Source organism: Oncorhynchus mykiss, chromosome 32 (assembly GCF_013265735.2).
Source record: "Oncorhynchus mykiss isolate Arlee chromosome 32, USDA_OmykA_1.1, whole genome shotgun sequence".
In the NCBI taxonomy this organism is placed as follows: domain Eukaryota; kingdom Metazoa; phylum Chordata; class Actinopteri; order Salmoniformes; family Salmonidae; genus Oncorhynchus; species Oncorhynchus mykiss.
In genome coordinates, this window is record NC_050572.1 from 39,105,353 (window position 1) to 39,393,406 (window position 288,054).

At 43.6% G+C, this 288,054-nt stretch overlaps 10 protein-coding genes across 30 annotated transcripts; 4 read left to right on the top strand and 6 right to left on the bottom strand.

Annotated features, from left to right (window-relative positions):
- Nucleotides 1–13,187: 13,187 nt before the first annotated feature.
- On the bottom strand, nucleotides 13,188–30,094 carry cers2a (ceramide synthase 2a). 6 transcript variants are annotated; one of them, XM_036971238.1, is made up of 12 exons: nucleotides 29,851–30,094; nucleotides 29,647–29,721; nucleotides 22,681–22,863; nucleotides 22,296–22,413; nucleotides 21,904–22,022; nucleotides 21,323–21,380; nucleotides 21,125–21,175; nucleotides 20,630–20,722; nucleotides 18,442–18,570; nucleotides 18,038–18,144; nucleotides 17,541–17,694; nucleotides 13,188–15,084 (listed from the first exon to the last, which is right to left on the bottom strand). In XM_036971238.1, the coding sequence occupies exons 1-12, from the start codon at nucleotides 29,892–29,894 to the stop codon at nucleotides 14,935–14,937; spliced, it is 1,281 nt and encodes a 426-aa protein (XP_036827133.1). In that variant the 5' UTR covers nucleotides 29,895–30,094; the 3' UTR covers nucleotides 13,188–14,934. The 6 variants fall into 6 exon arrangements, with proteins under 6 accessions (XP_036827133.1, XP_036827139.1, XP_036827137.1 ...); XM_036971244.1 differs by having other exon boundaries at nucleotides 29,870–30,089; XM_036971242.1 differs by having other exon boundaries at nucleotides 29,584–29,721; nucleotides 29,870–30,088.
- Nucleotides 30,095–34,957: 4,863 nt separating this feature from the next.
- Nucleotides 34,958–55,393, bottom strand: celf3a (cugbp, Elav-like family member 3a). 5 transcript variants are annotated; one of them, XM_036971213.1, is made up of 14 exons: nucleotides 54,752–55,379; nucleotides 53,961–54,231; nucleotides 53,312–53,394; nucleotides 41,189–41,237; nucleotides 40,349–40,474; nucleotides 39,894–39,973; nucleotides 39,561–39,704; nucleotides 39,208–39,343; nucleotides 38,861–39,001; nucleotides 38,585–38,644; nucleotides 38,369–38,473; nucleotides 38,035–38,178; nucleotides 37,669–37,817; nucleotides 34,958–35,818 (listed from the first exon to the last, which is right to left on the bottom strand). In XM_036971213.1, exons 2-13 carry the CDS (start codon nucleotides 54,103–54,105, stop codon nucleotides 37,690–37,692), a joined length of 1,341 nt encoding a protein of 446 aa, XP_036827108.1. In that variant the 5' UTR covers nucleotides 54,106–54,231; nucleotides 54,752–55,379; the 3' UTR covers nucleotides 34,958–35,818; nucleotides 37,669–37,689. The 5 variants fall into 5 exon arrangements, with proteins under 5 accessions (XP_036827108.1, XP_036827107.1, XP_036827106.1 ...); XM_036971212.1 differs by having other exon boundaries at nucleotides 40,349–40,477; nucleotides 54,752–55,283; XM_036971211.1 differs by having other exon boundaries at nucleotides 38,369–38,644; nucleotides 54,752–55,393.
- Nucleotides 55,394–56,409: 1,016 nt separating this feature from the next.
- Nucleotides 56,410–102,548, bottom strand: rprd2a (regulation of nuclear pre-mRNA domain containing 2a). Of its 3 annotated transcripts, XR_005041326.1 has the most exons (12): nucleotides 102,073–102,548; nucleotides 83,967–84,096; nucleotides 79,280–79,428; nucleotides 79,041–79,093; nucleotides 78,618–78,744; nucleotides 78,105–78,280; nucleotides 74,695–75,040; nucleotides 73,614–73,835; nucleotides 70,211–70,387; nucleotides 65,052–67,226; nucleotides 58,356–58,459; nucleotides 56,410–56,714 (listed from the first exon to the last, which is right to left on the bottom strand). XR_005041326.1 is itself a non-coding variant. In XM_036971207.1 (10 exons), exons 1-10 carry the CDS (start codon nucleotides 102,293–102,295, stop codon nucleotides 65,380–65,382), a joined length of 3,450 nt encoding a protein of 1,149 aa, XP_036827102.1. In that variant the 5' UTR covers nucleotides 102,296–102,548; the 3' UTR covers nucleotides 64,318–65,379. The 3 variants fall into 3 exon arrangements, 1 of the variants encoding a protein (XP_036827102.1); XR_005041325.1 differs by having other exon boundaries at nucleotides 56,410–58,459; XM_036971207.1 differs by lacking the exons at nucleotides 56,410–56,714; nucleotides 58,356–58,459 and having other exon boundaries at nucleotides 64,318–67,226.
- Nucleotides 102,549–110,741: 8,193 nt separating this feature from the next.
- LOC110510413 (circadian-associated transcriptional repressor-like) lies at nucleotides 110,742–115,705 on the bottom strand. Of its 4 annotated transcripts, none has more exons than XM_036971435.1 (5): nucleotides 115,653–115,705; nucleotides 113,844–114,205; nucleotides 113,574–113,728; nucleotides 113,314–113,458; nucleotides 110,742–113,189 (listed from the first exon to the last, which is right to left on the bottom strand). In XM_036971435.1, exons 2-5 carry the CDS (start codon nucleotides 114,201–114,203, stop codon nucleotides 112,773–112,775), a joined length of 1,077 nt encoding a protein of 358 aa, XP_036827330.1. In that variant the 5' UTR covers nucleotides 114,204–114,205; nucleotides 115,653–115,705; the 3' UTR covers nucleotides 110,742–112,772. The 4 variants fall into 4 exon arrangements, with proteins under 4 accessions (XP_036827330.1, XP_036827329.1, XP_036827328.1 ...); XM_036971434.1 differs by lacking the exon at nucleotides 115,653–115,705 and adding an exon at nucleotides 115,488–115,607; XM_036971433.1 differs by lacking the exon at nucleotides 115,653–115,705 and adding an exon at nucleotides 115,314–115,422.
- Nucleotides 115,706–124,741: 9,036 nt separating this feature from the next.
- mrps21 (mitochondrial ribosomal protein S21) lies at nucleotides 124,742–129,625 on the bottom strand. The gene is made up of 2 exons (XM_021591767.2): nucleotides 129,410–129,625; nucleotides 124,742–125,309 (listed from the first exon to the last, which is right to left on the bottom strand). The coding sequence occupies exons 1-2, from the start codon at nucleotides 129,490–129,492 to the stop codon at nucleotides 125,129–125,131; spliced, it is 264 nt and encodes an 87-aa protein (XP_021447442.1). The 5' UTR covers nucleotides 129,493–129,625; the 3' UTR covers nucleotides 124,742–125,128.
- Nucleotides 129,626–138,689: 9,064 nt separating this feature from the next.
- Nucleotides 138,690–141,448, top strand: crabp2b (cellular retinoic acid binding protein 2, b). Its single transcript, XM_021560664.2, is given in 5 exon segments — nucleotides 138,690–139,037; nucleotides 140,146–140,271; nucleotides 140,274–140,323; nucleotides 140,717–140,833; nucleotides 140,974–141,448. Coding segments are annotated over 5 exon segments (426 nt in total). The 5' UTR covers nucleotides 138,690–138,955; the 3' UTR covers nucleotides 141,025–141,448.
- A 22,628-nt stretch (nucleotides 141,449–164,076) lies between these two features.
- scamp3 (secretory carrier membrane protein 3) lies at nucleotides 164,077–172,288 on the top strand. Its single transcript, XM_036971214.1, has 9 exons — nucleotides 164,077–164,703; nucleotides 165,440–165,520; nucleotides 165,788–165,913; nucleotides 166,193–166,316; nucleotides 166,487–166,615; nucleotides 167,133–167,292; nucleotides 167,408–167,509; nucleotides 167,705–167,822; nucleotides 171,425–172,288. The coding sequence occupies exons 1-9, from the start codon at nucleotides 164,650–164,652 to the stop codon at nucleotides 171,575–171,577; spliced, it is 1,047 nt and encodes a 348-aa protein (XP_036827109.1). The 5' UTR covers nucleotides 164,077–164,649; the 3' UTR covers nucleotides 171,578–172,288.
- A 1,685-nt stretch (nucleotides 172,289–173,973) lies between these two features.
- si:ch211-81a5.1 (E3 ubiquitin-protein ligase RNF115-like) lies at nucleotides 173,974–185,461 on the top strand. The gene is made up of 10 exons (XM_036971015.1): nucleotides 173,974–174,127; nucleotides 174,795–174,853; nucleotides 175,112–175,172; nucleotides 175,272–175,501; nucleotides 183,084–183,152; nucleotides 183,253–183,325; nucleotides 183,432–183,525; nucleotides 183,827–183,942; nucleotides 184,256–184,384; nucleotides 184,591–185,461. The coding sequence occupies exons 1-10, from the start codon at nucleotides 174,050–174,052 to the stop codon at nucleotides 184,621–184,623; spliced, it is 942 nt and encodes a 313-aa protein (XP_036826910.1). The 5' UTR covers nucleotides 173,974–174,049; the 3' UTR covers nucleotides 184,624–185,461.
- Nucleotides 185,462–197,865: 12,404 nt separating this feature from the next.
- Nucleotides 197,866–247,256, top strand: LOC110487650 (histone-lysine N-methyltransferase ASH1L). Of its 4 annotated transcripts, none has more exons than XM_036971017.1 (27): nucleotides 197,866–198,493; nucleotides 199,030–199,123; nucleotides 203,536–204,290; nucleotides 205,073–209,516; nucleotides 211,270–211,939; nucleotides 212,119–212,292; nucleotides 212,427–212,521; nucleotides 212,645–212,718; nucleotides 212,977–213,022; nucleotides 213,157–213,265; nucleotides 213,503–213,709; nucleotides 224,313–224,459; nucleotides 225,906–226,014; nucleotides 226,337–226,492; nucleotides 226,906–226,976; nucleotides 227,096–227,259; nucleotides 229,754–229,906; nucleotides 230,314–230,368; nucleotides 230,586–230,718; nucleotides 231,508–231,783; nucleotides 232,276–232,362; nucleotides 244,003–244,093; nucleotides 244,387–244,525; nucleotides 244,643–244,815; nucleotides 244,924–245,090; nucleotides 245,442–245,886; nucleotides 246,022–247,256. In XM_036971017.1, exons 3-27 carry the CDS (start codon nucleotides 203,730–203,732, stop codon nucleotides 246,111–246,113), a joined length of 8,838 nt encoding a protein of 2,945 aa, XP_036826912.1. In that variant the 5' UTR covers nucleotides 197,866–198,493; nucleotides 199,030–199,123; nucleotides 203,536–203,729; the 3' UTR covers nucleotides 246,114–247,256. The 4 variants fall into 4 exon arrangements, with proteins under 4 accessions (XP_036826912.1, XP_036826911.1, XP_036826914.1 ...); XM_036971016.1 differs by having other exon boundaries at nucleotides 197,866–198,056; XM_036971019.1 differs by having other exon boundaries at nucleotides 197,866–199,123; nucleotides 226,337–226,486.
- An 8,859-nt stretch (nucleotides 247,257–256,115) lies between these two features.
- lrrc71 (leucine rich repeat containing 71) lies at nucleotides 256,116–271,550 on the bottom strand. Of its 4 annotated transcripts, none has more exons than XM_036971555.1 (17): nucleotides 271,478–271,550; nucleotides 270,718–270,756; nucleotides 270,281–270,415; nucleotides 269,419–269,538; nucleotides 269,032–269,107; nucleotides 268,725–268,799; nucleotides 267,064–267,132; nucleotides 266,813–266,972; nucleotides 266,611–266,694; nucleotides 266,307–266,381; nucleotides 265,820–265,924; nucleotides 262,702–262,789; nucleotides 262,539–262,618; nucleotides 262,412–262,438; nucleotides 260,202–260,313; nucleotides 256,778–256,869; nucleotides 256,116–256,586 (listed from the first exon to the last, which is right to left on the bottom strand). In XM_036971555.1, the coding sequence occupies exons 1-17, from the start codon at nucleotides 271,533–271,535 to the stop codon at nucleotides 256,464–256,466; spliced, it is 1,518 nt and encodes a 505-aa protein (XP_036827450.1). In that variant the 5' UTR covers nucleotides 271,536–271,550; the 3' UTR covers nucleotides 256,116–256,463. The 4 variants fall into 4 exon arrangements, with proteins under 4 accessions (XP_036827450.1, XP_036827449.1, XP_036827451.1 ...); XM_036971554.1 differs by lacking the exon at nucleotides 271,478–271,550 and adding an exon at nucleotides 270,934–271,336; XM_036971556.1 differs by lacking the exon at nucleotides 271,478–271,550 and adding an exon at nucleotides 270,934–271,333 and having other exon boundaries at nucleotides 270,602–270,756.
- Nucleotides 271,551–288,054: the final 16,504 nt, after the last annotated feature.

The window sequence follows — 288,054 nt, forward strand, 5'->3', positions numbered from 1 at the left end:
TGGGGCAGTGTGTCACAGCATCAATCAAACTGAGCTTGTTGTCATTGCAGGCAATCTCCATGCTGTGAGTCACAGGGAAGACATCCTCCTCCCTCATGTGGTACCCTTCCTGCAGGCTCATCTTGACATGACCCTCCAGCATGACAATTCCACCAGCCATACTGCTCGTTCTGTGCGTGATTTCCTGCAAGACAGGAATGTCAGTGTTCTGCCATGACCAGCGAAGAGCCCGGATCTCAATCCCATTGAGCACATCTGGAACCTGTTGGATCGGAGGGTGAGGGCTAGGGCCATTCCCCCCAGAAATGTCCAGGAACTTGCAGGTGCCTTGGTGGAAGAGTGGGGTAACATCTCACAGCAAAAACAAACAATCTGGTGCAGTCCATGAGGAGGAGATGCCCCTTTCAATATGTTTCTATACTGAGTGTACAAAACATTAGGGACACCTTCCTAATATTCAGTTGCACCCCATTTCACCCGCAGAACCTCGTCAATTCGTCAGGGCATCGACTCTACGAGGTGTCAGAAAGCATTCCACAGGGATGTTGGCCAATGTTGACTCTGATGCTTCCCACAGTTGTGTCAAGTTGGCTGGATGTCCTTTGGGTGGTGGAACATTCTTGATACACACGGGGAAACTGTAGAGTGTGAAAAACCCAGCAGCGTTGCAGTTCTTGACCCACTCTAACCGGTACGCCTGGCACCTACTACCTCGTTCAAAGGCACTTCAATCTTTTGTCTTGCCCGTTTGCCCTTTGAATGGCACGTAAACCCAATCCATGTTTAAAGGCTTCAAAAATCCTTCTTGAACCTGTCTCCTCCCTTTCATTTACACTGATTTGAAGTGGATTTAACCAGTGACATGAATAAGGGATCATAGCTTGCACCTAAATTCACCTGGTCAGTGTATGTCATGGACATTTTTTGTACACTCAATGTATATAGGACAGTGTAGAGGGCATCTCTGTCTACATTGTCACAATTCCACATGTTCTGATTCCCACATTTTTGGTAAAACAAAATAAAAGTATCAACCCACTCTAAATACAGTAAATGTTGCATAATCTGATAAGGTTGTATGGCATTAAACCCTATACAGTCAATGCTGTCATGCTCGTCCTCTTCTTCTGACGAGGAGTAGCAAGGATCGGACCAAAGCACAGCGTGGTATGTGTTCATGACGATATTTATTCAACTCAGAACACTACACATGTATCCCGGCCCGAGGAGACGCACTGGAGACCAGATGCGCTGAGCCGGCTTCATGGCACCTGGCTCGATGCCCAACCTAGCCCGGCCGATACGAGGCGCTACTATGTACCGCACCAGGCTATGCCTGCGCACCAGGGACACCGTGCGCCTCACGGCATAACTCGGTGCCTGCCCGGTCCCTCTCTCTCCACGGTAAGCACGGGGAGTTGGCGCAGGTCTCCTACCTGACTTCGCCACACTCCCGTGTGCCCCCCCCCCAATACATTTTTGGGCTGCCTCTCGGGCTTCCAGCCGCACTGCTGTGCTGCCTCCTCATACCGCCGCCTCTCAGCTTTCGCTGCCACCAGCTTTGCCTTGGGGCGGCGATATTCCCCAGCCTGTGCCCAGGGTCCTTTGCCGTCCAGGATCTCCTCCCATGTCCAGGAGTCCTGAGATCGCTGCTGCTGCTGCTGCTGCCCGTTACCACGCTGCTTGGTCCTTTGGTGGTGGGTGATTCTGTCACGCTCTTCTTCTGACGAGGAGTAGCAAGGATCGGACCAAAGTGCAGCGTGGTACCTGTTCATGACGATATTTATTCAACTCAGAACACTAAAACAAAAATAACAACGAGAATGATACGAAACGAAATAGTCCTGTCTGGTGACATACACAAAGACAGAAAATAATCACCCACGAAACACAATAGAAAACTGGCTCCCTAAATATGGTTCTCAATCAGGGACAACGATTGACAGCTGCCTCTGATTGAAAACCATACCAGGTCAAACACAGAAATAGCAAATCATAGAAAAACTAACATAGACAACCCACCCAACTCACGCCCTGACCATACTAAAACAAAGACGTAACAAAGGAACTAAGGTCAGAACGTGACAAATGCATTAAACATTCATCACTTATCAAGGAATGTACAGACTAGAGAAATAGATACAGTACAAGTCATGCAAAAACTGTATTTACAAAAGGATAGAAAGGAACAGTGCAACTCAGCTGCCATTGTGGAAATGATTTGTAATCTTTCCCCGGTGATAATCTTGGATTATACACTGGCCTGCGTAGGTTTAGCCTACGGTATTAGCTATTTCTGCTGCATCTCCCAAATAAACCAAAGTTTGTTGCTAAGTCAAATGACATCCCTCATTTAGGCTATCTTTTCATAAAGCTTAGGGATTCCTGCTGTATATCTTCAGCATGGTGAGTAGCAGAATGTTAACTCTCTCCAGCACATGGTTTGTGAGTGCCTCTTTTTTTGCGTGGTACTCTCGTCTTAATTGGTTATCTGTTCCTCTTGATAGGTGGAGGTTGAGATGGCACCATAAGGGTCCACCACTGTCTGAGCGCAGCGCACCACCGTCAGCAGCAGGAAGAAGCAGAGGAGGGCAAGAAAGAAGAGAGCAAAGCCCAGGTCCACGTCCACCTCCAGCGTGGACAGAGAAGGAGCTGGCTGGTGCTGGTCCATGTGGCTGATCAAGGTAAGGCTCAGTAGTAGCTTGAGAGATGCTCGTAAGCTTGTGTTGCAGATCCTGGATGAACAGGATAAATGAAGACAACAGAGACTTAGCTGCTTTTCCTATGACTTGTCTTCCAATCTACGAGATCAGTTGCCAGGTAAGTTAAAGTCTTCTCAGGTAGATAATGTCTTGTCATGAAATTGCAATGTAAATCATATGATTGTATGATATCTCATTAAAGATCCAAGTTAAGTCTTGTAAAGTGAGTCACTTGCAGCCCAGCGTGTGTCCTCCTGTGAGAGAGGAAATATCATTATCAGCCTAAACTTAACCAAACACACTCCCTGGCTCTGAGGTGTACATGTACCCTTGTTAACATATTGCTCAGAGAATAAACAAAGAAGACATACATACACTCATACAAAAATGTTGCTCTGACGGAGAAGAAATAGACAACAACAAAAAAAGAAAACTGGCCAGTACAGCACTTTGTATTTACGAGCACCCCTAGGTATTCCCAAAATCCCAATAATGCTTAAATGTGTTTCTCTTTTCAATATTTTGCATACACGTTTAAGACAAGTATTGTTTATTTTAGCATATTTGTGGGTTATACCTCACACAATTTGAATACATTTCATATGAAAGTTCATAGCTGTTAATACGTTTAGTTTGTGTTTTCATCCGTGCTTGACATGGACTGAAATAGGTGCCGGTACTGTTTATATTTAGGTGTAGGAGCTCCACAATACTTTTGAGCTAATATTCTTTAACAGGGGTTCCCAAACTTTTTCACTCGGGACCCTTCCAGCATATGGGAACATCCTGCATTTTGCAGTTTTAAAGCATATTTTCTTGTAATTCTATACATTTTTTCATGTCTAATGTATTCATGTGATATTTGAGTGACAAAAAAATTACAACTCTCTACGGGCTAAAAAAACTAAATAAATAAACGTTAACTGACATGAGCTATATGATCTGGAGTTATAAATAACTCTATAAAGGTATGCAATGACTAACATGACAAGAGGAACTGATGATGCACTACCTAATCCGGACTAAGTTCCTTCATTTTTTAAAATACAAAATAAAAAAATGGTGGAACTACTGTTCTATAAGAGGAACAGGAGCTCAAGCAGTAGAACATTTGAGGTGACGGTACTCAGCTCCAGTGAGCTCTTACCCATGTCAAGCACTGATTTACACAAAACAGTAAAAGTACTTAGCAGTAGTCTTAGAATAAAAATGCACACATATGAAAATCTCTAACTGTGGCAAAAGAGCACTCGAATGGACTCAATTAAACAACAGACTAAGCTACGCACATACACTATATATACAAAAGTATGTGGACACCCCTTCAAATGAGTGGATGCGGCTATTTCAGCCACACCCGTTGCTGGGAGGTTTATAAAATTGAGCACAGTCATGCAATCTCTGTAAACAAACATTGGCAGTAGAATGGCCTTACTGAAGAGTTCAGTGACTTTCCATGTGGCACCGTCATAGGATGCCACCTTTCCAACAGTTTGTCTGTTCGTCTAATTTCGGCCCTGCTTGAAGTGTCCGGTCAACTTTAAGTGCTATTATTGTAAAGTAGAAACGACTAGAAGCAACAACAGCTCAGTCTCGAAGTGGTAGGCCACACAAGCTCACAGAACGGAACCGCCAAGTGTTGAAGTGCATAAAAGTAAAAATCGTCTGTCCTCGGTTGCAACACTCTCTATCAAGTTCCAAACTGCCTCTGGAAGCAAAGTTAGCACCAGAACTGCAATAACTGCCGGGAGCTTCATGAAATGGGTTTCCATGGCCGAGCAGCCGCACACAAGCCCAAGATCACCATGTGCAATGCCAAGCGTCAGCTGGAGTGGTGTAAACTTGCCGCCATTGGACTCTAGAACAGTGTAAACACATTCTCTGGAATTATGAATCATGCTTCACCATCGGACGAATCTGGGTTTGGTGGATGCCAGGAGAAGGCTACCTACCCCAATGCATAGTGCCAACTGTAAACTTTGGCGGATGAGAGTAATGGTCTGGGGTTGTTTTTCATGGTTCGGGCTAAGCCCCTTAGTTCCAGTTGATTAGCGTTAATGGAAATCTTAACGCTACAGCATGAATGACATTCTAGACGATTCTGTCCTTCTAACTTTGTGGCAATAGTTTAGGGAAGACACTTTCCTGTTTCAGCATGACAATGCCCCCATGCACAAAGCGAGTGAATTGGAATGCCGACTGCGACCCAGGCCTAATTGCCCGTATCAATGCCCGACCTCACTAGTGCTCTTGTGGCTGAATGAAAGCAAGTCCCCGCAGCAGTGTTCATCTAGTGGAAAGCCTCCTCAGAAGAGTGGAGGCTGTTATAGCAGCAAAGTGGGGACCAACTCCATATTCATGCCCATGATTTTGGAATGAGGTCTCCACATACTTTTGGTAAAACAAATACAATCTCCCAATTGAATTCAAATGAAAGAGCATAACTCCCTATGAATCTGAATAACATAAAACATTGATTATTACGTACACATTGTTCACTACTGTATGAGTATTTCAAACCGTGCTAATGATTTAAAACTCACCGTCCTTGCTTGTCTTTCACATGGAGGAAGAAATTACAGTTTTATCGATCTCCCTGTTGTTTCACAGAACCTTTCCCTGCCTGTCTGCACCCCTTTTAACATGAACCACCCCCACCGTCAAGCGCCCTCATGTATCGCTCCCTTTGAGCTCCCCTCTTAAGTTATCTTATTGCTTTTTCTTACATAACACAGTCCTGAGTCCTCTATTACAAATCTCTTCATCCTCCCACGATCAGAGGAAAAATGAGCACCCCACAAAATGCTTCTCTACACATACACATGCAGACACACACACACATCCGTGGGCACATGCGACCTCCCCTTGGCGCTAAAGTCTTCATAAATAGTTTAACAGGAGTTGAATAACAGTCGCTGCAGTTCACATGTGAATCAAACACCCCCGCCCTTTGTTTCCCTGTCAGAAAGACCTTAAGCCTGGTTTACCTGCTAGACTCGACACCTCAATAACTCCAGCCACATCAAGAGTCAACGCATGTGGCTTCATCATGGAAGATTGAAGGGTTACTAATGAGGCAGGGAAAGCTTGACTTGAATGAAGGCAAAGATTGAGGAGGAGCAAGAGACAAGAGGCCTGGCGTTGGAAATGCGCTAGAGAGAAAGACGATACACATGAGCAATTAAATTCTGTAGCCAAGGGGGCATGACCAGGATGAAATTGAGATTGCTTCAGTGGAAGCGATGGAGATTGTTTCAGTTAGGCTGCCAGTCAAGAGGAATGATATACAGTAGAGGCTGAGGGTGCAGGCGTAAAGTGATCCCGATCCTATGCAATTAACTGAGGCCTTTAGGCTGCAGCCAAACAGAGGGAGAGAGAGGAAAGAGACAGAGTATGGTATCTACATTGAACAAAGATATAAACACAACTTGTAAAGGGTTGGTCCCATGTTTTGGGGCGGCAGGTAGCCTAATAGTTAGAGCGTTGGGCCAGTAACCGAAAGATTGCTAGATCGAATCCCCCAGGTGACAAGGTAAAAATCTGTCATTCTGCCCCTGAACAAGGCAGTTAACCCACTGTTCTCCAGTAGGCTGTCATTGTAAATAAGAATTTGTTCTTAACTGACTTTCCTAGTTAAATAAAAGTTAAATAAATAAAACATGTTTCAAAAAAATCCATGAGCTGAAATAAAAGATCCCAGAATGTGCACATATGCACAAAAAGCTTACTTCTCTCAAATTTTTGGCACAAATGTGTTTCTATCCCTGTTGGTCAGCATTTCTCCTTTGCCAAGATAATCCATCCACCTGACAGGTGTGGCATATCAAGAAGCTGATTAAACAGCATTAATATTACACAGGTGCAGCTTGTGCTGGGGACAATAAAAGGCCACTCTAAAATGTGCCGTTTTGTCACACAACACAATGCCACAGATGTCTCAAGTGTTGGGAGAGCATGCAATTGGCATGCTGACTGCAGGATGTTCACCAGAGCTGTTGCCAGAGAATGTAATTTGAATTTCTCTACCATAAGCAGCCTTTCAACATCATTTTAGAGAATTTGTCAGTATGTCCAACCTATCTCACAACCGCAGATCACGTGTATGACGTCGTGTGGGCAAGCGGTTTGCTGATGTCAATGTTGTTAACAGAGTGCCCCATGGTGGTGGTGGGGTTATGGTATGTGCCAGGTATAAGCTACAACAAACGCAATTGCATTTTATCGATGGCAATTTGAAAGCACGAAAATACCGTGACGGCCCATTGTGAAGCCGATTATTTAAAAACGGTATCTTTGACCAACAGATGCATACACAGTGCCAGTTAAAAGTTTGGACATGCCTGTTCATTCCAGAGTTTCTTTATTTTTACTGTTTTCAACATTGTAGAATAATAGTGAAGTCATCAAAACTATGAAATAGTCAGGCAATCCAGGAACATTTCAAGAACTTTGAGAGTTTCTTCAAGAGCAGTCGCAAAAAACATCAGGCGCTATGATGAAACTGGCTCCCATGAGGACCGCCACAGGAAAGGAAGACCCAGAGTTACCTCTGCTGCAGAGGATACGTTCATTAGAGTTAACTGCACCTCAGATTGCAGCCCAAATAAATGCTTCACAGAATTCAAGTAACGGACACATCTCAACATCAACTGTTGAGAGGAGACTGTGTGAATCAGGCCTTCATGGTCGAATTGCTGCAACGAAACCACTACAAAAGGACACCAAATAATAAGACTTGCTTGGGCCAAGAAACAAGAGCAAGGGACATTAGACCGGTGTAAATCTGTCCTTTGGTCTGATGAATCCAAATTTGAGATTTTTGGTTCCAACCGCTGTGTCTTTGTGAGACGCAGAGTAGCGGGTCTGAGTTGCACCCCCCTGTATATTTTACTATTTTTTACTGCTGCTCTTTAATTACTTGTTGCTTTTATCTCTTATTCTTATTTTTTTGAAACTGCCCTGTTGGTTAGGGGCTCGTAAGTAAGCATTTCACTGTAAGGTTGTATTCTAAGTAAGCATGTCCCGATTTTCAGGAAAAAGTTTGACATTTCACCTGGATATCCCTAATATGATGACTGAGGTGTACAACATAGAAGCTTATCAGACCCTCTTACTATGCTTCTTCACCCGAGATTGGCCCCCGATTGCTAATCAATAAGTTCTTTATTCTCCAGGCTCCGCTTTGTCATCAACATGGACAACCTTGCAAAGAGTGACATTTATCCATCGTGATTTTCCCTTGACTTTTACTGCTGACCTCGTTATGAGCTAAATTTGATAAGGACCTTCCCATTTTAGTCCTAATGTGTCTGGTACATATTTTGTTTACCATCGTGGGTAACACCGAAAGCATACCTTGAGTCTGTGTAGATATTAGCTGTTTTTCCTTCAGCATGTTTGCATGCTTCTGTCAAAGCCACCAATTCCGCAACCTGTGCTGATGTTCCTGCAGGTTATGGTGGAAATTACTAGATTATGTTATAATACTATTAGTTCATCAAATGGTTGTTTTATGCAACAGAATAAGGGGTTGTTAGAATGCTCATCTGTGTGTGTTCTACTGAGGATGGGCCTCTGGGAGATAACACTGACAGGAGATTTATGATTTCTTTTGGGTGATAAAACCTAAAGAGACCGCATTCCAGAGCATGATTTAATGTTTAAGTTATATATGGTACCAGGAAGAGATGACCCCAGGGCCAGACCTTGGTCTCTACACAAAGAGTACTGTTTTTACAGCAGAAATCTCAACCATACAAATCTCAACCTATTTTTCATACAAATCTTAACCTTGTGACCCATTCTATACATCTGTTGTTCGTCATGTAGGTTGAAAGGGGTGTATCTTGGCTATAAAAGACCTACGTACTTTTGTCTCGGGGCTCTCAACGAATCATCTGAGGGTGATTTGTCGACCAGCCATCGTTATCGTAGAGCACTCAATCGATTGATTTTATGTGTGTGCATTGTATTGACCTGCTCCCTTATTAATAAGTGAATAAAGATTTAAGTATAACTCTGACTTGTGTGATAAGTTTGTCTCTCCTCATTTGATAGTAAAGAAAATACCAGAAATTGACCAGAAATCCCGCAATGATGATATACACCAGGTTTCTCTTCTGCTGAACGAATCATGTTGTTTGGTTTCACTCGGAACCTGCACAACTCTGATAACAGCCGGTTTATCATGTTGATTGATGTCTCTGTCCAGCTGTGACAACCTGTCGATGATGTCACTGTAGTTTTGTCTCTCCCAATCAGTAGTTGTGGAAACAAATCATAATGTATGGATTGTATCAACTGATGGGTGATTGCCCCATTTTTGGAGGAATTGAGTGCATCTTCATCTTCCATGTCAGGTAACCCACTGTGTCTGACCACCTCTGCTCTAAACCTTTCTTCAAATTCAAAAAACAGTTATTTTGGTTTTTGGACACATTTGGTTATCTCTCCCCAATTGGTGGTTGCACTGGTCAGAACCTTAAGGAAAACATGTATGGCTCTCCATCCATCGGCCACATCTTGCTCTTCACCACCCACAGCTCCATAAACCTTTTCTTCAAGTACGCCATGTTCACGGTTGTTCAAAACAAAGGCTAATAACTGTAACCCATCATAAGGATGTAGATTGTAGTTTCTTATATCGCTTCAAATGGTCCCACGTCTCGTGGATGCTTCAAAGTCTTTGACCATTCATCCAACTGTTTTGGAGATGCTGATTTATGTGTGATTACTGTCACTGGAGGTCTGGCTTTACTTCCTTTAACAGCCTGTGTTCTGGTTGGCCTAAGTCAAAGTTCGTCACCGCTGTCAGAATCGGTCGACTCAAAGCCAGGCTGTGCTGACCAGATGCTTGAAACCAAATCTGCCTTGCGCAATTCAGTGTGAGGATAGATGGAAGGAACAGAGAGCCCACAGGTGGGGGTCAAGTCTGACTTTTTCACCTGTGTCTCCTGCAATAGTTGAATTTCTCCTTTTAAGGATTCTATCTGTTCACTAAGAGCTCTCAAACTCTCTTTATCTCTCTGCAATGTCAATGAGTTAGACATTCTTTGTATTTGTCCCCAAGCTTTTTGTATATCAGACAGGTTCCATATTTGTCAACAATGACAGAATATTTCTTTATTATCTCTTGCCGACACTCCACTACTTTGTAATGGTTCTTCACATCCCTAGACAGTGAATTTAAAATATGTTTTATGTTCACATACGGAGCAGCCGTTCCGCCCTTTGTTGCTTCAATGTATCCACAAAATTTTCCTCCTCATGATGCCATCTATTTTGTGAAGTGCCCCAGTCCCTCCTGCAGCAAAGCACCCCCACAACATGATGCTGCCACCCCCGTGCTTCACAATTGGGATGGCGTTATTTGGCTTGCAAACATCCCCCTTTTTCCTCCAAACATAATGATGGTAATTAAGGCCAAACAGTTATATTTTTGTTTCATCAGACCAGAGGACATTTCTCAAAAAAATACAGTCTTTGACCCCGTGTGCAGTTGCAAACTGTAGTCTGGCTTTTTTATGTCAGTTTTGAGGCAGTGGTTTCTTCCTTGAAGAACGGCCTTTCAGGTTATGTTGATATAGGACTCGTTTTACTCTGGATATAAATACTTTTGTACTTGTTTCCTCCAGCATCTTCACAAGGTCCTTTGCTGTTGTTCTGGGATTGATTTGCACTTTTCGCACCAAAGTACGTTCATCTCTAGGAGACAGAACGCGTCTCCTTCCTGAGCAGGATGACGGCTGTGTAGTCCCATGGTGTTTATACTTGCGTACTATTGTTTGTACAGATGACCATGGTACCTTCAGGCGTTTGGAAATTGCTCCCAAGGATGAACCAGACTTGTGGAAGTCTACAATTATTTTTCTGAGGTCTTGGCTGATTTCTTTTGATTTTCCCATGATCTCAAGCAAAGAGGCACTGAGTTTGAAGGTAGGCCTTGAAATACATCCACAGGTACACTTCCAATTGACTCAAATGATGTCAATTAGCCTATCAGGAGCTTCTAAAGCCATGACATCATTTTCTGGAATTTTCCAAGCTGTTTAAAGGCACAGTCAACTTAGTGTATGTAAACGCCTGACCCACTGGAATTGTGATATAGTGTAGTCTGTAAACAATTGTTTGGAAAATTACTTGTGTCATGCACAAAGTAGATGTCTTAACCGACTTACCAAAACTATAGTTTGTTAACAAGAAATTTGTGGAGTGGTTGAAAAACGAGTTTTAATGACTCCAACCTAAGTGTATGTAAACTTCCGACTTCAACTGTACGTATCACTCAAAGCATGCACTAATTTGAACTTGATTTGGCTCTTTTAAATGACATAGGTCTAGACTCACCCAGGAATATGATATGCCATCAATCAGGAGATTAAGAGTTGACGCCCGTGGTGGTTGCGCTCAGCCCTCTCTCTTTCCCCTGGATCAACACACAGTTGATGAGTTTTTCACCAAAGGGACAGGATATAATTTATAACCCCCAACCCTAGCTTGTGATTGACCAATTAGAATTCCTTGCAGTAAAATTGGACAAATAGTATTCTGTTTCAGGCCCAATGTAGACAATTCAAATGAAAACTTGCCACATGTAGCTATGAGTCCAGGACTGTTTCCAGCTACAACTATTTCCATTGATGGTCAATTCCCTATTGACCTCTAGTCCTCTGCGTTGTGTGTTATCTTAAAATATTCTTACACTACTTTGAAGAATCTGAAATAATAAATTTTGATTTGTTTAACACTTTTTTGGTTTCTACATGATTCCATATGTGTCGTTTTGATGTCTTCACTATTATTATACAATGTAGAAAATAGTACAAATGCAGAAAAACCCTAAAATGAGTTTGTGTGTCCAAACTTTTGACTGGCACTGTATGTGTTCCCAGTCATGTCAAGTCCATAGATTAGGGCCTAATGAATTTATTTCAATTGACTGATTTCTGGATATGAACTGTGACTCAGTAAAATCAATGAAGTTATTGCATGTTGCGTTAACATTTTTTTTGTTCAGTATAGTTTCATTGACGTATGGATAAGAAAATAATTGAAAAACTATATTCTTCAATAGTTCAACCACTATCTCTTAGCTGGTTCTGCATCTACTCAATCTGCCACTCAAATGCTGACAAGCTTTTCAAACCTGACTGTACCTTTGTTAGGCAAGCCTGAGGATCCAAAACGTATCTTACAGTATCCGCCCAACAGCTTGTCTTTACACCATTTATGTGCGTACTTAAACCAGACTGCTGGAGCCACCACCACCAGAGAGAGACACGTTACTCTTCTCCTCCTTAAAGGAGAAGTAACATTTGGTCATGTAAACAAACCATGAATAACATGGACAAAGGCATATTCATTCATATGCCTGAAATATCAAAAAGTACAAATATAGTAGGTAGAAAAGGGAGAAGCCCCAAAAGTGGCAGTAATGTTGGCGAATAAGTGACCTCGTCCCCAGGCTCAATTGAGCACGCAAGTTCGACAGAAAACGAGAGCCGGCTGGAGGACAAAATGAGTGAAAAAGATCCTGTCATCCACAAAGCCGTATGGAGGATGAGTAAAAGAAGATGGGGATGCTATATGCAGCAGTAATCGTTCACTAAGAGCCAATTTATGCTTGATCCGAAAATGTGGTTGGAAGTGCCGTATGGATGGTGTGATGCAAGTGCGGCGTCTCCCGAAGCGCTCAAATGCCAAATTGAGCTCCGTACTGCATCGCTGTGCACCTCTCAAATTTTGAATGATGCGGAGGACAACGTTAGGTCCGCATTAACATGCTTGGTTGACGGTAGAAGGTCCTGTATTAACACAAACTCACTTCCTTGACAACTACCTTCACAACAGCTTTGCACTGCTCCACGAAGCGCAAGAAATATGAATGCCCTATCACTGTAAATTCTTCTTGCGCTTCGCCGAGCAGTGCATAGCTGTTGTGAAGGAAGTTGTAAAGGCAGTGAGTGTGTTTATACAGGAACTCCCGCCCCTCACCTACTGTCAACAAATCATGTCAATGCGGAGCTCTATGGCGCCCTCCACATTGTTACAACATTTGAGAGGCGCACAGCAATGCGTGCCCCTTGAGTCGCCACAATTGCGCCGCACGATCCATACGGCGCCTCAGACAACACTTTTGGACCAAGCATAAATTAGCGCTTAAAGATTGTGTCTTTTACTGCCAACAGACTCTGGGGGAATCTCAATTGCATACTCTTCACATCCCCTCTTTCCCAAAACCCATTGGATGAGAAAGCCAGAGGTCCCTGATCTTTCCTCCAATGGGTTTTGGGGAGGCGAGGAGAGAGGACCAGAGTAGTATGATATTGAGATTCTCCCATTGAGACTGCCACGGTATAATTAGCATGAGGAATGGAACACTGGATGGGAGCATTCAGCCATCTACCACTTAAAAAAATACTTTTCAATGTTTGTACTTTGAACCAGGCAGCACACACAGCGTATTTATAAAGAAATAATCAAAGGAAATCAACAATAACCTTTATCTTATATCTTTGCAACATGACAAAATAAAAACACTGCAGTAGGAGAAAAGCAGTTTTTTGGGAAGGGGGACCATATATGCAACATACAAGATCATTATAGGGAGTGGTCTTTACGTTGAGACGTGAAGAAGTGAATGGGAACAAAGGCCATGTTACAGCACTGTAGGTAGGTCAAGTTGCATGCCAAATGGTACACCATTTCCTGTGTAGTGCACTACCTTAGACCAGGGTCAAGTAGTTGGAGAGTTTGACAAAAGGAAGGTGAAGAAATTCACAAAAAGTGCAAGATGGTAGACAGAAAATGAAAAGGAAAGAGACGTGGTGATTATTATTATTTTTTCAAGTAACAGATAGCTAAGGCACTTGCGAAACTAAAACATGCAAAACATACTTTGGTGTCCCGTTTTATTAAAGCTTCAATAAATTTAATGAATTGAATCAGAAGCGTTAAAAATAAATTGAAAAGGGCTCCTTCGCACTTGTGAACATAATGAAATAAATAGGAAACTAACTGTAGTGTAATTGTAAACCCCAATCATAATCCAATTCACTCAAATAAACCCAGTATGACCTGGACGTTCATCTTTCTTTATATTGGGTCTATGCCGACCCATAAAGTGCATCTTTGGACGAATGGGCAGGAAAAATACTGATTTGAATGAATGAATTCTCCTCCAGTCCGATTGAATTAAGGGTTGGACTGGTTTCGGTAGGTTTCTGGTTGTCTGGATTAGTGTCTGGACCTTTAAAAAAAAAATAAACAAAATAAAATCCGATAACTACATTTTTAAAAAGTATTATTTAAAGCCATGTGATTTCTGCTCCCCAAAAGGCCATTGCATTTGGAGACCGGCATAAACGAAAACAAAATATTCACACAATGCAAACCGAACTCTCCAGATTTTCTTTAGACAGTTAAAACTTAATTAACCATCATATTCTCCCCCCCCGCCAACAACATTTAAACCAAAAACATTAACACTAGCACATTCCAGGTTGAATAGGAATGCCATGGCAATAATTGTAGCGACTGCTCCACTGCAATCCAATAACAAAATGGCAGGTGAAAAGAAAAAACGATACATTTTCCGTTATCACTACTGTATGCTTTAGTGGTCTGACATGGTGACTTGAACACTTTCACAGACCTGTACCAAGCTGTGGTCATTAAGAGAACCTCATCTCTCTTGGCAGTGTCAGGTGGTGGCGCGCTTACTATTTGGGACGGGAGTCAGCGTACAGAGAAGGCAGCGTTTGAACATTTGAACAGTCGAGCAGTACGCCGAGCATTAACCAAGCATGCAAGAAAGGAATGCCCCGTGAACAACAATTCGTAATTGCGCTATCCATAACGCAGGATGGGAAGCCGGGAGTAGGGCTAGGCACCTTATTGAATGATTAGCAATATAAGGACTAGAGGGGGCGGATAGAAATAAAATGGGGAATAACAGTTTGTTGCTAAGGCACAGTTTAACCATGTGTTTGGCTCTATTGCCGTCTTTCCTGTACTCCCCATCCTCTCCCTCCAACTAGTGTGATCTACAGAGCAGTGAAACCCATCCGGCCCATGTAAGGAGTGTGTCCATGTGATCTTTAGCATTATTTGTGTATATATTATTCAGCGGAGTGTGTGTTTGTGGCCTTTCCACCAGCAATTCTGCCTTGCTGTAGCCTCTTGGACTAGGCCACCGTTGCAGACACATCCTCCTTGGTGTCTCTGTAACAAATCAATCCGTTTTGCTGTGGTGGTGGTTGTTGTTAAGCACTGTGTGGCCATTGCCATTCTGTACAAAGCCATTTTTTGTTTTCTCATGGTCTTCTTCCTCCTCGTCTGAATCAGTCTCTTCCCTGTCGCTCCTCTCATCTTCAACGATATCCTGATGGGAGAGAGAGTACATTTAAATGTATAATTTAGCAGACGCTCTTATCCAGAGCGACTTACTAACCAGTGAATTTAAGTTAAGGTCGAGGATCAGACTTTTCTGGACCCCGCTTCCCGGCAACTGGGGATCCCCGGGGTTCTGCACATGTGTGGGATTCTTTACTTTGCGCACACTCTGTTCTACTCATTTGTGTCAAATCGGAGGGCCTGTTGTCCGGACCTCTGGCAGTCTATGGGGGAGCCACAGGGTTCAATTCTCGGGCTGACTCTTTTCTCTGTATATATCAATGATGTCGCTCTTGCTGCTGGTGATTCTCTTGTCCACCTCTATGCATAGTCACTTTACAAATGACCTCGACTAACCTGTACCCCCGCACATTTACTCGGTACCCTCTGTGTATAGCATCGTTATTGTTGACATTTTCTTGTGTTACTTTTTGATTGTATACTTCTATTTTTTAAAATTTAGTTTATTTGGTAAATCTATTTCTTGAACTGCATTGTTGGTTAAGGTAAAGGCTTGTAAGTAAGTATTTCACAGTAAGGTGTATTGTTGTATTTGGCGCATGTAACAAATGAAATCGGATGGCAAGGAATAAGTTAGTGCTAAATATTTCAAACACAAAAAGCACTGTATTTGGGACAAGTCATTCACTAAACCCTAAACCTCAACTAAATCTTATAATGAATGTGGAAATTGAGCAAGTTGAGGTAACTAAACTGCTTGGAGTAACCCTGGATTGTAAACTGTCATGGTCAAAACATATTGATGCAGTAGTAGCTAAGATGGGGAGAAGTCTGTCCATAATAAAAGTTCTGCCTTCTTAACAACACTATCAACAAGGCAGGTCCTACTGGCCCTTGTTTTGTCGCACATGGACTACTGTTCAGTCGTGTGTTCAGGTGAAGATAAAGGTAAAGAAAGATGGATTTAGGAAAATTCCAATTGGCTCAGAACAGGGCAGTACGGCTGGCACTTAAAATGTACACGGAGAGCAAACAATAATATGCATGTCAATCTCTCATGGCTCAAAATGATTGACTTCTTCATTGACTTGTTTTTGTAAGAAGTGTTGACAAGCTGAATGTACTGAGCTGTTTGTTTAAACTAGCACACAGCTCGGACACCCCATGCATTCCCCACGAGACATGCCACCAGAGGTCTCTTCATAACCCCCAGTTCCAGAACAGACTATAGGAAGTGCACAGTACTACATGAAATTCTATTCCACATCAGGTAACTGCAGTAGAATCAGATTTAAAAAACATAAAAATACATCTTGGAACAGCGGGGACTATGAAGAGAGACACAGGTACAGACACATTGTAATATTGTTGCATGGTGGTATTATACATTGTAGATATGTAGTGTTGTAATAAACGTTATAGGATGGACTGTTTTATCTTTTGATTTATGTGCGATGTAAGTGTCTTAATGTGTTTGGACCCCAGGAAGAGTAACTGCTGCCCTGGGGATCCCAAATAAATACACAACCGTGTGCTTATTCCACATGAATTATACTGTAATTTTTATACTGTAATACTTATGTCATGCAATAAAATGCAAATTAATTACTTAAAAATCATACAATGTGATTTTCTGGGTTTTTGTTTTAGATTCCGTCTCTCACAGTTGAAGTGTACCTATGATAAAAATGACAGACCTCTACATGCTTTGTAAGTAGGAAAACCTGCAAAATTGGCAGTGTATCAAATACTTGTTCTCCCCACTGTATCTACAGTACTATATCCATGTGTATGTATAGTGTGTGTGTGTGTGTATGCCAATGTTTGTGTTGCTTCACAGTCCCCGCTGTTCCATAAGGTGTTTTTTAAAATCTAATTTTACTGCTTGCCTCAGTTACTTGAATTGGAATAGAGTTCCATGTAGTCATGGCTCTATGGGGACTGTGAAGAGACCTATTGAGGCATGTCTTGTGGGGTATGCATGGGTGTCCAAGCTGTGTGCCAGTAATTTAGACAGACAGCTCAGTGCATTCAACATGTCAATACCTCTCATAAATACAAGTAGTGATGAAGTCAATCTCTCCTTCACTTTGAGTCAGGAGAGATTGACATGCATATTATTAATATTAGCTCTCTGTGTACATCCAAGGGCCAGTCGTGCTGCGCTGTTCTGAGCCAATTGCAATTTTCCTTTTTTGTGGCACCTGACCACATGACTGAACAGTCAAGGTGTAACAAAACAAGGCAGGTCCTACAGGCCCTAGTTGAAAGTGTTGTTAAGGCTGCAGAGCATCGCTTTATTATAGACAGACTTCTCCCCATCTTAGCTACTCCTGCATCAATATGTTTTGACCATGACAGTTTACAATCCAGGGTTACTCCAAGCAGTTTAGTCATCTCAACTTGCTCAATTTCCACATGATTTATTACAAGATTTAGTTGAGGTTTAGGGTTTAGTGAGTGTTTAGGCTTGTGAATACGTACGTTTCCAGGCAGAAACTTGATGGCCATGCGCAGGATGAGGACAGCCCAGAAGATGTGCAGACACTGCAGCACTAACAACAGCCCGTTGAAGAAGTAGAACCCAAAGAAAGGGGGATAGATGGTCAATGGGTACACCCACGTAGTATGTAGGATCCTGGGGGAAGAAAGACAGATCCAGTCAATAGAGATCTGCATGGGCAAGTCAAAAGCATTTTGACAAAGACTTAAGTAAATCACTAGAATGCATTGCATCCTGTACAATTGATCATTGAAAAAAAATGCCAGAAAATAATACTTTACACTAAAGTTATGGGTGCTTTAGACATACGGAGGCAGTTTCCCCAGACACAGATTCAGCCTACTGCTGGACTACAAGGCAAGCGCAACGGAAAAGCTCAGTTGAAAATGCTTTTTAATCCAGGTTTAGGCATAATGCATGTCCGGGAAACCCTCCCCTAGGATGCAGAGAAGTGTCATCCAAGATCTGAGCATCTTACCAGAAAGGGAGTATGACGAGGCGGGTAAGGATGAACACAGCTGCAAACAGAATGAAGATGTAGTTGCAGGTCTTTCTCCATTCTGCATAGTTGAACATCTTTGCTGACTAAAAGGAACAGCAGAAAGGGAGAGGGGGGGGGGGGGGTTGAGTTAAGTATTCAGTTGCCGTTTCCTATATTCTCCTCTGGATGGCAGGCTCAACACTATGACCAGTTCTGTGAGAGTAGAGCACCATTTATGACTGACTATAATACAAGTGTAATGGCCTTGACTGTCCATAGAGTAATAACATTCCTCTATACTTATTATGGAATGGGTATTGTTTCTTTAGGTTTGTAATGGTGACATTGTATTGTAGGAGTAATAAGATTGGGTATGTGGGGGGGGGGGGGGGGGGCTGTACCTCCAGTAGGTAGTCTGAGGCATCGTGCACCAGCATGATCAAAGTCCCGGCACGGATGTAGTTGACCAACCACGAAAAACTGATCAGCAGAATAGTGGCCACATGGTGAACAATCTGCTCCTTAAAATCCTGGAAGAGAGTAAGGGGGAGTTTGTCAGTTACGCAAATGTTGTGTTTACTTTGTGCACTGAACATCAGCTTGAGTCAGTCAATAACAGGAGGGGGGGGGGGGGTAGTTGTTCACTTTAAAATCTTGCTGAAATGTGTTCTAGTTCTGATGGATATGGCATCAGGGACATGACATTCCTCACTCGCATCTTTGATTATTAAGTTTCTTTTGGATGCGTTGTTCTGAATGACAGTTGTTTTAAATTAGAGCTTTAACACCGCTGAATATCAGCAAAACGTTCATAGCTTCAAATGTCTGTAGGGACACCTCTAAGCTACTGTTACAGACGCCTGGTTTCACCACTTATTGATTAATGACGGCGTAAGAGTGTGTGCATACCGATTCATCCGGTACTCACAAATGAGTGACAGGTGTCAGGTTCATTGACCTAGGTTTATTCGATAAAAACTGGTCGCAAAAAAAAAAACGTTGCGACATGTTTCATGGAAACGCCATCTATAGGAGAAGTGTTCTAAAGATCGACAAAATGTTACAGTTCAACGGGTGGATTACCGTTTGGTCTAACTTTCTTTGTGACTAATGATGGAAACTGTGCTTTTCAAATAAATGAGGATTGCCGAATACCTTAAGGTAGGCCTACGCAGGGCAAGTGACATCGCTAAAGCTCCACTCCACATTTAATTCTAAATGCCTACTGTTGTCAACAACAACAACAATTCCAACTACCAAACTCAAGTCAGGACAAGGATTGTCTTTGACTTTCAAGAATGCCTGTATTGCTTCGCCTTGCTTTTCTAGTTGGCCGGAAGCAAGTTCCACCAGCCAATTATTTCAGATCTAAAAAGGAGTGCAAGTTTCACCATGGCAACGGACCGCGTTGGTATGTTGGCACATGATCATTATTTGAATATGGCAAATTGCATTCTAACAATGCTGGCTTTTGCGGGCTACCTGAGACATGAAACAGTTGGGGGAAGGGCATACAGACTGTCGCCAATTTATTAAAGTGCAATTTGCCTAAATTGATCATGGAAACTCTTAAACCACTTCGTTTTTATTCAACCATTTTTTTTTTGGTGGGGTAGTGACATCATGACATCCAGCTGTTTTTATTGACACAAGAGACGGTTCAATGGAAACGCACCGTAGCAGGCAATTGTAGAATGTATTTTCTATGAAAACTTTTCAAATGTCGACAACAAAAAATCCCTGGACAACTTACTGGAAACATAGCTAATGCGTGCATGTATCCATGTGTACTTTCCCTACTTACAACTGAACTAAAGCGTCACCCTAGCCATAAGCTTGAGGCGGACACGAAAACTAACAAGTCCAATTTGGAGTTCCACAGCATTTCCAGCTAACGTAACGACACAAATGTTCTGCCAACCAAGTCTCTAAAACCATTGTTTTTGGATCAGTCCTATTCATTCCTTGTGTCTGTCAAATCAACCGACAAACAGGACTGGATTTCAGTCTTGTCTGCTGACTGTTTGAAGAGTTGCCACTTTCCATTTGGGCTCACCAGCTGGAAAATAAATATGGCTGGAGAACATGGTCAATCAGTCTCCACTGCGATACCTTTCCACAATATGCCGGTCACACATTAACCCACAAATGCCCGAGACCAGCATCTCAAAACTCAGTACTCGGGAGACCCAAATTGATTTTTTTTTTTTTTTTGCCCTAACACTACATAGACGATTCAAAGCTTAATGACTAGTTGATTATTTGAATCAGCTGTGTAGTGCTAGGGGCAAAAAAACAAAATGTGCACAGAGTTTGAGAAACCACATGAACACCCCTCCCTGCCTGAGACATGCACACAACAGGGAAGAGAAATTGCTTGCAACTGAAACTACAATCATTTTTGTGGTGAACCAAAGGTCATATAATTTAGTTGTGATACCCAAACTGACATCTGCCGAGATGTGGTTAGCTCTGTCGCTTATATCTCTCTCTCTCTCTGGCCTCCGCACAAAGATAAGGTCTATCCAGTTGCCATTCTAATGGTACGCATGTAAAATTGTAATTGTTTCTGAATTTGGCTCCACTTACTTTACGCTTGACATCCGTTGCCACACTGAAGAGCAGCGATATGTAGAATCCCAGCTCGATCATGTAGTACCAGTACTGAGAAGGCAGCAGTGGCTTTAAGAGGGAAGAACAAACATTTGATTTAAAAAAAAAATATATATATATATATATATATATATATATATATATATATATATATATATATATATATATATATATATATATATATATATATATATATATATATATATATATATATATATATATATATATATATATATATATATATATATATATATATATATATATATATATATATATATATAGATGCAAACATTTGTGACATTTATAAAAAAGGGTGTCTAGAAATGCCAAGCTGTAACCATGTACTGGAAACCTTCATGTTTGGGATTGTCCCGAAATGTGTCAGATGCGGACTTTGTAAAGATTTGTAGACCAACTAAACATTTAAAAACAACTATGATTTAGAGACCGACAGTCTTACAGTGTACATACCAGCGTGGGGAAGCCATTCCACATCTCCTCCATGTCATAGAACCATGGCTTCTGGGGAGAGATTCACATAGGTGAGGATTTCAGTCTCAAACCAAAACACAAAGCACAAAATGGCACAACGCCAGAGCAAAAGGTACAAAAACAGAGGCAAAGCATTGCTAGAGAAAATATATACCGACGCTAAATCACGGTACTCACGTCAATTAGGGCACCCAGGCCAGCAATGAAAGCAAGAAGGTAAAAGGTAAATCTCCAACTGTAAGAGAACGCACAGAAACCCCATATGAACAGAACACAATTTCACACAGCTTACAACAATGTCACATATACATACACACACACACACACACAAAATACAAACGAGGGCTCCTTCAAAGACAAAGTAAAGCATAAGCTACAGCCACCTGTAAACTATAGGTGGTTGTATTTTGAGCAGGTGAATATGAAAATAACAGGCAGATCACAAGAATATTTTACAGAAGGCACACGACACCCAACACGTTGCACAGTAGAAATATGCCCACGTCGGAAATAAAGGGTTGTTTTGACATTCATTAATTACGTGTCGGCAGGTGCAAGTTCCATTCAACCATGTTCACCTGCTCCTATCTGCTGTTGCTAACAGCTCTGCTACGATTCATTTCAGTTCGCAGTACTCTACTTTCTTTGCTTAAGACAATATATTTCAACTATATTCAATACAGAAATGAGTGTAGCCTACATCTCGGATTGTAAAAGCACAAAAGTATTGTGGGTTTCCACTTGGCTGCTGTGGGTACCTGGCTTCCCGGAACTTCTTGATCTGGCTGGGCCGTTCCTGGTTCCTCCGCCGCCGGAACCACCTCTGGACCTGCCGCACCGAGCAACCTGACTGCTTAGTTAACTCCTCCACTGAACTCTGACAGAGAGAGACAGGGGTTATAAGGCAATATAGCGCTAATGTATCTTTAATTGTATTACTGTCAAATTTTAAAAATGCGATTTTAAATAATGGTTGATTTAATGTAGCAATTGTGCAGGGATTTGACTTAGGAGTTGTGTGAACTACTGAACTGAGTGGTCACTCGGATTTGGTCAATGGAATTGTATGGTAGTTTCCTACGTGGAGGATTAGGAAGGAGTTGACGTTAAAACAACTTTATGTAGCATTATAGCGATGCTGTCCAATTACCTGTGAGGGGAACTTCGATGCATTGCAGAAATAAAATTCCAGTGTGGTGTTGGGAGCAGCTCTGACACGAGGTTTCTCCCTCACTCTAAGTAAAGATGCAAGTTTAACAGCCACGGTCCTGGATAGTCATAGAGGAGGCAAAGGAGGAGAGGAAATTGTGGTTAGGGACTGTAAATCAGGTCTGGTTGTTGTTGTTGCAGTGAACACAAGTCAACAAGGCTAGATGAACAAGCAAATGAGATTTGAGCAATACAGGTTAAAAAAACAACAACAACAGCAAGCTAATGAAACATAGCGAGGCCACTGCAATGTGAAGAGAGGGAGGTATTGGTTTTGTCCTCAACATTTCGGGACGCACATATCGTCTTGGGCCTGGAGTACTGACCTCTCAAATATCTGTCGTATAATCAGGAAGCATACTGCAATAGGGAAGATGACCCAGAGATCACTTCCTTTAGCGAAGACTAGGCCATCCCGGTCCTTGAGGTCGGCCCAACCCAGGCCCGCAGGGAACCACAGCCGGTCCTGCCAGACCCAGTCACTGAGCTCCCTGAGCCAGGTCAACATTCTGAGAAAAAAGAAAAGGAAAAGAGAGATAAACATGTAAGAAACATTCAGACAAATGGGGTGAAGGCCAAAGCCTTGTACAGTCTGACAGGACATTTCTTTGGTAGATCCCATACCAAAATGAAAATGTAAAAAATTATTCAATTAAAGAAACGCTGCCGCAAATATTTGTACTGTTGCGTTTGAAGTTGCACTATGTAGAAATCGCTCTGCCATTTACTGGTTGCTAAAATTCTTATACTTCGCCTCATTTCAGTTTATGTGACACAATAAGGTAGTATAGAGAATGATTGTACCACTGTGAAATATATTTTCCATAACCAAAAATATTGTTGTTTCAGCTGTTTGAAGCTGGTGTACAAAACTGAAAGTAAAAAAACACAAAAACAAAACTTAAGAACTGGAACTATAGAAGTAGCTCACATAGAACAGATCTACAGCTTCTTAGACTTGCTTTCAAGTAGAATGATTTCACATCTCAATATGAACTTGGCCGGGTTGGCGAAAAAAATGACATATTGCTACTTTAAATTGCAGAGGTTAAATACATTAGACAATAGGTCAAAGAGGACTACTATTTGCATGTGACTATTTGTGATGCGATTATTATGCCATGTTGATCTTGGTGTGCAGGTGTGTCCATCCAGATTTACATAGCCATGAAAACATGAGCATCAAAAAAACATCCAACAACGCAATGACCTGGTGTGTAAGAACTTCGAACACAAAGAAGAATATATAGATGCTTCAAACACCTACTGCAGGACTTCCTGACATTCCCCAGATGAATCCATTAGCTAGCTGAATTACAAGCTTTGACAGTGCAGAGCAGCTCTTGTGGCAGAGATGCAGGCATTGATACTGGTTGAGTGGGCAACATGCAGTGTAGGCTTAATTACAACACAGGCAATGAGATCTGCTGTGAAAGGCTCTCAGAGCCACTACGACATCACTGCTACTCATTACTGGCAGGTTTTGAATGCGTTTTCTTTAGTCACCTGTGGACGCTAGTTTTGTTAGAGACGGCATGTGAACAAGAAGGCCTGATTCTCAATTTACTGAGGCACCTTTGTATTTTTCACTTACGATGACAGTTCTTGGTACAAAAGGGTTAAAGAGTATTCGCACAGGGAAGCCTCAGTGCCAGCTATACTAGAGATACTCCAAACAAACCAGTCACTGTGTGACAGCACCCCTCTTTGCGGCCCGCAAATAATTAAACAATGTTCAATTTGGTTTAAATAATGAAAAAACAGTGTTGGAGAACAAAGTAAAAGTGCAATATGTGCCATGTAAAAAAGCTAACGTTTAAGTTCCTTGCTCAGAACATGAGAACATACGAAAGCTGGTGGTCCCTTTTAACATGAGTCTTCAATATTCCCAGTTAAGAAGTTTTAGGTTGTAGATATTATAGGAGTATTTATCTCTATACTATTTGTATTTCATATACCTTTGACTATTGGATATTCTTATAGGCACTATAGTATTGCCAGCCTAATCTCGGAAGTGACAATTTCCGAGTTAATATTGCCTGCTAACATGCATTTATTTTAACTAAATATGCAGGTTTAAAAAAAAAAAAAAAAAGACTTGTGTATTGATTTTAAGAAAGACATTGATGTTTATGGTTAGGTACATTGGTGCAACGATTGTGCAATTTTTCACGAATGCGCTTTTGTTAAATCGTCACCCGTTTGGCGAAGTAGGCTGTGATTAACAGGCACCACATTGATTATATGCAACGCAGGACAAGCTTGTTAAACTAGTAATATCAAACATGTGTAGTTAACTAGTGATTATGTGAAGACTGATTTTTTTTTTTTTTACAAGTTTAATGCTAGCTAGCAACTTACCTTGCCTCCTTGCTGCACTCGCGTAACAGGTGATGCCTGCCACGTAATCTCTAGATAACAAAAAGGCCGTATGCAACATTTGTGCTGCTATTATTTCCAGAGGGGAGACAGTGATATCTTTCAATACCACAAACCTAATTACTAATTTGAAAGTGCATTACAGACAGACGTTCAGCTACTACTTAGAACAATAGCAGAAAAAAAAACTAAGCGCACACTTCCAACAACTAAAGAAGTTCAAGTCGAGCAGTAAGAAAATTTAAGTGAGACAACTCAAAAGGCGAAATCCATTAACGCCAAGATAATGGAATTCATTGCCCTTGACAGGGTAGCCTAGTGGTTAGTGTTGGACTAGTAACTGGAAGGTTGCAAGTTCAAACCCCCGAGCTGACATGGTACAATCTGTCGTGCTGCCCCTGAACAGCCAGTTAACCCACTGTTCCTAGGCCGTCATTGAAAATAAGAATGTGTTCTTAACTGACTTGCCTAGTTAAATAAAGGTATATATATAAAAAAATATATATATATTTTTTAAATCGGCAAATTGGTGCCCAAAAAAATACCGATTTCCGATTGTTATGAAAATTTGAAAATCGGCCCTAATTAATCGGTTGACCTCTACTCTCAACCTCCCTTTCTCTGCTGAGCTCGCTCCACCGCACCTGCTGTCTAACTCTGAAAAAAAAAAAAAAAAACGTTCTCTGTTGTGGATGATGTTGGCTTTCACTGACTGGTCGAGCCCCGGTACACACTACCAAGTAGGTGCTATTTTTCAGATGTTGCCCTACCAGAGTTAGACAGTATTAATGTTTCGCATATCAACGAGCTATTTGATATTTACGCGTCGCTGCTATTAGCTTCACGACTGACATTTGGATCAGCGACATCAGCCCCATGTGCATGCGAAGTCTGACAGCACATTCGGTCGACGAGGATTTCGTACTGAGGAAAGCCATATTGCTTTCTCAAGAATGTGCTGGTTCTCATACCGCTGCTGCCATTTCAATGGTATTTCAGAAAATGTTTGAAACTTGGAAAATCCCCAAGAACAAAGTACATGCTGTGCTATGTGGTAACATGACAAAGGCTTTGGGAGAATGTGGAGTCGCCAGTTTGCCATGCATGGCACACACGCTGCAACTGGCTGTGAACGAAGGTGTTTTGGCCCAACGCAGCATATCTGACACAGTGGCAACAGGTAGGAAGATGGTAAGTCATTTTAAACACTCACAGCTAGCAGACAGCTAGCAGACAGCTAGCAGACAGCTAGCAGACAGCTAGCAGACAGCTAGCAGACAGCTAGCAGACAGCCGCCTGCAAGCAATACAGGAGCAGCTTGGAGTGAAGACGAAAAGGCTTAAGCAAAACGTTTCCACCAGATGGAACAGCACTTTAAAAAAATAAATAATTGACCACCCCTTTTCTCCACAATTCCGTGGTATCCAGTTGTTAGTAGTTACTATCTTGTCTCATCGCTACAACTCCCGTACAGGCTCGGGAGAGACGAAGGTCGCACTGCGCCCGGCCCGCCACAGGAGTCGCTAGTGCGCGATGAGACAAGAATATCCCTACCGGCCAAACCCTCCCTAACCCGGACGACGCTAGGCCAATTGTGCATCGCCCCATGGACCTCCCGGTCACGGCCGACTGCGACAGAGCCTGGACTCGAACCCAGAGTCTCTGGTGGCACAGCTAGCACTGAGATGCAGTGCCTTAGACCACTGCGCCACCCGGGAGGCCGGAACAGCACTTTTTACATGATGGAGAGCCTGCTGGAACAAAAATTAGTGCTTGAAAACATGAACACAACTGACTCGAGAAATAAACTTATCAACTGCATCTGCAGCAGACGTGATACCCTCTGTCATGGCATTGAAACGCCGGCTCAACAGAACTGCAGACAGGGGTTAAAACTTGTAAAAGTACTCTACTGTAGGTTGTGAACAAGCAGTTTGGTGGCATTCTCTCTGAGCCTCTTTACTGTGTTGCCACCATGCTCGATGCTAGGTACAATGACCACTACTTTGATGCAGACAAGAAACAGGGTTTACGTGAAATGTTACACACAGCTGGATAAGATAAAACAGACACCGTGACTGTGCGCACCGAAGAAGAGGACCCACGACAAAAGAGGTCACGGAAGGACAGGGCTGAAACTTCACTGATGAAATCCTGGTTGAGAATGAAATGACTGAACAAATGAACAACGAAACAGCAAGTAAGTGAAAGAAATAGGTTTTGTAATGGGGACATGCACTACTGTTCAAAAGTGTGGCGGTTAACTTAGAAAAGTCCTCGTTTTTTGAAACAAAAGCACATTTTTTGTCCATCAAATTGATCAGAAATACACTGTAGACTTGCTGTTAATGTTGTAAATTACTATTGTAGCTGGAAACAGCAGATTTTTTATGAAAAATCAGAGGTTCATTATCAGCAACCATTACTTCTGTGTTCGAATGACACATTACATTAGCCAATTCAAGTTTATTATTTTAAAAGGCTATTTGATCATTAGAAACTCCTTTTGCAATTATGTTAGCACAGTTGAAAACTGTTGTTCTGATTAAAGAAGCAATAAAACTGGCCTTCTTCAAACTAGTTGAGGCTCTGACTTAGAATACGTGGACAACTACAAATGCCTACGTGTCTGGTTAGATTGTAAACTCTCCTTCCAGACTCACATTAAGCATCTCCAATACAAAATTAAATCTAGAATCGGCTTCCTACATCGCAACAAAGCATCATTCACTCATGCTGCCAAACATACCCTCGTAAAACTGACCATCCTACCGATCCTCGACTTCGGTGATGTCATCTATAAAATAGCCTCCAACAATCTACTCAACAAACTGGATGCAGTCTATCACAGTGCCATCCGTTTTGTCACCAAAGCCCCATACACTACCCACCATTGTGACCTGTACGCTCTCGTTGGTTGGCCCTCGCTTCATACTCATCACCAAACCCACTGGCTCCAGGTCATCTACAAGTCTCTGCTAGGTAAAGCCCCGGCTTATCTCAGCTCACTGGTCGCCATAGCAGCACCCACTCGTAGCACGCACTCCAGCAGGTATATCTCACTGGTCACCCCCAAAGCCAATTCCTCCTTTGGTCGTCTTTCCTTCCAGTTCTCTGCTGCCAATGACTGGAATGAACTGCAAAAATCTCTGAAGCTGGAGACTCATATCTCCCTCACTAGCTTTAAGTACCAGCTGTCAGAGCAGCTCACAGATCACTGCACCTGTACATAGCTCATCTGTAAACAGCCCATCTATCTACCTACCTCATTCCCATTCTGTATTTATTTATCTTGCTCCTTTGCACCCCAGTATCTCTACTTGCACATTCATCTTCTGCACATCTACCATTCCTGTGTTTAATTGCTATATTGTAATTACTTCGCCACCATGGCATATTTATTGCCTTAACTCCCTTATCTTACCTCATTTGCACTCACTGTATATAGACTTTTTGTTTTCTTTGTTCTACTGTATTATTGACTGTATGTTTGTTTATTCCATGTGTAACTCTGTTTTGTTGTATTGTGTGCTTTATGCTTTATCTTGGCCAGGTCGCAGTTGCAAATGAGAACTTGTTCTCAACTAGCCTACCTGGTTAAATAAAGGTGAAATCAAATGTTTTTAAAAAATAATCTGGAGCATCAGCATTTGTGGGTTCGATTACAGGCTCAAAATGGCCAGAAACAAAGCACTTTCTTCTGAAACTCGTCAGTCTATTCTTGTTCTGAGATATTAAGGCTATTCCATGCAAGAAATTGCCAAGAAACTGAAGATCTCGTACAGCACTGTGTACTACTCCCTTTGCAGAACAGCGCAAACTGGCCCTAACCAGAATAGAAAGAGGAGTGGGAGGCCCCAGTGCAGAACTGAGCAAGAGGACAAGTACATTAGAGGGTCTAGTTTGAGAAAGACACCTCACAAGTTCTCAACAGGCAGCTTCATTAAATAATACGCAAAACACCAGTCTCAACTTCAACAGTGAAGAGGCAACTCCGTGATGCTGGCCTTCTTCCTGTTGTATTCAGCGCATGTGACAAATACAATTTGAGTTGGATTTGAAGTTAGTTAGGTAGCCTAGCAAAACAAAAAATAAAAGCATGTACTGTATGACAGTGATTTTACCCACGCACTGCTACTGCTTGTTATAAAGACAGAATTACATTTGTTCACAAAAAAATATTATTTTCACATATTATTGTTATTTAACACGGTAAATCATAAGAATGAGTGGTTTGGGTGGAACGCCCCACAATCACATCCATCTCAACAAGATTTCCGTAAACTTTCTCTGGGGGTGTGGAACTTTTTACGTTTCATCATCAGTAATGTTAGGCTATTTACTCCGAAACCATGAAAGCTCAAACGAAGGACATCCAAAACATTTCTTTAGACGCCTTCTTGTTTCCAATCGGTGTTATTGTGCGATTGTTCATGGTTTTGTTTCAAACCATGACCTTCATATATTCCCGTATTCCTAAACAAACGGCATCACCGTGAGATCAGACAAGATCAACCTACACCTATTCGGGGAAACTTGAATTGATTGGAGTTTCGGTCGTCATTCTGAATAGTTTGTGAAAACGTTCAAATATGTGTGTTGCACAAGCCGATCCAGTTGGACCAGATCTCTGATTTCACTTATTAATTTAGCCTACATCCGCTTTGCTCCGCTTGAGGATGGGTGAATATAGGCACATCTTCCGTGACCACTAGCTATCCAAGGTTGAGTGAATCTGTAAATACTAAACAAGGCGAAGTGATAACATTGCCTGTTTTGAAATGTCAATTGTAAAACTGAAACAAAAACCGGTATCACATCTAATTAAATATAACGGTGGGCAAATTTACCTTCTGATATTACACACAGGTAGGCCTGTTCACCGCGCGTTGTGAAAAAGTGGAAACTCCTACCGTCCCTGGAATATTGAAGAGTTCTGTATGTCCCCTTGTAGAATAATCACTTCTGCTCTATACCGAAGACGCCACCTGAGAGAATCCAGTATGTTGATGAAAATGGACTGCAGTCTGATTTGAATATTATTATCCGGCCTCTCGATCTCCACCAATTCTCTGCATTTTCGAGGGAAATGTAATATTTCCCCTTATAGCACTTACCCCCGTCTGAAAGACTTACTTTTCGTTGGGATGAGGGCCCGCATATAACACAACCAGTAATTTTACTTTTCCGTTTGCTCAGAGCAATATGACAAATGTTTGCCGGGAATAGGCGTCTGTTATCCCGGTTTCTTAGTTGGCCAAACCGAATGGAAGTAGAAGATGGTAGAGTGGGAGGGGATCAAACTGTTAAGTGACGTTTTACGCCGTGTGAAAAGGCTCGGGCGTGTTGGAACCAATGTGTATAAACCCTGTATAATCCCTGGATGACTGTTTTGAAGCTACCCGCAGCCATCTTGGTACTCCTCCTTTGTAAACATTTTTATTTTGGAAGCTATTATAGAAATGCATTTATTAATGTCTACATTCGTTTTTCACACGTTCATTTTATTACAGACATCTTATGCATACTTTTACATTATATGTGAGCTATACATAAAAATAAAAATGAAGATAAAATAAATTTAAAATCGTTTAAGGGCCAATCAGCAGTTGGAACAAGAACAAATTGCTTCACTGCCACTGTTTAAGTAAAAAGCTGAGGGATGCGGCTGGAGAAATCTAATCATTCTGAAATTCATAGACAGAGCTATGGATGCAAGGTCTGACCACACATGATGTTACTGTCCCCACTGAAACATTAAATTGAAATACTGTAGAATTCCATTAATTCCTATAGAGAACAGGAATGAATGGAATTCTACAGTACTTCAATTAAATGTTTCAAGGTCATAATTACATGTATTTAAGTATTTGCGTTGTAGTGGGGGCAGTACATTTTTTATTGAACCTTTATTTTACTAAGCAAGTCAATTAATAACAAATTCTTATTTACAATGACAGCCTGCCTACCAAGAGGCAAAAGGCCTCCTGCGGGGACGGGGGATGGGATTCAAAATAAAAATGTAGGACAAAACATTTTTTTTTTTTTTTGCTAAGCTCACATAATATAATTTCAAAGTATGCATTAAGGTGTCTGTGATATAATAAATGTGGCAAAACGAATGTAGACGTTAATACGTTCATTTCTGTAGCTTCCAAAATATGTTTTAGAACATTGGGGGAGTGCCAAGATGGAGGCACGCCAAGATGGACGCACAACGGCTTCAACACAGTGCCCCCCATCAGTCATCTGGGGTTGATATAAGTTATTGGTTGGGATACGTCTGCCAAGCCTTAGCTCAGTGAGTGATGGTGGCTGAAATAGTCCCAGTTCACTGAACTGTGTTAATGTTATCTGCAGATCTGCTGAGAGTCTATGGGGCTGACCTGAAAGAAATCACTATAGAACAAATTGTTGGGGTTAGAGCTAAAATTATTCAAATGTTTAAACAAAATTGTAGCCTATTATCTAGGCTGCATTAGGAGTGATAAAGTTAGTTAGATCCCCGTAGGCCTACTATGTACAGGGTTTTAGCTTAGGATGGGTTATGGATAGGGGGAAAATGTTCAACTTTACTTGACGATACTTCCTTATTTCTCAACTTGGAAGGCATCGGTATCTTATAAACTTCTTTTTTCCCAGTAGCAGGTGGAACCCCAATAACAAGGAAGTATACTAAATTCACTTTTTGTACTGGCTGAGAAATGCTTCCTGCATGTGTGTAGATCTTGTTTGTGTTGTTTGGGTCACACTGTGTGACTAGCTGTTATCTTCTCCTACACGTGACATTGTTGCTTAGAAACGACTAGTTCCAGCAAAGATGTTGGGAAAGGCAAGATGTCTAGCAGCTAAGATGGTGAGGAACCTCCTCACACAGTGCAAAAAGTTGATTTCATATTTGATTTAATATTGTTTTTTTGGAGTTCCACCTGGAACTATAAACAAATGTTTATACGACACCGGTGCATTCCAAATCAAGAATGAAGTATTGCCAGGTAATGGTTGGTTGAAAATAAGTTTACCATGCTTTCATTGGACCAGAACATCGACCTCTAGTACAAACTTTACTGAACAAAAATATAAACGCAACATGTAAAGTGTTGGTACCATGTTCCATGAGTTGAAATAAAAGATCTCCGAAATGTTTCCATATGCACAAAAAACTTAATTCTCTAAAATGTTGTGCACAAATTTGTTTCCACCCGTTAGTGAGCATTTCTCCTTTTCCAATATAATCCATCCACCTGGCAGCATGATCTTTACACAGGTGCACCTTGTACTGGGGACAATAAAAGGCCACTCTAAAATGTGCAGTTTTGTCACACAACACAATGTCACAGATATCTCAAGTTTTGAGGGAGTGTGCAATTGGCATGCTGACTGCAGGAATGACCACCAGAGCTGTTACGAGTTAATTGAATGTTCATTTCTCTACCATAAGCCACCTCCAACATCATTTTAGAGAATTTGGCAGTACGTCCAACCGGCCTCACAACCGCAGACCGTGTGTATGGCGTTGTGTTGGGGAGCGGTTTGCTGGTGTCAGCATTGCGAGCAGAGTGCCCCCTGGTGGCGGTGGGGTTATGGTATGGGCAGGCATAAGCTACAGACAATGAACACAATTGCATTTTATTGATGGCAATTTGAATGAACAAAAATACTGTGACAAGGTCCCATTGTGAGGCCCATTTTTTAAAAGTTATCTGTGACCAACAGATGCATATCTGTATTCCCAGTCATGTGAAATCCATAGATTAGGGCCTAATGAATGTATATAAAATTACTGATTTCCTCATATGAACTGTAACTCAGTATGATAATTGAAATTGTTGCATGTTGCGTTTATAGTTTTGTTCAGTATAGTTTAGCTATAACCCTGGAGGTTCAATATGGATAGGCTAGGTCTAGGGGCAATGGGACTCTCAGTGTTGTGTATACAGGAATCCCCACTCCCCTCGATGTTGAAGGGATAGTTCACACAAATTACAAAATTAAATTGGTTTCTTTAGTAAGCAGTCTATTGACAAGGTATGATGGCGACCTATGCATTGGTTTTGTTGGCCACGGCTTCAAATGCTAACTTCTTATAATTGGTGGCACAAATCTAATGCAAGTCAATGGTGTCTACAGTGCCTTCTGAAAGTATTCATACTTAACTTATTCCACATGTTGTTGTTACAAAGTGGTAGTAAAATTGATTTAATTGTGATGTTTTGTCAACAATCTACACAAAATACTGTCAAAGTCGAATAAAAATTCAAAAGTTTGTAAATAATTCATGAAAAATAAAACACTACGTATATATCATGATTAGATGAGTATTCAACCCCCTGAGTCAATACATGTTAGAATCACCTTCGTCTGCGATTACAGCTGTAAGTCTTCCTGGGGTAAGTCGAAGAGCTTTCCACACCTGGATTGTGCAACATTTGCCCATTATTCTTTTCAAAATTCTTCAAGCTCTGACAAATTGGTTAAGTCAAAACTGTAACTCAGCCACTTAAGAAACATTCACTGTCTTCTTGGACAACTCCGTTGTCGATTTGGCCTTGTGTTTTATGTTATTGTCCTACTGAAAGGTAAATTCATCTCCCAGTGTCTGGTGGAAAGCAGACGTAACCAGCTTTTCCATTCGGTTTCTTTTTTATCCTGAAAACCTCCACAGTCCTGATAGATTATAAGCATTTCCATAACATGATGCAGCCACCACTATGCTTGAAAATATGGAGAGTGGTACTCAGTAATGTGTTGTATTGGATTTGCCTCAAATATAACACTTAGTACTCAGGACAAAAAGTTAATTTCTTTGCCACATTTTTTGCAGTATTACTTTAGTACCTTGTTGTAAACAGGATGCACGTTTTGGAATATTTTTTATTCTGTACAGGCTTCCTTTTCACTCTGTCAATTAGGTTAGTACTGTGGAGTAACTACAATGTTGTTGATCCATCCCCAGTTTTCTCCTATTACAGCCATTAAAAACTCTGTTTCAAAGTCACCATTGGCCTCGTGGTGAAATTCCTGAGCGATTTCCTTCCTCTCCGGCAACGAAGTTAGGAAGGACGCCTGTATCTTTGTAGTGACTGGGTGTGTTGATACACTATCCTAAGTAGAATTAATAACTTCACCATTCTCAAAGGGATTTTCAATGCTGTTTTTTTTTACCATCTACCAATACAGTGGGTACCCTTCTTTGTGAGGCATTGGAAAATCTCCTTGGTTTTTGAGGTTGAATCTGCACTTGAAATTGACTGCTCAATGGAGGGCCCTTACAGTTAATTGTATGTGTGGGATACAGAGATGAGGTAGTAATTTAAAAAATCACGTTAAACACTATTATTACACAGAGTGAGTCCATGCAGCTTATTATGTGACTTGTTAAGCACATTTTTACTCCTGAACTTATTTAGGCTTGCCAATACTTGACTCAAAACAGCTTAATTTTTAATTTGTAAACATTTCTAAAAACATCATTCCACTTTGACATTATGGGGGTACTATGTGTAGGCCAGTGAACAAAACAATAATAAATAATAATTTGCACTTTAATACATTTTTAAATTCAGGCTGAAACAAAATGTGGAATATAGCTGGGCGAGTTGCTGCACCATCCAACCTGGCAGAGTGTGAGAGGATCTGCAGAGAAGAATGGGAGAAACTCCCCAAATACAGATGTGCCAAGCTTGTAGCATCATACCCAAGAAGACTTGATGCTGTAATCGCTGCCAAAGGTGCTTCAACAAAGTACTGAGTAAAGGGTCCGAATACTTATGTAAATGGTATATCTTAAAAAAAAACATTTCTAAAAATCTGTTTTTGCTTTGTCATTGTGATATCGTGTGTAGGTTGCCACCCCCCCCACCCCCCCAATTCAATTTAATACATTTTAGAATAAGGCTGTAACATAACAACATTTGGAAAAAGTCAAGGGGTCTGAATACTTTCCGAAGGCACTGTAAAAATGGATTGTGATACTCAATGTTACTACTCAATGTTAGCATCTGAAACCAAAGCATTGGTGTCTGTATACAGGGTAAGGAAAAAAAAGAAGAAATGTGGGGTTGATTGGTTATGCTTTCATATGACAAGCAGGCTTCAGATATTTACTAACAGTGTAGTTTCCTACAGTAGAGTGAAAGCCAGGAAAAAAAAATATTTTGGGGAATGTATTTAAAAGCCCACTGCTCTCTGTTGCACATCAATGCATATCCACATACGTACACATCCTTTTTCTAAATTTTACTTTATTTTTTCTTAAAGACATGTTTTAAAACAGCAATTGTAGGGAATAAATAATTAAACAATGATTTTTTGATAATTACATTTATGTAATTAAACATTCTACAATAAGTTTATCCATAGTCTTGTAGACCACAGGAATCTATTTTCTAAAATAAAATGAAAAAAAAAAAAAACGAAAAAAAAAAAAAAAAATCGCCATTAACAAATAAATTAAATGTAAAAAATGTAGATACAAAAATTCCACCCAATTACCCTCCCTCCCACCATTATGCCAATACCAGTAGTAGTGGTTATAATAACACATTTTCATTATTTGACTCCATTTAAAACAAAGATATGTACAGTGAGAAGAAGTTGATTTTCTTCCTGTTTAATTACCCCTTCTATCATTTACTTTTAAATAATAAACTAAATCTACATACCAAATCGACCAATGGTAATCATACAGAATATTATTTTTTTCCCCCGATAAAGGTTACCATCCCACTTCTTCAACCCCAGACATTGCCCTTCCCCCTTACGTTATGGACCACAAACCACACTATACAGTAAAACCCTGTTCAGTAGAATAAGTGATATGCTTTTTCATGTAGACCTTGTAGCTGACAATACAGTTTGTACATAATATGACTGAATCCAGCTGTGGAATGGTATGTGTACTCAACCACCCACCACACGTTTGTTATTTTGTTGTTACAGATTTTTGTTGTTATTGTTGCAGATACATATATTTATCATATTTTTCTGAGAAGTTTTGTTGCTCCCTGTGCTATACGGTTGGCGAAACAACCAAAAAGGCTGGAACGTCCCAAGCAGTTTCTTGATAGAACTCTTATATCTTCCCTGGGGAAGAGAGAGACAGAAAGAGAGGATGAATACAAAGAAACACAAATATTAAAATCGTTTAGATGAGCATATATATGGAGTATGTTGACACTCTTTGGAAGTATGGGAAAAACATCTGCAAACACGTTGGTTACACATATCACATGGATGTCCTCATTGATAACTACACAAGCACGCCTAGTGTCCATGCAACTCATACAGTGACAACCATACTGCTGCATTGGTGTGCATTTCTTAAATATTTTGTTGTATTGTTTTGGCAGGCAAATAAATGTCAAAACATGCACAAGAGGAATTCTGGGAGGTGTGGTTTTTTGTATCTCTTCGTAATACTCTAGTCTAATGTTACATCGCATTGACCAAACAATTGAGTCAAAGGAGATTCAAAATTCTTCTGAAATCATTTTCAGAGATAAGAGAACGTTTTTTTTTTTTTTTTAAAGCTGTTATGTCAAAGGTTCCACATGAGACCGTCGCTTATGGCTTTACGTTTGATTGGAAAATCGAAGTAACCCAGAATTCCTACAGATTAATGCTGTTCCTCAGTCAGCAGCACATGTGACATGTCACAACGACAACCATACAGTTTAGCCCAAAACCCTCACATGAACGGTATCTCACGTGGTACACACACACACAACTACACACACACAGACACACTACTTTATTTATGAATTAATACACACAAGTACTTCGTGTGGATCCGCACACGCACATAGCATCATTATGTCACTAACTTGCACTGTAGGTCACAATCAGTCATACCAAAAACAAACAAAGTTCAGGCACTAAGTCACTTGGATTCAATTACGACTGCACAAAAACCCTGCACTCACCAAAACTAAAACAGCGACCAACTAAACATGGGGGATATGTAAGAATGATAATCATGACAAACAACAAAACGGAAACGAATCAAAAAACAAAATCCAAAGAAAATATTTAGATACATGTTTGATTTACTGTTAATGCTTAATATTGCTCTGTGCAATGAAATAGATATATTGCAAAAAATATATAATAGCCTGTCATGATAATCAATTGCTTACAAAATCTGAGGTACAGTGACAGTAATTTATCAGTGTTTGTAAGGATAAAAACAGGACAAAATAATAGAGGAAACTCACAACGCACCAAACACAATTCATGGTCGCCACAGCAACTCGCCATGCAGTTGAGCATGGTGAATAAAGGCAACGGCCAAAAATAAAATAGCTAAATGGCAACCATCACAGGCAATATCGCCACAGCAACCAACACAGGCCAATTAACTTACAACGCTGTGAGAGGAAGGTTTTTTTTAGCGGTTGCTAGGCAACCATAGCGACGTAGTCTCCACGATATATGTATGGACAGGACAGTCTTGAGTGTGGTATGATGTTTTTTTTCTCAGGAAAATGACATATGACACAGCACAAAAACAATAAATAAAAAGTAAAAAAATAAATTAATGACGTATAATAGTTATTGTCTTCAACCTAATCATACAACACTTGTTAATGAAACATTTGTCTGGACTATATTAAATCTGCTTTTGAATAATGAAACATGTTGTCAATCCATTTGTCACGGCATTGGTATGGCCTTATCTCAACAAACCAAGTAGTCCTATGATTGTGTCTAAATGTAATGTTTTAAACAATTACTGCTTTTAGTAGACTGTCACCTTACTCATGTGTGGATCTGGTTCACTTATTTTATCCTAGTTGATAAGTCATTATTTTAATACTGAGCTTCCACAAAATTTTAACAAATGATCCCATAACCTACCTTTCACAGTTTCTCATTGCCTGTCAGTCCCCCTGACCCTCCATCTCACGCCTCATTCTCATCCCCCCCTTGCTCACCTTCTCATCTCCCTTGCTCATTTAGTAGGGTCGGTTGGCATCCTTGGGCCTCTTGAGCTGCACCTTGAGCCTCTTCATGCCAATCTGGAAACCATTCATGGCCTGAATTGCCGTCTGAGCACTGGACGGGTTGTCAAAACTCACAAAACCTGAAGAGAAGCAAACAGAAGCAAAACCTTATGGCCAATTCTGTGAAAGTATTAAACTACGAGAAGGGAGTATAATCCTTCCCAGCACTGCCTCCTCCTCATAATTTACTATGTTCTCAATGTGGCACACTATTCCCTATGGGCCCCGGTCAAAAGTAGTGCACCGCCTACGGTATGGGGTGCCATTTGGGACACATCCGTTGTCGTCGTCACTCACCAAAGCACTTGCTCTGATTGGTGGCACGGTCAACAAAGACCTTTGCTGAGATGACGTTGCCGAAGGGGATGAACATTTGCAGCATCTCAGAGTCAGTGAACTCCTGAGGCAGGTGATAGATGAAGATGTTACACCCCTCAGGCCCTGAGAAGAAGAAGAAGAAGACGACAGTGGAAGGTTAGACCATCAAGGCTCCCTGAGGGGTTCTAACGTGACTTGAGATGATCAGGATGAGGTAGTGATTTTAGACTGTCTCACTCTGTGGGGGAACCAACATTGAACATAGTCAAAATGAGAGAATGCATAGAAGGGAGGACAAGTAGGTAGAAATCACCTTCTCGTTGCTGCAGTTGCTGAGGCTGCTGATGTTGCTGTGCAACCATTGTGTGTTGGTGTGGGAATGGCTGCCCCACCATTCCATAGGCAGAAGGGTAGGTTGCTGTGGGTGTGTTTGCATAAGTAAACATTAAGGACTGTTGAGAGGGCATTTCAAACCTAAAATTCCCTCCAGGAAATTTTAAGGACTCAAATGGACTCACTACTGTCCCACCTGTGTAGTGCTGCATCCCAGCGTACGCTTGCTGAAGAGGATCCAAAACTGGAGTTTGAGCTGAGAGAGAGAAAATCAAAGAAAAACAACAGCCCGATTTATCAACTGCTATACAAACATGCTTTTTTTGGGGGTGCTTACATGCTCTAAATGGCATTTGGTGCCATGCAACAGCTTACACCCTTAGTAAACAAACAAACATGCTAGATAAGGTTAATTTGCTTACATTTTCATAATGATAGTCTGATGGAAGCAAAGTCAGAGTAAGTGAGATACCTTGGTAAGAATGAACTCCATTGGTGTACAGGGTTTCAGACACTGACTGTCCATTGGGTGGAGCTGGGACTGGAGGGTAGCTGAGTGGTGGAGGCAGAGCAGGCACCGGTGTGGCTGCCATGGTGGGCGGAGTGCTGGTACCTGCACAGGACGACCGTTCAGGGGACAGGCAGACACGGTTAAACGAAACGCAGGAACAAATGCAATAAAATGGATCCAAAAACAGACAAAATGGGGCCAAGACTTTAGAGAAACGAAACGTATATAAAGAGAGAAACTGAGCCAAGCAGAGAATCCCGTGGGAGGGGATGAAAAGTGGCAGAGGACGGCAGCTTGTTATTAAGTACCTGAGGAGGTAGTGAGTGATGCGATGGGCGTGGCAATGAGGCTGCTCGGGTTGAGGGCAGCCAACTGCTGCATGGTGATGGTGGACACAGGAGACAAGTACGCCGACTGGGCCACCAGAGCCTGCTGCTGCACCAGCTACAAAGAAGAAAATAAGTGAAGGCGTCTCATTCACCGCCAGGATCACATCCCAAATGGCACCCTATCCCCTATAGTAGTGCACTACTTATGACCCGTATAAGAAATATTGGGTGCCATTTTGGGGTGTAGCCATTCACCACCAGTGTGTTGGCTTGAGTATTATGCTTGGGGTTCAGTGCTATAATGCTTGGGGTTCAGTACTACTAGTACTCACTGCCTGTGTGTAGGCATTGTAAGCCCCGAGGTGTAAGGTCATGGGACTGATGACCCCCAGCTGGGACGCCACCTGCTGCATGCGCCTTATCCCTCGCTCCTTCTCAGAGTCGGCGAACTTCACCACCAGGCTGGAAGAGGCTCCCTGCGGGGAGAAAGGGGGACATTACACGGTGAAAATTACACACGTCACTGTACCAAATTACCTACATCACTGTTAACACAAGGACTGAGGAGCATACATTGTCTCCACTCCTATAAACTACAGTCTCTATGTCTAAATGACTGCTTTGGAGAGTATTTGAGTGTGTGTGTGTGAGAGTGACTGACTGACCGGTAGAGTGCGGCTCCCATGCAGAGTGCTGATGGCTGCCGCAGCCTCTGCATTGTTCTGGTACTTCACAAAGGCACAGCCTACAAAACATGACACATCGTCAAACCCTGGCCTCCCCCCGCGTGACACGACATATCGCAGGCTACGGCCTACAAAGTGCATCTCACCATCGACACTTCATCAGTTATAGCCACGTCATGAACCGTGGTCCACAAAACATTCACTACGTCATCAATCACAACCCATAAACTGCGTTTCCGCATCATTACCTATGATCTACAAAACATATTGCATCATCAGTCATGCCTCATACAACACAGAAAATCAAGCATTTATGCAGTGCCACGGGTTTAGATGTGACCGATTCCTGACCTTCATGGTAATATTAGTGCTGTTGACGTGGTGGCGTCGATGTAAGGCTAAATGCTGCAGCGGTCAGTAATGGTGTGAGCTACCTTTGCTAGTGCCGTCAGGGCCGCGGAGCACGGTGCACTCTTCAATGTTCCCAAACTCCTCAAACATCTTCCTCACGTCCGCGTCAGACTGCTGCTTCCCCAGCATGCCCACAAACAGCTTCCTGTCTTCTAAGGGGAAGATGAGGTGAGGGGCCAAGATAGAAACGCAGAGAAAGGAATTTGGACATAGAGTGATGGGGGGGGGGGGGGGGGGGGGGGGGGCAGAGAGAGTGGTTGGTTGAGGGCAAGAACAGGCAGAGGCAAAATCGAATGATTATAATTGAATGATTTAATTGTTTACATTGCTTCATAAGCCCAATGTGTGTTAATCGATCAGCTAAATTGTTAGGCATTCATGTAGGGTGTTACAACATACAGTATGTTGATGCCTGTGACTATTGTGCTATAACCCTGCTATATACAGAAAAGGCCACCAGAGTGCAGTATCAAGGAAACGTGCTGCATAAAAGAGCACGATCTGGCTGTGACTGGAATGCTCCTTCGTCATCCACTGTTCTGTATGCTCGGTGACATAATGAAATACGCAGTTGGTTGAAATCCTTATTATAATTACTTTCTCTAGTCAGGCACTCAAATATTAAAGTAGTAGCATTCTTGAGTTACTAATTGTTTTAGAGGTATGGTTTAGAAGCAGGAGTTGCTCAGAAGCAGTGACAAGTGGCTATTTTTGTTGAAGCTGGGAAGAACCTGTTTCAGGCTTTTGTCTTGAGATATTGCAGTTTGTTTGAGACAGAGTGTTGTTTCAAAAAGGTAATATGTTAGACAGGTGTTTGAGAGGTGTTGTTTGAACAGGTGTTGCTATGGACGGATGTCTCTTACCCCCTCTGCCCTCGCTGTCTGCTGGCTTCACTTGAATGGGCCGGTTCATCTGAAATAGAAGGCCCACATTACATGGCCAGTAAGCAAGTTGCTCTTATCCCAAGGCACATCCATAATTAAGCAGATGCTTGTTTAGTTGCATATGTACCGTACATACATGCATATTGTGCATGTGTAAGTAGAACACAAGAAAAAGAGCTGGAATGTGAGCTGGCCACTCCCTGGGCTTCTGATGAAGCCCTGCCTCGACCCATCACCCTCCTGGTTTACTGCTCTCCTTCTCCTCTCTTTCCCTATCAATTATATTCCCTCCCAGAGTCTGTCAGTGATACTGTTCAAGATCTTCATTCACTTTTCTTGTCCCCCTCCCTCTCGTCTCTCAAACGCCCTTATCTAATCCTGTCCTCTATCGTTTTTTCTCTCCCTATCAGGCATAAAAAAAACAGGAAAAGCACACACCCACGCGGGATTGGGCAAGTGATAAGATTAAGAATGCTCGCCGGCTAATCTGGATTACCAAAGCATGCTGGATTAGAATAGTGAAAGATTCTGAGCAGAGCGAGAGGGGGAAGGAGCTGTAGAGGAATGGATAGAATCAGAATCAGACCAGAATGAGGAGAGAGCAACCAAAACAAAGTAAGAAACAGACCACCTTTCACACGTCATCAAAACCCAATCCACAAAAATGACTTCACAACAGTTGTGGACCACAAACACAATCCTTGTAATGATGTAGGCGTAGCTAGGCACTTCAATGCTCTCTCTCAAATGTTTGGTGATGCAGTGAGAAGGAGAGCGGGTGGAGGGTGCAGAGAGGAAAGGGATTGGCGAGCAGAAAGGAGCGGGGCAGAGTGACAGTGTGTTACCGCTGGCTTAATGAAGGTCTTAATTATGGAGCTGGTGACATTTGAGCTAGTCACTGATCCCAGTCTCTGATTGATCAGTTGTGATCAGTCACTGGGAGACAGTATTGATCAGTGCTGGTCGGGCCCTTGCCACCTGCATGCACAAACACCATCACCAGCAGGCCTGGTGTTTTCTGATGGAGAATGAGCCATTGGTAACGACAATGAATTCGATGACCGTGTGGATTGAGAAGCATCTGTTTACCGGGAAGGAATGAAAGCAGTAATTCAAAACGCATGTGAACGTGGTGAATGTTTCCGGAAGTCAGTAAATAGAATATAATTTTCTTCTCAGAGGTGATGTTTTTCTACACGCCTCAAAATGTTCGACAAAGTCACCTTGGATAAAGTCACCTGCTAAATTAGTTAATTTAATTTGCATCGGGTTAAAGATGACTGTAATAAAAACACACAAAACCAAAATATCACGTCTTAGCCAACACTTAGACTTTAATGACAACCTCATGACGCAACAATTGTTTGATAGATTGTTCGTATAAACCCGTCTCAAATCAAATTTCAGGATATTATAACAGCCTGAATAAAACAGAGTATACTTCATATAAACGCTAGGTTAGTCAATCTATGACTTGAGTGCTACCACGGTTACGATAAGGAGAGTAGAAGCAGAGCAGATGGCACAAGAGACAGGAATTAAGAGTATACAAGAGCAAGGCTTGGATCAGGGGGGAGGCCATCGAGGCAGTGGCACTCGACATCGGCACGGCAACCAGCCCTGCTCCTCTGACAAAGTGTCCACCTCGCATTGCGGTCACCATGACACCCTTGTGATGAGATCCACAGCAGGTAAACAAGGTTGCCCCGAACAACGCGCGTAGGAGAGGGGAAAAAACGAATGACTAAAGGGTGGTACTAGGTTGAGAGACATTGGGATTATTAGGATGTGTATGTCGCGGGGAAGAAAGGATGCTTGGGGGAGAACTGGAATTTTAGGGACAAGGGGACATGGGATGGTGCCTGTTGCATTTAACTGCTGCCACAAGGGCAGATACTGTGGGGACCAAGAAAATGTCTCCACCTATTCCACTGTGCGAGCCAAGCCACTTCATACTTTTCCTCTTCTAGATTTTCTCTGCAAATCAACAGGCTCATTTAAAAACAAAAAAACAGCACAGATAAAATACAGCCAAAAGGACAAACCGGCCATATCTGTGACCCATTTTATCTCTCAATGTTCATGTTGCCGTTTTTTTTAAATCGAAAGCTACAGTGACCTTATGATTATTTCTCAAACTCTACAAACACAGTGGCACAAACACAAATGTCCACACAGGCAGTCTGTAGACACATACACCGTCTGTTCATGGCAGCCTCGTATGTATAAACACTCTTGCCAACATTGATGTGAGCACACACACAGTTAATTTTTCCCCCTGTGATGCCAAAAGGGATTTCGCTAGGATTACAGTATGAGATATTAAATCCATAGATCATCCAACCAAATCACAGCAAGACCCCTCCCCCACACCTGACCACATCCCCTCAATGCGCACACACACACACACGCTCATATTTATAGAGGAGCGTGAATGTGGGATGGGAGATGATAGCAGAGACAGGGTGTGTATATCCCTGTTAATCACATTCTTCATCACATTTCTCTCCTCTCTTGCCCTCTTCCAAACCAGAGGACAGCTCATAATCTCTGTCCCCTCCACTCACTCACTGTATCAATAAGCCCCAAACAGGCTGCAGTGAAGAGGGTGACACATTTCTCTCTAATTCAAGTCCATTCTGCCCGTCTGCCAGAAAAGCAGTGACTGAAAGGTAAATATATCAGCGGAGACCATCTCTGTCTCTCTCAAGAGTGTGTACAGGGAGGGTGGGAGTGAGGGAAGGGGGGGCACAAAGACAATTTTCCCTTTCGCCTCCCTCCGCTCCATCACACAGCGCTGGTCATTGCATCGCGCCGGTTACCTAGCAACCTGGCATCCCTCGTCCCCACCGTCTCCTGGCAACGAGACCTGCGACTATAATCAACCCCCCCCCCACATACACCAGAACACACATCTGAACATGTACAGAGATAATTACAGAGCACAGAAAACACACAGGTGGAGACATAGGCTATATCTCTATTCGCAGATGCAAACAAAGAGAAAAAAAATCTGACATAGAAAAACACTCAGGCACACAACGAGATAAACAAAGCAACAAAGGCAGGCACAGAAAAAAAGGTACAATCGCAAACACAGATGGGAAATCTCCCTACGCGCACACGCGCACGTCAACAATCTGTAATCAATGAGCAAGCCTGTCTTCAGTATGTCACTGCTGGTCATGCTCGGCCTGTTAACACATTCAACGCTCTCTAGGGTGGGGTCATACATTGAAATACAACCTCGCTGCTTTTCTTCGTCTGAAGATGCGGAGTATATCTCTAAAAGTAGAGATATACGGAAGTAGGTACAGTACAGTCAGAGGCGAGTTGATTCTGAATCGTCAACCATTTTCTCTGTGCATAATGTTGGAAGTATATGTTAACCATATGTTATGTTTGTCCATATTGCACAGGGGAAAAAAACTACAATTGTGGGAGCTGGACTTGTTTTCATAGAGCTGCGTCCTAGTTTTTTTTTTTTTGGTTTAGTCAGTTTAATTCCACCTAAGTGCGATATATATATAGATGCATGTCCATCAGATTAAACGCTGGCCCTGCTCTGTGCGCCTGAGTTCACAGAGCCTGAGGAGTTTTGTCATAAGAGCCTCTTTCCACTCCACATACACGCACACACACTCGTACCCCCCACCCCCGACAAAACACCATCGTTCTCTGTAACAGATGTCTGTATTTAAGCTGATAAACGTACTGCCTCAATGCACCCTCGTCCCACAACCCCCACTGACCCACCCCCCACCCGCTGCTCATGTCAAACTTTCATTAATTTCTTACCCCATCCCCCACCCTCCTCCCCACCATTCATCCAATTTCTCTTCAATTCACACCCATTTACCCTCCTCGCAAATTGAATCTATTCTACATTCTTCCCTACAGTCTCCCCAAGTGACAGCTGTTGAGTCTTTCTACAGTGTGCATGACATCTGTACTATCCCTTGGCTTGCACACATTGATATCAGCCTGTAATTATATGCATACATATGCAAATGTACACACACACTTTAATAGATCAATCAGATAAGTGTGCTCAGATATGCACTCGTTATAATAATCATCCCTGGTCAGACTACTCACTGCTTTTAATGCTTACACACAGCACATAGAACAAATAGGAGACCCCACAGGCATACTGTGCGCACACACACACACACACACACACACACACACGTTGAAGTCAGAAGTTTACATACACTTAGGTTGGAGTCATTAAAACTCGTTTTTCCAACCACTCCACAAATTTCTTGTTAAAGTACGGTTTGGCGAGTCGGTTTTAGGACATCTACTTTGTGCATGGCAATTAATTTTTCCAACAATTGTTTACAAACAGATTATTTCACCGTATCACAATTCCAGTGGGTCAGAAGTTTACATCCACTAAGTTGACTGTGCCTTTAAACAGCTTGGAAAATTCCAGAAAATGATGGCATGGCTTTAGAAGCTTCTGATAGGCTAATTGACATCATTTGAGTCAATTGGCGGTGTCACTGTGGATGTATTTCAAGGCCTACCTTCAAGCTCAGTGCCTCTTTGCTTGACATCATGGGAAAATCAAAAGAAATCAGCCAAGACCTCAGAAAAAAAACTTGTAGACCTCCAAGGTTCATCCTTGGGAGCAATTTCCAAACGCCTGAAGGTACCACGTTCATCTGTACAAACAATAATACGCAAGTATAAACACCATGGGACCACGCAGCCATCATACCGCTCAGGAAGGAGACGCATTCTGTCTCCTAAAGATGAACGTACTTTGGTGCGAAAAGTGCAAATCAATCCCGGAACAAAAGCAAAGGACCTTGTGAAGATGCTGATACAAAAGTATCTATATTCACAGTAAAACGAGTCCTATGTTGACATAATCTGAAAGGCCGCTCAGCAAGAAAGAAGCCACTGCTCCAAAACCGCCAATAAAAAGCCAGACTATGGTTTGCAACTGCACATGGGGACAAAGATCATACTTTTTGGAGAAATGACCTCAAGCATACTTCCAAAGTTGTGGCAAAATGACTTAAGGACAACAAACTCACGGTATTTGAGTGGCCATCACAAAGCCCTGACCTCAATCCTATAGAACATTTGTGGGCAGAACTGAAAAAGAGTGTGCGAGCAAGGAGGCCTACAAACCTGACTCAGTTACAGCAGCTCTGTCAGGAAGAATGGGCCAAAATTCACCCAACTTATTGTGGGAAGCTTGTGGAAGGCTACCCGAAACATTTGACCCAAGTTAAACAATTTAAAGGCAATGCTACCAAATACTAATTGAGTGTATGTACTGGGAAAGTGATGAAATAAATAAATCATTCTCTCTACCATTATTCTGACATATCACATTTTTTAAATAATGTGGTTATCCTAACTGATGGGGATTTTTTACAAGCATTAAATCTCAGCAATTTAGAAAAATTGAGTTTAAATGTATTTGGCTAAGCTGTATGTAAACTTTTGACTTCAACTGTATGTATGTATGTATGTATGTACACTGCTCAAAAAAATAAAGGGAACACTAAAATAACACATCCTAGATCTGAATGAATGAAATATTCTTATGAAATACTTTTTTCTTTATATAGTTGAATGTGCTGACAACAAAATCACACAAAAATGATCAATGGAAATCAAATTTATCAACCCATGGAGGTCTGGATTTGGAGTCACACTCAAAATTAAAGTGGAAAACCACACTACAGGCTGATCCAACTTTGATGTAATGTCCTTAAAACAAGCCAAAATGAGGCTCAGGAGTGTGTGTGGCCTCCACGTGCCTGTATGACCTCCCTACAACGCCTGGGCATGCTCCTGCCCAGCAACAGCCCCAAAACATCACTGCTCTAGAGGAGATCTGCATGGAGGAATGGGCCAAAATACCAGCAACAGTGTGTGAGAACCTTGTGAAGACTTACAGAAAACGTTTGACCTCTGTCATTGCCAACTGAGTGTATATAACAAAGTATTGAGATAAACTTTTGTTATTGACCAAATACTTATTTTCCACCATTATTTGCAAATAAATTCATTAAAAAACCTACAATGTGATTTTCTGGATTTTTTTTTTTCATTTTGTCTGTCATAGTTGAAGTGTACCTATGATGAAAATTACAGGCCTCTCTCATCTTTTTAAGTGGGAGAACTTGCACAATTGGTGGCTGACTAAATACTTTTTTGCCCCAGTGTATGTATGTATGTATGTATGTATGTATGTATGTATGCATATAATACACACACACAGTGTGTATGCTCAATTGTTAGTCATAAATTCATTCATTTTCAGACTATTCACAAAATAATGTGTCTGACTCATGGCTGAGTAAATGTCAAGCTTAGTCAGACGTTAAAAAAAAACATTTTTTAGGGAGAGCGTCTATTCTTTATGAAGATCTTTAAAAAAGAAAAAAAAGAAGCTCTGACGGAGCTAAATAAACTATTGATACTGACAAGAGCAGTGTGTACGTTCTTATTTCCTTTATGAAGACGTCAACATCTCCAGTCCACATCTCTGGATGTTTTCTTCCCTAGCACACACACTCCATCCCCCCTTCAGCAAACCATGTCAGTCTGAACACCTGCCCTCCCCCTCCCCCACAAGACACACACAGTCACACGTAGACTCATTCCATCTCTGGAGACATGCCCCAGCAATCTGCACACCAAAAAAAATGAAGTGTATGTACAGTTCATTATTCAAAATTAGTCCTAAAATACTGGAATATCATTCACAGGCAGACTTTACTAAATCCATCGTCACCTGGTTATTTCTTGCTAATGAAGGGCAATGTCCGGTTCTGATTTCAGTGAAACATTATCATAACAAAGCACTGAAACAAGCATTTGACCCTTACCAGTGGGGATGACTATTGTGAAAGCACATACAATCTAGATCCAAAATGTAGATAAAGGGGGATCAAGGAAAGGGGATATATAGGTCATATTCAATTTGTGAGTTGGTCCATGTCGTGTCTGTATGGTCATGTTTATCCGTCTCCAGCAGCTGTACCAGTGAAGTTAACCAGACACACTGGGATGGCAACAAAACAGAATTCAGACAGCGAGAGATCGCAGCGGGGAGATGGAGAAACAGAGGAGACAGGAGGACATGAGTACAAGACGGGAGGAGAGAGAGAGACCAGCAGATTCTCCTTTTGACACTATCCTCTGCCTCCATGTCAGTGAGACGGAGAGTCTCTCACCTGAAATTAAACACAAGGCCAGGTGCCACTCAGATCAGACCATATGTTCATCCCGCCGTCCCCCCCCCCCCCCCCCCCTTACTCCTTTTTACATCTACTTTTCGGCCGTAGTTGTGTATTGTGAGGACAGTTAAAAGCACTGACATTTCCCACCATGGCAGGCAGCGTATAGCTCACTACAGACAGAGGGATGTTGAATATAAATGCACAAGGAGAGGAGGAGAGAGATAATAACATGCTTCAGCTTTCTGTATTCAGAAGCGCATTGGTGTATTCGTGTCTTACAATTACTTTCATGTTTTTTCCTTTATAGCGTCCCTGACAAGGGGATGGTGAAGTTAATTATTCTCTGGCAGTGCAGGTGCTATTAGATAACGATTACACCACAGCTGGTAGTGGGGGTGGGGATACTACTTCTCCGGGGGTGGGGGTGGGGTAGTCAGTGTCTAGCTAATAAGGTGGTTTTCATCATTGCGGGGGTTGGGATGGGACACACGAGGGGGAGGTTGTTCTTGGACGGTTGTACATGGCTTAGGTGAGAAGGTCTGGGAAGCGAGTCACTGGGGAGATGGACGGGGGAGACGGGGTTTAACGACGGGGAACCTGCCTGCTGATCCTCTCTGAGAGGTCAGGAAGGCCAGACTACTGTCATGCTAATAATAGGATTTACAGTATATTGCTGCTAGTGCTAACTCTACCTCTCTGGCTCCCAAATGCCCCTCACTGTCTCAGCTTGCGAGTAAGCATTTCATTGTACTGAGTACACTACGCTGTGTCCTGGGCAAATGACAAATAAAACTTTGATTTGGCCCACTACCATCTTAAAATGGGAATACTGGTAATAAAACCCAACAAAAGAATACAACTCAGTAAACCTCAATAAAAAGAGGGAGATATTGAGAGGAGGCAAGGTGAGTGGAGGAGGAAACCAGGTTTGTCCAATAATAATTCCTAGCTGTGTTGCATATAGCCTATTTAGAGTCCCAAATGGTTGCCCCTATTCCCTGCATAGTGCACTACTTTTGACCAGAACCCTATGGGCCCTGGTCAAAAGTAGTGCAGTACATACAGTACCTACAGAAAGTATTCATAATCCTTGACACATTTTGTTGTGTTACAGCCTGAATTCAAAATGGATTAAATAGATTCTCACCCATCTATGACAGAGAGAAAACATGTTTTTAGAAATGTTGGCTCATTTATTTAAAATTAAATACAGAAATCACTCATTTAAATAAGTATTCATACCCCTTTGCTATGACACTCCAAATTGAACTTAGGTGCATACAATCTCCTTGAGATGTCACTACAACTTGGAGTTCACATGTGTCCAATTCAATTGTTTGGACATGATTTAGAAAAAAAACACCTGTCTAGATAAGGTTCCACAGTTGACAGTGCATGTCAGAGTAGAAACTATACCTTATAGAGTCTAAGGAACTGTCCATAGAGCGCCGAGGTACATTGTGATAAGCCATATATCTGGGGAAGGGTATAAAACAATTTATACAGGGTTTGAATGTTTCTAAGAGCACAGTGGTGTCAATCATTGGGAAATGAAAAAAATATCGAACTTATCAGACTGCCTAGAGCTGGCCGTCCAACCAAACTGAGCAACCGAGCAAGAAGGACCTTGGTCTGGGAGGTGACCAAGAACCCAATAACAACTACAGAGTTCATTGGCTGAGATGGGAGAACCTGCCAGAAGGACAGTCTCTACAGCACTTTACCAACCTGGGCTTTATGGTAGATTGGCCAAATGGACGCCACTCCTTAGAAAAAGGAACATGACAGCACACCTGGAGTTTACCAAAAGACACATAAAAGACACAAGGCAAATGATTCTGTGGTCCGATGAGACACACATTTAACTCTCTGGTCTGAATGCAAAGCGTTATGTCTGGTGAAAACCATGCAGAGCTCATCACCCATCTAAAACCCTCCCTACTGTAAAGTATGGTGGTGGCAGCATCATGCTATGGGGATGCTTTTCAGCAGCAGGGACTGGGAGACTAAGGATAGAAGGAACAATGAATGGAGCCAAATAGAGGCAAATCCTTGATAAGAACCCGCTTCAGAGAGCAAACGACCTTAGACTAGGGGGGAAGATTTACGTTCTAACAGGACAATGACCCCAAGCATACAGCCAAAGCAATGCTGGAATGGCTTCAGAACAAGAATATTCAAGTCCTTGAGTGGCCCAGCCAATCCCATTGAAAATCCGTGGAAAGGCTTGAAGATTGCTTTTCACCGCCGCTCCTCATCTAAACATAACAGAGCTTGAGAAAATCTGCAAGAAAGAATGGGAGAAAATCCCCAAATCCAGATGTGCAAAGCTGATACAGACACACCCAGGACGACTCAAAGCTGTAATCATCGCCAAAGGTACTGACTCAGGGGTGTGACTATTTACAGAACCAGTCAAAAGTTTGGACACACCTACTCATTTCAAGGGTTTTTTATTTTTTACATTGTAGAATAATAGTTAAGAGAACAAAACTATTGAATAACACATATGGAATCATGTAGAAACCCCAAAAAGTGTTATATTTGAGATTCTTCAAAGTAGCCACCCTTTGCCTTGATGACAGCTTTGCACACTCTTGGCATTCTCTCAACCAGCTTCAGAGGGAATGCTTTTCCAACAGTCTTGATGGAGTTCCCATATATGCTGAGCATTTGTTGGCTGCTTCTCCTTCACTCTGCGGTCCGACTCATCCCAAACCATCTCCATTGGGTTTAGGTTGGGTGATTGTGGAGGCCAGGTCATCTGATGCAGCACCATCACTCTCCTTCTTGGTCAAATAGCCCTTACACAGCCTGGAGGTGTGTTTTGGGTCATTGTCCTGTTGAAAAACAAATGGTAGTCCCACTAAACCCAAACCATAAGGGATGGCGTATCGTTGCAGAATGCTGTGGTTGCCATGCCGATTAAGTGTGCCTTGAATTCTAAATACCTTCATGTCTTAAAGTAATGGACTGTTGTTTCTCCTTGCTTATTTGAGCTGTTCTTGCCATAATATGGACTTGGTCTTTTACCAAATAGGGCTATCTTCTGTATACCACCCCTACCTTGTCAATCAATTGTGACTAAACGCATTAAGGAAAGAAATTCCAGAAATTAACATTTAACAAGGCCCACCTGTTAATTTACATGCATTCCAGGTGACTACCTCATGAAGCTGGTTGAGAGAATGCCAAGAGTGTGCAAAGCTGTCAAGGCAAAGGGTGGCTACTTTGAAGACTGTATATAAATGAGATCTGTATTTCATTTTCAATAAATTTGTAAAAAAATACATGTTAAACATGTTTTCACTTTGTCATTATGGGATATTGTGTCTAGATGGGTAACAACAAAATGTGGATTAGTGCCATCAGCAAAGCACCCCCACACCACATCCTCCATGCTTCACGGTGGGAACCACACATGCCGAGATCATCCGTTCACCTACTCTGCGTCTCACAAGACCCAGCGTTTGGAACAAAAAATGTCAAATCTGGACTCATCAGACCAAAAGACAGATTTCCACCGGTCTATTGCTCGTGTTTCTTGGCCCAAGCAAGTCTCTTCTTATTGGTGTCCTGCAGTAGTGGTTTCCATGAATACCTGATTCATGCAGTCTCCTCTGATCAGTTGATGTTGAGATGTGTCTGTTACTTGAACTCTGAAGAATTTATTTTCCAGATTGACTGACCTTCATGTCTTAAAGTAATGGACTGTTGTTTCTCCTTGCTTATTTGAGCTGTTCTTGCCATAATATGGACTTGGTCTTTTACCAAATAGGGCTATCTTCTGTATACCACCCCTACCTTGTCAATCAATTGTGACTAAACGCATTAAGGAAAGAAATTCCAGAAATTAACATTTAACAAGGCCCACCTGTTAATTTACATGCATTCCAGGTGACTACCTCATGAAGCTGGTTGAGAGAATGCCAAGAGTGTGCAAAGCTGTCAAGGCAAAGGGTGGCTACTTTGAAGAATCTCAAAAAATATACATATATTTTGATTTGTTTAACACTTTTTTGGTTACTACATGTGTTATTTCATAGTTTTGTCTTCACTGTTATTCTACAATGTAGAAAATAGTAAAAAGTAGTAAAAAATAGTAAAGAAAAACCCTTGAATGAGTAAGTGTGTCAACTTTTGACTGGTACTGTATATAAATGAGATCTGTATTTCATTTTCAATAAATTTGTAAAAAAATACATGTTAAACATGTTTTCACTTTGTCATTATGGGATATTGTGTCTAGATGGGTAACAACAAAATGTGGATTATGTCAAGGGGTATGAATACTTTCTGAAGGCGGAACGCAATACTCGTCTGTTTGTATAGAGACTGCCGAGAGAGAGCGCCTGTCATGTCACATTCTGCTCCATAAATGTCACTTGGCAGCACACCTGCTGCCTGGTTATGCTAAACAAGCTGCTCTAACTTTGATTTCGAATGTGCGGGACGCGAGAGAGGGCAAGGTAACTCCAGCATGCCCCTAAGCTGTCACTCCCAACCCACCAAGACGTAGGATGATGACTAAGACGCTGACTGGATGCGTCATGTATAGGGAAATATAGGAAAGCCGCCCCTGACCTTCCTCTTGGGCAAATTAACTCAAAGGGAAGTGGAGCTCACATGTCAGAGTGAGTTATTTTTTTCTGTGGCACACTGTTGTGTCTGTGTGTGTGTGTAGTGCAGTGAGGTAGACTGCCACTTGTTCCGCCTTGTGCTCATGGGAATGGTTGCGCCCCAAATGGGACCCGATTTTCCTACGTAGTACTAGTGCACTAATTGTGACCAGGGCCCATACGGCTCTAGCCAATAGTGCACTACATAGGGAACAGGATGCCATTTGGGACTCAGCCAGTGTGTGCTGTTGAACGTCAGAGAGAGCACTCACCCCTGGTAGCGTCTTCTGCTCGTGCAGTGCATTCTGGGCCTTGAGGGCAGACTCTCGTTCGCAGTATGTCAGGAAGGCACAGCCTGGTGGGAGGATTGAGGGTTCATTATACCATTAAACAAAGATCGGTGCATAACACTAGGTCTATAAGTGGAATGTATTAGTTTACCGTGATGCAACAAATGGGCAGAGAGAAAATGCAGCAGGTTGCACTGTGACTTTTAATATTCTGTTGTAGAAAATAAATGAATATAGGCTACTAAGCCTGTGGACGGGAGAAGTTACATTTTCTACAATGACACCCATTCCCTATATAGAGCACTACTTTAACCAGAGCCCTATGGGCCCTTGTCAAAAGTAGTACACTACATGCAGAATAGGGTGCCATTTGAGATGTACCAGCTGAAGCAATGGTTACAACAACAAAGACAAGCTGGAAGGTGCACTGATGAAACACATTTATTGCTGGCCAGAAAGGACTTAACTGCCAGTGGCCATGCACCTGTTACATAGGTCTCATAGCCTAAATATGCTCAGTCATATAGCCTAAACAACGTCTAATCCCTGACAGAAGGACTATGTATTGTAATTAAGTATTTCCGTGCGCTCTACAGCCTAGCCTATACAGTGTTGTCTCTTCTCCCCTTACCTTTGTGCATCCCCGTGTACTTGTCCTTTATCACTGTCAACTCATAGATTTTCCCGAACTGTTCGAAGATCGGTTTCAAGTCCTTCTCCTCAAGATTTCGGGGTATCTGCCCAATGAAGAGCTTGATTGCGTCGGCCTCCTTCATTGACACGGTGTGGGAGCGGGGATGTGCGCACGGAGGACAACACTGGAAATGTGGTCAGAAGGAGCGGGGAGGACCTATAGATCTTCGGACAATGTGGAGATGACGGGCAAAGGTTTCAACTCGGTCCTGGAGACGAGGAGAGCGAGGGAAGGTGTTTAGAACACAACGACAGATGAGAAGAAGAGGTCTAGTCTAAATTATTCATTTATTCTTTAAATGCATAGCTACTTTCATTTTTATTTCAATGTTTTGAATAGCAGGAGCTATCACGGTCATCGGTTGGTATAGCCATGCAAAACATATTGGAATGTTGCAATTATAAATGAATTGCAATGGTTTTCCCTGTAATTGTTTGTAATCAGTCCCCGCACCAAAAATAAATAAATCGGGAAATTGATGAGCTGATAACCTATTATTAGGATCTGACTAACATCGTTGTTTACACGGGTAAATTAATGTATATAAACAGACATCGAAGTACTCCTTTGTTCAAACCTCTATGGGTCTAAACTGCTTGTTTAAACCCATAGGCTATACTGTCACGTTGTGTCAACGTATGGCCTGTTTGGTCCCTTTGTCAAGATGGGGTGACGATAACAATGAATTGAACATAATTGTACATACGTTAAGAGAACAAAATCCTCACCTACTATTCCTCCTTGATCCTCTCTCCTTCGTCTCGCAGTTAGTTGAGAGCAGTATCACCCGTTCTCCTCTGTCCCTTGTCAAATAGGGTTTATTTTCGGTTTCTGTCTATTCTCCTGTTCAATTAAATTTGTCTAATGTAGGACCCCTCTGAATCCGTGCCTTGACAAGTTACCCCCAAAAGAGCGCACCGAACAAATCCAAGCGACGACGTCCTTTATCCATAAACATGAGCGTGTGATGCTTTATCTCGTAGTTTTGATTTGTGTTGTGTACAAACCTGGGTTTCCACTAAATACACACAAAATTGGATTTTCGAAAAAAATGACAACCTCTTTGGGATTTCTCAAGCGGTTTGTGGTTATAATAAAAGGCTCCCTATGATCCAACACAGGAAATGGTAGACTATTGCTGCCGCTCGCTCCCGCGTTGGCTGGCTCTGTGTATTCTGTTGCCTTTGACGTCGTAAACCGGTGTCTCCCTCCCTGTCGATCTATATGCTCCCTTAGGTTGTAACAAGCCGTGATGTCTGCCGTTAGGAAGCGTCTAAGAATTCTACCAGGACTGGTCTTAAGACGACATTTCCTCCATTCTCAATTTTTTTGACTGTGCAGAATGAGACAACATAATGATACAAAATCGATTACTTAATCATATAATACTTAACATTTACTGGACTAAATGATACTTTTATAATCTATGAGAGGGATTTTTTGTTTTGACATGTTTTCGTCCTTCATTTCAGCCATGCACTTTTTGACGGTGCCTGACATCAAGGGATGCAAATCTGTCTTTTGTTCTAGTAGTGAGAGCTGACCGCGGTGCTGAAATGGTTGTAGACGCGGTCGCTGACTGAAACTTCGATTGACAAAAAATAAATAAAAACATGAATCTCTTTAAAATTTGACATATGTCATAAGTCATTTGAATGGTTCTGCTGCACACACCCACTTTACCCTCAATGAGCGAACATGTAAACAATAGGCCCACATGACAACATTCACTTATGCGCACATACCTAATCATGGCACTTCAAATAAACACATACAGTACAAGATTTTCTCACAATGAAAAACAGATAGTTGTATGAGCTCTTGCCGAAACCCCCACTGGGTTTATCCCAGTTTTAAATAACCAGTGGTGTTTTAATCTTTTTTTTCTCCTCAATATTTATTGTACCCAAACCATTTCTTAAATTTGCCATCTATCATCTCTCCTTAAATCATGTCCCCACTTCCATCCCTATGCACATGCATGGACTAAGAACTTTAGACTAAATCTTACTCATCTTGATGATACAATACAATGGTTGACATTTAGAAAATAGTTGAAATTGGCAGGTGATTATTTCAGATGGTGCATGTCAATTGACAAGAAGAAGAAAAAGTTAGGCTTAGGGCTTAACTTGAGCAGGGGCTCACTTGAGCCGAGTACCTGCACCTCACATTTTCTACTGCTCGATGTCAGCGGTGACATTCTCAAGATAGAACACTTTCTGTAAAATGTAAAAGTGTGATCTATCCTATGAATATGATGATCCTATCAACACAGTTGGGAGTACCTAGACTGTCACTCACTGTGCCTCATAATGCATCAACAATGGACATGTCAGTTTAAGGTTTAAGCAAAAGATACAAGTAACTGAGCAATAAAAAGAGGTATGATAATAAATATTTTATTGTGTAAAGAGAAGCATACATGTTATGATTGCTTTTATTTGAATCAAATCTGTTAATTAAAAATACATGGTTTAAATGTACAGAATTTCCCAAAGTATAATACTGTGTGTGTGTGTGTGTGTGTGTGTGTGTGTGTGTGTGTGTGTGTAAAACAGAGAGCTTAACCAGTCTGGTTTCATGTTTGCGGCACCAAGCTCACTCATTCTGGCTGTACTTCCTGTCCCTGGCTAAGTGACATGTCCTTTAGCCGTCTCTCAACCACTCTGCTCCCCTCTGGTTCTCCTCCTCAAGAGACATTCAAAGAGATGGGACAAAGTTACACACAGCAAATCCGTCATAACAATACAGCCAGTTGGCCAGGTGAGCTTAGCAGGTACACATTAGGCTCAATGTGTCCCCAATGGGCCCCTATTCAATTTATAGTAACCTCATTACAGGGCTATTGCACACATCGCATATGAGCCTAGGATATCAACGATGCAAAGTGGGCTTAGTGTGAATGATCATGCAATTCTATGTGAGTGACTTATTGAGTAAAGTATTTGTCATCATTTAACTTGAGCGAATCACACGACCGCAAACTTCCAGCTTGCTAATTAGCAAAGAAAATAGCTAGCTAGCCAGCCAATGGCTTCACAGAGAAGAAAGCCTACACCATTAATATCTGTGGTCAATTTGTGTCGCATGGGGGGGGGGGGACTATCCCGATAAGAGTTACAATCTCTTTATTGCCAAGACATCAGACCGATACAACCAAAGATGGTCTATTATATTGACAAGATAGTAGATATACCACTCCAACAATGGAAATACATGGAAGGCAGGGGGGGAGGAAGCGAGATCAGGTGGGATCATTCTAGCCAATGAAAAATGAGATAAGTGTGTGAAGAGGCCATAGAGCTAGACAGAGGACTCATCTTTGTAGCTGTGCCATTATAGCGCCATTGAGGCAATCTTTATTGGCTCAGAGGATTTCCCACCCATGGTGGAATTGTGGAAGCCTTCAATGGCTGTATCCATGTTAAAACGGTGAGGGCAGTAACCATGTTAAAACGGGTTATGTCCATGATGACTCCACTAGCTCTATGACAACAGGCACTACTACGATATACAGTACATTTTTTCAAAGTTGCCGAAATGCCATTCGTAACAACCTAACCATTACTAGACTTACATTAGATCAAATAAGCCTCAAGTAGCAAATTAGCAATAAAAAAATGTTGACCAAATTCAACACTCATTTACCTCCATACAAAAATTACTCAATTTGTGGGCTTATTTTTCGTGGACAGATTTTGGGGGGATTAAAACCTTTTGCTTCGCCTCGTCCTCTCTGATACGACAGAGGTGCACAAGACACATGGGGGAAGCTGTAGGGGGAGATGATTGGTTGGTAGATTAAGCCAATGCCTATCACGCCGGGAGATTCACATCTTTCTTATTGGCTAACGAATGCTTAGTTTGACGTATTGGTCCACTAGACCTTCCATGCATTTGGGCAGAAGTGTCAGGGAACGAGATTACCTATATAGTGCACTACTTTTGACCGGGGTGCCATTTGGGAAGCAGCCTTAGTCAATCATACCACCACCCTGACAATATCATTGTGGTTCTTCTCAAATAAGACACATTGCACCACTAGAGGGTGCTTGAATAACTACGTACAGTATCTTGACTTAAATTGTTTCACAAACCTGTGAAAATGATCAATAAAATTACTTTCCTCAACTAAATTATGGCCAACACAAGGCCAGTCATACATGGGAGATATCCCAGACACAGATTATGCCTAATCCTGGACTCACAAGCATTTTCAATAGAGATTCTCACTTGAGCTAGAATTTTAGACCATGATTAGGATTCATCTGTGTCAGAGAAACTTCCCTGTATTTAGTTTTTCTTTGGCGGTGTTAAACGTTTCATTACCCGGGTTAGTGGACGTTGAGGAGATATCGGTCCTTGTTGTCTCGTCACTCATGCCAGCAGTTTCCCACTCCTTACACAGGTCACCATATCAGTTATCCAGGTTACTGTTAACAGGAGAAAGGAAATATGGAAAGAAAAGAGGTATTAGAACAGAGTAAGGCGAGGGGAAAAAAATCTATAAAGCACCTAAAATAGAACAATACACGATAAATGAAGCTAACCATTATCATAGTAAGGGCAAATGCTCAGATCCAGAGCTGGACATCACTTCACAGTTGTTTTATGAAAACAAAATCCCACAAGGTTTACACCTTTTTAACAACCTGTAGGGCTACCTACACTACTGTTTCGTTTTTTGTCGAGACCATGGTAGGTTAACGCTGCAAGTCATGTTTTTTTTATTTTTTTAAAGTAATGTTGCTCTCATGGAATGACCTTGCATGAGCACTACACAGATAAAGGACTAAATGAAGGGCTATTTGAACATGAAAATGTCAGAGGGATGCATTTCATTTAGTTAAATTAAAGTTTAAGTAAAATATACAAAATGTTTTTTTAAACATTTTTGTTCTTTGATTATAGGCACACTTAGTGTGGCTATAACATTCAAATATCAATTTCTTTACTCCATGTTTACTCTTATCGTTTTCCATTCAACATTAGTAACAACGTCACTATTTTGTCGGATATTATCCTGTACCTATATTTGTCCTATATCTTTCATCTTTGTGCGTCAATCCCTTTCCTGAATGTGCCAGCGCCTTGGCCATGTTCAGTTGCAAAACGTTCTTGAACGTTGCATATAGAAATTCGATGAATAGGGCCGACTTGATTCATTCATCTACATGTCGGTGTAGCCATGGCTGTCCAACATAGAAATTTGCTGTCTGAACGTTACGTCCTGCTGAACACGCCTCTGACCTGCACAGTTCGAAAACGCGCACACGAAAACCCCTTTTTTATGCAAGGTTCTGCGCACTGATTGTACACAACTTTAAACATTCGTCAATACCTTAAAATTACAATACGGGGCTCTAAAGATGAGCAGGGAAACGTCCCATGCTCTCGTCAGATAAGGAGTCACTTATGAATAGGCAACAAACAGTAAGCTACACGTAAACCAAGACCGTGTGATGCAAAGGAACAAACGCGGTGTGCTTTTTATTTCACTTTTACATTTAAAACACTATGCTGCGTGTCTCAAATTGCTCAGACGTTATCCGACCGTTCTTCCGATTAGCATATGTTCTTACTGCGAGACAAATGCCTATGAGAACCTTTACTGACATCTAGCGCCCGAGTACTGAACATTGCCCACGTTTGTTTGTATACAACATACACATCTACAGTATGTCTAATATTACCCTACACTTTGATTACCATTTCATATAGGCCTACGTCATCCCGATTATTACTTATAGCAAAACGGAGAAAACCGTTTTCACATAGTGGTCAGGGACGACACACGGATGCATTTCGCAATATGTAAAATGATCACATATAGTTGGGTTGTTTTTGTGTAGCTCCCCTTACTGAAAAAATCCACAAAATTATACAATGATCTTGTCTATTTCCAATGAACTTAAAAACATATATTTCAATTACATTTCAATAAATGTCTTCATAACATATTATTCAGTGGTGTAAAGTACTTAAGTAGTATTTGGGGGTATCCGTACTTTACTACTTATATTTGACAACCTGTACTTTACTACATTCCTAAAGAAAATAATGTACTTTTTATTCCCTACATTTCCCTGACACTCAAAAGTACGTGTTACATTTTGAATGTTTAGCAGGACAAGAAAATGGTCAAATTCACACATTTATCAAGAGAACATCCCTGCTGCCTCTGATCTGGCGAACTCACTAGAGATACACATGCTTCATTTGTAAATTATTTGAGTGATTGAGTGTGGCCCTGGCTATCCGTAACTGAATAAATAACAAGAATGGTGGTCTGGTTTGCTTAAGACATTTTAAATTATTTATACTTTCACTTTTGATAAAAATATATTTGAGCAATTAGCTACTTTTGGCACAAGTATATTTAAAACAAAATACTTTGACTTTTACTCATGTAGAATTTTACTGGGTGGCTCACTTTTACCTTGAGTAATTTTCTATAAAAAAAAGTCTTTACTTTTACTGAAGTATGACAATTGAGTACTTTTTACACCACAGATTATTCCCGCATTATTTATTCAATGCCTACTCAGACATATTAGCTCAATTTCAGTGTTTGGTTTATTTTGGTATTGTAAAGAATCATGTCATAGATAAAGTATTCTATTGAAGTCATGGTCAAGGCCAGAATTTAAACCAGCACTGCAGAACTGGCTGCAAGTCATTTAAATGACAAAACTGATCAAAGCTCATCTTTTTAGTAAAGCATAAGAGCACTGCAACATTACAGAGGATCTGCAAGACTCATAAAAGCGTGTCAAGAGTAGTGGTGCTAATCTAGGATTCGTTTCCCCAGGTCCAATCTTGTGATCTAAACTGATTCTAAGCTCTCCTATACAGTGCCTTGCGAAAGTATTCGGCCCCCTTGAACTTTGCGACCTTTTGCCACATTTCAGGCTTCAAACATAAAGATATAAAACTGTATTTTTTTGTGAAGAATCAACAACAAGTGGGACACAATCATGAAGTGGAACGACATTTATTGGATATTTCAAACTTTTTTAACAAATCAAAAACTGAAAAATTGGGCGTGCAAAATTATTCAGCCCCTTTACTTTCAGTGCAGCAAACTCTCTCCAGAAGTTCAGTGAGGATCTCTGAATGATCCAATGTTGACCTAAATGACTAATGATAAATACAATCCACCTGTGTGTAATCAAGTCTCCGTATAAATGCACCTGCACTGTGATAGTCTCAGAGGTCCGTCAAAAGCGCAGAGAGCATCATGAAGAACAAGGAACACACCAGGCAGGTCCGAGATACTGTTGTGAAGAAGTTTAAAGCCGGATTTGGATACAAAAGACTTCAAGCTTTAAACATCCAAAGGAGCACTGTGCAAGCGATAATATTGAAATGGAAGGAGTATCAGACCACTGCAAATCTACCAAGACCTGGCCGTCCCTCTAAACTTTCAGCTCATACAAGAAGAAGACTGATCATAGATGCAGCCAAGAGGCCCATGATCACTCTGGATGAACTGCAGAGATCTACAGCTGAGGTGGAAGACTCTGTCCATAGGACAACAATCAGTCGTATATTGCACAAATCTGGCCTTTATGGAAGAGTGGCAAGAAGAAAGCCATTTCTTAAAGATATCCATAAAAAGTGTTGTTTAAAGTTTGCCACAAGCCACCTGGGAGACACACCAAACATGTGGAAGAAGGTGCTCTGGTCAGATGAAACCAAAATTGAACTTTTTGGCAACAATGCAAAACGTTATGTTTGGCGTAAAAGCAACACAGCTGAACACACCATCCCCACTGTCAAACATGGTGGTGGCAGCATCATGGTTTGGGCCTGCTTTTCTTCAGCAGGGACAGGGAAGATGGTTAAAATTGATGGGAAGATGGATGGAGCCAAATACAGGACCATTCTGGAAGAAAACCTGATGGAGTCTGCAAAAGACCAGAGACTGGGATGGAGATTTGTCTTCCAACAAGACAATGATCCAAAACATAAAGCAAAATCTACAATGGAATGGTTCAAAAATAAACATATCCAGGTGTTAGAATGGCCAAGTCAAAGTCCAGACCTGAATCCAATCGAGAATCTGTGGAAAGAACTGAAAACTGCTGTTCAAATGCTCTCCATCCAACCTCACTGAGCTCAAGCTGTTTTGCAAGGAGGAATGGGAAAAAATGTCAGTCTCTCGATGTGCAAAACTGATAGAGACATACCCCAAGCGACTTACAGCTGTAATCGCAGCAAAAGGTGGCGCTACAAAGTATTAACTTAAGGGGGCTGAATAATTTTGCACGCCCAATTTTTCAGTTTTTGATTTGTTAAAAAAAGTTTGAAATATACAATAAATGTCGTTCCACATGATTGTGTCCCACTTGTTGTTGATTCTTCACAAAAAAATAGTTTTATATCTTCGTTTGAAGCCTGAAATGTGGCAAAAGGTCGCAAAGTTCAAGGGGGCCGAATACTTTCGCAAGGCACTGTATATGACTCCAGGCCTATAAGTACTATTTTCCAAGGAAGCATATTGAATCAGGCCATGGGTGATGGCCGTTCTCTAATAATAGTGAGCACAGGCAGCGAAAACTTAAACCGAAGGCAGGGCATTGTCTTGTCCTGTTTAGGTAACCTTAAAAGGTTCTTCACTAACCACATTCATTATTTAACTTAAGTTACTGTTCACAAACATCTAGGAACAGCAGATCCAGCTGTTTTTGGATGTACTTTTATTTTCTAAATTGATTGAAAGACCAATTCAATCTGGGTCCATTTGTATCAAGTGTCTTAGAGTAGGAGTACTGACCTAGGATCAGGTTAAATGTCCATAAAATCTTTATTGTGATCAAAAATGGCAAAACCTATCCTAAATCCACACTCCTACTCTAAGATGCTTTATGAATAAGGCCCCCGATCTAAAAGCCAATCAACAGGTCAATCTAACCAATCGTGTATTAACATTCTGTGTCACTTGTTTTACAGTGCCATCCGTAATGTGCATTTTTTCCTTCTTTCGGCTGTATACTCAAAGTATGGATTGGAAATCAAACAGTGACGATGAGGTGAAAGTGCATGTCGTCAGCTTTAGTTTGAGGTTTCATCCCTATCGGGTGAACCGTTTAGAGGCTACAGCACTTTTTTTTGTACATAGTTCCCCCCCCCATTTTAGAGTCCCAAAAGTATCTGGACAAATTTACCTATGCGTATTAAAAGTAGTCAAAAGTTCAGTATTTGGCCCCATATTCCTAGCAAGCAATGACTACGCCAAGCTGGACTCAAATTGTTGGATGATATTTGTGCGTCTAACTATCCATAATCATGGTAGCATCCACAATGTAGAAGTGTTTAGAAACATATTGTATTCTTATTTACCATTCATTTCTATTGGGCAGAAAATAATCTGAAACAACCATAACAATAATATAATGCACCCAACACGTTTGTAGGGTCACACATTTGATGTGATCATTGTGTGCTTGGAATGTGACCAAATCCTAAAATGGACTACTTTAACACACATTAATTTGTCCCAATACTTTTGGTCCCCTATAATGGGAGGGGACTAGGTACAAAAAGTGCTATATTTTCTAAATGGTTAATCTGATATGGATAAAAAATAACCTCAAATTAAAGCTGACAGTCTACACTTTAACCTCAGCCGTTGTATACTTTCAAATACAAAAGTGCTGGAGAACAAAGCCAAAAGTAGAACAAATTGTTCACTGTCCCAATAATTACAGAGGGCACTATATATCTTTGTGACAGGTCAGTGAATGTTTGCACTGTGGTCACAGAATGAGTCTCCTGGTGTGTCTCAACCATTTTGTATCAGGCACCAGTTGGCTACTCCTACATGGCCACGAGCTCAAATCTAATTTCTAAACCTCCCATTCTAAGTAAATGAATTACGCAGCACGTTGCATGGCAACAGATGTGATTCACTTAGGCTATTCGCTTTCTACAGTACACCAGATGACTACGCACTTACATTTTCATTTAGTGCATGGGCATCATGGTTGAGGTCAGTTAGAACAGAAACAGAAGTCAACAAACCCAGGAAATGATTTGAATTTAAATCCAAAACATATACCATCTCCCTTTCAATATAGAGAAGTCATTGAAAATAGCTTCTCAATAATGCATTTTTTATTGAATTGGAACATCAGTTTACAACTTGAATTGACCACAACCCGAGGGGCATCAATGTTACTGTGGAAGTGGTGATGGGAAGGAATCATGGAGGAAGAATTAAAGGCAAACATGACTCAGGCGAGAGGCATTTCCCAAGACTGAGAAAGAAAGTAACCTCCCACTGCGGTTTTCAAACTCAGGTTTTTATTAAAGCCAGTACAAGTAAAAGATAGTTGAAGACGGAAAGTGGAGTTTCTTCATCCAGCTCCAAAATGATCTTTTCTTCTTTGTCGTTTAGGGGCAACAATCACCCCCCCCCCCCCCCCCCCCCCATTTTACTCTATTAGCCCTGTGCCGGTGTCATCCTTCTCTGAGAAATGAGAGAAGTGATGACACAGCCAGTGAAGGGTTAATTCTTTCGCACTATGCACACTGAACAAAGTTTTGCTTAACAATTATAATATTCAAAGTCATAACATTTATGGAATTTATCATTGTCCCCCAGCTACACAAACGGATATTGTAGAACATAACGTTTACGTTCTCTTTGTGTCTACTTACATAAAATGTAGTGTAAACAAAAAGAGACCACTTAGGAGCAATTATCTCGGCTGTTGGGATCTCGGTTAGGTCTTTGCAAAGGGAAAGTAGACCTCAACTTTTAATTGAAAAATGACAAGAGAAACATAGCAGTAACTACCTTTCTCTGACACTTAAGCCTACTTTGCAAAAGAACAACGTCTTAAAATGCAGTTTAAATAATGAACAGTAGTCTTAGATGTAACTCACGCTAACGCATGCACACAAGCATATATGCAAGCTTTGAGCTAATTAAGAGGGGGAAATGAACTAAAGATTTAATGCAATGTTTTATACTCAAACAAATATGAGAACAATAATCAAACTGAATTATATATCCACCTCTTATCTTCTTTTATTCCGCTGCATCTCCGTTGTTCAGGCCGACTTCTCCATTCCCTCTTGCTCCAGATCCACGTCTTCACTCATCCTCTTCCCAATCCTCCCAATTTACTCCTCCTTCAACTGTACTCATCTATTCCCCTCTTCCTCAGGCCTCTTCTCCGCTCCCCTTCTTGGTTTAAAAAGTACACCTGAAGTCTTCAGCTTCTTTCCCCAACTAATTTCTTATCCGCCTCCTCTTCTACCCCTCCATGTGTCACGTCGCCTGCCTCAATGACATTCCGGTAGACTAAGCACTAATTTGATGTGAACCAAGTCAGTTGACAAGTCAGAACCGCGGAGGTAGGTGTGGTCTTTTTGGGGGAAAGAACGGACCACCTGGCCCCCCACCTCTGGGGTGTCCACCGAAAGGAGGCCCAGGCCGTTTCCCCCTGAACATTGGGCTATAGAGAGGTGGGCGTGGGGGTCCCCGCGGGAGGCCTCTCAGGTGTGGATGGCGAGCTAGGTGGAGAGGATGTTGAGGCAGGGGCATGTGGTCAGGGTGGTGCAGGTTCATGTGAGGGGGAAGGGGGTGTCTGTGACCATATGGAGGGGAAGGGCTACGTGGAGGGTAGTTATAGTAGTAAGGGTCTTCTGAGGGAGAGAGGGGGGGAGTGAGGCGCTCTCTGACTCTATAAGGATAATGAGGATCGTCTACAGGTAGATGGTGGAAATCATCTGGGTGATAATAGCGATCGTCTGGGTGACAGAGATCGTGAGGGTGCCGGCGGAGGTCATCAGGTTGGCGATGGAAGTCGTCAAGGTGATGCAGGTTGTCAGGCTGACGGAGTAGATTGGAGTGGCCGTGGAGGTCATCGGGGTGACGACGGAAATCGTCAGGGTGATATGGGTCATCCGCGTGGCGATGAAGGACATCTGGGTGACGGCGAAAGTCATCAGGGTGATAGGGGTCACTGATAATCACCGGACCACCCAATGTACTGACGCCCGCCCTGTCATCCTCAATCTCAGGGTTTGGTGAAGTTGCCTCCACAGGCACCATCACAGACGCGGGCGGGCCCTGGTAGTCCTGCAGTGGGGCTGGTATCCCAGGGAAGGGCGGTGGGGGCAGCTGGGGAATGGGGGGCAGAGGGCTGTTGAGGAAGCTTGAGGGGTTGGCCCCCTGCTGGAAAGGCAGAGCATGAGGATCCCTTGTTTGGTAGGGCTGCATCTGCCCCTCCCCCTGGTATGCATACAGTCCTGACATGGGGGTTTTGCCATCTCCTGCACCTGAGGCAGCCATGTTGTGGTTGCTGGGATGCAGGGCCTGTCCCTCTGGGTAGGGATTACCATACCATCCTCCTTCACTCACGTCAGCGTTTGGCCCTGCCGGAGGCCCTCCAGGTGTGTTACTGAGTAACCCCTCCCCAAGGGTTGGGGCTGACACCTGTGTCGTGATGGGCTGGTAATGGGCCAATCCAGACACTCTGAGAGAAGGAGCTATTCCATGCATCTCTTCCTTCCCTTCATAAGGCAACTGGTGGTACCCTTGACCATTAGGCGCTCCTGGATGTAGTCCTAAATGGCCATGAGTGTTGTTGGGATCCTGCCAAGCTTGGTTATGGCAGGCAGTTGGAGACAGAGACAGGCTGCCATCTTCTGGTTTAGGAACCCCAGAGACCTGACCTTGTTTGGCCAGGAATGGCTCTGCTCCTCCCGGAGTGTCCATGATCTCATCCAGGGTGGGGGTGCCTCCTCCGGCCTCGTCCCGTACCGGAGTGCCCCCCTGGGTCTCTGTACCCGCTAAGGGGCTGAGGGTGCTGCCTCCCGCTTGGACGGCCACACTAGCCAAACCCAGGTTAAAGGCATTAAAGCCAGGATTACCCTGCAGGAAGCTGTGGATCTTGGACTCCAGGCTGGAAGCGGAAGGCTTTTCTTCTTTCTCCTGCCCCAGGACCGGCCCTCTATGAGGGCCGATGGCTAAAGGCAGTGTGGACTGGGGAAGGGACGCTGCCTGAGGGACGGCGGTGGTGTTCCCCACTGCAGGGGCTGATGGGTTTGGTTCGAGCGTAGAAGAGGTGAGAGGAAGGCCTCGAGAGGGTGCTGTAGGGGTGGAGGCGGAGGGAGGGAGCTTGCCTGTACTGGGGGAGTTTGAGGAGAGGTTTTCCGCTGGACTGTTCAGACGAGTGGAGAGGCCTAAGAAGGAGACGTGTGTTAAAATGTGTGTTAAAATACATGACAACTATGAATAGCGAACTCCATTGTACGAATCTGAATGATTCTCACCCAATACAATAAAATTAGTGATAGTAGAATAAAGATTTACACTCCCTGTCTGTCACCACCTTTGCTACTCAAATAGCAGTCAAGAACAACAATATCCAAAATGTGCACATCACATTTCCAAATCATAAAACTTGTGATAGTGTCAACGTTTATGATCACTAGGTTTGATATACAGTTCGTTACAAGACGATATGGCGCCATAACCTGGGTTGTTCTGAGCAGAATGAGCCTGTTTGTGAAGACATTTGAAGAAGCACAAGCAACCGAACGCACTCACGACTCCTTTCTTTGTCCACCAATTACAACCGGTTTCTCTGATTTGCCTTGTGAAAGCTTAACATTAAGACAGCATTGTATCACTTAGCTAGCCATGTTGGCAATAGAACAAGCTTTCAAATGCCCACCTGACCCAGATTGCGATTTATAATGGACCGTTTTTGGATTGCGTAAATAACAACCGTAATTGTGTGATGGCGGTGATGCAAAACAACTAGAAGTGTGCTTGCTCTAGTTCCTCAACGGCAAAGCTAGAAGAACTAACAAAAAAAACATTAACGTTCATTGAAACTGCATAGGAACTCTGTGGCTACTTGGAGACACCAGTTAGTCCTCGCACTCAAATTCTTGTAATTTTGTTGCCTTATGTTGCACCAACCTAACATTTTGCAGGAATAGTCTTATGGTACTGAATGAATCCAGGGTATTTTCACATCTTGTTATCAACAAATGCGAGCAAAAGTACAGCAAAATCAACAGTGTAATGTTTGGCTTCAGTCTTGTGTCCTCACCTTTGGACTAATACTTTTCCCATGGTCTCCAAACTGTTCTCTTTCAATTGCTACCATTATGCCTTTCATATTTCTTCTGGAAGAAACATTTTCATGTAGTCCTATCCATATAGGTCAATTCCCACAAGGGTTAAAGAGCAACTCAATACAACGGCCAACTTTTCTGGTTGAAAATACCCTGTGTATTTTATTTAACTAGGCAAGTCAGTTAAGAACAAATTCTTATGTACAATGAGGGCCTACCAAGGCCAAACCCTAACGACACTGGGCCAATTGTGCACCGTCCTATGGGACTCCCAATCACGGCCGGTTGTCATACAGCCTGGAATTGAGCCAGGGTATGTAGTGACTCCTCTAGTGCCTCAGGGCTCCCGAGTGGCGCGGCGGTCTATGTGGCCTCAATATTGGTCAGACACATTTCTTCCAGTGCCAAAATTGACTAAAAAGTGTAAGAAGTCAGTATATTCCAAAACAGAGTTGTGAGATTTGTGTAACTGAGTTAGGCACAAATTACATGGGGTTATACTTGGGTTTTGATTTCGATGCCCACTAACACGGGATTGTTGTGGCTAAGGAAAATTGTCATGTATGGACAAACAGTTTTTCAGATTGTGCTGTATCCTCCCCATAAAAGACAGACTTGCCCACATTACACAGCACCTGACTAGTTTACATAAGACAACATGTGGCCAATGTTACGTTTTTATATTTTTGTTCAGTGTAACGTGTAAAGTGTTTCATGAGCTGAAATAAAAGATCCCAGAAATGATCCATGTGCACAAAAAGCTTATTTCTCTCAAATGTTGTGCACAAATTTCTTGATATCCCTGTTAGTGAGCATTTCTCCTTTGTCAAGAGAATCCAGCCACCTGACAAGTGTGGCATATCAAGTAGCTTATTAAACAATGATCATTACACAGGTGCACCTTCTGCTGGGGACAATAAAAAGCCACTCTAAAATGAGCAGTTTTATCACAACACAATGCCAGATGTCTCAACTTGAGTGAGCGTGCAATTGCTATGCTGACTGCAGGAATGTTCACCAGAGCGGTTGCCAGAGAATTGAATGTTAATTTCTCTAACATAAGACGCCTCCGATGTCATTTTAGAGACTGTGGCAGTATGTCCAACCGGCCTCACAAACGCAGACATTTAACCACAGCAGCCCAGGACCTCCACCTCTGGCTTCTTCACCTGCGGGATCTTTTGAGACCAGCCGCGGATTTGCAATACCGAAGAATTTCTGCACAAATCGTCTCAGGGAAGCTCGTCTGTGTGCTCGTCATCCTCGCCAGGGTCTTGACCTGACTGCAGTTCGGCGTCCTAACCGACGAGATCCTCAGGCCCATTATCGTGCCATTCATCCGCCGCCATCACCAGCATGATAATGCACGGCCCCATGTCGTAAGGATCTGCACACAATTCATGGAAGCTAAAAAAGTTCCAGTTCTTCCATTGCCTGCACACTCAAACATGTCACCACTGAGCTTGTTTGGGATGCTCTGGATCAAAAAGGTGTATAAAAGCGTGTTGCAGTTTCCGCCATAAAAAAAAAAAAAAAAGTATTTGTGACCAACATATGCATATCTGTATTCCCAGTCATGTGAAATCCATAGATTACCTAATTAATTGATTTAAATTGACATATTCCCACATACGAACTAACTCAGTAAATTCTCGCCGTGCCCTGTTTTGTAACATGATTCGCTATGAAACAGCACCAGATAGACACATACTCTGGTCATAGATAGTAGCAGTAGACTTGATAGTCTGAAGTGCACGCTACTAGTTTTCATGCACATTTTTGTACTTGAGAAATACCAAAATCCCCAAACAACTTACCTAGATGCAAAATTGTGCGACTAAAACATCCTCTGCAAAAAAGTCTAAATTAATAACATTTCTTTCTTCTGACTATTCGGAGGAAGTGGTAGGCTAATAGCGGTTGCTGCTACGGTGTTTCAAGAGCGACTAACACCAGTAACTGACAGGGTACGATAACACACATCGAACCACACCACCAGGACTGATATCTAGTTTTTCTTAATGAGCTAAACGATGAGCTCAGTCGCTCTTTAAAATTTGCTCTACCACACGGTTTCTCACCCTTCAGCCCGCTGGCCTGCCCCTGGGATTCGGACAGTGCACCGAAGAGCTCCTCAGGAGTCATGTCCACTTTGGACAGGATGCTGGTCAGAGGGCTGGCTACCTGGGGGGCTACTGGGGCAGGAGGGATGGTCTTGGCTGGAGAGGGGGAGACCAAAGAACCACCTGGACTCACTCCTAGGGGAAAGAGGAAAATAGATTTTAATTTGTTAAAACCATGACCAGAGACTGTCAAAGAATACAGTAAAAAAACTGCTGGTTTTATGAGTTCATGTAAGTTCTATTCAACACCACTACAAAACATAAACATGTGCTTCTCTCTACTTCCACTTGAGCTGCAGCTGCATTGAATGAGTAGCCAAGTGTATCGAACACCCTGCATTTTTATGATTAGCAATATTTCACTTTCTCTGGTCATATGAACATGAATTTGTGCAGATGCTGTGAGACTCGAGTTTTGCCATCAGGTGGAAGACTGTTCCCGCTCTCTGGTCAGTCTCATCAGAAGAAAGGAAGGAGAGAGCAGGGACCGTGAGAGGCGGTCCTCGTTGTTTCCCCGAGTTCAGTTGTCTTGAAAGCACCATGACCATCAGATACAGTACCATCAGTGCAGTAAAATAAAAAAGAAAATACTTGAACATTTCTATTTATGCTCAGATGTACCTTGCAAGTGTTACACCAACTGATCTATTTTATTATCATAGCTCGAGTTTTGAAATGTAATATGGTCTGAGAAGAACAATATTGGCAGGCCAGGCATATAACCAAAATACTGTGATGAAGGCTATTAGGCCAACTGCACAAACCTCATTCTGACAGAACGTTTTTTATTTGGTTAATGTTACATTTGAATTCATATTTATATATATAAAAAAATATATAAAAATATGAGTCTTAGATCTCAGCTTGCTTTTTGACTGCGAAAGTGATCGACTCAGAAAAAGGTTGGTGACCACTGCTCTGAATAATGGCTTCTCATTTAAACAGACTTCAAGGTGTTGTGACAAATGCAATTTAACAATATAATAGTAAATACGTCTAACCCTCAAGTATCTGAAATTACGTGATCAATTGAGGTTTACCGATTATGAAAAGCAGGCAGTTACTTGCTGTATAACTCTGATAGAGCTAAAAGGTGTGCAATTGTTTTGCATGGAATAATCAGAAATGTATAGTTCTGACTATGCCCTTCAAGAGGATACATTTATCACTTGAAAACAGCACGCAGTCAGTCGCCCATGGTTTTAGCAGAGCTGGGGGTCTCCTTGCCCCCTAGCAGGCAAATTGAAATCTCTGCACCTAGTGGCTTTATATTGATAACCTATAGCATCTCTGAGAATAACAGTGTTGATGTCAGCGGCTAATAGGGCTGGGAATTGCCAGGGACCTCACAATAGTATCCCGATACGATATGTATTGCGATTCTAACATTTTGCTCCACATACACGGAGTGTAAGCTCTTTCCATGACTGACTGACCAGGTGAAAGCCATGATGCCTTATTGATGTCAGTTATTAAATCCACTTCAAAATCAGTGTAGATTAAAAAGGAGAACACAGGTTAAAACCCCACGAGGTCGATATCCGCACCCCATTGATATTAATTAGCATTAAAATAAATCCCCATAAAAAGGGATGGAGGGAGGCTCTTGACATATTCGCTAAAGCCAACTGCTTGCAGATACAAGGCGGGTAAGGCTACCTACATTAGTGATTCTATTTTTTGTAATGTTTATTTAGTCACAAGATGAGACTTCAAATAGGCATATGCATGTTAAAGACACTGTAGCTTACTGTTTAGAATGGTTAAATGGATATTGAAATATGTACATAAAAAAAAACAGTAGGCTATTCTGGTTAGTCAAACTCCAAAGTCCTCTGATGATACTAGTCCCAGTCCCGCGGAAATCGGCAGCCCCGTGTTTTGAGAAAAAATATCTGCGTTTCACAGGTGTTGCTCACGGTTGAAGCAAGAAAACTGACTCAATAAATTGAACGAAGGGCAGCGCATAGCCTGTGTATGACGGGTCAATACGTATCACTTATTTATCATGTCACCTTTATTTAACCAGGTAGGCCAGTTCAGAACAAGCTCTCATTTACAACTATAAACTTTCACAGTGAATGCTTTCGTTTATACGCTCTGTGCTGAACGAATTGAAAGACGACAAGGGCGTCATAAAAAAACAATTTGCGCTGATTTAATGCAACCCTTGCTGTTAATAGATCTAAAAGCAGCATACACAATTTGGACTTGGGAACAGGAGGGGAGGTATTTGATCTTGAGAGAAGGCAATGCTCAGTTAGATACGATCTGTAGCGGTGCAGTCTTCGTCATAAAAGCTGATAGTATTTCAACCACAAAAATATGCATCGAAGCCGAACTGAAATCTTAACGGAAAACAAGTTGGGTTGTTTTTACAGCTTTCTTTTTTCTTTACAACCGGTCAAACTGATATCATTTGGACATTTTGCACAGAATACCTAATCCCTATATTTTTTCTTTATTGTATTAATTCTATCCATCTATTACATTATATTGAGAAATTGTTAATTTAGCATTCTAAGGCAACACATGATAAGAGAAGCTACATGTAATCTAATTAGACAACTTCACTAACAAATAGTCTTCCAAAATGTCAGAACTTCTAAGCAGAAACATCTCTAACATATCAGGCAAAACAAAATCCTGCACCCTGTCCCAAAAATTGTTCTGCAGTCTGTCTGACGCCTAAAGCACATTTCTATATTTTCCTTGTTAGGGTTGGGTGCCTCAGATTGTCATGTAGTCAGCCTGTTGTGGATGGGTTGTTAGCAATTGCGGGCAGGTGCGGGTCAATAAACAGCTGAACCACGCACCACTACTGTACATGTAACAAATAGGCCTCATTGGCATGGCTTCTGTTATGAGGTGGAACACACTTCATTCAAACTGTTGTTATAAAATACAATCTGTTAGAAAATACTGTGAAATTGACCAATTAAAACAGAGCCTATAGATAATTAGCAGGCAGCGTGTGTTAACTGTCCTTTTGAGAAACAATCACATGTTGGAACAGTGGGTGCATTCTGACATCACGTGCATAAAACAACTCACGCTGGGGGGACCATTAAGAGATATTTGGAACCTATGTGTGAAAAGGTTAATTCAATTCTACTTCAAATTAAAATTATGCTTCCAGTCTTATTCATATTGGACATTTAAATCAAGGGTTGCATTGAATTAAATTCTGAATTGACCCTAAAATCCAGACTGCTTCCTTTATGATGCAACATCAGAATAACAGTGCTGATGATGTAAAGGTGCCTTTATGATGGGCCATCAGAATAGCAGTGTTGATGATGCAACAGTGGCTGCCTGCATGTAGTACCTTAATGATGTTACAATAGCTGAAGTTTCTCACCTGGTTTCTTCATGACAGATGTGATGCTGCTGAGAATGGAGCTAATTTTACCCAGGTCCACATTGGCGAGGCTGCCTGATATGTTGGTTGTATGGGTCACGAGAGCGGGGGAGGGTGTGGCCTGTGGAACAGACTTTGCTTCTGTGGCCAGTGGCGGTTGTGTGACAACAGGCACAGGAATGGGGACTGGAGCTGGGATGAGACTTTCAACTCGCTCCTCAACTGAAAACAGAGGAAATGTTCAATCGAAACAGCTAAGTTGCAACACAATAGAGCCGTACAGGTATAAATGAGGCACATGAAAGTACTACACTGAACAAAAACATATCCCCAACAAGTAAAGTGTTGGTTTTATGAGCTGAAAAGATCGCAGAAATTTTCCATACGCACAAAAAGCTTATTTCTCTCAAACGTTGTGCATAAATGTGTTCACGTCCCTGTTAGTGAACATTTCTCCTTTGCCAAGATAATCCATCCACCTGACAGGTGTGGCATATCAAGAAGCAAATTAAACACCATGATGATTACACAGGTGCACCTTATGCTGGGGACAATAAAAAGGCCCCTAAAAAATGTGCAGTTTTGTCACAACACAACAGATGTCTCAAGTTTCGGGGGAGCATGCAATTGGCATGCTGACTGCAGGAATGTCCATCAGAGCTGTTTCCAGAGAATTTAATGTTGATTACTCTACCATTACTCTGCCCTTAACATCATTTTAGAGAATTTGGCAGTACGTCCAACCAGCATCAGAACCACGCCAGCCCAAGGAGTATTTCAGTCATTAATAAAGCCCTTTTGTGGGGGAAAAAAATGCATTCTGATTGGCTGGGCCTGGCTCCCCAGCAGGTGGGACTATGTCCTCCCAGGCCCATCCCTGCATCCCTACCCAGTGATTTGGAACCCATAGATTAGGGCCTAAAATATTTATTTAAATTGACTGATTTCCTTCTATGACCTGTAACTCAGTAAAATCTTTCAAATTGTTGCATGATGCATTTATATTTTTGTTCAGTATAGATCCTGTCCCTTAACCACCTGCACCCCATCTATGCTCTGCATCGTATGTCATTACCCTCACCTATGATATTGACGTTCTCTGCCTCCTCATCCGAGAGCTCCATGTCCTCCACGTCGCGGTTGTCTGACTCCCCTACGGTGAAGCCCTGCTCGGGGGAGCCACCAGGGGAGGACAGGGGGCTTGGTGCTTCCCCTAAAGTGATGTCCGCCTCGTCATCCATGGCCAGGCCATCCAGGTCGGAGTCTGGGTCAGCCAGGCCATGGAACGGGGACTCTGAGCCATTGGGAGAGGGGGCGTCCATCGAGGGCGAGGGGATGGGCGACTCATCCAGGTCTGGTAAGGTGGCCTTGAGGCTGTCCAGCTTACGCTTGAGGTGGGACACCCGGTTGGCAAACGTCTTGTAGGCCTTGGGAAGTAAAAAAAAAAAAAAAAAAGAAAACTCGAACACAAAAAATCTATGCAACTCAAGTCTTACTACCAAAGCCCTCCACTAAAACCAAAGAAAATCTCTTTCAACCTTTCACAACAACAGATACAAGGCATTAAGGACACCATCTCGTACACTTCATGGCAAGGCCCCAAAATGTCCTACCTGGAAGCCTGTGTTTAAGACATACGGAAGTGGATGGCGGAAAATGTTTTAGTTTTAAACTCAAACAAGAAATTCTAGTTCTAGAAAACAAAGCGATGTGCTATTTGATCTGACAATTAATCTTAAGTACAGTCACCTCACATAAAACGGTTTAGGACCTTGGCATTACTCTGGACCCTGATCTCTTTCGACAAACATTTTTCCCCCCCATCATCGTAACACTGCAAAAATCAGAAACTTGTTGTCAAAAAAGTATGCAGAAAAGCTCATCCATGCTTTTGTCACTTCTATATTAGACTACTGAAATGCTCTACTCTCCAGCTACCCAGATAGAGCACTAAATACACTTCAGGTAGTGCTAAATACAGTTGCTAGATTCTTGACTTGTTCCTCTACCCATCTCTCCGATTTGGTCCTGCGGTAAATACCTACACGTATATAAGACGCAGGCCCTAGAATTTCTAAGCAAACAGCTGGAGGCAGTGCTTTCGCCTATAGAGCTACATTTTGATGGAACTGTCTGCCTATCCATGTGAGAGACGCAGACTCGGTCTCAACCTTTTAGTAGGTCCTATGATTGAGTGTAGACTGGCCCAGGGGTACGAAGGTGAACGACAAGGCACTGGAGTGACGAAACGCCCTTGCCGTCTCTGCCTGGCCAGCTCCCCTCTCTTCACTGGGATACTCTGCCTCTGACCCTATTATGGGGGCTGAGTCACTGGCTTACTAGTGCTCTTCCATGCCATCCCAGCCCTTTTTGCTATAATCTACTTGAGTGGGTTGAGTCACTGACAATCTTCCTGTCCGGTTTTGCGCTCCCTTGGGCTCGTGAGGTGGAGGAGATCTTCGTGGGCTATACTCAGCCTTGACTAAGGGTAGTAAGTTGGTGGTCTGTTGATATCCCTCAAGTGGTGTGGGGGCTGAGCTTTGGCAAAGTGGGTGGGGTTATATCCTGCCTGGTTGGCCCTGTCCGGGGGTATAGTGCTTATCTGGTGTCCTGTGTGAGCTAAAACTCTTGCTCTATCAACTAGAGGTCGACCGATTATGACTTTAACGCCGATACCGATTATTGGAGGACCAAAAAAGCTGATACCGATTAAAATCGGCCGATTTTTATTTATTTATTTGTAATAATGACAATTACAACAATACTGAATGAACACTTATTTTAACTTAATATAATACATCAATAAAAATGTAGCCTCAAGTAAATAATGAAACATGTTCAATTTGGTTTAAATAATGCAAAAACAAAGTGTTGGAGAAGAAAGTAAAAGTGCAATATGTGCTACATAAGAAAGCTAACGTTTAAGTTCCTTGCTCAGAACATGAGAACATATGAAAGCTGGTGGTTCCTTTTATCACGAGTCTTCAATATTCCCAGGTAAGAAGTTTTAGATTGTAGTTATTATAGGAATTATAGGACTATACCATTTGTATTTCAAATGCTATTAGATGTTCTTAAAGGCACTTTAGTATTGCCAGTGTAAAAGTATAGCTTCCGTCCCTCTCCTCGCTCCTCCCTGGGCTCGAACAAGGAACACAACGACAACAGCCACACTCGAAGCAGCGTTACCCATGCAGAGCAAGGGGAACAACTACTAGAAGGCTCAGAGCGAGTGACGTTTGAAACGCTATTAGCGCACGCTTACTAGCTAGCCATTTCACTTCGGTTACACCAGCCTCATCTCGGGAGTTGATAGGCTTGAAGTCATAAACAGCGCAATGCTTGACGCACAACGAAGAGCTGCTGGCAAAACGCACAAAAGTGCTGTTTGAATGAATGTTTACTCACCTGTTTCTGCCTACCACCGCTCAGTCAGATACTTAGATACTTGTATGCTCAGTCAGATTATATGCAACGCAGGACACGCTAGATAATATCTAGTAATATCATCAACCATGTGCAGTTAACTAGTGATTATGATTGTTTTTTATAAGATAAGTTTAATGCTAGCTAGCAACTTACCTTGGCTTACTGCATTCGCGTAACAGGCAGTCTCCTTGTGGAGTGCAACGAGAGAGAGGCAGGTCGTTATTGCGATGGACTAGTTAACTATAAGGTTGTAAGACTGGATCCCCCGGGCTGACAAGGTAAAAATCTGTCTTTCTGCCCCTGAACGAGGCAGTTAACCCACCGTTCCTAGGCCATCATTGAAAATAAGAATGTGTTCTTAACTGACTTGCCTAGTTAAATAAAGGTATATATATAAAAAAAATCATATATATATATATATATATATATATATATATATATATATATATATATATATATATATATATATATATATATATATATATATATATATATATATATATATATATATATATATATATTTTTTTTTTTTTAAATCGGCAAATCAGCGCCTCAAAAAAAAACTATTTCCGATTGTTAAGAAAATTTGAAATCGGCCCTAATTAAATCGGTTGACCTCTACTCTCAACCTCCCTTTCTCTCCTGAGCTCGCTCCACCGCACCTGCTGTCTCTAACTCTGAATGCTCGGCTATGAAAAGCCAACTGAAATTGACTCTGGAGGTGCTGAACAGTTCCCACTCTACAACCACTGATTATTAGTTGACCCTGCTAGTCATCTATGAACATGGGTAAGAACTACCTGGCCTTAATGGCCATGTACTCTTAGAATCTCCACCTGGCACAGCCAGAAGAGGACTGGCGACCGGTCAGAGCCTGGTTCCTTTCTTTTACTAGGTTCCCGCCTTTCTCGGGAGTTTTTCCTAGCCACCGTGCTTCTACATCTGCATTGTTGCCGTTAGGAGTTTTAGTTTCTATAAGCACTTTGGGACTCCTAATGACGTAAAAAATAAAAATAAAAGGGCTTTATAAATACTTTTGATTGATTTGATTCAGCTACTCACATTGGCGACTATCTTGACCTCCTTATACTGCATCTCGTAGAAAATATCTGCGTTGCCAAGAGCATCCAACAGAGGGGGCCCTCCTTTGATCTGCCGGTCAAGGAAGGCAACAAACTCCTTTAACTTCGCACTGCCATCCTCAAAGTCCTTGGAGTGCCTCTTTCCTCCTGCCTTATCTGAATGGGTGGTTGATTTAGAGAGAGAAATGAAAGTAAAACACACACACACACACACACACACAACCTTGGTCAGTCTAAAAACGACTGTTATCTCCTCCTAGGCTAGAGTGGCCAGACAGGGGTCAAGGTTTCTTTCAGATCCGTAAGAGATGCCTCATGCCTTTTCCAGTTACTGGGCCAATGCTCATTGACAACATTTCAGGAGGATGTGGGCCCTGGATAAAAGTTGTGCATTAAATAGGGATTAGGTTGCAATTTGGGACAAACAGCATCAATGCTCATAGATAACTTTGCAGCAGGTTGTGTTAACCTTAAAACCTTTGGCTATTGTTACCTTTCAGTCTCTTGAGGGCCTCAGTGCTGCAAACGTCCACCCTCATGGCTGCCAGCTGTTTCTCCTTCAGTGACACCTCCTCCACAGAGCTGTGGTACTTAGAGAGGTGATCGATGAAAGCCTGGGGCTGCATGACAGGACAGTCAGAGAGTCACACCACAATACATTGCAGTTTTGTGGCTGGCAGTTGTGTAGCCTGATTCCAGTCCGGGTCTATTTCAACTCAACATAGTAGCTTTGGCGTACAAACATTTACTTTAAGTATTTACAGTTCTCATAGTACAGTAGTTAGTTCATTTGGTATGTTTTGGTATCAAGAGGATATGCAGTTGAAATCTTCTGAATACACAATTGGATAAAAAAAAAGAAAACCTCAGAGCAGAAAATATAATCTATCCTGAACAGTGGGTCGTGGACACTTACGACAAATTCAGCTACAATCTTAGATTGAAGAGCAGCCTTAGGGTTGACTGGAGCTGAAATTACATACGAAATTACTATGTTAACACAACACACAAGCATTGAACTGCACAACAATAAACATGATGCCAAATTACATTTGACATTTGTGCAATTTCAAAAGATACTTCATGATATTCAAAAGAAGCAGTATATCACAATGAACTCCGCTGGTGGTACATGTTTGGCACAGTTTTACTCACCTTTAGGCGTCTCCACAGCAGCAGGTGACTCTTCTTTGACAAGACTGGACCTCAGCTCAGCTATAAGCTGCTCTGTGTACACACTCCTCTCCTCCCAGATGGTTAATATCCTGTCCACTGACTTCATCACCTTAGAGTCTCCGACATTACTGCAGGACAGGAGAAGACATTGCACTGATGTGTAAAGTGTCAGTGTAGCCCTGACCAGCAGATCAAACCTTTTTTCCTATACACTCAGTGTTCAGTTTATTAGGTAGTAGGTACACCCATCTAGTACCGTGTCGGAACCACCTTTGCCTCCAGAACAGCCCAAATTCTTCGGAGGATTAACTCTACAAGGTGTAGGGAGGAATAGCATTACACAGTTGTGGCAGATCTGACTGTGGTACATCCATGCTGCAAACAGCCCGTTCCATTCTCATACCAAAGATGCTCTATTGGGATTGGTCAGCAACAATGTTGAGATATGCTGCGACGTACAGTGGGGAGAACAAGTATTTGATACACTGCCGATTTTGCAGGTTTTCCTACTTACAAAGCATGTAGAGGTCTGTCATTTTTATCATAGGTACACTTCAACTGTGAGAGACGGAATCTAAAACAAAAATCCAGAAAATCACATTGTATGATTTTTAAGTAATTAATTTGCATTTTATTGCACGACATAAGTATTTGATCAACTACCAACCAGTAAGAATTCCAGCTCTCACAGACCTGTTAAGTTTTTCTTTAAGAAGCCCTCCTGTTCTCCACTCATTACCTGTATTAACTGCACCTGTTGAACTCGTTACCTGTATAAAAGACACCTGTCCACACACTCAAACAGACTCCAACCTCTCCACAATGGCCAAGACCTGAGAGCTGTGTAAGGACATCAGGGTTACATTGTAGACCTGAGGAATGGGAGAAGGTCATGTGGTCTGATGAGACAAAAATATAACTTTTTGGTCTAAACTCCACTCGCCGTATTTGGAGGAAGAAGGATGAGTACAACCCCAAGAACACCATCCCAACTGTGAAGCATGGAGGTGAAAACATAATTCTTTGGGGATGCTTTTCTGCAAAGGGGACAGGACGACTGCACCGTATTGAGGGGAGGATGGATGTGGCCATGTATCGCGAGATCTTGGCCAACAACCTCCTTCCCTCAGTAAGAGCATTGAAGATGGGTCGTGGCTGGGTCTTCCAGCATGACAACGACCCGAAACACACAGCCAGGGCAACTAAGGAGTGGCTCCGTAAGAAGCATCTCAAGGTCCTGGAGTGGCCTAGCCAGTCTCCAGACCTGAACCCAGTAGAAAATCTTTGGAGGGAGCTGAAAGTCCATATTGCCCAGCGACAGCCCCAAAACCTGAAGGATCTGGAGATGGTCTGTATGGAGGAGTGGGCCAAAATCCCTGCTGCAGTGTGTGCAAACCTGGTCAAGAACTACAGGAAACTTATGATCTCTGTAATTGCAAACAAAGGTTTAAGTACCAAATATTAAGTTCTGCTTGTCTGATGTATCAAATACTTATGTCATGCAATAAAATGCAAATTAATTACTTAAAAATTATACAATGTGATTTTCTGGATTTTTGTTTTAGATTCTGGTCTCTCACAGTTGAAGTGTACTTATGATAAAAATGACAGACCTCTACATGCTTTATAAGTAGGAAAATCTGCAAAATTGGCAATGTATCAAATACTTGTTCTCCCCACTGTATGTGTTATTCAAATTAAAAGCCCAATGAATACGCGCCTTTGTGTAATGCTTTAACTCCCAACACTTGTGGGACATTTATTTTAAAAGACGTGCAGTTGTTATTTACACGCGAGGAGAGACAGTGACTGACACACACATAACAGTTACAAATAATAGCCATCTAGAAAAAGCGTGAAAATGAGTTTCTCCAAAGATTTCAAAGAAAAGGGAAGTAGACAATGAATGTAGGGTGTTCCAGCAAGAGTGGACATCAAAATATTTATTTGCGGTATCAGGGAAAGCTGTGTGCTTAGTGTATGAAGATAGCGTCGCTGTCTAGAAAGACTACAACTTGTCCAGACACCTCCAGACAAATCATGCAGAGAAATATAGGATGATGTCTTCTGAAAGGAGGGCAAGTGCATAGAAAGAGTTGCTTTCTCAGTTGCAGCAAGGACTTTTCACAAAACTGCATTCAGCAAACGACGGAATTGCGAGAGCTAGCTATGTACTGCCCCACAAAATTGCCAAACATAGCAAGCCAGTTGCTGAGCACATCGCAGAGAATATGGAACAGTTGAAAGATTTAACCTATTTCTCCTTGGCCCTTTATGAGAGCAGCGATGTAAGTGACACGGCGCAGTTGTTGAAAAGGATACAAGATCAAGTAGCTGAGCTGAAGCCAGATCACAACATTATTTTCCTGCATTGCATTATTCAACAGGAGGTGCTCTGTAAATGTGTTCTGAAAATGAACCATGTTGTGGATACAGTCACTAAAGTGGTAAACTTCATAAGAGCAAAATCTTTCAACCACAGGCAGTTTGACTCACTGTCTCATCCAACAGTCAGTCAGTCGGGTCATGCAGATCTCCCCTAACACAAAGGTGAGACGGCTGAGTTTGGCGAAGGTGCTTAAAAGGGTGTGGGACCTGAAGTCAGAGATTGCTGAGTTTTTGCAAATGAAAGGAAAAAGTGGTTCTCCCTCAACTGCAAGATAAAACATGGTTGGCTGATTTTGCTTTCACCGTGGACATCATGGCCCTCATGAATTAACTGAATTCAAAACTATAAGAGAAGGACCTTTTTGCACATCAGATGTACAGCCTTGTCAAAGCCTTCAAGAGAAGATTACTCCTCCTGACCCGCCAAGTAGAAACCAACAATCTCACCCAACTACTGACACTACTAGTCTGTTCGCTATCAGATGACCAGCGGGAAAAGTATACATCACTGCCGTGTGCTTTGAACGGTGAGTTCATCGTTTTGAGGATTCCAAAGTGTTGGAAAATGACATGCTGTTGGTTTCCTCTCCCGTCACCGTGGATAACACTCCCACTGACCTGCAACTTGAGCTTATCAATCTTCAGTCTGATGCAGTGATTGGAGAACTATTCAAAACAATGTCGCTGACGAGGTTCTATGCTTCTCTCGAACAAAACTACCAAAGATTAGAAGTCATGCTCAGAGGATGTTTGTACTGTTTGGGTCAACCGATGTAAGTGAACAGACATTTTCCGTGATGAAATATAACAAGGCACAGATCATCTCTTACTGACTCTCACCTTTCAGCAATCCTGCGCATAGCGACGTCAGAAACTATACCGGACTTCACTAGTCTAGTCAATGCCCATCAGAGACTGCACTCCTCACACTGATTGAGTAGTTTATATGGAATGTTGAGCGCTCTTTGTTTTTGTGCATACCCATGAACAAGAGATCTGTCCGTGGTGCTGAACGCAGTGTACCTTTCCCTTCGTGTAGTTCATTGCATGTATAATAATGAAAACACCTACCAAAAGGAGACCATGGATGTGGTTTATTTCTGTGCATGTTAAAAAGTAAAATAAGTAGCATATCTGGACTTAATTTACAGTAGATATATCAGTCAAGTCATACACATGTATAATCCTTTAATACGATTCGGGCCAGTGATGGCAAAAATATATTCTAATGTGGTCCTCCATGGAAAACACTTGCCCAGGCCTGCCCTAAACACTGTCAATGCTCGTCTGCCTGCTTTATATAGCAAGCCAAGGCCACGTGACTCACGGTCTGAAGGAGCGATTCATTTTCGTGAACGGGGTGGTGTACCTAATAAACTGCGTGTATAGTGCTCGACTTTTGATCAGAGCTAAATGGGCCCTGGTTTAGTAGTGCACTATAAAAAGGGAATATGAAGCCATTTGGGACACAATCATTGACTTGCATGGTGGACAAACAAAAACATTGTAGACATTAGCTCTGACCGCGTGGCTTGCGTTTCCCTTTCTTGAAGTTTCCCATAGGTACAGGATCAGAGTTTTTATTGCAGTCATTTAAAATTATTCGAGGTGTATTCAAGTTACGACTGCCATAGGGAGGGAAACAGGTATTCTGACAAGCAGTCAAGGCACAACAATTCTTGCTGTCGCAGGGGAAACAGCTTTTCATTCCTACTTTATTTCTCAACTCCTAAATATCCTCGAACTGCACTATTTTAAAACATGTTTATAGCAACAGCTTGGTTAAGCACATTATTGCTCTGCAATTCACTTCGAGTGCATAGGGGAGAGGGGGGCTAAATGTAACACGCCTGTTGTAGTGTAACTTGGGGTAAACCACCACCCTACTCCTAAATCATTTTTGGGGGAGTGACCTAAATTTTGATGAGACAGAATACATTTTTAGAAGAGCAAGACCAGTAAAGTTTTGGGGGAATTTTATTGGACATGAAGCGCTTTCTGTGAGAAGTACGGGCAGGGGGCGTGTTACCCAGGGTGGCGGTATTCCCCAAGTTACCCTTACAGGTAGGCCTACATTAGAACACTGTGTTTATGCAAGTTTTCTAGAAACAGGACTCCCAATAGATCTTTTCCCCCTCACTGCTACATGTTGCCCCCCTAGAAGAAACGTCTATGATCTGCTCCCTCTCCCTCAATACTAACCTTAATCATTAGTGCATAACCGACCCATGATCAGCATCTAGGGGCCACTTCAACTAACACAGTGTGGTTTACTCACTTGACCAGCTGGAAGGCCTCAGGGAGTACGTCGGCGAAGGCAGTACGGTAGACGATGGCATTTCTCCTCTTACAGTTCTGAATGACATCGTTGGCCAGGTAGAACAAATTGAGCCGATGAGAAGCCTCAGCTGCCAGGAGAAAATAGCAGGAAAAAGGGGGAGGGAGAGAGAAAATAGTTGAATTGTAAACCACACAGTGGTGGGGCTGTAAAAATTGCGAGCATGACAAGTGTTACACAAACAAAATACCATACAATTTAATGTCTAGCCTTCCAGTACCCGACACTGCCACTACTACAGCATTAGGCTTATACCGGTAACTGCCAAAATAAAAGGCAAAACCAACAAAGTCTCTTAATAGGGCAGTGGGCCACCACGAGCCACCAGAACAGCTTCAATGAGCCTCGTCATATTTTCTACAAGTGTCTGGAACTCAAGCAGTGCGGCTTGGCAGGGCTCTGGATCGTTGCCTCTCCCAAGTCCGTAGGGGAGTTGCAGCGATGGGACAAGACTAACTACCAATTGGATATTACGGAATTGAGGAGAAAAGGGGTAAAAGTACAAGAACAAAAAATAACACATTTTAAAAAATGGTCTGGAACTCTATTGGATGGATGCGACACCATTCTTCCATAAGAAATTCCATAATAGGAGTTTAATTGATGGTGGTGGAAAACGCCGTCTCAGGCACCACTCCTCAATCTCCCATAAATGTTCAATTGGGTTGAGATCTGCTGACAGACGGCCATGGCATATGGTTTACATTGTTTTCATGCTTATCAAACCATTCAGTGACCCCCCGTGCCCTGTGGATGTGGGCATTGTCATCCTGGAAGAGATCACTCCCATCAGTGTAGAAATGCTTCACCATAAGTTGAAGATGATCCCTCAGAATGGCTGCGTATTTACTGGCGTTTACCTTGCACTCTAAGGGTTTGAGCGGACCTAAACCTTGCCAGGACAATGCACCCCACCTGATATCAATTTACTTAATATACATCATATACTGAAGTCTTTCCTTAATTTTGTCAGTTACCTGTACATTGCCTTCTTGTAAACGAAGGGTAACTTTCCTGTGTTTCGTACCAACTAGGATACTAGCATCCTGTCCTGCATGGATTGACGCCATGTTTTGGGAGGTTTAACTCAGATGCAGGCCTGAAGCCTTACCTTGCACCGGGTCCAAGATACCCTGGCCTAGGGCGATTGAAAGTGGAACCCCAGTCTAAAAGGCAGTGACAAAGTTTTTCCCAAGGCCAAGTAGGCTCTGGGCAGACACCTCAAAGTGTCATTGGAGCCACTCCAAAACATAAATTTTGAAAAGCATAAAACAGACCTAAATATTTAAAAACGACAAAACAATGCTTATTTTCCCCGCTTTCCCCCTCGTCAAAACTAATCCCAACTTGCCAATACATTTAGCAGGTGATGACAGCATCATTGTCACCGATACTGTTATGGTTGTATAACACCAAGACAAAGCATTGCAAATACAGGACAAATCCAAACGGTCTATGATGCCAATGCCACTATTTTTTATTTTTTTAACACAAGAACCAAGATTACAATTTGTTCAAGGGTCTCATTAGCATGTAATTCTTAGTGCAAATTTAGACAAAATAAAAAGACCTAGCTAGTTTGTCGTTTTAAGTTTAACAGAGTTTTTCCCCATCCTGAAAATGTAATATATTTATGAAAGTAAATCTTTGAAGGCTAATGAGACCCTTGAACAAATTGTAATCTTGGTTCTTGTGTAAAAAAAAAAAAAAAAAAAAAAAAAAAAAAAAGTGGCATTGGCATCATAGACCGTTACTTTTCTAAAGTATATAGAAAAGGATAATGGACCTATATACCTATACCCCATAATGATAAGTATTTGTAGAAGCACCTTTCTGGCTTTCTGGGAAAGAGGTTTCCACACCTGGATTGTACAACATTTGCCCATTTTTCTTTTCATGCATACCCATAACATGATGCAGCCACTACTATGCTTGAAAATATGGAGTGGTACTCCGTAATATGTTTGGGGCAAATCTAACACCACAACACTGTCTTCAGGACATAAAGTGAATTGCTTTCCCACATTCTTTGCAGTATTACTTTAGTACCTTGTTGTAAACAGGATGCATGTTTTGGAATATTTATATTCTGTACAGGCTTCCTTTTCACGCTGTCAATTAGGTTAGAACTGTGGAGTAACTACAATGTTGTTGATCCATCCTCAGTTTTCTCCTATTACAGCCATTAAAAACTGTGTTTCAAAGTCACCATTGGCCTCGTGGTGAAATTCCTGAGCGATTTCCTTCCTCTCCGGCAACTGAGTTAGGAAGGACGTCTGTATCTTTGTAATGACTGGGTGTATTGATACACCATCCAAAGTGTAAGTAATAACTTCAACATGCTCAAAAGGATACGCAGTGTCTACTTTTCTATTTTGACCTCGCTACCAATAGGTGCCCTTCTATGTAAGCATTAGAAAACCTCACTCTTTGTGGTTGAATCGGTTTCAAATTCACTGCTCAACTGGAGGGATCTTGTGTAGGGTACAGAGATGAGGTAGTCGTTCAAAAGAATCATGTTAAAGTGGAACAGACAGGATTTTCAACACAAAATCTTAAAATCTGTTCATATAAACCCACAGAAAGAACAGCACTTTTTTTTTTAACATTTTCTGACAAGCGCACACTTGGACATGGTCATTTTCGCATTTTCATAAATTCATAGAACGTTCGGGAATTACGTAGTCAGGAATGTGAAAATTCTATAGCAATAGTGGGAAAGCAGGCGTGCGTTTGGACAATTAATACACAGCAGTAAATAAAACGTCTGTCCTGTGCAGGACTGCATTCTACCCAGACAGGTGCGCCAATCAGAGCAACAGTTAGGCCTATGCTAAAAAGCCATTTGCCACACGGGGGTGACATCTTTCACTTTGAACTGGACTAGGTTTACAGGCAGTAGCAACCGCGCGACTTTAGATCATGAGAACGCATTCTCCCTCGCCCTCCATTTGGCAAATTTCGCCATAATTATAGCCTGTCCTGCTTACAAGCAAAAACTAAAGCAGGAAGCATCAATAAAAAATTTTTTAGCAGGTGCTAAGCTACAGGACTATTTTGCTAGCACAGACAGGAATATGTTACGGGATTCTCCGATGGCATTTAGGAGTACGCCATATCAGTCACTGGCTTTATCAATAAGTGCATCAATGACGTCATCCCCAGTGACAGTACATACACTACCGTTCAAACGTTTGGGGTCACTTAGAAATGTCCTTGTTTTTGAAAGAAAATGTTATTTTATTGGACAAAAAAAATAGTTTAAATTGATCAGAAATACAGTGTAGACACGTTAATGTTGTAAATGACTATTGTAGCTGGAAACGGCAGATTTAATGGAATATTGACATTGACACTCCTGTGTTCTGATGGCACGTTGTGTTAGCTAATCCAAGTATATCACTTTAAAGGGTGAATTGATCATTAGAAAACCGTTTTTCAATTATGTTAACACAGCTGAAAACTGTTGTTCTAATTAAAGAAGCAATAAAACTGACCTTCAGACCAGTTGAGTATCTGGAGCATCAGCATTTGTGGGTTCGATTACAGGCTCAAAATGGCCAGAAACAAATAACTTTATTCGGAAACTCTTCCGTCTGTTTTTGTTCTGAGAAATGAAGGCTGTTCCATGCGAGATATTGGCGAGAAACTGAAGATCTCATACAACGCTCTGTACTACTCCCTTCACAGAACAGCGCAAACCGGGATGCTAGGCAGAGTTGCAAAGAAAAGGCCATCTCTCAGACTGGCCAACAAAAGATTAAGCTGGGAAAAAATAAAAATAAATAAAAACACTGGACCTCTGCCTAGAAGGCCAGCATCCCAGAGTCACCTCTTCACTGTTGAAGTTGAGACTGGTGTTTTGCAGGTACTATTTAATGAAGAAGCCAGTTGATAACTAGTGAGGCATCCGGTTCTCAAACTAGACACTAATGTACTTGTCCTCATGCTCAGGTATGCACCAGGGCCTCCTACTCCTCTTTCTATTCTGGTTAGAGCTAGTTTGCGCTGTTCTGTGAAGGGAGTAGATGAGAGCTGATGCGAGTAAGACCTTTAAAAAGGGTCAATATTCACAAGGCCAGGAGGATTACCAGGATGTCTACTCCAAGCATGCACTGACCAACTGACATTTTCAACCTGACCGAGTTTGTAATAACATGTTTCAAGCATTCAACCATAGTCCCTGTGCCCAAGAATGCGAAGGTAACCTGCCTAAATGACTACCGGCAGCGATGAAGTGCTTTGAAAGGCTGGTCATTGCTTACATCAACAGCTTCATCCTGGAAACCCTAGACCCACTCCAATTTGCATACCACCCTAACAGATCCACAGATGCCATCTCTATTGCACTCCACACTGCCCTTTCCCACCTGGACAAAAGGAACACCTATGTGGTAATGCTATTCATTGACTACAGCTCAACACCATAGTGCCCTCAAAGCTCATCATTAAGCTAAGGACCCTGGGACTAAACACCTCCCTCTACAAATGGACCTTGGACTTCCTGTACGGGCCGCCACCAGGTGGTAAGGTTAGGCAACAACACATCCGCCACGCTGATCCTCAACACGGGGGCCCTCAGGGGTGCGTGCTCAGTCCCTTCCTGTACTCCGTTCACTCATTACTGCATGGCCAGGCACGACTCCAACACCATCATTAAGTTTGCCATGACTACAACGGTAGGCCTGAACACCAACAACAATGAGACAGTCTATAGGGAGGTCAAAGACCTGGCAGTGTAGTGCCAGGACAACAACCTCTCCCTCAAAATGATCAAGACAAAGGAGATGGTTATGGACAATAGGTAAAAGGAAGACACAGCATGCCCCCATTCTCATCAACGGGGTTGTAGTTGAGCAGGTTCAAGTTCCTTGGTGTCCACATCACCAACAAAGTAACATGGTCCAAGCACACCAAGACAGTCATGAAGAGGGCACGACAAAGCCTAATCCCCCTCAGGAGACTGAAAAGATGTGGCATGGGTCCTCAAAAGGTTCTACAGCTGCACCATCGAGAGCATCCTGACTGGTTGCATCACTGCCTGGTACGGCAACTGCTCAGCCTCCAACCGCAAGGCACTGCAGAGGGTAGTGCGTACAGCCCAGTACATCACTGGGGCCAAGCTTCCTGGCCATAAAAATTGTCAAAGACTCCAGCCACCCTAGTCACAGACTTCTTTGCTACTGTATTGGCAAGCATCACCGGGGCACTAAGTCTAGGTCCAAGAGGCTTCTAAACAGCATCTACCCCCAAGCCATAAGACTCCTGAACAGATAATCAAATGGATACCCAGACTATTTGCATTGCCCCCCCTTACACTGCTGCTACTCGGTTTATTAATCTATGCATAGTCACTTGACCTCTACCTACACATTACCTCATTTAACCAGAGCCCCTGCACATTTACTCTGTACCAGTACCCCCTGTATATAGCCTCGCTACTGTCATTTTATTGCTGCTCTATAATTATTTGTTAGTTTTATTTTTTTCTCATCCATTTTTTACTTAACACTTATTTTTCTTAAAACTGCATTGCTGGTTAAAGGCTTGTAAGTAAGCATTTCACTATACTACACCTGTTGTATTCGGCGCATGTGACAAATACAATTTGATTTGCCAAAAGCTGCAAAATACAGCTGAATGGATTTATGCAAATATGTAAACACCACGGGAGCCTTACATTTGAGAAAGTCACAATCCTATAGATAAAAAAAGAATTTAAAAAAAAGGTAGGCTCTTTCTCCATCAGTTGCCGATGCACATGAATAAGATTAGTTGTTAATGCTAGCCAGAGTGAGATGAGCTAAAAATCTAAACGAAGGAACATAAGCTACACTCTCTCAAACGTTTTCAACTAGTTGGCTGTTAAAATTGATAAACAAATGGGGAAATAGTAGCCTGCTAGTCCTTCTGCAGCTTGCTCACTAATGCATGCTTGTCCCAACCAAAGTTGACAATGGGAACTTGCCTGCCCACCCATTTGATCGATGCCAAATACATTTGATTGACAACTAAGATATATGCTAACTGTGGATAACAGTTCAAGTTCAGCATAGCTCGCTAGTTAGCTAGCAAAACAATTTACATTTCTTGCTACCTAACCAAACGGCATTTTAAAACCCTCTTATAAATGTTGGTTTTGAAGCATTAACTGTGATTTTTTTTGACTGATATGATTGTCTGTTTCATACCTGCAAAGTTGTTAAAACTGTCAGTTCCACTTTAAAACACTATTATTGCACACAGAGTCCATGCAACTTGTGACTAGGTAAGCACATTTATACTCCTGGACTTACATTATTTAGGCTTGCCATAAAAGGGGTTGAATACTTATTGACTCAAGACAGAACAACTTTTAATTATTTTGTAAAAACATAACACTGACATTATGGGGTACTGTGTGTAGGCTAGTGACAACAAAAAAATCTCAATTGAATCCAGGCTGTAACAAAATGTGCTAAACGTCAAGGGTATGAGTAATTTCTGAAGGCACTGTATAAACAGTCAGGGGAATTGACAGTTCCTCCAGTATTCCGATCACAATTTTTGGCTAAATCAATACTTCAATACATCGAGAGACTGAAATGTTTTCCCATTCCTCCTTGCAAAACAGCTCGAGCTCAGTGAGGTTGGATGGAGAGCATGTGAACAGCAGTTTTCAGTTCTTTCCACAGATTCTCGATTGGATTCAGGTCTGGACTTTGACTTGGCCATTCTAACACCTGGATATGTTTATTTTTGAACCATTCCATTGTAGATTTTGCTTTATGTTTTAGATCATTGTCTTGTTGGAAGACAAATCTCCGTCCCAGTCTCAGGTCTTTTGCAGACTCCATCAGGTTTTCTTCCAGAATGGTCCTGTATTTGGCTCCATCCATCTTCCCATCAATTTTAACCATCTTCCCTGTCCCTGCTGAAGAAAAGCAGGCCCAAACCATGATGCTGCCACCACCATGTTTGACAGTGGGGATGGTGTGTTCAGCTGTGTTGCTTTTACGCCAAACATAACGTTTTGAATTGTTGCCAAAAAGTTCAATTTTGGTTTCATCTGACCAGAGCACCTTCTTCCACATGTTTGGTGTGTCTCCCAGGTGGCTTGTGGCAAACTTTAAACAACACTTTTTATGGATATCTTTAAGAAATGGCTTTCTTGCCACTCTTCCATAAAGGCCAGATTTGTGCAATATACGACTGATTGTCGTCCTATGGACAGAGTCTCCCACCTCAGCTGTAGATCTCTGCAGTTCATCCAGAGTGATCATGGGCCTCTTGGCTGCATCTCTGATCAGTCTTCTCCTTGTATGAGCTGAAAGTTTAGAGGGACGGCCAGGTCTTGGTAGATTTGCAGTGGTCTGATACTCCTTCCATTTCAATATTATCGCTTGCACAGTGCTCCTTGGGATGTTTAAAGCTTGGGAAATCTTTTTGTATCCAAATCCGGCTTTAAACTTCTTCACAACAGTATCTCGGACCTGTCTGGTGTGTTCCTTGTTTCTTCATGATGCTCTCTGCGCTTTTAACGGACCTGTGAGACTATCACAGTGCAGGTGCATTTATACAGAGACTTGATTACACACAGGTGGATTGTATTTATCATCATTAGTCATTTAGGTCAACATTGGATCATTCAGAGATCCTCACTGAACTTCTGGAGAGAGTTTGCTGCACTGAAAGTAAAGGGGCTGAATAATTTTTCACGCCCAATTTTTCAGTTTTTGATTTGTTAAAGTTTGAAATATCCAATAAATGTCGTTCCACTTCATGATTGTGTCCCACTTGTTGTTGATTCTTCACAAAAAAATGCAGTTTTATATCTTTATGTTTGAAGCCTGAAATGTGGCAAAAGGTCGCAAAGTTCAAGGGGGGCGAATACTTTCGCAAGGCACTGTATATATAAAAGACCCATCTCCGCAGTATATAAAACATTTTAAAAAGAGGGCTCGGAATTTTAACCAATACTGCACATTTATACTGCACAATATGGTTCAATCAAGCCACACGTCAACAAACTTATTCCCTCAGCGCCTGCATCCCTCAGCCCATGCAAAATATCAGAATTGACTATGCAATACCAAGCATTTTCGCCCACACATATCGCAAAAATATCCCTACGAAATCCTGGAGGAATTATTTAGAATTGTGTAGAGTTGGTTCCTGTTTCAGTCATGTCTTTGGCCAAGTTCGCATTGGTCAAACAAAAACACACAAATGATTGGGAGGCACTATTTGTCAACCACAATGCAGGTCAAGGCTGCATAGTGCAATTGGCGAGAAACAACTGAAGCGACTTGAAGGTGACTTCATCAAACTGTATGACCTTAGACCACATGGTTTTGTAAAGCTCAGTAAAGCTGCAGTCAACATGTTGCAAGACGGACCATTTTTATAACCATATTACAACACTTTGAAAGCTGGTGATCAACGATGGTCCGCTAGAACCCGCCCAATAACTTATATTGTGACATTATAAAGGCAGGTAGCCACTAGTGATGGGGGTCTCTCACGTCCCTCTGCAACAGACACGCACCGAGTGTACAAAACATGAATATTGAGTTGCACCTAAGTATGGTGAGGTCCCTGGCAATTACCAGCCGTATTAGCCACTATGTCATCAACACTGTGATTCAGACGTCACATACAGCCAGGCAAGGCACTTAGCCACGATAAGATCATCAACACAGGTGTTCTGTAGTCATATAGGCTAAAGAGGGAGGCAGTTAGCCTCTATTAGCCTACGTCAACACGTTTATTCTGTCATGCCATAAAAAGCAGACACTATATCAACATTTTTGGGGCGATATTCCAAATGCCTGTATCTGCATTTATTTGTTATGAGTGTTTATGTCCACTTGCTCTCCTGTTGTATTTTTGGTCTTTTCTCCTTCGCGCACCATCCCATTTACGCCAGAGATCTGTATATAATGACGAGATGCACGTCTCTGTTATGGGTGTAGGATGGCACAGTGATGCCATCTGTTGGTAAATGTTCATTACTGCAACTCTTGTGTTTTACCGGGGCGCTTGAGATACCCGGATGTGTTGTCATGTACTGAACAAGACTGGTTACTCGCATCAATGCCTCGGTCTCGTCATTTAACATTCAAACATGGTGTCAGAGTTGGATAACTAACCATGCTTTCCGCAAATTAGTCACCTGCTCTGGTTTACAAACAAATGCTTATTTGTGTAAAATTTCACCCGGAATTGGCCTTAGCTAGAGTGAGTTTGCTAGTTAGCTTCAGTGTTGTTAGCACCGGTTAGACATGGCAGCGAACATTCCCCCTCCCGCCGTTATGAAGCTCAGCGGGGATTGGAGCACGAACTGGAATACGTTTAGAGGTGAATGGGAGGACTATGCGCTAGCAACGGGACTTCTGGAAAAGGAAGATGAGGTAGTGGCTGCCACTGAGGACTATAATGGGAACTGAATGCCGACACGTATACAAACACAACCTGAACCTAACAGCAGCTCAGCAAGGTAACGCTATAGCTATTCTTGATGCTCTTGAACATTACTTTACGCCAGCAAAGAACGTCATCTACGAGCGTTGTTTTCGGTCGTTGCAAACAGGAGGACCGGGGAGTCCATTGACAGCTTTGTCACTAGGTTAAGGGAAAAGGCAGCTACATGTGACTATGGTGCTTTAAGAGATGAACTGATCAGAGATAAGATTGTACTTGGCATAACGGATGAGGGCACCCGCAGACGTTTGCTGAGAGAACGTGACCTGACGCTGGCCTTGGCAGTGGAGACATGCCGTGCAGCAGAGCTTACTGATATACGGATAAGGTCCATGGAGCTAGAAAGGCAGCATATGGACAATGTCAATGCTACATTCAGCCAGTAAAGAAATTCCCCTTTGCCACAGCTAATGCTAATACTACAGCCAACTCTGCAGTAGACAACCCCAATACATGCCGATATTGTGGCATTTCTCATGGACGAGGAAAAGAACACTGCCCAGACTATGGAAAAATATGCAAATCCTGTGGTACAGCTAATCACTTCGCAAGGGTTTGCATGAAAAGCAAGAGAAAGGAGGGTAAAGTGCACTCCATGGAAACAAACACAGATGAAGGGAACGACAGCACAGAGGATGTATATGCTAGCGAGTGCATAGGGGCAGTGAGGGCAAAAGGACAAAAGTGGTTTGTCACTCTGCTACTTAATAATAAACCACAGCAATGCCAGCTAGATTCAGGGGCCACATGCAACGTTATGAGCCTTAAATACAAAAGGAGGCTCGCGCCCAGAGACAAACTCACACAGAGTAGCACCAAGCTGAAACTGTATTCAGGCCAGTTCATGACCTCTTTAGGCCTGTTTGTGACAGAGTGTGTTTTACGTGGCCATAAATACACCCTTGAGTTTGAAATAGTTGAGGCTAGTCAACAGCCATTACTGTCAGGTTCTACATGCGACCGCCTTGGACTTATTAACTTCACCATCCCAGCTGATCTTAACATTATAGACAAAGTCCAGGCTGGGCCCCTGAGCAAGGAGACACTCCTAAGCAAGTACCATGATGTCTTCAACGCACCGGTCGAGTCAGTTCCTGGGGAAGTCCACTTTGAGTTGGACGCAGCAATCCAGCCTGTCCAGTGTGCACCCCGCAATGTACCAGTTGCCATGAAAGCAGCTACGAAGGCTCAGCTTGACAAATACGAAGCAGATGGCCACATCATATCCATCACCGAGCCTACGGACTGGATAAGTAATATGGTTATCGTCAAGAAACCAGACAAGCTACGGATATGCATTGATCCTAAACACCTCAACCAGGCTCTGCGACGTTCACATTACATTATGCCCACGTTGGAGGATGTTCTTTACAAGCTCCCAAAGGCCAGAGTCTTCACGCTCGGGGATGCCAGACATGCCTTCCTGCAGTGCAAGCTCGACGAGCCCAGCAGCTACATGACCACCTTTTGGACACCCTGGGGCAGGAAGAGGTGGTTGAAGCTTCCGTTTGGTGTCTCCGTGGCTCCAGAGGTATATCAGCGGAAACAGCATGAGCTGTTGATGGGACTCAGTGGCGTGGAACCCATAGCAGATGACATCCTCGTAGTGGGCTGTGGGGACAGTGATGAGGAGGCAGAATGTGACCATGACGCCAAACTGCTGGCCCTGATGGTCAGATGCAGACAGGTCAAGCTAAGGCTAAGCATAAAAAAGCTTCAGTTTAAAGTGCCAGAGGTCCGCTTTCATGGGCACATCTTGTCCTCCACCGGATTGAAGGCGGATCCTGAAAAAGTGAAGGCTGTCTTGGAAATGCCCCACCCATCTGACGTGAAGGGAGTGCAGCGCTTCGTCGGATTCGTCACCTATCTGGCCAAATTCCTACCGCGGCTCTCTGAAGTGTGTGAGCCATTGAGGAGGCTCATGGACAAGGACACCATCTGGCATTGGCTCCCAAAACATGACGCAGCGGTGAGGGAAATAAAACAACTGGTCACCCAGACACCTGTACTGCGATACTACAATGTGTCAAAACCTGTCACGATTCAGAGTGACTCAAGCCAGTATGGACTTGGCTGTTGCCTCATGCAGGAGGGCCAGCCTGTGGCATTCACCTCTAGGGCACTCACCCCAACAGAGCAGAACTATGCCCAGATAGAGAAGGAGTGCCTCAGCATTGTGTTTGCATGCCAACGCTTCCACCACTACCTGTACGGGCGCGACAATATTACCGCAGAGACAGATCACAAGCCCCTTATTGCTATATTCAGCAAGCCTCTCCTGAATGCCACAAAACGACTGCAAAGCATGCTACTGGCCCTACAAAACTACAACCTCAAGGTGGTGTATAAGCCAGGGCCAGAGATGTATGTGAGTGACACGCTCAGCAGGGCTACTGCATCAGGCACTCACACACGCTCCATGCATGAACAACATGCAGTGTGCAGCTTACAAACAGAGCAATTGGATGTTGAACACATCAACCAGGCTGACTACCTTAATGTTACGGACCAGCGCCTTATACAAATCAGACAGCACACAGACAGGGACGGGCAACTCCAGGCATTGAGGTCTGTAATTCTGATGGGCTGGCCCGACTGCAGGGAAGAAACTGCTTTAGCCGTCAGAGAATATTGGCCAGTCAAAGAGGAGCTCAGTGTTCAAAACGGAGTAATATTCAAGAGTCAGAGTCGTTATTCCCCGGTCTCTGCGCCCTAAGATGTTGGCACGTGTGCACTCAAGTCACAGAGGAGGTGAGGCCTGTTACAGACAAGCACGTGACACACTGTATTGGCCAGAAATGCAGAGTGAAATCAAAGACTATGTCAGTAAATACACAATCTGCAATGAATATGCCATTGAGCAACAGAGAGACGATGATGTCCCACGAGCTACCGATGCGCCCCTGGCAGATAGTAAGTCTAGATCTCTTCCAGCACAGTGGCAAAGACTTTCTGCTGGTAGTCGATCATTACTCAGACTTTTGGGAGATCGACCTCCTCCCCGACCTCTCAGCAGAGACAACGATCAAACGCTGCAAGGCTCAGTTTGCCCGCTATGGCCAGCCAGATAGGGTAATTTCAGACAATGGACCCCAATTCTCCGGAGTTGAGTTCCGAAAATTTGCTGCAGGATGGGAATTCGAGCACGCCACTTCATCACCACGACACCCAAAAGCTAATGGGAAGGCAGAGTCCGCAGTAAAAATCGCAAAGAACCTCTGCAAAAAGGCTCTGCGAGAGGGCAAAGATGCCTGGAAAGCAATCTTGCAGTGGCGCAATACCCCGACAGAAGGCATGGACAACAGCCCGGCACAGCGCCTCATGGCACGGCGCTTAAAAGCAGCTCTGCCAGTAGCCAGCACTCTCCTGGAGCCATGTGTGGTGACAGACGTGCTGGTGAAGCTACGTCACAGAAGACAGGTCTCCAAGTTCATCTACGACAAATCGGCAAAATACTTAACTGAGCTCAGGGTGGGTGAAACGGTGCGAATGAAGCCACTACCAGGGGACCGGACAGGCCTCTGGAGACTCGGATCTTGTGTACAGAAAGTGGCACCACGCTCCTACTTGGTCGAAGTGAATGGATCACTGTACCGTCGTAACAGGGTTGACCTTCGGATTGCTGAGCCAGCACCTACTCAGAACCCTGATGGTCAAAGGGGTCGCATGACAAAAGACAGAACCCCAGCAAGTCACATGGGGCCTGAGGCACTGGGCGAAGAGCCAGGGGATCACAGGTCGGCCGCTCCCTCGCCCATCAATTCTCCCCTTAGACATTCAGGTGACACGCCTGTGCGGGAACCCGCAGTCCTCGCAGACAAGCCCCCTGTCTTTTCACGCTGCGGGCGTCTGTCCCAGCCACCAAAAATACTTAATATGTAGGTTTCCCATCAGGGATTGTTGACATAGATAAAAGTGAAGAGAATATCAAAATGTGTTGTTGTTACCTGGGAAAAAAATAAAAAATACTAAACTGTTCATGTTGGAAATTGTTACTAGGTTTGTTTTGTTAGTGAATTGACACCTCCTGTCCTATTTTATTAAATGGAAGATATTATGGGTGTAGGATGGCACAGTGATGCAATGTGTTGGTAAATGTTCATTACTGCAACTCTTGTGTTTTACCGGGGTGCTTGAGATACCCGGATGTGTTGTCATGTATTGAACAAGACTGGTTACTCGCATCAATGCCTCTGTCTCGTCATTTAACATTCAAACAGTCTCCGCCCTAACAATGGGAGACAGTTGTCCAAAAGTCGGGAAGGCAGGCGACAAGCTTAGGTCCAAAATAAGCCCATAGAAACGCATGACTTATTTTGGACGACTTGTCGCCTCTTCCTCTATGGTTTACACACACAAGCCTCACGCCTGCCTCTCACTCCAACAAAGTTTAGATCACATATTTCACTCTGACAAGCGGTTTCAACTCGCTATTTGAATTTGGTCCAACAGAATCTGTCATATGGATACCAAATCACATTGAGATTTTTGTTTTACTGTGATAGAGGATAAGTTAACTTCACGATACCCTTTTTATGTCTAAACTACTCAAATTGTGCACAGAGCAGACACTACTAAAACGAGTGTATCAATGAATGTTGAAAAAAATATATGCTCAGTTTATTGCGCAACGCATTGGGGTACCGCTAGCAGCATTTTAGCCAAACACTTATACTAGCTGTCTAGTCTTTCATTAAATGTGCAATGACCGTAACACACAACTTGTTTTCATTCTGAAAAATAAGGTAGGCCACTTGAGTTCAACATCTGAACAAAGTGGACAGGCTAACATGCTTTGCAAACAGACAGAAGGGTGTGTTCATAATTCAACTGTTCAACCTTGTTAGTTAGCAAATAGATCCAAGTTAGCTGAACTGGAAATAAAGATTAGCTGGCTTATCACTAGCACGTGGGCTTGAGATTTCTATTGAACTAGGCAAGTCAGTTAAGAACAAATTCTTATTTACAATGACGGCCTACCCCGGTAGGAATTAAGTTAGCTAGCATGTTATGCTAGCGACGACGCTAATCGGTTTAGCTAGCTCACTTCAGCAAGCTAAATACATCGCTGAGTCTGGCTTGTACTGGCAGGAGTATGGGGTAATGTTAGTTACAGTATAGTGAGGGTGAATTAAATTATTCAACATCTTGCTAGCTAGCAACATTAGTGAAGCCAGCTGCAGTCACATTTTGGCTACCTAGCAACATGACATAATTTCTAATTATCTGGAAGCAGTGGAACCAACTTGAGCTAGGCCAAGTCCAGCCCAACCTGGGTTGGTTTCAAAGTGCCAATGGAAGAACCTCTAAGGGTTTCAGGCCTACATTGTTCCTTAAGTAAAATCTCCACCACCCGGGGCACCGGGCCATGCAAAACAAACTCACCCTTTAAGCCTACATCATACCATTTTTAAGCATTGCCAACATCAGCTTCTGGTGCTGAAAAGGCAGAAGCACCAGCAAACAGTCACGGTGGCTGAAAAACTCAGAGCTCCGCCTCCAAGGCAATCACAACAACATCCTGATACTTATCTAAACCTGGGTGAAAATACCTAATTCCCTGCTGTAGTAACAAGACCAGGCATACCAACCTAACACTGTACTCTTCCTCAGGCAATAGGTATAAACAGGAGTAATTAGCAGGCTATTCATTTGAGTGAGTGAACAATCACTTGCTCCTAAACTAAGTCCATGAAGGAATCACACAAAGACCCCTTCTCCAAGTTGCACGGCAATGCACCTTTAGCACATATTGACTGTGGCTTGGCCCTTCAGTGTAGCCTATGAATGATCGATCAGCGTAATAAAAACCCATCACCGTTGATTCAGGTTCTGTCAGCATTTGTCTTTGAACAATGCACACAGAATAAGCCTAATTAAGCTTTAACACCGCAATGAACGTCAGGGAGGGGCTGCTATTCACAACTGGCATTGCAAACACAGGGCCTGCCGCCTGACTGAATATTAAATCGTTGAATTTGAGTGATGCTTGAATCTAGTGCATGTGTAGTGCTGTGAATTCATAAAAAACATTACTGTACCTTGTTAAGTGGACGAATATAAAGCACAATGAACCAATCCATCCATTGGATCCTTCACAACCACCAACATATTTAAATATTATGAGGTGTGTAATAGTCCCCCCCCCAGGCTTTCACAAGCAGTATCTTGTTCACTCTCACAATCCCCTATTGCAACACAATCAAAATTACCTAAAAAGGTGCAACCTGCAGTTGCTACATCAATTTGGGGACTTATAAATCTATATGTAGACCTACCCATTGATTCTTGAATACCTATAAGAAAGCCCCAATGGGCTTAGTTCCACAGTCATACCCCATTAGAACCCAAAATATAAGCTCCCATGTTTGTAAATGTAAACCAACTATACCTCTTCAAAACTAATGGTATGATGGATGGTCAGTACTTTCATCCATAGCTTTGTCTATGAATTTGAGAGTGGTTACATTTACCCAGCCAAATCACTCATATTTTTACCGAAACATTGCCCGGGACAATTCTTGTTATTGTTTCAACTGCTTATTGCGGCTTTAAAAACTACACATGAACAGCAAACAGTCATTTAGAGTTACATGCTGACCAGACCAGTCACGTGAGCATGTTGATTTTGTCCACCCACAGTCAGGACACTCAGGTTGAAAAGTGTCAATGAAATCTGAACCAATTATATTAATTTGGGGACAGGTTGAAAAGCATTAAACATTTAAGGCAATTTAGCTTGCTGTTGCTAACTAATTTGTCATGGGATAAATACATTGGGTTGTTATTTTACCTGAAATGCACAAGGTCCTCTATTCCGACAATTAATCCACAGATAAAAGGGTGAACCGAGTTAGTTTCTAGTCATCTCTCCTCCTTCAGGCTTCTTCTGACTTTATATGGCGGTTGGCAACCAACTTTAAGGTGCATTACCACTACAAACTGGGCTGGAGTGTGGACCTCAGTTCATCTTTCAATTCACCCACATGGGTATATATGCTCCTAAAAAACAATGAGGAGATGGGAGAGACGGGACTTGCAGCGCATCGCAAATAGAACCAAGTTCTATTTTAGCGCCTGGCTACGCAGATTCTTGTTGACGCGCATGAGCAGTGGGTGCAATGATCTAATAACATGTATGGGTACATTTATTTTGCAACGCGAGCGGTGAGGTCAGTTACGTTATTAAGTCCTGCCTCTCTTATAGCCTCATTGGTTTTTAGGCACATACACCCACGTGGGTGATGGTAAAATGAACTGAGGTCCTCACGCCAGTCAGCAATGGTAATGCACCTTAAAGTTGATTACCAACCTCCATATAAAGTCCAAAGAAGAAGCCCGAAGGAGGAGCGATTACTAGCAACTAAAATCAGTTTACCCTTTTATCTATGTACTAATTGTCAGAGTAGAGGTCCTTGTGCATTTCAGATAAAATAACAACCCAATTTTTAATCCATGGATCTAGCAAAAGCAAGCTAGCTGTTACCATAAATGTTTGGTTATCAACCTGTCCCCAAATTAATATAGTTGGCTCAGACTTAGTGATATTTCAACCTGTTAGTCCCGATTGGAGTTGTCTGGTCTGAGCTGTCTGGTCTGCATGTTAGGCATACTTTACTAATAACTATACTCTTTAAAAAATTATAATAATTCTTAAACACAGCACATAACATAAATATGGACTACCAAAGCTTCACTGTCACTAACAAAAAAGCAGAGGAAAGCATATAGCAAAAGCGGCACAGCATATTTCCGGTCTCCGGGAGACCTGAACAACAATACATTCAGGCATCTTCAATTATCGTACACAAGCACTACACACTACCTATAGGCCTACAACAACTGAAGCTCCCAAAATAGTTGGTCATTTCCTGGGGTAGGCTAGTCTGCTCCTCAAAACGTACCTATTTTTATTGTGCAATAACTACTATGTAGTTAACAGGAAGTTACAGTAAACTCAATAACATTGTATATTTTATAAAGGTGTAGGCTAATTACTGAACTATTTATCTAGCTAGTTAACATGTATTTTGATTGTTACTGTTTGACACGTCTAAGTCCAATTGATTTAAGGTGTTAAACCAAGGATGGCAAAGGCGTCAAGAAATTTGACAGTCTTAACAGAATAGCTAACGTTAGCTAAAAACTAACGTTAAATTCTATGCGTAGAATTCTTGCTCAATAAAGCCATTGTTTGTCAACAACTGACCAGACACGTTATAACAAACATTTGCTAGACATCACAACTAGTAACGTTAGTGATAGCTAACTGACACCGCAAGTCAACATTAGCTAACTTTTTAACTAACTAGTTCCACATTGGCGCATTCCCGCGTTACTTAACGTTACCCAAGAAGCTAACTATAAGGTACATTACATGATTACATTTTACATGACATTCCTGTGTTGTGCACCAATGTCACTAACTAGATACTGTTAACATTCGCTAAACATAGCTAGCTACTTACGTTAACGTATGCAGCTAACAGTTACCTAGCTAAAATTAGCTAACCTAGCAATATAACGAGCGCTAAACTAGCCAGGCAAATCAGCTATCGTTAGCTAGCTAACATTAGCAACTCACATTTCCTCAACCATTTAATCCAGTAACGCACGATAAGGCTGTGGTATTTCTTGTTCTCAATGCACCAATTTGATAGTCCTTGAATTGATTCCATTGTGTTCGACACTCCTTGAAACCGTCGGTCCAAAGTTGACTCCAGAGCCACAGGCAAACCACGACTTTGGCCGCTTGACGCGCCTGATCCTGCAGCCATCTTCGGGCCTTGCACTGCCAAGCCACACATAAAACAATGAACCAGATATTTCAGCGGATGTATAAATGTGAAGCATCCGTTTGGCGTCGATTCCACTCACTACCAAATATGGTGATGACGAGAAAGCCCAATGGCCGGCAGTAGGAGAAGATGGCGCGAAATTCTACAAAATGTCTCTTCGATTAAACATTTCATCTCCATACAGTTTTCTATTTCCAAAACTATAATCTGTAAGAAACAGATTGGACTGCGTGTTGTAGACTTCACCCTTTGCCAAAGTTTTTTTAAGTGCAAGAGGGAATTTAGTAATTGCCCACGCGCACTTCATAGAGTAGGCGTTCCCTAACGGAAATATACAAATAAATGCTAGAACGCGCCAATAGGATCTCACTAGCTCGTGCTTGGCTCTGCCCACCTCCTTGCCTGTTCTGCGCACTATGATTAATTTGCTCCGGTTGGAAACGACAGGGTATTCTTCTTCGATGAGGTCCAATAAATGTTGCATTACGCCACCTACTCGACTGGAGTATAACTTCCTTATGATTTGCTTGAAAAAAAACTAAACAAATACCTTACCAAACACTACACTCAGAAAAATAAATAAATATATATATACCATACTCCACTACTTAAATATATTTAGTCCTACTTCAGGCCAACAGCCTGAAAGGAAGAGACACCACCACTTAACACACCCTGCAACTCTTATGATGTCAAGTCTTGCACACTCAAATACCTCTTTGCAGCACCCACCACAACCTCTATTTTCTGTGACTTACATTCCCTGCAGTACAGTTGATAACCATTGTTATAAATGCCAAAAATCCAATCTTACTGAAACATATATCACTGGTTGGTTTATCCCTCTGTACTGGTACAGATCAACTACTCATACCACTCCTCTCAGGATACCTCCCACTTGATCCCTATTCCTATACTTTCTTTCCTGGCTCAGCATGACAACTTCTGCACTAGTCTAACCCTGAAAACCTCAACCTGCCTCTCTTGCACGGCACCCCGCCCATGGAGTAGCAGGTAGCTTAGTGGATAGAGTGTTGGGCCAGTAACTGGAAGGTTGCGGGATTGAATCCCCGAGCTGACAAGGTCAAAATCTGCCGTTCTGCATCTGAGCAAGGCAGTTAACACACTGTTCCCCGGGCGCCGGAGACATGGATGTCGATTAAGGCAGCCCCCGCACCTCTCTGATTCAGAGGGGTTGGGTTAAATGCGGAAGACACGTTTCAGTTTAATACATTCAGTTGGACAACTGACGAGGTATCCCCCTTTCCCAATTAACACGTACCACTACTTCCCCCAACACTACACATTCCTTTGTCTCATGCCCTTCTCACACTTAGGAACCTCCCTCCTACACACTACTGTCACAAGCCCTTAAGCTCGACACCTATAACTTCGGAATTTGGGGCGACATTTTGGAAATTGGCTGCCACCCTCCGGCGCCCCTGATTGGCTATTAGACCGCCGGGGGTGAGTGGAAATCATTTTAGCTAAAAGTAAGCTACAGAGATTTGCAACCAAATTTGCTACCACGTCAAAGAGACAAAAACTATCAGGAAGCGATGTCCATCAGCCGGTGTGGAGAAGAACAAGCCTCAAAGGACGTTCATTCGCAGAGACGGACTAGCCCCCGTTCGCTGGTTCTAGCAGCGAAGAGGGCGTACCAAAGCAGTCCGAGCCATCCACTTCCACCGATGATGACAGCTCTCTGGGTGGACAAGGACAGGTGGTTGCACCAGGCCTAACCACACCTCCAAACAGTGCCAGCGGAGACCCTACTATCTGGACCTGGACTAAGATCTGTTGCTCCACGTCCCCGATGACATAAAAAACCAAAAGATCCCGGCGAGTGGCCAAAAGATATGAATGGATCTTTACGGTATATTTTAGTGCAGGCTGGGCCACATCAGGAAAAGGAGGGAAATTTCCCAAGAGATGAGGGGTGACAAATATTTTTGGTGGCCCACTGCAATAGGAGGATGGCGAACGGGGAGAGAGTGGAGAGACCATGGCTCGTTTATTCCAAGCAAAACGATACAGCCTTCTGGTTTTGCGGCAAACTTTTTTTCGCATGAGGGCAAATCTGCGCTGGTCAGGGATGGAACCAGGAGCTGGAAGAATCTGTCCAACCTCCTCAGCTCTCATGAGAAGTCGCATGACCGCCTAGAAAGTTTCCAGAGGTGGAAGGAGCTGGAGATCAGGCTGGTGTCCAAGCAAACTATCGATACCCAAGCCCAACGGGCTATTGACGGAGAGACTCTCCACTGTCAGCAGGTGCTGCAGAGGCTCATAGCCCTGATACACGTAAAAGCCACCCAGAACATTGCATTACGTGGGACCACTGACAGGCTGAACGAACCAAATAATGGGAACTTCCTGAAGTTTGTGGAAATTCTGGGTATCATTGATTTGATTTCAGGACCATGGACAGCTACCGAGAGAAAACATTGATGACTGTAATGCAGCACAACAGCAGAGGAAAGAGGTCACTCTAGACGGGCCACAAAATGAAGAAATGCTGAAATGTATATTGGACAATCAAATTTGATATTTAAATAAACAAAATTCGTTAAGGCTGGGTCATTGACAGAAAGCTTATTTTTACACAGCTCCAGCGAAACTAGGCCCTACATGCATTTATGAAAGATTTTTGTCTCACCTAGGGTGGCGGAACGTCCAGGGCCCTGATAACTTACAGTTGAAGTCGGAAGTTTACATACACTTAGGTTGGACTCATTAAAACTCGTGTTTGAAACACTCCACACCTTTCTTGTTAAAAAATCTCTTGAGACTAGGGGGCAGTATTTTGATGTTTGGATGAAAAACATACCCAAATGAAACTGCCTATTTCTCAGGCCCAGAAGCTAGAATATGCATTTAATGGGTAGATTAGGATAGAAAACAATCTAAGGTTTCCAAAACTGTCAGAATATTGTCTGTGAGTATAACATAACTGATATTGCAGGCGAAAACCTGAGGAAAATCCAACCAGGAAGTGCTGTTTTTCTGAAACCTCTCTGTTCCATTGCATGCCTTCCCTCCATTTAAAGGGATATCAACCAGATTCCTTTCCCTATGGCTTCCACATGGTAACTGAGTGAGGTTTATAGGCCTCCTTGCTCGCACACGCCTTTTCTCTCTCTTGCTCGCACAGACCTTTTCTCTCTCTCCCCTATTGAAAAAGCTACCGTCCGGTTGAAATATTATCAATAATTTATTGTAAAAACAACCTAAGGGTTGATTATAAAAAATGTTTGACATGTTGCCACGAACTTTACGGATACTATTTGGAATTTTCATCTGCCCGTCGTGACCTGCACAAGCCTGTGGATTACTCAACAAAACGTGCCAACCAAATTGAGTTTTTTGGATATAAAAATAATCTTTATCGAACAAAACAAACATTTATTGTGTAACTGGGAGTCTCGTGAATGCAAACATCCGAAGATAATCAAAGGTAAGCGATTAATTTTATTGCTTTTCTGACTTTCGTGACCAATCTACTTTGCTGCTAGCTGTTTGTAATGTTTTGTCTGCTGAGAGAGCTGTCCTAACGCTTGGTTTGCTTTCGCTTGTTAAGCTTTTTTGAAATATGACACGCCAGGTGGATTAACAACAAGCTAAACTGTGTTATGGTATATTGCACTTGTGATTTCATGAAAATTAAATATTTTTTGTAATTTAATTTGAATTTGGCGCTCTGCAATTCAGCGGATGTTGACGAAAATGATCCTGCTAAAGGGATCGGTGCGGCAAGAAGTGTTAACAAACTATAGTTTTGGCAATCTACTTTGTGCATGACAAGTAATTTTTCCAACAAAGATTATTTCACTTATAATTCACTGTATCACAATTCCAGTGGGTCAGAAGTTTACATACACTAAGTTGACTGTGCCTTTAAACAGAAAATGATGTCATAGCTTTAGAAGCTTCTGATAGGCTAATTGACATAATTTGGTCAATGGGAGGTATACCAGTGGATGTATTTCAAGGCCTACCTTCAAACACAGTGCCTCTTTGCTTGACATCGATGGGAAAATCAGAAGAAATACGCCAAGACCTCAGAAAAAAAATTGTAGACCTCCACAAGTCTGGTTCATCCTTGGGAGCAATTTCCAAATGCCTGAAGGTACCACGTTCATATGTACAAACAATAGTACGCAAGTATAAACACCATGGGACCACGCAGCCGTCATACCGCTCAGGAAGGAGACACATTCTGTCTCCTAGAAATGAACGTACTTTGGTGCAAATCAATCCCAGAACAACAGCAAAGGACTATGTGAAGATGATGGAGGAAACCTGTACAAAAGTATCTATATCCACAGTAAAACGAGTCCTATGTGGACATAACCTGAAAGGCTGCTCAGCAAGGAAGAAGCCACTGCTCCAAAACCGCCATAAAAAAGCCAGACGACGGTTTTCAACTGCACATGGGGACAAAAATCGTACTTTTTGGAGAAATGTCCTCTGGTCTGATGAAACAAAAATATAACTGTTTGGCCATAATGAATATCGTTATGTTTGGAGGAAAAAGGGGGATGCTTACAAGCCGAAGAACACCATCCCAACCGTGAAGCACGGGGGTGGCAGAATCAGGTTGTGGGGGTGCTTAGTGTCAGGAGGGACTGGTGCACTTCACAAAATAGATTGCATCATGAGGAAGGACAATTATGTGGATATATCGAAGCAACATCTCAACAGATCAGTCAGGAAGTTAAAGCTTGGTCGCAAATGGGTCTTCCAAATGGACAATGACCCCAAGCATACTTCCAAAGTTATGGCAAAATGGCTTAAGGACAACAAAGTCAAGGTATTGGAGTGGCCATCACAAAGCCCTGACCTCAATCCTATAGAAAATGTGTGGGCAGAACTGAAAAAGCGTGTGTGAGCAAGGAGGCCTACAAACCTCACTCAGTTACGCCAGCTCTGCCAGGAGGAATGGGCCAAAATTCACCCAACTTATTGTGGGAAAGCTTGTGGAAGGCTACCCAAAACTTTTGACCCAATTTAAACTATTTTAAACACAATGCTACCAAATACTAATTTAGAGTATGTAAACTTCTGACCCAATGGGAATGCGATGAAAGAAATAAAAGCTGAAATAAATCATTCTATCTACTATTATTCTGACATTTCACATTCTTAAAATAAAGTGGTGATCCTAACTGACCTAAGACAGGGCATTTTTACAAGGATTAAATGTCAGGAATTGTGAAAAACTGAGTATTTGGCTAAGGTTATGTAAACTTCTGACTTCAGCTGTATATATCCTAACATCACTTTGTTGGGATCTCCACTCACGCCACCCTGTCTGCGTCGCACCAAACAACTAGCATCACAAACACCAGGAATCTTAACCTTCAGTTGGTCAGCATTCACATTTACCGCTACCCCAGTAATCACTCCTTTCAGTGGCACCCATTTCTTGAGAGCAAAACAATTCACATCACTTGCCCCCATTCGTTTAACGCGGAGGGCCTGCTCCCTCTGACCAGCAGAAACAAACAGTTATCACAAGACCACTTCTGGTTACCCTCACTGATTCCACAGCACCCAACTCTGTTTTTGGCCACCCTGAAACCATAAACGGATGAGCCAAAAGGCACGGATTATCCAAAAACGTCACTCCTCCTGTCACAGACTCATCTATATCCTGATCCTCGGTGCAAGCTTCGGACTCCAAGAACTTCACCACACCTACTTCCTTCCTCAAAATATGTTTTATATTTCAGATTCTTCAAATAGCCATCCTTTGCCTTGATGACAGCTTTGCACACTCTTGGCATTCTCTCAACCAGCTTCACCTGGAATGCTTTTCCAACAGTCTTGATGGAGTTCCCACATATGCTGAGCACTTGTTGGCTGCTTTTCCTTCACTCATCCCAAATCATCTCAATTTGATTGAGGTCGGGGGATTGTGGAGGCCAGGTCATCTGATTTATCAATCCATCACTCTCCTTCTTGATAAAATAGCCCTTACAGAGCCTGGAGGTGTGTTGGGGTCATTGTCCTGTTGAAAAACAAATGATAGTCGCACTAAGCCCAAACCAGATGGGATGGCATATCGCTGCAGAATGCTGTGGTAGCCATGCTGGTTAAGTGTGCCTTGAATTCTAAATAAATAACAGTGTCACCAGTAAAGCACCCCCACACCATAACACCTCCTCCTTCATGCTTTACTGTGAAATACACATGTGTAGATCATCCATTCACCCACACTGCCTCACAAAGACAGCGGTTGGAACCAAAAATCTCCAATTTGGACTCTGGGGTCTAATGTCCATTGCTCAATGTAAAAAAATACTACAAATAAATTAAAATCCTTGAATTAGTAGGTGTAGTAAAAATGTGAAACTGTAGTGTACATGTTCTTGCTTTGTCAAGGGATGCCATTTAACCGGCTGTCACAATCTCCGTACAATCAGCACGAACCCCCAGGAAGCAGCTGCTTCGTCTTGATGTTATTCTTTATCAATCGCTGCCGCAACGTTCTTCCATTTCAAACAAGCGCGCTCTCTTTCTCCCGAGTTCCTCGATTCGCTTGCTCATACCCTGTGCCCCTCCAACGACAGGGTCTGGTCTATCTTCGGTTAGTTATAAAAAAGTATGGTGCCGCGCTGGCTGTATGCATAAATCAGTTGCTATTGTTTTAACAGTACATAAAGTTATTTCAGTATTTACTAACGATAGTATTTATTATGTCCTTGCTTTTATTTCAACAAATTCAGCAACAAAGGAATTTATTGAGTTTCTGTCTTATTATAGAGTTGGTTGGTCGTTTCAAGAAACCTAAAAACTGACTAATGTGAATGTAGCGCCACCCTATGGCTAAATAGCTACAGTCCTCCAGCTCATCATTGCATGTCACAAAACCGCACACAGGCCGCAGGGAATCTACCTTCAGGAGGCCCCACCACCCGGAAAAAAAGCCAACTTCCTGCAATTCTACACTTTTGCCATGGGCAGACAGAAAAATGTACAGTTTTGTAGCTAATCTTATGCTATTATACACATTTTGCTTCCTTTAATTTCCTCCTTTCCTAGCTCCCTTTCCTTATTTTCCTCCCCTCATTTCCTTTCCTCACATCCTTTCCTAGCTCCTTTTCCTTTCCAATCTTCCTTTCCTTCCTTCCTAGCTTGCTTTCCTCCCCTTCTTGGCATTCCTAGCTACCTTTCCTCCTTTCCTTACTCCCTTTCCTTTCTGCCTATCCTAGCTTAATTTCCTCCTTTCCTATCTTCCTTTCCTCCTTTTCTTAATGTCTTTTCCTTCTTTCCACAATGGATAATAATAGTTTTTGTGTCATCGTCAATGATTTTAATGGCATTATACTGTATCCACAGTGGATGTATTTTTTTTTTAATCAAATCAAAAAACTATGAAAGGAGTTAGGAAAGGAAGCTAGGAAAGGAGTTAAGGTAAGGGACCTAGAAAACAAGGAAAGGGAGCTATGAAAGGAATGAGGAAACTGAGCTAGGAAAGGAGGTTAGGAAATGAAAGTAGGAAAGAGAACTATGAAAGAAAAGATGAAAGGGGGCTAGGAGAAGAGGAAAGGAAGCTAGGAAAGGAAATAAGAAAAAGGAAAGTAGGGAAGTAAGCTATTAAAGGAGGAAAGGGAATTTTGCTAGGAGAGGAGGAAAGGGAGTGAGGAAAGGAGGAATGGAAGGTCAGAAAGGATAGGAGGAAAGGAGCTAGGAAGGGAAAGGAAGAAAGAGAACTAGGAAAGGAGGAAAGGAAAAGTAGCTAGTTAATAGTATAGGGTTTAAGTGAAAGGACACTTTTAGTGACAGGCCATGCTGCAGGACTGCAGCTGGATACTGTAGATTGCTCAGGCTTTAAATGGCCTATCCACAGATGAAACAATATACTGGAGTAATTTACTGGAGTACAAACATTGGAGTAAACAGTAGAGTAAACATTGGTTTAAAACAAGCTTATATTTTAGGTTCTGATGGGGTGTAAAGCCCATGAGGCATTTAAAAGTTACATTCTTCAAGAATCAATGGGTATATATCATTAATTTATAAATCCCCAAATATAGCATCTGCAGATTGCCCCTTTAATCCATCGTTGAGATGGGTACAGGTGACTGACGCTTCGACGCCAAACTGATGTCTTCCTCTGAAAGAAGTAGGACGAGTACTGGTGACTGACAGCTTGACATCAGTCACCTGCACTCATCCTAACAATGGAATAAAGCTTCAGCAAATAAGAAATGTATCTCTGCATTTTTCGTTGAGTACTCCCAACTCCTTCCTGCCTCAAATTACCGGTTGTCCATTTGGAAGTTTTTCTTGGTAGGCTATTTTGTTGTATTTTTGTCATTGTTGTCGAGCACCCCTTCTACTTTCTTGCTGTAGCGCGGAGGCCTACCTGAACTCTCATTTAGCAGGGCCACAGTCCATTCTACATCAGCTCAGATGTTCGGGGAAATAATTTGAATGTATGTGTCAGACGTCAAGTTCTGATGAACCAACACGTTACTTTATTTCAGCAAAAAGGGTACAATTTATCAAAAACAATATAGCTCTCAAACAATTTTATATAAAATATTATGCACAAGTACATTGTGTGTAACCAAAAAACAATTATATTATGTCCAACCCAAAAATGTGATAGAGGGTATTGGGTAAAAGGTAGGAAGAAAGGAGGCAAAGGAAATGGCTTGAATAAAGGAAGATAACATAAAACAGCGAAGTATCCTTCTCAGCCTAACCATTTGTCCTCTTTTGATAAACAGAGAAAATGTCCAAAACATAGGCCCTATTTATTTAGAAATGTACATTTTATTTCGATTTTTTTAATGTCACACTTTAGTCATTTAACAGACACGCTTCTCCAGGCATTGCAAGCGCCATGCTCTACCAACTGAGCCACACGGGACACTGTTAATTAAGCAGGAGTATTAAGGGAAATATCTAAATAGACAACTCCACAATTGGCTGATGTATGACCAGCTTTTAGGAAGGGTTGTGCATTGCCTCAACACAGTTACCTGTGTTTACAACTGAATAGATCTCTCTCCTATGCTGTCCATGACCTGGGCCTTCCTCAGCATGGTTAGGAACAATAACACATACTACCAGCTTCAGTTGTCTGTATTCGTTTTTATCCAGAAATCTTCTTTAAGTTGGTAGATCAAGTCAGTACCCAGTTATTCTTGGTTTCCTGCCTACTCCCATCGAGGTAGTTACAACTCAAGAGAGACTCTCTGAAAGTGGCCAGGGATAAAGTGGCATTCAACATGAATGATATTTGCTAGGCAAAAACATTGTGGTTCAAATGGCCTAATTAAATATTTTTGGGGGATTTTCTCCCAATCCAATAGAAACCTTCCTAGAAGATTAAAAATGAGGTGTTTTGCGTCATCACAATAGTAATATTTATCAACAAAGTGGAATGTCCTTTGTTATCGAAAGTAAAATACTCAAGTGCAAATCACTTTTGGGCAGTGTATTCTTCAAAATATTTTTCTTTTCACACCATAGAATAAACCTGACATCAAATGTATCAAAAAGTAAGGGGGCGGCAGGGTAGCCTAGTGGTTAAGAGTGTTGGACTAGTAACTGGAAGGTTGCAAGTTCAAACCCCCGAGCTGACAAGGTACAAATCTGTCGTTCTGCACCTGAACAGGCAGTTAACCCACTGTTCCTAGGCCGTCATTGAAAATAAGAATTTGTTCTTAACTGACTTGCCTAGTTAAATAAATGTATACTATAGATTTACAGTTATAAAGCAGTTTAGATACAGTTATAAAGCCAATTAGAATGTAATAGGGAATCCCTGTCTGCATCCAGGTTTTTCAGAACAGACCCATTCCAGACCCAGACCTATTTTATGAGAAATACAATAAATCTAACATAGTTGTTATTTCTCCTCTTTTGTAGTTCTTAATGGACTTCATTCCAATCGTATGCTACTGGTGTAGTTAGTATTCACACTGAGGTGGATTTAGTCAATAGTTACATTAAACTGTGTAATAAATAAATGGTTTTGTTGCCACTGGTTGGCAGTGGTTTAGTGCCAGTTGTACGGCATGGTTTACAATCAATGAGGTGGTATAGCAAGCCTTATACATTCAGCTGCCTTTTTTCACTGTGCTGCATCAGCTAAAGGATTAACAGGTTCTTGTATTGTTTTTCATTGTATTGTCCGTGTTTTAAGATGTACTACTATTGATAACTTTATCATAACTGTGTGTTGAGGTCAATCTTTTTTTAGTGTATTTCATGTGATTGGACTGTATGTCTATTTTTGTTGACAAGTCTAAAATAAAATAAAAATGTAACACTATATATATTTGTTTTATTTATTACTAAACACTGCTTTATCATATCAACCATAAAAAAATATTCCCAGATAAATTTCAGTTAAAAAAAAAAAAAAAAAAAAGAACTCTCCAACACAGACAAAAGTGGATGAAAGATGGTTAAAAGGTGCAATAAGTTCAGAGTTCAGTTTTATGTCCACTTTTACGTGTCTGTGCTTCTACTCCGGCTCTTGTTTCATAGACCTTAGTAATGTGGGAATAGATTGACTCCTCCTTTGGATTCCCACTGATGTAATATTGGTCTGTGTCTTCACTGTGCCAGGCCCGCTGTGGCACCTCCGTGGCTGATGTCCATGGAGGGAGAGCTGATGTGAGTGAAAGACCAGATGGGTGGAGGAGACACGGCTGTCTTGTGTGGCTGGGCTACCACATGCAGAGCAAGGTGAAATTTCAAGCCTCTTATTTCCCTTTCTTCTCCTGCTGACAGTCAGACATGACGGGCTATAAGTGTCTGTGCTCAAAAGGCTAAAGTCTTGTGAGGTCACTTCCTGGTAGTTGTCCTCACACTGCAGGCGCTTGCAGCTGGGTGGGGCGGCACTGGGGAAATCAGAGTCCAACCAGCTAAGCTTGCGCTTCTGATGGAGCAAGAGTGAAGAAAAACATAAATTAGATACAAGTCTTACATATTATAGATTGCTGTGGGAATCATTATGACAATTACATATTAAACAGTGATAGCTAGAGCAGTAAGAGACCCACTTTGACTGGCATACACAGCTGATTTTGGTGCCATCGTGGCGGAAGACTGGGTGTGGGGTTCTGGCTGGCAGCGACAGGGGTCACATGGGGGAACCACATCTTCAGCATCATCTCTACCTGCAGGAGTGTGCGGAGGAATTTCTCTCTGTGGAAAAAGAGGAGTACTGTCATTAATAACATGTTATGACATGAAACACTTAAAGTAAATGTGTGACTACACCATAAGTTCCTGCTAGCTATGCACATGATGGTTTGCTTACCCCATGTCAGGTTTCTGAAGAATACCCAGGATCCTCTGTAGTCTGTCGATGGCAACGCTCGACTGGAAACTGCTAAGACCTCTCTCAAATCTCCCCGTCTTGAGTCCATTCAGAAGCTCCAACAGGGGTCTGATAAACTTTTGTAGCTCTGAACACTAGGAGAGAGAAGGGAAACAGAAAACATCAATATATTCAGTCTGATAATGTCCCTGGGTGAGAAAATCAGTAACAAAGTATGTTTAAATCAGTCTTTAAAAAAAAAAAACTCACTTTCTGAGCGAAGGCCAGGTCTCCTTGTGTGGTCTCCTCTGTGCTTTCCTTTGTGCAGAATGCAGCACTGCAAGAGGACGCCACCATGGATGGGTAGATGTTGGTGTGGGGAAAGCATTCCGCTTGTCCACTCCCAGCCATGGACCAGTGTAACCTTGGGGCTGCCTCGCCACCCCCGGCCAGGGGGAATGTTACCGAGCAGGTCTTGCCACCCCCTGAGCTATCTCCCTCGCTTTCGGAGGTGAAGACATCAATGTCTGCCTCGTCCTCCGTCACGTCGCTCTCGCTGAGGAGGAAGCTGGGGGTGGAGGAGCGGGAGTCGTAGGACGGCCATTTGGTGGACATGCTCAACAAATGCATCCCTGGAGAGAGAGAGAACATACCAGGTCAGTCCCAAGGGATATTACAATTAGTAATAGCTGATGTAGAGTTAATGGTGACCTAGGCATTACAACAAGTCCGGCATGTAGTAAACCCCCCCTTTAACAAAATGACAGTCATAGACATACCTATATCCCAATTTACATTTTAAAAAACGATCAATAAAAAAACAATAACAAATAAAAAAACAATAACAACGCAAATTCATGGGTTTCACGTCACGTTCCAGAATACTAGTAGGTGTGTCCCCTAATAAATATTCAAGAAGGAATGCTGTTAGTTACTGATATTGGTTCAAACTCCACGAGCTGTTGCGTTGCTATCTATACATGTGATCGTGTGCTGTGTGGAGGGGTGACGCACCCTGTCCAGTGGGATTTGGCTGTATCGCTCTAGGATTTTATGTCAGCTATTAGTTACAATTCAAACATCTGACCATTTTAACATCAAACTAATTGACTACCCTGCAACAAAAGGCCAGAGGCTGCATCACACTACATTGTTTCACGCATTATAAAGTTGTCAATGTTCATTGAACGCTTCTCATAAATCCCCTATGCCTTTTCTTTAAATACTTACTGTATTCAGTTATTAAATAATATATAGATGACATACATAGAGATAACTAAAGCCATGAACTGATTCCAGGTTGGTTTAAGGCGTTAACCAAAGGAAGGTTCGGGCTAGAGCTGGAAAAGCTGATCCTGAACCAGCGCATACTTCAGGGACAACCAATAATGATTTTACTATTTGCTTAATTATTGTAACCAACAGAGCACATTTGACAGTTCTAATCGAGCTTAAATAGGACTGGGGTAAAAAATATCTAAAGAAAAACATAAGGCACAGTAGGCTATAGCCGATATATCTCTTACCTTTTATGATGAAGCCGATATCAAAACAATCAAATAAAACAGTCAAATTGATAACTAGTTGAATATCTGCTATTTCCTTCTCCTATTGCAATTCTGATAAGATCTTATTTTCAAATATATATGACTAACACTGATGTTGATTGCGCGCTCTAGTTGTAAGAGTCCTCTATTCTCAACGTCTCCGTACTGTTTCCTCCTTTCAAATTCCGTTTACCTTTCAGTGCTCAGTACAGCGAGGGGCAACATGTGAATTGCTACCATGCGCTACACGTGCTGAAATGTGTGCACGGCCGGGATTGGTTAGCACTTGGTAAAAAAAAACGCTCTCATTGGTTGAGAATATAACCACTCAGTGACTACATAAATACTGATTGGCCCAGTAACTTACTTGTCACGCTTTTCTCTCACTGCACGTGTCAGACGTGTGGAAGGCTGTGGCTGTATCGTCAGCAAGGAAAAACACGAGGCAGTAACCACACGGTTTAAATAGCGTGGCTGAGGTGTCCTGTCCTGCATTATCATAATGTAAGGCTAGTGATTAGGCGGTACTTACGGTTTCGGACTCCACTGTGTAGAACACGGGACAACAACTGATGTCATCAGCTATGGATCAGCCTGATGATGATGCACCAGAGCTGGGGCAATAAATAATTGGATAATGGTCGAGTTAGGGTGGCTACCAACTAAATTCAGCAAAATAAGAAATGTCCTCTCACTGTCAACTGTGTTTATTTTCAGGAAACTTAACATGTGTAAATATTTGTATGAACATAACAAGATTCAACAACTGAGACATACACTGAACAAGTTCCACATTAAATAATGTGTCCCTGAACTAAGGCGGTGTCAAAATCAAAAGTGTCAGTCCTGTTCGTCCTGTCTCCCAGTAGCGCTGTCTTAGACGTCTCATTAGTAGACATTGCAATTTATTGCCCCAGCCACATCTTCAGTCCTCATGCCTCCTTGCAGCATGCCTAAGGCACGTTCACACAGATGAGCAGAGACCCTGGTTATCTCTCGTTTGGTGTTTTTCAGTCAGTAGAAAGGCCTCTTTAGTGTCCTAAGTTTTCCTAACTGTGACCTTAATTGCCTACCGTCTGTAAGTTGTTAGTGTCTTAACGACCGTTCCACAGGTGCATGTTCATTCATTATTTGTGGTTCATTGAACAAGCATGGGAAACAATGTTTAAACCCTTTACAATGAAGATCTGTGAAGTTACTTGGATTTTTACTAATTATCTTTGGAAGACAGGGTCCTGAAAAAGGCACATTTCTTTTTTTGCTGAGTTTAGTAAAACTGTCATGCATGTTTACTCCCCATTTAGTTAAAGCTGCAATATGTAATGTTTTGGACAACCCAACCAAATTCACAGACATTTTAGTTATAAATATGTCATTCTCATTGAAAGCAAGTCTAAGAAACTGTAGATCTGTTTTGATGCGTTTCTTTTTCTATGCTCCCCGTTCTTAAGTTTTTTATATTTTTATTACTTTCGGTTTTGTACACCAGCTTCAAACAGCTGAAAATACAATATTATGTTATGGAAAATATATTTCACAGCGGTTTAGACGGTACAATGATTCTCTACACTCCGCTTGCTCGTTTTGTCACAAACTGAAATTATGCAACTATTACAACTTTAGCAAGAAGGATAGAAGAAGTGATTTAATGTAGATCATGTTTTCCCAGGTAAGAACAACGCAGTCAGGGGTACGCCAAATAAAAATGTGATTCACATTTAAATATACACTGCTCAAAAAAATAAAGGGAACACTTAAACAACACAATGTAACTCCAAGTCAATCACACTTCTGTGAAATCAAAGGAAGCAACACTGATTGACAATAAATTTCACATGCTGTTGTGCAAATGCAATAGACAACAGATGGAAATGATAGGCAATTAGCAAGACACCCCCAATAAAGGAGTGGTTCTGCAGGTAGGGACCACAGACCACTTCTCAGTTCCTATGCTTCCTGACTGATGTTTTGTTCACTTTTGAATGCTGGCGGTGCTTTCACTCTAGTGGTAGCATGAGACGGAGTCTACAACCCACACAAATGGCTCAGGTAGTGCAGCTCATCCAGGATGGCACATCAATGCGAGCTGTGGCAAGAAGGTTTGCTGTGTCTGTCAGTGTAGTGTCCAGAGCATGGAGGTGCGACCAGGAGACAGGCCAGTACATCAGGAGACGTGGAGGCCGCCGTAGGAGGGCAACAACCCAGCAGCAGGACTGCTACCTCCGCCTTTGTGCAAGGAGGAGCACTGCCAGAGCCCTGCAAAATGACCTCCAGCAGGCCACAAATGTGCATGTGTCTGCTCAAACGTCCTGCACGGTCAGAAAGACTCCATGAGGGTGGTATGGGGGCCCGACGTCCACAGGTGGGGGTTGTGCTTTTACAGCCACTTCGCCACTGGCGCCCTGTGCTCTTCACAGATGAAAGCAGGTTCACACTGAGCACGTGACAAACGTGACAGTCTGGAGACGCCGTGGAGAACGTTCTGCTGCCTGTAACATCGTCCAGCATGACCGGTTTGGCAGTGAGTCAGTCATGGTGTGGGGTGGCATTTCTTTGGGGGGGCCGCACAGCCCTCTATGTGCTCACCAGAGGTAGCCTGACTGCCATTAGGTACCGAGATGAGATCCTCAGACCCCTTGTGAGACTATATGCTGGTGTGGTTGGCCCTGGGTTCCTCCTAATGCAAGACAATGCTAGACCTCATGTGGCTGGAGTGTGTCAGCAGTTCCTGCAAGAGGAAGGCATTGATGCTATGGACTGGCCCGCCCGTTCCCCAGACCTGAATCCAATTGAGCACATCTGGGACATCATGTCTCGCTCCATCAACACCACGTTACACTACAGACTGTCCAGGAGTTGGCGGATGCTTTAGTCCAGGTCTGGGAGGAGATCCCTCAGGAGACCATCCGCCACCTCATCAGGAGCATGCCCAGGCATTGTAGGGAGGTCATACAGGCACGTGGAGACCACACACACTACTGAGCCTCATTTGGACTTGTTTTAAGGATATTACATCAAAGTTGGATCAGCCTGTAGTGTGGTTTTCCACTTTAATTTTGAGTGTGACTTCAAATCCAGACCTCCATGGGTTGATAAATTTGATTTCCATTGATCATTTTTGTGTGATTTTGTTGTCAGCACATTCAACTATGTAAAGAAAAAAGTATTTAATAAGAATATTTCATTCATTCAGATCTAGGATGTGTTATTTTAATGTTCCCTTTATTTTTTTGAGCAGTGTATGTTTTTTTCTTCACATTTTCAAACAGTACATTTATATTTCCAACGGGCTATACGTACATTTGGGTGAGTTTTTTTTCTTCGCCTGAGTATCCTTGTTTCACTGCCAAAAATGAAATTTAAACATCTTGTATTCAGCGAAATAACAACACAATGTCAAATACAGGTAGCCTAGTCAAATAATTAACATCCAATCACATTAACCGTTACTCTCTCACGGGAAACCTTCACTCTTGCGCAGACATTTAGAATCGAAACATGACAATTTGAAAAATAAGCCACTGCAGTTTTTTTGAGCAAGAATGAAGACGACTTTCGAGCAGTAAGACATGTATAAAAGCAACAGATACCATTAATAAGAAGGGGCTAGAAGCGTCTGATATTGTGAGCTACCGAGTGGCTAGGATCGGCAATCCCCATACTATTGTGGAGTACTTATTTGCATACAAGCCAATGAATTTTGTGCGTTACAGCTGGATGAGTCAGAAGTGGCGGGCCTGGCACAGCTCCTAGTGTATGTCCGTTATGTTTATGGGGGGTCAATTAAGGAAGACATCCTCTTCTGGAAACCAGGACAACGTGAGAGGATATTTTTAAAGTACGGTACAGCTTTGTAACATCAAATGGACTTGTGGTCAAGATGTGTTGGTATCTGTACTGATTGCGCAAATGCCACGACAGGGAGACATAGTGGAGTGGTAAAGCGTGTGCAAGCAGTTGCTCCTGACGCCACTTGGGTACACTGCAGCATCCACCGAGAGGCTCTTGCTGCCAAGGGAATGCCTGACAGCTTGAAAGACGTTTTGGACACTACAGTGAAAATGGTTAACTTTGTTAAAGCAGGGCCCCTGAACTCATGTATTTTCTGCATTATGCAATGGTATGGGCAGTGACCATGTAACACTTTTACAACATATGTGCTGGTTATCAAGGGGAAAAGAATTGACACGTTTTTTAAAATTGAGACACGAGCTTAAAGTTCTTTACTGACCATAATTCTCACTTGTCTGACCGCTTGCATGATGACGAGTTTCTCACACGACTGGCCTATCTGGGTGATGTTTTTTCTCGCCCGAATGATCTGAATCTAGGATTACAGGGAATCCGCAACTATATTCAATGTGCAGGACAAAAATTAGGCTATGATTAAGAAGTTGGAGCTCTTTTCTGTCTGCATTAACAAGGAGAGCACACAGGTCTTTCCATCATTGTATGATTTTTTTGTGTGCAAATTAACTCAAGCTTACAGACAATGTCAAATGTGATATAGCGAAGCACCTGGGTGAGTTGGGTACGCAATTACGCAGGTTCTTTCCCAAAAACAGACGACACAAACAACTGGATTCATTATCCCTTTCATGCCCTGCCTCCAGTCCACTTAATCAGAAGCCACTGTCAGATTTCTGGATTGGGCTGTGCCCAGAGTATCCTGCCTTGGCAAATCGTGCTGTTAAGACACCGATGCCCTTTCCAACCTCGTACATATGTGAGAGTGGATTCTCGGCCCTCACTAGCATGAAAACTAAATACAGGCACAGACTGTGTGTGGAAAATGATTTAAGACTGAGACTCTCCAAAACAACCCAACATCCTTTCAAGCACACCCTTCTCATTAACCTGTGGTGAGTTTTTCACAATTTTTGATGAACAAATAAGGTTTAATATGTAAGACGGCTAAATAAAGAGCAAAATTATGAATTATTATATTATTATTTGTACCCTGGTCCTGTAAGAGCTCTGTCACTTCCCATGAGCCGGGTTGTGACAAAAACACTCATTCGTATGTTTTACAAATGTATCTTATAGTGTGTGTGTGGCAGGCTTACAGTGATGGCAAAACAACATTTGAGAGTGCGCTGACCCTGGTGCTAGAGGGGGTACGCAGCTGGATTTTGAATTTTTGAAGGGGTAGGGACTATAGAAAGTTTGGGAACCACTGGTGTAGATAAATTATACCCTATAATAGCCTTTTACATTTGTTTGGATGACCCAACCATTCCTAAAACGTATCATCTGAGCCAGAAATGAACAGGCCTAATTAAATCAAGCAATTATATTTGGAGGTCCTTCCACAATGTTGTTATGGAGCATTTACAGACATACTCAATCTCTCTCTATCCCAGTGTGTTGTCCCCACTTGCTTCAAGATGTACACCATTGTCCCTGTACCCAAGAAAGTGAAGGTAACTGGACTAAATGACTCATCTCGCCCTGTAACGCTCAATTCCGTCATCATGGAGTACTTTGAGAGGCTAGTTAAGGATCATATCACCGCCACCTTACCTGACATCCTAGACCAGGGGTGTCAAACTCATTCCATGGAGGGCCTAGTGTCTGCAGGTTTTTTTTCTTCTTTCTTTCAATTAAGCCCTAGACAACCAGTTGTGGAGTTCCTTACTAACTATCAAACTTAATTCATCAATCAAGTACAAGTAAGTAGCGAAACACCGCAGACACTTGGCCCTCCACGGAATGAGTTTGACACCTGTGCCCTAAACCCCCTACAATTTCCATCATGCCCCAACAGATCCATGGATGAAGCAATCGCAATCACCATCGCACTGCCCTCTCCCACCTGGACAAGAAAACCTACGTAAGAATGCTGTTCATCAACTACAGCTCAGCCTTCAACACCATAATGCCCTCCAAGCTCATCACTAAGCTCGTGGCACAGGGTTTGAACCCTGCCCTGTGCAACTCGGTTATGGACTTCCTGACGGGCCGACCCCAGGTGTTAAAGGTAGGCAACACCTCCGCTACGCTGGCCCTCAACACGGGGTCCCCACAAGGGTGCGTGCGTGCCTAGCCCCCTCCTGTACTGCCTGCTCACCTATGACAGAGTGGCTACGCATGTCTCCTAATCAATCATTTTGTTCTTAGACAACACAATAGTGGTAGGCCTGATTACCAACGACGACAAGACAGCCTAGAGGGAGGACAATCTCTCCCTCAACGTCAACAAAACAAAGAAGTTGATCATGGACTTTGGGAACCAGCAGAGGGAGCATGCCCCGAAAAACATTGACTGGGCCGGAGTGGAGAGGTTGAAAAGCTTCAAGTTCCTCGGCGTCCACATCACTGACAACCTGAAATGGTCCATGCACAGACAGTGTGGTGAAGAAGGCCTAACAGTACCTCTTCAACCTCGGGACTCTGATGAAATTTGGCTTGGTCCACCGAGCCACCGCCTGTTCACCCCGCTATCTATAAGGCAGAGACAGTACAGGTGCATCAAAGCTGGGACAGAGAGACTGAAAAACAGCTTCTATCTCCAGGCCACCAGACTGTTAAATAGCCACCACTAGCTGGCCTCCGCCCAGTACCCTTCCTTGAATTTAGTCCCTGTTACTAGCTGGCTACCATCCGATACTCAACCCTGCACCTTTGAGACTGCTGCCGTATGTACAAAGTTATTGACCACTGGTTACTACAATATAATTGACCACTGGTTACTACAATATAATTTTACACACTGTTTTACCCACTTCATATGCATATACTGTATTCTAGTTAAGGCTCATCCTATATAATTACTGCTGCACACACCTTTTCTACTCATATACTGTCTATACACATATACAGTACCTTCAGAAAGTATTCAGACCCCTTGACTTTTTCCACATTTTGTTACATTACAGCCTTATTCTAAAATAGATTAAATTGTTTTTTCCCCCTCGTCAAGGCACTAGTTACAGTGCCTTGCGAAAGTATTCGCCCCCCTTGAACTTTGCGACCTTTTGCCACATTTCAGGCTTCAAACATAAAGATATAAAACTGTATTTTTTTGTGAAGAATCAACAACAAGTGGGACACAATCATGAAGTGGAACGACATTTATTGGATATTTCAAACTTTAACAAATCAAAAACTGAAAAATTGGGCGTGCAAAATTATTCAGCCCCTTTACTTTCAGTGCAGCAAACTCTCTCCAGAAGTTCAGTGAGGATCTCTGAATGATCCAATGTTGACCTAAATGACTAATGATGATAAATACAATCCACCTGTGTGTAATCAAGTCTCCGTATAAATGCACCTGCACTGTGATAGTCTCAGAGGTCCGTCAAAAGCGCAGAGAGCATCATGAAGAACAAGGAACACACCAGGCAGGTCCGAGATACTGTTGTGAAGAAGTTTAAAGCCGGATTTGGATACAAAAAGATTTCCCAAGCTTTAAACATCCCAAGGAGCACTGTGCAAGCGATAATATTGAAATGGAAGGAGTATCAGACCACTGCAAATCTACCAAGACCTGGCCGTCCCTCTAAACTTTCAGCTCATACAAGGAGAAGACTGATCAGAGATGCAGCCAAGAGGCCCATGATCACTCTGGGTGAACTGCAGAGATCTACAGCTGAGATGGGAGACTCTGTCCATAGGACAACAATCGTATATTGCACAAATCTGGCCTTTATGGAAGAGTGGCAAGAAGAAAGCCATTTCTTAAAGATATCCATAAAAAGTGTCGTTTAAAGTTTGCCACAAGCCACCTGGGAGACACACCAAGCATGTGGAAGAAGGTGCTCTGGTCAGATGAAACCAAAATTGAACTTTTTGGCAACAATGCAACACAGCTCATCACCCTGAACACACCATCCCCACTGTCAAACATGGTGGTGGCAGCATCATGGTTTGGGCCTGCTTTTCTTCAGCAGGGACAGGGAAGATGGTTAAAATTGATGGGAAGATGGATGGAGCCAAATACAGGACCATTCTGGAAGAAAACCTGATGGAGTCTGCAAAAGACCTGAGACTGGGACGGAGATTTGTCTTCCAACAAGAGAATGATCCAAAACATAAAGCAAAATCTACAATGGAATGGTTCAAAAATAAACATATCCAGGTGTTAGAATGGCCAAGTCAAAGTCCAGACCTGAATCCAATCGAGAATCTGTGGAAAGAACTGAAAACTGCTGTTCACAAACGCTCTCCATCCAACCTCACTGAGCTCGAGCTGTTTTGCAAGGAGGAATGGGAAAAAATGTCAGTCTCTCGATGTGCAAAACTGATAGAGACATACCCCAAGCGACTTACAGCTGTAATCGCAGCAAAAGGTGGCGATACAAAGTATTAACTTAAGGGGGCTGAATAATTTTGCACGCCCAATTTTTCAGTTTTTGATTTGTTAAAAAAGTTTGAAATATCCAATAAATGTCGTTCCACTTCATGATTGTGTCCCACTTGTTGTTGATTCTTCACAAAAAAATACAGTTTTATATCTTTATGTGTGAAGCCTGAAATGTGGCAAAAGGTCGCTAAGTTCAAGGGGGCCGAATACTTTCGCAAGGCACTGTATATTCCGGACTCTGAGATTACTCATTCTAATATTTGTTCATTATTTTCTTTAAATGCTTTTGATTTGCGAACATAAGCATTTCGCTACACCTATGTTAACATAAGCAAAAAATATGTATTTAACCTTTATTTAACTAGGCAAGTCATTTAAGAACAAATTCTTATTTACAATGACGGCTTACCCCAGCCAAACCTGGATGATTCAAACCAGGGACTGTAGTGACGCCTCTTGCACTGAGATGAAGTGCCCGAGTGGCGCTGCGTATGTAACCAATAATATTTTATTTGAAACAATAAGAATATCAGAATTTCAGGCAATGTCTTGAGACAAGTGTATCATGAGACATTGCTAGAAATGAGTGACCAACATGTTGTAGATTTACCTTTTAAACAGTCTCCACAATTTATATTATGGTCTATCTATAGCCCGCTTTCCAAAATCATTGATTCTGACTTCCGCCACTTCTCTATTGGAGGTAGGTCAGCCGCCATCCAAAAAAACTTGCAAATCCATCATAGATCATGTATTGCCCTACTCCACAATTCCAAGATGATTTGCTCTGGCCAGCAACCTCTGCAGAGCAGCAAGTGCTTATGCTTTTATGGGCGCAAGAACACGAGCTCAAATTTGCAGGGCCCTCATTTAGAGAAACCAGTGGATGTGACAACCCGTCCGTAGTTTATGCATCTCTGGCAAGGAATGGACTTAAATGGACCGTTAAGGGGTGCACTATATAGGAAATAGGGTACAATTTGGGATGAAACCAATGTCTTAGGAGACTGATATCCTGCTGTCATGCATAATTACACTGTTGTTCAAATTCTCCTTATAAAATGTTACATGATAAAATGAATATATTGTTATCAATTTGCAACCTAATCTATAAATTATCGATATCGTTTGTTCATTCCACAACAAATGCCATTCTTTTTTACAATACTCTAAAAAAGTTGAATAAAGGACATTTTCATTTATAGAACATGGCTTACCTCAAATAGTGCAATATGGCACAAAACTAATGAAAATAAGTGGTGGGAGCAAGCAAAATTGGTTAATTTAATCTCAGAAACAAACGTACTAGAAACAAATTTACATAATGAGAGAATTTAATTTAACTTCAGTATTACCACAACTTTTGATCCAGGTGGGAAACATCAATTTGGCTTTGTGTCTAAAATGTTAACAATAGTTTGATGTAAATAGTTACTGTCAGGTTTCATACGAGAATGAAGGTTTCATTTCTCAAACAAGACAGACATGCTCGCCTCTGGCACGCCGCGCTATAACGAACAGGGAAAATTACCATTCAAAACCGAAGATATCATTTCAAAGATAAACAATTTTTCAAAGTGTCTGCCACGAATCCTAACCCTATGGATTGAATACAAATCTTGATCTTCCAGCTGGGTAGTGCTAACTCAGTGAGCTCTTACTCCTAACGGTCCTCTTCACACAGACGGAACATAGACCTCCACCTAGGAGCCGACCCAGGGGTCTTGTCTCTGCGTCCGGGAGATGAAGGAGATCTTCCTGGCCATTTCAGAATGATAGATCCTCTTGCAGTTTTCATAGTTCTCTCGCTGCCTGCGCCGACAGGGCTTCTCATAGTAGCGCTTTCGTTTCACCGTTTCGATAATTCCATCCACAGACAGCACTCTTAAGGGTGCAAAATGAGAGAGCAGAGAGAAATGGGTTAGAAGTAGGCCTATACCTGTATACCTTCCATGTCAAATGTTTTATTTTTTGATATGAGGATGTGTTAGCCATTATACGTCTCATTAAAAGGCTTATAATATAATGTCTGAGTAGTAGGAAATATTCATCCATCTCAAATGGCTGTTTTTTAGTCAGCATCACGCAAGACACATAAGACATAAGGGGGTTATCATAGGACTTAACTAGTCTTAAAATGCAATGCATCAGAACGTTAAAGCCACAGGCTTTAGGTAAAAATAGGAATTTCTAATATGCAAGAGGGAATGGAGAGGCTTAGGGAAAGATAGACAACCAAGCAGGAAGGGAGAGAAAGCAGTAGAAAATAGCCCCTCCCCGATGGTAGCAATTTTGGGAGATTCTTCAGTTCGCTAATTTGAGAACAGGATCTGGCAGCGCTCCGTTTTGGACTGTTTCGTTCCAGAACCCATTTGCCATAATCCGGTACCTCATATGGCATGAAAAATTATTGGGACTGTTTGCTTTTATTAAAAATGTTACATTGCAATCAGAGTTAATTCAAGTTGCCGCCTCTAACTAACAAAATGTTGTGTTGGGCCGGCACGGGTTTATGTTTGCACAACATTTCCAACGCGTGGCCGTGTCGCTCACAGAACTAGAATGAGATTCACATTATTTGACGTTGCTCCCTCTCTCTGCTCTGATAGACATGAGCCTGCAACTCTTCTCTCCAGCTATGCACTTAATTTTCTTCCTTATACAAGCATAGCGTCAGGAAGGGTACTGGAGGCGCTGATGAAATGACCCCTGATGAATTGAAATACATTTGCCAAAGAACTACTGCTGTCTGTTCAGAAACAAATTAAACAGTTCAGAACACTACACCAGGAGTAGGCCTATCATTTAGCCACAGAATCAATAGCTTTTTGTTTTCTTCAATTGCCTAGCCGTGGATTGTGTGTAGCCCAATCACAAAGCATGCCTACAGTCGGGAAAATCTTTCAGTGAACGGCATCAAATCAAATGTTATTTGTCACATGCGGAGAATACAACAGTTGTAGACGTTACAGTGGCATGCTTACTTACAAGCCCTTAACCAACAATGCTTTGAGAAGTAAAGAAAAATAAGAGTGAAGTAAAAAATGTCAAATACAAGTAACAAATAATTTAACAGCAGCAGTAAAATAACAATAGCAAGGCTATATACAGGGAGTACCGGTACAGAGTCAATGTGCGGGGGCACCGGTTAGTCGAGGTATGTACATGTAGGTAGAGTTAAAGTGACTTTGCACAGATAATAAAAAGAGTAGCAGCAGTGTAAGAGGGGTCTGAGTTGGCCTTTGATAAGCTGTTCAGGAGTCTTATGGCTTGGGGGTAGAAGCTGTTAATAAGCCTCTACAACCTAGACTTGGCACTCAGGTACCGCTTGCCGTGTGGTAGCAAAGAGAACAGTCTATGACTAGGATGGCTGGAGTCTGACAATTTTTAGGGCCTTCCTCTGACACCTCCTCGTATAGAGGTCCTGGATGGCAGGAAGCTTGGCCCCAGTGATGTACTGGGCCGTACGCACTATCCTCTGTAGTGCCTTGAGGTCGGAGGCCGAGGAGTTGCCGTACCAGGCAGTGATGCAATCAGACAGGATGCTCGATGGTGCAGCTCTAGAACCTTTTGAGGATCTGAGGACCCATGCCAAATCTGTTCAGTCTCCCGCGGGGGAAATAGGCGTTGTTGTGCCATCTTCACGACTGTCGTGGTGTGTTTGGACCATGTTAGTTTGTTGGTGATGTGGACGCCAAGGAACTTGAAGCGCTCAACCTGCTCCACTACAGCCCCGTCGATGAGAATGGGGGCGTGCTTGGTACTCCTTTTCCTGTAGTTCACAATCATCTCCTTTGTCTTGATCCTGTTGAGGGAGAGGTTGTTGTCCTGGCACCACACGGCCAGGTCTCTGACCCCCTCCCTATAGGCTGTCTCATCGTTGTCGGTGATCAGGCCTACCACTGTTGTGTCATCAGCAAACTTAATGATGGTGTTGGAGTCATGCCTGGCCATGCAGTCATGAGTGAACAGGGAGTACAGGAGGGGACTGAGCCGCCCCCGTGTTGAGGATCAGCATGGCGGATATGTTGTTACCTACCCTTACCACCAGTCGCAGAAGGAGGTGTTTCATCCCAGGGTCCTTAGCTTAGTGATGAGCTTTGAGGGAACTATTGTGTTGAAAGCTGAGCTGTAGTCAATGAATAGCATTCTCACATAGGTTGGCGTGGGTTAGCGTAGAGGCAGTTCAGAGATTAAATGGGGGGGGGGGGGGGGGGGGGGGGTCACATTCAGGTTTCACACAATCGTGGGGAAACACAGATTGGAAAGCAAATGGCTCCTGCTGAAAAGTGAAGACAAATCTGTCAGTAGGCTAACAAATTCACTACATAAGCAAAAGTATGTGGACACATGCTTGTCAAAAATCTCATTCCAAATGTATTAATATGGAGTTGATCTCCCCTTTGCTGCTAGAACAACCTCCACTCTTCTGGGAAGACTTTCCACTAGATGTTGGAACATTGCTGCAGGGACTTGCTTCCATTCAGCCACAAGAGCATTAATGAGGTCAGGCACTGATGTTGGGTGATTAGGCCTGGCTTCGCAGTCAGCGTTCCAATTCATCCCAAAGGTGTTCGATGGGGTTGAGGTCAGGGCTCTGTGCAGGTCAGTTAAGTTCTTCCACACCGATCGACAAACCATTTCTGTATGGCCCTCGCTTTGTCATGCTGAAACAGGAAGGGCCTTCCCCAAGCTGTTTCCACAAAGTTGGAAGCACAGAATTGTCTAGAATGTCATTGTATGCTGCAGCGTTAAGATTTCCCTTCACTGGAACTAAGGGGCCTAGCCCAGACCATGAAAAACATCCCCATTTCATTATTCCTCCTCCACCAAACTTTACAGTTGGTACTTTGTATTCGCGCAGGTAGCGGTCTCCTGGCATCTGTCAAACCTAGAATCAGCTGTCGGACTGCCAGATGGTGAAGCGTGATTCAGAGAACAGGTTTCCACTGCTCCAGAGTCCAATGGCGGCAAGCTTCAAACCACACTCTAGCCGATACTTGGCATTAGGCTTCTTAGGATCTTAGGCTTCTGTGCGGCTGCTTGGCCATGGAAACCCATTTCATGATGCTCCCGGCAAGCAGTTCTTATGCTAAAGTTGCTTCCAGAGGCCATTTGGGACTCCATAGTGAGTGTTGAAAGCGAGGACAGATGATTTTTACGCGCTACAAGCTTCAGCATGCGGTGGTCCCTTTCTGTGAGCTTATGTGGCTTACCACTTTGCGGCTGAGTCATTGTTGCTCCTAGACGTTTCTGAAGAACTGACTTGTTGGAAAGGTGTCATCCTATGATGGTGCCAATTTGAAAGTGACTGAGCACTTCAGTACGGGCCATTCTAGTGCCAATATTTGTCTATGGCTGTGTGCTAGATTTTATACACTTGTCAGCAACGAGTGTGGCTGAAATAGTTGACTCCACTAATTTGAAGGAGGGTCCACATAACATACCGTTGACCATGTAGTGTATCATCTTCCAAATAGGCCTATTGAGTGAAGAGCATTGTTTTTACTAAGTAAAACGAGAGAGACAGGCTTTTAGAAGGAGCTAATCGGCCATCGCAGTTGAGTGAGTTGCACATCATTGGGCGAGTCAGTGAAACTGGAAAGCTTTTTTAGGACTATAATTTCATCCTCATATTGTACAATGTGTCTCCACATACCTAAATCCAATTGTATTGGTCACGTAGACATTTTTAAGATGAGCAACTATCGTCCGTCCTTTGGTAAGTAGCCTACCGAATGGATTTTGACATTTAAGCTTGAAAAACTGGCGAACGGCAAGTTGAATGTCTACTTCCTGGGTTTAAAGGACAATGGCCAAATTCAACGTTTACCTTATGGATTCTGTCTACACCGGAAGTCATGTCGGAATGACATTGCTCAAGTTAGCTACGTTTGAACGACGATGTTCAAATAATAAGCCGACTTACAATAGCTAACATTAGTTATCTCAGTAACTTAAAAATACATGTGGATATACGATACCTATTTAGAGCCTTGTAAGCTGCATCGACATTGCCCTCTTGGACCATCACCGTCCGAGCAACGAAACGAAGGTGGTTCGCCATGTTGTGACTGATGCAGTCGTCCGGGTGGATGCAAAAGACTACAAAGTCTTATGTTCCGCACTAATATGAAATTGGAATCAGAAAATCACATTCAACACTAGATGGCGCTACATCGACATCCTAGCCTGTGCTTAAGCTTGACTTTTGTCTTGAACTCAATATAAATACATTTGATTAGATTCGACAAAATAAGATTTAAGTTTCATAATCATGTAATTAAATATTGAATTACTACTAACCAGGTAGCTCTGTTTTATAAAAGCTATATCAATATGTTGGTACTAGTCTTGTTGTTTTTATTACATTACATTTATTCAATGTTTCCACCAGTTACTAACATTTCTCAACACAAAATGGCCATATGGAGTGCATAATTAATGTAGCAATATTCATTACACTCAGCTCCGTTTTAAATCATTCAGTTCAGGTCATCCAATAATTAAAATAAAATTCATGAATTCATGAAAATAATATTTGTTTAGGCTTTTTTTTCAATTCTTGAGTAGAATTTCAATCATCACATCATCTGAATTGAAATGGAATTTGCCCTATGAAGACACAAAGACACATTCATACATTGGGAATGACTGTTACCCTCAATTGCACCTCTGTGATTATGTCCTGTAAAATGAGAACGCATTCAGGGGAAACATGAACAATCAAGAGATTTGAAAGGATACTGGTCGTCATAACAACAGGGACTAGATGTCCTCACATTTTTTTCAGAGGACCTTCTCCTCTCCTTTATCTAACTCAGTCCTCAGCTGGGCCTCTTAGCCTCATGTCCAAGTGGCACCCTATTGTCTATGTTGTGAACTCCTGCAAACAACATAGATAAATGTTTTGGGTTGAATTTTTGGGGTTGGTAGAATACACAGTATTAGGTTTCCAGGAGTATTAGTTCTGATCCAGACTTGTTGAAATGTTCTTGGCAGGAGAAAGAGGAGAGGGAGGGGGGTTGTAAGAGGATGTGGAGGAGACGGAACCAGCGTGACAGAGTTGGTTGGTAATTACCTCTTGACATTTGGAGAGAGAGAGAGGTGTACAAATACTTTAACTATTTGTACATCATTACAACACTGTATAAAGACATAATATGACATTTGAAATGTCTTTATTCTTTTGGAACTTTTGTGATTGTAATGTTCTCTGTACATTTTTTATAGTTTATTTCACTTATGTTTATTATCTATTTCACTTGCTTTGGCTGTTATGGTGCGTGAATGAGGACCCAAAAGCGAATTAACAAACAGAGTACTTTAATGACGAACATACGTGGCTCAGATGGACAGGTAGATTCCGACAGGACAGGACAAGGTTGCAGCACACACGATGATAGTCTGGTTCAGGCATGAGACACACAAACAAACAAACAAGAATCCGACAAGGACAGGAGCAGAAACAGAGAGAGATATAGGGACCTAATCAGAGGGAAAAAGGGAACAGGTGGGGAACGGGGTGAATGGGTAATTAGGAGGAGACAAGGCACAGCTGGGGAAAAGAGGGGGAGAAAAGGTAACATAACAACGACCAGCAGAGGGAGACAGGGTGAAGGGAAAGGACAGAGACAAGACAACATGACAGTACATGACAGTACCCCCCCACTCACCGAGCGCCTCCTGGCGCACTCGAGGAGGAAGCCTGGCGGCAACGGAGGAAATCATCGATCAGCGCACGGTCCAGCACGTCCCGAGAGGGAACCCAACTCCTCTCCTCAGGACCGTACCCCTCCCAATCTACTAGGTACTGATGACCTAGTCCAAAATCCTACGGACCCTGTAGATGGGTGCGCCCTCGACAAGGATGGGGGGGGGGGGGGGAAGACGAGCGGGGGCGCGAAGAACGGGCTTGACACAGGAGACATGGAAGACCGGGTGGACGCGACGAAGATATCGCGGCAGAAGAAGTCGCACTGCGACAGGGTTAATGATTTGAGAAATACGGAACGGACCAATGAACCGCGGGGTCAACTTGCGAGAAGCGGTCTTAAGGGGAAGGTTCTGAGTGGAGAGCCAAACTCTCTGACCGCGACAGTATCTAGGACTCTTAGTTCTACGCTTATTAGCAGCTCTCACAGTCTGCGCCCTATAACGGCAAAGTGCAGACCTGACCCTCTTCCAGGTGCGCTCGCAACGTTGGACAAAAGCCTGAGCGGAGGGGACGCTGGACTCGGCGAACTGAGATGAGAACAGCGGAGGCTGGTACCCGAGGCTACTCTGAAAAGGAGATAGCCCTGTCGCAGACGAAGGAAGCGAGTTGTGGGCGTATTCTGCCCAGGGGAGCTGTTCTGACCAAGACGCAGGGTTGCGAAAAGAAAGACTGCGTAAGATGCGACCAATAGTCTGATTGGCCCGTTCTGCTTGACCGTTAGACTGGGGGTGAAAGCCGGAAGAGAGACTGACGGAAGCCCCAATCAAACGGCAAAACTCCCTCCAAAATTGAGACGTGAATTGCGGACCTCTGTCCGAAACGACGTCTGACGGAAGGCCATGAATTCTGAAAACATTCTCGATGATGATTTGTGCCGTCTCTTTAGCAGAAGGAAGCTTAGCAAGGGGAATAAAATGAGCCGCCTTAGAGAACCTGTCGACAACCGTAAGAATAACAGTCTTCCCCGCTGACGAAGGCAGTCCGGTGACAAAATCTAAGGCGATGTGAGACCACGGTCGAGAGGGAATGGGAAGCGGCCTGAGACGGCCGGCAGGAGGGGAGTTACCGGACTTAGTCTGCGCGCAGACCGAACAAGCAGCCACGAAACGACGCGTGTCATGCTCCCGGGTGGGCCACCAAAAACGCTGGCGAATGGAAGCAAGCGTACCCCGAACGCCAGGGTGGCCGGCTAACTTGGCAGAGTGAGCCCACTGAAGAACGGCCAGACGAGTAGGAACGGGAACGAAAAGAAGGTTCCTAGGACAAGCGCGCGGCGACGGAGTGTGAGTGAGCGCTTGCTTTACCTGCCTCTCAATTCCCCAGACAGTCAACCCGACAACACGCCCCTCAGGGAGAATCCCCTCGGGGTCAGTGGAGGCTACTGAAGAACTGAAGAGACGAGATAAAGCATCAGGCTTGGTGTTCTTAGAGCCCGGACGATAAGAAATCACGAACTCGAAACGAGCGAAAAACAGCGCCCAACGCGCCTGACGCGCATTAAGTCGTTTGGCAGAACGGATGTACTCAAGGTTCCTATGGTCAGTCCAAACGACAAAAGGAACGGTCGCCCCCTCCAACCACTGTCGCCATTCGCCTAGGGCTAACCGGATGGCGAGCAGTTCGCGGTTTCCCACATCATAGTTACGTTCCGACGGGGACAGGCGATGAGAAAAATACGCGCATGGGTGGACCTTGTCGTCAGAGAGGAAGCGCTGAGAAAGAATGGCTCCCACGCCCACCTCTGACGCGTCAACCTCGACAACGAACTGTCTAGAGACGTCAGGTGTAACAAGGATAGGAGCGGATGTAAAACGATTCTTGAGGAGATCAAAAGCTCCCTGGGCGGAAACGGACCACTTAAAGCACGTCTTGACAGAAGTAAGGGCTGTGAGAGGAGCTGCCACCTGACCGAAATTACGGATGAAACGACGATAGAAGTTCGCGAAGCCGAGAAAGCGCTGCAGCTCGACGCGTGACTTAGGAGCGGGCCAATCAATGACAGCTTGGACCTTAGCGGGATCCATCTTAATGCCTTCAGCGGAAATAACAGAACCGAGAAATGTGACGGAGGAGGCATGAAAAGTGCACTTCTCAGCCTTCACAAAAAGACAATTCTCTAAAAGGCGCTGGAGGACACGTCGAACGTGCTGAAGATGAATCTGGAGTGACGGTGAAAAAATCAGGATATCGTCAAGGTAAACGAAAACAAAGATGTTCAGCATGTCTCTCAGGACATCATTGACTAATGCCTGAAAGACAGCTGGAGCGTTAGCGAGGCCGAAAGGAAGAACCCGGTATTCAAAGTGCCCTAACGGAGTGTTAAACGCCGTCTTCCACTCGTCCCCCTCCCTGATGCGCACGAGATGGTAAGCGTTACGAAGGTCCAACTTAGTGAAAAACCTGGCTCCCTGCAGGATCTCGAAGGCTGAAGACATAAGAGGAAGCGGATAACGATTCTTAACTGTTATGTCATTCAGCCCTCGATAATCTATGCAGGGGCGCAGAGACCCGTCCTTCTTCTTGACAAAAAAAAACCCCGCTCCGGCGGGAGAGGAGGAGGGGACTATGGTACCGGCGTCAAGAGCTACAGACAAATAATCCTCGAGAGCCTTACGTTCGGGAGCCGACAGAGAGTATAGTCTACCCCGGGGGGGAGTGGTTCCCGGAAGGAGATCAATACTACAATCATACGACCGGTGTGGAGGAAGAGAGGTGGCCCTGGACCGACTGAACACCGTGCGCAGATCGTGATATTCCTCCGGCACCCCTGTCAAATCACCAGGCTCCTCCTGTGGAGAAGAGACAGAGGAAACAGGAGGGATAGCAGACATTAAACATTTCACATGACAAGAGACGTTCCAGGAGAGGATAGAATTACTAGACCAATTAATGGAAGGATTATGACAAACTAGCCAGGGATGGCCCAAAACAACAGGTGTAAAAGGTGAACGAAAAATTTAAAAAGAAATGGTTTCGCTATGATTACCAGAAACAGTGAGGGTTAAAGGTAGCGTCTCACGCTGAATCCTGGGGAGAGGACTACCATCCAGGGCGAACAAGGCCGTGGACTCCCTTAACTGTCTGAGAGGAATGTCATGTTCCCGAGCCCAGGTCTCGTCCATAAAACAGCCCTCCGCCCCAGAGTCTATTAAGGCACTGCAGGAAGCTGACGAACCGGTCCAGCGTAGATGGACCGACAAGGTAGTGCAGGATCTTGAAGGAGAGACAGGAGTAGTAGCGCTCACCAGTAGCCCTCCGCTTACTGATGAGCTCTGGCTTTTACTGGACATGAAGTGACAAAATGACCAGCAGAACCGCAATAGAGACAGAGGCGGTTGGTGATTCTCCGTTCCCTCTCCTTAGTCGAGATGCGGATACCTCCCAGCTGCATAGGCTCAGCTCCCGAGCCGGCAGAGGAAGATGGTAGTGATGCGGAGAGGGGGGCAACGGAGAACGCGAGCTCCTTTCCACGAGCTCGGTGACGAAGATCAACCCGTCGCTCAATGCGAATAGCGAGTTCAATCAAGGAATCCACGCTGGAAGGAACCTCCCGGGAGAGAATCTCATCCTTTACCTCTGCGCGGAGACCCTCCAGAAGACGAGCGAGCAAAGCCGGCTCGTTCCAGCCACTGGAGGCAGCAAGAGTGCGAAACTCAATAGAGTAGTCTGTTATGGATCGATTGCCTTGACATAGGGAAGACAGGGCCCTGGAAGCCTCCTCCCCAAAAACAGATCGATCAAAAACCCGTATCATCTCCTCCTTAAAGTCCTGATACTGGTTAGTACACTCAGCCCTTGCCTCCCAGATTGCCGTGCCCCACTCACGAGCCCGTCCAGTAAGGAGAGATATGACGTAGGCGACACGAGCAGTGCTCCTGGCGTAAGTGTTGGGCTGGAGAGAAAACACAATATCACACTGGGTGAGGAACGAGCGGCATTCAGTGGGCTCCCCAGAGTAACACGGCGGGTTATTGATTCTGGGCTCCGGAGATTCGAAAGCCCTGGAAGTGGCCGGTGGATCGAGGCGGAGATGGTGAACCTGTTCTGTGAGGTTGGAGACTTGGGTGGCCAGGGTCTCAACGGCATGTCGAGCAGCAGACAATTCCTGCTCGTGTCTGCCTAGCATCGCTCCCTGGATCTCGACGGCTGAGTGGAGAGGATCCGAAGTCGCTGGGTCCATTCTTGGTCGGATTCTTCTGTTATGGTGCGTGAATGAGGACCCAAAAGCGAATTAACAAACAGAGTACTTTAATGACGAACATACGTGGCTCAGATGGACAGGTAGATTCCGACAGGACAGGACAAGGTTGCAGCACACACGATGATAGTCTGGTTCAGGCATGAGACACACAAACAAACAAACAAGAATCCGACAAGGACAGGAGCAGAAACAGAGAGAGATATAGGGACCTAATCAGAGGGAAAAAGGGAACAGGTGGGGAACGGGGTGAATGGGTAATTAGGAGGAGACAAGGCACAGCTGGGGAAAAGAGGGGGAGAAAAGGTAACATAACAACGACCAGCAGAGGGAGACAGGGTGAAGGGAAAGGACAGAGACAAGACAACATGACAGTACATGACATTGGCAATGTAAACATATGTTTCCCATTCCAATAAAGCCCTTTGAAATTGAATTGAGAGGGTTGTTTAATTTTAAACCCTCACCCTGTCTCCTCTCTGTTGTTGGGGTCCATTTGACTTTGATCTCTATAACACTTTTAAAGGCTGACAAATAAATATGCAACACTTTTAAACACTTTTAAAGGCTGACAAATGGTATGGTTGCAAACTCATTTGCTCACTTTCCCCTAGATTTTCGAATTGCAATATGAAAAGTGAGTTGCTTGAATGTCATGATTTTGGGAGAGAGGATTTTCACTAGTGCAACCAAAGGGATGGAGAGAGGTACAGTTGAAGTCGGATGTTTACATACACTTAGGTTAGAGTCATTAAAACTTGTTTTTCAACCACTCCACACATTTCTTGTTAACAAACAACTGTAGTTTTGGAAAGTTGGTTAGGACATTTACTTTGTGCATGACACAAGTCATTTTTCCAACAATTGTTAACAGACAGATTATTTCACTTATGATTCCCTGTATCACAATTCCAGTGGGTCAGAAATTTTACATACACTAACTTGATTGTGCCTTTAAACAGCTTGGAAAATTCCAGAAAATGATGTAATGGCTTTAGAACCTTCTGATAGGCTAATTGACATCATTTGAGTCAATTGGAGGTGCACCTGTGGATGTATTTCAAGGCCTACCTTGAAACTCAGTGCCTCTTTGCTTGACATCATGGGAAAATCAAAAGAAATCAGCCAAGACCCCAGAAAAAAAATTGTAGGCCTCCACAAGTCTGGTTTATCCTTGGTAGCAATTTCCAAACGTCTGAAGGTACCACGTTCGTCTGTACAAACAATAGTATGCAAGTATAAACACCATGGGACCACGCAGCCGTCATACCGCTCAGGAGGGTGGCGCGTTCTGTTTCCTAGAGATGAACGTACTTTTGTGCGAAAAGTGCAAATCAATCGCAGAACAACAGCAAAGGACTTTGCGAAGATGCTGGAGGAAATGGGTACAAAAGTAACTTTATCCACAGTAAAACAAGTCCTTCATCGACATAACTTGAAAGGCCGCTCAGCATGGAAGAAGCCATTCCTCCAAAACCGCCATAAAAAAGCCAGACTACGGTTTGCAACTGCACATGGGGACAAAGATCATACTTTTTGGAGAAATGTCCTCTGGTCTGATGAAACAAAAATAGAACTGTTTGGCCATAATGACCATTGAGGAAAAAGGGGGAGGCTTGCAAGCCGAAGAACACCATCCCAACCGTGAAGCACGGGGGTGACAGCATCATGTTGTGGGGGTGCTTTGCGTCAGGAGGGACTGGTACACTTCACGAAATAGATGGCATCATGAGCCAGGAAAATTATGTGAATATATTCAAGCAACATCTCAAGACATCAGTAAGGAAGTTTAAAGCTTGGTCGAAAATGGGTCTTCCAAATGGACAATGACCCCAAGCATACTTCCAAAGTTGTGGCAAAATGGCTTAAGGACAACAAAGTCAAGGTATTGGAGTGGCTATCACAAAGCCCTGACCTCAACCCCATAGAAAATGTGTGGGCAGAACTGAAAAAGCGTGTGTGAGCAAGGAGACCTACAAATTTGACTCAGTTACACCAGCTCTGTCAGGGGGAATGGGCCAAAATTCACCCAATGTATTGTGGGAAGCTTGTGGAAGACTACCCAAAATGTTTGACCCAAGTTAAACAGTTTTAAAGGCAATGCTACCAAATAGTAATTGAGCGTATGTAAACTTCTGTCCCACTGGGAATGTGATGAAAGAAATTAAAGCTGAAATAAATCATTCTCTCTACTATTTTTCTGACATTTAACATTTTTAAAATAAAGTGGTGATCCTAACTGACCCAAGACAGGGATTTTTTTACTAGGATTAAATGTCAGGAATTGCGAAAAACTGAGTATAAATGTACTTGGCTAAAGTGTATGTAAACTTCAAACTTCAACTGTATAAGGAGGAGATAGTGGTCTTTCTGCAGTTACTTATAATAGAGGTCTGTTGTTTTGTAAACACATGTAAAACATGTAAAGACATGAAACTGTGTCCTGTTCCAGAGAGGTCTAGAACATATCTCGTTGAGAAGCATTTCAAGATATCTGAGGCCTATGTGTCAAACAAGAACAATTTATGTGCTTTAAGGTCGCATATTCTTGAATCAGTTGAATCAGTTGAATCAGTTGGTGAACGTAATTAGGCATGATTACAAATATATATTAACATTTATTTAATTGTATTTATATTTAAATAAGTTAAAGGGAGTGAAGGACATGTACCCCATATTATGTTTTGATTGATTCATTGATATATTGTCAATATGGAATATACAATTTTCTAATGTGCTCATTGAGAAGAGCTAGCCCATGATAGGACATAGCCTCATATAGATGATTGCCATGGGTCATTGATCAGCATCACCTCACTGCCCTCTGCACTTCCTTCTCTCCTCTTTCTACAGGAGCTAACCCAACCTATCTGATTTCACATTCCAAAATCTTAATCTTCTTTACGATGGGATCCTCTTTAACAAACGTTAAGTTTTCAATAGGACCGATGATACCCCTTTCTTATCCTATCACTTATTTGCCCAAATTCTTGTTTTGAGTTCCCCAACCTGATTTACCGCACTGGCGCCATTCAACTTCAAAGTGCAAGCATACTTTCTTAATCAGGGGTTATGTTCTTGCAGTTTGTTTGGCAATAAAATCCCACTCGATAGAACTGGCACTATATAAAAGTTTACATTGTAACCTAATGAAAATGTATCTAGCATAGCTTACAAAACGCAATATTATATACTGTAATAGTAATAGATATATCTAGGGTCTAGATATCTCAGTCGGCTATTTTACGTGAAAATACAGCCACAAGTCTAGATTCTTCCACAATGCTCGAGAAGAGGAACGTGTTCTTTGCTTCCATGATGGATTATTGCTATTCATTACCACCCAGGGCGCGCTCTGCACGCTTAAACCAAGCAAGACATAAAACAAAGAAGGGAGTTCGGCGACCAGATTGAATCAACCTCTGAAGGAGGGAGGGGGGATAGAGTAAACAGAGAGGACCAGGTAACGGTACCCAACCTCAGAGACAAAATGCAAAGGAAAATCAAAGTAGCTGCAAACAGTTTATTTTCACAGGGTCAGCAGAGAACTGAATAGTAACGTTATCTATTTTCTTCTGTAAGTATCGACTACTATAGCAAACAGTTACATCTGAAATGGACCGTAAAATTGCAGACTTCTCTGGGACGTGGAAAATGAAAACTTCTGAAAACTTTGAAGAACTCCTGAAAGCACTGGGTGAGCATTTTCATACTGTTATGAACATGGACGTAGCCTTTTGGTTATTATAACTAACATTCCAATGTCTTAATGCACTCTATATATAAATATGTTTGTAGTAGACATGTCTGTAAATGTATCGACTCTTTGATATAGTCTCAGATTATCATAAATTCTACAAATCACTGTTGCACATATTTATGCAATTGCAATTATGATTATTTTTATTATCTATGGAGCCCAAACCTTTTGGTCAAGCATCCCACTCTGGGCTATGGGTGAAATGTTAAACCAGCTTGGTCTGTGGCCGCACACACCCCTCAAGTGTTTCTTCTCCTCTGTGCATGTGTTTGGATTTATGGGTAATTATGAGCTAGCCATATTATTTCTAATAAATATCTTGCTTGATCTATTGTTTTAAAAGTCCCTGGTTATCTTTTTTGAGGCACCCGTCCACCTACACACTCAGTCACCTACACGCACATGCACACACACTGAAAGGTCACGAGGGCCAGTCAGTGGCATCCATTAAAATGTAAAGACAAATAACCCGTGGAGGAATGTTATATTTGACCTAGTTATTACCCATTCCTCATGAAATTGCTCTTTGGAGGGATATATTTCAGGGGGCCCATTTCAGGGGCCCCTGAAAGCAGTTCAAAGAGCAATTTCGCTCCAGGCAAAAAATAAACTTTCAAATGAGAAGGTTTGTCAGATTTTTATTTAGGAATAAGAATGTTAATTTGAATAGGCGAGAGGAATGAAATTCAGTCAGATTATTCATTCATTTAGTTGAGTAACATCCTGTTAATTGTATGAAAGTCTATGCTAATCATCCCTTAAAGGTTGAATGAATGAGAGCTCTGTCTGAGATCAAACCCTCCCCTCTGATGTCTTTCCCACTACCCATAAAATAATGGTTATGAATGATGGCTGTGATATGACTTTTCATCAATAGATGCATCCCAAATAGCACTGTATTCCCTATATGTATATATTCAAAAGCCCCATAGGGCCCTGTTCAAAAGTAGTGCACTATGTAATGAATAGGGTGCCATTTAGGATGCATTCAAGGTCTCCATTCTCCATCTACTCCTGTGATACCTTATTGGTCCCCTATGACCAGGTGTGAACGTGTTTATCAGGAAGATAGCCGTGGCTGCAGCCTCCCGGCCTGCAGTAGAGATCACCCAGCAGGGAGAGAGCCTCTCCATCCAGACCTCCACCAGCGTACGCACCACCCATGTCTCCTTCACGTGGGACAGTCCTTCAATGAGACCACAGTGGATGGACGCCTTTGCACGGTAATACTCCATTTCCACACTCTTCATCATCTTCATCTCTACATATGTTGCATGAAATATTTTTGTTACCATATGTGCATATTTTGCCAGGACTCAGTGTATGAAATCAGGGGTCTGTATAAGCATGTGGAAATAATCTGTGTGTAACTTGATAGTTGTTCTTGGTAATGGTTTACTATTCTTATTTTTTTATATGGTTTGTAGAGGGCAGCAAACATACCGTCTAACAGACTTGAGGAAGCAGTAACATGCTGCAACAGTACTGAGTACCAAATGAGAAGCCTCAGGGTCACACACAGATCTACTGTGTCTTTCTATCTAACCACTTCACTACAACATGCAGTGTCATTCATCTATTAAATCCTTGCTTGGCCTTCCTCCTATGATCTCCAGAGTACCCCTCGCTGGGAGACAGATAGCAAGATCAGCTGTGAGCAGATTTTTCAGAAAGGGGAGGGCCCTAAGACTGCATGGACCCGTGAAGTGACCAATGATGGTGAACTGATTTTGGTAAAGAGTCCATTTTTATTGCCTATAAACGGTAATCCTACTCCTGTATTTGCATGTTAGGCTTTAACTGTAAATGGGGGAAAATATATGTGTTTGATTTATCAGAGTTTTGTATTAATTTAGTTATAATTTTCTTTCAGATAATGAGCGCTGGGGATGTCGTGTGCACCAGAGTGTATCAACGAGAATGAAAACTTTCAAGACTGTCAAACGTTTCATTTTGTGCCTCTTTTTTCACTTTTCTTCATTTCTACCTGTTCTGTTTGCTTATTTAATCTGCCAGTCATTCAGATTGTGGTTAACAAGACGTCAGTGGTGTGCTTTTTGTCAGACAGAGTTTGACTGCTGTGAAAGCCTTGTGTCAGTTTATTTTGATGTTGTGTCCATTTTTATGTTCTCGTATTAGCTTATGGTATCATTCTTCCTACACAACCAAAGCTGTATTCATTCTCAGTATACCGCATGAAAACCCATCCATATTTTTGTTCCATTTTTTTTTTTACCAAAGCAACTGTAAACCATCCTCAAAATGTTGTTAAAACAATTACAAATTGCTCATGTATTTCCAAAACCTGATTTTATTAGCTTTCTGATTTAAACCGAGACCATATCCATCACCGCTGTTCTGACTTTCTCTCTCTCCATACCACCTCCTTTCAACTTCTCCTATCCTCTGCCTAAGATCTTTGTTTGCATCCCTCATTTGTTTTCCATCCCTCCCTGCCACTTCCATGCCACTTGGCCTCTTTGGCAAGTAGCCTAACGGTTAATTGCGCTGGGCTAGTAACCAAATGGTTGCTGGTTCAAATCCCCGAGCCAGCAATGTGGAAAAATCAGCCATTCTGCCCTTGAGCAAGGCAGTTAACCCCCAACGACAACTGCTGCCTTTCTCTCCTACACACCCTTTTCTCTATGTGCTCTCATCCCTTACCATTTTGTTCAGTAAAGTTTTTATACTCCAAGAGAGAATACATATTTTATGAACAACATTTTATACTCCCCAAATGAGAGACATTTGGCAAGAACAAGGGGAAAAAACAGGAGCGGTAGGGAAAGAATGAGCGAGTGAGGGACAATAACAAAATCATTTCATATTGAGAACGGTGCTATTCCCTCCGCTCTCCTTCCCAGCTGTACCTACTTACAGTATGAGCTCAATAAAAGGTTCCCCACCCCCTCTTCCCTGGACTCGGCCGGCACCCAGTTATCAAAGGGTAAAATGACTGCCTCTGATTTGTGTGAAGACGCTTGTAGCTGCTCTCCGACTCTCCCACGCACCTCTGAACTGGACAGCCGAAACAAAATACAGTCACACTTACATTAACACATACTTGGGAGGACGGTTCAGTTCTTAGAAAATAATGGACTGAAGAATGGATTGAACAGTGCAGGATCTCTCGTGCACTTCCTGAGGAGAGAGAATGCTTACTCTGTCCATAGGCAGTGATGGTTTTTCCAGATTTGCAGACGGTGTGCCAAGGGTCCCAAATCGCAGCCTATTGCCTATATAGGGCTCTGGTCATAAGTAGTGAAGAATGTAGGGAATAGAGTCCCATTTTGAACGCAGACATGCCCTCTGAGGTCCTCCTCAGATTTACTCACTGTGCTGAGCCAGCATCAGGTTTCCTGGGCTTCATTTCTCCAAACTGTGTGTTTTCTCAATAAACTCACTGGGTAAGTGAGTGAGTGAATGAATGAAGTGAGAGTGAGTTATATAACCTGAGGTGCATAGCTCCCATTTCAAACAGACAGTTCAGTCAAAAGTGTTGATGCATTCATCCAAACTTAATTAATCCATACTGTAACTGATATGCGTATATGTATATATTTTTTTAAACGGTCCTTCCGCTCTGGTCTGAAAATTAGTTTGCTTCGTTTGGCCGGGTGGCCAACTCTAGGAAGAGTCTTGGTGGTTCCAAACTTTTCTCATTTAAGAATGATAAGAGGCCACTGTGTTCTTGGGGACATTCAATGCTGCCAACATTTTTTTATACCCTTCCCCAGATCTGTGTTGAGACACAATTTTGTCTCGGAGCTCTACGGACAATTCCTTCGAACTCATGGCTTGGTTTTTGCTCTGTCAACTGTGGGACCTTATATAGACAGGTGTGTGCCATTCCAAATCATGTCCAATCAATTGAATTTACTACAGGTGGACTCCAATCAAGTTGTAGAAACATCTCAAGGATTAACAATGAAAACAGGATGCAACTGAGCTCAATTTCGAGTCTCACAGCAAAGGGTCTGAATACTTATAAGGTACTTCTGGTTTTTATTTTTAATACATTTGCAAAAATGTCTAAAAACCTGTTTTCACTTTGTCATTATGGGGTATTGTGTGTAGAGAAATGGGGAACAATTTCAAAGATTTTACTGAGTTAAAGTTTATTTAAGGAAATCAGTCAATTGAAAGAAATTCATTAGGCCCTAGTCTATAGATATCACATGACTGGGAATACAGAGATGCATCTGTTGGTCGTGGATAGCTTAAAAAAAGGTAGGGGCATGGATCAGAAAACCAGTCAGTAGCTGGTGTGACCACCATTAAAGAGCAGCAGTAAAATAACAATAGCGAGACTATATACAGGGGGGGGGGGGGGGGGGGGACACCGGTACAGGATCAATGTGCGGGGGCACAGGTTAGTTGAGGTAATATGCACATGTAGGTATGGTTATTAAAGTGACTATGCATAGATGATAACAAGATAACAACAGAGAGGAGCAACGGTGTAAAAGAGGGGAGGGGCAATGCAAATAGTCTGGTAAGCCATTTGATTAGATGTTCAGGAGTCTTATGGCTTGGGCGTAGAATCTGTTTAGAAGCCTCTTGGACCTAGACTTGGCACTCCGGTACCGCTTTCCATGCGGTAGCAGAGAGAACACTCTATGAGTAGGGTGGCTGGAGTCTTTGACAATTTTTAGGGCCTTCCTTTGACACCACCTGTTATAGAGGTCCTGGATGGCAGGAAGCTTGGCCCCAGTGGTGTACTGGGCCGTTCACACTACCCGCTGTAGTGCCTTGCGGTCGGAGGCCGAGCAGTTGCCATACCAGGCGATGATGCAACCAGTCAGGATGCTCTCGATGGTGCAGCTGTAGAACTTTTTGAGGATCTGAGGACCAATGCCAAATCTTCAGGGGTCTCTTGAGGGGGACACCAAGGAACTTGAATCCTTCAACCTACTAAATGGGTGTATATTACAAAGTGTATTTCAAATCTATATATCAATGTATGTTAAATGTAATCACAATATATATCAAAAGCATCAGAAAATGTATTTAATGTATTTCAAAATACATTTTGAAATACATTAAATAATATATTTTCTGATTAATTTACTGATATATTTGGTAAATATATATTTCGGATACATTTGGAAATGTTTAGTGAAATCATATTGTAACAAAATGGTCGCTGTTATCACATGCACAGTGAGGCAAAAAAGTATTTAGTCAGCCACCAATTGTGCAAGTTCTCCCACTTAAAAAGATGAGAGAGGCCTGTAATTTTCATCATAGGTACACTTCAACTATGACAGACAAAATGAGAAAAAAAATCCAGAAAATCACATTGTAGGATTTTTAATGAATTTATTTGCAAATTATGGTGGAAAATAATATTTTCAATAATACATTTTTTTCTCATTTTGTCTGTCATAGTTGAAGTGTACCTATGATGAAAATTACAGGCCTCTCTCATCTTTTTAAGTGGGAGAACTTGCACAATTGGTGCAATACTTTTTTGCCCCACTGTATGTCAATCTTATTAAGACTGCAAAACTGACAACATACAAGCTTAACCTTTAATCACAGAACACAACATAACACATTAACTGGTATGATCATTTGTGGGAAGCCAAAAAGCACTAAGCCAAAGCCATAACCCCAACAAGCCAAGTCTTCTAATAGGCTGCTGCATTTTCATTGTACTTGACTCATACCAAAAACATACCAAACGTAGTAACATACATTTAAAATATTTAAATTACAACAAAAATACTACAAAACATTATACTACAAACATTACACATTATCGGTCAAGTAGTGACTCCATTTCGTTCATGTGCTTATGCCAAATAAACAAACTAACTTGACGAGAGCGTTGCAACCAATGTCCAACGGGCAGAACTTAACGTGTATTGGGTTGTTCCATGAAATTAATGCCTTTTGTGTCACTTTGATATGTTAAGTAGAAATTATGCACCAATATTGAATTTTAAAAGCCTGTTATATTAAATAAAGTACCTTTTACTATAGACCACATGGAGAATTCAATAAATCTGATGTCCAATATGAATAAAGACTTGCTAAGATTTGACATTATCACATGTCCCTCCATGCACCCTCTGTGACTTCTAGGAAGTGTTGTGTCTTTGGCTATGCCGGATTAAGTGATATGACATGCTATTCCATAAAATAATTTATCCGTAATTAATATTACCTGATTGAGCTAATCATGTAAATGTAATTAACTAGAGAGTCGGGGCCCACAAAATAATTTTTATAGAGCTGTTATCTTCCGAATAAACTCTTAAAGACCTAGTAATATTTTACCTCAATATTAATCGTCACCTTAATTCAGTCTCATCTGAAAGTTGTAAATTCTTGGTTATCTTCACGAACCCTGGCTAACAAGTTGAATCAGCAATACAAAATTGGGTTTAATTATTGATTTACTAAATACCTAACTAATCACACAGAATTACACATACACATAATTAATCATAACTTGATTACAAATTACGTCATAAAGGAAAACGCCCCTAGCGGGTGGAACAGATATGACAGCTTGTTACAGAAAAGAAAAGGGGCTGGGTTTGAGTGAAAGAGTGGGAAGACTGAGGAACAAAGGAAGAAGCTGTGCTATCGTAAATACAGTAACTTATGCATTCTAAATTACCGCCCATTTGGAAAAGGAAAATGCAATAAATATTTAGCTGCGCTTCAGTAGGTTGGTGGTAGATGGAAGGCCGTGTTGCCAAACCGAGTCCTTTGAAGAATGTCTCTGGTGGTCAATTGGATACGTTGTAGTAACGTCGTTTTGTGATAGACGGAATACTCTGTCAGTTCCTTCCTAACCCTAGTTTGCAGCTGATGTTGCCAACTCAACGGCTAGGAGGTATCACTTTTGTAGTGAATAAGAGTTCAAAGTTCATACCATTCGCAACCAAAGCTCACGCTGATGTTGGTTTCGTTCAGTAGTTATTATCTGAACCATTCTGACATCGGACCGTCGTCCTCACATCCTCGGAACAGGAGGTTACATTTTCGTCAAGGGCTTATATAGTGGAGTGAGAAAAGGGGTGTGTTTCATAGTTTAAAACCTATGTCTCTTCACGTGGGCGGGCCACTGAGTCAGGCCTAATTCACTCATGAAAACCCAATTCTCACATTTTAGAAGCTAAAATCACATTTCATCCCATCACAAATAATTTCATATTCAAACATTTAAATTGAACAACAATTCCATGTGAATCCGATAACTTTGATGTGTAGACTTTACACTGTAGAGTTTATGTCATCTTATCATTGATGAGAATGTCTCAGATGACAACCGAACTGACATCATATTCATTAAATACCACTGCATATGTTCAATTGGTCGGATTACCAGAATATAGTTCATTTACCCCCACCTTCTGATGTTCCGAGAATCTCTATGTTAACCAAGGGAGTTTAAAATGTAACATCAGTAGGGTAGAGAGAGGAAAAAGGGGGAGAGGTATTTATGACTGTCATAAACCTACCCCTAGGCCAACATCATGACAGAAGATTTTAACCCACTAACCCCCTCAAAGGTTTCACCATTGTAAAGACTTAGTTATTTCATTGCTTTGACATAGTTATTTCTGAAGATTATTATTTATTTATTTCATTACTGGCTAACGTTAGTATTCAGCTAACCACGGTTTGTGGTCATCAGCTATCCTTTAATCTATCGGCAGTTTAGTACAACGCAACCCAGACCAGAACATGCCGGACCTATTTTTCCCTCCATATCCCCGGATTTCAACCGCGAGCTCTAGACATTTACACCTGGATCTCGCAACTAGCTAGCTGCTATCCGTGTGACTATTGGCTTACGTCGATCCCGGAGCAAACATCAATTATTCCGGAGCTAGGCACCTGAAGAGTTCCATCAGCCACTCCTGGGGTACAATCACCTATCCGTACCCGTTTTACTGCCAATGCGGAGCCCCACCGGGCCTTCACAACTGGACTACCGACGTTATCTGCCCGAGGGAGTTATCCAACTGGCCCCTCTGTCGCGATGTTACCTGAACGCCCATCTGCGGCCCATTAATCATTAGCTGTCTTATCGGCTGCTATCAGAATAGGTCTACCGGACAATTTTTGTTGGGTCACTATAACTATATCTATTTTGCCAATTGGATTGATCCCCTCTACCACACGGAACACCATTAATCTACCGACAGAAACGCACGAGGTGGCTAAAAACAGACCTCCATCCTATGCTAGCTTGCTATCGATGGCCCGGCTAGCTGTCTGAATCGCCGTGACCCCAACCAACCTCACTACTCACTGGACCCTTATGATCACTCAACTAAGCATGCTTCTCCTTAATGTCAATATGCCATGTCCATTGCTGTTCTGGTTAGTGTTTATTGGCTTATTTCACTGTAGAGCCTCTAGCTCTGCTCACTATACCTTATCCAACCTTTCAGTTCCACCACCCACACATGCGATGACATCACCTGGTTTCAATGATGTTTCTAGAGACAATATCTCTCTCATCATCACTCAATACCTAGGTTTAGCTCCACTGTATTCACATCCTACCATACCTTTGTCTGTACATTATACCTTGAAGCTATTTTATCGCACCCAGAAACCTCCTTTTAGACTCTGTTCCAGACGACCAATTCTCATTGCTTTTAGCCATACCCTTATCCTACTCCTCCTCTGTTCCTGTGGTGATGTAGAGGTGAATCCAGGCCCTGCAGTGCCTGGCTCCACTCCTATTCCCCAGGCGCTCTCTTTTGAGGACTTACGTAACCGTAATAGCCTTGGTTTCATGCATGTTAACATTAGAAGCCTCCTCCTTAAGTTTGTTTTATTCATTGCTTTAGCACACTCTGCCAACCCAGATGTTCTAGCCGTGTCTGAATCCTGGCTTAGGAAGACCACCAAAAATTCAGAAATGTTCATCCCTAACTACAACATTTTCAAACAAGATAGAACGGCCAAAGGGGGTGGTGTTGCAATCTACTGCAAAGATAGCCTGCAGAGTTCTGTCCTACTATCCAGGTCTGTACCCAAAAACTTTGAACTTCTACTTTTAAAAATCCACCTCTCTAAAAACAAGTCTCTCACCGTTGCCGCCTGCTATAGACCACGCTATGCCCCCAGCTGTGCTCTGGACACCATATGTGAACTGATTGCCACCCATGTATCTTCAGAGCTCGTGCTGCTAGGCGACCAAAACTGGAACATGCTTAACACCTCAGCCCTCCTACAATCTAAGCTTGATGCCCTCAATCTCACACAAATTATCAATGAACCTACCAGGTACCACCCCAAAGCCGTAAACACGGGCACCCTCATAGATATCATCCTAACCAACTTGCCCTCTAAATACACATCTGCTCTCTTCAACCAAGGTCTCAGCGATCACTGCCTCATTGCCTGCATCCGTAATGGGTCAGCAGTCAAACGACCTCCACTCATCACTGTCAAACGCTCCCTGAAACACTTCAGCGAGCAGGCCTTTCTAATCGACCGGGGTATCCTGGAAGGATATTGATCTCATAGTAGAGGATGCCTGTTTTTTATATTTTTATGCCTTCCTCACCATCTTAAATAAGCATGCCCCATTCAAGAAATTTAGAACCAACCCTTAACCAACACAAAAACATCCTATGGCATTCTGCATTAGCATCGAACAGCCCCCGTGATATGCAACTTTTCAGGGAAGCTAGAAACCAATATACACAGGCAGTTAGAAAAGCCAAGGCTAGCTTTTTCAAGCAGAAATTTGCTTCCTGCAACACAAACTCAAAAAAGTTCTGGGACACTGTAAAGTCCATGGAGAATAAGAACACCTCCTCCCAGCTGCCCACTGCACTGAAGATAGGAAACACTGTCACCACCGATAAATCCACTATAATTGAGAATTTCAATCAGCATTTTTCTACGGTTGGCCATGCTTTCCACCTGGCTACTCCTACCCCGGTCAACAGCACTGCACACCCCACAGCAACTCGCCCAAGCATTCCCCATTTCTCTTTCTCCCAAATCCAGTCAGCTGATGTTCTGAAAGAGCTGCAAAATCTGGAACCCTACAAATCAGCTGGGCTAGACAATATGGACCCTGTCATTCTAAAATTATTGTTGCCACCCCTATTACTAGCCTGTTCAACCTCTCTTTCGTGTCATCTGAGATTCCCAAAGATTGGAAAGCAGCTGTGGTCATCCCCCTCTTCAAAGGGGGGGACACTCTTGACCCAAACTGCTACAGACCTATATCTATCCTACCCTGCCTTTCTAAGGTCTTCGAAAGCCAAGTCAACAAACAGATTACCGACCATTTCGAATCCCACCATACCTTCTCCGCTATGCAATCTGGTTTCAGAGCTGGTCATGGGTGCACCTCAGCCACGCTCAAGGTCCTAAACGATATCTTAACCGCCATCGATAAGAAACAATACTGTGCAGTATTCATTGACCTGGCCAAGGCTTTCGACTCTGTCAATCACCACGTCGTCAACGGCAGACTTGACAGCCTTGGTTTCTCAAATGATTGCCTTGCCTGGTTCACCAACTACTTCTCTGATAGAGTTCAGTGTGTCAAATCGAAGGGTCTGTTGTCCGGGCCTCTGGCAGTCTCTATGGTTATGCCACAGGGTTCAATTCTTGGACCGACTCTCTTCTGTATACATCAATGATGTCGCTCTTGCTGCTGGTGAGTCTCTGATCCACCTCTACGCAGACGACACCATTCTGTATACTTCTGGCCCTTCTTTGGACAGTGTTAACAACCCTCCAGGCGAGCTTCAATGCCATACAACTCTCCTTCCGTGGCCTCCAATTGCTCTTAAACACAAGTAAAACTAAATGGATGCTCTTCAACCGATCGCTGCCTGCACCTGCCCGCCTGTCCAACATCACTACTCTGGACGGCTCTGAATATGTGGACAACTGCAAATACCCAGATGTCTGGTTAGACTGTAAACTCTCCTTCCAGACTCACATCAAACATCTCCAATCCAAAGTTAAATCTAGAATTGGCTTCCTATTTCGCAACAAAGCATCCTTCACTCATGCAGCCAAACATACCCTTGTAAAACTGACCATCCTACCAATCCTCGACTTCGGCGATGTCATTTACAAAATAGCCTCCAATACCATACTCAATAAATTGGATGCAGTCTATCACAGTGCCATCCGTTTTGTCACCAAAGCCTCATATACTATCCACCACTGCGACCTGTACGCTCTCGTTGGCTGGCCCTCGCTTCATGCTCGTCGCCAAACCCACTGGCTCCAGGTCATCTACAAGACCTTGTTAGGTAAAGTCCCCCCCTTATCTCAGCTCGCTGGTCACCATAGCAGCACCCACCTGTAGCACGCGCTCCAGCAGGTATATCTCTCTGGTCACCCCCAAAACCAATTATTCCTTTGGTCGCCTCTCCTTCCTGCTGCCAATGACTGGAACGAACTACAAAAATCTCTGAAACTGGAAACACTTATCTCCCTCACTAGCTTAAAGCACCAGCTGTCAGAGCAGCTCACAGATTACTGCACCTGAACATAGCCCATCTATAATTTAGCCCAAACAAGTACCTCTTTCCCTACTTTATTTATTTAGCTCCTTTGGACCCCATTATTTCTATCTCTAATTTGCACATTCTTCCACTGCAAATCAACCATTCCAGTGTTTTACTTGATATATTGTATTTACTTCGCCACCATGGCCTTTTTTTTGCCTTTACCTCACTTATCTCACTCACCTCACTTGCTCACATTGTACATACATTTATTTTTCTACTGTATTATTGACTGTATGTTTGTTTTACTCCATGTGTAACTCTGTTGTTGTATGTGTCAAACTGCTTTGCTTTATCTTGGCCAAGTCGCAATTGTAAATGAGAACTTGTTCTCAACTTGCCTACCTGGTTAAATAAAGGTGAAATAAATAAATAAAAATGTGATTAGTGATTCATTTACATCTGTCCCTCATTTTAAGATCAGCCATGTGTCGTGACGTCACTTTCATCAACGTGATGACTGTTATTTGTCTAATAATTGTAAAATAAAGGAGAGCCGCACACCCTAGGAGCTCAGATGCAAAAATGTAATGTCCAACATCTGACCATCTGAGCTCCTAGAGTGTGCGGCTCTCCTTTATTTTCAAGTTTTCTACTCCGCTAGCCAGTACCTCGCCTAAATAGGTGTGTGTTTCTTTTTCTTCTAGATTTGTCTAATAATTACCACCAGATTAAATTAATCATGTAACAATTAACTCATTAGGAGCACCATTGGGGCACCACGGAATAATTTGTTTCACGAGTTTCCATCTCCCAAATTAAACTCAAAAGATATATAGATATCTCTTACATCAATAACAGTCACTTATTAATCCTTACCTCATATCAGTCTCATTCTGATTGTTGAAGACCTCTTGAATCTGCAAGAACCCCAGCCTTTTCTGATCATTCAGTACTACACCAATTGATTTAATGATTTATTTACTATCTAAATAATAACACACAATACGCAAACACACTTACATGAGATAAAAGTCCCGAGTGGACTGGCACGATATGACGGTTTGTTACACAATGGAAAGCGAGGGAGAGACAAAGAGAGACAACACTTGGATACATTTGTAAACTACCCTCAAAGTAATAATAATACTTTGCACATGAACCACCGCCCATCTGGGTAAGAAATGTAATGTATTTACTTGTAATGTCTTTGTCTGTCTTCTCTCTGTTCAACCAATCCACCCTGGGGATGGGGTAGTTGTAGTTCACGCTTCGGTGTAAGACTCGGCTTTGGTGTAAGGCTCAGCTTGCCCACCAGAGGTCACCATGTCCTTCTTAGTTGTTGACATGGCATGGGCCAGACATAACAACAAATACACAAATTCATGAAAAACAAAACAAGAATGACAGCTTAGGACTCTTACCCCTCCCTTCCACATTACTTAGCTGTGCCCCCCCAGCCTCCCTCATATACTCTATATTACACGTACTCTGAGCCTTTCACATAATGCTATTGCACAGCCCTATAATGTCCATGATTCCATGAGTGAGTGAGTGAGCTATATTGATATAGGCCTTTGCCTTACCCAGTCTGTTGGGGAGAGCTTAGGGGACTGTAACACCTTAGGTGAAGGTTCGCTCTCTGGTGCTGGTTAGGGCACAGATGATAGACAGTGGATTCACAGTTGACTTGTATTACTTTAATGATGATGAATTTCAGCACAGTGCAGAGCACAGCTTAGACGTAAGCATGGGTTGGACACTTGATAGGTATTTATTTTCTTAACAGGTTGAATTTAACAAAGTTGTGTTGACCCAGGGTGTACGTGTGTGTGTGTGTCCACTCTACAGGGTATTCTCACTCTCTGCCTCATCATCACCTGGGAGATAACACATCTTTAGTAACCACCACCTAAGGAATTACAGACCCCTTTGCTGACCCCAACCAAGGCTTAATACTAGGCCTACATGACAACAACACCACATGCAAATGCAACGCAACTAATGCTTACAATTCTTACATGACTGTTCAGAATCTGCAGAATATAACGATCCACTAGGCTGATTTAAGAAAGGTGTCATTATATTATTTGCAACACCTCAAGATTGCTTCCTCTGTCACACAAGCACACAAAGGTACACATACCAACAGAATAAAGGAAGTGTATTCAAACAGAGTCATTGATAGAACAAGGGCAATTCCACGTTAACGGAATTGCGCTGAGACACTGGTTTTAAAATGTGAGCCAAACAAAAAACATTGATTTCAAAGTTTAACCAACCACACAACTATGCACAAGGGCTACTTTTAACCATGTACACTGAACATTTTACAAAAACACATTCACTGGAAGAATGGGGAGATGCAAAGTTTGGTAAGAGATGCAAAATATCTGCAGAAAAAAATGGGGTGTCAGCTATGACATGACACATTGGCTTTGAAAAAATATATATTTTTCTTACTGAGCTACAGTAAATTGTTCAATAATGAAATTGTGCTAATGGAATTTAATCATGGGTCCCTGATCTGTACTACACAGAAATGCATAATTATGGATATGAATGTCATTCTTTTCATGGGGATGTATCCTAAATAGTTACACACAGTATTATTCTACACGCTGGCTATTATTTTAATGAGCTCTGTGTAACGGATCTCTTCATCGTCTGACGACGACGAGTATGAAATATCGAACCAATGCACAGCGTGGTAAGTATCCATGTTAATTTATTAACTGAGCACACAAAAAACAAAGAGAATGGAAGAAACAAAACAGTTCTGCAAGGTGACATACACTAAACAGAAAACAACCACCCACAAACAAGAGTGGGAAAACAGGCTACCTAAGTATGGTTCTCAATCAGAGACAACGATTGACAGCTGCCTCTGATTGGGAACCATACCAAGCCAAACACATAGAAATACCAAACATAGAACAAAAACATTGAATGCCCACCCCAACTCACGCCCTGACCAACCTAAAACAGAAACATACAAAAGGAACTAAGGTCAGGACGTGACACTCTGGCCCCCAAACAAGACAACATTTGGTTGTTGTGGATCAGACCAAATCTGAAAAAATCATAAATGTCTACAGAAGACGTGGCACAATTCAATTGCAGATATTCCATTACCGATTTTTCAGAAATTCTGTTACCGACTTGGTAACAGAATTTCAAGTTTTAATCACCTAAGGGATAGATTGAAATGTACTGGGGGGAAAGGGTGGTCCAAAATAGGGTTGTTAAACTTTTTTGTTGTTGCTTTAGGGAGGGTTGTGTTTTTTTTATTGGGCATAGGGGAGGATAGTACATTTTTTCCCTGGTTTACATTCTCTCTTCTGCATGTATTTTCCATATAAACAATAGCTTGACTTACTTTTGATACTACCCTAATAAAATTTTGAAACTTTTGTGAAGGTTTGGTATGGTGTGGTTAGCTTTAGCTACTGCAGGCCTATGATATGAAGGCAGTGTGCCCTGGTGCTTCTCTTCCTTTATATACTGTAGGCTGTCTATACAGTATATAGTTTTAGGATGTCTATAGCTAGGTTTCAATCTAATTGGCAACCATATGCCATTTCAGAGTTTCCTTTAAGAAAATATGGTGCCGGACATCAGCTGTAACAAATTGCAAAAACACTATTCCTTGCGTTTCGATGTGTTGCATATGCAAAACTTTATAGTCTATTTTTTTGTTGTTTTTCCTAAAATAATAAGTATCCACCTCACGGTTCAGCTTTCAGAGATTTGAGCCCTAAATGTATCAGGGCATTGCATGCATAAGCCTATAGGCTTAGGTGTCTACTGTATGATATTAATATTTTAATAGACTCTGGCGAAATAGACAGTAATAGACAGTGGTGATTTTAGCATGTTAATCTTGGTGTGGTGAGGCACATGGGCTACTAACAGCTTACACAACATACTGTACACTTAGTTGTCTTGAACTCACTGTAGTCTGACTTGTTGTGTAATGTTTATGTCCAATGATCGATGAGCACTGATACGTTTTAAATATAATTAATCTTCATATGAGAAGGATTGAAAAGGATTTGCTAGTAGATTGTCCAGCTTGCTAGCTAAGATTTTGAAAGTATAATGTTGACATGATCTGTCCAATCAAAACTACGGTAGTTATACCGTGATTTGACATAATTTTATCTCTGGCCAATGACCTTGAGCCTTCTTGGATGGGAACTTCTAATGTAAATCTATGGCAGTACCCAAGGGGCTTGAATTTTTTGCTGTCCCCATAGATTATGCGGTGACGTAGTGTCCCCATGAGTGACAGAAAACTGAGCCAATCATGGCGAAACTAGAGAACATTAACAACCCCTACGCTCTGTATTTTCCGTTGGCTGCCCCACCACCACAGAAAGGACTGAGCTAGGCTGAAACACTGCATTTTGGAGCTGCCTTACTCATGAAAGCAAAAAAGAGACCATATTTGTATGCGGCTTTATCAATAATTATTTTTTTTTTTAAAACATTGTTTGCAAACTGATATGTGACACGTATTAATGCCAAAGAAACATGCAAATGACAGGTCGCCACTGGTCGAGTGTCACTTTGGTTATGCCTGCACATCATGGTTCACCAGCAGCCCCAAACATCTAAAGAATAAGCTACCAGCCAAACAACCTTGAACTTAAACTCCCCCCTCATACTCATCTCAAGGTTGAGCATTGTTTTGTCACTATCTATGTAATTGTATATGTATTTATGTAACAAATAGGGACCAGAATGAAAATAAGTCCCCGATGTTATTGTGCAATCCCGGTCACTTTTAAAATTCTTTGTATGTTCGTGTACTTTTTTAACTGACAAATAAAACCAATCAATCAATACAAACTGTGCAGCGGCCAATTACTGAAAGGAAAGAGAGATCTGTTACAAAACACCAAAAGGTTGAATGACTTTCGGAGATTGTCAAGCCAAGCCTTCGATACTGGGGTTAGTCTACAAGGTATGGAGGGATGTATTGTTGTCACACCCTGATCTGTTTCACCTGTCTTTGTGCTTGTTTCCACCTACCTCTGGGTATCACCCATCTTCCCCATTATCCCCTGTGTATTTATACCTGTGTTCTCTGTTTGTCTGTTGCCAGTTTGCTTTGTTTGTGAAACCTACCAGTGCTTGTTCCCCTGCTCCTGTCTGTTTCTTGCTCCTGTTTACTAGTCTTTCCCGGTTTTGACCTGCCCTGACCCTGAGCCTGCCTGCCGTTCTATACCTTGCCCCACCTCACTGGATTATTGACCCCTGCCTGCCCTGACACTGAGCCTGTCTACCGTTCTGGACCTTTTGCACCTTCTCTGGATTACTGACCCCTGCCTGTCTTTAACCTGTCATTTGCCTGCCCCTGCATTAGAAATAAACGTTTGTTTCTTTGACACTGTCTCCATCTGGGTCATACCTGGAACCTGATCATATTCTGTTTGTCGAGATTGACAGTTTATTTATTGTAGTGTTTAAAACGCAAAGTGCCCGACGTCAGGTTGTGTGGTGCATTGGGATATAGAAACCTGCTGGTGGAAAATTTGTTGCATATATTTTATATAATCATAAATATGGCATGAAAATATTGAAAATCTGATTTCCCTCTAGCTGATCATTGCCTGCAGCCGGCTCTAATCTTAGTGTACTGAAACAGGCAGGGATAGTGAGCTCGTCTGTGGTGGTCGGCAAACCTTCTGGCCCATAGCCCTGTGTGGCATCGACTGTGCCACAAAAGCATGCTGAAGTGGCAAAGTCTACATCCACATTTATAAACACAGGGTTGCTACAGTTATTGTTATTTTTGGTCTTAAACATTATTTCGAGTTAATTATATGAGCGGCAGGGTGTTACATTTATTTTACAGAACAAGGGGAGGGTCATGTGAAAATATTTTTAATCTTGGGGACCCAGCTAGAAATGAGGAATCGGCCCCTCCGGGTGTCGGACTCGGCCCAGAATCACAATGAACGACTGCCCAGAATCGACCCAAGTTCATCGGGACGTTTCAGTCTACCGGAATTCAGCCGACTTTGTCGGCTTCTTACCAGAATCCCTCCCAGAAGCGGCTGGATTAAATAAATGTAAACAAAATTCCCAGATTTTGTCATTTTAAATATTAGTATTATACATTTCATAAATACAAATTATACCCATCCACAACTCTTTTCAATAATGGTATTTATTGTTTACCCACTTTTCGTCATATCCAATTATCTTGTCCCATCACTGCAACTCCGGTACGGCCTCGGGAGAGGCGTGCATCCTCCAAAACACAACCACGCCAAGCCGCACTGCTTCTTGACATAATGCACACTTAATCTGGAAGCCAGCCGCACCAATGTGATTGAGGAAGCGTGCATGTGCCTGGCCCGTCAAGGGAGTCACCACAGCGTGATAGGACTAGGACATCCCGGCCAGTCAAACCCTCCCCTAACCTGGACGATGCTGGGCCAATTGTGCATCGCCTCATGGGTATCCCGGTCGCGGCCGGCACGGGTATTGAATCAACATCTGTAGCAATGCAGTTGGCACTGCGATAGTTTTTCCCCCTCAACAATCTATACACAATACCCAATAATGACCAAGAAAAACAGGTCTTGAAAAATGTTTGCAAATTTATAAAAAATTCTAAACTGAAATATTACATTTACATACAGTTGAAGTCGGAAGTTTACAAACACTTAGGTTGGAGTCATTAAAACTCGTTTTTCAACTCCACAAATTTCTTGTTAACAAACTATAGTTTTGGCAAGTCGGTTAGTATGTCTACTTTGTGCATGACACAAGTAATTTTTTCAACAATTGTTTACAGACAGATTATTTCACTTATAATTCACTGTTTCACAATTCCAGTGGGTCAAAAGTTTACATACACTAAGTTGACTGTGCCTTTAAACAGCTTGGAAAATTTCAGAAAATGATGTCATGGCTTTGGAAGCTTCTGATAGGCTAATTGACATAATTTGAGCCAATTGGAGGTGTAAAAGAAATCAGCCAAGACCGTGGGAGCAATTTCCAAACGCCTGAAGGTACCACGTTCATCTGTACAAACAATAGTACGCAAGTATAAACACCATGGGACCACGCAGCCATCATACCGCTCAGGAAGGAGACATGTTCTGTCTCCTAGAGATGTACGTACTTTGGTGCGAAAAGTGTAAATCAATCCCAAAACAACAGCAAAGGACCTTGTGAAGATGCTGGTGGAAACAGGTACAAAAGTATCTATATCCACAGTAAAACGAGTCCTATATCGACATAACCGGAAAGGCCGCTCAGCAAGGAAGAAGCCACTGCTCTAAAACCGCCATAAAAAAAGCCAGACTACGGTTTGCAACTGCACATGGGGTCAAAGATCATACTTTTTGGAGAAATGTCCTCTGGTCTGATGAAACAAAAATAGAACTGTTAGGCCATAATGACCATTGTTATGTTTGGAGGAAAAGGGGGAGGCTTGCAAGCTGAAGAACCCCATCCCAACCGTGAAGCACTGGGGTGGCAGCATCATGTTGTGGGGGTGCTTTGCTGCAGGAGAGACTGGTGCACGTCACAAAATAGATGGCATCATGAGGGAGGACAATTATGTGGATATATTCAAGCAACATCTCAAGACATCAGTCAGGAAGTTAAAGTTTGATCGCAAATGGGTCTTCCAAATGGACAATGAACCCAAGCATACTTCCAAAGTTGTGGCAAAATGGCTTAAGGACAACAAAGTCAAGGTATTGGAGTGGCCATCACAGAGCCCTGACCTCAATCCCATATAACATTTGTGGGCAGAACTGAAAAAGTGTGTGCGTGCCAGGAGGCCTACAAATCTGACTCAGTTACACCAGCTCTGTCCAGAGGAATGGGCCAAAATTCACCCAACTTATTGTGGGAAGCTTGTAGAAGGCTACCCTAAATGTTTGACCCAAGTTAAACAATTTAAAGGCAATGCTACCAAATAGTAATTGAGTGTATGTAAACTTCTGACCCACTGGGACTGTGATGAAAGAAATAAAAGCTGAAAGAAATCATTTTCTCTACTATTATTCTGACATTTCACATTCTTAAAATAAAGTGGTGATCCTAACTGACGTAAAACAGGGAATTTTTACTAGGATTAAATGTCAGGAATTGTGAAAAACTGAGTTTAAATGTATTTGGCTAAGGTGTATGTAAACTTCCGACTTCAACTGTACGTATTCAGACCCTTTACTCAGTACTTTGTTGAAGCACCTTTGGTGACCATCGGGTTCTTGGATGCCCCGATTCCTCAGTTTTGCCAGGCAGCCAGCTCTAGGAAGAGTTCTTGGGGACCTTCAATGCTACAGAAATATTTTGGTACCCTTCCCCAGATCTGTGCCTCGACGCAATCCTGTCTCTGAGCTCAAGGACAATTCCTTCGACCTCATGGCTTGGTTTTTGCTCTGACATGCACAATTGTGGGACCTTATGTCGACAGGTGTGTGCCATTCCAAATCATGTCCAATCAATTGAATTTACCACAGGTGGACTCCAATCAAGTTGTAGAAACATCTCAAGGGTGATCATTGAAAACAGGATGCACCTGAGCTCAATTTCAAGCTTCTTAGAAAAGGGTCTGAATACTTATGTAAATAAAGTATGTCTGTTTTTATTTGTAATAAATTTGCAAAAAAATTCAAAAAATCTGTTTTCGCTTAGTCATTATGGGGAATTTTATGGAGATTGAAGAGGACATTTTTTTTATTTAGTCCATTTTAGAATAACATAACAAAATGTGGAAAAAGTCAAAGGGTCTTTATACTTTCCGAATGCAGTGTACATGGAAACGACCAAAAGTAGAAACAACTACATCAATGAGATCCATATTCTGCAATTGCAACATCCACATTTTGATAAACTGGGGGGATATACTGGAGAAACGTAACCACTCAAATTCATAAGATAGTTATGGGCAGTCTAATATCAACGAATACAGCCTTAGATCTTCGGTTATAATAGGCAGGGTTTAAATTATTCTGCATTGCTTTTCAATGGAATGGAACGTGACCCTAATAGTAGTAGTAGTAGTAGTAGTAGTAGCAGAAGCAGTTTATTGATCCCAACTTGGATGATAGATTTATCACCACAAGTATCCTCAATACACAATGTTTAGAGACAGGACAAGGGTACATCAGTAATGTCTTGTTGACAACAATGAAAATAAACCCACTGAATTAGCGTACTTTGCATTGCATACAATTGACACATTGAAAGCATAGACGTCCTTTTATTCACCATTTTAATAAGGAAAGAGCAACAGTCGGTTTCTGATCCAGTATTAAATCAGGGTCTTATACAGTATGACCAAAAGGCTCAAACATCATGTGTGGCTATAGAGGGTACAAACACTGCAAAACGCTATGGTCAGATGGCTTTCATAAAGACATCAAGGTCAGTAAAGCTGGATTCCTGAGTTTCTGAGTGAGTGTGTGTTGGGGTGGCAGCAATAAGCAGGTTGGGGGGCCAGGTGTTGGGTGTTGGGCCAGGTACATCAAGGTGTCAGGCCAGGGTGTCCTCAGCACTGTCCTAAATGTTGGGGGGCTCTGGCAGGGGGGGGGGGGGGGGGAGATTTTCGGCACAACACCGGCACCTATTTCAGTCCAAGTCAAGCACTGATTACAATTCTAGGATTAGGATTAGTACTTTTATCCTACTTTCTTTCCTATTCCACTTTGACCCAAGGTGCAGGAGCCCAGCTCCACCAGCTCAATTTAACCACCGAATCTGTGTGAATCGGCAGTGGTTTCCTTTTGCCCCAGGGCCAAGGCAAGAACTGGCCTAATAATTTAAGGAGCGACAGTGACACCCTGTGGTGGTCAGCCTTTTTCTTAATTTGTCCTGAATGGAATTGCCACATTGGGCATAATTAAAAGCAGGGGAAACAAAATGTTCGTGATGAAGTGGCATGGATATCATAACATGTATTGCAGAATCTAAAAATACAGATGTGACCTGCAGCAGTCAAGAGGGGTTTTGGACAATAATTTATATATACTAGATGACTGATAGGAGACGCTGTTTTGAAACCACCGTCTCTGCAAAAAACTCCCCCACCGTTGTAAAACATATTTTGGAAGCTAGAGAAATGCATTTATTAATGTCTACATTCGCTTTTGCCACATCATTATATTACAGACACCTTAATGCATAATTATATATTATGAGAAAAACACAAAACATATATATAAAAACATTTAGGTTAAAGTTTCATTCTTAGAGGTTACTAATGTTACTGTTCTACAACAACAAAAATACTTATTGTAATTTTGTCCTACAAACATTTAATTGAAATACAGTAGAATTCCATTCATTCCTATGGAGGACTGCTGCTACTGGGGAGTGCAAATAGATTTGTGTGTATTAGGTAGTTGTTGTGGAATTGTTAGATTACTTATTAGATATTACTGCACTGTCATAACTAGAAACACAAGCATTTCGTTACATTCGCATTAACATCTGCTAACCATGTGTATGTGACCGATAAAATTGTATTTCATTTTATCGCCTACCGGTGGCTTCAAAGCCTCTCAAACGCCATTAGTTAGCGTCACAATCCGGGGTTTATCGCCACTTCATTTTCGAACGTTGCTATGGGCATAGCCAAACAAAGGAAGTGATGGATTCGACTTCCGCTTTACTTCCCTACTGCAGCGAGCTGGTGGCAAACTTGTCAGAATAAATGATTTGAAATAGTAAATGTATAGAGTATACAAGTTAAGTAATGTAATTTTATATTTATTTAATTAAAGTTCGCTAACGCTAGCTAGACTTACTAGGACGCTAGTTCTGTTGCGATAACGTTAACGTTAGTTGTGTTGTGTCAGAGTTGAGGTCTTGGCCATCCATCAAGCCAATAACGATAATGATAAACTATAGGCTACATAACTATGAAACGTTGGTGAGCATCCACACTAGAGTTGATCGTGTATTGTTCTACAGTCCTACACCTATAAATCAACTGATTAATGCATCTTACTGCATGCTGCCTATTATAATAAGGTGGTAACGCAAGACCGTTCATGAGGTCTCTCTAGCGCACAGATTCAGACCACTCAGGATGTGTTCATTGTCATAGTGACAAATGCAGGTAATACTGTACTTCAATGTACATTTGAAACTTTACCGACATGCATTTTCTATGCTGTAGGCCTGTTTTACATTAAGCAATTAGCAAGAGCAAGACTGCTTCTTTCCTCGAATAGGCTATTCCATCTTGCAATTTCCATCTTGTGTGTAATGTTTATGGCCGATGACCAGTGATACTTTTTATCTATAGTTTCTCTTCAAGGATTAAAAAGGACTTCCCAGTGGATTGTCGACTTGATTCATGATGATGACTGCTAGCTAAGATTTTTAAAGTATGATACTGACATGATCAGTCCAATCAAAGCTACTGGACATATAACGTGATTTGTCGACATTTTATCTGTGGCCAATGACCTTGAGCGTTCTTGGATGGGCACTTCAAATGTAACTCCAGTCAATTTACACGGTGAAAGAAAATAAAAGTTGATCAGATAACAAAATCATAGGTAGCCCATAGGCTGTAAACTGCAGTGAAAAGCCTACGTTGTTTGAATAACCGCTCAAAAGCCTGGTGTTTTGAATGCATGTTCATTTCGAAATAACTGCATCTAGCCTGCCTGATTGGGCAACCATTTGGATCAATTGTGTTTTTTTCTCTCGTTAGTTTAGCATACAAGGACCAGGCACGTTAGCAAGACAGTAATATTACAGATAGAACTATCTTTGGGGATACTGTGTATTTTGCCATGATACAGTGCATTCGGAAAGTATTCCGACCCCTTGACTTTTTCCACATTTTGTTACGTTACAGCCTTATTCCAAAGGCGATTATTGTTTTCCCTCATCAATCTACACACTATACCCCATAATGACAAAACAAAAACAGGTTTAGAAATGTTTGCAAATGTATAAATAAATAAATTAAATAAAAACAGTTACATAAATATTCAGACGCTTTACTCAGTAAAGGTGCTTTGTTTGGCAGCAATTATAGCCTTGATTCTTCTTGGGTGTGACACTACAAGCTTGGCAAGCCTGTATTTGGCGAATAGCTCCCATTCTTTTCTGCAGATCCTCTCAAGCTCTGTCAGGTTGAATGGGGAGAGTCGCTGCACAGCTATTTTCAGGTAATTCCAGAGATGTTCGGTCAGGTTCAAGTCCGGGCTCTGGCTGGGCCACTCAAGGACATCCAGAGACTTGTCACAAAGCCACCCCTGCATTATCTTGGCTGTATGCTTAGGGTCATTGTCCTGTTGGAAGGTGAACCTTCACTCCAGTCTGAGATCCTGAGTGCTCTGGAGCAGGTTTTCATGACGGATCTCTCTGTGCTTTGCAGCGTTCATCTTTCCCTCGATCCTGACTAGTCTCCCAGTCCCTGCCGCTGAAAAACATCCCCACAGCATGATGCTGCCACCACCATGCTTCACCGTAGGGATGGTGCCAGGTTTCCTCCAGATGTGACGCTTGGCATTAAGGCCAAAGGGTTCAATCTTGGTTTCAACAGACCAGAGAATCTTGGCAAAATCCAAGCGGGCTGTCATGTGCCGGTTACTGACGAGCGGCTTCCGTCTGGCCACTCTACAATAAAGGCCTTACTGGTGGAGTGCTGCAGAGATGGTTGTCCTTCTGGAAGGTTCACCCATCTCCATAGAGGAACTCCAGGCGGCCAGCTTTAAGAAGAGTCTTGGTGGTTCCAAACTTCTTCGATTTAAGAATGATGGAGGACACTGTGTTCTTGGGGACCTTCAGTGCTGCAGATATGTTTTGTTACCCTTCCCCAGATCTGTGCCTCAATACAATCCTGTCTCTGAGCTCTACAGACAATTCCTTTGACCTTATGGTTTGGTTTTTGCTCTGACATCCACAGGTTTGTGCCTTTCCAAATTGTGTCCAATATATTGAATTTACTACAGGTGGACTCCAATCAAGTTGTAGAAACATCTCAAGGTTGATCAATGGAAACAGGATGCACCTGAGCTCATTTTCGAGTTTCATAGCAAAGGGTCTGAATACTTATGTAAATAAGGTATTTCTGTTTTGTATTTTATATAAATTTGCCAAAATAAAATAGATTGATGTAGATTGATGACGATTTTTAAAATACATTTTAGAATAAGTCTGTAACGTAACATAATGTGGAAAAAGTTAAGGGGTCACTTACAAAAAAAATAGATTGCAGTCAGAGTGCAGTATATAGCTGGAGTATGTTGCAAAAACTGCGTGTAAAAGAACACCGTTTTTTTACTGCAGTAATTTTGCAGCATATCTGCAGTTACTTTGCAGTTATTACGTCCAAAATCCCACAGTTGACTGTAGTTACTGCACTTTCACTGCAGTTTCAAAACGGCAATCTTTTTTTGTAAGGGGTCTGAAAACTTTCCGAATGCACTGTACATCAGCTAATAGAAGCGTTCGAAAATGCGGTGGGTATCATTTTGGCCACTCACAAAAGCACACGCCCCCTCACTTCGCACGTGCTTCTTCTGTCGCCGCAGTCACATGATATTACTTCCTGGGTCACGTTCGCTTGTACAGCGGCCAATTTTTTGCAGGCAATAACAAAGGGAATCCGCCAAAAGAAATACTATTGAAGGAGAAACGGCTTTAACTGATAAACAAGGATATAGCTAGCCAAGTCAATTAAATAAATAGATACACATTTTCGGCAATATCTTGATAGATTGTGGCAACGTTTTCGGTTGATAACAGAACGAGGACAGCGATCTTGCTATGATGTGAGCTTTCTAGATAGGTTACAGTTGTGTTATATTTGGCAATACATCTTAAACTGACATCTATTAATAACCGGTTAGTTAGACGATGACACTCCTGATACAGTCATAACATCTGAACTGTTATTTTGTTGTTTTAAGCTAGGGAGGTGCTGTGGCTTGCTACTGCTAGTTAGCTAGCTAACCAAGTCAGCAGAAAATAACTAGCTAGATAGCCAACAGCCTGTTTCCAGTTATTTCAGAGGCTAACTGTTAGCCTAGTGTCAGTAGATAGGTTTTATATTTGAACAGAGTAGGCAGGGCATACACAATTTCTGTAAAAAAATGTCAAAATACACAAGTTTTTCGGAACCAGGCGACGCCCACAACCCATTCCAGGTGATATTGTTTATCCCATGTGTAACTAACTCTGTGTTGTTGTTTTTGTCGCACTGCTATGCTCTATCTTGGACAGGTCGCAGTGTAAATGAGAACTTGTTCTTTAAAAATGTTTTTTATTGTACCTTTTATTTAACTAGATAATTCAGTTAAGAACACATTCTTATTTTCAATGATGGCCTAGGAACAGTGGGTTAACTGCCTTGTTCAGGGGCAGTACTGGCCTACCTGGTTAAATAAAGGTGAAATATATATATATATATAATATATATGAAATGCAAACAGCAAATATTTAGCTACTGTTATTTTATTCATTTAGCTACAATGTTGATGAGAAAGGTGTTTGATGTTTCGCCTGTTGCACTAATGTAATAGCAGACGTGCTGTTACTTATGACATGTGATGCTACTTTCTCCCTGCTCTAACCCAGGCTATTCGAAGAATCTATTTAGTAGCTGTACATTAAAACATGTTCCAAAGGGCTCATTGAATGAAAGCTGCCCTATTGATAATTATGTGATCAAGGCTACTTCCTAAATGAGACCCTATTCCCTACATGGTGTACTATTTTTGAAAGTACTGAACCATATAGGGTGCCATTAGGATGTAACCCATAGAATTAGCAGGTCGAATAAAATTATATGTTAATAGGAATTGAAGAGGATCTCTATGACGTAGCCAGAGAGTGATTGCTTTTATGATGTTCTGTTGGTGATGTTTATCTTGTCTATGTCAGGACCCTGCAGTGACTCAACACAGCAGCAACACTGAGTATGCCACACTGGATCTTTACAACCCATTTGACAATAAAAATGGGGTAAGAGATGTGTAGTTATGTGTTTTTCAGAATACGACTGCTTTGGAGATTAAGTATATGCAGTAATAGTAATGCAGTATGGTTTGTGCTTCAACAGAGTAGCAGGAATACCACTACATTCCAAGCAATTGGACGTGGTAACATGCCAGGATGCACCACTTCTTTCAATTTTTTGGGGATATGCACTAAGCCACTCTTTGTTTGTGATCATTATAAACGTTATTGGTAATGATATAGGTCGAGTTCTTATTGTCATGCACTCTCTAGCCCCCACCACCAGCCTATGCAGCCACCTCCCCATCTGCCCCCCAACCTGTTGTTCCTGCAACAACCCCACCCAGCAGGACTACGCCTACAGAGCCCCGCAACTATGGCACCTCCTTCACCCCCCAGGTACTTGTTCCATATGTATGACACAATTCTCACGAGTCACCTGTGCAGGTTCTAGAACAGACCCTATACAGCTATTAATTATACTCATAGACAAGCAAGTCATATCTCTGTGTGATAATTCCATTTCCCCATAATTATTTACTAGCTTGACATGGAGCACCTGAACTTATCAGACTAATTTCTACTAAATCAAGTTAATCTACTGTATCTACTAAGGTATATGGAGCTATATTCAGCTCTGCATTAAAGCCTGACGTTGTCCTTTTCTCTCTCCATTAGCAGACAGCGGTCAACGCCACCACAGCAGAACTCCTGAAGAAGCAGGAAGAGCTGGAGAAGAAAGCCCGTGAGCTGGAGAGGAGGGAGAGGGAGCTGAACTCATACGCCCTTGGCCCTGGAGCCAGTAAGAGAGTGAGGTGGTGGTGATGATGGAGATTGGTTTCAGAGGAAAAAGTGGATCCAGAAGTCTGATATGAAATAATGGAGGGGGGTGGTGGTTGTGTTAATGAAGGGAAGATCTGAGGTGGGAGGATTACCCTATGCTGGTTCCTAACTGCCTCATCTCTCTGTCAGCTCGTCAGAATAACTGGCCTCCCCTGCCCACTTTCTGCCCTGTGGGACCCTGCTTCTACCAAGACATCAACATGGAGATCAGCCAGAGCTTCCAACGCACTGTCTCTATCATGTATTACTACTGGATGTGTGAGTTTCCCCGTCTGTGCCTGGCTGGCTAAGTCATCTGTAACAAGTAACACTTACATGAAATAATGATGATAGTAATGCTCAGATTAAATTATTAATGAAAATGTTTAGCAGCTAAGAATGTTACCTAATAGTTAATGACAATGTTAAAAAGTAGAGATTTCTCAAATTAATTTAGACCAATTTAAAAGTGATACATTATAATCAAAAAGTGGACCTGTGTGCAGTCAGTGTACCTTTATCCTTTTCCCTTCCAATGCAACTTTAAAGTGCTCTAGTATCCAAACTGTAGTTCTGACCTCCTTACCTTTCTCTTCTTATTTTGCCTACATACCTATCCATCTCTGGTCTGCATCTCTATAACCTCCATTATCTCCTTTCTCTTTCCCCCCTTTTCTACTTTTCACTCCCTTTCTCCCCCTCACTTTTCATGCTCTCATTCACTCACTTGCTCTCCCTCCTCACTTCACCCATCATACGTTCTTCCGTTTGTCTTCATTCTCTCCCCCTCTCCCAGTCACTGCCTGCACACTGGCATTTAACTTAATTTCCTGCCTGAGTTTGTTCTGTGTGGACACTTCTGGTGGTGTTGGGCTGGGCCTCGCCATCCTCTGGGTCCTCCTCTTCACCCCCTGCTCCTTCGTCTGTTGGTACAGGCCTGTGTACAAAGCCTTCAGGTGCATACTATTGGACAATTTTAATTTAGGGGCTTATCATTACAAAACAGATCTATTTAGATTCCTTCTGTTTATATCAGGTTAAGTGAACCTATAAATGCATTTTTCCTTTCAGGAGTGACAGTTCCTTCAACTTCTTCGCCTTCTTCTTCATTTTTTTCATCCAAGTGATTGTCTATGTCATCATGACCATTGGCATTCCTGGATGGGGTTTCAGGTATGTGCCACGAACAAGCCAACCATTGTCTAGGACTATCTTACGACTGTTACAATTACTATTGTAGTTTTACTTAACCTTTTCATAATGTTAAATCTCCTATACAGTACATTCCTCACACCTATCCTTCTTCACACTCCCACTATGTCTCTTTTTGTGACTGTCCCTCTCTCCTTCCCTCACGGTTCTGCTCAGCGGCTGGATAGTGAGTCTGGCTGCTCTGAAGACTAGCGTGCCTGTTGGTGTGATCATGATGCTCAATGCCATCCTATTCACTGCCCAGGCTGCCATTGGGGTCGTCATGCTCAAGAGGGTAAACCTGAAATGAAGGCGTAGTAGGGAGGGGAACTTAACCTGGTTTAACCAGGCTAAAGTGTATTGTATGCTAGGGCAAATCAGGACAGTGTGGAGTAATTACAGTAGGTAGACAATGGCCTGTTATCAAGTATAACATGGTGGAGGAAGAAATAGGATGAGGGTAAAAAGGCTACAACATAGACACTCAGCTTCTCAAGACTTTTTAATCTTGACCCAGTATGTCAATTAACATATTTAGAATCATCCACAGGAATGAGTCATTGTTTTGAGTTTTCAGAGTATTATTTACAGTATTGCTTTTAGATCGGTAGTGAGTATGGTGTTGAGATATGAGTAATTCCATGGTTAGAGAGATACTGAGACTCAGTTTCTTCACTTTAATTGTCAAACAAAAACCATGATTGCAAAGTTAAACAAACCATACAACTCTATGCACTTGGACTACTTTTTAACAATTTCCACTGAATAGAAAACAGTGAGGATGCTAAATTTGATAACGGAATGATGGTTTGTGCTATCATTCTGTTACCAAACATGGCATCTGCACTGTTTTTTATTCAGTGAAAATTGTTAAAAAGTAGTCCAAGTGCATAGAGTTGTATGGTTTGTTTAACTTTGCAGTCATTGTTTTTGGTTTGACATACAGTTGAAGTCGGGTAGTTTACATACACTTAGGTTGGAGTCATTAACTCGTTTTTCAACCACTCCACAAATTTCTTGTTAACAAACTATAGTTTTGACAAGTCTGTTTAGGACATCTTCTTTGTGCATGGCACAAGTAATTTTCCCAACAATTGTTTAGACAGATTATTTTGCTTATCATTCACTATATCACAATTCCAGTGGGTCAAAAGTTTACATACACTAAGTTGACTGTGCCTTTAAAAAGCTTGGAAAATTCCAGAAAATTATGTAATGGCTTTAGAAGCTTCTGATAGGCTAATTGACATAATTTGGAGGTGTACCTGTGGATGTATTTCAAGGCCTACCTTCAAACTCAGTGCCTCTTTGCTTGACGTCATGGGAAAATCAAAAGAAATCAGCCAAGACCCCAGAAAAAACATTGTAGACCTCCACAATTCTGGTTCATCCTTGGGAGCAATTTTCAAATGTCTGAAGGTACAACATTAATCTGTAAAAACAATAGTATGCAAGTATAACCACCATGGGACCACGCAGCCATCATACCGCTCTCAGGAAGTTCTGTCTCCTAGAGATGAACGTACTTTGGTGCGAGAAGTGCAAATCAATCCCATAACAACAGCAAGGACCTTGTGAAGATGCTGGAGGAAACAGGCACTAAAGCACAGTGCCTTGCGAAAGTATTCGGCCCCCTTGAACTTTGCGACCTTTTGCCACATTTCAGGCTTCAAACATAAAGATATAAAACTGTATTTTTTTGTGAAGAATCAACAACAAGTGGGACACAATCATGAAGTGGAATGACATTTATTGGATATTTCAAACTTTTTGAACAAATCAAAAACTGAAAAATTGGGTGTGCAAAAAAAAAAAAAAAAAGCCCCTTTACTTTCAGTGCAGCAAACTCTCCAGAAGTTCAGTGAGGATCTCTGAATGATCCAATGTTGACCTAAATGACTAATGATGATAAATACAATCCACCTGTGTGTAATCAAGTCTCCGTATAAATGCACCTGCACTGTGATAGTCTCAGAGGTCCGTCAAAAGCGCAGAGAGCATCATGAAGAACAAGGAACACACCAGGCAGGTCCGAGATACTGTTGTGAAGAAGTTTAAAGCCGGATTTGGATACAAAAAGATTTCCCAAGCTTTAAACATCCCAAGGAGCACTGTGCAAGCGATAATATTGAAATGGAAGGAGTATCAGACCACTGCAAATCTACCAAGACCTGGCCGTCCCTCTAAACTTTCAGCTCATACAAGGAGAAGACTGATCAGAGATGCAGCCAAGAGGCCCATGATCACTCTGGATGAACTGCAGAGATCTACAGCTGAGGTGGGAGACTCTGTCCATAGGACAACAATCAGTCGTATATTGCACAAATCTGGCCTTTATGGAAGAGTGGCAAGAAGAAAGCCATTTCTTAAAGATATCCATAAAAAGTGTCGTTTAAAGTTTGCCACAAGCCACCTGGGGGAGACACCAAACATGTGGAAGAAGGTGCTCTGGTCAGATGAAACCAAAATTGAACTTTTTGGCAACAATGCAAAACATTATGTTTGGCGTAAAAGCAACACAGCTCATCACCCTGAACACACCATCCCCACTGTCAAACATGGTGGTGGCAGCATCATGGTTTGGGCCTGCTTTTCTTCAGCAGGGACAGGGAAGATGGTTAAAATTGATGGGAAGATGGATGGAGCCACAGGACCATTCTGGAAGAAAACCTGATGTAGTCTGCAAAAGACATATCCAGGTGTTAGAATGGCCAAGTCAAAGTCCAGACCTGAATCCAATCGAGAATCTGTGGAAAGAACTGAAAACTGCTGTTCACAAATGCTCTCCATCCAACCTCACTGAGCTCGAGCTGTTTTGCAAGGAGGAATGGGAAAAAATTGCAGTCTCTCGATGTGCAAAACTGATAGAGACATACCCCAAGCGACTTACAGCTGTAATCGCAGCAAAAGGTGGCGCTACAAAGTATTAACTTAAGGGGGCTGAATAATTTTGCACGCCCAATTTTTCAGTTTTTGATTTGTTAAAAAAGTTTGAAATATCCAATAAATGTTGTTCCACTTCATGATTGTGTCCCACTTGTTGTTGATTCTTCACAAAAAAATACAGTTTTATATCTTTATGTTTGAAGCCTGAAATGTGGCAAACGGTCGCAAAGTTCAAGGGGGCCGAATACTTTTGCAAGGCACTGTATCTATATCCACAGTAAAACGAGTCCTATATCGACATAACCTGAAAGGCCGCTCAGCAAGGAAGAAGCAATTGCTCCAAAACTGCCATAAAAAAGCCAGACTACGATTTGCAACTGCACATGGGGACAAAGATTGTACTTTTTGGAGGAATGTCCTCTGGTCTGATGAAACAAAAATAGAACTGTTTAGCCATAATGACCATCGTTATGTTTGGAGGAAAAAGGGGGAGGCTTGCAAGCCGAAGAACACCATCCCAACCATGAAGCACGGGGTGGCAGCATCATGTTGTGGGGGTGCCTTGCTGCAGGAGAGACTGGTGCACTTCACAAAATTCACCGAACTTGTTGTGGGAAGCTTGCGGAAGGTTACCCGGAACGTTTGACCCAAGTTAAACAATTTAAAGGCAATGCTACCCAATACTAATACAGTGCATGTTAACTTCTGACCCATTGGGAATGTGATGAAAGAAATAAAAGCTGAAATAAATCATTCTCTCTACTATTATTCTGACATTTCACATTCTTTAAATGAAGTGGTGATCCTAACTGACCTAACAGGGATTTTTTACTAGGATTAAATGTCAGGAATTGTGAAACTGAGTTTAAATGTACTTGGCAAATGTGTATGTAAACTTCTGACATCAACTGTACATTTTTAAAGTGAAAAACTGAGTCTTGGCATCACTCTGTTACCGTGGAATTGCCCTTATGTATCATGTATCAAAGCCTGTCTTCCTCTCCCCTCCAGGTCCACTCTCTGTACAGGCAGACCGGTGCCAGCTTCGTGAAGGCTCAGGCTGAGTTTGCCACTGGAGTGATGTCCAATCAGGCTGTACGCCAGGCAGCTGCCAACGCTACTGCTTCTGCTGCCCAGGGGGCTTTTACTGGGGTGGCTCGATAGAGGGAAGGCAGGCAAGTAGAGCAAGGGAGCTGGTAGGGAGAGAGGGGTAGGTACAGTTGAAGTTGAAAGTTTACATACACCTTAGCCAAATACATTTAAACTCAGTTTTTCACGATTCCTGACATTTAATCCAAGTAAAAAATTCCCTGTTTTATGTCAGTTAGGATCACCACTTTATTTTAAGAATGTGACATGTCAGAATAATAGTCATGATTTATTTCAGATTAGATTTTTTTCATCACAGTCCCAGTGGGTCAGAATTTTACATACACTCAATTACTATTTGGTAGCATTGCCTTTAAAACTGTTTAACTTGGGTCAAACATTTTGGGTAGTCTTCCACAAGCTTCCCACAATAAGTTGAGTGAATTTTGGCCCATTCCTCCTGACAGAGCTGTTGTAACTGAGTCAGGTTTGTAGGCCTCCTTGCTCGCACATACTTTTTCAGTTCTGCCCACAAATGTTCTATAGGATTGAGGTGTTTTTTGATTTGCAAGCCTCCCCCTTTTTCCTCCAAACATAACAATGGTCATTATGGCCAAACAGTTCTATTTTTGTTTCATCAGACCAGAGGACATTTCTCCAAAAAGTATGATCTTTGTCCCCATGTGCAGTTGCAAACCGTAGTCTGGCTTTTTTATGGCAGTTTTGGAGCAGTGGCTTCTTCCTTGCTGAGCGGCCTTTCGGGTTATGCCGATAAAGGACTCATTACTGTGGTTATAGATACTTTAGTGCCTGTTTCCTCCAGCATCTTCACAATGTCCTTTGTTATCAGAAGCTTCTAAAGCCATGACATCATTTTCTGGAATTTTCCAAGCAGTTTAAAGGCACAGTCAACTTAGTGTATGTAAACTTCTGACTCACTGGAATTGTGATATAGTGAATTATAAGGGAAATAATCTGTCTGTAACAATTGTTGGAAATATTACTTGTGTCATGCACAAAGTAGATGTCCTAACCGACTTCCCAAAACTATAGTTTGTTAACAAGAAATTTGCGGAGTGGTTGAAAAACAAATTTTAATGACCCCAACCTAAGTGTATGTAAACTTCCGACTTCAACTGTATGTATGAGAGTGTACAGTACAAAATAGGTATGCAAGATTTGGGTGTTTTGTTGAATTGTTACATTAAAGTATATGAAAGTTCAGGAAAGGGGTGGGACTTGAGTTTGTGATGGATGCACTGAAGTGATGCTGCATATTTAACACTAAGTTAATTAACAGCCGAACGGTTCAATTATCTCTTGCCAATGCTATCATGTTTGCTATAGTGAGCTCTAATAAGTCATTTGTTTTTGATATCCCGAATGAGAATGCCTACCTATTTACACAAACTATCTTTGCCAAAATTATAACTTTAAATGAGAAACACGTTGTTTTGGGTTGTAATATTCTTGCTATTATTATGTTGATGCTACACGTGGTTGTCATGATCGTCATTGTTGTTCTTTCTTGGTTTTAATAAAATCTATTGATATGCACCATATTTTCAACATCCCTTTGGTCACCTCACCAATAGTGTCATTAGTCATCATGTCAGTAGCCTAACCTAAAATATTGTAGACCTATTACATCTAAAAATGAATATAGACAGAGCGTGTTATTCAGCTTTGTACACAATGTACAGTTTCTGACAATGACCTCTTCACTGGACTGATTTAAGATACTGTAGTCTTTCCTATAGACTCCTGGGAAGCTACATCCATGATGCAATTCTTGCTATCCTCTTAGTCATCACTTTTGCATGATCTATTATTACTGTTACTTTAAGGGCCAGTTTGCCCCGATGCTTAATCCTGGACTAAAAAGAATGCTCAATCTCTCCATTTAAATATTTTTTTAGTCCATCACACCTAGGCTTAAATCAGTGACAGGTAAAACCATTTTTTAGATGACCAGTATATTCTGTTGTTTTGGATAGTCACCTTGTTGTAACCTACAATTGCAGATTTTGCCTCAACTATTTATTTCTAGGTTCAGTCGTTTTGGTCATTTGCAATAACTGAAATCGGTTCAGTTTACACAGTAAGGCACTTAAACCTATTGAGCTATTTATTTGTTACATTAGTCGTATCATGGACATTTTGACGGAATCACAGCCCTATTTCTCCAATTTCAACAAAGTGTTGCAATTTTAGATTATTACAGCGGTCTACTAATCAATATATTGGCTAGAAGATCGCTGCAATAATCTTAAACAGCAGCGCTTGGTTGAAATTGGAGTAGTATGCATTTATAACCTCGGCGAATTTTGATTAGAGCGATAAGAAATAACAATTTGTTCAATAGCAGATACATTATTTTAAAATCTGGAAAATATATTGAATACATGTTTTACTTATTTAAAGTAAAAAGTAGCCTATAGCCTATGGGGGACTGTCCTGACCCTTTTGACAAGCGCCCTTACGCCTTCCGTTGGCTTGAGCTGCTACCATACCGACGTCAGTGACTGATTGTATGCTAGGGTGAAGATGGCGGAGGCAGCTGCGGCACAACAACACCGCTTTTTCTGTCACTGCTGTAAAGGTGAAATCGACCCTAAATTCCCAGTGAGTTGGTTCAAGTGCTTTTCTTACTTACTTTCCCGTCCGGTTCTGGACCGACGTTTCTGTATCACAAGTAGGCCTAGCTAGCAACGCCTCCCGAAATACATTATAAGAAAATACAACATTTGTATCTGAAACTGAATGTGACTGATTTACTGGAATATTTTCGTTATTAGAATAAGACTTTTTATAAGTGGTATTGCATGGAGAGCGGTTAGATTCATTGTTGCGAAGAAATATGGTGATCCAAATTTCGGGTTTGCGTCTTTGCCATATTTAGAAGCACTACTTTGTCGCCAACTGCATGTGAGAAACATTATTGCCGCATTCATGTGCTTGTGGCAACACGGAAACTCGGAAAAAGTACGACTTGTTAACTGGTTGAACGCGGCACGTGTAGCCTACTTTAACCAGTTAGCAAGTCGGAAATGTCCGGGTTTCCTAGTTCCGACTGTTATGGGAACGCGGCACATGCATGAAAAGGGGATGGGTGCTTTGGCAGGGTGTCTCTTGTCCGCACACCACTTGAGAGTTTGACGACCAGATGATTTAATGTTTTTTTTTTTTTTACATTGACATGAACGCGCATCCTAAAGTTAGTGGACAAGTATGTTCCTTTGTATTTTCACATCATAATGATTTGAAATATACATATTTTTTCCCCCTCAAGGAATTCACTTGCCCCAGGTGTGAGTCCGATTTCATTGAGGAGTTGTCAGAAGACTCCAGGTAAAATGTTACGTTTGTTTGCATGCTGTTCTGCTTATAGTGGGCCTATATTTGAATTGCAATGCCATAACTGGAGTATTTTAGGTATATTATTATGTGCAGTTGCTGATACATCTGATATAATATACATTAGATACATTCAATTATAACACGTTTCAATAAAAAAAATATTGTATTTGCGTTTCTCTTAATGTGTTAATTTACAATAATTCAATTGACTCTTAAGTTTATGAGATTTATTTTGTCTTTGTCCTTCAGTCTCTTGGAGAACAGCAGCACTGCAGAGGCCAATGATGATGCAGGCACACTCTTTTCAGAGGTACCTATATGTCCTCCCAAGTTATCTTGGTCTTTTTCTATCCTTTTCCTCATCTTCGACTTTAATCTGAATTTACTGGTCTGCTCTCCTTCCTCCAAGCTGTGGCAGCTGCTGTTTATGGAACGCTCTGCCCTCCTCTCGGACCCCTCCGCCTATGAGTCTGACCCGAGCCAACTACAGGCTGCCCCAGCCAGTGATGCAGTGGATGACGAACTGGAGGGCCCTTCTGTGGACCCTGTGGGCACAGAGCCTTTGGAGCCTGAACCGGAACGCCCCTCTCGCCCGCCTAGCCAGGGGAGGCGACAGTCCCGCGCGCCAGCAGTGGAGGGGTTAGTGGAGATGCCCAATTGCCCATCACTGATCTTGATCTGTCTACAGTGTAACGTCATTACCTTTATCCACTCACTCTCTATTATGGTTTTGCCCCATGCTTCAAGGTCCAGGCAGGTATAGCTGATGGCTTTTATTTCAGTTGGACCTAAAGCCACCTTAGTGGCAACGACCACTGATTTTGCACAGTTATCTGCCTCTCTATGGCAGTTTTTAGGAAGCTATTCTCACTACTCAAGAGCCTGTATTGATATTGAGTCCTTGTACTGTTGCATAATAACATCACATAACACCAATTCACGAATGGTGTTATATCGTCAAAGTTGTCCAAAATGAAATCTTTCCTTTCAGTTTATCACACACTATCATTTCACATATTAACTCCAATATACTGTATTTCAAATATTAATATACTATTAATATACTATTTTGTCCTAAAATGTATTACACTGTAATAACATAAGGGGATCCCAAACTTTTTTGGCTCACAACCCCATTTTGATATCTGAAAATTCTCACAACCCCAATCGTGAAAAAAAAAATGTAGTTAACAACCAATGTTTTTTAATGTGGGGCTATGGCAGTCAATTGAAAAACATTCTTACAGTATTTCTGATTGTCTTCTCAACTCACCACCACATACCTTTTAATGTGGGGCTATGACAGTCAATTGCAAATTAGTCTGACATAATGTATCTTATCTCACCACCACTAATTAGATGGGTGTGCTTGATGCATGTCAACAGTGCGCAACTCATCTCTGCAGTTACATCCAACCTAGATCGATATTTGGCTTTAATGCAGACAAGGGCACTGAATCCAGCTTCACACAGATATGAGCTCGCGAAGGCTACCACGAGTTTTATGGTGCTTTTAACACAACTGGAAACTCTGAAAAATACAAGATCAAATCATTACGTCAGTGATCTTCAGGTTGGAAAGTCTGAGCTCTAGAAAGAGACCAGAGTTCCTGAGTTGGAAGTCCGAGTTGGATGAGCGTTCAAAATAATTTCCCCAGTCGGAGCTCGTTTTTTGTCCCCCATTTCCCAGTTGTCTTGAACGCTCGGAAGTCGTAGATTTCCCAGTTCCGAGTTCCCAATTGTTTTGTGCATGGCATTAATGCTCAGAGGGAGATGGCAGTGTATTTATTCCCTTTAAGTCGAATCCCCGAGCTTACATGGTAAAAATTGTTCGTTCTGCCCCTGTACAAGACAGTTAACACACTATTCCTAGGCCGTCATTGTAAATAAGAATTGGTTCTTAACTGACTTGCCTAGTTAAATAAAGGTTCAATTAAAAAAGTAACTCTGGAACCAAAACTCCTCTATAGTGACCCGTGAATGCATTCGGTCACATGACAACTCAATTTCACTTACCAGCATGTCAACTGAGCCAGGATCACAGTCAAACGGATTGGGAAGTAGGTCCCAAAGTGCTCTTCCAAGCGTTGGAGGTGAGCAGTCATCACTCGTGTGGGACACTTACTGATGCTGTTTTCTGTTTAGAAACATGCACAGCTGAGGGAAGGGGGTATGGTTCGCTTTTCTTCTAAATCCACTGATTCAGGCACTCATCTGTAGATTGTTTTTGCATTTCCCCTGCATGCTTGCGTTCAGTTCGTTCAGGTTCCAAAATATGTCTGTTACTTAAGCAAGGAGACACACTTCCTTCTCATTACACAGAAAGTCAAGTCTTTCCAACACTCCCCCTCGAAAACCATCAAGCCTCATGTGAAATAGAATATTGTCATCCTCTGATCCCATATCGCCACATAGTTTTGCAAACAGTCGTGCACACAGTGGATGTAGTTTACAGGGGTGATTTTTAGCATGTAAATCTTGGTGGGGCAAACTGCCCAAAAAAGTTTACATGCATGCCAGCAAAGCCACGATACAACACAACACTAAACAATGCATTAATTGCACTATAACGGTGACAAACGGTACCCACAAACTGTTACACCATACATAAAGCTGTCCAAAACTGCAGAGTCCCAACACCTTACCACTGCTACACCTGGCTATCAGCGGAGCCTTGTCTGGCAGCGAAACAGTTCATTCTGCCTCATTTATTGCCTTTAAAAAAAGCATAGCTGATATGGGTGACTTGCTTAAATACATGTGCTTTCTACTGACAATTGAGATGTTCAAACTGGCATAAGGGGACAACGAACGGATAAAGAAGCCATCTGTAATTTCGATTAAGACACTAATGAGCAAGCTAGGACGGATGTAGTCAATATAACTATTTGTTCAGCACTTTTGAAATGTACAGCGACAGAATTCAGAACATGGGCCGTTCTTACAGTGTTCTCCCTAAAAACAAGTCAGAACAGTAGGATAAATAAAGGGGGCATATAAGCAGACAATGAAAGCTCTTAGAATATTCGATGATTACATTTCTCTAAAACAGGCTGTAGGCTAAATGCCAAGTCAGAACAGTAGGCTAAGCTATGAGGGGGAAAGGGAGCAAATCTTTTGGGTGAGGCACATGGGCTACTAACATCTTACAACACAACATATTATTACTTTCTTAGCTACAGTATACATATATCCCTGGCATATTGCAGCATTTATGCAGCAGCATACAATACATTTTTGGACTCACCTTGTTGTGCTGTGCTCATTTGAACAGGAAGGTGTGGCATCAAAGTCTGGCATTCTCTGGTTTTATAGTGCTTTCAAGACATCTGTGAACTCTGACAAAAACAAGGTCAAATCATGACGTCAGTGATCTTCAGGTCAAAGCTCTCGAAAGAGGCCCGAGTTTCCCACTTGGAATTATGAGTTGGATGGCCGTTCAAAACGTATTTTCCCAGTCAGAGGTAGTTTTTTTCAGAGTTTCCAGTTGTCTTGAACTAACTGAAGTCTGAGATTTCCCAGTTCCGAGTTTCCAGTTGTTTCGAACGCGTCAGAAGTCATGCTGGATTGACAGCATGGCCATTGTTGAATGTTGATCCTTTTAAGCTTGGAAAAGAGACCCTTAAACCCAAACTTGGGCACTTCAAATACAATTTTATTCGTCACATACACATGGTTAGCAGATGGTAATGCGAGTGTAGCGAAATGCTTGTGCTTCTAGTTCACAACAGTGCAGTAATATCTAACAAGTAATCTAACAATTCCACAACAACTACCTAATACACACATCTGAAGGGATGGAATAAGAAAATGCACATATAAATATATGGATGAGCGATGGCCGAGCGGCATAGGCAAGATGGTATAAGATACAGTATATACATATGAGATGAGTAATGTAAAATATGTAAACTTTATTAAAGTGGTATTATTTAAAGTGATTAGTGATACATTTATTGAAGTGGCTGGAGTTGAGTCAGTATGTTGGCAGCAGCCACTCAATGTTAGTGGTGGCTGTTTAACAGTCTGATGGCCTTGAGATAGAAGCTGTTTTTCAGTCTCTCTGTCCCAGCTTTGATGCACCTGTACTGACCTCGCCTTCTGGATGATAGCGGGGTGAACAGGCAGTGGCTCGGGTGGTTGTTGTCCTTGATGATCTTTATGGCCTCCCTGTGACATCGGGTGGTGTAGGTGTCCTGGAGGGCAGGTAGTTTGCCCCCGGTGATGCGTTGTGCAGACCTCACTACCCTCTGGAGAGCCTTGCGGTTGTGGGCGGAGCAGTTGCCATACCAGGCTGTGATACAGCCAGAAAGGATGCTCTCGGTTGTGCTTCTGTAAAAGTTTGTGAGTGCTTTTGGTGACAAGCCAAATTTCTTCAGCCTCCTGAGGTTGAAGAGGCGCTGCTGTCTGTGTGGGTGGACCAATTCAGTTTGTCCGTGATGTGAATGCCGAGGAACTTAACTTACTACCCTCTCCACTACTGTCCCGTCGATGTGGATAGGGGGGGTGCTCCCTCTGCTGTTTCCTGAAGTCCATGATCATCTCCTTTCTTTTGTTGACGTTTAGTGAGAGGTTATTTTCTTGACACCACACTCAGAGGGACCTCACCTCCTCTCTGTAGGCCGTCTCGTCGTTGTTGGTAATCAAGCCTACCACTGTAGTGTCGTCCGCAAACTAACTTGATGATTGAGTTGGAGGCGTGCATGGCCACGCAGTCGTGGGTGAACAGGGAGTACAGGAGAGGGCTCAGAACGCACCCTTGTGGGGCCCCAGTGAGGATCAGCGGGGTGGCGATGTTGTTACCTACCCTCACCACCTGGGGGCGGCCTGTCAGGAAGTCCAGTACCCTGTTGCACAGTGCGGGGTCAAGATCCAGGGTCTCAAGCTTAATGACAAGTTTGGAGGATACTATGGTGTTAAATGCTGAGCTGTAGTCAATGAACCGCATTCTCACATAGGTGTTCCTCTTGTCCAGATGGGTTAGGGCAGTGTGGTTGCGATTGCGTCGTCTGTGGACCTATTGGGGCGGTAAGCAAATTGGAGTGGGTCTAGGGTGTCAGGTAGGGTGGAGGTGATATGGTCCTTGACTAGTCTCTCAAAGCACTTCATGATGACGGAGGTGAGTGCTACGGGGTGATCGTTGTTTAGCTCAGTTACCTTAGCTTTCTTGGGAACAGGAACAATGGTGGCCCTCTTGAAGCATGTGGGGACAGCAGACTGGGATAAGGATTGATTGAATATGTCCGTAAACACACCAGCCAGCTGGTCTGCGCATGCTCTGAGGACGCGGCTGGGGATGCCGTCTGGGCCTGCAGCCTTGCGAGGGTTAACACGTTTAAATGTTTTACTCACGTCGGCTGCAGTGAGGAAGAGTCCGCAGGTTTTGGGCGGGCTGTGTCAGTGGCACTGTATTGTCCTCAAAGCGAGCAAAGAAGTTATTTAGTTTGTCAGAGAGCAAGACATCCTGGCCCGCGACGTGGCTGGTTTTCTTTTTGTAATCCGTGATTGACTGTAGACCCTGCCACATACCTCTTGTGTCTGAGCCGTTGAATTGCGACTCTACTTTGTCACTATACTGACGCTTAGTTTGTTAGATTGCCTTACAGAGGGAATAGCTACACTGTTTGTATTCGGTCATGTTTCAGGTCACCTTGCCCTGGTTAAAAGCAGTGGTTTGCGCTTTCAGTTTCGCGCGAATGCTGCCATCAATCCACGGTTTCTGGTTTGGGAATGTTTTAATAGTTACTGTGGGTATGACATCGGCGATGCACTTTCTAATGAACTCGCTCACCGAATCAGCGTATTCGCCAATGCTGTTGTTGGACGCAATGCGGAACATATCCCAGTCCACGTGATTCGGACATATTCCCAGTCATCTTTCCATGGTTAAATGTGGTGGTTTGCGCTTTTTTGCGCGAATACCGCCATCCATCAGCGGTTTCTGGTTAGGGTAGGTTTTAATAGTCACAGTGGGTACAACATCTGCACTGCACTTCCTTATAAACTCACTCACTGAGTCAGCGTATAAATCAATGTTATTCTGTGAGGCTGCCCTGATTATTTCCCGGTCTGCGTGATCAAAACAATCTTGAAGCCTGTATTCCGATTGGTCAGACCAGCGTTGAATGGTTCTTGTCACGGTTACACCCTGTTTGCATTTTGGAGCTGCCTTACTCAAGAAAGCAAAAAAGAGACCATGGTTGTATGTGGTTTTATTAACTCAATATTTTTTGCAAACTGATATGTGACACTTATTAATGCAAAAATAACACGCAAAACAGGAAACACCCCCCCAAAAACAGGTGGCTCTAAACAGGTGGCTCTGCCCCACCTGCCCTGAATGACAGGTTGCCACTGTTTTTTACAATCGAAGTTGGACCTACCTGCTGCAGTATATCTCAGAGATCTGTGCTCAGCCCTTTTGCCGCCAGTTGCTCTCGGTGCATCATAGAATGCATCCATATGGCAGAGGGAGACACATTCATAACTAGAGTGCAGAGGCCTGGAGCCCCATCTATGCAAAAGCCCACCATTCAATCCCATGGAATCTGTTTTTCACTGAACATCCCCTGTGCTGTTTCATGCTCGGGAATTGTTTTCATGTATAGCATCCCCCGACATGTATAGTGAACAAAAGTCAATGCATGGCAATCTTGGACCTCACACCTCACGTTTATTTGGAGAGCATAAGCTGGGGAGTTTTTGAGTCGTTCAGTCAGTTTACACTTGATTGCTAGCAATAGCATACATTCTTTGTTTAACAGTGTTATCTGACAAAATGATTGATGTGAGTTTCTGAGCCTCTGCCTCCCCACACATTGTTTTCACCATAACAGTTGCAGTCGGTAATATCAAAGTCTCTGTAATAGTGTGGTGTTTCATAATGTAGTGGGCCTAGCAATTTACTGTGGGAATGAGTCAAGTGCAACGGTCAAGTGCGGCCTTTTCCAATGATCAAAGGGCGCACTCTGGGTGAATTTTATTTTTTAGATTTCAATCATTTTCATTTATATTTTTAAGGTTAATCACATTACAATGATTTTGAGATACAAAGGTGATATTATAACAAAAAAAAAATCCAGGATTTTGGAAATTCTCTCATGACCCCATTTTCATATCAGGCGACCCCTAGTTTGGGAACCGCTCAACATACGTTGTTACATGATATTACATTGTTATTACACTCAAATAGGTATTCTCTGTCCGTCGTGCCTTCAGAAAGTATTCATACCCCTTGACTTATTACACATTTTGTTGTGTTTACAGCCTGAATTCAAAATGGATTCAGTATTTTTTTCTCTCTCACCCATCTACACACTATACCCCATAATGACAAAGTGAAAACATGTTTTTAGAAAATTGTGCAAAATTATTGAAAATTAAATACAGAAATATCAAATTTACTTAAGCATTCACATGACTGTCTATACATGTTAGAATCACCTTTGGCAGCGATTACAGCGCTGAGTCTTTCTGGGTAAGTCTCTAAGAGCTTTCTTTCTACTCCTGGATTGTACAATATTTTTTGTTGTTGATCATTGCTAGACAGCCATTTGCAATCTTGCCATAGATTTTCAAGACAGTTTAAGTCAAAACTGTAACTAGGCCACTCAGGAACATTCAATGTAGTCTTGGTAAGCAGCTCCAGTGTATATTTGGGCTTGTGTTTTAGGTTATTGTCCTGCTGAAAGGTGAATCTGTCTCACAGTGTCTGTTGGAAAGCAGGTTTATGCCTGTGCTTAGCTCTATTTCATTTATTTTTATCCTAAAGACTCCCTAGTCCTTGCCAATGACAAGCATGATGCAGCCACCACCATGCTTGAAAATATGAAAAGTGGTATTCAGTGATATGTTGTTGGATTTGTACAGAGTTGAGGTAGTTGTTTAAAAAATCATGTTAAACACTATTATTGCACACACAATGAGTCCATGCAACTTATTATGTGACTTGTTAAGCACATTTTTACTTCTGGACTTATTTAGGCATGCCATAACAAAGGGGTTGAATACTTATTGACTCAAGACATTTAAGCTTTTCATTTTTTAAAATTAATTTCTAAAAATGTCTTAAAACATCATTCCCCTTTGACATTATGGGATTTTGTGTGTAGGCTAGTGACACAAAATCTCAATTTCATAAATTTTAAATGTTCAGGCTGTAACACAAATTAAAGGCACTGTAGGTGCAAAAAAGATTGAATGTCTTTATCCTTTTCTACAGTATTGTGCAGCAGTTTTTGGCTGGCCTGTTTGCCAACAATGGAAATCCAGGTGTCGCACCAGCTACACTGTAAATAAGTATATATCTTTTTAACCTCAGAATTATTTTTGTTCATTACTTTGACTCTTAAGTAATTCTAAACATCTCTCTCTCTCTCGCTCACTCTCAGGTCTGGCATGTTCCATTCAAATCCAGGGGACTATGCCTGGGGTCAGGGAGGTCTAGACGCAGTTATCACAGAGGTCAGTGATGTCACCAGGCACAAAATCTTAAGATTGCGACTCAGCGTGCTGGCGTGATTAAAGCCATCTCTGTTTCTTCATTTCTCAATTCCCTCCACTCCTCTAGTTGTTAGGTCAGTTTGAGAGCACAGGTCCACCTCCTGCAGAGAAGGAGATGATCTCATCCCTCCCCACAGTCAACATCTCTCAAGAACAGACAGGTGGGTTCCAACCAAGCCGCAACACCAAACCCATAGGCTACCAGTTACAGCATCTATGGGAGAAGAGGGTGTGTATCTTGCTCAGTAGTAGTGTGCGTTATACCACCTGTCAAATAGATTCTCAAATTTGTGACTATTTTGTTGCATTCTGAAAAAGAAAAGGTGATGGCTTATTTGTTTTTTTCCTAAGGGGATCTTTACCCAGATCAGGCACCAATGCCAGCACTACTAGTCAATATTCTCTCTCTTTATTCTAAAATGTACACAATGAATGAAACCCCCCCCCGTACCTCTTCCTCAGACACAAGACTGGAGTGTCCAGTATGTAGGGAGGAGTACTCCGTGGGAGAGTCTGTCAAACAGCTGCCCTGCCTCCATTATTTCCACAGTGACTGCATAGTGCCATGGCTCAAACTGGTAAGCAGGGGGAGTGTTGGCTGACAGTCAATAGGGGTTACAACACCACTATTTAATTTGCCATGGAAGGTAGGTTAGTTATTTTTTAATTGGGGTCACATATCTTGACGTAAGGTAGGGTATTTGGTTATGTTGCTCTGGATGTAACTTTGCGCCACACACAGGGGCAGTTTCCTGAACACAGATTAAGCCTAATCCTGGACTAAAAAGCAAGATCAATAGAACGTTTCCATTGAAAGCACTTGTTAGTCCAGTACTAGACTTAATCTGTTAAGCATGTTTTTCCAAGTCTGTTTGTGTATATCTCCCACAGCACGATACATGTCCTGTGTGTCGTAAAAGTCTTGACGGCGTCGACCAGAGCATCCAGCCCCCACCAGAACCCCCAGAGCCCCCCCCTCCATCAGGACAGACCCTCAGGGGGAGAGACGGGCTATTTGAGGTTTAGGTCTCCCTCGCTTCTACTTCTCTGGCATCTCTTCTTCCCTTTTTTTCCTTCTGAACGAGGCTCACCTCTCCTCATGCCTCGTCATCCATCGCTCCTTCTTTGACCACACATTTATTGAAGAGAGATTTCAATTCAACTGTGCCTCATTATCACAATTATGCTTGCTTCGAAAAATCACCTCACAATGCTTTCACCCACAGATCACTGTACATTTCCTGGGGAACTGTGATTGAGGTGAGAAAGATCCAATATGCCTGCAATATAACCTCACCTGCAAATGGTTCCAACTGTTTTCTGACAAAATGTTATGGATTCAATTTGTCCCTTCGTAGAGGCATTTCACCTGTTCTGAATGTCTATTAAAAACAAATGAACTGACATCATTGAGCCATAGGGACGTGACAAATGTGATGAAATTAGGAGAGTTTGGGAAAATCCTGAAAGGTGAGCTGAACTCACTCTCTTGCATTGTTGATCTGGATAAGAGAATTTCCCTACTCTGTTCTCTCTGACCTGCTTTCTCCTGAAGGGTGTACTTGTTCACTTCATGGATTTGAAAGGAAATTACTGGTATATGGAAACTCCTAGGCCATGCCTAAACCAATCCAAAGCTTTTACATTTGTGGAGAGTCGTGAACGAATGCAAACTTCGGGAGGAAGGAGAGGTTATTGGGAATGCAACCACAGGGAGAATCTCAATTGCATACTTGCGTCCTCTCTACTTCTCAAAATCCATTGGAGGAGAGGATCAGAGGGGCGGGATCTTTGAAACTCTTCCCCCGTCTCCCACTTCCTCATATTAGTTAATAATGTCCACCTCTCTTTATGTCCCCTATTAAAGCCTAATGCTGTGTTCTTCACACTATCCACCTCCTTCCTGTTACATTATGCACTTTCCTAATGCATTAGTCTTTTACCTCTTTCTATCATTTTGATTTTGAATGATAAGTACAAGTCACAGCAACAAAAAAAAAAACATGTTTTTAATATTGAATATTTAATATTGATTTGCCTATATATGTATTGGTATGTACACTGCTCAAAAAAATAAAAGGGAACACTTAAACAACACAATGTAACTCCAAGTCAATCACACTTCTGTGAAATCAAACTGTCCACTTAGGAAGCAACACTGATTGACAATACATTTCACATGCTGTTGTGCAAATGGAATAGACAACAGGTGGAAATTATAGGCAATTAGCAAGACACCCCCAATAAAGGAGTGTTTCTGCAGGTGGTGACCACAGGACCACTTCTCAGTTCCTATGCTTCCTGGCTGATGTTTTGGTCACTTTTGAATGCTGGCGGTGCTTTCACTCTAGTGGTAGCATGAGACGGAGTCTACAACCCACACAAGTGGCTCAGGTAGTGCAGCTCATCCAGGATGGCACATCAATGCGAGCTGTGGCAAGAAGGTTTGCTGTGTCTGTCAGCGTAGTGTCCAGAGCATGGAGGCGCTACCAGGAGACAGGCCAGTACATCAGGAGATGTGGAGGAGGCTGTAGGAGGGCAACAACCCAGCAGCAGGACCGCTACCTCCGCCTTTGTGCAAGGAGGAGCAGGAGGAGCACTGCCAGAGCCCTGCAAAATGACCTCCAGCAGGCCCCAAATGTGCATGTGTCTGCTCAAACAGTCAGAAACAGACTCCATGAGGGTGGTATGAGGGCCCGACGTCTAGAGGTGGGGGTTGTGCTTACAGCCCAACACCGTGCAGGACGTTTGGCATTTGCCAGAGAACACCAAGATTGGCAAATTCGCCACTGGCGCCCTGTGCTCTTCACAGATGAAAGCAGGTTCACACTGAGCACGTGACAGACGTGACAGTCTGGAGACGCAGTGGAGAACGTTCTGCTGCCTGCAACATCCTCCAGCATGACCGGTTTGGTGTTGGGTCAGTCATGGTGTGGGGTGGCATTTCTTTGGGGGGCCGCACTCCATGTGCTCGCCAGAGGTAGCCTGACTGCCATTAGGTACCGATATGAGATCCTCAGACCCCTTGTGAGACTATATGCTGGTGTGGTTGGCCCTGGGTTCCTCCTGGGTTCCTCCTAATGCAAGACAATACTAGACCTCATGTGGCTGGAGTGTGTCAGTAGTTCCTGCAAGAGGAAGGCATTGATGCTATGGACTGGCCCGCCCGTTCCCCAGACCTGAATCCAATTGAGCACATCTGGGACATCATGTCTCGCTCCATCCACCAACGCCACGTTGCACCACAGACTGTCCAGGAGTTGGCGGATGCTTTAGTCCAGGTCTGGGAGGAGATCCCTCAGGAGACCATCCGCCACCTCATCAGGAGCATGCCCAGGCGTTGTAGGGCGGTCATACAGGCACGTGGAGGCCACACACACACTGCTGAGCCTCATTTTGACTTGTTTTAAAGGACATTACATCAAAGTTGGATCAGCCTGTCGTGTGGTTTTCCACTTTAATTTTGAGTGTGACTCCAAATCCAGAACTCCATGGGTTGATAAATTTGATTTCCATTGATAATTTGTGTGATTTTGTTGTCAGCACATTCAACTATGTAAAGAAAAAAGTATTTAATAAAAATATTTCATTCATTCAGATCTAGGATGTGTTATTTTAGTGTTCCCTTTATTTTTTTGAGCAGTGTATATACAGTGGGACAAAAAAAGTATTTAGTCAGCCACCACTTGCGCAAGTTCTCCCACTTAAAAATTACGAGAGAGGCCTGTAATTTTCGTCATAGGTACACTTCAACTATGACAGACAAAATGAGAAAAAAAAATCCTGAAAAATGTTAATGAATTTATTTGCAAATTATAGTGGAAAATAAGTATTTGGTCAATAACAAAAGTTTATCTCAATACTTTGTTATATACCCTTTGTTGGCAATGACAGAGGTCAAATGTTTTCAGTAAATCTTCACACACTGTTGCTGGTATTTTGGCCCATTCCTCCATGCAGATCTCCTCTAGAGCAGTGATGTTTTGGGGCTGTTGCTGAGCAACACGGACTTTCAACTCCCTCCAAAGATTTTCTATGGGGTTGAGATCTGGAGACTGGCTAGGCCACTCCAGGACCTTGAAATGCTTCTTACGAAGCCACTCCTTCGTTGCCCGGGCGGTGTGTTTAGGATCATTGTCATGCTGAAAGACCCAGCCACGTTTCATCTTCAATGCCCTTGCTGATGGAAGGAGGTTTTCACTCAAAATCTCACGATACATGGCCCCATTCATTCTTTCCTTTACACGGATCAGTCGTCCTGGGCCCTTTGCAGAAAAACAGCCCCAAAGCATGATGTTTCCACCCGCATGCTTCACAGTAGGTATGGTGTTCTTTGGATGCAACTCAGCATTCTTTGTCCTCCAAACACGACGAGTTTAGTTTTTACCAAAAAGTTATATTTTGGTTTCATCTGAGCCATATGACATTCTCCCGGATCATCCAAATGCTCTCTAGCAAACTTCAGACGGGCCTGGACATGTCCTGGCTTAAGCAGGGGGACACGTCTGGCACTGCAGGATTTGAGTCCCTGGTGGCGTAGTGTGTTACTGGTGGTAGGCTTTGTTACTTTGGTCCCAGCTCTCTGCAGGTCATTCACTAGGTCCCCCCGTGTGGTTCTGTTTTTTTTGCTCACCGTTCTTGTGATCATTTTGACCCCACGGGGTGAGATCTTGTGTAGAGCCCCAGATCGAGGGAGATTATCAGTGGTCTTGTATGTCTTCCATTTCCTAATAATAGCTCCCACAGTTGATTTCTTCAAACCAAGCTGCTTACCTATTGCAGATTGTTTTCCCAGCCGGGTGCAGGTCTACAATTTTGTTTCTGGTGTCCTTTGACAGCTCTTTGGTCTTGGCCATATTGGAGTTTGGAGTGTGACTGTTTGAGGTTGTGGACAGGTGTCTTTTATACTGATAACAAGTTCAAACAGGTGCCATTAATACAGGTAACGAGTGGAGGACAGAGGAGGCTCTTAAAGAAGAAGTTACAGGTCTGTGAGAGCCAGAAATCTTGCTTGTTTGTAGGTGACCAAATACTTATTTTCCACCATAATTTGCAAATAAATTCATAAAAAATCCTACAATGTGATTTTCTGGATTTTTTTCTCTCATTTTGTTTGTCATAGTTGAAGTGTACCTATGATGAAAATGACAGGCCTCTCATCTTTTTAAGTGGGAGAACTTGCACAATTGGTGGCTGACTAAATACTTTTTTTGTCCCACTGTATATACACTGCTCAAAAAAAAATCTCCCTCCCTCCCCTCCCTCTCTCTCTTCTTCTCTCTCTCTCGCATTGGTCTCCCTCTCCCCTCTCTCCCTCTCCCATCCCTCTCTCTCCCCTCCCTCTCTTTCTCTCCCCTCCCTCCCCTCCCTCTCTCTCTTCTTCTCTCTCTCTCGCCTTGGTCTCCCTCTCCCCTCCCTCCCTATTTTTCTCCCCTCCCTCCCTCCCTCTATCCCCCCTCCCTCCCTCCCTCTCTCCCCCGTCCCTCTCTCCCCTCCCTCCCTCTCTCCCTCCCTCTCTCCCCTCCCTCTCCCCTCTCTCTCCCCTCCCTCTCTCTCCCCTCCCTCTCTCTCCCCTCCCTCCCTCTCTCTCTCTCCCTCCCTCTCTCTCTCTCAATCTCCCTCCCCCTCTCTCTCTCCTTCCCTCCCTCCTTCCTCCCTCCCTGGTCTCCCTCTCCCATCCCTCTCTCTCCCCTCCCTCTTTCTCTCCCCTCCCTCCTCTCTCCCTCCCCTCCCTCCCTATTTTCTCCCCCCCCTCCCTCTCCCTTCCCCCCTCCCTCTCCCTTCCCCCCTCCCTCTCCCTTCCCCCCTCCCTCTCTCTTCCCCCCTCCCTCTCTCTTCTCCCCCTCCCTCTCTCTTCTCCCCCTCCCTCTCTCTTCTCCCTCTCCCTTCCCCCCTCCCTCTCCCTTCCCCCCTCCCTCTCTCTTCCCCCCTCCCTCTCTCTTCTCCCCCTCCCTCTCTCTTCTCCCTCTTCCCCCCCTCCCTCTCTCCCCCCCTCCCTCTCTCCCTCCCCCCTCCCTCTCTCCCTCCCCCCTCCCTCTCTCCCTCCCCCCTCCCTCTCTCTCCCTTCCCCCCCTCCCTCTCTCTCCCTTCCCCCCCCTCCCTCCCCCCTCCCTCTCTCTCCCTTCCCCCCTCCCCCTCTCTCCCTCTCTCTCCCTTCCCCCCTCCCCCCTCCCCCTCTCTCCCTTCCCCCCCTCCCTCTCTCTCCCTTCCCCCCCTCCCTCTCTCTCCCTTCCCCCCTCCCTCTCTCTCCCTTCCCCTCCCCCCTCCCTCTCTCCATCCCTCTCTCCCCCCTCCCTCCCTCTCTCCCCCCTCCCTCCCTCTCTCCCCCCTCCCTCCCTCCCTCTCTCCCCCCTCCCTCTCTCCCCCCCTCCCTCCCTCCCTCTCTCCCCCCTCCCCCCTCCCCCTCCCTCTCTCACTCCCCCCTCCCTCTCTCTCTCCCCCCTCCCTCCCTCCCTCTCTCCCCCCCTCCCTCTCTCCCCTCCCCCCCTCCCTCCCTCCCCCCCTCCCTCCCTTCCCCCCCTCCCTCCCCCCTCTCCTCTCTCTCCCCCCCCTCTCCTCTCTCTCCCCCCCCTCTCCCCCCTCCCTCCCTCCTCCCTCCCTCCTCCCTCCCTCTCCCTCCCTCCCTCCCTCCCTCCCCCCTCCCTCCCTCTCTCCCCCCTCCCTCTCTCCCTCCCTCCCCCTCCCTCCCTCCCTCCCTCTCTCCCCCCCTCCCTCCTCCCTCCCCCCCTCCCTCTCTCTCCCTCCCTCTCTCTCCCTTCCCCCCTCCCCCTCTCTCCCTCTCTCTCCCTTCCCCCCTCCCCCTCTCTCCCTTCCCCCCCTCCCTCTCTCCCTTCCCCCCCTCCCTCTCCCTTCCCCCTCCCCCCCTCCCTCTCTCTCCCTCCCTCTCCCCCTCCCCCTCCCTCCCTCTCCCCCTCCCTCCCTCTCCTCTCTCCCTCCCTCCCTCTCCTCTCTCCCTCCCTCCCTCTCCTCTCTCTCTCCCCCTCCCTCCCTCTCCTCTCTCCCCCTCCCTCCCTCTCCTCTCTCCCCCTCCCTCCCTCTCCTCTCTCCCTCCCTCCCTCTCCTCTCTCTCTCCCCCTCCCTCCCTCTCCTCTCTCTCTCTCCCCCTCCCTCCCTCTCCTCTCTCTCTCCCTCCCTCTCCTCTCTCTCTCCCTCCCTCTCCTCTCTCTCTCCCTCCCTCTCTTCTCTCTCTCCCCCTCCCTCCCTTCTCTCTCCCCCTCCCTCCCCCCTCTCTCTCCCCCTCCCTCTCCCCCCTCCCTCTCCTCCCTCCCTCTCCTCCCTCTCTCTCCCCCCTCCCTCTCCTCCCTCTCTCTCCCCCCTCCCTCTCCTCCCTCTCTCTCCCCCCTCCCTCTCCTCTCTCTCTCCCCCCTCCCTCTCCTCTCTCTCTCCCCCCTCCCTCTCCTCTCTCTCTCTCCCCCCTCCCTCTCCTCTCTCTCTCTCCCCCCTCCCTCTCCTCTCTCTCTCCCCCTCCCTCCCTCTCCTCTCTCTCCCCCTCCCTCTCCTCTCTCTCTCCCCCCTCTCTCTCCTCTCTCTCCCCCCTCTCTCTCCTCTCTCTCCCCCCTCCCTCTCCTCTCTCTCTCCCCCTCCCTCTCTCCCCCCCTCTCTCTCCTCTCTCCCCCTCCCTCCCTCCCTCCCTCTCTCCCCCCTCCCTCTCTCCCCCCTCCCTCCCTCCCTCTCTCCCCCCCCTCCCCCCCCTCCCTCACTCCCCCCTCCCTCCCTCTCTCCTCCCTCTCTCCCTCCCTCCCTCTCTCCCCTCCCTCCCCCCCTCACTCCCTCCCCCTCCCTCTCTCCCCCCCCCTCCCTCTCTCCCTCCCTCCCTCCCTCTCTCCCCCCCTCCCCCCCTCCCTCCTCCCTCCCTCCCCCCCTCCCTCTCTCTCCCTTACCCCCCTCCCTCTCTCTCCCTTCCCCCCCTCCCTCTCCCTTCCCCCTCCCCCCCTCCCTCTCTCTCCCTCCCCCTCCCTCCCTCTCCCCCTCCCTCCCTCTCCTCTCTCCCTCCCTCCCTCTCCTCTCTCCCTCCCTCCCTCTCCTCTCTCCCTCCCTCTCCTCTCTCTCTCCCCCTCCCTCTCTCTCTCCCCCTCCCTCCCTCTCCTCTCTCCCCCTCCCTCCCTCTCCTCTCTCCCCCTCCCTCCCTCTCCTCTCTCCCCCTCCCTCCCTCTCCTCTCTCCCTCCCTCCCTCTCCTCTCTCCCTCCCTCCCTCTCCTCTCTCTCTCCCCCTCCCTCCCTCTCTCTCCCTTCCCCCCCTCCCTCTCCCTTCCCCCTCCCCCCCTCCCTCTCTCTCCCTCCCCCTCCCTCCCTCTCCCCCTCCCTCCCTCTCCTCTCTCCCTCCCTCCCTATCCTCTCTCCCTCCCTCCCTCTCCTCTCTCTCTCCCCCTCCCTCCCTCTCCTCTCTCCCTCTTTCTCCCCCTCCCTCCCTCTCCTCTCTCTCTCTCCCCCTCCCTCCCTCTCCTCTCTCTCCCTCCCTCTCCTCTCTCTCCCTCCCTCTCCTCTCTCTCTCCCTCCCTCTCCTCTCTCTCTCCCCCTCCCTCCCTTCTCTCTCCCCCTCCCTCCCCCCTCTCTCTCCCCCTCTCTCTCCCCCCTCCCTCTCCTCCCTCTCTAACCCCCCTCCCTCTCCTCCCTCTCTCTCCCCCCTCCCTCTCCTCCCTCTCTCTCCCCCCTCCCTCTCCTCCCTCTCTCTCCCCCCTCCCTCTCCTCTCTCTCTCCCCCCTCCCTCTCCTCTCTCTCTCCCCCCTCCCTCTCCTCTCTCTCTCCCCCTCCCTCCCTCTCCTCCTCCCTCCCTCTCCTCTCTCTCCCCCTCCCTCCCTCCCTCTCCTCTCTCTCCCCCTCCCTCCCTCTCCTCTCTCTCCCCCTCCCTCCCTCTCTCCCCTCCCTCCCCCCCTCACTCCCTCCCCCTCCCTCTCTCCCTCCCCCTCCCTCTCTCCCTCCCTCCCTCCCTCTCTCCCCCCCTCCCTCCTCCCTCCCTCCCCCCCTCCCTCTCTCTCCCTTCCCCCCCTCCCTCTCTCTCCCTTCCCCCCCTCCCTCTCCCTTCCCCCTCCCCCCCTCCCTCTCTCTCCCTCCCTCTCCCCCTCCCTCCCTCTCCTCTCTCCCTCCCTCCCTCTCCTCTCTCCCTCCCTCCCTCTCCTCTCTCCCTCCCTCTCCTCTCTCCCTCCCTCTCCTCTCTCTCTCCCCCTCCCTCCCTCTCCTCTCTCCCCCTCCCTCCCTCTCCTCTCTCCCCCTCCCTCCCTCTCCTCTCTCCCCCTCCCTCCCTCTCTCACTCCCCCCTCCCTCTCTCTCTCCCCCCTTCCTCCCTCCCTCTCTCCCCCCCTCCCTCTCTCCCCTCCCCCCCTCCCTCCCTCCCCCTCTCCCTCCCTCCCTCCCTCCCTCCCCCTCTCCCTCCCTCCCTCCCTCTCTCCCTCCCTCCCCCCCTCCCTCCCTTCCCCCCCTCCCTCCCCCCTCTCCTCTCTCTCCCCCCCCTCTCCTCTCTCTCCCCCCCCTCTCCCCCCTCCCTCCCTCCTCCCTCCCTCCTCCCTCCCTCCCTCTCCCTCCCTCCCTCCCTCCCTCCCCCCTCCCTCCCTCTCTCCCCCCTCCCTCTCTCCCTCCCTCTCTCCCCCCCTCCCTCCTCCCTCCCCCCCTCCCTCTCTCTCCCTCCCTCTCTCTCCCTTCCCCCCTCCCCCTCTCTCCCTCTCTCTCCCTTCCCCCCTCCCCCTCTCTCCCTTCCCCCCCTCCCTCTCCCTTCCCCCTCCCCCCCTCCCTCTCTCTCCCTCCCTCTCCCCCTCCCCCTCCCTCCCTCTCCCCCTCCCTCCCTCTCCTCTCTCCCTCCCTCCCTCTCCTCTCTCCCTCCCTCCCTCTCCTCTCTCTCTCCCCCTCCCTCCCTCTCCTCTCTCCCCCTCCCTCCCTCTCCTCTCTCCCCCTCCCTCCCTCTCCTCTCTCCCTCCCTCCCTCTCCTCTCTCTCTCCCCATCCCTCCCTCTCCTCTCTCTCTCTCCCCCTCCCTCCCTCTCCTCTCTCTCTCTCCCTCCCTCTCCTCTCTCTCTCCCTCCCTCTCCTCTCTCTCTCCCTCCCTCTCTTCTCTCTCTCCCCCTCCCTCCCTTCTCTCTCCCCCTCCCTCCCCCCTCTCTCTCCCCCTCCCTCTCCCCCTCCCTCTCCTCCCTCCCTCTCCTCCCTCTCTCTCCTTCCCCCCTCCCTCTCCTCCCTCTCTCTCCCCCCCCTCCCTCTCCTCTCTCTCTCCCCCCCTCCCTCTCCTCTCTCTCTCCCCCTCCCTCTCCTCTCTCTCTCTCCCCCCCTCCCTCTCCTCTCTCTCTCTCCCCCTCTCCTCTCTCTCTCCCCCTCCTCCCTCTCCTCTCTCTCCCCCTCCCTCTCCTCTCTCTCTCCCCCCTCTCTCTCCTCTCTCTCCCCCCTCTCTCTCCTCTCTCTCCCCCCTCCCTCTCCTCTCTCTCTCCCCCTCCCTCTCTCCCCCCTCTCTCTCCTCTCTCCCCCTCCCTCCCTCCCTCCCTCTCTCCCCCCTCCCTCTCTCCCCCTCCTCCCTCCCTCCTTCTCCCCCCTCTCTCCCCCCTCCCCCCCTCCCTCACTCCCCCCCTCCCTCCCTCTCTCCCTCCCTCTCTCCCCTCCCTCTCTCCCCTCCCTCCCTCCCCCTCACTCCCTCCCCCTCCTCTCTCCCTCCCCCTCCCCTCCCTCCCCCTCCTCCTCCCTCTCCTCCCCCCTCCCCCTCCTCCTCCCCCCTCCCCCCCTCCCTCTCTCTCCCTTACCCCCCTCCCTCTCTCTCCCTTCCCCCCCCCCCTCTCCCTTCCCCTCCCCCCTCCTCTCTCTCCCTCCCCCTCCTCCCTCTCCCTCTCCCCCTCCCTCCCCTCTCCTCTCTCCCTCCCTCCCTCTCCTCTCTCCCTCCCTCCCTCTCCTCTCTCCCTCCCTCTCCTCTCTCTCTCCCCTCCCTCTCTCTCTCCCCCTCCCTCCCTCTCCTCTCTCCCCTCCCCTCCCTCTCCTCTCTCTCCCCCTCCCTCCCTCTCCTCTCTCCCCCCTCCCTCCCTCTCCTCTCTCCCTCCCTCCCTCTCCTCTCTCCTCCCTCCCTCTCCTCTCTCTCTCCCCCCTCCCTCCCTCTCTCTCCCTTCCCCCTCCCCCCCTCCCTCTCTCTCCCTCCCCCTCCCTCCCTCTCTCCCCTCCCTCCCTCTCCTCTCTCCTCCCTCCCTATCCTCTCTCCCTCCCTCCCTCTCCTCTCTCTCTCCCCCCTCCCTCCCTCTCCTCTCTCCCTCTTTCTCCCCCTCCCTCCCTCCTCTCTCTCTCTCCCCCTCCCTCCCTCTCCTCTCTCTCCCTCCCTCTCCTCTCTCTCCCTCCCTCTCCTCTCTCTCTCCCTCCCTCTCCTCTCTCTCTCCCCCCTCCTCCCTTCTCTCTCCCCTCCCTCCCCCCTCTCTCTCCCCCTCTCTCTCCCCCCTCCCTCTCCTCCCTCTCTAACCCCCCTCCCTCTCCTCCCTCTCTCTCCCCCCCTCCTCTCCTCCCTCTCTCTCCCCCCTCCCTCTCCTCCCTCTCTCTCCCCCTCCCTCTCCTCTCTCTCTCTCCCCCTCCCTCTCCTCTCTCTCTCCCCCCTCCCTCTCCTCTCTCTCTCCCCCTCCCTCCCTCTCCTCCTCCCTCCCTCTCCTCTCCTCTCCCCCCCTCCCTCCCTCTCCTCTCTCTCCCCCTCCCTCCCTCTCCTCTCTCTCCCCCTCCCTCCCTCTCTCCCCTCCCTCCCCCCCTCACTCTCCCTCCCCCTCCCCCCCTCCCTCTCTCTCCCTTACCCCCCTCCCTCTCTCTCCCTTCCCCCCTCCCTCCTCCCTCCCTCCCCCCCTCCCTCTCTCTCCCCTTCCCCCCTCCCTCTCTCTCCCTTCCCCCCTCCCTCTCCCTTCCCCCTCCCCCCTCCCTCTCTCTCCCTCCCTCTCCCCCTCCCTCCCTCTCCTCTCTCCCTCCCTCCTCTCCTCTCTCCCTCCCTCTCCTCTCTCCCTCCCTCTCTCTCTCTCTCCCCCCCTCCCTCCCTCTCCTCTCTCCCCCTCCCTCCCTCTCCTCTCTCCCCCTCCCTCCCTCTCCTCTCTCCCCCTCCCTCCCTCTCCTCTCCCCCCCCCTCCCTCTCCTCTCTCCCCCTCCCTCCCTCTCTCTCTCCCCCCTCCCTCCCTCCTCTCCTCTCTCCCCCTCCCTCCCTCTCCTCTCTCCCTCCCTCCCTCTCCTCTCTCCCTCACTCCCTCTCCTCTCTCTCTCCCCCTCCCTCCCTCTCTCTCCCTTCCCCCCCTCCCTCTCCCTTCCCCCTCCCCCCCTCCCTCTCTCTCCCTCCCCCTCCCTCCCTCTCCCCTCCCTCCCTCTCCTCTCTCCCTCCCTCCCTCTCCTCTCTCCCTCCCTCCCTATCCTCTCTCCCTCCCTCCCTCTCCTCTCTCTCTCCCCCTCCCTCCCTCTCCTCTCTCCCTCTTTCTCCCCCCCTCCCTCCCTCTCCTCTCTCTCTCTCTCCCCCCTCCTCCCTCTCCTCTCTCTCCCTCCCTCTCCTCTCCTCTCTCCCTCCCTCTCCTCTCTCTCTCCCCCTCCCTCCCTTCTCTCTCCCCCTCCCTCCCCCCTCTCTCTCCCCCTCTCTCCTCCCCCCCTCTCCTCCCTCTCTAACCCCCCTCCCTCTCCTCCCTCTCTCTCCCCCCTCCCTCTCCTCCCTCTCTCTCCCCCCTCCCTCTCCCTCCCTCTCTCTCCCCCTCCTCTCCTCCCTCTCTCTCCCCCTCCCTCTCCTCTCTCTCTCCCCCCTCCCTCTCCTCTCTCTCTCCCCCTCCCTCTCCTCTCTCTCTCTCCCCCTCCCTCCCTCTCTCTCTCTCCCCCCCTCTCCTCTCTCTCTCCCCCTCCCTCCCTCTCCTCCTCCCTCCCTCTCATCTCTCTCCCCCTCCCTCCTCCCCCTCTCCTCTCTCTCCCCCTCCCTCCCTCTCCTCTCTCTCTCCCCCTCCCTCCCTCTCCTCTCTCTCCTTTTCTCCCCCTCCCTCCCTCTCCTCTCTCTCTCTCCCCTCCCTCCCTCTCCTCTCTCTCCCTCCCTCTCCTCTCTCTCCCTCCCTCTCCTCTCTCTCCCCCCTCCCTCTCCTCTCTCTCTCCCTCCCTCCCTTCTCTCTCCCCCTCCCTCCCCCCTCTCTCCCTCCCCCTCTCTCTCCCCCCCTCCCTCTCCTCCCTCTCTAACCCCCTCCCTCTCCTCCCTCTCTCTCCCCCCTCCCTCCCTCCCTCTCTCCTCCCCCCTCCTCTCCTCCCTCTCTCTCCCCCTCCCTCTCCTCCCTCTCTCTCCCCCCTCCCTCTCCTCTCTCTCTCTCTCTCCCCCCTCCCTCTCCTCTCTCTCTCTCCCCCCTCCCTCTCCTCTCTCTCTCTCCCCCCCCTCTCCTCTCCCTCTCCCCCTCCCTCCCTCTCCTCCTCCCTCCCTCTCCTCTCTCTCCCCCTCCCTCCCTCCCTCTCCTCTCTCTCCCCCTCCCTCCCTCCCTCTCCTCTCTCTCCCCCTCCCTCACTCTCCTCTCTCTCTCCCCCTCGCTCCCCCTCCCTCCCTCTCCTCTTCCCTCCCTCTCCTCTCTCTCTCCCCCTCCCTCCCTCTCCTCTCTCTCTCCCCCTCCCTCCCTCTCCTCTCTCTCTCCCCCTCCCTCCCTCTCCTCTCTCTCTCCCCCTCCCTCCCTCTCTCTCTCCCCCTCCCTCCCTCCCTCTCTCTCTCCCCCTCCCTCCCTCTCCTCTCTCTCTCCCCCTCCCTCTCCTCTCTCTCTCCCCCTCCCTCCCTCTCCTCTCTCTCCCTCCCTCCCTCTCCTCTCTCTCCCCCTCCCTCCCTCTCCTCTCTCTCCCCCTCCCTCCCTCTCCTCTCTCTCCCCCTCCCTCCCTCTCCTCTCTCTCCCCCTCCCTCCCTCTCCTCTCTCTCTCTCCCCCTCCCTCCCTCTCCCCCTCCCTCCCTCTCCCCCTCCCTCCCTCTCCTCTCTCTCTCTCCCCCTCCCTCCCTCTCCTCTCCCCCTCCCTCCCTCTCCTCTCCCCCTCCCTCCCTCTCCTCTCTCTCTCTCTCTCCCCCTCCCTCCCTCCCTCCCTCTCCTCTCTCTCTCCCCCTCCCTCCCTCTCCTCTCTCTCTCCCCCTCCCTCCCTCTCCTCTCTCTCTCTCCCCCTCCCTCCCTCTCCTCTCCCTCCCTCTCCTCTCTCTCCCCCTCCCTCCCTCCCTCTCCTCCCTCCCTCCCTCCCTCCCTCTCCTCCCTCCCTCCCTCCCTCCCTCTCTCCCTCCCTCCCTCTCCTCCCTCCCTCCCTCTCCTCTCTCCCTCCCTCTCCTCTCTCCCTCCCTCTCCTCTCTCTCTCCCTCCCTCCCTCCTCCCTCCCTCCCTCCTCCCTCCCCCCTCCCTCCTCCCTCCCCCCTCCCTCCCTCCTCCCTCCCCCCTCCCTCCCTCCTCCCTCCCCCCTCCCTCCCTCCTCCCTCCCCCCCTCCCTCCCTCCTTCCCTCCTCCCTCCCTCCCTCCTCCCTCTCTCCCCCCTCCCTCCCTCCTCCCTCTCTCCTCTCTTTCTCTCCCCTCCCTCTCTCCTCTCTTTCTCTCCCCTCCCTCTCCTCTCTCTCGCTCTCCCCTCCCCTCGTGTGACTGAGAATGCCCGTGTTGAATTGACAGAGACGATACGGGCTTAGCAGACATGGAGGCCCGATTAATGACCGAGGCCCATTACGACACGTCTCGGCTCAGCTAACGTTGTGTTGGAGAAGAGTCCATTCGTGTTTGGAGATATCAAGGATACCAATTGCTGTGAGGAGAAAAAAAACAGGGCGAGGGACAAGAAATAGAGAGAGATCCATTTCGGAGCTCTGTTGATTCAACGCAGCCGCCATTTTGTTGACAGTTCGTCTTTTTTGAATAAGGCTGCATCTATTGTATTTAAATATCTGCTTCCTTAAATGTTGCTATTGCATTTGTCTCTACTCCTTCGACGGAAGAGTATTCTAAGGCATGGCTGTACTAGCTGACTCGCTAGCTTGCCTGCTAAATAATATTGCATCGTTAGCCGTCATAGTTTAGCTTTAGCTACAAAGCTAGCACGAGTCGCTACGCGAAAATGACAGGTTATTTGGTTTAGTTTGTATTAGTTTATTTGTGAACAGTCTGCGTTTATTTGCATAATATCAAATGATTTCAAGCTGTCAGATGGATACATTTCCCACAAGTACGGTCACGTTGCTGGAAATGTAAGTTATCCCAGCAAGGTAGCCCAGATGATGGCTTGCTAGCGAGCACCATTGATACAATGTAACATAGGTTATTGGACGACCCATATAGCTTGTTACAAAATCAACACTGTCCTCCTATGAATTAATACATTGTAAATAGTCGCTACTGCACCGGCGATATTTTGTTGCCTCGTTCCAAAAATGGTCATTCTAGAATTGGCAACAATGTAATAATTTACTTCCTTTTGGCGTCTTGTCTAACTTTCTGTTTTTCGTTATATTTCTCTCGTAAGCAATATTACCGTGTTAGGACGTCGGTTTGGGGTCACTGCTAAACAATAACGTTAACTAGAATATGAATGAGCAGTTTAGCAATAGCTGACCACTTTGCTTATTACAGCAGTACTATTATCAAGTCAAATAGTCAGTTGATGCAAATGAGTTCTAAATGGGTACATTTTTGGGACATGTCAGAATTCGTAATTGATCTCCCAAAATCGGAATGGATGTATAATTTTGAAATTTCTCTGATTTTTGCGGTTTTGGCAAATCAGCAGTGGGGCATATACTGTGGCGACCATGTTGATACGCACGAAGGGGGGATTTCGATCCACATAATGTGAACACATTTTTTGGACTCCTACGGAGGTGAGTGGATGCATAATCTGAAAGATATACGTACTATTGTAGCTGTTGATATTGTCAATCTTTTATTATGAAATATGTATTTTGATGGATATCTCTTGTGCTCACAATGCCCTGCACCCATCATTACAATGCATGGCGATTAAACGTTCTTGCATGAGGTGATTTGATATTGTAAAGAGATGTTCTTCTCCAGCGCCAAACCAGTTTCTACATACACTACATGACCAAAAGTACATGGACACCTGTTCGTCGAACATCTCATTTGAAAATCATGGGCATTAATATGGAGTTGGTCCCCCCTTTGTTGCTATAACATCCTTTACTCTTCTGGGAAGGCTTTCATCTAGATGTTGGGACATTGCTGCTGGGACTTGATTTTATTCAGCCACAAAAGCATTAGTGAGGTTGGGCACTGATGTTGGGCACCGATGTTGGGCGATTAGGCCTGGCTCGCAGTCGGTGTTCCAATTCATCCCAAAGGTGTTCGATGGGGTTGAGGTCAGGGCTCAAGTTCTTCCACACCGATCTTGACAAACCATTTCTGTATGGACATTGCTTTGTGCATGGGGGCATTGTCATGCTGAAAAAGGAAGAGGCTTTCTCCCAAACTGTTACCACAGTTGGAAGCACAAAATCATCTAGAATGTCATTGTATGCTGTAGCGTTAAGATATACCTTCACTGGAACTAAGCGGCCTAGCCCTCCACCAAACTTGACATTTGGCACTATGTATTCGGGCAGGTAGCTTTCTCCTGGCATCTGCCAAACCCAGATTGGTCCTTCGGACTGCCAGATGGTGAAGCGTGATTCATCACTCCAGAGAACACGTTTCCACTGCTCCAGAGTCTCAATAGCGGTAAGCTTTACACTACTCTAGCTGACGATTGGCATTGCGTATGATGATTTTAGGCTTGTGTGCAGCTGCTCGGCCATGAAAACCCATTTCATGATGCTCCTGAAGTTTAGTTATTGTGCTGATGTTGCTGATGTTGAAACCGAGGACAGATGGCTTTTACGCACTACGTGCTTGTGTGTTCTACCACTTCGTGGCTGAGCTGTTGTTGCTCCTTGACATTTCCACTTCACAATAACAGCACTTACAGTTGACCGTGGCAGCTCTAGCAGAGCAGATATTTGACCAACTGACTGACTTGTTGGAAAGGAAGCATCCTATGATAGTGCCACGTTGAAAGTCACTGATCTCTTCAGTAAGGCTAAGGCCATTCTACTGTGAATGTTTGACTATGGAAATTGCATGGCTGTGCTCAATTTTATACACCTGTCCGCAACGGTTGTTGCTAAAATAGCCTAATCCACTCATTTGATGGGGTGTCGACATACACTATATATATACACACAAAAGTATGTGAAAACAGTGGGAATCTAATTTCTGTGGTTAAAGACAAGGTAAAAAAAAACGCTTCTCTTACATCACAGGATTAAAAGTAGAGATTTTCAAAACCTGCGACTAGTTGGTAGCCCAACGGACGGTATTTTCTTGCTTCCCATGTCACTGCAAATCTGTTTGCACTGTTTTTAAAATGTTAAAACTTTTTGGCTATAACTTTTTTAACTTTATTTTTTGCTACAAAAAATAGAAATGTGCCATTCACATATGTTTACACTGGTATTGTGCTGTCGATAAAGAAATTAGGTTGATAAGAGTTGCCCTTTAAGTTAGGGCAATACAGCTGTTTGGGACCTGATTTATCATGGTTCTTGAGATAAATCAGAAACTGTAGCTCATTTAGTTTTGTCACGTCAATCAGTAGTTGTTGCGTTTGTTGTGAGTTTAGGAAGTAAGCAGTCTAGCAACAACACATGGGTAAAGATCGAATCACCTGCGGTTGTGGTTGAGGCTTTGGTCTCTTAACATTTAATATATATAGTTTTTTATTTGAACCTTTTATTAAACTAGACAAGTCAGTCCAGAAAAAAAATCGTATTTTCCAATGACGGCCTACACCGGCCAAACCCGGACGACGCTGGACCTATTGTGCGCCGCCCAATTGGACTCCCAATCATGGCCTGTTGTGATACAGCTTGGAATTGAACCAGAGTGTCTGTAGTGGCACCTCTATCACTGAGATGCAGTGCCTTAGACTGCTGCGCCACTCGGGAGCCCCCGAGTCAGTTATAACTGATACTAATAACAGTTTGAAAAGATTTACAATAATTGAGTCAGCGGCCTATGGTGGTTTCATAAAGAAAACGTTTTAAGATCGGTCCTCCTATCCTGAGCATGCTATTGAGGCTGCTTTAAGTACTGCTCGATTGGGAAATCAGAAGTGAGGGACAACATGTGCAAAAGTTAAACAATTATTTGATCTCCGACTTTTCCTTTTTTTGAGTTGGAATATTCCCCCACGTGACTTTACCAAACCTCTTTATGTACATATGACATTGGCTCTACATTGAAATGTAACCTAATAGAAATAAGGTGACGTTTCCTTCTGTAACCTCAGGAGTATTCTCTCTGAATGTTAATTGTATCGCTAGAGTAGTAGGCTAACACATTATTTCCCTGTCCTGAGAATAACTGTCCCACTGACTTGAGAATGACCATGAGTGTCGGGCGGACGAGGATGCTTTAGAGCTGTTCTCCATCAGCTTTTTTGATATATTGAGATGTAGCCCTGATATGCAGGAAGAAAAAAATAGTACAATCTTTGGTCAGATTGTTTGGAAATATTGAACTAGGTAATTGGCATAGTGTCGTTCTGTTCACGCAGAACACCTTTTTAGACTGGGAGAGATGTTTTGACTCAATGTCATGCTTAACTCTAGTCTTGTGTCAGTAGCCATTTACATCCCTTGCTACTACAGCCAATTACTTTTGGCATACCAGCACTCAGATCAGCGGAAGCTACACAATGAATTTGCACACACACTAACACTTTAAGCAGTGAGTTTTGAAGAACTAGGGGAATGATTGTCACAGAGTGAAGCAAGGACATGGGGAAAGGAGAGAGAGAGAGAAGCGTGGGGGGAAAGAAATGTGTTTTCGATTAGTAGGAAACCAGTGACTAGTTTGTCCTCTGTTCCTGGAGCTTTCCAAGTGAGTGAAAGGGAGAGGGAAAGTAGAAAGAAGAGTGGGGCAGAAAGGAGGGAGGTGTGATTTGAGTGTGGTATGTGTAACGGGGGGGGGGGGGGGGGGGGGGCTCATGGTGGAAGTTAGAGGCGAAGTGGAGTGAGTAATTGAAGTAAACATGGAGAAGTGGGTGTGGGGAAGCACAGGCAAGACTCCCAAGTTCTGGCCCACAGTTGTGATTCTGCAGAAAAAGCTTGCTCCCCCAAGCCCTAGAAGCTACAAGGAAAACAATCCAGAACAAGTATTCTCTCAGGCTTCCGAACAATGTTGATTTTAGAACTCTGACTGCTTTATCGGATGACTTGTAAAGACTTTCCTTAGGCTTGCTCTGGCTCCACTAAATTAATATGTTAGTGCTTTCTGCCACAGTAGGGCAGGCACAGAGAAACCGTCAGCATGCTGCTCTCTCTCATTGGCTGCTCCGGAGTGGCTGGGAACAGCGGCTGGATCCTCTATCCCCCAGAGGGCCCAATGTGCTGAGGTCACAGTTCTGAATCGCCTCCAAATGACTACACCAGGAGAAAGCACCTGCTTTGGGCGAGCCCGCATTAAATCATTCAGTGGCCGCAGGGAGCCGGAGCGGACCATTTCTTTCATACGAACACGTCCGTCTTTCGAGAACACAATTAGGAACCTTGCCGCAGCACTAAGCTCGGAGCAATCTGAGAGACATTTTCACAAAAACTAATGAGAGATCCATGGTTCATTTAGCAGCTTATCACAAATCACCTGGGTAGTGGTGGTGGGGTCTGTAGCATGATGCACTACAGTAGCCGTAATGCTCTGTAACCATATCTGAGGGTCAGAGCTCAGAGTGCTGGTCTAGGATCAGGTTCCCACTGTCGACGTATTCCTATTCGTTGTGATCTAAAAGGCAGAACTGACCCTAAACCAGTTATCTTACTCAAGACACTTGATAGTGACATTATAGACCCTGTACCTTGGACCTGGAGGGTTATTGGGAGTTGAAGTTCTCGGGTGGATGGATGTTATTGAGTCCTTGAGCATCAGAACTACACCTCTTGTCAAATACACACCCAGCTGTGTAAATAGGTCACAGATTGAGGGAAGCTGTAAGGACGAACACATCATAAAAAGTCGCCGAGGGAAGAAGGAAAGCTGCTAAGCAAATAGATGTTACAAATATTTCACCTCTCTCTTCTCCTCGCTCATTTACTATGCTAAAGGATGCCTCGCAGTGATAAGTAAAGTCAGTGTTTTTGCTCAGTTGACTGACTAATATCAAACTTTTGTATTTTCTCTTTGCTATTCCCCACCTTGTTCTACCCCCTCACATCTCTACCTGTAATTCTCTCTACAGCTTGAAGGACGGAGAAAGAGGGCTGGGCAGCCAGGAAGGGAGAAAAGACACCGAGCAAGGATTGCTTTTTAGCTTCCCCAATATCCCCCTTCACTCCTATCCCGTCTCTTCCTGGACCGCTGCCTTTTCCTAGAAAACTGTACCTGCCGTCCGAAACATCCCTCCCTAGTCACCCCTCACCCCCTAAATCTCTGATGGATCAGAGGACTCAGGGGGGGCCTGCTACTCCACCCCCCCTCTCCATCACTGCTCCCCAAGGGGAGCGAGAGAAGGCAGGAGGGGGTGGGAAGAAAGACGAGGAGGAGAAAGAGGCGTCGCAGAAAGACCCCTCTTCTGCTGCAGGTGGAGGAGGGGGCTCCGGTGACCAGCAGCAGTCACCCCAGTTCTCTGTCAAAGAGACTAGCCTCCACGAGGGCAACGTCAAACTCAAGATTGGCCTGCAGGCCAAACGCATGAAGAAGCCGCCCAAGATCCTGGAGAACTACGTGTGTCGGCCGGCTTTCAGGGCCACTGTGAGACCCAGCGGGCGCGGAGGGGGCCGCGGGAGCCGCGTAGGAGTCGGAGCAGGCGACGGGGTCAACCAGACCCAGAGCCCAACACATGGCAGGGAGAGAGAGCAGAGTCCTGGCATTAAACGACCCACCCCACCGTCTTCGTCTCCCTCTGCTGTTGCTGCCCCCACTCCTCCTCCACCTGTTTCTTCGCCTTCCACCACTTCACCCAGTCGAGTGAATGGGAGTACTCCAGCTAAACGGGTAAGCAAGGCAAGCATGTTTTAGGGTAGGACTTTGATCGAGAAACCATATCCCTGTCAAACAAGGTATCCTAACTAAAGAGGCTGTTAGGAATTCCACAAGACCTGTCTGGCTTTGGACAGTGCCAAAAAGAGGCAAAGCAATACTGTCAGCCAGTTCACTCATTTCTCTTCTAGCTTTGTTTCGCCGGTTTGAATTCAGAAGTTATACTTGTAAAGCTGATTTTTGCTTCATATTTTGAACAATCTTTTTCTTTGTCTGTATTCTCTTTGTGTCCCACTCTGGCTTGTCTCCCCTTCCAATCATTACCTGCTTCTCAACTCCTTCCTCTCTCTCCTCTGTCCCAGTCTGACCCTAATAAGTGTTATTGAGTCTAGAGGTTATTTTCCTCGAGGCAGAACTGGGAAGCAGAATTGGACAGAAAATCCCATCAATGAACTGCAATTTACATAGGACTAAACAAAACCTGATTGGATTCCATGTAGACCGTCTAGGTAGACTTATTGACAGGGTTGTGCTTTATGCCTGCTTTATGTGGTTGTCAAATGATTCTTTCAGAGCTTCATTTTCTTCTAATAGGTTTTCTACTCTAGTTAATTACCAGAAAGTATTGACTGGGTTTGGATACGTATCAGAAGATTACAAATGTCAAAATAGTTATTCTAGAAAATAGATTACTTTGTGGAACACGACCATACCTTTCTAGGAGCTACCTTTCTGGTAGGCCTTATCATTCTGCAATCAATGGTTTTTATATTTTATTATTTGTATCCTCTTCACAGGGTCCTCCGAAGCTGGCCTGCAAGTCAGACAAGTCGGAGGCGAAGTCGGACGGGAAATCCGCCATCTCGACGGAGAGACCACTGAATCTTCACCGCCCTTCTGCAGATGGCAAAACGCACCACGCCTCTGGGAAGAAGATGCCCATGCCCCAAACCAAGTCTCCGACCTCCTCCCCCTTCCCTCCTGCGCCCACATCACAGGAACCCAGCGTGGAAGGCGTTACCAATCCTCCTGGGTACATTTACAGCACTGCAGGTCTGGAAGAGAAGGACCGGGGTGTTCCTAGTTGGGGGGCTCCTACTGTCACTGAGAAACTAGCGCAACTCATCGCCACCTGCCCTCCCTCAAAGGCCACCAAGGTGAAACCCCCCAAAACGACTCCCTCTCCCACCACCCACACCACTTCTAACTTTATGGCCCCCACCCAAAAGCAGCGAGACCGCGCTATGGTCAACAGGGCAACCTATTCTAGAGCGGTCCACCTAGCTCCACCCCCTCTTGTCTCTCGCCCTCCTGGCCGCCCCTATGGCTCCAGGAACAATAAAGACTGTGTTTCGGAGAAGTCACCCACCCCACCTGGGAAAGAGGAGGCAGATGGAGCCGGCAAGTCTGGCAGCAGTAACAACAGCAACAGCAGTCGCAGCAGCAGCCCTGTGCTAACCTACGCCTGCGGCAACAGCCGCCTGGCAACAACTTCAAAGGACAACAACAGCAACAGTAAAGGCGCGAAGCCGCCACAGTCCCGTCTCACTCACTGCCCACCACCCCACTCCGCGTCCTCCTCTTCCTCCTCCTCACCCTCTTGTTTGTCATCTTGCTCCTCATCAGAGAAGAGGACAGGGAGCCTGTCATGTCGCCAGGGCTCCCAAGCCTCTCAAGGACACCACTCCAGAGACCAAGAAAGTCCCTCCCAGGCAGAGGAGAGGGACAGCAGTGAGAGGGACAGCAGTGAGTGTGACCGGCACGACCCCAGAGACTTATCCAAATGCCCCCCACCTTCAGCATCCAGCAAGCAGGAGTCCAAGACTAAGGGGGCTAATCAGTCACTCAGAGGGGAGAGAAGCAAGAGCTTGAGCCCCAGTAAACGCAGTCCCAACCCCAGTAAACGCAGTCCCAACCCCAGTAAACGCAGTCCCAACCCCAGTAAACGCAGTCCCAACAGGGAAAGGGACGGTCGCACCCGCTGCATCTTCAGTCCTCTGGAGACTGTGAGATGGACTGCCTCGCAGCCAGAGCCTGCCGGCGACCGTTCATCCCCTCCTCTCAGAGACGAGTCCCCTGGAGAAGAGTCACCAGGCTCGCCTCCAGGGCAGGACAACAAACCCCTGAAGAAGCGGCGAGGCAGAAAGCCCCGCTGGACCAGAATAGTGAACCGGTCACAGAGGGCGGGCCAGGGCAGCCCAGTTGACCAGCGCGAAACCATTGTGCCTTTATCCTCAGGCCTTGATACTCCCCCACCTATACGCAGGCCTGTAGGACGGCCTCCTAACCCTAATAAGGTCAAGCCTTCCGGCGTGTCTCAACTCTTTCCACAGCCAGCCAGGAAAAGGGGACGGCCCAAGTCTAAAATGCCCAAGCTGGACGCCCCCACTCGGGGACGTCCCCCTCACAAACTGGTCCCATCCAAGGTATTTTCTTTACACAAGTCGAAAGAGGAGCAGGACCCCCCTGTTCTCCACCCGGAGGTGGACCTAAATCCTCCCAAACCTATGCCGAGGAAGCGGGGGCGACCCAAACGCCTGCCCCCCACCTTGCCGCAGGAGGGTCAGCCCCCCACTCTGGCACCGGAAGGGGGAGATGGGAAACAGTTCCGGAACAAGGGCAACGGGCAGCTCATCATGAAAACCATCATAGGCAAGATCAATAAGATGAAGAGTGTGAAACGCAAACGGTTCCTCAGCCAGATCCTATTGGGACCAGGGTCTGGACCAGAGCAGGAGTCCCCCAGAGGAACTGCCAGTGGGGTGGTGGGCCAGGTAGCAGCTGCAACCCAGTCTCTATCCTCCTTGGCTGCTTCTTTTGGTGGCAAACTGGGACCCCAGATCAACGTAAGCAAAAAGGGGACAGTATACATGGGGAAAAGGAGAGGGCGCAAACCTAAAGCATCAACAAGCCCCTCATTGGCAGCTTCAACACCTCCCCCGGAGGGGCCTTTCCTGTCCCCAAACACCACATCGCCCCTCCACCACCATCAGTCCCAGTCGCAGCAGCACCATCTCCCCACTGCTGAGGTTTTCCCCTCCCCCTCGCTCTCCCAGTCCAGTGGAGGCCAGAGCCCCATCAGTGATGCCTGCTTTGTGGAGCCAGGGGCAGTGCACTTCCTGACACACCCACACTTTCACTCCCACCACGTCCACCACTCGTTCCCCTTCCCTCCCCCGACGTTCTCAGCCCCCTCCCCTCGCACTCTGGGCTCCTCGGCTGCCGTGGCCTCCCAGAAGAAGTCGTGCCGTGGCTACCATCACCACCACCACCATTACAGGCAGCACTACCACTACCGTAAGCTATCCCCTCCCAGGCCTCTCCACCCAACATCCCCTGCACCTCTGAGTGAACTGAAAGAAGCCACCCCCTCGCCCGTCAGTGAGTCTCATAGCGAGGAAACTGTACCTAGCGACAGCGGCATAGGAACAGACAACAACAGCACTTCTGACCGGGGAGAGAAGGCCTGCGGCGTGGGGATGCCACCTGGGATGGCCAATGGGCTGCTAATGCCAGGGGTGATGGGCTCAGCTGTGGGGGTAGGAGTTGGGCTGAACCCTCATGGTGGACTAAGACACTCGTCCTCAGTGCTGCTGGAGCACCCCTCATCCTCTCCGTCACCGCTGGGGGTGAGATCCTCACCCGACCCCCGCAGGCCCCATCCGGCAGCCCCTCCCTCCACACTAGTGGGCCACAAAGAGAAACACAAGCACAAATGCAAGCGCCGGAGCCACGGCTGCCCAGGCTACGACAAGCTAAAGAGGCAGAAGCGCAAACGCAAGAAGAAGTACCTGCAGCTGCGCTCCCGGCGCCAGGACCCCGACTTCCTGGCCGAGCTGGATGAGATTGTGTTGAGGCTGAGTGAGATCCGGATAGCGCACCGCACCCCGGCTCACAGACTGAGCAGTGGGCTGGGGATGCCCCTGGGAGCTGAAGGAGCGAGCAGAGTACCAGGGTCGGGTGGCAGGGCCGCTGGGACCATAGGAGGTGCTGGTGGCCCCCCTCCGCATCACTACCTGCACAGAGACCTGCTCCCCACAATCTTCAGGATCAACTTCAGCGGCTACTACTCCCCACACCCCTCGTACCCCTGTGACTCTCTGCACTACGTCCGCAAGCCAGACCTGAAGAAGAAACGCGGGCGCCCTCCAAAGCTGCGGGAGTCAATGTCAGACGTACCTTTTGTTCACGGGCTGGGGTTCCCACTATCTAGCGGCGGGTTCTACCACCCATCCTACAGTGTTCCCTACTCCTCTGGTCCCCTTGGTCTGGGCTACTACAGAGGATACCCCCAAGCCAGCGCCCTGTACCCCCATCACCAGAACCCCCTTTCTGCCTCATCCCACCACTCCCATCATTCCCCCTCCTTCCACCCGCCGCCTCCCCCTTCCTACGTGCACCACCACCACCCGTCACACCTCCTGCTCAACCCCTCCAAATTTCACAAAAAGAAACACAAGCTGCTGAGGCAGGAGTTCCTGGGTGGGGGCCGGTCTCCCGTGCTCTACCCTACTATGTCCTCAGAGCTGTCGTTCGGCTGGCATCACAAACACAAACACAGGCACAAACACAGAGAGCGCTGTGCCGAGGAGGACGGGGAAGAGGGAGGAGGAGGGAGCCGAGGTGCAGTGGGAATGACCGAGAGCCCGGGATCGGGAAGAGGAGAACGCGGAGCCAGCGGCGCTGGAATGGCCGAATCTCTGCAGCGCTGCCGCTTCGGAAGAGACTCCACACCTACTACCACCAGTGCCAACAACCAGGCCACGGCCAACTCCCCTTCCTCGTCCTCCTCTTCCTCAGCCGAGAGGTACAAGCGCAAGGAGACATCCCTGTCTTGCCTGGGGCCCTCTCGCCTGACCCAGGGCAGTGCTGGGCCCCGGGGCCACCACCCCGTAGAGTCCTGGTTCAGGATGGGAAGCTCTGAGGCAGACTACGCTAAGCTCTCCCGGATCCCTGCGGGGGCCGACCAGAGTCCGTTCACAGAAGGGCAGGGAGAAGACCCGGCGGGCTGCTCAGACAGTGAGGAGGAAGACGAGGAGCCCCTCACGCCCACAGATGAGATGGACCCCAACTCCCAGGACCCCCCGCACCACACCAACCTGTTCGCCACCGCCCTGACCAGCACGTCGCTGAGGGGAGTCGGAGGCAGGAAGGGAGTGGCAGCGGAGAGTGCGAACTTCTCCCGGATGGAGCTGATGCTGAAAAAGGACCACTCCACGTCAGCGGAGAGGAGAGAGTTGGGTGAGTCACTGTAACAGGGCGTTCTGTTAGAGGGATGTTAGCCTACAGTACCACTGTCTTGCTGAAATCTAGTGTGTACATCAATGTGAGGGAATCCTCAGCTGTTTTTAGGCTATTTGCTTTGATAGAAATTACTTTTTTGAGAGCGTTCAAAATCCCTGTGCTATTTATAGCTCCGACTCTGATTTCTGCACCAAAATCTATCTTTGTACTACTTCGGAATTTGACCCAAATTGAATCTGACATTGTGAAGGTTATTGAATTGTGCACCAAGTTCACTTCCAAAAATAGTTCCGCTGCTGGTGCTTCAAGAATTCAGCGGTTTCTGTTTTGATTGAATGATGTCGCTTAGCTTAATTTCTTGGCAGTAAAGTAGTGAAATTGGCCTGGTATGCATAGCCATTAGTGGCAGTATTGATTCCAGGGTTATGTGTCCGTGCAGTGACCCCTTTGCAAACCACCATATGGCATAGTGAGCACTGAACACTGTGTGTCCCAAATTTCACCCGTTTCCCTTTATAGTGCACTACTTCTGACCAGAGCCTTGGTTAAAAGTATTGTGCTATAGAATAGGGTGCAATTTGGGACATGTCCATTATCTCTGCTGAATCACAGCGTTCAATGACTCAATATACCCTTTAGAAATCCCTTGGAGGGACACAATGCCATCCCTTGTACGTGCATCTACCGTCCACCGGCCCTGACATTAGATAGCCCTAACCTGTGATTAAGGGCTTGGCAGCAAAACCCCCATAATTACATAAACGGGCCCTGCTTTGTGTGTGGTTGTCATTGTAGCCTTGTAGGATGTACAGCGAGATGTTTTGTCCGTAAGAATAGTAAGAAAAGTCTTGTCGTGATAGTTGAGCTGGATGTTTTGTTACAGGCTATATTTGGTAGGCTTCCTTCCCCATCAAAGCTGTCAAACTGAAAGGCTGCTTCTGTCTGTCTTAGATCTCTGTGTACACAGCTAATATAGCTGGACAGGTAAGTCTGAGTGCTTTGGGTAATGATTCTGCTTCATCAAGCTGCCTTTGACCGCGAGATGGGCGTGTGTGCCTGTGTTACTGTGCATGTGTGAGGAGGCCAGGCACGCTTGGGTGGAAGGCTCCTGGTGAGGTAAGCAGGCAGCATGGTGTAGTTTGAACCCAGCCAGGGTAATCCAGGATTAGAGCTCAGGACACAGGGTCGTCCAGCGGTCAGACTGCACCACCACCATGGAGATAGACTAGTCGGCAGGGAGGTGGAGTGTGGAAGAACCTCGCACAGGAGTGTGAACCAGAGGAGAGAAACGTGGGGAGAAGCAGCCGGTGGAGTGCCCAGGTGCTGATTGGGCAAACTGACAGTCCCCTTTTAGTGAACAGTGCTACTATAAGTAATGTGAGTGGACTAAATGCAATAAGCTGAGAAAGTCTGGCGTCATTGTTCGTGACGTTGCGTTTCAGTTTGGTGAGGTGGGCCTAGTCTATATGTCTATCTGTAATAAACTGCATTTTGGTGAGGGATTTGGCAGTGGATGTCAAGTTCATTAAATTAGTTCAATTAAAGATTAAGCCTTGATCATTATTAGGCAGCATTGAAAGACGGAGGCTAGTTGTCGGCCTAACAGTGGAAGTAAGCTAGGACTTGGAATAAATACAAGTTCACAAGTGTCACGCTGCAGCTTATTCCTATGTTTATCATCTACTCCCCCCCCCCCCCCCTCTATCTTCTCTCCCCTCTATCTTCTCTGTCCTTGTCTGTTTATGTGCAGGCAATACATCAGGTGTCCAGACCCGAGGTGACCACTCTGCCCCTGAGGACCACCTCATGCAGCACCACAACCACCACCCTCTGTTCCACTCCCTTTCTTCCTCCTCCGCCTGCCTCTCCCACTGCGGCCACGACTCACCCTCCCAGGGCTGCTGCCTGGACAATGATGCCTCCCCGCAGCACCACTCCCACCGGGCCCAGCCCTCCAAACACAGCCTGCACCACGTCAACAAGATCCTCCGCGCCAAGAAGCTCCAGAGACAGGCGAGGACAGGCAACAACGTGGTCAAGAAGAGGGGCCCCGGGCGCCCCAGGAAGCATCCCCTGCCCTCCCCGCCCCCATCGCCGCCCCCTCCGGCTGAAGTGACCCAGACCAGGCACCGGGACCGAGGAGGAGGGTCAGGGGGAGGAGCGTGTAAAGAGGACACGGTGACAGACGCGATCGAGTCGGTGGTCCAGGGCCAGCGCAGGAAAGGCCAGAAGAGGAAACTCTGGGAGAGAGATGGGGAGGAAGAGGGGGAGGAAGGGGAGGGTGAGGAGGTAGCAGAGGGCGAGAAGGTGGAGGAACGAGCGCTGGACAGGGAGGTGAACCTGGGAGGCCTAGGGATGAGGTCCAGAGCCGGGGGAGGAAGAGGCTGGCTTACCCAAGAGGAGCTGCAGCGCTTTCGCAGGTAAAACCACCACCACCGCAGACCAACACGTGATTGTAGCCTCAACAGTGAGCACTGTGATCATGATGCTGCTTAGTTTCATAGGCAGTGCTAATCTTAGATCTTAGCAGCTGTGTGTATATATAGGAGAGTCTATCAAGCCAGTCATTACTTTAAAGTGAGTCTTGATTCTATTTCAGTGCTCTGGAGGGGAAACCAGATGGCCCCTCCTCCCCGGAACCTCCGGGCACCGTCTCCATGGAACAAGCTCCACCCATGCCTATAACCAGCCTACGGGAGAAGAGGGCAGCCAGGCCTCCAAAGAAGAAGTACCAAAAAGCTGGGCTCTACTCTGATGTGTACAAGACTGCGGAGTGGGTCCCATAATTGTGCCAGACATAAAATCTGGATAACCCGTTTGCTTACCAAAGTTCAAACCAGTAATATTTAGGGCATATATGGACATCTCACTCGCTCTTATTTTTTGTTGTCCCTGTTTCTCTTTCAGTCCTCGCAGTCAGATCCTGCAACTGAAGAAAGAGAAACTGGAGTACACACCTGGGGAACACGAGTACGGGCTTTTTCCTGCCCCCATCCATGTTGGTGAGTGTCCTTTGCACGCAAACGCACACATTTTGTCATGACATGTTACTGTGTCTTAAAATCAACTCCCTCGTTCCCCTCACGCATTCTGTTATTTTCTGTCTCCCCCCCACCCTCTTTCAGGAAAGTACCTAAGACAGAAGCGCATTGATTTCCAGTTGCCTTACGACATCTTGTGGCTGTGGAAACATGACCAGGTGATCACTTATGTTCACTGCTAAGTGTTGTTCCTTCAGAGTCGATAAACTATAATAGGAATTTGTTCGATCTATAAGGGTTTGTCTCTTTTATGACGTAAGGCCTGCGACAGACTAGCGTCCTGTCCAGCAGGTGTACTTGAACATCAAGCTTTCCTCACTCTACAAAAACAGGAGATAGGCTCCTGCACTAAGGGCAGTTTTGGCTCGGACAAGGCTACTTATGATGTAATAACCTACATTTCTTGGTCATTTTAGCTCTACGAGAAGCCTGACGTCCCCCTTTATAAAAAGATCAGATCAAGTGAGTTCACACTCTTTTCTACGGTCCAGTCAATAAAAACGTAACCAAACACTATTTCATGCTGAGCATTAAGGCAGCCATAATCTGGTCAAGCTATTGTGTGTCTGACCTTGTGTAACCTGTTTCCGCTGTAGACGTCTATGTGGATGTGAAGCCTGTCTCGGGTTATGAAGCCACCACCTGTAACTGCAGGCCTTCCGGGGAAGCCGTAGACAGAGGCTGCCTTGACGAATGCCTCAACAGGTATAAACACTGGCATTGGAGATTAAAATAGACCCGCACACTGGCATATGCTCCCTGAAGTGCCATGCTTATCTACAAGGAAAACTCCTTCAAACCTGCGTGGGTTTTCAATTTACATCAATATTCAGACACCTGCCTTGGAAAAGCATCTCAAGATGTGAATTGAATTCAGAATTATTTAAAGAATCTTGGTGTCTCGCACTTAGCAGTAATACGTATTTTCTTCCACTCCCTCAGGATGAGCTTTGCCGAGTGCTCTCCCGGCACCTGTCCCTGCGGGGAGCAGTGTGACAACCAGCACATCCAGAGGCATGAGTGGGTGCAGTGCCTGGAGCGCTTCCGTGCCGAGGGCAAGGGTTGGGGCATTCGCACCAAGGAGCCCCTCCGCTCAGGCCAGTTCATCATCGAGTACCTGGGAGAGGTCGTCAGCGAGCACGAGTTCAGGTGAGATAGATTTGAATGCATGTATTGATACACTATATATACAAAAGTATGTGGACATCCCTTCAAATTACTGGATTCCTCAATTTCAGCCACACCCGTTGCTGACGTGTATAAAATCGAGCACACAGACATGCAATCTCCATAGACAAACATTGGCAGTAGAATGGCCTTACTGAGGAGCTCAGTGACTTTCCACGTGACCCTGTTACAGGATGCCAACTTTCCAACAAGTCAGTGCGTACAATTTCTGCCCTGCTAGAGCTGCCCTAGTCACCTTTTAAGTGCTGTTATTGTGAAGTGGAAACGTCTAGGAGCAGCGATGGCTCAGCCGCAACATGGTAGGCCACAAAAGCTCATAGAATGGGGCCGCCGAGTAGCGGAGCGCTTATAAATGGTCCTTGGTTGTAACATTCAATACCAAGTTCCAAACTGCCTCTGGAAGAAACGTCAGTCCAAGAACTGTTCATTGGGAGCTTTATGAAATGGGTTTTCATGGCCGAGCAGCCGCACACAAGCCTAAGATCACCATGCGCAATGCCAAGCATCGGCTGGAGTAGTGTAAAGTTCACCGCCATTGGACTCTGGAGCAGTGGAAAAGCATTATCTGGAGTGATGAGTTCAATAATTACGCTTCAATAAATCTGGGTTTGGCGGATGCCAAGAGAACGCTACCTGCCCCAATGCATAGTGACAACTGTAAAGTTTGGTGTAGGATGAATAATTGTCTGGGGCTGTTTTTCATGTTTTGGGCTAGACCTTTTAGTTCCAGTGAAGGGATATCTTAATGCTACAGCATACAATGACATTCTAGATGATCCTGTGCTTCCAACTTTGGCAACAGTTTGGGGAAGGCCCTTTCCTGTTTCAGCATGACAATGCCCCCGTGCACAAAGCGAGGTCCGTCTAGAAATGGTTCGTCAAGATCGGTGTGGAAGAACTTGAGCCCTGACCTCAACCCCATCGAACGCCTTTGGGATTAATTGGATGCTGACTTCGAGCCAGGCCTAATCGCCCAACATCAGTTCCCGCCCTCACTAATGCTTTTGTGGCTGATTGGAAGCAAGTCCCCACAGCGATGTTCCAACATCTTGTGGAAAGCTTTCCTAGAAGAGTGGAGACTTGTAGCAGCAAAGGGGGGGATGAACTCCATATTAATGCCCATGATTTTCAAATGAGATGTTCACATACTTTTGGCCATGTAGTGTGTGTATGCATTAAGGGGCAAATCCTAACTTCCACAAGTCACATATTCACTTTGTGCTCTATTTTTATTAACAAATGTAATGCAATGGTAAATCTTAGCGCTGGGTGTAGCGCTATGTTCACAACCGGTACTATGAGTGTAGTAGGTGGCGGGTAAGGGCTGGGTTTGGATAAATAAACAAGTTGTAGGTGTGTCGAGGCTTGACCCCCCCTCACTGACCATTCTGAACATGCACCATGGCTAAATATGTGGTTGCTTCAAGTTGTGTATTTAGGTATGCCTTAAAAATCAAACGATGTATGGGCTGCATGATGCGACTACAGGCTATTGATGATTTGAGAAAGTGTAAACAAAAATTTAAAAAAAAAGCTTACTCAGTTTCTTGCCTCAAGCTGCACATGCTGTTCTCTCATCAAGTGATCATATTTTCACCCATCATACTATTCTCAAGTTAATTTTGACTCTCCAAATCGAAATAAATGTTACATATTAGTAATGGCCCATTTATCAAATGGGCAAGACAAAAAGACTTCCGGGATAGTGAATGGAGGCCACTTTCCCGCCAGTACGTTTTTAACTCATGTCTGGTAGTCTACTCCGGTAATTTTGCTGCGTGACAGGTAATATTCCGCCCAAACTCTGTATGCCATGGGCTCTCCAACCCTGTTCCTGCAGCTACCCAGTGCTTAATTTGGGAAACCAAGTAAAATCTGTTTGGCAACATCGATAGTAACATGTTTTAACAATGAAACATTTCATTAAACTGTTGACAGCCCCCCTCTCTGAGCGCTGAAGAAAGGAATGAAGGAGAGAGGGGAGGAGATGGAAACTCACGGTGGTGAGATATTCTGTAGCTAAAGGTAATGTGTCTATTAATTATGAAATTACTAAGCTAGTCAAAATAAAATGCACTAATTTGTAGGCTAAATCTGAATTTGTTTAATTTAGGCTAGACCATTCTGTACCAAATATCTTAAATAGGTATTTATTTGTTTTTCTGCCATGTGTAATATGCGGTAGGCTATATATCATATAATGGTACAATCATTTTAATTCAGCTATTTTTTGGTGGACTTGGGCTCATATATACAGTGCGTTTGGGCAGTATTAATTTTGTTACATTAGACTTATTCAAACATGTATGAAATAGTCCCCCCCAATCAAGCTACACACAATACCTCATAATGACAAGGCAAGAACAGTTTTTTTTGTTCTAGAAAATTTGATCAAATAAACTATCACATTTACATAATTATTCAGACCGTTTACTTAGTACTTTGTTGAAGCACCTTTGCCGGAGATTACAGCCTCGAGTCTTCTTGGGTATGACGCTACAAGCTTGTCATACCTGTATTTGGGTAGTTTTTCACATTCTCTGCAGTTCCTCTCAAGCGCTGTCGGCTTGGGTGGAGAGTGTCGCTGCACAGCTATTTTCAGGTGTCATACCCAAGTGTCATACCCAAGGAGATTCAATGCAGTAATCGCTGCCGAAGGTGCTTCAACAAAGTACTGAGTAAATGGTCTGGAATACTTACGGAAATTTGATATTTCAGTTTAGAATCGTTTATAAATTGGCAAGCATTTCTAAAAACCTGTTTGCTTTGTCATTATGGGGTATTGTGTAAGATTGAGGGGGATATTTAAAAATAAAAAATCTATTGTTTTTGTGAATAAAGCTGTAACATAACAAAATGTGGAAAAAGTCAAGGGGCCTGAATACTTTGTATATGTGCCTTCTAAACAATTCACACCCCTTGACTTCTTCCATATTTTCTTGTGTTTTTGCCTGAATTTAAAATGGGTTAAGTAGATATTTTTTGTGTCACTGGCCTACATGCAATACCCATAATGTTAAGCTTGATTAACTAAAAATGAGAAGCTGAAATGTCTTGAGTGTATAATTATTTAACCCCTTTGTTATGGGAAGCCGGAATATGTTCAAGAGTAAACAGTAGTAGTAATAACTTACATAAATTGCATGGACCCCATGTGAAATAAGTGTTTAACAAGATTTAAAAAAATGACTACCTCATCTTTCTACCCCACACACAATAGTGTGTGTATGTGTGTGTATATATATGTACACTCAGCAAAAACAGAAACATCCTCTCACTGTCAACTGTGTTTATTTTCAGTAAATGTAACATGTGTAAATATTTGTATGAACGTATGATTCAACAACTGAGACATAAACTGAACAAGTTCCACAGACATGTGACTAACAGAAATTGAATATTGTGTCCCTGGGGGGGTCAAAATCAAAAGTAACAGTCAGTATCTGGTGTGGCCACCAGCTGCAGTGCATCTCCTCCTCATGGACTGCACCAGATTTGCCAGTTCTTGCTGTGAGATGTTACCCCACTCTTCCACCAAGGCACCTGCAAGGTTCCGGGATATTTTGGGGGGGAATGGCCCTAGCCCTCACCCTCTGGTCCAACAGGTCCCAGACGTGCTCAATGGGATTGAGATCCGGGCTCTTCGCTGGCCATGGCAGAACACAAGCAGTATGGCTGGTGGCATTGTCATGCTGGAGGGTCATGTCAGGATGAGCCTGCAGGAAGGGTACCACATGAGGGAGGAGGATGTCTTCCCTGTAACGCACAGCATGGAGATTGCCTGCAATGTCAACAAGCTCAGTCCAATGATGCTGTGACACACCGGGGCGGCCCATGATGGACCCTCCACCTACAAATCGATCCCGAGTACAGGCCTCGGTGTAAAGCTCATTCCTTCGGCGATAAATGCGAATCCGACCATCGCCCCTGGTGACACAACTGCGACTCGTCAGTGAAGATCACTTTTTGCCAGTCTTGTCTGATCCAGCGACGGTGGGTTTGTGCCCATAGGTGATGTTGTTGACGGTGATGTCTAGGTGAGGACCTGCCTTACAACAGGCCTACAAGCCCTCAGTCCAGCCCCTCTCAGCCTATTGCGGACAGTCTGAGCACTGATGGAGGGATTGTGTGTTCCTGATCTAACTCAGGCAGTTGTTGCCATCCTGTACCTGTCCCGCAGGTGTGATGTTCAGATGTACCAATCCTGTGCAGGTGTTACACGTGGTCTGCCACTGCGAGGATGATCAGCTGTCTGTCCTGTCTCCCTGTAGCGCTGTCTTATGCGTCTCACAGTATGGACATTACAATTTATTGCCCTGGCCATATCTGCAATCCTCATGCCTCCTTGCAGCATGCCTAAGGCACGCACAGATGAGCAGGGACCCTGGGCATCTTTCTTTTGGTGTTTTTCAGTAGAAAGGCCTCTTTAGTGTTTTCATAACTGTGACCTTAATTGCCTACCGTCTGTAAACTGTTAGTGTCTTAGTGACCGTTCCACAGGTGCATGTTCATTAATTATGGTTCATTGAACAAGCATGGGAAACAGTGTTTAAACCCTTTACAATGAAGATCTTTGAAGTTATTTGGATTTTTATGAATTATCTTTGAAAGACAGGGTCCTGAGTTTAGAAGCTAAATTAGTGCTGAATTTAGAAGCTCAAGCATTTCGCTACACCCGCATTAACATCTGCTAATCACGTGTATGTGACCAATAAAATGTGATTTTGATATACACATACATACCCAGGGTTGGGGAGTAATTGATTACATATAATCCGTTACATGTAAGGGATTACAAAAAATCTGTAACAATAATCCCTTACGTTACCAGCAAAAAATATTGTAATCTGATTGGATATTTTTGAAAAACTAGATTACTTTTTAAATCAGAAACGATGTTTGAGAACTCTTTGACACTTCTGTATTTTTTCAATGACATTCAAATCAGCGTTGAAGAAAGGCATACGTTTAAATTTGTTAAGGGAGTCTGACCATAAATCAGACCACTATGATAACACACCAAATGTGTTTGATGGATCGCAGGAATTGGCTTTTGTAGGCTATAGTCCAAGCTTTGTCTTCCAATGGTGCGACTGCTGTCGGCATCCAAAGATTATCCACTTTGAATAAACACTTGGAGGTAAGGATGACAGCAGTGGTGTAATCTACGGCGCCCGGATATCACTTATTGTTATCAACACAGCGCATTGATGTGAATCACACTGCTGCTCTCATTTACCTATTGTTGTGGATGGCTGTTCACAAATCTAAATGTGTATTTGAACCCAATGGTTGAATTCAAGAAGTTTAAGCAGCCTATCAATCATTGTTTTTGAAACCAGTGGACAGCCAGTGAAAAATGCTCTCTTGCTTCAGCTGCATAGTTCGGATCCCAGCCTATGGAATAAAAGTGAGGCTTTTATTGCTCAGTCTAATTCATGGTAAGAAAAATCCATAGGCCTAATGGACACATGTTCAAACTTACACACTTTTGATAGACGTAAAGGGGCAATCTGTAGTTTGTACATTTTTGGACTTATAAATGATATATCCATTGATTCTTAAGAATATAACTTATAAATGCCTCGAGCTTAGTTCAACTGTCACACTTCATGAGAACCCAAAATATAAGCTTGTTTCTCCAATGTTTGTAAACATTGTAAATGTGAACAAACACTGTCATGGATGGTCAGTCCTTTCATCGGTAGCTCTGTCTATTAATCTGAGAGTGGTTAAGTTTCTCCAGGCCCATCCCTCAGCTTTTTACCAAACGAGAGGCGGGGCAAACATTTTTATTGTTTCATTTGTGGATTTGCTCTTTAAAAAACTGCATGTTATCAAGATGTCAAAGTGTCACCAACAAAAAGGTTAACAATAGGCCTATAGCAAATGCAGCATATGGCATTCATTTTTCACATGTAATAGCACTTTTCAGTAGTGCTCAATGCATGCCATTCCATGAGCGAAATGTTTATTTTTCAAATCGAATCAATGAGCACAATCAGTCCTCCATGACAATAACATCATTAACAACAGAGTAGGGCTGGCTAATAAGCCCTTTGTTTGGGGGTTATGCTCAGGCAAGACAATTTGGCTAATTTATACTTACACATTTCCAAGTCCTGTTTTTGAAAGTTTTTTTAAAATGTTAAGATATAATTTAATTATATTATACAGTAGAAAGTGATGGGTTAGAAGCCTACAGTGCTTCCTCCTTTAAAAGTTGCATCATACTGCAGAACATACTGCTGCAGCATTCTATGGCACGTTATTTAATTGTCAGCCATTCTTTACGTTAATGCAAGTTAGTGCTAGTTTGACCACCAGAGGACAACTTTGAAGCATTTGAAAGTCTCCCATATTGGTATTACTTGAGAATTTAAAACCTTTTTTGTAATAACGTAGTATATGGGATTGTTCTGAAGAAATTTGGCTTAATTGGATTAATGTTATGGTGTTTCTTTTCCGAGAAAAACGAAACCCTCATGGTTTTCGTTAGGATGGAATGGAAAATATTATGCTTCACAACGTGACAATCGGGAATAGGATACAGCATAAGAGGATTCTAAATTAATATATAAGGGGCATAACATTTCCACACCCTAATTGTAGTGAAACCAATACTCATTTTTTTCAATGATGTGACTCTCTGCCAATAATAACATTTTTAGAGGATTGTAGGATTCTAAATTAGTATCTAAGTATCCATTAGGATCTGTGAGAATATCTAAGGGGATTTTTATATACTTCTTATTTAATGAATAATAATCACTTTTTTTTAAAGTAACAATATTTTGGAGATTTCCATTTTCATTTAACCTTGAGTGAGCGAGGAAAAATACAACTTGATGGTCGGCAGTACAGTACTGGGTTATTTAGCTAAAGAATCCCAATGTCGTGCGGGCAGGGCACGCGGGAGACCGGGGTTCAATTCCCCGACGGGGAGGAAGGTGTAGGCTGTCCTTGTAAATAAGAATTTGTTCCATATGTGTTATTTCATAGTTGTGGTGTCTTCACTATTATTCTACAATGTAGAAAATAGTAAAAATAATGAAATCTTGGAATGAGTAGGTGTCAACTTTTGATTGGTACTTAAATAATTTGCTTAATATTATGGTGTTTCTATTCCAAGAAAAACGAAAACCCCTCTGGGTTTCCGTTAGGATGGAATGGAAAATATGGCGCTGTACAATGTGACGGCCGGCAGTACAGTACTGGGCTATTTAGCTAAAGAATCCCAATGTAGTGCGGGCAGGGCACGCGGGAGACCGGGGTTCAATTCCCCGATGGGGAGGAAGGAGTAGGCTGCCCTTGTAAATAAGAATTAAAACAAATATATTTAACCAATACCCAAACTGAGTTTTGGTGAAAATAAAAATCTCATTGATTTATCAAGAACAGTCCCTATGCTTATCTCAGAGCAGCAAGAAAAAGTGCTAAAATAGTTTTAGGCTATTGCTTCTAATTTCAATATGCTACACCACTTTTAACAGCACATTACCCAACACTAGTGATACTCATGTCTTTTACGGTAGACCTACAGTATATCGAAAAATATGTGACTCTCCGCCAATTATTGCATAGAGGATTTTAAATTAAAACCAAAAGCCACCTCAGAGGTCTCCTGGTGGCGGCCGGCACGGGTATCGAACCTGCATATGCAGTAATGCATTTTGCGCTTCGGGAGCCCCCATCCACTCCGGAAAGTATCAAAATACAGAGAGGTGTTGAAGGTATATTGTCCTGCTAATAGCCCGTCATTGGCTTTTATAATACTATACATGGTGGCTAGGTCAGGATAACCAACACATTTCTTTATTTAAGACTATCAGAAAGAATGTTGGTACTGAATTTTTTTGATCCAAAGCCATGAATGAGTGTCACTCAGCTTTATGTAGGTGCCGGCTATATGAACGTGTCATCAACTTGATAATATATAACTTTATTTTGGAGGTTATTTAGTTTTTTAAAAAACAACGAAATATTGTAATCTGAATAAAGGCAAACATTTATTTCTGTTTTTAGAGGGAGAAAAATGCTGGGCCAATTGTGCGCCGCCCATAAAGGCCAAAATATAGCCCTGCTAATAGCCATAATGGAGCTGTACAACGTGACCGTGTGTTTGAAAGAGTATATTCCAGTAAGCAGCAACAATTGAGTTAGTAATGTAACACTTCAGAGTCCTTAAGCATTGAATACATTGCAGGTATAGGGGATGTTCATACCTACAGTAGCCGGGCTATAAAGAGTATTGTCCTGCTAATCGGGCTACAAGTGTTTGAAAAACTGTTTGTCAAAATGCCACCAGCTGTCCATCACTACTGTAAATAAAAACAAAGCGTTATTTTTTACATTCTTTATTGTAAACACAATGTCACAAATAATTTGTATATACCTTTCTAATTACTTTTAGAGTTTGGGATTTATTTGATTAATGTTATCGTGTTTCTATTCCAAAGAAAATGAAAAACATTCTGGGTTTCTGGGAACTGAAAATATGGTGCTGTACAACGTGTACAATGTAAAATTAGCAAGAAAAAGGTCATTCTTGGAAATGGGGTGAGACATGGTTACTAATTTGTAAATAAAGCCAGTTTAGTTCTATTTTTAGAGGGAGAAAAACCTTAAGTCATCTTATGGGTCTCCCAGTCAAGACCTGCATGGGTCTTGAACCAGTATCTGTAGCAACACAGCTTGCACTGCAATGCAGTGTCTTAGACCGCTGCACCACTCAGGCGCTGTACAACGTGACCGGTCGGGAGTGGCCTACAGTAAGAGCAAAATAGTCATAATAACCTAATAAAAACCTTAGTGTAACAACAGTTTTAGTAAGTAATACTGAAGTCGTGCACAATTATCAGTTTCTATTTCGGTTTATGTCGCCCATTCATTTTTAGAGACACAGTAGGAACCAAAAGCATAATCAGTGCTCTAACTCCCCTTTGCGCTGGTCTGGTGCAATGAAGTGGTGACGCAGGGAACCGTACTAAACCACATATTACCTCTAAAACCCACGGTGTAAGCTCTCAACTTTTAAAGGAGGAACCACTGTACATAACCAACCCATATTATAAAATGTAACATCCATATATGGCCAGCTATGTCAATTTTAACCTTCAATAGATGTCGTTCAATTGGTAACATACATTTTTGTCCTCTAATGCCTAAAGGGAAAGTAATCTAAAAGTAACTGAATGTAATCAGATTAGGTTGGATTACCCAACCTAAAGTTACTGATTACAATTTTGGATAGGTAAGTAGTAAGCGTAACTAACTGATTACATTTAGAAAGTAATTTACCCAACCCTGCACATAACCACATACATATATTTCCCACAAACCCTACCACCCCTCCCCTAATTGGAGTAAACTAGTAAACAACAGCACTTAGGCTTCTACTTCCAGCTGATACATATATACATTTTACAGACATAATGTATTTTACAATTGTTATATTTTGTTTGTTTTTAGGCCTGGCCTTCCTCTAACCTGCACCTCTCCCATCTATTTCTGATGTCCGTCCAGTTTGATTTCTATTTGCCAGATATTTATAACTGTGCTATTAAATTAAAGTTCTGAATCTATACATTTTACAGACACAGTATATTTTACCTTTTGTTATCTTGTTATTAGTCGTACCCTACAGCTCCATTAAACCCCTCCCTTCTATCCATATTGGATTTCTATTTGCCATATATTTTTAAACTGTGCTGTGATGTTTCACAAAAGTTCTGAACCCTTCTAGTCTAATAGTTTCTAGAGATTTTCAAATGAAAAACATTTTGTCTAAAAGTGTTATTATATTCTTGATCAATTGACTGACTTTTCAAATCACCCAGTATTTCTTTCTGCGGAGTTAGCACCAGGTAAATGTTGCAATTCTTCAGCCGTTCCTGGACCTGTGACCAAAAACGAGCTAGCTAAAAACGAGTACCAAAATAAATGATAAAATGACTGTCTCTTCGCAGCAAAATCTGCAGAGCTGTGAATGTTGTATCCCCCATAGAAATAACATTATTGGTTGCAAGAATTTTGTATAATCATTTAAATGGAAAAATTCTAAGTTGAATACGGTGTTGTTTTGCGTGTCAATTCATAAAACATGTGCCATGGAATCAGAACATCAGGGGAAAAAATACATTTTGGAGATTTCGTTTTCAAATAACCGAAAGTGAGAGGTTGTAATCGGAATAAATGTTTGCTATAGAACCAGTTCGGATTTAAGTATAACTTGTGTATGACTGACGCCTTTAATGAGGTTGAATGCTTTAATATTTAATTTCTGCCCTCCAAATTCCTTATATAAATAGGCCCTTGCGCCTCCTTAGTGCCAGCCGAATATAGAGCAATATATTATTATTATTATATAATATAATATAGAGACATTTTGACTTAAGTGTAAGTTGGGAAGGATTTGCGGCCAAATGTATTGTATTCTTCCGTTAAATCATGATTCTATTTTTGTGCACTTTTAACTGGTTCTGTAGTGTCAGTCTGTGTTCCTAAACGCTGCATAGTATTATTATCTTTTAATGTCCCTCTGTCCCTCTTCCCCGTCCTGTAGAAGTCGCATGATGGAGCAGTACTTCGCCCACAGCGGCCAATACTGTCTGAACCTGGACAGCGGCATGGTGATCGACAGCTACCGGATGGGCAACGAGGCCCGCTTCATCAACCACAGCTGTGAACCCAACTGTGAGATGCAGAAGTGGTGAGTTAGTAGGACAATAATATGCCATTTAGCGTGCATATATTTTGGTATGGGTGGCCCAAGCGGGAATAGAACCCACTATCCTTGGCGTTGAAAGCGCCATGCTCTACCAACTGAGCCACACATGACAACTCTAGTAGTGCTTGGGGTTCAGCTAGGGACGGTTTACCGGACACAGTACTTACTTTACCGAAAAGCATGTTCAATGGATATTCTCCCATTAAAAGTGCTTCTTAGTCCTAGACGAGGCTAAATCTGTTTCCAGGAAACTGCCTCTTTGGCTAATGTTGAGGAGCTAATTCTCTAGTCCAGAAGACAGTCCGTTAACACACAATAGTATGATTTACTAAGTGTCTACCAAGCTTGTTATTTTTGACAGGGAACAATACATGAAAGGTAGAACACAAGGTAAAACCAAGGTTACGAGATGGAATTGAAAGGAAGTGAAACAGACAGTTGTCGCTTAGATTTTCACTGCTGAGAGGTAACTTAATACTGGTGCAGACGCTTTGTAAATCTGCACCTAAATCCCCTCACCCCCTCCACTTAATGGTCTGCTTCTGTCACGATAACCTGATAAGATCACGTCGTCCGGACTATGCCCGAGTTTACCACACTAAACAGTTTAAAGCCCTTTCACTGAGATAAACCAATTGGCCAACCCTCAGACTATTACAGGATTGCACACCTCAGTCAGATCAAGCAAGACAGTTGTAGACCTGGTTAAGCAGGCATCTGAATCATTGGTTCCTTCTCTAAGATGCATAACTATTATCGTTTGTCTGGTTGGGTTGAATGAAAAGGCAAATGGGACCTTAACATGTTCATCCCACCGTTTAAGTGAAGAGGAATTTCAGCAACTCTTGGAGGACAGTTGAAGTTGATAAAATAGCTTTTTCATTGTTGAAAGTGTTGTTTAATCCCAAAAGGGCCTGAACATAGACGGTAAAAACAGTTAACGGCTGTTGAGAAAAGACCTGTTTTCTTCCTTGCCGTTCGTGAACATCCAGTCAGTAAACTAGGACACACCGATCTAACAACTCTGTCTCTGCTGTGGTGTGGAGCAGGCCTCGAATAAGAGATTCTACAGGGATAGAGAATTTCCAGTGTGAAGCATGGCCAGTCATCCATCTTGTCACAGAAGAGCGATTATACGGCGTGGTAGCTGGGGCCTTGGACACAGCTGTACTAGTGCCCAGAGACAATGTGCCGAAACTGCTTTTAAATTAGACGGCAAAGGGAAAGTGCAGCCTACACTGTTGTACTGTGCAGGGAGATAAAGAAAGAATGCTGCCAAATTGGCACCCTATTCCCTATATAGTGCACTACTTTTGACCATAGTTCTTTGCTCAGGCTGTGCCCTATGCTCAAGTTCAAAGCCTGCCTGGGAAAATCTGAGCTCTCCCTTCCGCTCACTCTCTTCCCTCCTGTCTGTTGCTCCTTCAGGTCGGTGAATGGGGTGTACAGGATCGGCCTCTTCGCCCTCAGGGACATGAGCAGCGGCACGGAGCTCACCTACGACTACAACTTCCACTCCTTCAACACCGAAGAGCAGGTGGGTGTGGCTGCACATCAACCATCTTCTCTCAGTTACAGACCCAACTTAACCTGATTCCAGATCTGTTTTTGCCACGGCAAGCTAGCAAAAACAGATCTGGGACCAGGCTACCCCCATCTCTCTCTTAGTTATATTACCATCCAAGAGCGCTCAACTGGGTTTCGATCTTTGATCTAAATTCTCCCCATTGTTCCCTTTTCCTGGCACACACACACACATTCCTTTGTATCACCTCATACCTTGACCTTCTCTCCTCTTACCTTCTCCTTCCTACTACTGCTTACTCTCTCTCTCGCCCCCCACCTCTCTCTCTCTCCAGCAAGTGTGTAAGTGTGGCTCTGAGGGCTGCCGGGGTATCATTGGAGGGAAGAGTCAGCGACTCAACGGGATGCCTGGGAAGACGGGCGGGGCACGGCGACTGGGTCGACTCAAGGAGAAACGCAAGTCCAAGCACCAGCTGAAAAAACGAGTGCGTGTAAGGGAGCGGGGGAGTGAGGCAGGAGGAAATGTCAGAGAAAAAAGGTTATCAGGTGTCTTGTTACTGCTGCCGTAAATGGGTCTTTTGATATTTACCGTTGTCGGCTGTTTTTACACAGCGGACGGTGCATAATGCACAAAGACATATTCTGATCCTAAATCAGTCCAATTTTTGCTTTTTCTTTAGCTCTGTAACCTAGAGTGCGGTCTCCTACCCGGTTAGGTTTATTTTAAGGGGCAGTGTCTATGTAGGACTGTGGTTCTTTGTTTCAAAGGATGTTTTTGTGGTGTGGAAGGTTCTATAATAAAAAAAAGATTACACAATGGACATGAATCGTGAGATGGGTGGACTTAACAGAGGCATATGATCAGCAGTACTCATATCTCTAACTCTCCCCTTCTTTTCCCAAGGAGGAGGAATCAAGTGACAGCAGCAAGTTTTATCCCCACCTTCTCATGAAACCCATGTCCAATAGAGAGAGGTAACCACACACACACACACACACTGCGCGCCCGTGCCAAACACTCAACCACTCTCCCCATCATGCACACGCCAACACACATACTCACCGCTCTGTCTCTCTCTCTCTCCGTGGCTCAGAAACTTTGTGCTGAAACACCGGGTGTTCCTGCTCAGGAACTGGGAGAAGATGAGGGAGAAGCAGGAGCTGCTGAAGAGGGAGGGCGAGAGGGAGGCCAGCGGCGGCCTGTCCATCTACACACGCTGGGGAGGAGTCATCCGCGACGATGGAAACATCAAGTCAGGTCAGTATGTGAGGAGTCAGAGGCGAGTGTGAGCGAGGAATCAGGGGACCATAGCCATGTGTGCAGAATCACAGAACTAGAATGAATAGAATAATCATTCTATTTCTATATGCAGGAATGTACCAGAGGTAAGTTTTCCAAAAAGTTTTGTAACACTAGTATGATCTTTCCTCCTTTGCTTACAATAGACTTGTGATGATATTAGTGCCACAAAGCTTTTAGGGAAACTCCGCAGTTTAGTCCTGATTTTATAAAACTGGTTGTTTGGATGCTGATTGGCTAAGCAGCGTTCCAAACCATGCTGTATTTGCCGTCACAGGCACACTATGCCCGCTAACAGTTCCATCTGAAAATGATCACTGCGCCTCTCCCATAAGAGTATCATGTTGCTGTCCAAATTCATCTCTTGTATTTATCTCAGCTAGCACATTATTTATCCTTGCTTCCAGCCTAGCATTTAGTTAGGTACAGTGGGGGTTAATATAAGCTTCGCTGTCTGCCTGTCTGACCCCGGAACACTTTTTACTTTGGAATTTCAATCTCTGCACCATACATAGACTGTGAACGGTGCCTAGGCGATACAACTATGCAAAAATTATTAATAACTTGGGTCACGTCTGTAGAGTGAAATAGCTAACAACCAGATTTGTCTGCACTATATCTTCTGGTGAAATAATTATAATTTACTCATCAAAATAAGGTTTTAAAGAAAATATGTACAATACCAGTCAAGTTTGAACACACCTACTCATTCAAGGGTATGTATTTATTTGTACATTGTAGAAAAATAGTGAAGACATCAAAACTATGAAATAACAAATATGGAATCATGTAGTTAGTGTTAAACAAATGTAAAAATATTTTGGATTCTTCAAGGTAGCCACCCTTTGCCTTGATGACAGCTTTGCACACTCTTAGCATTCTCTCAACCAGCTTCATGAGCAATGATTTTTCCAACAGTCTTGAAGGAGTTCCCACATATGCTGAGCACTTGTTGGCTGCTTTTCCGTCACTCTACGTTCCAACTCATCCCAAACCATCTCAATTGGGTTGAGGTTGGGTAATTGTGGAGGCCAGGTCATCTGATGCAGCACTCCATCACTCTCCTTGGTCAGATGGCCCTTACACAGCTTGGAGGTGTGTTTTGGGTATTTGTCCTGTTGAAAAACAAAATGACAGTCCCACTAAGCGCAAACCAGATGGGATGGGGTATCGTTGCAGAATCCTGTGGTAGCCATGCTGGTTAAGTGTGCCTTGAATTCTAAATAAATCACTGACAGTGTCACCAGCAAAGCACCATCACACCTCCACACATGCAGAGATCATCCGTTCACCTACACTGCGTCTCACAAAGACACAGTGGTTGGAATCAAAAATCTCAAATCAGACCAAAGGACAGATTTCCACTGGTCTAATGTCCATTGCTTGTGTTTCCTGGCCCAAGCAAGTCTCTTATTTTTAATGGTGTCCTTTAGTAGTGGTTTCTTTGTAACAATTCAACCATGAAGGCCTGCATCACACAGTCTCTTCTGAATAGTTTACGTTGAGATATCTATTACTTGAACTCTGAAGCATGTATTTGGGCTGCAATTTCAAAGGCTGGTCATTTCAACTTATCCTCTGCAGCAGAGGTAACTCTGGGTCTTCCATTCCTGTGGCAGTCCTCATGAGAGCCAGTTTCATCATTGCGCTTGATGGTTTTTGCGACTGCACTTGAAAACGTTCAAAGTTCTTGAAATGTTCTGTATTGACTGACCTTCATGTCTTAAAGTAATGATGGACTGTCTCTCATTTGAGCTGTTCTTGTCATAATATGGACTTGGTCTTTTAGCAAATAGGGCTATCTTCTGTATACCACCCCTACCTTGTCACAACACAACTGATTGGCTCAAACGCATTAAGAAGGAAAGAGAATCCACAAATTAACTTTTAACAAAGCACACCTCTTAATTGAAATGCATTCCAGGTGATTACCTCATGAAGCTGGTTGAGAGAATGCCAGGAGTGTGCAAAGCTGTCATCAAGACAAAGTGTGGCTACTTTAAAGAATCTAAAATATATTTAGATTTAAGACTTTTGTTAACTACATGATCCCATGTGTTATTTTATAGTTTTAATGTCTTCACTGTTATGCTACAATGTAGAAAATAGTAAAACATAAAGAAAAACCCTTGAATGAGCAGGTGTGTCCAAACTTTTTACTGGTACTGTAATGTATTTTTTCTAAAAGCAAAACAGCCTTTATATTTAAGTAATACGGCACACGAGGCAGTGATGTATCATGAATACAGACACAGGTAAATGGGTTGACTGGCCCTCTGCTGTTACATTGGGCTGAACAACGCCATTTACCTGTAACTATTCATGATACAGCACTGCCTCTTGTGGCTTATTGCTTACATATAATGGGTATGTTTTGTATGCGGTGTCAATGTTTTTGATGGCTTGTTGACTGTGTGTGTGTGTGTGTGTGTTTGTCACGTTGTCGTCGCAGACGTGTTCCTGACACAGTTCTCGGCGCTGCAGACGTCCCGGTCGGTGCGCACGCGGAGGCTGGCGGCGGCCGAGGAGAACACGGAGGTCACCCGCACCGCCCGCCTGGCGCACATCTTCAAAGAGATCTGTGACATGATCACCAGCTACAAGGGTCAGTGACACACACACACACATGCAATACTCGCTGACACACACACTCGTGTGTACTGTACTCCTTCACATCAACTCCCTAGTCTCTAGACAAACTTTCATTGCCATCTCTGATGTATTCAGAGAGACTTCTGGTCAACCGGGTTTTAATTCAAGCGAATGGTTAAGACGGTATAAAGTCAACACTTCTCTGTAATGCAACCCAATCTCAACAGGACTCGGTCCACGTGCTTGTACGGACCACTACATCTGGCTTACCTGTGTGGCTTTTGCCTCTACAAACGTCTACTGATGTACATCTGATTCAAATTAGCAAAGACACATTTTCCCCTGAGTACATTTATGCCCTATAACAGTGAAAGGAAATAAGGCTGCTGAATGTAATAAAACGTCGATCTCTGTCCGTAGACTCAGCTGGTCAGACCCTCGCTGCTCCGCTGGTCAACCTACCTTCAAGAAAGCGGTAAGCGTTTGCGTGTTTGTTTTCAATATGCATGCTAGTGCTTTCACCCATGTTTACTGTATGTAAGTGCATTGTGCAAAACTTTGTCTTATCCAGGTCAGAACGCCCTCAATGTTCTTATCGCTTCCTGCAACCATTGCAATCATGTTTGGATTCATGACACAAGAGGCCCAGTTTTGGCTCTCACCCATGACTCATTGTGTGTGTTTGACCCCAGGAACATGCAGTACTATGAGAAGGTGTCCGACCCGCTGGACCTGAGCACCATTGAGAAGCAGATCACCACAGGGCACTACAAGACTGTGGAGGCCTTTGACACCGACATGCTCAAAGTGTTCCGCAACGCAGAGGTGGGTCTCCCACAATCCTCCTCCCTATGGGATATACACGGCCACGGATCATTTACACACACAAGCACAGAGGTATCTTTGATTTACTGTGCAGGATGTAAGTGCCACTGGAATCTTCTGAAGGGTACTTAACGCTAGTCAGGTGGGTTGTTTAGCAGCAAAACTGATGTGTGTGCAAAACCGAGGAGCAAAACAGGCGTTTTTGGTTAAAAGTCCAAAGGATTGTTAACACTGTCAATTATATTTCCTCTCCAAATCTTACATTTGCACAATGAGATTCTTGTTGCCGCTCAAATAGGATGTTAATGTTTTTGGTTAGCTAGCAATTTTTTGGGCAGGTCAAAACACCACATGGTCAAAACACAAGACATGGTATCAATAACAAGATAAGAGCTGAATTGAGGCCCCTACAATTCCCCACATGGCAGCTTCTTGTCATTGTTGCTAGCTCTCTGACAGTCTAGAATCATAACAACACACAGACTTCTGCCCCATCGACGCGTGCATTGTTTTCATGACATTGTCAGCGAACTCGTCAATGAAGTGCACCTTAAAAGTAATTTGACCCCGCTGTCCAAAGGCCCTCAGTGTCTGCAATGAACCCCAGGGAAAATGTATCCTTGTGCAAGGGCTTAGAATTCCCAGTGGGATATTGGAAGCCTGGTCAAGCTTATTTAGGTAGCTTTGTTATTATTTTCATGGGAGCTGGTCTTTGACTCCACTTTACAACACACACTGTATTTCCCAAGTTCTCAACGTTGTTGCCCTGTGCACCTTCCATCCTGGCAGAAATACTACGGGCGGAAGTCGTCGGTTGGGAGGGATGTTTGCCGGCTGAGGAAGGCCTACTACGGAGCTCGCCACGAGGCTGCCGTCCAGATCGACGAGATCGTTGGGGAGACGGCCAGCGAAGCGGACAGCTCGGATTCGCTGGAGCGAGACCACGCACATCACCACCACGGAGGGGGCTGGCCGGGCTCCCACGACAAGGACGATGACATCATCCGCTGCATCTGCGGCATGTACAAAGACGAGGGCCTGATGATCCAGTGTGAGAAGTGCATGGTGAGAGAGAGAGCGTCTGGAGAATGGAGTCCCAAATGGTGACCCTATTCCCTACATAGTGCACTACTTTTGTCCAGAGTCCAATGGCCTAGTTTTGTCTCCTATAGCCCTATTGGTCCTTGTGAAAAGTAATGCACTTTATAGCGAATAGGGTGAATTTGGGACACAGCCCAACACTGCCGGCTCATTTTTGTGTCGTTGAATGTTGGCCTGGAATCCAAACTGAATATAGATACAACTGAATATCAGTAACTCTAGTAGTAAAACCAAGCAATACTCCGTTTGGATTCCAGGCTTGTTGAATGTAGTGGTACCTGCCTGATGACTCAGAGTGAATGGTGAGTGTTTGTTCTTGTCTGTGGAAGCAATGTTTTGAAAGCAGGAGTTGGTTGTGTGAGAGACTTCTTAGTATGGCACTCTTATTATAAATTGTTAGTTTTGGCTGTGATCCTGGTGTGAGTCAGTGTAAACGGTGATGTCTGTCTGTCTCAGGTGTGGCAGCACTTTGACTGCATGCGGCTTGAGGCGGAGGTGGAACACTACCTGTGTGATCAGTGCGACCCCCGACCTGTGGACAGGGTGAGTGTTGTCCTCTTTAACCCAACCTCGACCGCACCCCGTGGTCTAAACCAACCATGGGTGTTTCTCTATACGCATAGTACTGTGCTCCACACTTATGCTCCGAGTGCATGCTCAGAGGATGTTCTCTTGAGCATGTTCTTGTGAGGACGCGAGTGTGAATCAAATATTACATTTTAGAAGCAATCGCACTCCCTCTACTGTTATGACATGCTGCACCTACCCATTCACTGAACATGATAATCTAGCTAGCCATCTAGTTTAACAGTCATAAACAACTTCAAACGAATGTTATGCAAAGTAGATGACTAGCTGCCCATTTTCCAAGGGTAGCCAGCTACCAATTCTTTGTGGCTAACTAGCTTGCCAGTTCACCTTATTGACCTACTATGGGCTTGTGATCTACGCACACTCCAGTGGGTAGGTATTATAGGCAGGTAAACATCCAAAAATGAAAACAGTATTTATTTACATATCAAGCTAAAATATTGTAGTCGGGCAACTTATGAAATGTGAATGGGCAATATTTCATTATAAATCCAAAGTAAATTTTTTCTTGTTTGAGTTCAAATAATGGCCTCTATTGATTTTAAGACATTTTAGAATTTTTTTGTGGTTGCGTCATATTTCTCTGCATGCTTCAACATATGTACAAACGGAGAACGTAACCCACTGAATTTCTTAGTAGAACAATGACGTTTACCTGCAAGGCAGTAGTAAAAGCTAATATTTTGGGCTCTGATGGGGAATGGCAGTCAAACTAAGCTCCTAAGGCATTTCTATGTTATATTCTTGACGAATCAATGGATATATAATGAGTAATTTACAAGTCCAAAAATGTACACTATCTACCATTCGCAGATTGCTGCTTGTAAATGTATCAGGGAATAGGGTGCCATTTGGGACAAAAACATTTTTGTTCCAGGCATGAACATTGTTCAATTAAAAGCTAAAGGTGGTGATGTCTAGGGCTGCTATGGTGATTGTATTCCTGCCAAGCTCTGATCCTGCTGATGGTCATTAGTAGCCTACCAAACTTGCTGATTAGTACTCGACACTCTATTGTATTTATATCTGTATTTATTATGGATATATTCAAAATAATCAAAACAGACCTTATTTACACACATATTCAGCCCCTTTGCTATGAGACTCGATATTGAGGTCATAGCAAAGGGTGGATCCTGTTTTTATTTTTATTTAATTTTTTCCACCTTTATTTAACCAGGTAGGCTAGTTGAGAACAAGTTCTCATTTACAACTGCGACCTGGCCAAGATAAAGCATAGCAGTGTGAACAGACAGCAACACAGAGTTACACATGGAGTAAACAATAAACAAGTCAATAACACAGTAGGAAAAAAAAGAGAAAAAAATAGTCAATATACATTGTGTGCAAAAGGCATTAGGAGGTAGGCGAATAATTACCATTTAGCAGATTAACACTGGAGTGAAAAATTATCAGATGGTCATGTGCAGGTAGAGATACTGGTGTGTAAAATAGCAGAAAAGTAAATAAATAAAAACAGTATGGGGATGAGGTAGGTAAATTGGGTGGGCTATTTACTGATGGACTATGTACAGCTGCAGCGATCGGTTAGCTGCTCAGATAGCAGATGTTTAAAGTTGGTGAGGGAGATAAAAGTCTCCAACTTCAGCGATTTTTGCAATTAGTTTCAGTCACAGGCAGCAGAGAACTGGAAGGAAAGGCGGCCAAATGAGGTGTTGGCTTTAGGGATGATCAGTGAGATACACCTGCTGGAGCGCGTGCTACGGGTGGGTGTTGCCATCGTGACCAGTGAACTGAGATAAGGTGGAGCTTTACCTAGCATGGACTTGTAGATGACCTGGAGCCAGTGGGTCTGGCGACGAATATGTAGCGAGGGCCAGCCGACTAGAGCATACAGGTCGCAGTGGTGGGTGATTGATCATCATTGAGACGTTTCTACAACTTAATTTGGAGTCCACCTGTGGTAAATTCAATTGATTGGACATGATTTGGAAAGACACACCTGTCTATGTACGGTCCCACAGTTGTCAGAGCAAAAACCAAGCCATGAGGTTGAAGGAATTGTCCGTAGATGCTCCAAGACTCTTCCTAGAGCTGGCCGCCCGGCCATACTGAGTAATCGGGGGAGAAGGTCCTTGGTCAGGGATGTGACCAAGAACCCGATGGTCACTCTGACAGAGATCCAGAGTTCCTATGTGGAGATGGGAGAACCTTCCAGAAGGACAACCATCTCTGCAGCACTTCACCAAATCAGGCCTTTATGGTAGAGTGGCCAGACGGAAGCCACTCCTCAGTAAAAGGCACATGAGTTCGCCGAAAGGCACCTAAAGGACTCTGACCATGAGAAACAAGATTCTCTGGTATGAGGAAATCAAGATTGAACTCCTTGGCCTGAAATGCAAAGGGTCATGTCTGGAGGAAACCTAGCAAAGTAGCAAACGTAGCAAGTAGGAAACGTAGCAAAGTACAGCGAGATCCTTGATGAAAACCTGCTCCAGAACGCTCAGGATCTTCGACTAGGACGAAGGTTCACCTTCCAACAGGACAACGACCCTCAGCACACAGCCAAGACAACACAGGAGTGACTATCCAAATACAGGTGCCAAGCTTGTAGCGTCATACCCAAGAATACTCGCGTCTTGTAATCGCTGCCAAAGGTGATTCGACAAAGTGCAGAGTAAAGGGTCTGAATACTTACGTAAATGTGATGTTTAAGTTTATTTTTAATAGACTTGCAAAAATTCTTATGGGGTATTGTGTGTAGATTGAGGGGGGGAAAACAATTGAATCAATTCTAGAATAAGGCTGTAATGTAAATGTGTAATAAGTCAAGGGGTCTGAATGCACTGTATCAAATTAAAACATTCACAACAGGTACTTTCACAACTAAATATCTACAACACAAAATCCATGTGTACGTGTATGTATGCATGTGACTGTGCCTATGTTTGGGTTGCTGCTTTTGTCCCTCATCACTCTGACATCAATGCAAATGTGATCGAATATCAAATCAAATACAATGAAAGTTCATGAGCTCATGCTCATATTAAGCACATTTCTTTGCTTTACAACAGGAGTATAGCCTACCTGGCTGGCATGAAAATAAACCATGGGAAAAGCGCTCTCCATTCGCTATCTAAGTACATAGATGTATTTTTGACAGGTGTTTGATAATGGTCCATTCTAAATCAAAACAAATTTCACACATATATTATTTAGTAAATGTGAAGACAATATTAAATCAAGAATAGTCTGATGGGTGGCAGGATTAGCCCATCACTTGTGAATGAATGTATTATCGCTTGTGAGTGATGTCTAATGTGTGCAGAAAGGCAAGAAACAGCACACACCTTTTTTTGCGACTTTTTCAAATCATAGTCGGACACCTCATATAACCTAGCTTATAGGCCTATATGTTTTGATATGGTAGCCAAATAATGTCTTAAAACTAAGCACATTAATCTGATATACAACTCTTATAGAGCCTAACTGGCATACATAGGCGGTGCATGAGTTTCAAGATAAAAAATGCACCTTTTTAATAATAAAGCATTAAATGTATAATCACAATTGCGGTCATATTTGAGAAGTGTTTTCCCGCGAATTGATTGCATTTTGGAACATTCACGCTTATAGCCTACTGCCATGTGTGCATTGCTGCGCTTATAATGTGACGAAATAGCCTAATAGTTTATCAACATTAAGTTAAATGTTCTGATCTGTTCCATCATTCTAATGGCTTTTAAAAGTTTTTTTTTATGTGAGGGGTTATATTACGTCGGGGATATTTATTTCTCTCACAGAAGGACAAGTTGCCCAATAGAATAGGTCAACTTCTGTACTATGGGGGACAGTAGATTGACATAGGCTAGTGCTTCTGCAGTTCGTTAGGCCTACGCATCTTGTTGGCTGACGAAAGTAGGCTAAATGTGGACAGTTCTTACCTCTTCAATATGGCCTTAGAATTTGATAAGAGTGACACATGCAGTTGCATCCCCAACGTGTGTCTTCACTTGTAGCCTACTTTGGCACTGAGATGCCTGTGAGAAGGACTCGATCCAGTGAGGGGCATTGGCTAATAAGGATTGAGATTTGAGAGAGACGTGAGTGAGAGGTGCTTCGGAGCACGGCAACCGGGAGAAGGGAATTATAACTATTACAGTGCCTTGCGAAAGTATTCGGCCCCCTTGAACTTTGCGACCTTTTGCCACATTTCAGGCTTCAAACATAAAGATATAAAACTGTATTTTTTTGTGAAGAATCAACAACAAGTGGGACACAATCATGAAGTGGAACGACATTTATTGGATATTTCAAACTTTTTTAACAAATCAAAAACTGAAAAATTGGGCATGCAAAATTATTCAGCCCCTTTACTTTCAGTGCAGCAAACTCTCTCCAGAAGTTCAGTGAGGATCTCTGAATGATCCAATGTTGACCTAAATGACTAATGATGATAAATACAATCCACCTGTGTGTAATCAAGTCTCCGTATAAATGCACCTGCACTGTGATAGTCTCAGAGGTCCGTTAAAAGCGCAGAGAGCATCATGAAGAACAAGGAACACACCAGGCAGGTCCGAGATACTGTTGTGAAGAAGTTTAAAGCCGGATTTGGATACAAAAAGATTTCCCAAGCTTTAAACATCCCAAGGAGCACTGTGCAAGCGATAATATTGAAATGGAAGGAGTATCAGACCACTGCAAATCTACCAAGACCTGGCCGTCCCTCTAAACTGTCAGCTCATACAAGGAGAAGACTGATCAGAGATGCAGCCAAGAGGCCCATGATCACTCTGGATGAACTGCAGAGATCTACAGCTGAGGTGGGAGACTCTGTCCATAGGACAACAATCAGTCGTATATTGCACAAATCTGGCCTTTATGGAAGAGTGGCAAGAAGAAAGCCATTTCTTAAAGATATCCATAAAAAGTGTCGTTTAAAGTTTGCCACAAGCCACCTGGGAGACACACCAAACATGTGGAAGAAGGTGCTCTGGTCAGATGAAACCAAAATTGAACTTTTTGGCAACAATGCAAAATGTTATGTTTGGTGTAAAAGCAACACAGCTGAACACACCATCCCCACTGTCAAACATGGTGGTGGCAGCATCATGGTTTGGGCCTGCTTTTCTTCAGCAGGGACAGGGAAGATGGTTAAAATTGATGGGAAGATGGATGGAGCCAAATACAGGACCATTCTGGAAGAAAACCTGATGGAGTCTGCAAAAGACCTGAGACATAGACGGAGATTTGTCTTCCAACAAGACAATGATCCAAAACATAAAGCAAAATCTACAATGTTCAAAAATAAACATATCCAGGTGTTAGAATGGCCAAGTCAAAGTCCAGACCTGAATCCAATCGAGAATCTGTGGAAAAAACTGAAAACTGCTGTTCACAAATGCTCTCCATCCAACCTCACTGAGCTCGAGCTGTTTTGCAAGGAGGAATGGGAAAAAATTGCAGTCTCTCGATGTGCAAAACTGATAGAGACATACCCCAAGCGACTTACAGCTGTAATCGCAGCAAAAGGTGGCGCTACAAAGTATTAACTTAAGGGGGTTGAATAATTTTGCACGCCCAATTTTTCAGTTTTTGATTTGTTAAAAAAGTTTGAAATATCCAATAAATGTCGTTCCACTTCATGATTGTGTCCCACTTGTTGTTGATTCTTCACAAAAAAATACAGTTTTATATCTTTATGTTTGAAGCCTGAAATGTTGCAAAAGGTCGCAAAGTTCAAGGGGGCCGAATACTTTCGCAAGGCACTGTATATTCAGCCCAAGGGCACAACAGCCACTTTGATCGCAAAAGTAAAGGCTTTTTTTAGGGGGCATTTTGGCCACACGAGGGATGTCCCTGGGAAATTCGAGGCCTGGTGAGAATATTAAGTGCTTGTCAAATTGTGAATGAGATACAGATGAAGTGTGTGCAGCCTGCACAAGAAACAAATCAGAGCTCATGTCTTTCATGGAACTTTTTTCAAATCAGACGCATCATGCAGCTTAAGAATGTATTAAAAATCAAAACATATAGGCCAACGTTTATCATAACTTTAAATTAAGCAAGTTAGCAGCATCACTCCCCTGGAAATCTTTTGAAGAAAATATATTTTCTATTTTATTCAGCTATGTTCAATTGTATTTTCATACTATAAAATAATACAAATGAATGCTATGGAATTCTAAGCAAATCTTGCCTGAAATAATTTTGTGTAGCCCACAGCCATATCAGCGCCTAACATAAGGACAACTCAAGAGTATGCTATTCAAAACAGACCTTATTTACACACGTATTCAGCCCCTTTGCTATGAGACTCGATATTGAGGTCATAGCAAAGGGTGGATCCTGTTTTGATTGATCACCATTGAGACGTTTCTACAACTTAATTTGGAGTCCACCTGTGGTAAAAAAAATATATATATTAAAAAAAGAGTATGCTATTCTGTTCTTCTGATATAGACATTTTGTTCATATCATGTTTCTTTAGACCTGTCTAAAATACTTAGATTTATCCAATAATAATTGGATTTATTGTGATGTTGTAGGCTATATTAAATGGATTTATTAGACTTTTTAATGTAATGTTCCAAAGGTCTGCATCCGTATGTGTGGAAGCCAGGAGATGCGAAATGTGTTTGTTACAGTTTTCCAAAATTGTTTACACACATTTGCTGAATCTCTGGGCCATTTCCCCAAAACTCTAAACACAAAAATGCATTCAAAATGTTGTTGTTTTTTTTCATCAAAATGAAACGCGTCATATGAATAGATCTGTCTACCAACCAACAACACAAACTACTATGAATATCCCATCAGTAGGTTTATGCCTTTTGCATTTCCAGTGTTACACTTTAGCCGGTTGTAAAATATTGTTACAGTAATGTATACCTACTCAAATATACATAAACACACCACATGCAATATAGTAACAAAAACATTGTCATTTATTTCCAAAATGCAGTATTTTTTAACACTTGTTTTGTATGTAACACTTCCCATACCCAACGGGAGAGGACCAGGAAAAACATTCAGTAAGATAAAGGGTTTTCTGTAGGTGACCAAATACTTATTTTCCACTATAATTTGCAAATAAATTCATTAAAAATCCTACAATGTGATTTTCTGGATTTTTTTTCTCATTTTGTCTGTCATAGTTGAAGTGTACCTATGATGAAAATTACAGGCCTCTCTCATCTTTAAGTGGGAGAACTTGCACAATTGGTGGCTGACTAAATACTTTTTTTGCCCCACTGTAAGTGTTTCTTTTGTCCAGGTGGGAAAGGGCAGTGTGGAGTGCATTAGAGATTGCATCATCTGTGGATCTGTTTGGAAGGTATTCAAATTGGAGTGGGTCTAGGGTTTCTGGGATAATGGTGTTAATGTGAGCCATTACCAGCCTTTCAAAGCACTTCATGGTTACGGACGTGAGTGCTACGGGTCGGTGGTCATTTAGGCAGATTACCTTAGTGTTATTGGGCACAGGGACTATGGTGGTCTGCGTGAAACATGTTGGTATTACAGACTCGGACAGGGAGGTTAAAAATGTCAGTGAAGACACCTGCCAGTTGGTCAGCACATGCCCAGAGCTCAAGTCCTGGTAATCTGTCTGGCCCCGCGGCCTTGTGAGTGTTGACCTGTTTAAAGGTTTTACTCACATCGGATAAGGCGAGCGTGGTCACACAGTCGTCCGGAACAGCTGACGCTCTCATCCATGTATCAGTGTTGCTTGCCTCGAAGTGATTTAGCTCGTCTGGTAGGCTCATGTCACTGGGCAGCCTGCGGCTGTGCTTCCCTTTGTAGTCTGTAATAGTTTGCAGGCCCTGCCACGGAAGACGTGTGTCGGAGCTAGTGTAGTAGGATTCAATCTTAGTCCTTTATTGACACTTTGTCTGTTTGATGGTTCGTCAGGGGACATAGCTGGATATCTTATAAGCTTCCGGCTTAGAGTCCCGCACCTTGAAAGCGGCAGCTCAACCCTTTAGCTCAGTGCGAATGTTGCCTGTAATCCATGGCTTCTGGTTGGGGTATGTACAGTTGAAGTTGGTAGTTTACATACACCTTAGCCAAATACATTTAAACTCAGTTTTTCATCCTAGTAAAAATTCCCTGTTAAGGTCAGATAGGATCACCACTTTATTTTAAGAATGTGAAATGTCAGAAAAATAGTAGATTGATTTATTTCAGCTTTTATTTCTTTCATCACATTCCCAGTGGGTCAGAAGTTTACATACACTCAATTAGTATTGGGTAACATTGCCTTTAAATTGTTTAACTTGGGTCAAATGGTTCGGATAGCCTTCCACAAGCTTCCAACAATAAGTTGGGTGAATTTTGGCCCATTTCGCCTAACGGAGCTGGTGTAACTGAGTCAGGTTTGTAGGCCTCCTTGCACGCACATGCTTTTTGTTCTGCCCACAAATTTTCTATAGGATTGAGGTCAGGGCTTTGTGATGGCCACTCCAATACCTCGACTTTGTTGTCCTTAAGCCATTTTGCCACAACTTTGGAAGTATGCTTGGGGTCATTGTCCATTTGGAAGACCCATTTGCGACCAAGCTTTAACTTCATGACTGATGTCTTGAGACGTTGCTTCAATATATCCACATAATTTTCCTACCTCATGATGTCATCTATTTTGTGAAGTGCACCAGTCCCTTCTGCAGCAAAGCACCCCCACAACATGATGCTGCCACCCCCGTGCTTCACGGTTGGGATGGTGTTCTTTGGCTAGCAAGCCTCCCCATTTTCCCTCCAAACATAACGATGGTCATTATTGCCAAACAGTTCTATTTTTGTTTCATCAGACATTTCTCCAAAAAGTACAACCTTTGTCCCCATGTGCAGTTGCAAACCGTAGTCTGGCTTTTTTCTGGCGGTTTTGGAGCAGTGGCTTTTTCCTTGCTGAGCGGCCTTTCAGGTTACGTCGATATTGGACTCATTTTACTGTGGATATAGATACTTTTGTACTTGTTTCCTCCAGCATCTTCACAAGGTCCTTTGCTGTCGTTTTGGGATTGATTTGCACTTTTCGCATACCAAAGTACGTTCATCTATAGGAGACAGAACACGTCTCCTTTCTGAGTGGTATGCCGGCTGCGTGGTCCCATGGTGTTTATACTTGGGTACTATTGTTTGTACAGATTAACATGGTACATTCAGGCGTTTGGAAATTGCTCATAAGGATGAACCAGACTTGTGGAGGTCTACAATTGTTTTTCTGCGGTCTTGGCTGATTTCTTTTGATTTTCCCATGATGTCAAGCAAAGAGGCAGTGAGTTTGAAGGTAGGCCTACACTTTCAATTTACTCAGATTATGTTAATTAGCCTATCAGAAGCTTCTGAAGCCATGACATAATTTTCTGGAATTTTCCAAGCTGTTTAAAGGCACAGTCAGCTTAGTGTATGTACACTTCTGACCCACTGGAATTGTGATGCAATGAGCTGCAAATTGTGATGCAATGAGTGAAATAATTTGTCTGCAAACAATTGTTGGAAAAATTACTTGCACAAAGTAGATGTCCTTACCCAGTTGCGAAAACTATAGTTTGTTAACAAGAAATTTGTGGAGTGGTTGAAAAACACGTTTTAATGACTCCAACCTAAGTGTATGTAAACTTTACGTACTGTCACTGTGGGGTAGACATCCTCAATTCACTTTTTGATAAAGCTAGTGACTGATGTGGTGTCCTCCTCAATGCCATCGGAAGAATTCCAGAACACATTCCAGTCTGTGCTGGCAAAACAGTCCTGTAGTTTAGCATCTGATTCAGCTAACCACTTTTTAATTGATCTTGTGCTTCCTGCTTTAATTTTTGCTTGTAAGCAGGAGTCACGAGTATACGATTGTGGTCAGATTTGCCAAATGGAAGGTGAGGGAGACCTTTGTATGCATCTCTGTGTGTGGAGTACAGATGATCTAGAAAATGTTTTTCCCCCTCCGGTTGTGCATTTAACATGCTGATAGAAATTAGGTAAAGCTGTTTTAAGATTCCCTGCATTAAAGTCCCCGGCCACTAGGAGCGCCGCCTCTTTGTGAGCGGTTTCCTGTTTGATTATTTCCTTATACAGCTGACTGAGTGTGGTCTTAGTGCCAGCATCTGTCTGTGGTGGTAAAAAAACAGCCACAAAGTATAGATGGAAACTCTCTTGGCAAATAGTGTGGTCTACAGTTTATCATGAGATACTCTACTTCAGGCATGCAAAATCTAGATACTTCCTTACAAATATGCACAGACCCCCCCCCCCATCTTACCGGACGGAGTGTGCTGTTCTATATAGCCAGTGCAGCGTATATCCCACAAGCTGAATATCCATGTCATTCAGCCACAATTCGGTGTAACATAAGAATTTGACCGTTTTTGATGTCCCGTTGGTAGGATATTCGTGATCGTATCTCTAATTTATTGTCCAATGATTGTACGTTGTCAAGTACTACTGACGGTAAAGACAGATTTCCCCACTCGCCGTCCGTGGATCTTTACGAGGCACCCCGCTCTGTGTCCTTTCTCTTGCCAATAACGGGGATTTTTGCTTTGTTGGGTTTCTGAAGTGCATCCTGCTTGTTGGAGAAAAAGCCGTGTCTAATCCAAGGTGTGTGATCGCTGTCCTGATATCCAGAAGCTCTTTTTTGCTGTAAGATACGATGGCAGAAACATTATGTAACAAATAACGCGAAAAAAAACCCACAGCACAATTGGTTAGGTAAAACTGGCAGTTTCTCAGTTCTGCAGATGATCCACAAATATATGATTGGTTACAGTAAACTAAAATCTATTTTCTTTAAATATAAATTAACATTGGCCAACAATCACTGAGCAACATAGGCCTACTGATATGTCTAACTGCAGTATATGACAGTATACATACATAAAGAGCATAGTGGAGATGGTAGGTAAACTTACCAGTTGTAATTTCTGAATGTACGGATGATGGATGCAACCGTGTAGCGGCTCAGGTTGGCCTGAACTCTCTGCCCAGCCTCCCTCATACCCAATCCATGGTTGAGCACATGGTCAACCAATGTGTCCCTGATCTCATCTGAGATGACTGTCCTTCCTCGTCTTCCTCTTACTCTCACTCCTTCACCTCTAGCTTCACCATTGACTTCCATTTTCCTCCAAAACAGGAGAGGCCTTTTATAGTGCTAAAGCTCTGATTTCTAAGTGAACAATTAAGCAAATACTGTTTACACCTATGGGAAGTGGGTGTTGCTAATTGGTGTGTAGAGCTTGGCAATTGTGATTGGCGTTGCTTTCCAAAGGGACAAAAAATATAACATTTTTGAATGTTGTGCCTAATGTAGAGAACTGTGTGTAGTGTTTTGCAAAAAGTGTGATAGAATCGAAAACTGAGTGTAAAGCAGGAATTGTGCTTGCAGAATTGCAGACTTGGATTAGGGATTTGTTACATGAGTTTCAGGTTTCAGTGATTGCGTTTGAAGTTCCAATTTTAGAGTGTAAACAGTTGAGAAACTGTTATTAACGGTCAATTACAGTGAGACCGTCGAGCAAATAATCTCCGGCTGACACGACTTCATGACTGCCACAGCCCTGGTTATGTCAAATGAGTGCTTTGTCTATTTCATCTTCCTGTTTCATCTGATATCCTGTCCCATTGGTGCTCCAGGAGGTGCCAATGCTGCCCCAGCCCAGCTACGCCCAGTCTGGCTCCATCTACCACATCTGTTTACTGCGAGACGAACTGCTGCTGCACCAAGGTATGGAAGGGGACTATAACCATGGTTGTGTGTGAAATTGCACCCTATTCCCTATATAGTGCACTACTTTTGACTAGGGCCCTGCTCAGGAGTATAGGCCACTATATAGGGAATAGAATGACATTTCAGATGGAAGCCCATGTACTGTATAAGGCCAAGTCAATGTTTTAGTATGTTTGTGTGCCAGTTGCACAGGTTGCCACATTGAATAATAGCTGTATAGCACCTTGGGGTGTGTTAAATATGCTTTATAAATAAAAACCATGACAATGTTATGTAACCTGTCTGTCCAGGTGACTGTGTGTACCTGATGAGGGACAGCAGACGCACCCCAGAAGGCCAGCCAGTCAGGCAGTCCTACCGCCTCCTGTCCCATGTCAACAGGGACAAGCTGGACATCTTCCGCATCGAGAAACTCTGGAAGAGCGAAAAGTAAGGAATGGGACAAAGGGAACACCACTTTGAGCCAGCACTGAGCAACATCAGCGATTTCATTGCTGTATTTTTGTCTCTGACTCTCTCGTCTCATTTTGTGTGTGTGGCCTGTAGGGGTGAGAGGTTTGCCTTTGGCCACCATTACTTCAGGCCCCACGAGACACACCACTCGCCCTCGCGCCGCTTCTACCACAACGAGTTGTTCCGCGTGCCGCTCTACGAGATCATCCCACTGGAGGCCGTGGTCGGGACCTGCTGTGTCCTCGACCACTACACTTACTGCAAGGGTGAGAAACACTCACGTGCGCACACAGTTTGTAAGGGAGATGTATAAACACACACTGAGCTAACACACATAATTACCTAAACTGACCTGTGGTGTTATTTTCTTTCAGGACGGCCAAAGGGAGTGAAGGAGCAGGACGTGTACATCTGTGACTACCGCCTGGACAAGTCAGCGCACCTCTTCTACAAGATCCACCGCAACCGCTTCCCCGTGTGCACTAAGCCCTACGCCTTCAACCACTTCCCCAAGAGGCTGGCCCCCAAGAGAGACTTCTCGGTAAGAGGGTCCAAGAGGAGGGCTTGGGGGTTGTACTGAAGTGTTTTTCTGGAGTTTTAGTGAGGCTCGTTTGAGGTAAAATTGAATTTAGTGTAATCGGAGAAGTGTATCAAAGATGATGGATCAGGCACTAGTGATGACTGATGTGCCTACCATTCTTTAACTGTGTGCTGTTTTTGCAAACCGTTAGTTATCCTGAGAGAGATGATGGGGGTCCAGCTTGATAGTTAATTCTGCTCCAATTCGTATTGCTTGTTCATAAAACAAATGGTTAATAATCCCAAAATCTAACTTGTGCATGAACAACTTGTAAGTCAACTGAAAGTCTGTTCCTTCCCAACCTCGCCTTAGCCGCACTACGTTCCCGACAACTACAAGAGGAACGGGGGGCGTTCGGCCTGGAAGAGCGAGCGGCCCAAAGGAGTTGGAGGAGCCTGTGAGGACGATGCTTCCCCATGCGACCAGGGTGACAACTTCCGTCCGGAGAGTGAAAACAGAAGAGGGGTGGAGGGGGACATGGATGCTGCCCAAGAAGAAACCACACTCCCTGCGGCTGCCCCACCTCCACAACCAGTTGGGCCAGGGGAGGGAGAAGAAGAGGACGGGGGGCAGGAGGTAGAGGAGCATAGGGAGCTGGAGGAAGGTGCAGCAGAGAGAGGAGTTGACATGTTGGATCTCCTCCCCTCCATCTCTTCCTCACCCCTCCATCACTCTGGACTTGGCAGGAGGGAGGCACAAAGGGATCGGCTAAACAAGATTCTGCTGGATCTGCTACACAGAACACCCAATAAGAATGGTGAGCAGGCAATGAGGAAATGGGTATAGAGACACTGGGTGGTTTGATGAAGAGGGAGACTTGATGAAGGGGAAATATCGGACAGTTAACTGAGTGTCATTGGTGTTTAGTAACTTCTCTCTCTTCTTCCAACAGCCATAGATGTCACTTATCTTCTAGAGGAAGGGTCAGGGCGGCGATTACGTAGAAGGACGCTTGGATTTGGAGACTTTGTGGGTAGAAAATGATGTTGCCACTTACCTGGCAAGCACATTCCCCTTTCATTCACTTGGGAGAGGTGGGGGTGAAATGGAAAACATGGTAAGGGAAGATGACATTTGCAAAGAGAAAGTGACCACAAAGGGCAAGGGTTGGTACCCTTCCCGGGCGTGTCCCCTCTTCCCCAACCTGTCATCTCAAGTGATGAGACAACCCAATGACAACCCAACAGTTGGAAGCAGTGCACTCGGCTGTTGTGGTCAATGGTAACGGTTTTGTTGGTGACACAAGGACTTCTTCTCAGGAGGGTGGACCCAGACTTATTGAAGTACGATGCAAATGCATTTTTTTTTACGTAGGAAAAAGTACCCCATGCACTTAAAAATGCGCATTGAACAAATGTTAATCAAAGACAGCCCTGGTTACTCAGGGCAAAGAGACTATTACATAGGCTTCACATTATCTATACACATGGCTCATCAGTGAAACCTTGAGTCAATTATTTTTAGTGAGCAAAAGAAAGCAACATGTGGTACTGAACATGGCTGTGGCATAGTCATAGACTCAAATATACTTTTTTTTTAACGATATCAAATGGGAATGAGGAGGCTGGAAACCTGCGCCCTCAGTGGGACTAGGTGGTATTGAAACTAAACATAGGCCACGAGACCTAAATGTACGAGGATAAGAGGCATAGGAGGCTATGCAGTGGACTGTATGAGCAACTTGTAAACATACACTGCTGATGATGAACTAGGAGAGAAGCTGCAGGAACGAGGTTGGTCAACTGCACTTTGGTACCATGGATATGGTTGGCTCTCTAATGTATCAACGAGACACACTAACACTCACATGTTATTGGATGATGCAGTCTGAAAAGCAAGTTAATAATAAGTATTTCTTTTTCTTTCATACTGTAGTAATTCATTAGGAACAGAGAAGGAAGGACAGGATTGTGTTTGTAAAGAATAGCTGGTGGTCTTTGGAAAGATATAATGTGCGCTTTTGGTCAGTCAAGTGTCTTGTCCGCTTCGCCCCTCTTTCTGAAGTACCTGATTCACCAGCTTAATGAAGTCAGGCGGCGGGAACACTGACTCTTACTGTAACGCCTTAGAACGCCGTGGTCCCTGACTGCCTTGCGTGAGTGTATGCACATTTGTGTGTCTAATCTGCCAGAATTCTTGAAGAAAAAAAATTATGAAAAAATTAAGGGCTTGATGGCAATTAACATTTTATGGGAAATTGTGGAAACCATAGGTAACGTAAAATGTATTGTGACGGTCATATTTTCTTATATTCTATGAAAAGGGGTATCTGTTGGGAGGGAAGGGATTCTAGCTGTAAATGTTTTCTTCAAATGTGTTTCTGGTTGCCATGGAGAATATTTTAAATCATTTGTGAGATTTGATGAGATTTATTTTTTCCAAATGCTTCTGTTTAAAATGAGACTTAGATTGAGATGTCCCATCAAGATGGACTGGCATAGAGATGGAGAGAGTAAGAAAACAGACAGAAAGAGGACAGAAAGTTGTACAGTGCCAAGTTATGTATATACAGACTGGGATAATGTGAGAAGTGTCTCCAAAAGCAATATCTTGATAACGGATTTCGTGTATTGTACAGGACTCAGCCCCATATGTATTATAATTATTATTTCTGCCATTTGTATTACTATAATCAAAACACTTAAGCTTGGGAGAGGTGTTTTTGTCCAGTAAAATGTACAACTGTCCTAATTGAATGACATGAACTTAAACAGAATTTTTGTTGCCTAAAAATTAAACTGAACAAAAATATAAATGCAACATGCAACAATTTCAAAGATGTTACTGAGTTAGAGTTCATATAAGGAAATCTGTCAATTGAAATAAATTCATTAGGCCCCAATCTATGGATTTCACCGATATGCAACTCTTGGTAAAAGATAACGTGAAAATCCAGAGGCCCATTTTTTAAGGGCATCTTTGTGCATTTAAATTACCATAGACAAAATGCAATTGTGTTCGTTGACATCAGAAAACTGCTCACCCACACGACGCCATACACGTGGTCAGCAGTTGTAAAGCTTGACTGGATATACTGCTAAATCCTCTAAAACAATGTTGGAGGCGGCTTATGTTAGAGAAATGAACATTACATTTTCTGACAACAGTTCTGGTGGACATTCCTGCAGTCACTATGCCAATTGCACGCTCTCTGAACTTCACACATCTGTGGCATTGTGTTGTGACAAAACTGCACGTTTTGGTGGCCTTTCATTGTCCCCAGCACAAGGTGCACCTGTGTAATGATCATGCTGTTTAATAAGCTACTTGATATTCCACACTTGTCAGGTGGAAGAATTATCTTGGTCAAGAAGAAATGCTCACTAACAGGGATGTGAACAAATTTGTGCACAATGAGAGAAATAAGCTTTTTATGCATATGGAAAATCTCTGGGATCTTTTAGTTCTGCTCATGAAACATGGGACCAACCCTTTACATGTTGCGTTTATATTTTTGTTCAGTGTGAGAAGAATGTCAAACAAACTTCATATAAAGCATTGGGACATAACAGTGACTCTGAAATTACATCTGTCGCTGTAATAATATTACTTTTGAGGAGAAAATATGCTCCTTGTTTTTGCTGCAAAGTGTTGAACACTAAAAAAACAAACCAACTTAATGTTGATATTTTGAAAGATGTCAGCTCCAATATGTAACTCCCCCCCCTGAGAAATTGTTCAGTTTGTGATAGCGGTCATAAATTTGATGCTTGTACTTGTATTTGTGTGTTTTGTGTGATTTGTTTAGTTATTTTTTTAGACAATCACAAAATAAGATACAAGCATTGTAAATGGACAGACTGGCAGACATTTTGTGATGTGTACAGTTTGTCAACTTCTTCCACTCTCGTTAAAAGTTTGTAATTATGATTCTAAAGTTATGAAAATGCTGTTGGTTTTTACTTTTTGTTTTATATTCAATTTGTTTTTGTTTTTTAATAAAAAGCACTACATTATTGTGAATAAATGTTTATTTTGCCTTGCCTTTTTGATCGTTAAATTGTACTCTGGATTTCCTTAATATAATTGAGTTATATTCAGCCATCTAAGCAGGGATGTAGAAAAGCAGTACGTATGAGGGTCTGCTCCCAGGTTTAGACAGGTGGCTGCCGGTGCATAAGAGCTCATTTAATTATGGAGTTCAGCAGGTACACACACACAAACCATAAAAAGGAAAATCCAAGGTCAGGATGCAAAAGTATACTCAATACTCAATAGAAAAAGTCCCTGTACAGTTAGTTACTCACTTGCACATAACACCTTGACATGGATCTCCACGCTGTCCTATTCAGGGCCAGGTCCCAGTCTGATGTGGTTTTGAGTCCCAGGTTGTGTAGGTCGTCCGCCAATTGGTTCGATCATCTGGCTCTCGGTCTTCCTCTTGGGCGTAGCTCCATAGGTGGGTTTTTATCTGACCAGGTGACCGAACAGTCAGTACTAACCAAAAAAGTTAGATTTTTTAGATTTTTTTTTTGAACACTTAATTGCACTAAACTGATATGGATCCTTTATCTGTTTGATTTGGAATTTTAGAACCCCTTTTAGGTATATTTAAAAAAAAGGTTATTTGTGAAAATATTAAATTTGGCCTTTACTACTATAGCCCAGAGAAACACATTGAATAACACATTAATAAATGTGTCAAAAGAAGGGGGGGAGGCACAAAACTACTTTCAGTTTTTTAAAATAGGTACCAGTTCCCTTCAAATGAGTCCTTGTGGGGGTCGTAGAGCAAAACAGAGAACAACCTTGTGTTTGTGGGAGTCTCCCCTTTCCATAGAGTAGTCATACTGTAGTCAGGAACCAATATACTCAGTCAGTTAGGAAAGCTAAGGCTAGCTTTTTCAAACACTAATTTGTTTCCTGTAGCACATATTCCAATAAGTTTTTGGACACTAAAGTCCATGGACAATAAGAGCACCTCCTCCCAGCTGCCCACTGCACTGAGGATAGGAAACACTGTCACCACCGATAAATCTACGATAATCGAGAATTTCAATAAGCATTTCTCTACAGCAGCTGGCCACGCTTTCCACCTGGCTACCCCCCTGCAGCAACTTTAAATATTATTGATTATTTAGGCTAAAAACAACATGAGGATTGATTATAAACATCATTTGACATGTTTCTACGAACTTGACTGATACTATTTGGATTTTTCGTCTGCCTGTTGTGACTGCATTTGAGCCTGTGGATTCTTGAACAAAACTGAGGTTTTTGGATATAAACAGGGACTTTATCGAACAAAACAAACATTTGAGTAAATGGGAGTCTTGTGAGTGCAACCATATGAAGATCATCAAAGATAAGTGATTAATTTTATCACTATTTCTGACTTGTGTAACTCTACTTGGCTGGTTACTGTTTGTAATGATTTGTCTGCTGGGCGCTGTTCTGAGATAATCGCATGGTATGCTTTCGCCGTAAAGACTTTTTGAAATCTGACACCGTGGTTGGATTAACAAGAAGTTAATCTTTAAACCGATGTATAACACTTGTACGCTTCATTAATTTTATAATGAGTATTTCTGTTTTTGAATTTGGCGCTCTGCAATTTCACTGGATGTTGGCCAGGTGGGACGCTACTGTCCCACGTCCCCTAGTGAGGTTAATAAACAGATCACTGACCATTTCGAATCCCACCGTACCTTCTCCACTATGCAATCATCTGGTTCCGAGTTGGTCATAGGTGCACCTCAGCCACTGTCAAGGTCCAAAACGATATCATAACCGCCATTGATAAAAGACAGTACTGTGCAGCCGTATTCATCGACCTGGCCAAGTCTTTCGACACTGTAAATCACCGCATTCTTATCGGCAAACTCAATAGCCTTGGCTTCTCAAATGACTGCCTCACCTGGTTCACCAACTACTTCTCAGACAGAGTTAATTCTGTCAAATCGGAGGGCCTGTTGTCAGAGGTCCGGACAGTCTCTAAGGGGGTGCCACAGGGTTCAATTCTCAGGCCGACTCTTTTCTCTGTATATATCAATGTCGTCGCTCTTGCAGCTGGTGATTCTCTGATCCACCTCTACGCAGACGACACTATTTTGTATACATCTCACCCTTCTTTGGACACTGTGCTAACAAACCTCCGAACGAGCTTCAACACCATACAACACTCCTTCCGTGGCCTGCAACTGCTTTTGAATGCTAGAAAAACTAAGTGCATGCTCTTCAACCGATTGCTGCCCGCACCCTCCCGCCCGACTAGCAACACTACTATGGACGGTTCTGACCTAGAATATGTGGACAACTACAAATACCTAAGTGTCTGGTTAGACTGTAAACTCTCCTTCCAGACTCACATTAAGCATCTCCAATCCAAAATTAAATCTAGAATCAGCTTCCTATTTCGCAACAAAGCCTCCTTCACTCATGCCGCCAAACATACCCTCGTAAAACTGACTATCCTACCGATCCTCGACTTCGGCGATGTCATTGACAAAATAGCCCCCAACACTCTACTCAGCAAACTGGATGTAGTCTATCACAGTGCCGTCCGTTTTATCACCAAAGCCCCATATACTACCCACCACTGCGACCTGTATGCTCTCGTTGGCTGGCCCTCACTACATATCCGTTGCCTAACCCACTGGCTCCAGGTCATCTATAAGTCTTTGCTAGGTAAAGCCCCGCCTTATCTCAGCTCACTGATCACCATAGCAACACCCACCCGTAGCACGTGCTCCAGCAGGTACAGTGCCTTGCGAAAGTATTCGGCCCCCTTGAACTTTGCGACCTTTTGCCACATTTCAGGCTTCAAACATAAAGATATAAAACTGTATTTTTTTGTGAAGAATCAACAACAAGTGGGACACAATCATGAAGTGGAACGACATTTATTGGATATTTCAAACTTTTTTGACAAATCAAAAACTGAAAAATTGGGCGTGCAAAATTATTCAGCCCCCTTAAATTAATACTTTGTAGCGCCACCTTTTGCTGTGATTACAGCTGTAAGTCGCTTGGGGTATGTCTATCAGTTTTGCACATCGAGAGACTGAAATGTTTTCCCATTCCTCCTTGCAAAACAGCTCGAGCTCAGTGAGGTTGGATGGAGAGCATTTGTGAACAGCAGTTTTCAGTTCTTTCCACAGATTCTTGATTGGATTCAGGTCTGGACTTTGACTTGGCCATTCTGTTTATTTATGAACCATTCCATTGTAGATTTTGCTTTATGTTTTGGATCATTGTCTTGTTGGAAGACAAATCTCCGTCCCAGTCTCAGGTCTTTTGCAGACTACATCAGGTTTTCTTCCAGAATGGTCCTGTATTTGGCTCCATCCATCTTCCCATCAATTTTAACCATCTTCCATGTCCCTGCAGAAGAAAAGCAGGCCCAAACCATGATGCTGCCACCACCATGTTTGACAGTGGGGATGGTGTGTTCAGCTGTGTTGCTTTTACGCCAAACATAATGTTTTGCATTGTTGCCAAAAAGTTCAATTTTGGTTTCATCTGACCAGAGCACCTTCTTCCACATGTTTGGTGTGTCTCCCAGGTGGCTTGTGGCAAACTTTAAACGACACTTTTTATGGATATCTTTAAGAAATGGCTTTCTTCTTGCCACTCTTCCATAAAGGCCAGATTTGTGCAATATACGACTGATTGTTGTCCTATGGACAGAGTCTCCCACCTCAGCTGTAGATCTCTGCAGTTCATCCAGAGTGATCATGGGCCTCTTGGCTGCATCTCTGATCAGTCTTCTCCTTGTATGAGCTGAAAGTTTAGAGGGACGGCCAGGTCTTGGTAGATTTGCAGTGGTCTGATACTCCTTCCATTTCAATATTATCGCTTGCACAGTGCTCCTTGGGATGTTTAAAGCTTGGGAAATCTTTTTGTATCCAAATCCGGCTTTAAACTTCTTCACAACAGTATCTCGGACCTGCCTGGTGTGTTCCTTGTTCTTCATGATGCTCTCTGCGCTTTTAACGGACCTCTGAGACTATCACAGTGCAGGTGCATTTATACGGAGACTTGATTACACACAGGTGGATTGTATTTATCATCATTAGTCATTTAGGTCAACATTGGATCATTCAGAGATCCTCACTGAACTTCTGGAGAGAGTTTGCTGCACTGAAAGTAAAGGGGCTGAATAATTTTGCACGCCCAATTTTTCAGTTTTTGATTGTTAAAAAAGTTTGAAATATCCAATAAATGTCGTTCCACTTCATGATTGTGTCCCACTTGTTGTTGATTCTTCACAAAAAAATACAGTTTTATATCTTTATGTTTGAAGCCTGAAATGTGGCAAAAGGTCGCAAAGTTCAAGGGGGCCGAATACTTTCGCAAGGCACTCTATATTGCACTGTTCATCGCCAAAGCCAACACTTCCTTTGGCCGCCTTTCCTTCCAGTTCTTTGCTGCCAATGACTGGAACGAATTGCAAATATCTCTGAAGCTGGAGTCTTATCTCCCTCTCTAACTTTAAGCATCAGCTGTCAGAGGAGCTTACTGATCACTGTACCTGTACACAGCCAATCTGTAAATAGCACACCATCCCCATATTATTACTTACACTCTTGCTCTTTAGCACCCCAGTATCTCTACTTGCACATCATCATCTGCACATCTATCACTCCAGTATTAATGCTACATTGCTATTATTTTCACCTCCCTACTCTTCTGCACACACTGTACATCGATTTCTCTATGTTGGTGTTATTGATTGCATGTGTAACTCTGTGTTTTTGTCGCTTTGCTTTATCTTGGCCAGGTCGCAGTTGTAAATAAAACTTGTTCTTAACCTGCCTACCTGGTTAAATAAAGGTGAAATTTATATATTTTTTAAAGGCCCTAATCTATGGATTTCACATGACTGAGAATATAGATACCTTTAAAAAAAAAGAAGGGGTGTGGATCAGAAAACCAGTCAGTATCTGGTGTGTCACCATTTGTCTCATGTGACACACCCTTCGCATAGAATTGATCAGGCTGTTGATTGTGACCTGTGGAATGTTGTCCCACTCCTCTTCAATGGATGTGCTAAGTTGCTGGATATTGGCAGGAACTGGAACACGCTATCGTACATGTCTGTCCAGAGCAAACATGCTCAATGTGGGACATTTTCAGCTTCCAGTAACTGTACAGATCCTTGCAACTTGGGGCCATGCAATATGCTGAAGCACGAGGTAATGGTAGTGGATGAATGGCCACAACCATAGGCCTCAACTCATCACGGTACCTCTGTGTATTCAAATTGCCATCAATAAAATGCAACTGTGTTTGTTGTCCATCTAACCATACCATAACCCGCCACCATGGGGCACTCTGTTCACAACGTTGATATCAGCAAACCGCTCGCCCACAAAATGCCATACACATTGTCTGCCATCTGCCCCGTACAGTTGAAACCAGGATAATTCTGTGAAGAACACACTTCTCCAGGGTGCCAGTAGCCATCGAATGTGAGCGTTTGCCCATCCTAGTCGGTCACGACGCCAAACTGCAGTCAGGTCAAGACCCTGGTGAGGACAATGAGCACGCAGATGTGCATGAGACAGTTTGCACAGAAATGTTTTGGTTGTGCAAACCCAGTTTCATCAGCTTTCCAGGTGGCTGGTCTCAGACGATCCCACAGGAGAAGAAGCCAGATAATGGAGGTCATAGGGTGGTGAACAAGATGGTGGTCTCCGTTTTGCTTTACGGCCCCAAGTGTCAGGGGACTCGTCTAGTCTGTACTGTCGATGTGCCAACTTGGATTCTGTTGGCAAAGGAGAAATGCTCACTAACAGGGATGTAAACCAATTTGTGCACAACATTTGAGAGAAATAAGCTTTTTGTGTGTATGGATAATTTCTGGGATCTTTTATTTCAGTTTATGAAACATGGAACTAACACTTTCCATGTGGCGTTTTAAATTTTTCTTCAGTGTAGTTCGTAGGTCCAACCGTTTGGACGCTACAGACGGTTTCCTGAGAATACCTATTTTTGGGATGTCTCATGGTCTGACAAACACCACTCTAGTTCTGCCGCCTTTCACCGCAGATGTGGAAGTGCGACGTAGGCGGTGGACGCATCCAAAGCATCTCCAGCTTAAATTGACGGATTTCTAATGGGATGTTACTTAGATGGGATGGGATGTTACTTAGATTAACTAAGGTCCAGGGGTCCGCTCTCAATCTTTCCCCTCTCAATCTTTCAATCACCCACGTTCAATCACCCACGTGCTCCTAAAAAACAATGAGGAGAGGCGGGACTTGCAGCGTGTTAAATGTCACAAATAGAACGGGGAAATGGGGAAAATGGCAAAATGCCGGTCTCCACTCAACATTCTCCCCCCAAGCAGACTTGGGTAGAGGTGGATCATCTTCCTCTGGTTTCAGACAATATGCTGGCTAAATAATCAACTACCAACTTTTGTATTGAAGCTGCTGATGCTTTGATAAACTCCTGACTAGCTAATTGGAGTATTACTGTTATCAAAAGGGAGCTAATGGGTTTGAATGACCTTAACGTCGATTCAGCCCCTTTTTTATACAGTTTAAAAAACGTAACATCACGGTAACACAATACTGTCATCATAACCCCAATTTAATGATGCAACAATTCACTTTTTTTTTTTTTTTTTTACATTGTTTGCCTGGGTGTCGCGCTGGATGGAGCTGAACGTTGACACATCAGGTGCTGAGAGTGTAAAAGAGTACCAGGGATGTCCCCATCCCATCCATTGCAGCTCATTTAAAGTTTAACTAGCAGCTAACAGAGGCATGAAATAAATGTTGTCCAATGTGCCTTCACAAATTTTTCTTGAAATGCATTCACCAGTAGAGACTCGTTTTCACATCCTGGTGCGTGCTGGCACCTTTCAAGTGACAACTAAAAAGTATGTAAAACAGATCGCTATTTTTGTGCTTTGTTTGGCTTGGTATCGTAAATGTTTTAACTAAATCAGGAGCTTGCTGATATACAAAGACATTTGAATGGAATTCATAAACTACAATGCATCCAATGTGCAAACAAGGATCCCTGACTGCATCCTGATTCCTACAACTGTTTATTTTCAGAGTTAAAGATTTCACCTCTTATGAAGTGAACAGTTGTGGAGGTGTGTAGTATTTCATGTCATTGTTTTTGTTTATTGATTGGACTAGAGTAGACAAGTGACACGTGGAAATATAAATGGGGCACTAGCAGGAAAAACATCAATTTGTAATTCAAATTGAGAAACAAATTGGTAGCCTGGGTACCAGACCTGCTATCATGCCAGTTATTGTCATATGCCAAACAAGGAGTGGCAAGGTGTGGAATGATAGCACAAATTGGTTCTGGTACCCACGATAACAAAATGGGTAGGGGAGTTAAGATTTTCACTCTGCTATCTATAGTTTATGCTGCCTGCCCCTGTTCGTCATCTACTTGAGCAGAGGCCGTTTTGTTGAGAGGATCCCTGAGTGACATCAGTTCTTTTATCTTGAGGAAGGAATCACAGTCTGGAGGGAAGCGGTTTCTCTGTAGAAAAAAAAAAGAAAAGAGAAGTGGACTGGGGTCACATTCAGTGTTCAGGACACTGACAACAGGAGTAATTAAGTTGTTTAATTATACAAATCTTCAAGCTTTTGAACCAGCAACAAACACACAAAAAAAGCAGATCAATGCACCACACACACACACACGGAAGAGCTTGAATAGACAAGACTCACATTGAGACAGAGACGAAGCAGACCTCCCCCTTCAGTCTGCGCCCCCACTGAGGACAGGAAGAGGAGCAGCGACTGCTCTGAAAGCCTGTTGCCTACATCCCAATACAAAGACGATTCAAGTCAATGTAAAAAATAAAAAAAATCTTCCTCACTTCAACATCACATTATAATTGCAGCAAAAAAAATCTTCCAATGTCACAACTACAGCAGTTATTCCCATGTGATGAAAGCTACCTTCACTGAGGATGTTGTTAGTATGTCCCAAATGGCATCATATTCCCTATAAAGTGCTTTACTTTTGACCAGGATCCATAGGGCTCTGGTAAAATGTACCCATTGGGCTCTGGTCAAAAGTAGTAGGGTGTAATTATGGACGCAACCTGTGTTGTGAAAGTGGCAGAGGTGGGATCAAGTCACTATTATTAGAGTCACAAGGTTTGAGTCTCTAGTCAAGTCCAAGTCCTGCATTCTAAGAGCAAGTGAAGTCGAGTCAAGTAAAATTAAATCTAGACTTGTAGTTGAACCAGTCATTACACATCTTTATTTATTGAGGCTACAGACAACTGTTTTCACTAGTCTGCAGCACGTTTTGGGAAAAAAAGGGAATTGTTGTGTGGCCGATGTGAAATGGCTAGATAGTTAGGGGTGGTGCGCGCTAATAGTGTTTCGGTTGGTGACGTCACTCACTCTGAGACCTAGAAGTAGTTGTTCCCCTTGTTCGGCTTTTGTGGCGCGATTCTTCGTGAGTGACTGTGGTTGATGTGTGCAGAGGGTCCCTGGTTCGAGCCCAGGTTGGGGCGAGGAGAGGGACGGAAGCTATACGGTTACAGTTGCCTCTAGTTGTGTTGTTGTCCAGCTAGCTAAAATGTTCCCTTTCCTAAATATGCCATGGATGGAGATATGAATTTGGACTTAATTCTCTTACTGGCCAATGATTACAACAGTCATTCTGACCCAACCATGAATTCATACATTCTTCATCTGGCCGGAGAGGATGTAAGTTCAATATGTAGAAGGCTAATGTTAGCTAGCTGGCTAATTGTTGCCCATGATAGGAAGTTAGTCTAGCGAGCAAGCATTTTAGCCAGGTAGCCTAGGACAACAAAAACTAAAAGCGTATACTGTATGACAGAGTCACAGACCGTTTCGGCAACATGAAAGACAGGAGGATGGCATTGGCATTTCTCTACAAGTAGGGTGAGTCCACATGTTTTTTCTACTTACTGATTTTACCCACGCACTGCTACCGACACACTGAGGTTCGCACACTCCTATTACGGTACACACAACCACAATGTCTGTATCAGAGGCTATTGCCCATGTATATTTGGTAAATCTGCTTGTATATTTTGTATGATATGGCGCTTTCACCATTGGAGAGCACTTTGTTCTCTTGTTGAAATGGTTGCTGTTGACAAACACACGAAACCATATTTAATTCAATTAACAGAATTTCTACGTCATGAGTCTTGTGCACATGAAAGTTCGCAATGAACATCGTGCCCACTCGGAAGGTAAGAAATGGTACATGAAAACATGAAACAGAAATGTCCAAGTGTTTCAATAAACAGTACAGGGATGGAATGTTGAAACGCTAGCAATTATTTTAGGATTAGATGGGATATATACACTGAACAAAAATATGAAACGCAACATGTTAAGTGTTCGTTTCATGAGATTAAATAAAAGATACCGAAATGTTCCATACGCAAATGTGTTTACATCAATGTTAGTAAGCATTTCTCCTTTGCCAAGATAATCCATCCACCTGACAGGTGTGCCATATCAAGCTGATTAAACAGCATGGACAATAAAAGTCCACCCTAAAATGTACAGTTTCGTCACACAACCCAATTTCACAGATGTGTCCAGTTTTGAGGGAGCGTACAATTGGCATGCTGACTGCAGGTATGTCCAACAGAGCTGTTGTCAGAGAAATGAATGTTAATGCCGCCTCCATTGTCGTTTTAGAGAATTTGGCAGTATGTCCAACCAGCCTCACAACCTCAGACCATGTTTAACCACGCCAGCCCAGGACCTCCACAACCGGCTTCTTCACCTGCGGGATCGTCTCAGACCAGCCACCCATCCAGCTGATGAAACTGTGGTTTTGCACAACCAAAGGAATTCTGCACAAACTGTCAAATAACTCGTTGTAACTCGATGACCACTGGCACGCTGGAGAAGTGTGCTCTTCTTGGATGAATCCCGGCTTCAACTGTACTGGGCAGACGGCGTGTACAGCATCATGTGGACAAGCGGTTTGCTGATCTCAACATTGTGAACAGAGTGCCCCATAGTGGGGTTATGGTATGGGCAGGCATAAGCTACGGACAACAAACACAATTGCATTTTATCGATGACAATTTGAATGCACAAAGATACTGTGATGAGATCCTGAAGTCTATTGTCGTGCCATCTGCTGCCATCACCTCATGTTTCTGCATGATAATGCACGTCCCCATGTCTCAAAGATCTGTACACAATTCCTGGAAGCTGAAAATGTCCCAGTTCTTCCATGGCCTGCATATTCACCAGACATGTCACCCATTAAGCATTTTTTGGATGCTTCTCACAGCAATTGAAGAGTGGGACAACATTCCACATGCCAGAATCAACTCTATGCGAAGGAGATGTGTCGTGCTGTGACATCTCACACTAGATACTGACTGGTTTTCTGATCCACGCCCCTACATATTTTAAGATATCTGTGACCAACAGATCCATATCTGTATTCCCAGTCATGCGAAATCCATAGATTAGGGCCTAATGAATTTATTTCAATTGACTAATTTCCTTATATGGACTGTAACTCTAAAATGTTTGAAATTGTTACATGTTGCGTTTATTTTTGTCCAGTATAGATTTACCACATATGCATTTAAATGTGTGAAAGTAACAGCAAACATTTCAACAAGAGAACAAAGCTCTCTCCACTGGCAGGTGTTTGGAGAGAACAAGTGGATAGACCATTTTTAGAGCTGAATATTTATTTATTATGGCAATCCTGTCTCCTTACATTTTGACATTTGCGCTGCACCCGATCCTATTGCTGTACATCAAATCAGTAATCTGTTCACTAGCTCTCCCGCCCTGTGTTGATAATTTGCTGATCCAATCAGTGACAAGTGTGCATTTCTCTAGCCAATCTGTTGCATGTTTTTTTTGCAAGGGCAATGCTGCGGCTACTGTCTCTGGCTGCGTGGGAGACTCTGTGCCGCAGAGTGACAAAACATTACAAAAACCTGGCCAGATCATTTCAAGTCTCAAGTCAAAGTCAAGTCCCGCGTCTTGAGGCTCATGAAAGTCCAAATCAAGTCGCAAGTTATTTTCTATCAAGTTGAGTCTCAAGTCATCAAAGTTGTGACTGGAGTCAAACTCGAGTCCAAGTAATGTGTCTCTGGGAATTGGTGGGGAATCTGACCTGCTAGGTTGAGGGAGGTGAGGGCTGTGTTCCCAGGCAGAATTACTCGGCCTCCAGTGTGTTGCACTCCCGGCTCCAGCAGGGGGCTCACTGTCTCAACCAACTCTGCTGACTGGTGGAGGGAAACTGGATTAAAAATCTGAGTTGTGTGTCATATTGCACCTTATTCATTTTATAGTGTGCTACTTTTGATCAGGGCAAAAGTAGTGCACTATGAAGGGAATAGGGTGCTATTTGGGATGCAACGCAGTATCAAAATATTGATGGAGTTTGATTGGACATATAGTGGTAATAATGCTTTAACAGTTGTTAGTTTTATGTACATCATACAGTGCATTAGGAAAGTATTTAGACCTCTTCACCTTTTCCACATGTTGTTACGTTACAGCCTTATTCTGAAATTGATAAAATATCCCCCCCCCTCAATCTACACACAATACCCCATAATGACAAAGTGAAAACCGGTTTAGACATTTTAGCTAAGCTATTAAAATTAAATAACAGAAATACCTTATTTACATAAGTATTCAGACCCTTTGCTATGAGACTCAAATTTAGCTCAGGTGCATTCTCTTTCCATTGATCATCCTTGAGATGTTTCTACAACTTGGATTCCACCTGTGGTAAATTCAGTTGATTGGACATGATTTGGAAAGGCACACACCTGTCTATGTAAGGTCCCACAGTTCACAGTGCATGTCAGAGCAAAAACCAAGCCATGAGGTCAAAGGAATTGTCCGTAGAGCTCATAGACAGGATTGAGTTGAGGCACAGATCTGGGTAAGGGTACCAAAATATTCCTGCAGCATTGTAAGTCCTCAATAACTCTTCCTAGAGCTGGCCACACTGAACAATCGGGGGAGAATGGCCTTGGTAGGTGAGGTGACCAAGAGCCAGATGTTCACTCTGACAGAGCTCTAGTTCCTCTGTGGAGATGGGAGAACCTTCCAGCACTCCACCAATCAGGCCTTTAGGGTAGAGTGGCTAGATGGAAGCCACTCCTCAGTAAAAGGAACATGACAGCCCGCTTGGATTTTGCCAAAAGGATCCTAAAGGACTCTGACCATGAGAAACTGATCTACAAAAAGAGTCAACAGACTGTACTTTCTCAAAAAGCTGGGATCTTTTAATGTTAATTGTACTATACTGACTCTGTTTTACAAATCTTTCATTGAGTTTTCACTTTTTGTATTGTTTGCTGGTTTGGCAATTCTACTGTCAGCCAGAGAAATATGCTGAGAAGGATTATCACCACATCAAGCAAGGTACTTGGAGTCAAACAGACAGGCCTGGATGAGAACTTTAAGGTCATAGCCCTCCGCAAGGCTCACAAAATCATTTTAGACCCAAGTCACCCCCTGTACCCGGACTTTGAACTACTCCCCTCTGGGCGCAGGTATAGTGCATCCCTCGGAAGGAAAAACAGAACTAGACAATTTGTGCCAGGTGTGATATTCCTCCTAAATAGCTCGGGCTAATGTGCCTATCCACCGAGTAAGGCCAGCAGGCTAGTCTCTTTTTAATGGTATGTAACTTATGAAAGTTGTATTGTCAATTTGTTTTGTACATGACACTGCAACAAAATTTCCCCATGGGGACAAAGTCAGTAAAGAAACAAGATTCTCTGGTCTGATGAAACCAAGATTTAACTATTTGGCCTGAATGCCAAGTGTCACATCTGGAGGAAACCTGGCACTATCCCTACGGTGAAGCATGGTGGTGGCAGCATCATGCTGTGGGGATGTTTTTCAGCAGCAGGGATTGGGAGAGTAGTCAGGATCGAGGGAAAGATGAAAGAAGCAACGTACAGAGAGGTCCTTGATGAAAACCTTCTCCAGTGCGCTCAGGAATTCAGACCTGGGCGAAGGTTCACATTCCAAGGTGTCTCAACAAAGTACTGAGTAAAGGATCTGAAAACATATGTCAATTGTGATATTTCAGTTTTTTTTAAACCTGTTTTTGCTTTGTCATTATGGGGTATTGTGTGTAGATTGAGGGGGAAAAACAATTTAATAAATCTTAGAGTAAGGCTGTAATGTAACAAAGTGGAAAAAGTCAAGGGGTCTGAATACTTTCCGAATGCACTGTATATCCACCAAATCCAGACATTGTGCATTTCAGTCTAAGCGTTTTCTCTTTGAAAAGAAACACTAACATGGTGTCATCTGTGAGACAAACTGCAATGTACACATACACCCAAACAAACACACCTTATTCTGTGTAGCATTGGCCTTCTCCTGCAGAAAGAAACAGAGGGACATGAGCTGTCCACAATGTACATATTTCAAAGGGGATACAATGCATTTAACCTGAGTCTAACAGGGTCTCTATTGGTACCTCTTGATCCAACACAGATGGGCGCTTCTCTTTACCCCCTGACTTTCCCCCCTTACCCCGGGGCAACTTGGTGTCAGAGGCTGAAAGAGGGAACAAGAAAAACTAAGGTATAGAAAAGAGAGAAATATTATGGTTATCATAAGTGTTTATGACAATGCTTTACCTTTTCTGGCCAACTTTGGTTCCTCTTTCTTTCCTGCTACCCCTCCTGTCTGGTTTGCTGCTGGCTTCTCATCCTTTTTGGCTGTGTCCTAAAAACAAATAAATAAAGTGATTAATCTGAATATGAAGGAACCTTTTTTTTCCTGTGTGTTTATGAAAGAGATCATACTGTATGGGTGGTTTCCCTGAGACAGATTAAGCCTAGAACAGCGTTTCCCAAACTTGGGGTCGCGACCAACGGTGGGGGTCATCTGATTTTAAAATATATATACGTTACCTTTCTTTTAACAGTGAAGACATATTGAGACCTAGGTCTCAATTACAAATGCGCCTTGTGGATTCGTAAAGTATTCAGACCCCTGAACTTTTTCCACATTTTGTTACGTTACAGCCTTATTCTAAAATGTATTAAATCGTTTTTTTCTGCTCATCAATCTACACACGATATCCTATAATGACAAAGCAAAAACAGGTTTTTAGAAATTGTTGCAAATGTATAAAAAATAACCTTGAAATAACACATTTACGTAAGTATTTGGACCCTTTACTGAGTACTTTGTTGAAGCCCCTTTGGCAGTGATTACAGCCTCGTCTTCTTGGGTATGACGCTACAAGCTTGGCACAACTGTATTTGGGGAGTTTCTCTATTTTCTGCAGATCCTCAAGCTCTGTCAGGTTCGATGGGGAGCGTCACTGCACAGCTATTTTCAGGTCTCTCCAGAGATGTTCGATCGGGTTCAAGTCCGGGCTCTGGCTGGGCCACTCAAGGACATTCGGAGACTTGCCCGAAGCCACTCCTGCGTTGTCTTGGCTGTGTGCTTAGGGTCGTTGTCCTGTTGGAAGGTGAACCTTCGCCCCAGTCTGAGGTCCTAAGCAGGTTTTCATCAAAGAGCTCTCTATACTTTGCTCTGTTCACCATTCCCTCGATCCTTAGTCTCCCAGTCCCTGCCCCTCAAAAACATCCCCACAGCATTGATGCTGCCACCACCATGCTTCACCGTAGGGATGGTGCCAGGTTTTCTCCAGATGTGACGCTTGGCATTCAGGCCAAAGAGTTAAAACTTGGTTTCATCATACCAGAGAATGTTGTTTCTCGTGGTCAGAGTCCTTTAGATGCCTTGTGGCAAACTCCATGCGGGCTGTCATGTGCCTTTTACTGAGGAGTGACTTCTCAGTAAAAGCGCAGTTGAGATGGTTGTCCTTCTGGAAGGTTCTCCCATCTCCAGAGAGGAACTCCGGAGCTCTGTCAGTGACCATTGTGGTCATCTCCCTGACCAAGGAAACTTCTCCCTCGATTGCTCAGTTTGGCTGGGCGGCCAGCTCTTGGAAGAGTCTTGGTGGTTCCAGACTCCTCCATTTAAAAATGATGGAGGCCACTGTGTTCTTGTGGACCTTCAATGCTTCAGATATTTTTTTGGTACCCTTCCCCAGATCTGTGCCTCGACATGGCCTCATGGCTTTGTTTTTGCAATGACATGCACTGTCAACTGTGAGACCTTATATAGTCAGACAGGCATGTGCCTTTCCAAAACATGTCCAATCAATTGACTTTACCACAGGTGGACTCCAAGTTATAGAAACAGCTCAAGGATGATCAATGGAAACAGGATGCGCCTGAGCTCAATTTCAAGTCTCATAGCAAAGGGTCTGAATACTTATGTTAAATAAGGTATTTCTGTTGTTTTTTTGTACATTTGCAAACATTTCTAAAAACCTGTTTTCGCTTTGTCATTATGAGGTATTTATTGTGTGTAGATTGAGGAATATAAATCATCTAATCCATTTTAGAATAAGGCTGTAACAAAACAAAATGTGGAAAAAGTGAAGAGGTCTGAATACACTGTACACCACTTAAATTATCTCCCTCTCCCCTTCCTTCCTTCAAATGTGGCTCTAACTTTTGAAGCTATACGCTACAGATGACTGCCGAAATAAATGAAACACCAACATAAAGTGTCTCAGTATGTGTGGGGCCAACATGAACCAGAACAGCTTCAATGTGCCTTGGCATAGATTCTACAAGTGTCTGGAACTCTATTGGAGGGATGCGACACCATTCTTCCATGAAAAAGTCAATAATTTGGTGTTTTGTTGATGTGGTGGAAAACACCGTCTCAGGCACCACTCCATAATCTCCCAATCGGGTTGAGATCTAGTGACTGACACACACACTTTTACACCCTATGCTCCATTGAGACCCCTCCTTTAAAAAGTCACAGATCTCTTCTAGTCATGGTAGCCAAAATAATGGGCAACTGGGTAGTTTTATACATGACCCTAAGCATGATGGGATGTTAATTGCTTAATTAACTCAGGAACCACACATGTAGAAGCACCTACTTTCAATATACTTTGTATCCCTCATTTAGTAAAGCATTTCCTTTATTTTTGCAGTTACCTGGTTTAGGAACCCATTCCTGAAAGCTAAAGTCGTCTGCCACTGCTCTGACGTTGCTGACGCATGCCAGATCTTAAAACGCCTGGATAGCTATTTTACGTATCAGTTGACCACGTCATGTTATAGAAATCTGGTGCCCGATGGCACAGTCGATGACGTGGCACACATAGGGCTGTGGTGGTCACTAATGACCAGCAGCAACATCAGTGCCTGGAGAAGCCTAATTACCATGACTAAATGGTCATGTGGAATTTGACTGCCTTCATGACTCGTGACTGCCGGTGTGGCGGTAATACGGTCATCGCAACAGCCTTAGGCACACAACCATTGCTTGATGCATTCATCGTCGCCGCAGGGGAACCCGACCTAAGACTCTCAGGAACACATTTTTATTGTCTGTTTCCCTCTACAATGCTCACAGGCCATGCAGGGTTCATTAGAAAGAACAGGACCAGGCACCAAATTCAAAACAATGATGGTGTTCTTTTCTACATAGAAGATCATTTCCAATTTTTGCCTGATGATCTGAACTTCCCAATATCTTTCTGATGCAATTCAGTCACTTCAAACCATAATTGTTTTAGATTTAAGTACTGTCAGACAGATTTGTAATAGGGTCACAAGCCCAAAATGTTTGGGAACCCCTTTCCTAGACCATGCCTTAGTCTAGGACTAGGCTTAGTCAGTGTCTGGGAAACTAGCCCAGAGTTCTGGTAGGTACTTTTTTCTTGGAGGCAACCTTGGCTCCTTTGCTGACGTTGCGCTCCAGTGAGGAGCTGCTGGGGATGGAGAGAGGTCGTTCACACTTGGAGTCAGCATGAGAGGGCTGGGAAGACAGAGAGAGAAAACAGGATCAGATTAGTGTGCGTGCAGTTTAGTTTGAGTTAGTGTGTAGCTATTGGTGTGTTATTCTTCTATAGAAGTGTGTAGGTGTGTGTGTGTGTGTGTGTGTGTGGCTTGGGATGGTCTAGCGGTCTAAGCCGCTGCCTCCAGAATACATATCCCAGTGAGAGCGTGGGTTTAAATCCGGCACACTGCTTTTCTAGCAGACTCTCTCTCTCTTCCTACCTTTCCTGTCAGTATTTTATTGTTCTATCTAATACAAACAATATGAGAGGCAAATATATAAAAAGAAGTGGGACTGCCCCAGTCCTAAAAAAAAAATGAATTTAAGAAAAGTAGTGTGTAGGTGTGCTTTCCGCTCTCACCGACTGGTCTCTTCTGAGCAGCAGCCTCCTCCTCTCAACAACCTCATCATGGGTCAGAGAAAAGGGACCCAGCACCTAAGGAACCCACACAGAGAGAGAGAGAGATCATTGGGAGGGTAAAGATACAAAAAAAGACTTGGATCCCAAATGGCATCCTATTCCCTATGTAGTGCACTACTTCAAACCAGGCCCATAGGGAATGCACTATTTAAGGAATGGAGTGCCATTTGTTATACATCCTTTGAAAACTCTTAGTTTAGTTTATTTTTAAAGGGGAATCATTTGTAAGCGGTTAAGTACCCACCTCTGCCAGACGAGAGGCTCCTGTGTCTCCAATATGATTATTGGCCAGAGAGAGACACAGCAAAGAGCGATTCAGACGCAAACCCTGGTAGCAAAAATAGGGGAGAAAGAAGTTGATACAACAAATATCTGCCACATTTCTACAATAGTGGGGTACATTTTTTACATTTGACTAATTTAGCAGATGCTCTCATCCAGAGTACCTGTGCTATATGAGCAGCACCCGCATCACCAATGGAATTGAAGGCCAGATTGAGTGACAGAAGATTATTGTTGGCAGTCTGGGCTGTAGCGAGGGCTGAGCCAATCAGGCGAGCTCCCTCCTCGCCAATCCGGTTATTACGCAGTGATACATGAGTAAGCCTGTATTGCAGTGATACATCATCATTGAAATGTGTGTGTGTAAGCATGATTGAAAAAAATATATAATAATAAATTAAAAACAGGAACTCACATACTGTCTTCAGATATAAGGAGGTGATAACTCTGCTCTGGTAGTGGGTTTCCCTCCAAAACCACAGTCCTGACCGAGAGACAGAGAACATGAGAAGTTCAGGGGCCGAGTGTATCAAGCGTCTCAGAGTACGAGCGCTGCCTGAAGATCAGGTCCCTACTGTCCATGTAATCTTATCATTGTAATCTAAAAAGTAAAACTAATCCTAAATCAGCACTACTCCGAGACGCTTGATTAATACGGGCCCAGATATTCTTTCATTATACTCTGCATATCTCCATGACACAGGTAGTGAAGCACATTCAAAAAAAATAGGTACGGTGCATTCAGGAAGTATTCACACCCTTTGACTTTTTCCACTTTACAGCCTGAATTTAATATGGATTAAATATATATATATTTTTGGCACTGGCCTACACACAATACCCCATAATGTCAAAGTGCAATTATGTTTATATTTTTTTTTACAAATGAATTAAACATTTAAAACTGAAATGTCTTGAGTCAATAAGTATTCAAGCCCTTTGTTATGGCAAGCCTAAATAAGTTAAAAGAGTAAGTAAAAAAAATTGCTTAAAGTCCCACAATAAGTTGCATGGACTTTGTGCAATAGTGTATTTTAATGACTACCTCATTTCTGTATCCCACGCATACAATTTTGTGTAAGGTGACTTTAAAAATCAGTTAAAGTTTAATGGCTTTGATAGGAGAAAACTGAGGATGGATCAACAACATTGTAGTTACTCCACAATACTAACCTACTTGATAGAGGGAAAATAAGGAAGCCTGCACAGAGTAAAAGTATTCCAAAACATGCATCCTGTTTGCAACAAGGCACTAAAATACTGCAAAAAATGTGGTGAAGCAATTCATTTTTTGTCCTGATTTATATTTGGGGCAAATCTCATACAACACATTACTGAGTACCGCTATCCATATTTTCAATCATAGTGGTGGCTGCATCATGTTATGGGTATGCTTGTAATCGGTAAGAACTGGGGAGTTTTTCAGGATAAAAAAAATAAACTGAATGGAGCTAAGCACAGGCAAATCCTAGAGAAAAAACCTGGTTCAGATCCTGAACCAGAAACACCTGGTTCAGTCTGCTTTCCACCAGAACTGGGAGAATAATTAACCTTTCAGCAGGACAATAGCCTAAAACACAAGGCCAAATCTACACTGGAGTTGCTTACCAAGACGACATTGAATGTTCCTGAGTGGCTGAGTTAAAATTTTGACTTAAATCTAAAGGCCTGAAAATGGTTGTTGATCATTGCTAGACAACCAATTTCACAGAGCTTGAAGAATTTTGAAAAGACTAAATGGGCAAATGTTGCACAATCCAGTTGTGGAAACCTCTTAGAGACTTACCCAGAAAGACTCACAGCTGTAATCACTGCCAAAGGTGCTTCTATAAAGTATTGGCTCAGGGGTGTGAATACTTATGTTAATTAGATATTTCTGTATTTAATATTCAATAAATGTGCTAATATTTCTAAAAACATGTTTTCACTTTGTCATTATGGGGTATTGTATGTAGATGAGTGAGAAATAATACATGTAATACATTTTGAATTCAGTCAGTAACACGATGTGGAATAAGTTAAGGGGTATAATGAATACTTTCTGAAGGCACTGTATATGGTGAATCATCCAATCACCTTAGGTTTGAGCAGAGAGATATTGTATTCTTCAGGGAGGTCAGAGTTCGCCCCGTCAGACCAGCACACCACAGACTGCAACACAGAAGATAATATTGCAAGAGCAATGCCTACCCCCCAAACATTACACTAACAACCAAGTAACAATAAATGTGGGATATTTTGCTCAGTTTCTTCCAGGAAAAGGACATAAGCTGGGGGAAAAAAACATGCCGAACATGCCCAATAGAACTTAGCTTTCCCTTGAGCAAATACTGTGTATCATGAAGTACAAAAAGATGCATCTCAATCTAAATACAGTACTCACTGCAGATTCTGTAGGTTGCTTAGGGCTGGAAGTGTCTTGTTAAGCACTCGAGCCATCAGCTCATCTACCTTCCACCCTACGAAATGACAGAAACAATGGCTCTGACACTTCTTGTTTGCCATTACAAATTATGTTCATACAATAGCACTACATGTTTCTATTTATATTGTTCACTGTGTAAGAGGTGAATATGTAAGAGAAGTGGTACAGTTCAAATGTCAATGTCTCTTGAGAGAAAGCATTATTGTTTTAAAGCAACTCATATCTTTAAATTATTTTTTTCTGTATGTTGTTTACTATCACAACTACACTACATTGTTTACTTTAGGAGTATTCTAATGTTGTTCAGACAGTGAAGGATTATGTTTGGTTCAGTTATGCTCTCACCACACACCCTGACCTCCTTAATACTGCGAGGGTCCTCGCTCTCCAGCTCCACTTGGAGGCGTGGTTTAGGGCACCACGTTGTGGTCGCTATACCAGCACCCATCTGGGACTGGCTCTCCTCTGACGCCACAAGTATGTAAATGATAAACAGCAATAATAAAAAGTGAGACTGAGTCCCAAATGGCACCCTATTCCCTTTATAGTACACTTATGGGCACTGATCAAAAGTAGTACATTATAGGGAATAGGGTGCTATTTGGGACACAACCTGAATGACGATGAGAGAGCTTGGGAATAATGTGTAATGAAATGTGTGCACACAGACACACACAAAATGTATAGCGTAACTAAAATATATAAAGTATGTAGAAAATATAAATGGGCCAATAGTTTTATAATATAATCATTGAGAACAAAAATCCCCAAAATAAAAGCTAGACAGGTATAATTAAAAATTCCAAAAACAATTAATTTAGCAGTACTGATTTTGTTCTTATGTTTGAGCAAAAGTACGCAGCATTAGCCATGGCAAAATGCATAGAATTGATGGGAAATTTGCTTTAACACTGCAAAACAATTATCTCAGCTCCATGGTAGAATATGTAGAATGTGTGTAAATTTGCTTTAAAACTGTAAACATTTCTCTCAGCTTCATGGATAATGTTTTTGAAATGCAGGAAATTGGCTTAAAAAAGCAACAGGTCGACCACGCCCATTGTCACGCCCCCTGCAACGTCCAATACCTAAGCCCCTTTTTGATCTAGAAAAAACCCTGGGCCTAGCAATAGAGAAAGGAGTAAGACATGCGGCTTAGCGCCACAGTTTGGTGGTTAATGTGAATGGCTGGTGGACTGTCATTTACCCATGTTGCCTCTCTCTGTGGTAGGAGTGACAGAGGCTGGGGCTCGTGGGGTTACAGCAGGGATCTCCTTCATGCCCAGAAGAGAACACAACTCAGGGAAGTCCATCTCCAGGCTGCCAGAACACTGATAATCATCTTTTAGAGAGAGGATCAAACCACAGAATGACATCCAGTGATTCCATCTGTCATTATGACTACCCATTCAGTTTTGCAATAGTATGTCACTGTACTGAGGTTATTAAAAACAGGAAGTTCAATCTGCAGCAACAAACAAAATGTTAGGTACAGTACTATATATTTCCCAAAATAGTAAAATCTTACCTGAACCAGTATCTGGGCAACTGAGGTATATCTGGGCAGAGGAGGATGAATATGCCTACTCGTGATATTTATCTTCTCTTCCTCTGCCCAGATAATGTTACTGGTTCAAATCTTACCTATCCTCTGAACTGGACATTTCTCCTGTATATTTAGTCCTAATGGCCAGAGAAAAGGACAAAGAACAGTGAAGGGCTCAGCTATTTAATTAACAACCGAAATATATAACAAAATAAGCCAAACTTCTGCATCTGCACCACGGTCTACGTAAATAGCACTTGTCATTAGAAACTGGACTTGTCAGGCAAGGCTGGGACTGAATTCCTTCATCTTACCAGCAGTTTTCGAAAACTCATCCTCAACGTTACCAGCTGCCTTCTCTTTCACGACTTTCTCAACCCTCTTTTTCATCCTCAAGGTGGTGTAGCTTAGCTAGCTAGTAAGTAAGTACAGTAGGCAGGTGACGTTAGCAAGCTAGCTAGCAAGCTAAAATTCACAGATGTTGACTGTAACTATACTATAGCTACTGTTGTTACAGTCTAACGTTAGTCAAATGAACATTTCATTATAGCCTCCTAAACGAACAAGAGTAATATTTCGCTTGCTATCTAGCGACATATGCTTTTAGCAAGCTGTGTGTGTTTTCTTTCAGTCCAATTTACGCCACTTTCAGTTGTTTTCACTTGGTTGAAACTGCCAGAGCGAACTAGACTGGCGTCATTACTCGTTATCACCATGCCAACCGCCCCTCCTTCCCCAGGGAATTTAATTTATGTATTTCTTTATTTAACCAGGTAGGCAAGTCGAGAACAAGTTATCATTTACAACTGCGACCTGGCCAAGATAATAACTAGGACAACATATTTTACTTGAATTTACCTGCGATGGATTTGGGCACTCTCCTTGTCCTGTTTATGTTCTCTGGACCACAGTTCATATAGTTATTTGATAAACCTGCAGGTAACTGCCAAAATAAAGGAAACACTTGCGTAAACGAGGGATGCCAAGTATATTGAAAGCAGGTGCTTCCATGCAGGTGTGGTTCCCTAAATTATTTAAGCAATTAACACCACCCATCATGCTAAGGCTCATGCATAAAAGTGCCCAGTTGTCCATTATTTTGGTTACCATGGCTAGAATAAAAAAGATCTCACTGACTTTGACAGAGGGGTCTCAAAGGAGCATTAGGGGTTTAAAATGTGTTTGTGTGGTGCTGCGCCTGAGACAGCGGTTTCCACCAGCATCAACAAAACACTAAATTATGTAAATTATCTTGGAAGAATGGTGTTTTATAGAGTTCCAGTTGTAGAATCAATGCCAACGCTTTATATTGATGTTTCCTTTATTTGGGCAGTTACCTCCTAGTTCAGTGGTTCATCCAGCTACATACCAGAAATCAACCAACAGACACGATAACAAAATGATGCAATAAGCCGAAATCAAATTAATGACACGGTGCACAAGTAACAAATAGACGGTTTTGTTACTGTTTGTTACTCGGGCCTCATTGAGTCATTCATTTGATTTGGGTTTATTGCGTCATTCTGTTATCGTGACGTCACTGTTCATATTTTATTTTAGGTAATCTAAGTTTGTTTAAAAATACCTCAAGCCTGCTTATCATTCCTATCTTTTATTTTATTAATTCCAAGCCGTTGGGTGGTGGGGGGGGGGGGGGGGGGGGTCTGACATATGGAATTGTTTTAAGATGGTCATACTATGGACCATTTAGCTATTTGCTAAAATAATTTAGGGCCTTTTTCGGTATAAAAAAATATGAAATAAATAATCATTTGTTAAAATGTTGAATTTGGCCTTTACTACTATAGTCCAAAGAAATGCATTAAATAACACATGTATAAATGTTTTTTTTTTAAAGACAGTCAAATGTATCATAAGAAACCAGGTTTTGAAGCGTTTGTCCTTTATCAATGAGATATAAAAAATATTTAACCCATTTTTGGGGTAGGCACAAAATTACCCTCACACTTCCATAAAAAAAATTTAAACCAGTACCGGTTACCTTCATGACACTTGTGTGGGTCACAGAGCAAAACGTAGAACTCCAACGTATTTATGTAGCCCAAACCGTTCAGACGCTACAAACAGAAGTTGGAAAATGGAAGGTACCTGGGGTTGTAATAGTTTTGTAGGACAAACCGTTCGGACGCTACAGAGGTTTTCGTGAGATGGATGTCTCATGGTTAGACAAACACTACTCTTCCACCTTTCACCACAAATGCAGAAGTACGACATAGGCGGATGCGGTGGATTGAGACACATCCAATGCAAAAATGTATGTCTATCTTAAATTGACGGATTCTGATGGGGATTTTCTTTGCGTCAATCAACTCTAGGGAGTTAAAGTTTGTTTTAATTAAAATCATGTTGGGAAATAAGTTAGCCAATTGCGTTTTGATTCTTGACCCATGAGGCTCAACAATGGGGCAAACCTTCTTGCTATACCTCAGTGGTCTGGGTGGCCAGATAGCTAGCAACAATGACAAGAAACTGCCATCATAAGTGGCTCGTTTCAGATTGATTGATCTTGTTCTTGATCCCATGACTTGTTTTGAGGTGTTTTGACTGATGTCACATCTGTGCTAATATGGCAAAATTCTAGCTAGCTAACCAACAACTGTAACAATGCATTTGAGACAACAAGTGCTTATTGTGCAACTTTATGTTTTCAATAAACATTGGAGACAAAATTATAGTTATATATACACACATGTTATCAACAATCTAAGCCAATGATTCTGCCCCTTAGAAGCATGTGTATCGTTTTCGAGAAGTTGTCAGCTAACCCATCTATAGAGCCCCACAGTGGACTCGTTAAGTAAATATGACATTATTTATTCATCAATGCCAATACCTGGGACATCGAAGAGCACCATATGAACTATTGCTACTATCCGAGAGCACACATATTCTTCTTCTATTCCATTTGTCATGTATGCTCCCTCTCCGGCACTCGAGGTCGCCAGTCTGTTTATTATTACACACACCTGTCACCATCATTACGCGCACCAGCACCTCATCAGATTCACCTGGACTCCATCAACTTCCTGATTATCTTCCCTATATCTGTCACTCCCTTTGGTTCTTCCCCTAGGTGTTATTGACTATGTTTCTGTTCATGTCTGTATGCTACCCGTGTTTCTTGTTTTGTTCTATGTTCATTTATTTATTAAATACACTCCCTGAACTTGCTTCCTGACTCCCAGTGTACAAGTTACACCATTGTAGGAATTAGACAGCACAAATAAAACAAAATGTAAAACAGCATATTTATATTTTTGGTGGGTAAGTTACAAATGGAGAAACAATTGGATGCGTAAGGTAGGTTTAATATAAAATACTAGGCCAATTCCATTAAATGTAGACTTGTTTACGTGCTGCTGTGCGGTTTGTTGCTATTCTTACTTTGCTACCTGCCAACTTTGTGTTTTTTAATTACGTTTTATATTTATATTTTTCCCTCGCTCAACTTTTTTCATTTAACCTTTTCACCCCGGACGCTTTATCTGGACGTGGTTCGTCAGGATATCCACCAGCCGAAGCTAAGTAGTAACATTAACATTATGCCTTCTAATTGCAGTCGCTGTACTCATATTATACAGGAGAACAATTGCCTTATGGCGAGGATAGCTGTGCTGCAAGCCCAGCTACAGACGCAATCGTTAGGCAAGGGTAATTTAAGTGTAGGAAAGGATGAAACAGCGTCTGTGCCACCAATAAGTACAGATAGTAGTATAAATCCCTTTGCACAGTCCCCGCAGTCAGACAATTTTCTCATAGCTTCTGGAAGGAAATGCTTTAAGAATGCTCAACAGATGTTGGTCATTCAGCCCACAGAAACTTTCAACCAGTTCTCCCCATTAAGCAACGGGTCGGAGTCAGAGGCCGAGCCTTCTCTGGTCTCTCCTCCTCCCGTTACGAGGTCTGAGACGCTGAAACCTCTCATTAGCTCTGACAAATTGAAAACCCTAGTCATTGGCGACTCCGCAGTATTAGACTTCAAACTAATCATCCAGCGATCATACACTGTTTACCAGGAGGCAGGGCTACCGACGTTAAGGCAATTCTGAAGATGGTGCTGGCTAAGGCTAAAACGGGCGAGTGTAGAGAGTATAGGGATATTGTTATCCACGTCGGCACCAATGATTTTACGATGAAACAGTCAGAGGTCACCAAGCGCAACATAGCTTCAGCGTGTAAATCAGCTAGAAAGATGTGTCGGCATTAAGTTATTGTCTCTGGCCCCCTCCCAGTTAGGGGGAGTGATGAGCTCTACAGCAGAGTTGCACAACTCAATCGTTGGTTGAAATACATTTTCTGCCCCTCCCAAAATATATAATTTGTAGATAATTGGCCCTCTTTCTGGGACTCACTCACAAACAGGACCAAGCCTGGCCTGCTGAGGAGTGACGGACTCCATCCTAGATGAAGGGGTGCTCTCATCTTATCTACGAACATAGACTCTAACTTCCCTAGCTCCACAATGGGACAGGGTGCAGGCCAGGCAGCAGGCTGTTAGCCAACCTGCCAGCTTAGTTGAGTCTGCCACTAGCACAGTCAGTGTAGTCAGCTCAGCTATCCCCATTGAGACCGTGTCTGTGCCTCGATCTAGGCTGGGCAAAACTAAACATGGCGATGTTCGCCTTAGCAATCTCACTGGAATAAAGACCTCCTCCATTCCTGTCATTATTGAAAGAGATTGTGATATCTCAAAATAGGGCTACTTAATGTTAGATCCCTCACGTCCAAGGCAGTTATAGTCAATGAACTAATCACTGATCATAATCTTGATGTGATTGGCCTGACTGAAACATGGCTTAAGGTTTATAAATTTACTGTGTTAAATGAGGCCTCACCTCCTGGTTACAATAGTGACCATATCCCCCGCGCATTCCGCAAAGGCGGAGGTGTTGCTAACATTTACGATAGCAAATTTAGTTTGTCTTTTGAGCTTCTAGTCATGAAATCTATGCAGCCTACTCATACACTTCACAGGAATCCTGGGCCATAAACAGCGTTCCTCACTGAGTTCCCTGAATTCCTATCGGACCTTGTAGTCATGGGAGATAATATTCACATTTTTGGTGACTTTAATATTCACATGGAAAAGTCCACCGACCCACTCCAAAAGGCTTTTGGAGCCATCATCGACTCAGTGGGTTTTGTCCAACATGTCTCCCGACATACTCACTGCCACAGTCATACTCTGGACCTAGTTTTGTCCAGTGGAATAAATGTTGTGGATCTTAATGTTTTTCCTCATAATCCTGGACCACCATTTTATTAAGTTTGCAATCACAACAAATAATCTGCTCAGACACCAACCAAAGGTCATCAAAAGCCGTGCTATTCTCTGACAACCCAAAGATTCCTAGATGCCCTTCCAGACTCCCTCCACCTACCCAAGGACGTCAGAGTACAAAAATCAGTTAACCACCTAACTGAGGAACTCAAATTAACCTTGAGTAATACCCTAGATGCAGTTGCACCCCTAAAAACATTTGTCATAAGAAACTAGCCGGAAGTACCTGAATCGGGTACTTCCGGCGCCGACAGAGATGGCCGCCTCGCTTCGCGTTCCTGGGAAACTATGCAGTTTTTTGTTTTTTTACGTGTTATTTCTTACATTGGTACCCCAGGTCATCTTAGGTTTCATTACATACAGTCGAGAAGAACTACTGAATATAAGAGCAGCGTCAATTCACCATCAGTACGACCAAGAATATGACTTTCCCGGAGCGGATCCTGTGTTCTGTCTTTCACCCAGGACAACGGAATGGATCCCAGCCTGCGACCCAAAACAACGACGTCATAAAAGAAGCAAACGAAGCGGTCTTCTGGTCAGGCTCCGGAGACGGGCACATCACGCGCCACTCCCTAGCATACTACTCGCCAATGTCCAGTCTCTTGACAACAAGGTTGATGAAATCCGAGCAAGGGTAGCATTCCAGAGGGACATCAGGGACTGTAACGTTCTTTGCTTCACGGAAACATGGCTCACTCGAGAGACGCTATCGAAGTCGGTGCAGCCAGCTGGTTTCTCCACGCATCGCGCCGACAGAAACAAACAACTTTTTTGCCCGCTTTGAGGACAATACAGTGCCACTGACACGGCCCGTAACCAAAACATGCGGACTCTCCTTCACTGCAGCCGAGGTGAGTAAAACATTTAAACGTGTTAACCCTCGCAAGGCTGCAGGCCCAGACGGAATCCCCAGCCGCACCCTCAGAGCATGCGCAGACCAGCTGGCTGGTGTGTTTACGGACATATTCAATCGATCCCTATCCCAGTCTGCTGTTCTTACATGCTTCAAGAGGGCCACCATTGTTCCTGTTCCCAAGAAAGCTAAGGTAACTGAGCTAAACGACTACCGCCCCGTAGCACTCACCTCCGTCATCATGAAGTGCTTTGAGAAACTAGTCAAGGACCATATCACCTCCACCCTACCTGACACCCTAGACCCACTCCAATTTGCTTACCGCCCAAATAGGTCCACAGACGATGCAATCTCAACCACACTGCACACTGCCCTAACCCATCTGGACAAGAGGAATACCTATGTGAGAATGCTGTTCATTGACTACAGCTCAGCATTTAACACCATAGTACCCTCCAAACTCGTCATCAAGCTCGAGACCCTGGGTCTCGACCCCGCCCTGTGCAACTGGGTACTGGACTTCCTGACGGGCCGCCCCCAGGTGGTGAGGGTAGGTAACAACATCTCCACCCCGCTGATCCTCAACACTGGGGCACCACAAGGGTGCGTTCTGAGCCCTCTCCTGTACTCTGTTCACCCACGACTGCGTGGCCACGCACGCCTCCAACTCAATCAAGTTTGCGGACGACACAACAGCGGTAGGCTTGATTACCAACAACGATGATACTGCCTACAAGGAGGAGGTGGGGGCCCTTGGGAGTGTGGTGTCAGGAAAATAACCTCACACTCAACGTCAACAAAACTAAGGAGATGATTGTGGACTTCAGGAAACAGCAGAGGGAACACCCCCCTATCCACATCGATGGAACAGTAGTGGAGAGGGTAGTAAGTTTTAAGTTCCTCGGCGTACACATCACAGACAAACTGAATTGGTCCACCCACACAGACAGCATCGTGAAGAAGGCGCAGCAGCGCCTCTTCAACCTCAGGAGGCTGAAGAAATTTGGCTTGTCACCAAAAGCACTCACAAACTTCTACAGATGCACAATCGAGAGCATCCTATCGGGCTGTATCACCGCCTGGTACGGCAACTTCTCCGCCCACAACCGTAAGGCTCTCCAGAGGGTAGTGAGGTCTGCACAACGCATCACCGGGGGCAAACTACCTGCCCTCCAGGACACCTACACCACCCGATGTCACAGGAAGGCCATAAAGATCATCAAGGACAACAACCACCCGAGCCACTGCCTGTTCACCCCGCTATCATCCAGAAGGCGAGGTCAGTACAGGTGCATCAAAGCTGGGACCGAGAGACTGAAAAACAGCTTCTATCTCAAGGCCATCAGACTGTTAAACAGCCACCACTAACATTGAGTGGCTGCTGCCAACACACTGACTCAACTCCAGCCACTTTAATAATGGGAATTGATGGGAATTGATGTAAAATATATCACTAGCCACTATAAACAATGCTACTTAATATAATGTTTACATACCCTACATTATTTATCTCATATGTATACGTATATACTGTACTCTATATCATCTACTGCATCTTTATGTAATACATGCATCACTAGCCACTTTAAACTATGCCACTTTGTTTACATACTCATCTCATATGTATATACTGTACTCGATACCATCTACTGCATCTTGCCTATGCCGCTCTGTACCATCACTCATTCATATATCTTTATGTACATATTCTTTATCCCTTTACACTTGTGTGTATAAGGTAGTAGTTTTGGAATTGTTAGCTAGATTACTCGTTGGTTATTACTGCATTGTCGGAACTAGAAGCACAAGCATTTTGCTACACTCGCATTAACATCTGCTAATCATGTGTATGTGACAAATAAAATTTGATTTGATTTAGCTCCCTGGTATACAGAAACTACTCAAGCTCTGAGGCAAGCTTCCAGAAAATTGGAACGAAAATGGTGCTACACCAAACTGGAAGTCTTCCGACTAGCTTGGAAAGACAGTACCGCGCAGTATCAAAGAGCCCTCACTGCTGCTCGATCAACCTATTTTTCCAACTTAATTGATGAAAATAAGAGCAATCCCAAATTTATTTTTGATACTGTCGCAAAGCTAACTAAAAAGCAGCATTCCCCTAGAGAGAGGATGACAAAAAGATCATGATCATTAGAAAGCAAATTACAGACTCTTCTTTAAATCTGCGTATTCCTCCAAAGCTCAGTTGTCCTGAGTCTGCACAACACTGCCAGGACCAAGGATCAAGTGAGATGTACTCAAGTTTTTTAATACTATTTCTCTTGACACATTGATGAAAATAATCATTGCCTCAATCTTCAAGCTGCATACTGGACCCTATTTCAACTAAACTACGGAAAGAGCTGCTTCCTGTGCTTTGCCTCCTATGTTGAACATAATAAACTTCTCTCTATCTACCGGATGTGTACCAAACTCACTAAAAGTGGCAATAATAAAGCCTCTCTTGAAAAAGCCAAACCTTGACCCCGAAAATATAAAAAACTATCGGCCTATATCGAATCTCCCATTCCTCTCAAAACATTTTGAAAAAACTGTTGCACAGCAACTCCTGAAGACACAATGTATACAAAACACTTCAGTCTGGTTTTAGACCCCATCATAGTACTGAAACTGCACTTGTGAAGGTGGTAAATTACCTTTTAATGGCATCAGACCAAGGTTCTGCATCTGTCCTCGTGCTCCTAGACCTTAGTGCTGCTTTTGATACCATCGATCACCACATTCTTTTGGAGAGATTGGAAACCCAAATTGGTCTACATGGACAAATTCTGGCCTGGTTTAGATCTTATCTGTCGGAAAGATATCAGTTTATCTCTAGATGGTTTGTCCTCTGACAAATCAACTGTAAATGTTTCTGTTCCTCAAGGCTCCGTTTTAGGACCACTATTGTTTTCACTATATATTTTATCTCTTGGTGATGTCATTTGGAAACATAATGTTAACTTTCACTGCTATGCGGATGATACACAACTGTACATTTCGATGAAACATGGTGAAGCCCCAAAATTTCTACTTTTAAATTCGGACAAAACAGAGATGCTAGTTCTAGGTCCCAAGAAAAAAGAGATCTTCTGTTGAGTCTGACAATTAATCTTGATGGTTGCACAGTCATCTCAAATAAAACTGTGAAGGACCTTGGCGTTACTCTGGACCCTGATCTCTCTTTTGACGAACATATGAAGACCGTTTCAAGGACAGCTTCTTTCCATCTATGTAACATTGCAAAAATCTGAAGCTTTCTGTCCAAAAATGCTGCCGAAAAATGTATCCATGCTTTTGTCACTTCTACGTTAGACTACTGCAATGCTCTACTTTCCGGCTACCCGGATAAAGCACTAAATAAACTTCAGTTAGTGCTAAACACGGCAGCTAGAATCTTGACTAGAACCAAAACATTTGATCATATTACTTCAGTGCTAGCCTCTCTACACTGGCTTCCTGTTAAGGCAAAGTTAATTTCAAGGTTTTACTGCTCACCTACAAAGCATTACATGGCGTGCTCATACCTATCTTTCAATTTGGTCCTGCCGTACATACCTACACGTATGCTACGGTCACAAGATGCAGGCCTCCTTACTGTCCATACAATTAGGAGGGGTGCGTCACTTAAGTGGGTTGAGTCACTGACGTGATCTTCCTGTCCGGGTTGGCGCCCCCCTTGGGTTCGTGCCGTGGGGGAGATCTTTGTGGGTTATACTCGGCCTTGTCTCAGGATAGTAAGTTGGTGGTTGAAGATATCCCTCTAGTTGTGTGGGGGCTGTGCTTTGGCAAAGTGGGTGGGGTAATATCCTGCATGTTTGGCCCTGTCCTGGGGTATCGTTGGACGGGGCCACAGTGTCTCCCGACCCCTCCTGTATCAGCCTCCAGTATTTATGCTACAATAGTTTATGTGTCAGTGGGCTAGGGTCAATCTGTTATATCTGGAGTATTTCTCCTGTCTTATCCGGTGTCCTGTGTGAATTTTAAGTATGCTTTCTCTAATTCTAACTCTCTCTTTTTCTTTTTCTTTCTTTCTCACTTAATTTTTTTCTTTCTCTCTGAGGACCTGAGTCCTAGGACCATTACTCGGGACTACCTGGCCTGATGACTCCTTGCTGTACCCAGTCCACCTGGTCGTGCTGCTTCTCCAGTTTCAACTGTTCTGCCTGCGGCTATGGAACCCTGACCTGTTCACCGGACGTGCTTCCTTGTCCCAGACCTGCTGTTTTCAACTCTCTAGAGACAGCAGCAGCGGTAGAGATACTCTGAATGATTGGCTATGAAAAGCCAACTGACATTTACTCCTGAGGTGCTGACTTGTTGTACCATCTACAACCACTGTGATTATTATTATTTGACCCTGCTGGTCATCTATGAACATTTGAACATCTTGGCCATGTTCTGTTATAATCTCCACCCGGCACAGCCACCCCTCATAGCCTGGTTCCTCTCTAGGTTTCTTCCTAGGTTCCGGGGGGTTGGCATCTCTCAAACGCAAAACCTTGGATCATTAACTCTGGGACTAATACATCTCTATCTGTATTTCAATGCAAAGTATCTCTTTAATAATACTTCCTGTTGACCCGACCAAGTAACGTCTCACCTCTGATTATGCTGTGCCCTCTATGTATTTCAACTTTTCAGGAAAGTTAGGAATCAATATACACAGGCAGTTAGGAACGCAAAGGCTAGTTTTTTCAAACAGAAATTTGCATCCTGTAGCATAAACTCCAAAAAGTTCTGGGACACTGTAAAGTCAAAGAAGAATAAGAGCACCTCCTCCCAGCTGCCCACTGGCTAGGAAACACTGTCACCACCGATAAATCTACGATAATCAAGAATTTCAATAAGAATTTTTCGACGGCTGGCCATGCTTTCCACCTGGCTACCCCTACCCCGGTCAACAGCTCTGCACCCCCCGCAACTTGCCCAAGCCTCCCCATTTCTCCTTCACTCAAATCCAGATAAGTGATGTTCAGAAAGAGCTGCGAAATCTGGACCCCTACAAATCAGCTGGGCTAGACAATCTGGATCCTCTCTGGATCCCCGCAATTGTTGTTACTAGCCTGTTCAACCTCTCTTTCGTATCGTCTGAGATCCCTAAAGATTGGAAAGCTGCCGTGGTCATCCCCCTCTTCAAATGTGGACACATCTTAGACCCAAACTGTTACAGACGTATATCTATCCTATATCCATCCTTTCTAAAGTCTTTGAAAGCCAAGTTAACAAACAGATCACCGACCATTTTGAATCCCACCGTACCTTCTCCACTATGCAATCTGGTTTCCGAGCTGGTCATGAGTGCACCTCAGCCACGCTCAAGGTCCTAAATGATATCTTAATCGCTATCAATAAGAGACAATACTGTACAGCCGTATTCATCGACCTGGCCAAGGCTTTCGACTGTCAATCACCGCATTCTTATCTGCAGACTCAACAGCCTTGGTTTCTCAAATGACTGCCTCGTCTGGTTCACCAACTACTTCTCAGACAGAGTTCAGTGTGTCAAATCGGATGGCCTGTTGTCTGGACCTCTGGCAGTCTCTATGGTTATGCCACAGGGTTCAATTCTCAGGCCGACTATTTTCTCTGTATACATCAATGATGTCGCTCTTGCTGCTGGTGATTCGCTGATCCCCCTCCACGCAGGTGACACCATTTTGTATACTTCTGGTCCTTCTTTGGACACTGTTACAAAACTCCAGACGAGCTTCAATGCCATACAACTCTCCTTCCGTGGCCTCCAACTGCTCTTAAATGTAAGTAAAACTAAATGCATGCTCTTCAACCGATCGCTGCCCACACCTGCCCGCCCGTCTAGCATCACTACTCTAGATGGTTCTGACTTATATGTAGACTACAAATACCTAGGTGTCTGGTTAGACTGTAAACTCTCCTTCCAGACTCACATCAAGTATCTCCAATCCAAAGTTGAATCTAGAATCAGCTTCCTATTTCGCAAACAAAGCATCCTTCACTCATGCTGCCAAACATACCCTCTTAATTAAAACTGACTATTCTACCGATTCTTGACTTCGGCGATGTCATTTACAAAATAGCCTCCAACACTCTACTCAGCAAATTGGATGCAGTCTATCAGTGCCATCCGTTTTGTCACCAAAGCCCCATATACTACCCACCACTGCGACTTGTTTGCTCACGTTGGCTGGCCCTCGCTTCATATTTGTCACTAAACCCACCAGATACAGGTCATCTATAAGTCTTTGCTAGGTAAAGCCCTGCCTTATCTCCGCTCACTGGTCACCATAGCAGCACCCACCTGTAGCATGCGCTCCAGCAGGTATATTTTACTGGTCACCCCCAAAGCCAACTCCTCCTTTTGGCCACCTTTCCTTCCTGTTCTCTGCTGCCAATGACTGGAACGAATTGCAAAAATCACTGAAGCTGGAGACTCATATCTCCCTCATTAACTTTAAGCATCAGCTGTCAGAGCAGCTTACAGATCATTGCATCTGTACATAGCCCATCTGTAAATAGCCCACCCAACTACCTCATTCCCATATTTTTTTATTTTTTTTGCTCCTTTGCAAAAAGGTATCTCTACTTGCACATTCATCTTCTGCTCATCTATCACTCCAGTGGTTAATTGCTAAATTGTAATTATTTCGCCACTATGGCCTATTTATTGCCTTACCTCCCTAATCTTACTTCATTTGCACACACTGTAGATAGACTTTTTTACTGTGCTGTTGACTGTACGTTTGTTTATTCCATGTGTAATTTGCGTCACACTGCTTTGATTTATCTTGGCCAGGTCGCAGATGTAAATGAGAACTTGTTCTCAACTGGCCTACCTGGTTAAATAATGGTGAAATAAATAAATAAAATAAACTTTTTCGTGTATTTGCTATTTGCAGTGTATTTGCTTCACAGCTTTCTCCCTCTACGTCATGTCCTTACAGAACACCAACAAACTCCCATCTCTTAACACTTTAACATTGACAACTTCCCCAATCAACTCTTTTATCACAGCCGTCAACCTTATCGGACTCATTGCCCCTACTCCCCCTTCCTTCCTAAACTTCAGAATAACTTTATGCTCCTCCTCACCTCCTCACCTCCATGCCCCCCTCGTGTCTTATCTTGCCCTTCTTCTACACATTGTACCTCTGAACTGCCTCTAGCGTTAGAAAATATGTTTCTCTCCTCAAACTTCTTTTTCTGCCTCCTCTCTACCTCCATAGACCTCTTGCTCCCCTTCAAACCCCTACTCCCTTTCTCTCCACTTTATTTTTATTTTTCTTACTCCATCCTTTATTTGTACTACTATGCTCCATACTTGCTTCACTTTCTTTTCCATCACTATCTCCTACCATCTCTAACCCAGTCACAGCACAGCTGTGCCGAACCGCCACAACACAGAGTAAAGTTTGTTTGTTTTTCTTCAAATTCCAACTGTTCACACAATGTCGCCTCAAAAACCCGCCTCTCTATTCCACACAAAATAATTCAGTATTTCAGTCTATGATTGCCATGTGAGTGTATAAAATTCAGAAAGTAAATTGACACACATGTACCAAAAAAAACAACGTTTATATATTTAAATCTAAAATATTGCCAGATTGGTTTTCATGCCATAAGGTGTTCATTTTTGTAAATTGTAACATATCCCTTGATGGTATTTGTAAGTTCAACATTATTCATGGTTGTATTCAACCACAAGGATGTACTAATGATCTATGATTTTTTTTTTTAAGAAAACATGCCAGCCAGACAAGCCTGTGTATGAATCAAATGTATTTGCATATGAATGAGTGGAAATTAGCTGACTTTGTGATCTGAAAGGTAAGTGGCGTTAATGTGTGTGTGGGGGGGAATTATATAATTTTTTAACCCGATGCCTGTTTATTCATAAAAAGCAGAAGATGGAAAATAACAATTGCAATGGCTAGCCTATGCAAAACATTAGGAAAACAAAAGCTTATTAATAGGAATACATTTAGACTAATTGATAACAAATATGATATGGGGAAAAGTCAGGATCCTAGTCAGGGTATTGTTTGTCAAATCCAGAATAAATATAGTTCTTCATGTGTATCAAATTTGTAGGCGATTGTGGGCTAAAGCAGTGACAAACCGCCTGAAATGTTCAGCCTTCATCATGATCTGTGATCAAAACAGGCTGGGTTGTTTTCAGTTCCGTTTAGGCTAAGGTTATGCGTAAGAACGCAACTGCAAATGAACAGCCTGACTCAATGGGACTCTTTTGAATAAATACGTTATAAGCTGTTTGGTCTATGCATAGACCCATACCGATTCTATCTTCTTGGTATTTTGTGGTAGGCATAGCCTACCACTAATTTTCTAAATTGCAGAGAATATAATAAACCAACCACAGATTCCTGTGATGTTGAGGCTGAGCAAGACCTTCGATGGGCTAGTAGGCTATGCAGATATGATTGTTATAGCCTAGATCGCTTTATAAAATCTGGACCGTTGTTTTTTCTAAGGCTAAGCAAACAAGGGGTAGCATATGCTTTATGCCACTCTCTATAACACAGGTTAGGCCTATGTCCTCACATACCACCCTCATTTCAAGCGCTGCTGTTAAACATAAGACATCTCCACGGAAATGTATAGCCTAAGGATTGCATGGTGACAGTGACTGTGTCTGTTAAACCTGGGAACCCAGGGGAAAAAATTAGGTAAAATCATGACATCAGTGATTTTCAGGTTTGAGAAAGATGATTTTCTCTTAAAATGTTTTAATATATTTTTATTTCAGTCTGAGCTCCAAATTTCCAGTTGTCTTGAACTCACCGAAGACGGAAGTCAGAGACCACTTATTTCTACCAGAGACGGTTCTGAATAGGGCTGCCTCCAACAAAGAAGCCCTTGTGTCTGTATTGAAGTGAAAAATAGGCAAATCTACACAGTAATGGTGGCTGGATGCGATATCAACTAGCCTAATAATTTTTGTATTGAAGTGATATGCCTATTTTAGCTAAATCTACAAATGAAATTGATTAGATTACTCTGGCAATGAATTTTTTTTTCAAAATCATGCACATATATAAATTTGTAAGGCGATCACGGTGGATCTTTAATAATAAACTAAACATGAGACGCGTAACACATGTAGACGTTTTGAAGGCGTCGGTGCTAAGGTCGTTCATAATAAACTTACAAGTGAAGTGTCAGTGCCACGTTACGTGACGTGAACACTACGTGCACGTGTCACGAACGTGACGTGAACGCGTCGGCCTTAGACTGTCAATGGACCAAAGTTTTTTTTCGATGTTAATTCGCAGTATTTTATGGCGCTAGGAAGATGTTAGCTGACTTCGTGAGAGGTATCAGTAGATTTACAAGGCTTAATTCTGGCGCTTATCACCCCCCATACAGGACCTTTGCCTTCCTAGCACACGTGACCTCCCTCCTGAAGCGTTTAACCAGTAACCGCCACACAAAAAACTAGAGGAAGTGGAGACACTTCAAGCTGAGGAGTAAGTTTCATACATCCCCATGTGCTACATTCACCCCTCAAATTGAATCAACAGCGAACCCAGTATTGAGCTTAGCGCAACTGTAGATCCGGCTCACAAGCACCACTGTACGGGTTGTCGGAATTACTAGCTTGTACTGCTAAGACTGCCTCCTTTTGAAGTTGCCATCATGGCCCTTCATTGGGCTGTGCATTGTATAGCTCTGCCCTGCTCCCTTGTGGGGCTTTTTTCAGTTACTGTTTCCTGTGTAAATCAATGGTTAATTTACAGTATAACTGTCATATTGTCAATGTGGCTTACTATTCTAATAGCAGTTTATTATGTTACGTCAATGTAATATTGTTTATTGCTATAACCTGACATTTACTAATTAGAATTCCTCTTCATTCTGTACTTTCAGAAAACCACACAAACACACATTTAGAACCCCCTGTGAATATAATTTCTAATGGACTTTTTCAACATTTTGTTATGTTACTACCTTATTTTAAAATGTAGTCCTTTACTAAATGTAGTCCAGTCCTTTACTGGACTTCCGAGTGGCGCAGTGGTCTATGGCATCACTACATACTCTGGTTCGATTCCAGGCTGTATCACAACCAGCTGTGATTGGGAGTCCCATAGGGCAGTGTCAATGTAAATATTCCAGGTGGCCATTTGATTAATTGTTCAGCAGTCTTATGGCTTGGGGGTAGAAGCTGTTAAGGAGCCTTTTGGACCTAGACTTGAAGCTCCGGTACAGCTTGCCATGTGGTAGCTGAGAGAACTGTCTATGACTTGGGTGACTGGAGTCTTTGGCAATTTTTGGGGGCTTTCCTCTGACACTGCCTAGTATGTACAGTACCAGTCAAAAGTATGGACACACCTGCTCATTCAAAACTATGAAATAACACATTTCAGACATCAACTATGAAATAACACATGGAATAATGTAGTAACCAAAAAAGTGTTAAACAAATCAAAATATATTTCATAAGTAGCTTCAAAGTAGCCACCCTTTGCCTTGATGACAGCTTTGTACACTCTTGGGTAGTCACATGGAATGCATTTCAATTAACAGGTGTGCCTTGTTAAAAGTACATTTGTGGAATTTATTTTCTTCGTAATGCGTTTGAGCCAATCAGTTGCTTTGTGACAAGGTAGGGGTGGTATACAGAAGATGGCCCTATTTGGTAAAAGACCAAGTCCATATTATGGCAAGAACAACTCAAATGAGCAAAGAGAAACGACAGTCCATCATTAATTTAAGACAAGGTCAGTCAATCTGGAAAATTTCAATAACTTTTAAAGTTTCTTCAAGTGCAGTCGCAAAAACCATCAAGCGCTATGATGAAACTGGCTCTCATGAGGACCGCCACAGGAAAGGAAGACCCAGAGTTACCTCTGCTGCAGAGGATAAGTTCATTAGAGTTACCAGCCTCAGAAATTGCAGCCCAAATAAATGCTTCAGAGTTCAAGTAACAGACACATCTCAACATCAACTGTTCAATGTGAATCAGGCCTTCATGGTTGAATTGCTGCAAAGAAACCACTACTAAAGGACACCAATATGAAGTAGAGACTTGCTTGGGCCAAGAAGCATGAGCAATGGACATTAGACCTGTGGAAATGTGTCATTTGGTCTGATGAGTCTAAATTTTATATTTTTGGTTCTAACCGCTGTGTCTTTGTAAGACGCAGAGCAGGTGAACAGATGATCTCCGCATGTGTGTTTCCCACGGTGAAAGATGGAAGAGTTGTGATGGTGTGGGGGTGTCCAAACTTTTGACTGGTACTGTAGGTCCTGGATGGCAGGAAGCTTGGCCCCAGA

Bases quoted from the DNA above. Each gene is read 5' to 3' on its own strand.
- rprd2a (XM_036971207.1), bottom strand. From the start codon at position 102,295: ATGTGTGGCTTGGCAGTGCAAGGCCCGAAGATGGCTGCAGGATCAGGC. The intron at 79,094-79,279 runs GTGAGTAAAACT...ATGTAATTTCAG, and splicing joins TGCTGTGGAGACGCCTAAAG to CTCCAGTCAACCCTAAGGCT. The intron at 73,836-74,694 runs GTGAGGGTAATG...CTCTGTTTTCAG, and splicing joins AGAGAACGTCAATATCATAG to TTGAGGAGCGAGTTGAAAGT.
- si:ch211-81a5.1 (XM_036971015.1), top strand. From the start codon at position 174,050: ATGGCGGAGGCAGCTGCGGCACAACAACACCGCTTTTTCTGTCACTGC. The intron at 174,854-175,111 runs GTAAAATGTTAC...TTTGTCCTTCAG, and splicing joins GAGTTGTCAGAAGACTCCAG to TCTCTTGGAGAACAGCAGCA. The intron at 183,326-183,431 runs GTCAGTGATGTC...CCACTCCTCTAG, and splicing joins TAGACGCAGTTATCACAGAG to TTGTTAGGTCAGTTTGAGAG.
- scamp3 (XM_036971214.1), top strand. From the start codon at position 164,650: ATGTCAAAATACACAAGTTTTTCGGAACCAGGCGACGCCCACAACCCA. The intron at 166,616-167,132 runs GTGAGTTTCCCC...CCCCTCTCCCAG, and splicing joins CATGTATTACTACTGGATGT to TCACTGCCTGCACACTGGCA. The intron at 167,293-167,407 runs GTGCATACTATT...TTTTCCTTTCAG, and splicing joins CCTGTGTACAAAGCCTTCAG to GAGTGACAGTTCCTTCAACT.
- celf3a (XM_036971210.1), bottom strand. From the start codon at position 54,105: ATGAAGGAGGCCGACGCAATCAAGCTCTTCATTGGGCAGATACCCCGA. The intron at 39,344-39,560 runs GTGAGTACTAGT...TCTTCTTTGTAG, and splicing joins ACAATGCCTACACACAGGCA to CTGGTGCAGCAGCAGGCTCT. The intron at 37,818-38,034 runs GTGAGTGACGAC...GCTTCTCTTCAG, and splicing joins CAATCAGAGCAAGTGCTTTG to GTTTTGTGAGTTTTGACAAC.
- mrps21 (XM_021591767.2), bottom strand. From the start codon at position 129,492: ATGGCGAACCACCTTCGTTTCGTTGCTCGGACGGTGATGGTCCAAGAG. The intron at 125,310-129,409 runs GTATCGTATATC...TGCACCCTTAAG, and splicing joins GCTTACAAGGCTCTAAATAG to AGTGCTGTCTGTGGATGGAA.
- lrrc71 (XM_036971554.1), bottom strand. From the start codon at position 271,009: ATGAAAAAGAGGGTTGAGAAAGTCGTGAAAGAGAAGGCAGCTGGTAAC. The intron at 270,416-270,717 runs GTAAGATTTGAA...TCTCTCTAAAAG, and splicing joins ATGTCCAGTTCAGAGGATAG to ATGATTATCAGTGTTCTGGC. The intron at 265,925-266,306 runs GTGAGAGCGGAA...CTGTCTTCCCAG, and splicing joins TGCTCAGAAGAGACCAGTCG to CCCTCTCATGCTGACTCCAA.
- LOC110487650 (XM_036971017.1), top strand. From the start codon at position 203,730: ATGGATCAGAGGACTCAGGGGGGGCCTGCTACTCCACCCCCCCTCTCC. The intron at 245,091-245,441 runs GTAAGAGGGTCC...ACCTCGCCTTAG, and splicing joins CCCCCAAGAGAGACTTCTCG to CCGCACTACGTTCCCGACAA. The intron at 245,887-246,021 runs GTGAGCAGGCAA...TTCTTCCAACAG, and splicing joins CAGAACACCCAATAAGAATG to CCATAGATGTCACTTATCTT.
- cers2a (XM_036971238.1), bottom strand. From the start codon at position 29,894: ATGCGGGCCCTCATCCCAACGAAAAGTAAGTCTTTCAGACGGGG. The intron at 21,176-21,322 runs GTGAGTACCGTG...ATCTCTCCCCAG, and splicing joins GCCTGGGTGCCCTAATTGAC to AAGCCATGGTTCTATGACAT. The intron at 15,085-17,540 runs GTACGTATTCAC...CTCTCCCATCAG, and splicing joins TCAAGTTTCTGCCTGGAAAC to GATATCGTTGAAGATGAGAG.
- LOC110510413 (XM_036971435.1), bottom strand. From the start codon at position 114,203: ATGCATTTGTTGAGCATGTCCACCAAATGGCCGTCCTACGACTCCCGC. The intron at 113,729-113,843 runs GTGAGTTTTTTT...TCTCTCTCCTAG, and splicing joins ACCTGGCCTTCGCTCAGAAA to TGTTCAGAGCTACAAAAGTT. The intron at 113,459-113,573 runs GTAAGCAAACCA...CTTTTTCCACAG, and splicing joins CTTCAGAAACCTGACATGGG to AGAGAAATTCCTCCGCACAC.